The sequence below is a fragment of the Phycodurus eques genome, chromosome 5 (genome assembly GCF_024500275.1).
Source record: "Phycodurus eques isolate BA_2022a chromosome 5, UOR_Pequ_1.1, whole genome shotgun sequence".
NCBI lineage: Eukaryota > Metazoa > Chordata > Actinopteri > Syngnathiformes > Syngnathidae > Phycodurus > Phycodurus eques.
In genome coordinates, this window is record NC_084529.1 from 2,117,623 (window position 1) to 2,405,980 (window position 288,358).

The window sequence follows — 288,358 nt, forward strand, 5'->3', positions numbered from 1 at the left end:
TCCCACATCCCAAAAACATGCATGGTAGGTTGATTGAAGACTCTAAATTGCCCGGAGGTGTGAATGTGAGCGCGAATGGTTGTTTGTTTATATGTGCCGTTCGATTGGCTGGCAACCAGTTCAGGGTGTACCCCGCCTCTTGCCCGATGATAGCTGGGATAGGCTCCAGTGCTCCCGCGGCCCTTGAGAGGATAAGCAGCTCAGATGATGAATGGATGGATGGATGGGTTGTGAGATAGAAGGGATTGAACAAGAGCCACTGGATTAGGTGAGGTGTACCGGTTGACCCAAAACGCATGAAGCTTAACCAAACTCTTGCAGATGCATTCTATTTTAGCAAGCCAAACAATAACCCCAGAAGCTCTCACACAGCTGTAGGAGAAAGAGGCGTCTGTGCATGTGTGTGTGCGTGCGTGTGTGTGACAGTTACCAAATCTAAATTCATCCCCTCTTGCCCGCAAAGGCCTCCACCTCCCTTTCCACACTCCTCAACTATCGGAGCTGTATCGCTTTGCAAACCTCGGCGGCGATGTTGTCAGGCTCCTGTCTGTGAAGTGGCCCCGGCCATAAAACAACAGTGACGTGAGTGATTGAACCAGCAATGAAGATGGCAATACTCCTCTGCATCAATATGAAGGCAGCCTGCGGGACTGGAGCCCTTTCAGACAGCTCTCTGTTTCTCCTCAGAGGAAAAATCCATACACAATTGATGGCAGTTCAAAGAGGGGCTTTATTGTGGGATATCAAATAAAACATCAGAGAACACAGAGAACGTTAGAAAGAGACGTAACAAAAGAATACACGAGTAAGCGAGCCTTTGAAAGAGGGGGGAGACACAAAGAGCGATCTGCATTTTGCTTTATCTTCCTTTTGCACCTGAACTGTAATGAAACACACAGTTTGTTTCAAGCAGCATGTGGATGTCAACAGTATCTATGACGCAATTACACTATATGACCCTATACGCAAAACAGTATGCAGATAGGCAAAAAGCTGGTTTTACGGCGCTGACGAAAAGCCAGATAGAGGTTGGAAGTATTTCAAGGATTTTGGGGCCGAGAAGAGAGAAGTGTAAGTAAAAACGAGAGATAGCGTTCGTTTCCCATCTGTTCTCTGCAGCCTGGCCTCTGGCGAACCCGCTTTGATTTCATCATCCACTTACTTCATGAAAAAGATAATGAACACTGCTTAATTGTGGTACAGACACATTGGACTGGAATTACTTCCTCTCCCCGCATTTGAACATCTTTCATCAACGTCTTTCATTCCATATCCAGTAATAACCATTGTGTTAGCTTTGTATTTGTATCATTCGAAATTCTGTTCATCCAATGCTCTTCTGTAATTTGATTCTAATGCATAATTGGCCAATATGTCATGCAATTACACCAATTAAAATAAATATATCACATAATTAAATCATGTTTTGTGTGGTTGGATTCTTTTTTACTGTCACAGTTTTGATGTCATGAGACTGTGCGAGTCAACCTATAATGTTGGGTCAGTGAGTTTACAGTTGGACATTATCGCGGGGCGCGTGATAGCGCTTAATGTTTGCCCTCCACTTTTGACTCGTCCTCTCTCTGTCTCTCGCTCGTATGCTCTTTGCTGGTGATTGATGGATGTGTCAGGTATGATGGGGCATCACGGCGTCACGTGACTGCGACAGATGGCACGAGAGAGTATCAGAGCGGGTTCACCTGCTGTTTGCTCTCCTGCTTACTGCGATCCAATGCCGTCGAGGGAGAGCGAAGGAGGGAAGGAAAGAGCAGTCAGTGAAAGTTACAAAACAAGCCGAGCAGGAGACCGACATCGAAACGATTGTAGGTAAGATGAGGAAGTTGAGAATTGCTCGTCGGTGATGCTCAAGAGGAGGGAACGCTGGGTCATTAAATGTACAATATTAATGCTCTCTGTTCTTCTTCACTTTCAGCCAGTCTCAAATAATAATTTCATAATGACGGGACGTACTCTCGCAGCCATTTAACACGCGTTCCAGACCAGTGGATAAGTACAGATAGAGGGGCTAAAGAGACACGCAAAGTAACTATGACTGATCACTCCGCCTGATGTCTCCAAGGGACATCCTCTGTGTAATTCTCTTAGTGTAGCCGAATATCATTTATCCTACAAATAGACATATGACCCTGCAATAACCGTGTCACTCGGAGTTCAAGACAGCACCGTGAGTGCATTCAAAGGACACGGCGCACAATTAATTCCATTGGCTTCGGTTTGTGCACATACAGTATAAACACACACTGTACTCGCGCTTGAACTCACTGAGACACAGATAAGGAATGCCATTCACAAGTATGCATTACATATGCATAAGCATGCAGTGCAGAGGGCAGCGCTTACTAATAGAAGCACTCTGTGAGGCCCCGTGAAAGTATAAAACGCGTTATCAGTGATGAATTCGACCACGGCGACCCACCTTGACGACAGTCCAAGCGCCATCCTCCTCGCCTGCTATCTGCCCTCTCCAGCCCTGCTGCCGGGCTGCGGGAGAGTGAGTGGCAGCTGCGTGTAAACGCCGGTGCCAATATGTCACCGGCACCAATCTGCATCCCCGAGGGATCCTACCGGGAGTTCAACCCGAGTATCACACCGCAGAGAAAACAATTTCTGCTGCCAATACTCCCACGCAGATGAGAAATGTTTTAATATTCGCCGCTGCTTTATGGCCGCGCCTGTGACAGTGATGGAGAAAATGTCAGCTTTTTCGGCGCTTAAATGCCACTCTTTGTCTCAGGCTGTTTCTTTGCATTGATCTTGCCTTTGCCTCACAATCAATAACATCCGCCAAACAGTCTCTTGTTTGGTCCCTTTCAAAGCTTTCAGCCATGAAGGATTTCACACTTTACTCTCTTTGCCCAATTAGCTGTCCAATCGGTTAGTTTGTGCAAGGACAAAATGCAATTGTAGTTACAGACAGTGGTGTTTCTATATTAAAAAGGGGTGGGCACCCACCTCTCAGGTTGGTTAAATTTTAAAAAAAAGTACTGTATTCTCTCTCTTAATGTCTGATGTGTTTTAAAAGGACCATTATGTATTCCTACAACAGTGTTTTGAAATCATTTGTGATTCATTGTCAAATGCCACAATTAAATAAAAACTGTAGCTTCCAGGGGTAAAACAAATAACACAGCTCGATTGTGGTGCACATCTGACTCGATTCATTTCCTGTTGCTGTATTATTCTGCATGCATAATTGCCCCAGAGGCCAAATTAAAAAGGCATATCCTAGAAATGCAAACTAGGACCTGATTGCACCATGGCATTGAGAGAAAGCAGAACAGGAAGTTAGAAGGGAAATTATTATTATTATTTTATTGATTTATCTGACACGATGACATTGACTCTGTGCGCTGTGTTAAATATTTAATCAAAAGTTGCATAAAAACCTGGAGGTCATGCAGGTCACACAGCCATTCAATGAGCCAATCACAAGTCGCCTTTTGGCCCTGCGCAGTCTGAATTTGTCTTCCAGGAAGTAATCAAATGAGGGACAATCACTGGCTTGGGGGGAAGAGAATCGTGCGTGGGGACAAATGGGAGTTTGCCAACATTTATTTGCCAGCCCTGCGATTGCCTGACGACCAGTTGTGGGTGCACCCCGCCTCTCGCCCAGATTCAGCTGTGATAGGCTCCGGCACGCCCGCGACCCTAGTGAGGATAAGCAGTGCGGAAAACGGATGGATGGATGTTTTGCCAGCGTGAATGTGTGGCAAATACGTGTTTGGCGTAACGCTGTGTCATCTCTGCGATCTATAAAGGAAGCTTTGCCGGAGTTTCGCTTGGGACATGGAGCGTATACGTTCCCTCAGGAGGAGAATTCCGATGCGTCTTTGATCGGCTACATTATGTTCCACGTCACCATTCTCAGCATCATGACTCGGGAGAAGTCGGCGTTCCCCAAAACATGAAGAGTTTTGGTCGAGAATATTGAACATGTTCATTATTTAAGATTGTCGGCCCTGACCTGTTTTGGACCTTAAAATCAGGAGGAATCCACTCTTAACACACGTAAGACCTAAGAACAATCTTATAGGGTAATCTTATAAGACATAAGATTATCTGGCGTTTGACAAGAAGGAGCAAAATCGGCACAAAAACAGGCCGATTTTCTTTGTATGTGTACCAGGCCGGAGGGAAGAATAACTGATCTGTTTGTCAGTGCGTCATAGTATGTCGCTGGTATAGTTGAACAACATTGCTGTATATTTCCATTTAATAAGTGAAAAAATGAAACAGTAAGAGTAATAATGCTGTAAACATCCTGCATTAAAAACAATGATAAAACAAACCAGATGTAACGCTGGCGGCGCCATGTTGGCTGACTGGTTACCACATTCTCCTCACAGTTCAGAGGTCTTGGGTCCTGAGTGGAGTTTGCATATTCTACCCGTGCCCGCATATGGTTTTCTTCAGGTACTCCGGTTTCCTCCCACATTCTAAAAACATGCATGGTGGGTTATTTGAAAACCAAATCGTCCCCAGGTGTGAATGTTTGTTTGTTTGTCTATATGCGTCCCACAATTGGCTGGCAACAATTTCAGGGTGTACCCCACCTCTCGAGCCTACACACGTACATAGATGCCTCATTGATTTGGTTGGCCCGTTGCTGCCTTCCATCTGTGTGTCCACCATGTTGGATGTGGTAGATCTGCCCTGTAAACTAATGTAAATTGGCTGAAATTCATAGTGCCTTTTCTACAAAGTGCACAAAGTTAATGCCTCTCATTCACAAACACACGTGTGTGCGCGCACACACACACACATGCATACACACACAAACACACGCGCACAAAAGCGTAGAATTGGAGGGGAATTGGAATGGCGTACCAGGGCCCCGAGCATGGGGGACCCACAGGGCTTTTGTAAAGTTTCGATTTTTTGTTGTTGTTTTCTTTCAGTATGTCAGTTATTTAAAAAAAAAAAAAAACATTATAAATCTTCAAAAAATACATTTTGATGAAAAAAATTCAAGAACAACATTGCTTTACATTGTGTGTTGTGAGCAATGATGCCGGCTTTCGCGAAAGCTCGGACAACAGTCAAAGCAGATACCTTAGCTCAAGCATCCACAATCCATTCACATATGGTGGCGGAACTCGCCCGGCGTTGCCTCCCAGTCTTAGTTGCACTTGGTTTTTCACAGCGGTTGTGAGATGGGCGCAGTACTACTTACTGCAGTAGGAGCGGAAGATGGCCATCTTTTCCTTGTAATCTGCCGTAATTTGCTGCGCCACGGTTGTCCTTGCCCAGATGGATAGATGGCGCCGTTTCATAAAACGAAAGCACCAAGACGGACCTCCTCGAAAATGTCCATCCATCCATTTTCTACCGCTTATCCGAGGTCGGGTCGCGGGGGCACTAGCTTCAGCAGGGACGCCCAGACCTCCCTCTCCCCAGCCACTTCATCCAGCTCTTCCGGGGCCAGCCGAAGGACGTAGTCTCTCCGGCGTGTCCTGGGTCATCCCAGGGGTCTCCTCCCGGTGGGACCTGCCCGGAACACCTCACCAGGGAGGCGTCCGGAAGGCATCCGAATGAGATGCCCCAGCCACCTCATCTGGCTCCTCTCGATGCGGAGGAGCAGCGGCTCTACTCTGAGATCCTCCCGGAGGACCGAGCTTCTCACCCTATCTCTAAGGGAGAGCCCGGACACCCTGCGGAGGAAACTCATTTTATAGCAATATTAACATACTCCATGTAGCTTCATTACTCTGCATTATTTGCATAACTGTTGTTGATCACTACTCACTACTTACTATATGTGCTTCAAGACTCTCTGCACCATTTGCACAATTGTCAGTGTATCAGCATTACCACCTTACATTTCTCAATTACTCTCTGTGCTTGTGTTTTGAAGTCCTAAATGTATATTTTTGTCATTGTGGCTTGTTTTCTCTAGTACTAGAGTGGCTCCAACGTACAGAGAAAATTCCTTTATGTGTTTTCCAAATACTTGGTCAATAATTCTGATGATTGTTTCACAGCACTTACGTTCACCAGCACAAATAAACTTCCTCACAAACCATACGCCTCACGGGGCTGTGTTTTAGCCCCGCCCACAAAATCAGGAAAATTCAAACGGTGAAAAAGATGCTTTAGCTATATCTCAACTATCCAGCACTATATTGTTAGAAGTCTCTGCATATGTTTTTTTAGCACTTATCTTCCAACATTTTATGTATTTGGAAACAAAACTATCTGCTTAGAGCAACGTTAACATCTTTTTTAAATGGTTCAAAAACTTACGTCGCACTATGTGTGCAATATGCTTGTTGGCAACAATGATATTTTACAGAACCATTGTGTTCAGTGTTGCAATGGTGCATTTAATTATCTAGCTATTTACTGTCATTGTGTTTTACATCAACCAGAGTATGACGTTATTTAGTTCTTTGGATACTATGGAGAGGAGCAATTGAATGAAAGAGGGTGATCATATGCGCATAATAGTTAGCTTACTCCTGAACAATTTGCCAGCATTATACTGTGTTTCAAAGATCTGTATGTCACACAGAGACAGCTACACTTGTACAGTTGTATGCATGGAACAAATGAATTCACATTGTTGTTATGTCAAACATTTTTCTTTTTCCTGGTCGAAAAGAAAAATGAATGAGCAATAATTTTAATCAAATATAAAACAATAAAAGATCAAATAACTGGGGAAAAAGATGTAGAATCTAGTAGAAACAAGAAATACAAATAATAGCCATAGGCCCTTTCATCATATTCTGGGACTGCCTGTTATTGACCAATAATATGCGGGGGCGGGGGGTGGCAGGGGTAGGCTTATGTATGGGGGCCACACGCACACAAACTCACACACACACACACACACACACACTAATATATATGAGAAACACATTGGCACCAAAAACAACCTGTCACTTTTAATCAGATTACTGCATGTGTTTTCGTAATGTTTTCATGAGCGTTTACAGCTACCACCGTATGTAACACTGTTACTGTGATGCCAAATTGGGAAACCTATGTAGAATGAGAAAGGTAAGCTAAGCAACTCACAACAGTCATTGTACGTTATGTAGGGTACATGTGCGTGTTACAGAGTGCATGTTACATAGTTACATAGACTGTTAAACAGTTGGTACATCTCCAAGCAGCAAATGAGTGACGCATCTTCACCAACTGCCCAATTTTGGCCACATCCAGTCAGGCCAAAAAGTCCAGTTACGATTCTGCGCTCAAGGCCATCAATTATTTTGATTGAAATTGCAGTAGTTGAAGTTGAATTTTGTCGAACCCTAGAAAACATCTTTATTAACTCCACAAATGTGCTCAACGTTTTCTTTTTGTGTGGTGCCGACAATTAATTTAATGTAATAAAGACTAAGCGATGGTCTCATTATCGCTCTATTACGTGTCTGTCATGTGTCTTCAAAGGCTGACTGCTTTTACTTTAATTTTAGTCCAATTTTGGTTTATCGTATTTATAGAGGTTAATTTCTCTTTCTACTTTTATGATGATCAAGAATCTTAAAACATCGTCTGTACAGTTTTATGCCTGGAACAAGTGAACTCACACTGTTTCCTGTGGGAAAACTTCACGGTGCTCGACATTGGAGAGTCAACTGAAATATCAGCCCAACAGGTGAGCAATGGCTTTCTTCCTTCCAGGCTCTCCACAGCTCAGCCGAGGCTGCTGACAGTAACTGACCCTAACTTGCACTCTCACAGGGCGGAGGGTCATTCAGTCGCTGTTGTCGCCGAGACGCAGCGCCTCTTCATTGCCTCCCTCTGGTGCTGAAGCAGAAAGAATGCGAGAAAAAAGAGAACAGTTTAAAGAGTCACTCAAATGCGCAATGTTTTCCATCAACACTGGCCCCAGGAAGTAGATGGTGACCAGTGCCTGCGTCCACCCTGCTCCCACTGACAGAGTAAGTGGTCGTTTATTCTAAGGCAAAAGATGATTGAAAAGTTAGGATCAACGTGAGAGGAACAATCGGTCCATTTCGCTGAATCGGCTGGGGTCATTTAGGGGACATAGGGCAGAGTGATGATAAAACATAACGCATCGCTTCCTTAACATGTCCACACGGCAGATAATTAATGCTTTGTCCTCACACACAAAAATTCTTCCATTGGTGAGGGTCAGAGAAGGGGGGGGGGGGTGAAATCCCAGACAGCGTTTATAGACACGCGTCGATATGTACACGCACACATTAAGTTTATATACCGTACTGTAGCACTCCAAAACACGCAGAGAATTCATTAGATCGTAAAATACAACAATAGATAAACCGTAAATCTTGACGGGCATCCATAATAAAGACAGGAAGCAGATGTACAATACCTGGAAGCACCAAAAGTCCACACATTCAGCAGGTTGACGCCGGAGCAAACAGCACTTTACAGCTCACTTGGACCATTTGAATGTTTTCCCTGCGCTCCACTACCGCTCAATCAATATTTACAACATGAGCAAACACCTCCCAAATCCTGTGTCACAGCTTGCAGGTCCATCCTCACAGCAAGCTGACAAACTAACACGTCGTACATCGGCAAACACTAAATGGTTCGGGGACACTCAGGCTCTTGTTGATATATTTTTCAAGTGTTAGTTGTACCTAAATGAACCCTCCAAACTTAGGTCAGCTGGTTGAGTTTTTTGCTGAAATGAAACAATGAAAAATGCTGCGTCGTCTTCTGATAACTACATTTCTCAAATGTTATGCACATATTCAAAGTGTACAACCACTGAGAGCGTACTTTCTCCAAGGCTTAACATTTGACATCTTCAAAATCGATGCTGATATATATATATATATATATATATATATATATATATATATATATATATATATATATATATTTTACACTTTGTTCCCTCGGATCTGAAAGATGTACTCCTTTTAAGCCATTTAGATCCCACATAAGCAGAGCAAATCACAATCTACAATTGTTCACCCACAATGTTATGTACTGTCTTCCAGTTGAATAATATTTCACGGAGAGGGTTTTTCTCAAAGAAACTACAGATAGATTTAAAAAAAAATAAAATAAATTTCAATGGGGACCCTGAGTGGAACGATAGGAAGTTGCACACGATTCGTCAAATCACTGAAAAAGGTACCCTCACCTTTCATCGTGATTCTCACCAAAGTAAAGTAATCAATTCTTCCTTGCTAAAAGCAGCCCTACAAAGTTATGTGAAGTTGCAGTGGCTATTGAATGCGCAATAGTGTGCTAATAGTGTGCATAAACCTCTGCAATCTCGAGCAGAGGGCACTGGTGTTGTTTTTGCGTAATCCTTCTAACACGCAAATCAACCAACTCATGGGTCAAACATTTGCACACTTCGGATTGGATTCTCTGCATTAAGTACAGTACAACAGATTTCCAGACGTATTATGAGTTGATGCAAAAAGAAAATTGCGCCAGTTTTATAAAACCTGAAATTGTGAAGCTCTCTGAATATAATCTTTATGATGCCCAGGTTTTTATTCGCTCATTAAGAGAGTCAATTCTACCTGCTTTGCAGTAACGGTCATACTTCATAAACTAACCAATGAAAACATTTATTGGATTAGTCATGTAAATATGGCATTGTCACGATTTTCCCGCTCAGTACCAAAAAGAGTGTGACTAAGGATGTACAGTAAGTGATGACTCAGCTCTATTCCAGCGGGCCTCTAAGCTGTGACAGAAAGCTCACACTCACTACCCTAAACCCAAGCAGCTTTAATGAAATCAAACCATTCGCCGTTTTATGTTCGACACGTCATGTCATGGGATGTGCCTCAAAAAAAGTTCCTCGATGAATATGTTCAGTGTCATCTGTGAAATCCACACACACACATTTTTCATGGTTTTCCAGTTGGAGTGCTATATATATATTTCAAGTGGTTAGAGCAAACCATGCTGTACTCCGTAGAAACTGTGCCATCAGGCACGCAGCTCCAATTTTCGCACGGCATGGAATACTGTTTAGAACTGCGATGTAACGATAGCTCCCCACAACATCTTTTGACCAGAATGTCTTCTTCCTCTTTTACATCCGGTGCGGTCATCCGCCTGATTTTATGTTCTGTATGCGCTCCTTTTCGCTTCCAAATGGCGCATGTGTTTTTCCATTCATTAGGATGAGCTTGTCCATCAGTTAAACCTCAAGAATCAAATATTCCTCATTTAAGAGAGTGATTTTCCATGACGCGCACTGCCCGACGGAGACCCACTCCGCATGGGACCATTCATCGGTGGAACATGAGTGAGAGAAGCTGATGGCGTGTGCACACAAGGTCCTGTGGACGCCACAACAAGGCGGCGCAGCTTGTCAAAGCAGCGCAGTGTCAGGTGACAGCGACTCAGACGGAAACGGACCGCTCGCGTCTTGGACGATAAACCACGGGCCGCAGCTTTGTCTCACCCTTAACCCATCACGGCTGAGTCCAAACAGCTGCCAGCTGCTGTCACCGTCTGCTAATGTGCCTCCATGTCCACGTCTGCTTGCGCTCTCCTGATGCCTATCAGTCACACTGCTTTGGATTCTCACTTTCACAACACAAGACTCTTTTTTTAATTTGAATAGATTTGCCACATAAATGATATCATGTATATTATTCCTTTGGGGAGGGTGAAAAGAACATTGTTAGTGTCGATCATGTTTGTATTCAAGATAGAAATAACCCGATACAACATTGTCTTCGGATTTTGTCTATGATTGTGTCACAATACAGAAAGAAAAAGAAAAACCTCTTCAATCAAAATACTCCCATTTATGCGCTATTGAGACAATGTAATGATTGTGTTTTACCACTCCTACACGCTTCAAACACGTCTAAAATTCTATATTAAAAAAAAAACACCACAAGTAAACTCAATCAAACAAACTTTAGAACGCATTGCTTAGCACCTGTTCTCACTCTGGCCGTCATTGATTCAGATCCGCTGCTCTGACCCTCAACGGGATAAGTGGCATAGAACGCAGGCTCGTGTCTGCGTACTCACTAATTCCAGAAAACACTCACACTTGTATCGCCCTTGTTCTTAAATCCTTTCACTGCTATCCTTGATGACCGGATCCCGTCGAAAACCTCCCTGTCCGTGATTTCATTCCCGCTCACACCTCTGCCCTCTGCACTCTGCACTCTAAATCTATCGACTGTCCCCCTATAATGTAGATGTGCAATAGTCAGCAACAACAACATTTGAACTACTTCTCTTAAGTCACCTGTTTTGCAGTAATAGCTTGGATGAGTGCTACACGGCAGGCACTGCATTTCATTTCCAAAGATAATACAGGTCCGTATTGATTGATTGACATTGTCAGAGATGTATTCATTTAACAATACGGTAATTATTGTGGTTGTAGTTTGGAAAACGGCACTGAATCATAAAGGGAGGTCAGAAATAGAAACATTACTCAGTTTGATCAGCTTTTCTAATCAACAGCAATAATGCGGCATTGGCGTGAACCTTCTTCTTCCCTCATGCCTCACAGGCTCTAAACTTGATTGTTAGCAATGATATTTTTTCATTTGATTCCGTCGGTCATGATAAAAGGAAACATCGGCAAATTAGTTATATGATGGAGCAAACGATAAATAACCCTTTTGGGGCTAAGAATGTCTTTATGATACAGCATAGTTTCCTCTGTCACACATCTTCCAAGTCCTCTCCCTAATCCTCCTTTTCCCGGTCTGGTCTGGGAAAGGCCTTTCACTCTGCTGGCCTGAGGGACATGAATAATAGTTGCTACAGAGACTGTCTCATAAACTCCTAACACTGTAATCGCACTCTGACAGATGTAGGCCCGCAATGTACTGCACACACACACACACACACACACACACACACACACACTCTTAAAGAGAGATTTAACCCCCTCTTCTCTTGCTTTCTTGTCCCTGTGACTCATGGCTCCTATCAGCATTATGACCACAGCAGGATCCCGCCCACGGGGTCTGAGGTTTGGAGCCACACTGGATTCTGAATAAACAATAAAAGGACGTATGAGGAGTGACTGATGTGGCCGTAAACTACAGTTTGGCTTTCCAACATGGAGTGATACTTCGCAGTCCCTGACATGATGCTGATGTAAAAACAAAGAGGTCAGAAGGCTCCACTCGCCTCAGTTTTGTCAGACCACCCTTACTTTTGCATTTTCTTTAATTGCGGTGTAATATAAAAGGAGTGACATTTGTGAGCAGATCCCGAACAATAGCTTGCAATCTAACCTTTTGTCCCCCGCTAAGTGGCAGCATCCTGGTATAGATCCTGCAATGATGAAGCATGAATAGTAATTGTTTACCTGGAGTTGGTACAATGTCAACAGTCTAATCCATCACACGGACCCTGTCTACTTATTTATAGACAAGGGAATAAATCAGATGAGTGGATGAAAGTTGAAAAGACAAACACAAGGACACAAATAGGAGCACTATGGATAATCCTTTAAACATTTTAATCAAAACGTCAGCGTTGGGGAAAGATAAATGAAGCATCCATCTAGCCGTAATTAAACTTGTGCATCATCATAACATGATAACCATAATGTGATAAACAGCCTGACAGGCAGCCGGTGATGTACGGATGCCTATAGTGTGGTGAAGGATTTGAGCTCAATCATCACCTGATGTTTGCATTGTAAAAGTGAGCTTTACCATCAATATGGATTCAAATGATATTAACCTCTGTTTTATATATACATACAATTAGGTCTACACGTACCGTCTTTGGACCGCGACAATGAGTTAAAAATGTGCGTTATATAGTATTTACGATTATGAATGTTTGGCTAAATAGTTTTGACGTACTCTGTACCCAAATTCTTACATTTCTTAATTCTTCATTTCTCGTCGTATGTCCTCAAATGTCCCGATGACAGCAATGATGAAACCGCTGGACCAATGAATGACCACGTCACCCACAGGGCATTGGCTCGGTACGCCTGCAAGCCCAAATGCGTTGAGCGGTGCCTGTTACAAATTGAAAAGCAACAATAGCAAGTTGATCTGGGGTGAGCTGCAGTGGAAAAGGGGTGTTCGTCATGCTTGGTAAGTGGTTTGGTCTGAAGGTGATGCCACATTTGTTCCATCCATGATCTCATCTTTGATATTCTCAAAGAAAAAGTCCAATATTTTGACACGCATAAATGTTCGAATGAGTAAAATAAGGTGATTTCAGTGGTTGTAGTTTTTGGTTGTTGTTTTTTTTAACTCAGGAAGAGGCACAAACGTTTACACAGGGATGTTAAACTGTTCAAAATTAAGATTCGATTCGTGTGTGTGAAAGTGATACGAAAAGATACTAAAAGTTGTCCTTGGAATGTATCTGGCTCATCTGTTATATGAGGTTCGTCAGACAAATTCCACCATTGGTGTCGCAAAAGCTTTATGTTGAATCCAAACTACAAGGTTTCCCTAACCCTCCTTTGATCGGGCTCATCGTCACGCACTCTGATACAGAGGATACTGTATGTGTAGGAAAGCGTGGAGAAATCATTGACCTACGTTGATGATATAACCGACAGTTTGTAGTTTGCGTTTGAAATGTATCATTTGCGACACGAGTCCTGGAACTTTTCACCTTCTGTTTGTATTTCAAAAAAAAACATTTTTAATCTGAATTCAAATGAAAATAACATCATATCAGTCTCAAATAAAGTCTTCATCTTAATGCTCTTTATTCTCTGATTCTTATTTTTTATTTTTATGATTTAATTATTTCATATTTTCATAATATTCCAACCTTATTATTCATGTAGTATTATAACCTTATTCACATCAAATTAAGACTACTTCCTGTTTAAATATTTTAACCCTTTTATGATAGGAAAAACAACTTTTTTATATCATAATATTAAACGTTTATTATCGTAAAAAAAAAATCTATTCTTGTAATATAGCTACAATATTCCACAAAAAATCCTCACACTATTTTTCCCTTTTTTTCCCAGTGTTGTCCTAATACTTGATAGCGATGCTGTCATTTGCCATTGAATCATGTATCATTTGGCATTTTTTGTCGTAGTGTATATATTTGATTTTCTCCGTATTTTCTAATTATTACAAATGAAACTTTGTTTTTAAAGCAACCTTTACTGTGACATCTTTCTGTAACTGTATCCTGATCCTATGGAGAGGATTCATGTTTGGAAGCTCAGAGTGAAATGTTATTTTATCTTCTAACTTGTTTGACATTTAAGACAGTGTCTTAAAAGTCTCCAGGGGTTCAAGAGAAACAAATGACTCTTGGAAAAAATCTGTTTGCAATATGTCTTCGCTCCTCGGACAGCGACCGAAATGCTTTCAAACCAAACAGCTCGTCATTAACCCGGAATATTCCCCAAACGTGTATATAAATAACAGATAAGAAATGACATTGCATACTTCTGGCGAGAAATGCACGTTTATCAATATTTTCCACATTTTGAGTGTTCTGAGGAACATTCCATGTGACTCTCTTGGTTCCCTTCGAGACGTGCCCGTCGAGATGCGTTGTCTCCCGAGTCATCTTTTTTTTTTTTTTTGCGGGACAGGAGCTGGCACAACACCTTTTCGAGTGTTCGGAGTATATTTTGACAGCAGGGGAAGGAATGCATAGACAGGAGAAAAAAAAAAAAAAAAAACACCTTTAATCATTGTCACTTGTTGCCTTCAGAGGAGGAAGATGAAGTTAAATCACATGGGTCTGATTCTATACTGCTTATGCAGCAAATGTCCAGCATTACTGCGTTCGTCTGTGCGCAATAAGAGAAGGTTGGCGGCTGGTGGGGGCTAAGATTACAGTGAATGTCACCCTAGCTCCTCTTTCAATCATCCTCTTCAATCCATCGCTATCCCAGGGTTTGCGAGACAGCTTAGCGATGATGCCAGTAAAATGGGATCAATAGCATCGGGAAAAAGGGAGCAGACAATCTTTTACCCCCTTGAACTTCTGGACCCATGATTGATTTGTCCCCTGCCACAGCAGAGGAGACATTCGAGACAAGAAACATGTGTGTCTGCATATGCGTGTGCGCGCGCGCGCGTGCGGACACCTGTGTACGTGTGTTGAAAGCGTGTTTTTTTTTTTTGTAAAAGCAGCGCATATGTGTGTGCGTGCCAGTGATTGACGATGTAAAGTGCACACACATCATCAGCGAGGCATTTGCGAGGTGTGTGAGTCAGGAGCTGTCATCCCCCTCAGCCTCTCCTAGCAGAGGCCTCCCTCGGCGGTTGATTTATAGTAAATCATTAAAATCTGCTTATTATTGCTGCAGCCTGCTCCCCCTCCCTGTGCCCCCACTAGCAGCCCCGACCCCCACCGCCTAAAAAAGAGGCTGGGGGGAAAAAAAAAAAAAAAAAAGCATGTGTGACCACCTCACACAGAGCGATGGTCAGCAGGCTCTGCCGCATTCAATCCATTCTTGCCGCATGTTTGAAAATAAATAGCCAGATGTCTTATTTCATAAACACAGACAATGAGGGAACCTGGCTGTGTTCCTGCTGAACAGCTGGAGCGCAGCGTCTGTCCTTAAAAAGTGGCATTGACACGCTCAAGAAACTTTCCGACACACGCGCACACACCTGCACACTCCTATTGTCTCCTGTCTTCGGAAGTGTAAATGTGATGTGACTCGAACAATGACAGGTGTGTTTGTCAAGGATGTGCCTGTCACTTCAAATCAGCGAATGTGGCCTTCTCGCCGTGCATGCGCACATGGTCTTTGAGTAGCGCACGTGTGTGCATCTTGAAAAACAAGGAAGTGTTATTCAGCTATCTCTGTTGATGTCCCATCATATACAAATAATCCAAAGCAGTTCATTTGAGATTCAGTGTCATTCGATACAGTAGATGATTGGAAAAGTGCGCACAGGTCCAATGACTCATACTGTGAAGACGAAAATCATTATCTGGGAGTGAATCTATCTGAAGTCCATTAGCACCAACAAAAGTGAGAATCAGCATTTGACGTACTATTCACCCATGTTATAAAGGGCGCGGAATGAAATGATGCTGATTATTCCTGCAGAATAACTCAAGTGAGAATCACAGCTTGTCTATTGTCGGCTTGGCTTGTCGCACGGTTTGTCAAACGCTTTTCAATTACAGCCTTTAACTTCAGGCACTCTCGCATCCCCGTGAAGTGTTTTTAATGGAGTTTTGGTGCAATTGTTTGTTATGCGAGACAGGTCTTTTCAGGGGAATGAGGAGAGGAAAGGAAATGAGAGGAATTTAGAGAGATAACTTGATACAAGTGGGTGAGCAGCTTTTTATATTTTATTTGAACATCCATCTATCCCATTTTCTGGAGTGCTATCCCTCATTAGGGTCATGGGAAAGCTGAAGCCTATTCTCCACAGGTGGGGTACACCCTGGACTGATCGCCAGTCAGTCACAGGGCACAAAATAAGGTCCATCCAATATCGGGTTTGTCAGAATGAGCAAGACAAGACATGGACATGGCTCACAAGAAAAGACATCATGAAACAAAATGGTGTAATCTGGACCACAAAAACGCCGATCGTGACAGCCATGATTCACTTGTTAAATTATTGTATAAATGGACTTGTCTCGTCATACTTTGTCTTTTTTTTTTCTTCCCCCTCAATGAGTGAGAGTACCTGTTCCGTCACGGTTGAGCGCTCGCTCACCTCGTCTCTCATCGGCAAGCCACGCCCACCCCGTCAGACAACTCACCTTGCTCGTGTGCCAGTGCGTTTCCATTCAACTCTTCACCTCTGCACTCGCACTTTGCTCCACGGTTCTTTACAATATCTAATGGAAGAGTCTCCATCCTTTACTCCTGGACTGACTGAACTCGGCCTTTCTTTCGAGTTCTGCTTGCCGTTGGCATTGGGTCCAGTGGCATGTTTTGAACAATTCTGAGGAACTCCACCTCGCAACACGTTCTCACACAAATGTGTAATGTGGCCACGAATAATCCGTCCATCCACCAGGGTCGGCAGGGACTTGGAGCCTGTCCCAGCTGACTTTAGGTGAAAGGTAGACTACACCCTCGACTGTTCCAGTCAATCACAGGCAGACAACCATTCATACGCACAGTCACACCATCACTGAGCAGGAACTGAACCTGCACCAAAGTCAGGCGAGTAGTGCACCACCAAGAAAATTCATTGGGCAATTCTGTTCATATTTGTTGCACTGTTGCTATTCATAACCTTGTATTTGGAAGGGAAATTGGAATCTAAAAAGCACATTAAGAGAGTGCTGTGATCTTTCTGGCATAGTGGTTGGCGCCCCACCTTTTTCCCCTGCGTGTGTGTGCCGTACATGCATTTCATTGACAGATATAGCAATCTGGTTTCAATCGGACCACTGTGTCCCACTTTGCTCCTCCTTGATTTACACAACCTCATCTCCTTTCTAGCCTCTAAAGCTCCTGGATGGTCCGAGCAGGTGCAGGACTGCGGGGCTGCAGCCCAACGGCCGTGGAAGCTGAAACGAGAGCGGCGGGCCAGCGCGCTTGCAGAATAACAATGCCTCCATTTCTCACACTGACATAATCCCCATGTTTTATTTGTTCCCTTGTAATTCTTGTTATATCTCGGGCTTATGTTCCTTGGCATTCGTTCAATCCCAGCCTCGGGATACAGGGCTCTAGCGGGCCCATATGTGTGCCTTGCTCCAGTTAACGCCTATTAGTTCCATTGGAAGTGTGACTAAACTGGCACGTCTCAGCCGGGAGATGGGCTGGCTTTGACTGACAGCCCATGTCTGGATCCTGTACTTTGAGTCTCACGCAGACTTGTCAAACACAGGCTGTGTCAAAGCATCCTTCACTCCGCTGACGAGCACAAGAGCCAAGCTGCTCCGCACATCTGACCACATGACTCTCAATGACATTACATTCCATATTGCAGTGGGACTTTGTGTGCAGTCCCACTGCAATACTAGCCCTTCTTCTTCCGTGTTACTTTCTTTGGGACTTGGGAATATGGCGTGTTTTCATTGGAAAGATCCTGAGTGGAAAAAATGATGTGAGACATTTTATAACCTTCCTTTACGAAAACCTACAACCGAGCCAGCTTCCTCGTCGGACTGCCACGTGGTGATGATGCATGTTGTCGGCCGAACAAATTTGCGAGGTCTGTACTACGTGATGCCAACTTGAATATTGTTTTCACAACTGTGCAAGCTAATTACCTTTAATTTTTCATCTGTGCTCCGAGGGTTGTAGGAGACTGTGATTAGTGATTCATTACTTCTCATTACCTGACCTGTCAAACTGTTTCCTTTCCTTATTGAGGCTGATTAGGCGAACATGGCCCGTCTATCTCGGTGAGGCTGAGAAAGACCTCAAGCATGATCTGAGCCTCTGATGAGAGGATAATAAAGGGATGATCAAAGTAAAGGAAACATGACTCTCTGATGGAAAGACAGTAGATAAACGAGCCACACATATTTGAATTACAAATTACAGACAAAGGTGTAAGGAACATTTTCCATATTTGTCAATAATGTTGGACCTGAGAGAAGGTCTGAGTCACAATCGCTGCTCTAGTTCATTCCAAAGGTGATTAATGGGGTTGCGGTCAGGACCTTGAAGTGCTTCTACACCAACCTTGCCTCACTTGACTTTGACTTTGCTTTGTTTATTAGGATACATTCAAGGACCTTTCCCAAACTTCTCACAAGTGAGAAAATATTTAGGATGGACTCTGAGGCTTGGCTGAGATTGAATGCTAGTGGGAATCTTTTGTGACGTTAGAGAAAGATGGCTGATTTACAGCAGGTTGTCATTCTCCGCAAAAGGTCAAGGTGAGGCTAATCTCAAGACAAGACAAGTATTAGTACACAAGTACGTGAAAATCTATACGGACAAGACAAGTTTTGGCCATCTCAGTCTTTCCTGTGTGACACATAATTCAGGTCTGTCGATAGAATCGTACTGTGTAACAGATACCGCTGCAAACTGTCACTATCCCGACTGTACACGTAAATTCAACATTTGAATATTCATAACTGTTATAGATAAGGGGAAAGAGATGTTAACCACTATTACTATGTCACGATAACAGAATAAACAAATGACAGCAGAAGAAGGCCTGATGCGCTGCACAACTAGGTGCACCTCACTTCGTAATATTCCTAATTATCGCACAGATGGAAAAGAAAAAGAAAGTAAATCACTGAGAAACATAAAAAAGATTCTGACTTAAAGTGGACAGAGTATGGAAAATATACTTTTTCATCGCTTGCACGTATGAATAATTGGGTGTCTGGAGTGCGTGGCGGCCCGCCAAATGTCAGAATTACTGGCGGGGGGATCGCCATTGGCCCAGCACTGTGTGGGCGGGGAAAATGCTGGCTCATTCGCACGTGAGCGGGCCATCCTTGTCATGGGTGTGTGTTCTGGTTCTGTCTCGGACACACCTGCACCTGAGAGCATCTTCGCCACCTGGGCCTCGCTTACCCGAATGACCCCATGCATTTAACCTCGTGCCTCATTCTTTCTGGTCGCCAGTTCGCTGTACCTCGTTGTCACGTTCCAGCGTTCCTTGTTTCCACGCCACCGACTCACAGTAAGCCTCGACCCTGTTCCGATTATTGACCTCGCCTTTTTGCCTCACGTTCTTTGGATACTGTTGCCTTTCCGGATCGCCTGCCTGTGTACCGACATCTGCCCGTTTACTCAACCTCTCTTTTTGGAACTGTCCATTTGAATTGGAGTCGTGCATTTTGGGTCCTGTCCTTTGTTCCGTTCACGACAATCCTTTCAAAATGGGCAAAGAAGTGATAGGGTAAAGTGCTCAACAAGGTGTGTCAGAAAAATTACAGTACTGGTATCACAAACTACATACCACTAGTCTTCCCCTTCAGTGTGGGCCAGACAATCAACCAGCACGTCTACAAAGGGATCATGTGACATTTGCGTCATTTAGTACGCGAGAAGAGGCGAGCGTTGTGTCAGGACAACTTGTGGGTGCTTCACCATGACAACGATACAATGCCCTGAGCATCCGACAGTTCCCGACCGAGAAGAACAGCTTTTCTTGTTCTCAACTCTGCTTCATGAGAATGGACCTGCTTTGGAAGCGACACAGCGAAACAAAAGCTGTTGAAAAAGCAAAACACACGCAGTGTAAACTGAACTGAGGTCTTGTGAGGTTTTGTGTTTGATTCTTTGAAGCTTTGTGTAACTTTAGCAGTGTATTTTTCCTAAAAGCTTTGGTTAAATTCTACTTTCGACGTTCAACACTGACATGAGGACTATAGCCAAACTGAATGATAACATGGCAGGAAGCTGGAAAGATGACAGCGCAGCAGAGTGTAACAATGGCTACAGCAGTGAGACGTCAAGTAAAACATTCATCACCATTAGGAGTAATTAATCCCCAGTATTAATTAAAGGGTGTTGCTTTAAGGGATGGTGTGGCTAATTAGGAAGTTTGACAGGATGACACCCACATCCAGTGGCCTATTGGAGGAGAACAATCAACTGAGTTCCCCCCACAGCTTTCAGAGCCTTGCAAAACTCTGTGTCCTTGGTCAAACTCAGAAGACGTGCTAGTCCTGGCACAGTTCAGAAAAAAAGTATTGACAAGTATGACAGGCCTCCGATTAGCCAGTCAGCTGGAGGCCCGGCCCTTGTCGCCTGTCAGGTAGACAGATGAAGGGTGACTGAGCATCACAGAAGGAGAGGAAGAGGATGAGGAATAGAAAGAGAGGGAAATGGGATGCGGCATAGCTCGGGCGGGGTCACCGGCAGAAGTGTTTCTGAGGCATTCCATCACGAAAAGGTGGGTGACGGCGATGGCGAGCCAGAGAATCTGTGATTGGATCAGGGATTAAGGGGCCTGTTGTCTCTTAAGGAAAGGGTGCACTTAAAGGAAGGAGGAAGTATGCTTGGAAGAAAGGACAGTAAACAAATGTCAGATGGCCCAGGCAGGCAGAACGGGTGGGCTTTGACAGACACATCTCACGCAGGCTGACAGCGCCGTCAATAGCCCCGGGACGGCAATCCTGATTGACAGCTAGCAGGTGGCGCATGAATGGAGTTGTCAGAACGACTACCAGTCAAAGTCACGTCACCGTGGCTACAAGGCTTCATGTGAACAGGCACGCAGCTGCCCAAGGTGATCTCTGGGTACGGGCGGAATGTTGGCACGGCAGGCGGAGGCATCCTGGATCATATGCTGTAATGGCAGCAGTTCGGGGGCATATTTACCACGTTTTATTTCCATAGCACGAGAGCGATCGCACTTTTTTTTTTTTTTTTAAATCTTTAAGGAATTTGATCAGGAATCTTTACAGTTTCCCCCATTTTCTTGGTTCGCCTTAATTGAGCATTGTTCCAGCACCGTGGCATAAAGCACAGGCGTTAATGGGCAATAATTATATGTGAGAGAGCCTTTCTCCCTGGAGTGGAATCCAGAACAAATGGAAGCTCTGATGTGCAACATTCTACCTCATTACATCTGCTGCCACGAAAAAGCCCGAACATCTGGCACCATATCCTGACAGATAGACAAAACTTGTGGACTGGAAGGGAAATGGAGTGATATTTAGGGAAAAGAATAACATAACATGGTGTATTTACTGGATGAAGGAACAAATGCTTCGGGCAGACTGGGTTCATTCTCCCTACTGGACAAGCGTTGTACTGATAGATGTGTGCAAACACAAACTATATGTTTGGACAAGCTGTCAAAATGAACTGCACTTATTGCTGTTGTTATACTTTCACATCACAGTGGACTTTATTATCATCGTTATTATTATATGCAACCTCATTGCTACGGATAAATACATACTGTGGATCTTCAAGAAACACTGGAATGTACATAAACATTTGCTCTTAAAGGGAATCTATCATTCCCACATTGCACATCTGAAAACCTTATTCCTTTCACTGAGAGATCTGGCTGAAGGAACCACAAAGGAAGGAAGCAGTGAAGGAACAGTTCTCTAGTACTTAGTGGATGAACACCCAAAAGTGTTATATTGTAATAGAACATAAGAAAGTGCATAATAGACCCTTTTAACTTAACATCTCGTTCTTACCAAAGCAATAATCGTAACTGTCCGTATCAGTGGTTTCCATGACAACAACGTCAAGTCCCGCAGAGCGATGCAACGTTGATCAGCTCTCTACCCGGAGCCCGATTGTCTTCCGTAATGCTCGGTGGCGATCTCGACGGCCGCTGTGGCGCGTGCGAGCGGCGGAGACGCCGGTCGGGGTACAGGCTGTTGTCAAAGGGTTTTCGGTGAACACAGATGACGTGCGTCTTCAGGTTCCCCTTCTGGGAGGCACTGTAGGGGCAGTATTTGCACGGGAATGGCTTCCGAGCTAGGGGGGGGAACGAAAAAGAAGAGGGTTTAACAAATGAAATGTATCCAGTGTCCGGATCTATGTGAGAGAAGTCGATAAAAGATTAGAAACAGCTCTCAGTATGATGCAGTACATCTCTATCCACAATAAGAAACATTGTGTCTAACGTGTACCTGTCAGACAGCGTCAATCAAATCATCACGGTCTTTTGTAAACACAGAATTTAAACACAGAAACATAATAAATCAATAAATAGATGAGCTCATTACATTATGCAGGTGTACCTAATTTTCTGACCCAGTCAGTGTCGTCCATGTACATGTTAATACATGTGTATTAACAAATCTTATAAAAACATTATACTAAATGTCTAGAACCTTTGCTGCCGCAAATTGAATGCAAAGTGTTTTTGTTACGAAATATTGTATTTATAAAATAGCAGGGCCGCAGAATCTCACATGACTGGAAACTAGTTTTACACTGCTATGAATGAACGATAGTGCCTCCGTGTGCGTTTTCACACCGAGGCCCACCGCACGCCATGCGATGCGGACGGAACCGACTAAATTGTGGCGCTGAGTGAGAGGTTCTGCAACCGGTTTTCACAAGTCGCCGACCCCCAGCCACTGGCTGTTCAAAACAGCGTCTCAGATGTCACAGATGTTATAAAAAAAAAAAAAAAAAAAAAAAAAAAAAACAATCAAAAATATGTACATGAAATTTCATGCAAAAAAAACATTTCAAAGTACAGTACAAGTGAGACTATATATTTATATATGCGTGTGTGTTGCCAAAAGTATTTGCTCACCAATCAAAATAATCAGAATCATGTGTTGCATTCACCTCCATGGTCATTTGTGTATTAAAAAAATAAATAAAAAAATCAAGCATCAGTCACATTTTGAGTTTTTGAAGGCAAGGCAAAAGCGTGGCGGACCCAAGTGCAGGGAAGCAGGGAAGCGACGTAGGAGTATCAAAAAAGGATGTTGAATTCCAAAAACAAAGGAAAACAAGGATCACGGGAAAATCTAAATACTAAATTAATAAAGTCCACAATCTAAACACAAAGTAACAAAGAAACCCTCGAATAAAGCCAAAACAAGGCACAACTGGCCAACCGTGACGTGACACAGTGACAAACACCTGACAATGACAATGAACCGACAAAAAAATGAAAGAAACCAGAGAAGTAAATACAAACAGATTGACGAGACAACGGGGAACACCCGGACAAGACACGAGTGGCCGGAGGGAGCTGATTGGTCGACACGAGGTAGAACGTTATTAACTATAACTAAATGAGCACACAAGACGTGGAAAAGCATGGAACACAGGAAAACATGAAGCAACCAAACACAATCCAAAGCAAAACACAGAACATGACAGGATTAATCACACATTCATCCATCCATCCATCCATTTTCCATACCGGTTCTCCTCACTAGGGTCGCGGGTATGCTGGAGCCTAGCCCAGCTATCTTCGGGCGAGAGGGGGGGGGCGGTAGACCCTGAACCGCTCGCCAGCCAATCGCAGGGCACATCCAAACAAACATCCATTCACATTCACACCTAGGACCAATTTAGAGTCTCAAGAGAATCAAGCTACAATGCATGTTTTTGGGATGTGGGACGAAAGCGCAGGGCCCGGAGAAAACCCACACAGGCACGGGGAGAACATGTAAACTCCACAAAGGTGACGCCAGATTTGAACCCGGGTCCGAACCAGTCGTCCACCATGCCGTCAATCACACATCAATGGAAAAATGAATTTTATCACGATATTTTCGAGAAGAACATCTGACCAACAGTTAAAGCTCAAAAAAGGATGGATGTTGAAACAGGGCAGTGACGCAAAACACAGAAGCAAAGCAACAACATGATGGCTTGAGAAGAAGAAAACATTTGAGTGACTCAGTCAAAGTCCTGACCTCAACTCATTTGAGTCGAGCTATTCATCCTGGAAATCCCAGGAATCTGCTGGACTGCGACAGTCCCAAATTCACCCCGATCATTGTGCATGACTGATCTGCAACTACAGGGAACGTTTGGTTCAGGTTATCGCTGCCAAAGGGAGGGTCGACCAGTTATTAAGTCCCGCAGTTCACTTGACGTTTTCCTCCCTTTCCTGCGGGTGTTTATGTGTTATTTTCGATAAACTATGAAAACGGGATTATTTGGTGGTATTACTTCGAGCAGATTCCATTTGTTTATTCTTGTGATTTAGCTGAGATGAGTGCTACGTTAGTGCCAACTTCTGCAGAAATGTCATAAATTCCAAAGGGTCTCTTTGCTCCTACGATAGCTTAGGCTGCAGCCCACCCATGAACCTAGAGAGGATAAGTGCTGTAGAAAATAGATGGATGGAGAGTTTATTATCTGTTATCATTTTCATGCATATTCCATAATTATATGTATATATTTAGTTAGAGTTTAAAAAAAATAGATGGACATTTTCAAAAACGATATCATACTTGTTACTACTTAGCATACCAGTTGTGCTTTGTAAATAGACAACGTCTGAGTATTTCCCTCGGTCGTCTCGCAGAGGCTGGGCTGATTTTGAACTTTACATATGAAACCCTCTCGAATCCATTGTCACCCATTTCCTGCTCACTATGAATGCACACACACACACACACAAATAGACAGACACACACACATGCTCAAGTGTTGAGTTGAGTTGAGTTGAGGAATGACAGACGTCTGCAGCTGAGAGAGGAAAGGAATGTCAAAACTTCCTGTCAGTCCCGTGCAACTTAACTCCACTCGCTCCTCTTGATGTCGTCCACTTTAACCGCACAAGCAACACGGCATTGCAATGAATCGCTTTCGTGCGTTTATCTGACCTAAACGTACGGCAAACCATCAGCTCGACACCGAAGCCCGAAGGCGTCGATTTGATTCAACAGATGAGTCATTTACCTTTGTGCTTTGACAGACACGTGTCCTCGCTCACTGCCGTGCTATTCGAGACAAGTTACCTCGTAAAATGACTTTTCCTTTTCCTGTCTGTCTCACACTTCAATGTGTTTCTCAGTGATTCACGGTTACAGTAAACCGTTATGCGCTGATGTCATTTGACATCACTTCCCAAAAGCCAAGGGCCGTTTCAAGCCTTTTTCACATTCTCCCTCCCCCTTCTCCCTTTTCCTTTCTATCACGCTCATCATCGGAGCCCGGACAGCTGCGGGAAGCTGAATACTGCGCCGTGCATCTACATAAAAATGTGTTTTGGGGGAGAAATTTAGGAAAACTCACAGAAGGTGTGTGCAATAAAAGGTAATGCTCCATCTGCTAGTGTATAATAACCTGATGGCCAATAAAGGACACACACCTGCATGCACGCACACACACAAACATATACTCATCAGAAAGAGGATAAGGCCTGACACATGAGAATATCATCAGACGCAAGGTTTTGTGCGCGTGTGTGTGTGTGTGTGTGTGTGTGTGTGTGTGTGTGTGTGTGTGTGTGTGGCGGGCGTGCGTGTGTGTGTGTGTGTGGCGTGTCTAAAATGGGAAAGAAGGGGGCTGTAAATAGTAAATGAACGTGCCTTTGTTGAGCTCACTCCTGAAGCGTCACTCGATGAAAATGGAAAATAAGTCAATTGTGACATAAAACACAGAAGTCGCTTAGTTGAATTTGTCTACAGTCTCGGCTTCAATCTCCACAATGTTCCGCATTGGAGTTAAAAAAAAAAAAAAAGAAAAGTCAGTTCAAATGAGTCAAAAAGGTCTCACGCCTCCATCAGGCCCTGCTTGTCTTTCATTCTTTCTGTCCCTCCTCTTCTTACCGGAGCCGCTGGCCTTCCTCCCCACTCCCAAAGGAGGAGAGGGGAGGTCCGGAGAGTGCAACCTCCAAATAAGTTCCATTAATCACAGACCAGAGTCTAATGTAACTAATATTTTACAATTAGAGGAGACAGCAGTGGGCTCGCAGCCATCCATCTCTTCACCACATGATCCTCTATTCATAGGTTGCTTTTCACCACCGCTTGCAAACTGGCCACATACACTATCGCGCACCACGTACACGTGGTGCGTGTGATCCTATACCTTGACATGGACATGCACAGGGACAAATAGATTGCAGGGGAAATGAGCAAACAAGGACTGCGAGGTGCTGACAGAGGGGGACAGATGATATGCCAATAGTGAGGAGGGGGAAAAGAACAATGATTGCTGACTTTGTAGAAGGCAGTGGACTGTATTATGACGAAAAGGACACTTTCACTGTAGCAAGCAACCGGCCAGGCAAGCAGCCAGGCAAGACAAGATATATTCTATTCACTAACGCTCGGCTAGCTTTATAATGTCAATTCCGATGCTATTTTCAAAGCTGGTGAAACATAATTTGTGCTGTGCTCTCTTCAAAAAAGGAAATCGAAACTACAACCCTATTTGGACTGTCAACCCCCTTCACTGCATATCACGCAACACGAAGGTTCATGGCAAAATATTAAAGGCATTACTCAGCACAGGAATCTTGTAATTTGTGTCGGACGCTCCGCTTTGTCCGCTTGGAGCCCTAATCACTAGCATGCGCTCTTGGACTGCATAAGTTTGTTTTCGGTTCAACGTCATCTTATCAACAAGATTTTATGCTTCTATAATGGATATTCAATGACTTTTAAAGACATCGGCACAGAATATGATTCAATTGATCTTCTCGTATTAATTCATTAGGGTATAAACTATATATTCATTTCTTTAGTTTATCTTTTATAGTTATTGTGCCTTTATTTGTATACATTGGGCTGGTAAACGGCCCAGAAATAGATTAACATTTTCTCTAGAAAATGGGGCAAGCATCATAAATTACCATCATTTTGAGTGTTTTTATCTTTTTGTCACATGCGCCACTCATATTACAAATCCCAGAATGCTTTGCGAGTGTGTTGTGCGAGCGCCTCTTCCCTTTCTGTTGCAGTCGTTAGCAACTATGCGACCGGTCTCCTCGAGCAAATTTACACTTCCCAAAAATGGCCAAACGAAAGACGGAAAACGGTAAACTTCCAAGACAAGTGGGAGGCAGATTGTCTGTTGGCGAAAGTCAAAGACGGACCTGTTTGTCGTGGGCGCAGCAACGTGGATGCAACAAAGAATCGAACATAATTGAATTCATGTTTTGGTTTTTTTAATGCCCTTTATCAAGTGTCAGTGTTGAAGCAAAATGTAAGTTTGTTGTCATATGATAAACTTGAACGCGACATTTCTGCAGAGAAGGGAAACATGCGCATCGCGGTGATTTTTCATGAAATATTGAGTTTGGCCCGCGCCGTTGTCCCAATTTTACATTTTGGCCCACCGTGGTTTAGCACAATGTGTCATTATTTGTCACTTGTGATACACGCCTGCATATAAAATGAGTAAAATGAGACTTTAACACAGCGCCAATGTGCAGCAATGTTATTAATAATCATCCTTTAAATCATAATCTTATCATCTTTTAACTCAAACTGAGTGATGTTTTTCTTGAATTTTTAAATATAAATGTGTGTGTGGGGGGAGCTACGCCGTGGCGATGAGACTCATGCAATATTGAATCGTCAGCAGTACAAAAATGATCAAAACATCATCAGGACCGAGTGCACATTTCTATGAGTGTGCGTGTGAGCGTGTGAGCGTGTTTGCGTCTGAGATAACGACCACGCTGACAGCGGCGGGGCCGACGGGGGCCGGAGGAGCTGAATGGTGACGGACGACACAGTGCTGAGCTCTGATGGCACACAGACAGTGAGTGATGACTGCACATCCTTCCCAGCACTCCGCCCTTCATTATCTCTACGAGGAGAGGCACGGCACAAAAGAGGGCCGCGTTGCCCTCTCGCTGCCCTCGGACGACATCTGCTCAGGGAGACAGGCGCGCCGCCGCTTACTCCTCTTTCACCTCGCTGTCGCTCCATCTATCTCCATCTACGGCCATCTTTCTCGCTCCTTTCTCTCGCTCCCTCCGCGGAGGGAAAACTCAAGAGGTCAGACAATGAGATAATGACTCATCGCTTTCATACGGGGAGCCTTTTCTTTCTCTCCATTCTTAATCGTTTCCGTATAGATCTTCTCATATTCACCGTGAGAGGCCGAGCTTTATCGGTTCATTTGTCAACTGGTTCAAAGTTATCCAAGGGCATCATGTTATCAAAACACTTTCCCCAATTGAGCCTTTGAAATATGAATGCACAGTTGAGGAGAAGTTAGTGCATTTTAACATGGTAAATGCTACCACCTAGTGGCCGCATCAAAACATCGCAGGGATGACAGGCTCGGTCGAGAAAGGCAAGGGGAGGGAGGATCGGTTCTGTTCCGTGTGAGACTAATGAGCAAGCAGACGGGTTCAAACAGGGGTCACCATCTGGCCAATTACCATTGTTGGCACATCGGAGCCGACCCGAGCTGTCAGCGCAAACGCATCACTCCATGTCCACTGCGCCCGGCAATATGTCAGCGTGCCACTCGACATGCCGTCCAGTGTGCGAGGGACGGGGGCGAGCGGGCGACGGCCGCAGACAGGACAGGACAGGACAGGACAGTCTGCTGGGCCACCTGCTTCGCTTACTTTTGGAGGACACTCTGCAAGCGCTCAATGTCACTCATCTGTCGCGATGTGCGCTTGACTGACACCGACGGCCGAATTGGGCCTGCGTCATCCGCTTCACGAGACCAAATCAATCTGGCGCGCACCGAATTGTGTGTTGAAACAATTCCTTCCAGGAGGAGACCGCTTGACTGCCAGCATTCCAAATACGGACAAAAGTATTGCGACACACCTTCGACTGAAAAGAGCATCCCTCGGATCGGGCGCTGGGCTCCCTCTTCATCTGAATTGTTTCTCTTTCCACGACCATTTAGGGAAGGCCCTGCTATGAAGAACAGAGGAGTTTGGGGTGGAAGAACTCGACGAAACGACCCCAATGCTCGCTGATACAGGCGAGACATAGCGCCAACCCTCCCCATTTCGACGGGGCGCCCTATTTGACCGCCGTCCGTCGCGTTTCTTCTTTATTTCTCCTGGTTGTAGGTGTTTCCACTTCTTGACATTTAAAGCGTGCGAGATGTGCCACGCGATGCCAGAAGAGTCTCCGTCATCGATTTAGACCGTGAGAGGAACAACGTCCTTCTCTCAAAGCATTGCTAAGACTTTGTGTCACATGCATGGTGCTCATTACATTTCTACGATCATCTGGATAAAGGTGCAAATGTATGAATTTATTGTCACCGTTTGAGTTTTGGCACCAATGGCATCAACCGTCTCTTTGTCATCCTCCATGAGCCAGGAAATAGCCTGCAAACTATAAAACAGAATACACACACATAAAACATTTGAGGCTATATTGCGTGACAGTCTACTTATATATTATATAATGTGTTGCTAAAACAAGACTTTTGGCACCATATACCTACAAAGGGGGAGACCGGCTTCGTATTTGGTTTTCCTTTTTCAGATCCAGTAGGCCAGGGTGTCCCAATAACCTTTATCCATACAGGAATTCGAAACATGACACCTCAGGGGAGCCTGATTTGTCATTTTGGAATGTAAATGACATTAGGTGATACAATTATGACAGGTTGACAACTCGGAGAGGCTTCGGAAGGGAGAGACGCATTATAATAACCATCTGCGCAGGATGACACAAAACTTGGAAATCATAAAGAAAGGGAACAGATGTGAATCCCTAATGCAGTTGACAGGCACTTTCCCATCTTTCGCGTGAACATATTGGCTTGTGGAATAAAAAGGATGTGGGGTTGAGTGAAGGTGTATCACGTTGCACTCATCATACATGGATATCAAAGACCCCAGCTGTTGGATCCCCTCTCCTGAGAGGCAGCATTATTAAATCTGCACTCAGCAAGCGTATCCCACCAGCACAAGAGCTTTAGGCCTCTCTATCAGGGGGCTCGATTGGCTTGGGCCATTTGTAACCTATCGCACAAGGAGATGATATCACTCCTTAAAGCGTGGAGGTAATCAGGGAGGCGCACCTGAGTCTTCCTTAGCTCAGATCAGCTAGAAGTTACAGTCGGGGGGGGGGGGAGCTGAAGAAGAACATTTGTTGGGCGTCAGTGAGGTTTGTTTTTTATGGTCTGTTCATAAATACCTTTCACACTGGTGGCTGCCAAAATGTTTGTTGTTTTTTTTGGGGGGGGGGGGTGGGGGTGGGGGGGCGGAGGGTCGGGACATCTTGTAGCTAACGACGTCACACATTTGTCGGCCATTTTTAGGAAGCCTGATGATGATGGGGATGATGATGATGGTGATCAAACACCTGAAGCGCTCCAGAAAGCAAATGATAATGAACTTCTTTGACCACTAGATGGCAGTATCCACCTTCAAATCCTAAAGCCATCTGAAGGCGTCTACTTCCTCTGACAGTGTTTCTCAACTTCCATAGAGCCAAGGAACATATTCTATATGAGGGGAAAAAATAAAATCTCAAGGCGCAGCACCCAAAAATGTCACAAAAAGTAGATTTCCAGGGGAACCCAAACGTTTCACAAAAACTCATTCATTAAGTATTTTTTTATGTGAAGCAATCATTATTGTTTTAGTCTTGATTCAAGTGCTTAAAATCACATCAAAATGCTTCATCTATCGCGAAGTTTCAAGTACTGCCCCCTTCTCATGCAATGGACTATGGCAACCATCTTCCTACTGTGCATGCGCAGAATTGATTCAGAGAGAGTTTAGCAAAACAAAGTCACAAACTTATGAGGAAAATCAAGCGGAGAAGAGGAAAAGGCGAGAGGAAAAAAAACAGTGTTCGGCAAAACTACCAAAGGTTTCAAACGTTTTAAGGTGACACCGAATGTGTGTAACTGACAACAGCAAGCGAGCCAGATGCTCCTGCCTGCCAGTTGCAGTAGCGCTGCTGTCAGTGTCAGCTGAGTAGGATGCAGTGGAGCTAAACTGGAGAGTGAGTGACATGAGTGACACTTATCATCATGGAGATGTCGAGTGTTAAAGTGGTGGAAATGGTAAACTAGATTAAATGTCGATAAATGTTCTTATCAATTACAGTCAAAGCGTTGCGATGATTCAATTGCGAGATACAAATCCTCATGAAGGATTTGAAGGACTTTATCTTGCTCAGGAAATACGGAAATGTTCTCAATTTTTTTTCTGTTGAAGATAAACATCCAGCCATCCATTTCCGAAGCCCTTTTTTCTCACTAGGGTCACGGGTGTGCAAGGGCCTATCCCGGCCGACTTGGGGCGAGAGGCCGGGTACACACACACTGGACCGGTTGCCGTCAATCGCAGGGCACATATAATGTACACACACTCACGTTCACACCGACCGACAATTTAGAGTCTTCGCTTAACCTTTTACATGCATGTCGTGGGAATCTGGGAGGAAACCAGAGTAGCCGCAGAAAACCCACACAGGAAGCCGGATTCAAACCCCCAAGCTCAGAACTGTGACAAGCATGTGCTAACCGTGCTGCCGTGATAAACTTGAGAATTCAAAACCTTGACCCATGACTGGGTTGGCCTCGGGCCGCCGAATGACTAAATACGCCCCAAACCGGCATAGATACAGTGCGGTGAAAAAGGTTTTGCCCCCCCCCCAATTCTCAAATTCTTATTTTTTTACATCGTTTCCTCACTTTCGTGTTTAGGATCATCAAACAAATGTAAATATCAGACAAATATAACCCAAGTAAACATAAAATGCAGTTTTTCAATGGTGATTTTTCTTATTACGGAAAAACAAGTATTCCGGCCCTGTGTGAAAAAGTAATGGCCCCCTAAACCTAATAACTGGTTGGGCCATCCTCAGCAGCAACAACTGAAATCAAACCATTCAGAAGTTGACTTGCAGCTGTGTTTTGGATCGCTATCCAAGAGCGCTTCAGCTTGAGTTCACAAACTGAGAGCCAAACATTCTCCTTCACAATTTGTCTGGTGAAGAGCGGAATTCAAAGTTTCAGCTATCACAGCAAGTCATCCAGGTCCTGAAATAGTCAAGCAGCCCCAGACCATCACGCTACCACCACTACCGTTGTACCTGACTGAAAGTTAAAGAACTAGTTCCTATTTTGGCCCAATCGGACCTGAACTTAGTTCACTTCTGCCCGATGAAAGTTATTGAGCTCATACTGTCATAATATGGAATAGATTTTGTTTTTATTATAAGAATCGATATGATTAAATATTTTGTTAATATCGTCAGCCAGAGCTGCGAGAAATGCAGCTACCATCATCCCCGTCACACTGTGTTGCATGTTTTTGTTTGCACATTAAGGACAAAAGTCCTGTTTTTTTTTTGTTTTTTTTTTAAATTTTATTTATTTCCTCATTGAACAAAAAAAGACTATTCAAGTTTTTCCTCCTGTTTTTTTAGATTGTAGGGTAAAAGCTGCAGCTGGTTACTTGTGTGGACTGAATGGGTTGCAACAGTGAGGAAATGAAATGCGAGTATTTGGAAGGAAATAGGCCATCGGCAACATATTGGGGAAAAAAAGAACTCGTTAATTTTTGGAACGGTGAACTTTGTTCAAAATGTTGAATCGCGAACTATGAACTGAACCAGTTCATTTTTGGAACAGCGAAGTGAACTTCGAACTCGTTGAACTACTTTCCCAACACTGACCACCACCATGTTTGACTGTTGGTACGACGTTCTTTTTCAGAAATGCTCTGTTACATTTACGCCAGATGTAATGAGACACGCCATCCGAAGACTTCGACTTTTGTCTCGTCAGTCCATACGACAGTCATTCGGAGGTTTATTTGTTTGTTTTTTTAAGACAAGCATTATGTTCTTTTTTTGGTCAGCAGTGGTTTTTGCCTTAGAACTCTGCTATGGATAACATTTTTGCCCAGTCTCTTCCTTATTATTGAATCATGAACACTGACCTTAACTGAGGCAAGGGAGTGCTGTAGTTCTTTTGATTTCGTCCTGGGTTCCTTTATGACCTCCTGGATGAGTCGCCGCTGTGTTCGTCAATTACTTTATTTCTTGTCCGTTCTTGAATTTCTTTGGATCATGACATTTGGTTGCAGCTTTTTGAGATATTTTGGCGTGCTTAGTGAAAATGAACCCCCCAAAAAATGCGATTAGCCAAAGTTAATTCATGATTTAACAAGGGGTGCAATTATATTTTCACACAAGGCCAGGTAGGTTTGAGTTGAGTTTTTTTTTTCCTTCTTCTTAATAAATAAAACCATCCTTTAAAAACAGCATTTTTGTTGACTTGGGTTATCTTCGTCTGCTATCTACATTTGTTTGATGATCTTAAACATTAAAGTGGGGAAACTGCAAAAATATCCAAATTTGAGGAGGGGGCCATTACTTTTCACGGCACTGTTTTTGAACACAGATACATAATTTGTAGTAAAGCAAGTCAAATTGGATCCATTTCCACAGCGCATCTAATGATCTCTCACAGCACAGTAATGTGCCACAGCACACTAGTCGGGATGGGAATCGCTGATGCTTACCTGATGCAACGTTATTCATGTTGCCCACATTCAGGGTGGTCCTATGGGTGCCGCTCCGGTTCTTCTGGGCTCTGAGGAGCGAGAGCAGGCCAGCTTGCTGATAGGGGTTGATCTGATCTGGAGCCACGTCGTCAGGTGAGGACATTCTCGTTTCTGCTGCGGACCACGGGCCTATCTCGTCACGCTTCTTTCCCAGGACGTCAGCCTGGCCCCCATCGTTCAGCATCTTCCATTCAACCGCTTCTTCATTTGCTTCTTCCCTATCTCCTTCAATGCAAATTTTTCCATCTTCACCTTCCACGCTGAGCCCTTTTGACCCAATATTATGTTTGCCCACACCTTCTTTTATTCCCAAAAGATCACACCTATACGCAGGTTTCACATCGAGTTCGGCGGCGTAATTTTGAAGTGGATTGAGTCCACTGCTGAAGACCCCAGACATTTGGACCAGTAGAGCAGTAGACATGGTGGAATGAGAGGAAACGGACAAGTCTAAAGGCTCGTACTGGGACTTGTTGGTGTGGGCAGAAGAAGGACTTTTACTGGCTGGATTCTTGTCAGGGACCAGCAGGCCATTTTCTCTGTCTGCGGAAAGGAGGTGAGCGCTCATAGGGCTCCTGTCCTCCCCGGACCTGGGTCGCAGCTTCGGGTTGGGGCTGGAGCTTCTGCTGCTGGCGGGCTGCAGTGGAGAGGACAGATCCCTGCTGTTCTGCCAGGACGGGAAGTGGTAGCGGTCCAGCTGGAAACCAATGGCGCTGTGGTCGCTGGAGGGTGGACACTTGTAGACATTGTCGCCTAACGCACACAAGAGCAGAAAACACATCATCAAATTGCGTGTGCATAGCAAGCATTTTGTCTCGAGAAGAGAGAGGCACATGTAGCGACGACTGTTCTCGACATGAAAAATGTTGCAATCGCGTACCGGGCTGAGTTGAATGATTTAAGCGGTGCCCCGCAGTAAATCATGCTTGTAATCAGCTTTCAGCTCCAGTGATCCATCATTTTACAGTATGGATGCCACCACCGTGTGCAATAAATACACCCAAAGATGTTAACACTAAATAAGATTCCTCCAGAAATAATAAAAGAGTGAAATTGTAAAAGATCCGAAAGAAGGCGGTGGTTGCAGACACAAAAAGAGAGAGAGCCCTGTTCTATCAAAGGGCGGTAAACGGGTTTGACAGTCATGTGGCCAGCTCCGACTAACCACAATGTACAAGAGCTCCATTTATTTTTTCATTTCACGTCCAAAATGTTTATTAATGTAAAGAAGGGCAGAGTGGTTTGTCTCCTTTTTTGTAAGAGCTTTAACCCCCCGCCCCCCCTCAACCTGTAACAATATGAAATTCATAACGTCTGCTTTTTTGTGTTTACCTACAAAGTGATCCTCATAATATTCCCAGAAACACCCTCCAGGGTTAAACACACATCCTCGTGACCGTTTTGAGTAAGCGCTCGTCGGCCTCATACTGTCTTTAAACAGCCCAGCTGTTCCGCTGCCATTCCAATTACAGTAAAAGTCATCCAACGCCATTAAGCCACAAATATTGGCAGTTTATTGCCCAACACTCTCTTGGCATTTGAAGGTCAGGCCATACATTATACTGTGTCTTTTTAGGGATGCGTCTGGGATAGGCAGATAAACCCACCACCATTAATTTAATTCCATGCATATTGATGCCTTATTGTTCTTCTTTAATGGACTAATATCTGAGTTACAACAGTGATTCATCCCCGCCAGAGAAATATCAATTTCATACACCTCGAGATGTGACCCTGAGGTAATCCTCCAGATCTAATGATCTGAAGTCAGCACTCGACTTTGATTCCAACTTTAATAGAAAAACTACTACGGTGCAGTGAATGGTAATAAAAGGAGGGTTTCGCTTTTTTTTATGTTTGTAATGTAGATTTCCATAAAATATCACCGTCCTTGAACAAAAGACAGTCCCTCCGCTCTGCACTGTGCATAAACACTCACAGACCTCAACATTAGGCACACCTGCACAATCTAATTCATCGATTCTGAAATAAATTTGGATTGACACCTTTGCAGAAGTATAGCTTTGACGCTCATGTAGCTAAACTAGGTGACCGAGTAATAAACCAAACAGCACTCAGTGTGAAACAGTGCAGTTCTACACCACTGAAAACTACGACGACAATAACATGTTGTAAATCTGATATCTCTGTGTCACTTAACGATCAGAATTATTACTGTATCCTGGCAAACGAATTTTTTTTTTTTTTTATTGCAGCTCTTGAACTCATTTTCCTTGCGTTTTGGACGTGTTCGTCAAGTGGCCCCTCGCTGTGTTTGTTATTGTGGCAGTAGATTTCAGTGTTGTAGAACTGCCTTTTGTGTACACTATGCATATAATACACGTAACCTGAGGGAGGCAAAAACTTTAAACGGCAATAGCAATGTTCGATACAGATATATTTGATGGTGCACACGGCCTGTGTATATGTAACAGTATACAGTGTGTGTGGGTATGTTCGCATCTAATGTCTGTGCGTGAACTGTGCACAGCAACCAGCATCATGGATGTGCATGAGCGGGAAAGTGGCTTGAACAGTGCCACGCCCTTATGTCTCCAGTAAGACCGCAAAAAAAAAAAAAAAAAAAAAAGAAAAGAAAATCAAAACTGCTTAATGGAACTCTTTCAGTTGCTCTCCATACATCTCAATTATTCTGCGGTTTAAATTTACGATGACATTGCCGGTCGGCTCCAAATGCAGAAAACACAAAGCTGGCCTCATCTTTCAGCATCCTAAAGTCATTTGCCAGCTTACATGACGGCAGTAAAACAACATAAAGATTCTGCTGCTTTTTTTGCTCTTCCTTTGGATGGGTGCCATCTCTGTGTGATTGCCTGGTTCATGCTAACTTAATCAGTTTAAGATTTACTTACACTGTCGAGGCTCACAATATGTGAGGGGAGTTATTCCAGAGCTTAGATTTATCAAGCAAAACTCCAATTACTGCATCATTACAAGCTGCCGCCTCTCTCGCCGAACACAGAACGTATAATAAAGCGACGCATAGGCGTGATCTGACCTTACCGGATGTGCAGAGAAAACCGTAAATAAATATATAAAAGCCTCAGGCAAGCCTGAAAAAGGAAAAGAAAGTGAGCAAGCATACTTGGACAAGTGATTCATTTCGTATGGAAATTGGCGATAAGATTTACACCCATACAATCCCATCAATGCAATCACAGCCTCGCGTAGTATATGCTTACACAGCCATTGGGCAGTTACATTGTTGACATCGAACTGGATATAGTGTGCCTCTTTCTATATGTGCAGTCAAGCACCTGAGATGCAAAACAGTTATTCATGGTGGCTGGTTCGCTTTAAGATGAAACGGAGTGGGAGTCGCACGGCAGACTGGTGAGGAAAACAGGGGCGCCAGATGTTCTTTGATGTTTATAATAGCATATATTATTAATATTAATTAGACCACATAGTCAATGACGCATTTGGGACGTTTCCAAGTCAATTAAGCCACATGGCATTCAGGCTACAGTGGAAACAATATTTCAGGGCAGGTGTTCAAAAGTCCCTGGGTAAATCTTTTTATCTGCATGCTAGGAAAACAAGCATTTTGAGCTTAATTTGAGTCTCATATCTGCAATAATAATTAAAAAGAGGATTAAATGACAGAAGTGCGACTGAGGCGCAGAAAGCTAACAGGTAATCTGTCTGCTTAAACCAGTCTGAGTGACATGTATTAAAAAGAGTAACACCTTTCAAACCTGATCACCAATGCATACGCACATTGTTGCAGCAGAGTGGGATAAATAATGCGAGGGGGAAATCTCATTCATTCATCAATGAAGACTTTCCTGATAACGGCGGATTGTTACATACAGTATGAAATTGTACTCCTACGAAGAGAGAATTGTTTGTTATACTGTACCGCTGAACTCCGTGACTGTTTTCCCCTGAATAAAGAACAGGCTGACAGCTGAACTCGCATGCAAAATATGTGAATCGCATTATTGTAAATGTGAAAGTCACTCTATTGTGTCCATTCACTTGAGAGGTCGAGAAATATGAAACCACTGTTTACGTCATCGCTCAATAAAGAGTCAGTAATGTAGGAATATTGCTATTGTTGATAATGATGTTAAAGTAGTTTTAAGGGTCAATCAAGGACTGACATGTTTGGACTGCCAAACATTTATGCGTGTACCTATACAAACCTGATGATAGAATAAGCTACATGCAACTTCATTTGGGAATTATTTTCACATGATTAATGAATCAGCAATTATTCATACTGATAGTAATTTATGGTTCCTTCCACATTTATTCCTCTGTAACTCCAAACTATTTTGTTTACTGTTCTGTAAAGGGTAGCTCGCCGTTAACCTTTTCCTGCCATCAATCACAAAGTGGAGACTCCAGTAATAGAAGCAGTGATATTGAGGAAAAAAAAAAAAAAACAGTGATATTGTGCACAGCAGACGGGTCCTCTGGTCAAATCGTTAGGTTTTTACAGGAAATTATTAGTTCTGGCTGCCTTGATTGTAACAGTTTAAAAGGACACTTGATTACAAAGAGAGAATTAAGGCGAGATCGTGCAAGAGGACATCATCACATGGTGTCTGCTTACTGACCTCGAGGTTAAAAGTACTAAACGGACCACTTAATTATGATGTGTCAGAGCATTTTAAAATCGTTCGGGATATGTTTTCCTCTAAGCTGGACCAATGTAGGTCACAAGCCTAAAGCATGCATCCTTCATTAGTTAAACATCCTAAACGGAGTCATTCCTTCCTCCTATGTGCATTCTGAAATCTGCCCTGATCAGATACCGAGCGAAGCAATTTGCCTCCTATTGAAAGCAGACTGTGATTTCTAATTTAAGATGCTATTTGTCGCTCGCAATCTAAATCCCGAGCAGGATCTGAACACGTCAAACAAAGGAACCGTCTCTCACCCTGACAGCCGTGACTGTACTATATTTGCCTTCCATATTGAGAACATCAATAACATCATGACCACCATAGGCTATAGTATGAATAATGCAGCCAGTAATTCTGGACTAATCAATGTTCCTCAAGCTGAACATCTGGCACTGGTAACTCTTTCTCAGCATCTCCGCTCTCCTGAATTAGAAAACACTTTCTCACTTCCTCCCTCCTCCCCTTCCTCGACATCCGACCATCCAAAAAGGCAGACTTGATCAGTGACAACACACCCCCGCCCCCATCTCCGAAAAACTTATCCCCAGTTATTAAAGCCTCATCAAGTGGTGCGTGTTGGCCATATGTGTAGGATTTACCTATCTGTCCCGTAGCAGACCTGAGTGTTGAGCCCGGGCCAGCAATGTGTGATTGTGTTAATTAATCTGTCATTGTGAGCACGGGGAGCAGCTGCAGAGGTCTCAGGGATATATTGTCAGAGCTAAACAATGCGGTGCTAAGCCCCCAGAGTGAGCCTACCATTACACAGGACTAAGAACAGAGAGGAAAGGGAGGGAGGGGCGGGGGGGGGGGGGGGTGGAGAAAGCGAGAGAGAGAGAGAGAGAGAGAGAGAGAGAGAGGGAGGGCGGGAGCCCGCCGGATTCATCATTGACTAAAGCAATGACGCCTGACCTTTACAATGAATTAGTTTCCATGCTTAATATTGACTGAAATTAGAGTCTGATGCCGAATGTGCCATCCCTGCGCTGTTTGTGCTCAAATCCTCAGCTCGCCGGCGATCATAAAGGTTTCCTGCAAATGACAGCATATGGTCTTGGAGATAGGGGAGAAGTGAAAACAACAGTGATTAAACGTGTTACTTAAAGCGAAACTACAAGTGGATTCAGCCGATACGTGCCTGCATTTCCATGTCAAATATGCAGATAGCAGTATATGTGCACAACGTGTAAACAAAACATCTAAAGAGATTAGGCCTGATCCATTTATCTCTGCTCAACGGCCCGCAAGAGCACATCAGACTCGGATGGACTTTACTTAGTGGTAAACAACAACCATAGTGACAAACTGATGGGAAAACAACACCGTATGGCTTTACTGTCCTCTCTTCTCTTAAGTGTTATGGCAGTAATTTAGGCCCATGATAGCATGTTAGCAGGATGCCATGACAAGAATGACATTTACCCAGAGAGCCAAATCATCCGAACCGCCAGGTGGAACAGAAGACTATCAATAAAAATACCAGGTGGTAGATCAAATCATAAAAATCACTGGGTGGTATATATCAAATCATTAAAAACACCAGATGGCATGCATTAACATCTTGTGCCCCCGGAGGCAAATGCTTGAGAATGTGACAGATATAAAATAGAGGGTACTAATTATCCCTACAATGCCCATGATGCCATTATCTTAAAAAAAAAATAAAAAAAATAAAAAAGAAGAAGAAGAAGAAGAAGACGACGACGTTCTTGTGGATGACAGTAAAATCTGTGCTGTTGCTGACCCTGCATTCCACATCCGGCTTCTCCTATGTAGAAGAAAGACGAGGCTACACCGAGGCTTCACATTGCTGCGAGGATGTTTGAAGGATGAAAACATACATTGAAGATGATGAGATGCAGTCGTTTGACAATTTCTTTTCAACGCCGCTGACAAGACAAAGAAAGCTGAACAAATATTCAAGGCATGCCAAAGTGATTCACTACTTCATGTTCCATGAAGTTAGGGGGACTTGGCAGAACATTAAAATATGATGTAAGGGCTACAGGCTATGACATGTAATAGATGAACATCTGCACTTTAAATCTGCCCTGGACATTTATTGAAGGTTATTCATCTCTCCATCCTTTTATCTGCATGCTTTTGAATATTGGTATTGTAAAATGCATATTGGGAAAAAAAATCAACGCACTAAATGTCATATACCTTTCCAACTATGCTCAGTGGTCCACATTGAGATCGCTAATGAGTGTCGGATACAAAGTCTGCCTTTTCAAATATAACAATTCTCAGTTCTGATTGACAGTGTCTGAGAGGTATTCGTATCTATTATTGTGGTTGTAGCTTGCAAACTGCACGCTCTCATACTGACACCTGTTTCTAATATTTGCCCTTTTTTGTAGCTAAACAGGCGAAACCGAAACCACCGTCGTGACGTTGTGCAGTTCAACAACCACCGCGATGATAAAAGTAGAAAGAAACAGACTGCAAGCGTCAGGATTTCATGCACAGGCAAATATACAATTACAAATATAGTTAAGTATTGTTGCAAAACACACACGCACACAATATATGGATGCGCACTTCATATATCGTATTTGTATGACTTGACGGCGGTGCGGCGGTCAGCTTAAATTCCGGCCGTATTTTTAGCATGTTTGAAATCCCATGGGCATTTTGATTGGCTGTCATCTGCGACGTTGCTACAACATGCAACGGCGATTCCAATTTCGATAAGTTACAAATAAATGTTTTATGATGGTGACAGTTTGACCCTGGGACTGGAATGTCGCTATCTTATTATTTCCGATGGGGAAAATGGCTTCCTTCAAGGGATTGGGTTCGTACAGATTGAATAATAGATGCTAGGGGGGCGGGGGGGAGTCGGGTTGTGGATCCTATTTTTGGACATAATAAATAAATACTCTTTAACAATGAATCTTTTTAATAATAATCATCATAATAATAATAATGGGCGGCACAGTGGCCGACTGGTTAGCACATCCACCTGACATTTCTGAAGACCGAGACGGTTCAAATCCGGCCTCGCCTGTGTGGAGTTTGCATGTTCTCCCGGTGCTTGCGTGGGTTTTCTCCGGGTACTCCGGTTTCCTCCCACATCCCCAAAAAATATGCGTGGTAGGTTGAGTGAAGACTCTAAATTGCCCGTCGGTGTGCATGTGGGTCCGAATGGTTGTCGGTCTATATGTGCCCTGCGATTGGCTGGTGACCAGTTCACCCGCCTCTCGCCCAGAGTCAGCTGGGATAGGCTTAGCACGCCCGCAGCCCAGGTGAGGAAAAGCGGTACAGAAAATGAAGGAATGAATGAATGAATGAACAATAATAATAATAATAATATTTATCAATTCCATACATATGTTTATTTTATTATTTCTTACATTAAGGGTAACTTGAGCCTCCAATAATCAAGTAACCTCTCCATTCAAACAAACCCTATTATTAGCCGTGTCATCTCTAAACTCTAAACTCTATTACCTATAACTGAAGCTGGAGAAGAGGATTGCGGTTGGTGTTCAAGGGCGCTTCCAGTCTCTGTCACGACCTCGGTCGGCCCGCGACGGCTCAGGCTGCCTTCGCTGCCGGGTCGGCTGCTCACGTTGCCGTCTTGGTCGGCGAGACCCACTTTGCCGTCGTCCACGGGGGGGCGTCGCTCAGACGGGTAGGGGGAGCTCCGCCGGTGCTGCTGATCCTTAGTGTTGAAGATGCGCTGCGGGGGTGTCATGATCTGCCAGCCCGAGTAGCTCACTGCATCCCTGCCGGAGACGACCTTCTGCAAATAGTCCAGGTTGGCGGCGCTCAGGGAAGGGTGAAGGTGATTCCAGCCCAACAAAGAGGAGCTCTTCGTATCGGTGAGCGGACCGAGACTCGGGGAAACCCCGCGACCTAGCGTCTCTCTATCGCTGATGTCAAGACCCGCTGTGGCGAGTAACTGGCTATAATCTGCCTGGTCAGCGCTGTCGGCTGTGAGGAGCCTGTTGTGAATGCGGGAGATGTACTGCGAGTAGAGGTTGCTCTGATAGTCTTCTGTTAAATGATTCATGTTAACAGAGTTGTCATGCTGAGGGGGGAGATGAGCCTTAGAGGCCAGCTTATTCAGGTGGACCTTCATATGGTTCTTGAGAAACCAGGGTTCTTTGAAGCGACGGCCACAAATTTGACAGCAGTGCTCAAAAGAGTCCTTGTGTTTCCTCATGTGACCCTTGAGGAACCAGGCCTGGCTAAAGGTTTGTCCACAAACATCACAGGGAAATTCACCACCGGGCTTCCCCTTGTTGTTGCCCTCCACTGGGGGTTTATGGCCTGGCGCTGAATCAGTAGTAATGTGCGTTGTCTCAACATGGCCAATAAGCTCCTCCTCATGTGCCGCAGCAAACTCACACAAGGTGCACTTGTAGGGTTTGTGCAGAATCCGGATGTGACGTTCAAGCTCCTGCTGCTTCCTGAACTTGCCCTTACAGAAGGAGCAGCGAAAGCCTGTGGGTGGAGCCTGGGTGGGCTCATCCTGCATCACGGTGGCTTTAGGGGACGTGGAGGCCGTCGGTTTGTTGTTGGGGAACTGGTTTGGAGTCTGGGCCTTTTGCGGTTGTTGAGGTCGGGTTATGACGGATGTTTGCTGAGGCCCGACATGACCGGCTCGCATGTGCCTGTCCCTCAGTATGGCCCTTTCCTCGAGCTCATGAAGCAACCTGTTCTCCTCTCGAATGCGTCCACGGCCTTTACCCAGAATGCCTTGCTTGTGGGTACGCAGGTGTATCTTCAGGTTGCCCTTCTGTGCAGCCCGGTGGTCGCAGTAGGGGCACTTGAAGGGCTTTTCGCCAGTGTGCGTACGCATGTGCAGCGAAAGGATGCTGTTAAAGCGGAAACGCTTACCGCACAACGGACAAGGATACTTTCTGTTCTTGCGATTGTCATCCTGAGCCGAGTTTACCTGGGTAACAATGCTTTGATTTGTAACCCTCAATAACTGCGAGAGCTCCACTCTCCCATTCATGCTGCTGAGAATTCTTGCATCCATGATTTGATTGGCCAGAAGCGCCATCTGGCTCCTAATTGGGCGGGTGGGCGGCCTAATGAATCTGTCCTTTCAGTGTCTGGCTAAAGTTACAGACTAGTGGTCAGGGGTGTTTGAAAGGTCTGCAGTGAAATGTGCGCTGGCTTGCTTGTACTTATTCAGTTTAAAACAGGATGTGGATTCATGCTGATCAGATGAAATCTCAGCTTGTTGCAGCTCAGACCTAAAGAGAGAACAAAGGGAACATTAAGTGCATTCAAATTCTGGGGAAACAAAGAAAGCATTCACAAGCAAGGAAAAAAAGAAAATTCAATTCAATTTACAAAATCACAAAAACTATATGGATCGCTACGGAATCTTTGAACCACTATGTTTGACGCAAGAAGGGTGCCTTTCTACCGATTAGCAAATGTGCACAGTTTTGTCTTTGCGTCTGCTGTATAACGCCAGCGATGCACTTCAAATAGGTCAGTGAATAAAGCAAAGCAAGTTAGAACTCATCTCATCCTGTGTTAAGTATACCTGTGGTTTCACATTAACATTGGAGACTGTGAAACTGCTGATTAAGTCCGCCCACAAAGACTAACTCAACATACTGTATCACCCCTACGAAAGGAGAAGATGGAAATCTTTGTCTTGATCTTATGTTGTTCTGAAACACCATACCAAAGCAGCGAAAACATCAAAGTCTGACCTCTTCGACTTACTGTTTTTTTTTGTTTGTTTGTTTTTTGCATTTCTCAAAGCACCAAAATACTTAAAGAAGAAAGATTAAAGTAACAGAGTTAAGGCACACGAGTACTGAGAAAAATAAACAACTTAATGATGCAAAAATGCAAGCTCAATTTAAGGAGGGAAAGTATTCAAATTGAAAGCATTTTTTTCCTCCCCAGCACCATTATTTGATTCAACTGTGGCAGCAAAACAAAGACTCAAATTCACATGGTGCGACAATGGTAGGGGTCACATAAGCGAGGCCTGTGCTGCACCAAAGGGCACGGAACAAAGCCTTCACTGTCTACGCTGAATTAACACAAGCTTACATCATCCTGAGCTGCAACCTCAGTCACTCATGAAAATGATGTACACAAAAGCACACAGTTAAAGAGCAGCAACACGAATTGAGCAACATGACTGCACTCGACTATTGATCAGCAATCAATGAAACCATACAGACCACATCTAATCATATCTTACAAGAACAAAAAGGGAATGTGCTTTATATAATTTAACCTCAATGTTCCGTTCAAATAATCAGCACAGGTATGTGTGTGCGTGTGCGTGCAATTTAACCTCAATGTTCCGTTCAAATAATCAGCACAGGTATGTGTGTGCGTGTGCGTGTGTGTGTGTGTGTTGGGGGGTGTGCGTGCGCATGTAATCAGAGCGAAGGATTACAGTAATTTGAGCTATTATTGCAGTGGCCTCTATTAATGGCAATATAAGACTGCAGCCTTGTACATCCAATGTGCTAAACAATATCCAATCTGAAGTGTGCGCCCAAATCAATACTATCGATCAAATTGCCTTTTTGTCATGAAACCACAGCAGGGCGCCATTTATGATTCCTTTAACAGGCAATTCACATATGCTCTTTCATACGTCGGTCCTGTCCAATAAAACGATTGCAACCCCCACAGTCATTCTCGGAAAAGATTTGATGAGAGACCAAATTTCTATTTTTTTTTTTTTCAACCTGCTGCCTACGTAGTATGTGGTGACGATGAAGATGCTGTACACAAAACATATATATATATATATATATATATATATACTGATAAATTATATGCAACCCCGATCAAATCATGTCTGCCACATAATATGATACTACAAAATCTTTAAAAATGGATTCTGACTAACTAAGCATTGCAGCATAAAACCTTCACTCGCGTCTGTGTGGAATTGCAGGAATTCTGTGTTTAGGAGCAGCGTGCGGAGCCATCAGGTGTTTTCCTTCTGTCACAGAGTATTAGGCTGTTTTTTGGGGGGGGGTTTTGGAGCAGATTCGCAGTGCTTGAACGCTATTAAACATCATCTCCCAGCAGCACCTCTCAGGCAGGGCGGCGCATTGACGAACAAGGAGCAGGTGCGATTACAAGCAGGCAATAAAGGAGAAGAAATGGAACACAAATTTAAACAAGCTGTGGGAACTGCGCATTCCGGATTACTTTAGTTGTAAGCATATCAAAAATTGCCGCATTTATTTTTACTGCTGTCAGACAAATGGAATTGTTAGCTACTTAATCAACAAGCAAAGTGTAGATGTAATCTTTTAACTTTGTTGCTGCTGTATATTGTCAGCTAGGATGGATGGACAGTATTGTAAATCTATAGTGAGGTGACACCACTGAAGCACATGAATAAAATTTATAGATCAGAAGTGCAAATTTCTTTTTTACCAGCAGATGCAAAGCATTAATAATTTGCTTGGCTGGTGGAGCAGAACACAACATGCACCACAAACAGCTTCAGTAAACTGCAGAATGTAAATGATGCATAGAAATTAAAGCTTTATGAATAAAAGCAATTACGTTTAAGACAAATGGTAAGCCATTGGAAATCTTGCTCAAGTCAATCAAGTCCCTTTTGTGACTTGAGGACACAAAATCTGGCAATGCAATCATGTTTCTATGAACGGGATTTGCCGTGGAAAATGGACAAAGCATAGTGTACCGTATATAGGAGACTGTCATTTTACCTACAGGAACTGAAAGTTGAATTCATTGTGGAATAAATATTGATTCAGCTATAGAACGGGCAGTACTGTGCACGCACAGGTTTTCAGCCACCATTGGCTGTCTTGTTTTATCAATGGCCGTAAACTGTTGGACCACTGCACATTCGCGGTTCGGCATTTGTGGAATTTTTTTTTTTTTTTTACACCTTTACTGAATTAGGAATCTATCTCGGGGCAGAAAAACTTTTCTGGAATGTGGCAAAAAAAAAAAAAAAAAAAAAAAAAAGTCTGAAACTGTCTATAATTTGTATGACATTTAATGGATTGTAGCATTTCTTGAATTGAGAAAACGAACAGTTACTGTTGGCCGTAAACACTGCCAAAAATCATCCTGATAGTTGTCCACTCGACCAAATCTCCACTCAATCAAACTTCCACGGCGGAAGGCAGAAGCTTTGTTGTGTGCGGGCGGAACCGAATTCTGTCTACACACACGCTCATTCGCTCTGGTCGCAGCCCCGCGCCGCACTCATCCAGTCACAAATCTAACAGCATTTTAGATTTGGGATTTACAGTCACTGGGATCGGATGGATAAAATGGCAGCGCACGTATCTGATGCTTTGGCCCACAATAGCTTCACCAAACTAGGACTAAACACAGCATCAGAACCGGCGGAATCTGTTACAATATCTCAGCAGAACATTGCTTGAGCGATCTGCAGCCACCAATTTGCGTTGTCCTAACCATTGTAGAGCAGCAGACTTTCCCACCAGCACAGGCCGCCCCACCGGGGCGTCGGCACTCGTGGCTATATGGATGCTACTCCTGCACCTCGCCGTGCAGTCAATTGTTCATTGTTTTACAGCGGACTGCATCGCTACAGCAATTCTTCATCATCGTCATCAGAATTGTCAATGTGTGGCCTATGTAGAGGTAGCGTACATCGTGCATCTACATGCTCAGCTGTAAGGTGTCGACTAAGATGTTTGTAAGCACTTGAAGTGTGTGCCTGTGGTATACTTATGGTTCAAACTATCAATATACGCAGTTATAGTTTAATCACTTTTAGGGGAGCATCAATTATTCACGGCAATTCACGATTGGCTCGGTCCCTATCCCCTGCAAATAGTGGAGTCTCCGCTGTACACTGACCAGCCATCAGGCATTATGACCACTTGCACAATATAATAGGATCATAGAATACAAGAGCAGTATCAGCTAGTCTGTGTTTAAACAATAGTCATGCTCACAGTTGAGAAGTACAGTGTGAATTGAACAATATGTTGATTGTGGTGGAGCACTGTACTGCACAGCACTCACAGCTGTTGCTAAGAATGTTGTACTTCTCTTGCAATTAATCATAGTAACCAACATCGTAGAAACAGATGCAGCCCAGTTCTACACCACTACAAACGCCAACTTTCATCCTAAATGACAATACTGTACTTCTTTGATAATGTCATGCAAAATGATTATTATATTTGTAACGGTAGAATATTTGATACAGCTCTTGTATTGGATATCATTATGTTGTGCAAGTGCTCATAATGTTGTGGCTGCTCAGTGCTTGCAGGACATGTTGTCATTATACCTACAGTCAGGAACTGAACATTGGTTACGGAAGAAATAATGATTAAAGTATGGAACGTATTTTTGCAAAAAGCATCATGCGACTATTAGATGTGCTGGTTTAGCCATGCTATAATTACCACACAATTGCTCAGACTTTTTATTAGAATTCAATCAGAAACAGTCAGAAGAACAAGTATTAATGCGATAAGCTTTCGGTGTAAAATCACACTTTTATTAGTCGGACAGTTATTTGTTTTAAGACATGCATTACAACAGTGACTATTATCGAAAAAGTGCACGGTTACAACTAAAGCTTTTGCAAGAAGAAGACAAAAAGCTGCAGAACTAATTGTGAGAAAGTTGCCTCTCCAAAAACAAATGGAACTGGACTCTAATATCATTGGTATCGCATTTATCTACGATATATCTTATCCATCAAAATGATTGCTGCGTAAAAAGGTAATTAAAAGAGCAAGGCTTGCGGTGGCCTTTGGCACAGAACTATTTGCATACTACAAATACACCATGCTATGACAGCGTCCTTGCACTCTCCATATAATACTTTCATGAAGTCAGTCCTCAAAAAAGTTGGAAGCAAGAGAAATGTTTTTTTTGTGTGTGCCAAATCTCTCACTGATTAATTAGTTGATTTAAAAATGGCCCTGCGATTGGCTGGCGACCGGTTCAGGGTGTACCCCGCCTCCCGCCCGAAGATAGCTGGGATAGGCTCCGGCACGCAAAAGATAATGTAATGGATGTCCATCTTTTCGTATTGTTTGTGATACAGGTGCTGTACGTGTTGATGCAAGAGACTGCCAACTTCAAAATGAAAAAAAAAGCTCACATTTTCTGACATCCACGTCTACATGCAACAACGGTTCCATCGGGAATCACCAAGTCAATTCGTGCGCTGGCTGCCGTACGACATGCCCCCTATGTATGGTTTCGCACGCACATAACCAATCAGCCAGCCAACCATCCTGTGGAGTGTCCTGTCAGGGTGCTGGGGCCAGTGGTAACGCAGCTGCCCACCCTGACCCGGACAAAAGATAGCACCCATACACTTTCTGACAACCAGATTAATGAAAGCCTATAGGGGCTTCTCTGTAGGCCCCCCAAAAATGCCTGACGGAGATAGAATAGTCTAACCGGCGCCATTCATTACTGCAGGAGCAAAGAAAGAGCATACACAGCACTGACAAACTAGCTCCTTGTGAGTAATAGCTAAAGAACTCATAAAGGAATGCACACACATTTGTTGTGGATGTAAAACTGTAAGACATATGACTAGAAATCAGTGTTTGTGGCCCTTCAGTTGCCATACTATTATTATTTGAGAGTCGGGTGCAAGGACGCTTTCGATCAAATCGGGTTGTCAATGCACAGTATTGCTGATTGAGTACATGAGACTACGTTTGCGTGGTAAACCCGTCTAGAAATAGATGGGACAGACAGAGTGCAATGTAGGCTCAAAACCAAAGACATAACTATCTGCATTTGCACTTTTGATGCCAAGTGTTACATTTCCTTAAAACTGTGCTCATCTGCGCAAGAGGCAACTACAAAGTTTCTAAAGAGGAGGAACCATGCAGAGTGTCCTAACCTTGCTGCAGTGTGTCATATATAAACGTTGCATTCATTAGCTTCCTGGGATGCTTGCAATAGTACACACATAAAGTAATACAAACACTGTCTCCTTAATACTCCCTCATCAAATAGTGTCTTTGTGCATGCAAGGACACACACACACACACACACACACGTGTAGTCTCGCTCTCTCTAACCCACTCTCTCTCTCTCTCTCTCTCTCAGTAACACACACATACACACTCGAGCATGTGTATATAGAATGTATTTTAAATCACTGATGTGTAAACAGTTGCTGGTGTTTGCACAGGCCACCTGTTCTTCCTGGACACAAACAAAGCTTTTGGCGTAAGATGGGCTATGTTAACAGTACGGCGTGCGTAGGGGATGCCTTGCGCAAGACAAGCCAATCCACATGGTGCGGGCCTGCATCAGATGGCTGGGCCCCCGCGGGACCGCTGCCAACTCCAACAGAACTCACAGAGATCGCAGAGAATGAATCTTTTTGGGCCGGTGACAACACACTGACATGGTTTGTGCAACTTCCTGTCCCACAGTGCAAAAAAGCAGGATCGCCCCTGTAAACTGCCATTGCCATTTCATTGAACTCAGCAAGTGCCTTTGACTACATTTGCACGATATGAACGACGGGCCTTATTCGCAAAGTGGCACGGAGATGGAGAAAACGGGGGAAACTGGAGATGTGTTGACTTTCACTTGCCAAAGCACTCGGAGGCACTAAAACAAAAGACATTAAACGAGTCATCACAAAACCACAGCAGGAGTCGGGTAATGCCACTTACAGTATCTCATTAAGCTATGGCATCGACAGGAGAAAAAAAAATGACAAACAAAGAGTATAATCCAAGGCACATTAACTGGGCTGATGATTCAATGAACCCCCATTTGGCAGACATCTTGCTTTCATGATGGTTTTTATTTTTGTCTTTATTATTATTTCTTCTTTTTTGTTTGTTTTGTTTTTTTGCCGCAGCAACACACATGCGCATATTCTTCGTCTTCGACCTACCCCCTCTCTCTTTCAAAAACAACAAAACATCCACCATTAGACAACGGGGTACCGACGTAATTAGAAAATGACTTCCTTTGCAATCCTAGCTAAGTAGTTTACACACTGTAATTACAGGGACAAAATCATCTTCTCATCATTCCACTGATTGAGCTCATCAACCCAGTAGGATCTCAGGACTGTGCTCAGGCAACATCTGGGCTAAGAGAATTAACCCCCCAGTTAAGCGGGCCTTCCACGGCGGCAAGCCACGCGCACCGGACAGCGCGGTTGTACAACATCCATTCATCCGTCCATTTCCCATGACGCGTATTATAATCGGGTTTACAAGAAAGCTGAAGCCTATCCCAAGTGACTCCAAGCCGCACCCTCGATTGGTCCTCCGTCAGTCACATTCACATTCAGCCGTGTGAACCCCTACACTAACATCTGCGTCTTAGAAATGTGCTCCTTTTGGTAAACATGAAAGTTTGGAGCGCAAGGTCGCCGCATAGCAACTACCTTGATATCACACCTCCAGTGGCCTATCAAACTTTGACTCCCTATACTCCTTGTCAATAGGCGCACCACGGCAGCTCGACCTTGGTGCACAACAACTTGCCTTTTCATGAGAATCTTTATTTATTCTAATTGCGTGTTTGCGGCCTTGACTTTCTAACAAACACACACGGCATTGAAGGTGAAGTGCCTCGTCGGCCTGTGTCCTATGTGCAGCGGCTCTGTGTGTTGGCAACAGAGGCGAGTGTTTAATGTGGCAGCTGTTAGCCTCGTGGATTTTCACTAATCACTCTCTCCTGATTACTCTGATGAGTGTATGATGCTCTTAAAAAATCAACCCGCAGTGGAAATAAAAAAAGAAAGAAAAAAGAAAAATAATTATCATCCTCTCCCTAAGTAGTGCAGCTGCACCCGCCTGCAATAATTACAACTAGAACACAAGCGGCTTCTCCCATCACTTACAACCACTTATTATTAGAGGTAACGCTAATTGGTGCAGCGGTGGGCGACAATACTTCACGGGGTTTGTCGTAAAAAGCCAAACCTCGAAAGTTACGGCACATTAGCGGTCTTCGAGCCAGGGTAGGGTATTAAACGTCGCACGCGAGGACGCGCCAATAGGCCGAGCCGGGGGGGGTCGTAGACGCCCTATCAGTAGCCCCTCGGCTGCGCGGCTGCTTTGCCCTCGCTTCACCCTTCCCCCACTCCGGGTATCAGCCTGGCAGAAACAATTAACATTTTCATAAAAACAATTCCCTGCCTCCAATAGTCCGATGTAATTTGTTTTCCATCTCTGTTCATTAATCATTGTTTAAATCGGTGAGCCAGCCCCTCCGCTCTGCCATCTGCACTCAGCTGCGTTACAGATATGACACCTTCCGCCTTAATGGGAGCTGACAGCCCGGAGAGGAGGCCTGTGGAAAATAGCTTCCTGCATGTGCACTTCCACCTCACATAGTGCCAGCAGGTGAGAAAAGGGATATCTAATAGCTTCTGATTAGTCTCAAATGCAAACACGTTGCAGCCGACAGCACGCAGCACTCACACTTCTGTATTTAACACTGTGTGAAAAGATAGCTGCGGTGAAGGCAAATGCAAGAAAAGTCATACTATTAACAATGCATTCTATATTTTGCCAAAGTTCTTTCGAGCCCCCCGCCCCCCTCTCTCCTCTAGTTAAATTAGTGCAGCGTTCCTACAATATGCTATTGTTTTCCTGGAATTGGGACCAAGGTTATTAATTATTCACAGTTGTGTTCTCATATCATGGGGCTATGCTTTTCACTGTATTGCCTCATAGATCAAATACTTAGGGCCATGGTACTCGGGCGAATTTCACGAGGCAAAATCCAAAAGATATTGTTATTGTCACAAAGCAGCCGTTGGGGAGATTAAAAGTTTCCTGAAGAGTTAGAGTGGCCAGAAAAGGTTAAGATGCTCTCTGTAACGTTGCCACAGTACGGGGAAGACAAATAACTGAGTGACTTTAAGCCGAGGGTCTAAAGAGCTTAGGCGTTTGTTTGGCGAGAGAAAATCCGACTCAGTGAGGTGCCAAAAAGTTCATATGGCCTGTTGATTTCAGCATGGATTACTGCTATTCAAATCATGTGCCCTGTGTTCAAACAAGTGTGACGGTTAGGGGGGGGGGGGGGGGGGGGGGGAAGAAAGTTGCCGAGCCCAGCTTTTGTCTTGTGCGCTTACGTGAGTGCACTGCGGCATAATGAGAACGAGGCCGTGATGATGCGCTTCCATCTCCTCCCTTCTCCGCCCCTTTTTTTGCCCAATTTCCTCATCAGTTTCAAACCGCGCGCAGTTTGTCCGATGTAAAGATCACGAAAAAAGAAAAGGGGAAAACACTTGTAGCTTCTTTTACGTCGCATGTGAAAAGCCTTATTTTGGGGGTTGCCACAACTATTCCAACAAGGGCAACGGTCGTCGAGTAAATGATGTGCATATTCAAAGCTGAATATTTCATGTTGATTGATCGCACTGACTTCCACCCACCTGCTCCTCCTCCTGTCCCACTGGAGCTGGCACGAGGAGAATTCAGTAATTGAGAGGAGCAGAGCGTGATCTCCCTTTGCTCATATATGACAGATGGGGCATCATCGCTTCAAAGGAGAGCATTTGCAAACAGGAGGAAGGGGGACAAGAGGCTAAGGGGGGGCTTTGAAAAGGGGGCTGTGCCACCCTGTACAGGTGACAAGGGAGATGAGAGGAAGACTTAAAAACCTGCCGCTTTAAAAACAAACAAACAAAAGAGTGAACAACATTTGAAAAGAAAAAACCTAAATGCTGCACATTTGTTTCTGAATGCTTTTCTGCATGCTCCCAACTTGTTTCAAGTATGTTTAGAGTTGAACGTTCCATAAATGACACATGGGCATAGCATGACTGTTGTTGCTGTTGTTGTTTTTAATAATCATAATAAAATTACATTATATATATATATATATATATATATATATATGTATAAAATCAACTGTGGCTGCGTGTTCACAATTGCGGGCACATCCAAGAACAAACAGTTGCAGAAGCCATTACGAAGATGATAACTACTTTGTAAAGACGCATTTCGCGAATAAGGACGCAACTTGGTGACGAGTCTTACCTGACTTGAGCAGGTGGCGTCAAGCCGAAAGGATGGATCGGTGTGGATGATGAGCGCTGGACGCGCTGTCGCTAAAGAAAAGGCGGAAGTCAGAGAGCGAGAGAAGAGAGAGAGAGAGAAGGGGTGGGGGAGAGAGAGAGAGAGAGAGAGAGATTGCTCCTAAATATATATATATATATATATATATATATGAAAATAATAATACTACTAATAATAAAAGTCTACACTACGAGGGCTCAAGACTCGCACTCTTCGCTGCCCTTTGTATTTCCGTCGGAGGATAGCAGGTAAGCAAATGTTCCAAATGGACTCGGGATGGTCTGTGCTCGCGAGCCGCGCGTCTCCCTCGTCGGATCTGGACGCTGACGTCGCGGGCGCGTCAAAATGTGCGGCGGCGCGTCCATCCCGGCTCACGTGCGTCGCTCGCACTTGCCATATATTATGCGCGTCACGTCTGGCAAGGCGAAGTGCACAAATAGGACGCTCGGTGGGGAAAACAATTAATAAATACAAATCCCCAAAAATCGGGGCGAATATGAAGCCTACTAAACGGAGGAGCAATCTTCTTTTTTTTTTTTTTTTTTTTTTAAGCTTAATACGACTCAGCCAAGTTTGAAGCGATCGTTTTTCTGCCTTCAATCTGACCTCGATGAACAATTGTTGTGAGGCTCGGAGCTTTTACAAGGCGAACGGACAGCACAAATGGGAACATTTCTTTACGGTGGACGGCAGTTTGTGGGGAGAAGGCTACGAAGTACAAATACTTCGTTATTGCAGACTTTTTTTTTTAATAGCCGATATTTTTCTGACGACTTTTTACTTTTACCCTAGGCCTGCTGCCTACATTTCAAAACAGATCTTTGAGGTCCTAACTTTGCAAAAATAAATAAATAAATAAGTACAAAAAAACAAAAATAATATATATATATATATGTCTATTTACTTCTTTTTGGACCATTTACAGCTGACGACACGGGAGACAAGAGAGGTAAAGAAGTCAACCCCGGTTGCATTCTTGATAGATTGAGGTCTTGCAGTGGGGGGGGTGACTGGACCCAAATGTCTTCATGATGACAATGCTTACTCCTGAAAAACTGTCAGAAAAGGTTTGAATTGCTTCTAAAGGCTTGCCTTGGGAAAGCAAGAATCAAATTAAGGCACACGCCACTACCGCGTACACAACTTTATTACACAAGTTTTAGAGGCACTTAATATTGAATTATCGCACAATATTATTTTGTGACCGCGGTGAGAGATAGCACAGCGCTCACAAAATTAAAGCAAACAATTTATTGAGACGTATCAAAAAATATTCCTGGCAGGGTTCGCGACATAGATCCCAAAGCAGCACGAATCTCAAAAAGGTTTTATTTCCCGAAAACTCAAAAGAGCCAAACAAGGCCCAGGGAAAAGGAAATACTAAATGAACAAAAGTCTCAAAAACAAGGTTCAAAGTAAAAAAAAAAAAAAAAAAAACACCAGCCGTAAACTAACCATGGCACGCCTTTCAGGAACAGACTGCAAACGACAAGGATCCAAGCAGGACTGAGAAGAAACCAGCGAAGTAAATACAAGCAAACTGACAAGACAACGAGGAACCCCTGGACATGACGAGTGGCCGGAGGGACCCGATTGGTTGACACAAGGTAGAGGGGCTGACCACAGAGGTGTACAACTCGACTGTAGAGTGATAATACTTCGGTTGACCTATTTAGCGTCAGGAGATGACTTCAACATTTAGAAACAGCTCTCAATATGATGCAGTTCAGTTCGACACGATTGCAAACAACGATCACAGTAGCAAAATCGGCAAAGTATCTTCGTAAAGATATAGCTTACGAACGATTTAGGAATCGACCAGAGCTGTGTACGTTCAAACCAACGGTATAGTTGGTTGCTAGCGAATATGTCGAAGAAACGAAAAGTGTTTCACACAAGTTGCCTTGGAAGAACTCTGAGAATAGTTTGGTCGTCCTCGACAGACACAGACAAGGATCGTCGGTGACAATTTTTGGAGAAGAAGGTGGAGATAAATAGGACACCTCCTCAGAACAGAAGAAGACCGCATCTCAAGGGCAGTGCTCCATTGGATCCCCGAAGGATAAAGAAAAAGAGGAAGACCACAGAACACCTGGCAGAGGAAAGTAGGCGAACTAAAAGCTTGGAACAAAAAATGGGGAAGCGTCCAGGGACAAGGCCAATGCAGACACAGGGGTGGAGGTTTATTGCTGCCCTATTTGCCAGCATGGCCAGGCACGGAGAAGAAGTTCGTGTTATTGATAAAAGCTCATTCTATGGGATCTCATTAGATTGTGCAAATGTACCAAGTGTACCAAAGCCATCATGCCAAATACTAATTTGCAGGCTAAGGATGGATGGATGGATGGAATGACGGGAGTTCTGCCTCCTTCTATTGGGCTGCGGGCCACTGACACGATTTTGTTCAAATGTTAATGTCTTTCTCGACATTATTTGCAGAGGTGAGTAGTCACGAGCTACATTTACTCCCTGACATTTACTCAAGTAGCTTTTTGGATAAATTGTACTTCTCAGATGAGTGTTAATGCAACATACGTTTTACAGCAGTGCCTTGAGATACAAGTTGATTATTTTGTGACCACACTCCTAATTCAAAATACTATTCTCTAAGATCCTCTTTTCTCATTGAAATTCATAGAAATGCCATTGATCCGTTCCAGTCTTTCCCCCCCCCAAAAACAATTGTTGTAATGAGTAATGATATAATTCAATACAATTCAAAAGAATACAATATGTTTTGTCACACTGCACAAGAACGATCGGGGGCGGTCTCCAAGTGCCCATTTGACAACGCAAATATTTGTCATCTCCTTGACATTATCCGCCCGTGGAGATCTGCTTGCAGTTCCTAATAAATGCACTTTGTGTACTTCGACCTCCCTGACTCAAGCAAATCAGTTTCTTCTTCTGAAATGTCAGTCTGTCCGTGCACTTCTAGCGCGCCACATTTAAAGGCAATGAGAGGACCCCCTTTGATTGGACAGGATTGAAGTCTGCTGTGCTTACAGCCACAACAGCGCACTTGTTCCTTTTTCAGATGGCTGGGGTGCACCGGTCCACAAAATTACCAACACCTGCCTGCGTGCAATTACGGCACTCGTCGTGCCAACTTTTTGCCAGTCACAAAGATAGAGCTGAAAGTGGTAAGTTGGCAGAACTCATTGTTTTTGAGGAGTTAAACTGATGCCAGCATTGCTGATAAATGCGGGGGAATCCAAGCTGTTCAATTCAATATATATAATAATTACATATAATTATATGGTTAATTATCTTTTGCTGGTTAGCCAACGATCCTGTTTGATGTGTGTAAACAAAGTTAATTTAAAACCGCTGTCTGTGGTTGAATTTGCCCTGGTAAGTCATTTTATAAAAAAGGATAGTGGGCACAATTTAAATTTGCATATTCCCATTTCATATTTCTGATTCACGCCCATTTAAAAAAATAAGAATAATCATCATCATTTATTTGCCAGTTCTTTCATTCACCAGTAATAATTAAGTAACTATTTTGATAACTACTTTTTTTTTTTAACTTTTTTTAACATATCATTCAAAGTAACAGTACTCTTACTTGAGTACTATTTTTGGCTACACTCCCCCTCTTTGATTGTTTATAAGAATAGTTTGAGCCAAACATATACAAGTTTCTTAGAAGGGGGTAACAAGTTAAAGTTCAGTCGTTGCACTGCATTTGAGTGTGACATTCTGCCGAGCTGTGCTATCACCCTGGATCATAGGACAATGGATCACATGAAGTCCCTGAACACGTTCTCCCACTTCCACCTGAGGCTCATTAGTGGTAGAAAATGCAACACTTGCTTTACAGGACGCAAGTGTGAATGGCGGTTATTTAACACTTTGCAGTTAAATATTTCGTATCACAAGCTAAAATAAGCAGATATACTTGGCTGCTCTTCGATGTCCTTGACATTTGTAGGTTTGGCTTCCCCTTTCAGGCCCGAGCACCTGTCTGGATAACAATACCTGTTTGAATCCATAATCGCGCATTTAAAATCCCCCTTAATCCCTGAAATGTAGATTTTGTGCGTTTCATCCCAGTTTATGTGCTCATTTTCTTTGAAAAGTAGTTCTGCTGTGTTCGAGCATACACCTTCGAAGATTACCCAACATTAAGACCATTGATCTGTGTCTCACCAGCACAACGTTAGCATGTTAAACATTGCCTAATCTGTCTCATGCTACCTGGATTTTCATATTGGTGAAATAATCCAGTGGAAGGAAAATAAGGGCCGAGTCACCTGAGAATCTGTTTAAAAGCTTCTTATCAGAGACCTGCACTCCCACCGTTAAACTAAAAAGGGCAATGATATAGCCTCTCAAGCTCACAAGCTACGGATTTAATCAAAGCAGCTTGTGAGAAAAGAAGTTTGGTGGCGTGAGAGTTCAAATGTGTTTTTTAAAAAACAATACAAGTACAAATTCAGTCCACACACATTATTAGGTCGCATCTAAGGAATTATCTGCCTCAAAATCACAAAGGTTGAAGACACATGAGAGTGCCATTGAGTAACGGCAAATACCAGTTTGTTACAAAACATTGAACCGTTCAACATCAACGGATTAAACAACAATGCGGATTATATTCATTTTGAATTGTGAAACTTAATCTTAGAAATAACTACAATAACAAGAGATCATGAGTCTTTACTTTTCCAATTCATATGAGCCTCAAATTTGGTGTGATTTTCTCTGGCTTCTGTTTTTAGGGAGACATAATTGCAAACTATACTTTGTGCACTGTTCTCACTGCTTTGCTATAATCTTTAGAATTATACAAATAATAATAATAAAAACTAGCTTTTAGGCAATATTTTTCCATGTAGAGTTTGACTGTGAGTTTGACAGTAGTGCGGATAGGAGAAAAGAATTATGGCACTGGGGTTTACGAGGTCACTTTTATGTGGCGGTATCAGTTTAAAGACCTTCACGGTTTACGTTCTGTAATATGCCTGACACCCTGACATGGTATTACTATGCAGCATAACATCATTTTGGTTCCTGACAAATCCTCACATAAAGCACGACAAGCGGTCTGCAAACAATGAACCAAGCCAGAACCCAGTCAAAGTAAAAAAAATAAAAAATAATAATAATAATAATTTAAAAACAAAAATAGGGACCACAACTTGTAGGCAAAACCATTTATTTTCCTTTCCCATAAGTAATCTTTTGTTTTGTTTCAACAAAAAAATAGTCATAAAGAAAAGGTATACGCACAGTAGGTCGAGAGCAGGAGAAAGGTGAGCTATAGCTGGCACATGATTTGGAATAAGTAGTCCTAAGAGGCAAAGCTGCAAAATAATCAATAGCAAAAAGAGAACCAAATAGCAAGCATCAAAGACAGACAACATTGAAAAAGTTGGCTAACCTTTATATTGAATGAAAGAATGTCTGTTCTGGACTTGAATCATGTTAAGAGTGTGTAATGAAGTGTGAAAGATGATTTGTGGTTTGTCTGGGTAAAAACCCCAGAGTGTCATTTGTGCTGCATCCTGGCAGCTTTGAACTTAGACACCCGTTTTACAGGTGGCTGAGGAGCCTCCTCATCAGGCGCTACCTCCTCCAGTTTTCTTTCCATGATGGTTGGCAGCGCCGGAGGACCGATGGTAAGAAAAGGAACAGCCAAGGGTATCGGGTCTTTTTCCACCACTGTCCCCGAAAAGGCCTGGACAACAAAGATAGCAATAACACACTGCAAAATGCCTGTTGATTTTACTGCTTTTCCAACATTCTAATTTTGTTTATGATTTAATTTCCTGTAGACTTACAGTCCCCTCCAAAAGTATTGAAACGGCAACATCAATTCCTTTGTTTTTGTTGTATATTGAAGACATTTGGGTTCCAGATCAAAAGATGAATATGAGACAAAAGTTCAGAATTCGAGCTTTTATTTCATGGTATTTACATCTAGATGTGTTAAACAACTCAGGAAAGAGCACCCACGTTTCAAGTGAGCAAAATAATTGAAACAGGACTGATGGGTGTTTCTAGTTGCTCAGGTGTTGCCTTTTAGATTGATAGCTTAAACATTAGATAGTGCTTGTTTTTGGCTTTGGATTTCACCTGCGAAAACTGCATTTGCTGTTAAGCAAACATGAAGTCCAGAGAGCTGTCGATGGGAGAAAAGCAAACCATTTTGAAGCTGAGAGAACAGGGAAATTCGATCAGAGCTACAGCACAAATATTGGGCATAGCCAATGCAAAAATTTGGAATGTCCTGAAAAAGAAACGACTGGTGTATTGAGCAATAGACATCGAACAGGTCGGCCAAGGGTATCAACAGCAGTTGATGAGAGAAACATTGTGAGAGCTGTGAAGACCCAAAGACAACAGTCAGTGACATCACTGCCAACCTCCACAGGGCAGGGGTGAAGGTGTCACAATCCACTGTTCGAACAAGACTCCGAGAGAAGAAATAAAAAAGGGATACCACAAGATGCAAACCACTCAGCAGCAAAAAGAATCAGAAGGCCAGATTGGATTTCGCATAGTACCGAGATGAGCCACAAAAGTTTTGGAACAAAGTTTTATGGACTGATGAGACCAAGATTAACCTCTACCAAAGTGATGGAAAAGCCAAAGTATGGAGAAAGAAAGGATCTGCTTATGATCCAAAACACACAGGCTCATCTGTGAAGCATGGTGGAGGTAATGTCATGGCTTGGGTTTGCAGGGTTGCTTCTGGAACGGGCTCACTCATCTTTATTGAGGATGTAACTTATGATGGTAGCAGCAGAATGAATTCTGAAGTCGACAAAACCATTTTGTTTGGCAATTTACAGAAAAATGATTGCATCCAAACTAATCGGGAGAAGCGTCATCATGAGGGAGACGATGACCCAAAATCACTGCCAACACAACAAAGGACTTCATCAGCGGGGAAAAAGTGGAAGGTCTTAGACTGGCCAAGTCAATCACCGGATCTTTAACCCAATAGAGCATGCATTTTACCTCCTGAAGGAGACTGAAGGAAGAAAGCCCCAGAAACAAACATGAACTGAAAGAGATTGCAATAAAGACCTGGAAAAGCATTTCAGATGAAGAATGCATCTGAATGCAACAGTCTGGTGAAGTCAATAGCTCGCAGGCTTGATGCAGTTATTGCAAGGGTTATACCACCAAACATTAAATTTTATTCATTTTAAGTTAATTTAATAGTGTCTGTTCCAATACCTTTGCTCACTTGAAAAGTGGGTGGCTTCAAACAAAAGGTGCTCTGTCCTGAGTTGTGTAAATACCAACGAACTAAAAGCTGGAATTCTGAACTTTTGTCTCATTCAACTTTTGATCTGAAACCCAAATGTCTTCAGTATACAACAAAAACAAAGCTATGCCTTGCCGTTCCAATACTTTGGGAGGGGACTGTAAGTTAATAGTTGGCCAACTGAACTGTCATGACAATCTTTGTGGATCTGCCCTCACAAGGTGACCCAATATGTAATATGATGATGTACATATGACAATCTGACAACTGTTAAGATGTTTGAAGGATCTTTGGGCTTTTGTCACTGCATAGTGCCGACAAAACAGCAATATGTACCCTTGAATTGGCATGCATAAAATAAATATTATTCTTTGGGTGGGGGAGTGGGGGGGCGGGGGGGGAAGATAATTTGAAGAGAAAAAAAGTTTGGTTGACAAATGCGGACGAGGGCAAGGAACAAATATGGACAAAGTAAACAAATACAAGCTCCTCCATGTTTCCACCAAACAACACAATTTGGTTTAGTTCACACATTTTTTTGTATTTAAAAATATCTTAGTAAATTACTGATTTAACTCTTAATAACTATTGTAATAAGAAATACAGTGGTATAGTAACATAGAGCCAGACCAATGGGAATACATAAACAAGTCGACACAAAATTGTCACTTCTGTGCAATAATGATAATGCCACATGGGAATAAGACCAAAGGTGCCATTTCTCAAAGCTTGTCTTAACTCATTCACTGCAGTGGACGTTTATTTTCGTCAATTGGAATCCAACTGTTTACTGCCACTGACGAATATACCAGAGGTGGGACCAAGACATTGCTTTGCAAGTCGCAAGTAAGTCACAAGTCTTTGCGCTCAAGCCCCGAGTCAAGTCCCAAGTAAACACAGGCAAAAAAAATTTAAAATAAATAAATAGGCGTGGCCTAGTAAACTTCTGAATGGCTTAAAAAACTACATGAAGGTTTAGGAGTGGCCTAGTTAAAGTCTAGACTTGAATCAGACTGAAATGCAGTGGCATGACCTTAAAAAGGCAGTTCATGCTAAAAAAAAACCCCATTTTGCTGAATTCAAACAATTCTGCAAGGAATAGTGGGCCAAAAATGTGAAAGATTCATTGCCATTGATTTCCGTTGTTGCTGCTGAGGATGGCCCAAGCAGTTATTCGGTTTAGGGGTCCATCACTTTTTCACACAGGGCCAGGTAACTTTGAAAAGTTTTTTTCCTTTCATTCATCTTCCGTTCCGCTTATCTTCACTAGGGTCGCGGGCATACTGGAGCCTATCCCAGCTATCTTCGGGCGAGAGGCGGGGTACACTTTGAACTGGTCGCCAGCCAATCGCAGGGCACATATAAACAAACAACCATTTACACTCACATTCAAACCTAAGGGCAATTTAGAGTCTTCAATCAACCTACCATGCATGTTTTTGGGATGTGGGAGGAAATCGGAGTGCCCGGAGAAAACCCACGCAGGCACGGGGATAACATGTAAACTCTACACAGGCGGGGCCGGGATTTGGATCCCGGTCCTCAGAACTGTGAGTCAGATGTGCTAACCACTCTCCCCCCGTGCCGCCTAGGATTTTTCCTTAATAAACACTTGTCTGAGATTTACATTTGTTTGATGATCTGAAATATTTAACTAAACTAAAATATAAGAATTTGAGAAAGGGTCCAATACTTTTTCACAGCTCTGTATGAAAAGACCAAGCGCCCTTAATCCATGCCGTGGCCATTTGGTGGAATTGCACTTCCTTGTTCATATATAACTTAAAGCTCTTCCCGTCTTGTTTTTTGGGCACAATTGTGGGTCTTGATCGAAGGATCAAAATTGCAGAAAACACCTGACAATATGAGAAACTCTGCTTTGTCAATAGCACCAGCAGCTGAAGCTAGCAGGTGCACTTTGTCATGCTCCTCCTCTTTAGTAGAATTAATGGTCCTCTAGACTGTACTGCTATGATGCCACACCATTTGTGTCGCAAACACAGCTACAGGCGTGCTGCAGTGCAGTGGTTCTCAAACTGGGATCCAGGGACTCTGGAGGTCCACAAGCTGTAGCTTGGGCGTCCACAAACTACTTTGCAAAAAATTGTTACGTCGTGTCATTTACAACAGTACATGCTAATGCTAATATGAGAATAAAGAATATATTTTTTAAAATATGTTTGCTGAAATATGACCTTCTTCCCTCAAACTTTGACTTTAATATCACATTACGTCGTTATCTTGGAAAAATCCGACTTTATTCTTTTTATTGTGGCAAAATATGTCTGTTCTTGTAAAGATTATAACTTTTTTGCTGGCACTTAAGGGTACAATTGGTCGTTATGCTTAATTGCTGTTCGGATTATGAGCGGGTCCTTGGAAAAACATTCGAGGGGTCTCTCGAGCCAAAATATTTGAAAACCCCTGCTGCATAGTGTAAACTGTAAGCCAGAACACAACATACCATGCCATATGGCATGATTGCAACTCGGCAAGCCTAACTGAACAGTACTACTTGGTGGAAACAAGACTTCAGGCATAAAGCAAAGTTTAAGGATGACCAAATCAGTAAGATAAAACCTTTTTACCTCAAACTGTCCTGCGCGATGCAATGGCACTCTCTTGGAGCTGTCATCCTCTGTTAGGCTGTCGCTGTTGTCGCTGGGTGTGCTCTCATCATGGCTGAAACTGCGGCCCATCATCCGGCGCTCGTCCACGTCTGCTGCGCTGCTCTCACTTGTGTCACTGCACACGCTGTTCTCGCGGCTCCGTGACTTCAGGATGGACTTCTTGGGCATGGGCTCCCCACCCTTCACATCCACAAACAGCCTGATGGGGAGAATATACTTAATGAACTCAATGTATCGAAATAATTGCACTCGATGTAGTTTATTTCACAACTCAGGCATTTTTTTTTTTTCTACCTGTAGATGTCTGCAGGTGTTTGGATTCTGTGAACTTCGTGATGAGAACGTCCATTTTGGTGACCATTTTTCTTTTTCCGCTTTGAATGTTCCTTTTGTTCTTTCCGCTCGCTGAACTTTAAAGTGGTGTTTTTACTTGTGTTGATCCTCACCTAAAGCAAATGGGGATTTACACTTAGCCTGGAGCCTGGGAGAAGATTTCCAAAACAACGGTCCAAATCTTACACTGACCTTCTTGGGCTCGACCGTGTGGGAGAAATAAATGGTCGGCAGATTGTAATGTTCCTCATCGTCTTCTTTCATTTCTCCACTGGGGGGCGCAGTATTGTGATGTTTCAGACTAAGTCCGTTCTCTGGAGGAGAGGAGTCCGTCTCATTCGGCTCCTCCGAGGAAGAGGATGATGTGTCCTCACCACCAACGTCTGCATTATCAGACATGCTAAAGAAACAAACTGAATGAATGACCAGAAAATGACACACCATTATTAAGTGACACAACAGGTGTGGAAATGTACCCGTCTCGCTCATTTTGTTGTTCTTCGATTTTCTCAAGTTCATCCAATCTAGCCCACAAGTCCTCCTGGGTCATGAAACTCTTTGTGGTCCCATTTTGTTGGGTCTCCTCTCCACTGCCTTCACTTTCCTCTTCCAAATCCAGCACAGTTTCCAGTTTTGGCTTTGAATTTGGCCTGTGAGCCACTCTACGCTTTCCTGAATTAAGTATTCCAAAAGTACCTTTAAACTTCAATGTGATTTGAATTTGTGTAGAAACCATCAATGTGCTGGCAAACAAAAATTTACCTTTTGTGACAGTGGCCTCATTGTTTCCAATCACCTCTCTGATGTCAACATAGTCACCTTTTTCCTAAACCACAAGCAGAGTCTGTAAATGTATTGCCTTTTAGGGAAGTTTTTGTTCTGTGTTGATTTTATTGTCGCACAACGCACATTTACGATATTTTCCCAGTCCTTCACCATTCCTACTCTTGATTCAAAGTTTGTCATTGTCTTGGACAGACCACAAACTTCATTCTTCACATCTGCAACAAAAGGTTTAGAGACATCAAAATGAGTAGTCTGGTTGATGGTGGCAGACTGATGAAACATTAAATATAATCATGGCTGTGGGGCTAGGAGAATTAAACTAAATCTCTGTAAGTGAGGGGGGGGGGAATTATGACACTAAACAGTACAAAATATCCTCTGGCCCGAATACCACTCCGGATCATTAAATCTTCACAACAATTAAGCCCTTTTACAAAAAAGCAAGCAGAGAGCCCTTGTTTCCATGGCAATGGGGAGCCCCTTCAGTGTGTGCATCAAGTGGAAGTGAGAAAAGGTCAAACACAGAAAGCCAGACAAGTCCATCGCTGTCTGACACATTTCTGCTCGCTATGCTTGCATTACAGCACTTAACTCTGTAATAGCAGGGCGGCCAGGGGCACGAGATTTGGGGACAAAATGGGGGCGGGTACACACACACAGAAATGGGGGGTGGGGGGTGCAGATGACTGCAGATGGGCTATAGCAAGAAATTTCTGCTTCACTAAACACTAACAATGGTATTACAGTATTATCAAAGACTGTCACATGCACCCCATTCTATCCATTCACTGAATGAACAGCAAGGAAATAAAAGGTATTATTCTCAATTTCACCCCACCCCCCCAAAAAAAAAGACACCACCAAAGAAGGTTGCAGTATGACCTGGAATAACAGCACTTTTGTTTCGATTAGTGAAACTGGTGTTGGGGTTAATGTTTTCTATAGACTTTGCGGCTTGATCGGTATCGGTCGATAATTAGCATTTTATGCTGATCTGCTGATCGGTTTTAATGTCATAATTCGCTGATCCGATCAATGATGTCATTGATTGGCTCCGCAAAAGACATTTATCCACGTCGCCATTGTGTACAGTATATTTGAATCTAAAAGCTGGTTTATTTTTACCTTTGTTACGTGTCTTTTGACGTAGTACTGTAAATATCTGACTGGCAATAAAGTTTTTATTTTTCTTATAAACATCGGCGGTGTGGGACAGACAATACGTCTGAGACAGACAACACGTAATGCCTGGATCAGACTACAAGCCAAATTTTGTCTTTCACGATTGCACTATGTCAGACTATTGCAATAAAATCTTGTACTCCGATACCAGCGCATCCAGTCTTTCAAGATCACTGGGCTTTATCTTGTCAACTCAAACGCCACCGGATACACGTTCGGATACACGCTGCCACGACAACAACAATCCATCGCGCGTGTATTGTGTTGGTTGAAAAAGAACAAAATGGGGAAAATAGTGTGGTGGTGGTCGCCGGTGCTCGGGAGAAGACGTGCTAGCACTAACAGTTGTACGTAAACATGCCAGCGTTCTGTCGAATCATGATCTAAAGTTTCGATGTGTGTGAAGTAATTTAATTACAGTATATATTACACATTGCTCCATCTTGTGATGGAGCAATGTGATCGGTTATTTTTATTATTATTATTAATTTTTTTTAAACTCGCTGATCGTCCCCAAAAATCCTGATCGTGTAAAGCCTAGTTTTCTAGCTTTTGAGGGGGGCACTACTGAGTGAATTTTTGGGAGTTGTGTTAAATACAATAATGCGTTTGCAAAAATAAATTAATGAATCTCTGCAACACCAAATTCACAAATGTATTTGTCAGTCACACGTGCTGATCAAAGTCGGTGGGCAAATACTAACATCCGATTGGTTACCCTTCATTTCAGGTCAAGAATTTAGGCACATTTTGTCATACATAGATTCCAAAGAGAGATCATCAGGTGTGACACTGGAAATTATACAATTACTACAATTATACAAATTTACTGAGACGGCCTAAAAATGATTATTTACTGCAAATAATGTATCTTTGTTCACCAATCTATGCCAGCAACTTATAGTGACAACTTAGTGTCAGTGCTCATCCACTAGACGAAAACAAGTACCATTAACCTGTGTATCCACCTGTTCCCATTCATACAACAGAATAATACTTTTGTGTTCAACTAAAAAGGCACACATTTCCCAAGTCAAGTCAATTTGCGAGTTAATTGAGTTGAAATCATCATTATTTCAGTACGTATTGGTTTGCCATGAGTTTTTTCTCATGTAAAATGGGTAATTGGTTCAATAAAGGTTTGGAAACGCTGCCCCCCTAAAAAAAAAAAAACACAACCCCCTTTAGTGAAGTTGCAGTGACTACAGTGTTTCTGTCAACAGTGCTACTGTGAATGATATAACAACGCCCTCTGCTGGGTATAGGGCAGTTTTTAGACATGAATATGTGCCAGTTTGTCAGAGTGGGAGGGGGTGTAATAAGCGCCTTTCAAAGAGACTCACACGTCATCCTGTGGTCGACGATTTTCTCAGCCTGCTTGGCGGAGCACTTTGCAAACCAGTTGTCACCAAGTAACACGGTGACCTCATTGGAGTGCACCAGCTTTCCAGGCATGAAGGCCATAGGCCCGAACGGCACCTGCTCAGAGCAACAGGGATGTAAAGACGACAAAGGTCGGAAAAAGGATTGAGACCAAGAAGCAAAACTAGAGTTATGTAAATGTATTACTTAGGGTGTGTCCCTCTTCCATGTGTACAATGCATCCATAAAGTATTCAGAGCGCTTTGTTTTTCCGCATTTTCTTTTTTAGCAGCAAAACCTGTCGTCACTTTGTCATTATGAGATGTGTGTAGACTTGATGAAAAAAAAAAATACAATTTAATCCATTTTACATAAGGATGTCACAAAATTAAGAAAAAGTGAACCTCTGTGGATACGTATGCCTGGATCAGACTACAAAACAAATTTGGTCTTTTATGATGCCACTATGTCACACTACTGCCATAATATCTTGCCATATCTCGGGCAGACAGTAGCAAACAGTACACGACATTTATTCCAATAGCACCTTATCCAGTCTTTTATGATCACTGGGTTCGAGAGATGACGTTTTGGCCTGTACATTCAAGGAGATCTTGAGGTATTTTCACGTACTTTTAATACAATACAGGCAACACACCGATATGTAGCCAGCTAATGCTAGCAGTAACGTGGATGTAAACATGCCAGCGTTCTGTCGAATCATGCTCTAAAGCTTCGGTCAACATTGGTTTGTGCGTGTGATAAAGTGTTGACAGCAGCGACCAAGTATGTTGACAACGGCAAGCACGGGAGGCGAAGAGGCGGTCACAATACCCAATCCTATTGGTTGACGTCAAGGTGCGCTGTCGGAGAGTCCACTTTGATATGTCACACTACACGGAAGATATCCCCAAAAAAATAATTTTGGCATTGTAGGGCTATCGTTGGTCATGGATTATGTTACACTACAAGAAGTTTTGTCGTTCCAGAAAAAATGTGGCGCCTGATAACAAATCGGGCCAATATCGGGGGTAAAATCCTGTAGTCTGATCTAGATATTACCAGATGCACAGTATTTTTAAAAAAAACTTTACACTTACCATGATCTCATAAGACAGCTTATCTGGAAGACTTTCGAGACGTTCTTTCAGGGCTTCGTAATCACCTGAAACCTTTTCCCTATAGATGCATGGACATAGAAGTTGTAAGCAAAAAAAGCACTTTAGCACGGTTAAACAGAAAAATGGAAAGTAGACCTATTGTACCTTACTCGTGGCCACACAAGCTCACTATTATTCATAGCATAACATGCTAACATTTCAAGCCAAGCAAGCAGTCAGTACAAATAAGGTATTTTGAATAATCAGTTAATTTCTATGTTACTGAAATTTGGCAATCATTTGGCATGCTTGCGCTATTGTTTAGCTCAATGGTGGGCAAAGTATGGCCCTTGAGCCACACACAGCCAACTCTCCGCCAATGCGGCCCACCAAGCATTTGCAATTTTGAGTCCTGTAATATTTCTTGCATTCATTTAGCATTTTCCCCCCAAAAGTTGTTAATTTAAATGTACTCATTAATTTCTCATATATTTTTTTTTTAATTATATTTCAGATAAATGAATATTAAAATAAAATTTACAAATGTCACTTTACTAAACATTTGGTAAATGGAGTGGAAGGGTAATTTACTGCCATAAATGTGGACCATACAGATGTTGAAATTGTTTTTTTCAAAGGCAGTCTCAAAACAATACCAAAGAAAGTGGAGTGCAACCAAACAGCAGAAAAAAATGTCTTGTAAATTTGACACATTGCAGAGAAGTCTTGTTAACAAACCTGACAATGATTGAATGAATGAATTCCAAAATCAGAATAAGAATCCTCTTCATTTGCCAAGTATGTCAAAAACATAAGGAATTTGTCTCCAGTCCTCACCAGGTGCCCCCCCCCCCCCCCCCCAATCCACAAATATGTAACATTACTTGTGCTCAAATATCTACACTGTCTAACTATTGTTCTGCTGTGGTTTGTATCCCTATTCCCTCTTGTCCACTCCGTCTGTCCCCCAAAAACCCTTTTCTATCTGCATTTTAAATAAACATCACAATATCTAAAAAAATAAAATAATAATAATAATAAATAACCCGAGGGAGTATTTCGTGTACCGATCAACCTGGTTGACTAACACCCACTCCCTGCCTGTTCACATGAAGGAAAATCTCAAGTGTGAAAGACAATAATGATGTCTAGATTCAATGAGCTAGCTGCTTTGCTTCAGTTGTTATGACAGCTTTACATACACAGCTATAAGTAAACCTTGGTGAACATGTTCTCTTAATAAACGGAGGTGTAGATACATATCTCCTTATTTCATTCAGCTTTTCAGTGTGTTTGATTATTCAACTTTGCATATATTCGAGATCAGGGGTCACCAACCTTTTTCACACATAGCTACTTCTTGGGCACCGATTAATGCAAAGGGCTGCCAATTTGATACATACTATTGAAATAACAAATCTGATTAACTTACCTTTAAATCATATGTTGTTATAAATAATGCTGTGGCCCTAGTGAGGATGAACAGTACAGAAAATGGATGGATGGACATTCAGTTATGTGAAGACATTGATAATGTTAATGATTTCTCTCAATAATTATCAAGATGATGTAATAAGGTATGAAACAGATAAATATTAATATGTAACACTTTATTTCTATAAATATGTGTTTACTTTTTCAAATGATCACTTCTACAACATTCCTAAGAAATCACAATGTTCCAATACTGGTGAACCAGATGTTGAGCAGGCCCGCGGGCTACTCATGTGGTCCTTTGGGATTATATAATGCCCTCGGGCAACATGTTGGTGACCCCTGTTCTAGATTGTCCTGCGTGTCAAGTTTTGACAACAACACAGACTTGCTTAGAACTACCCTTGTATTAGTGATACATTGCTTACCAATGCTGAATCCGACGTTGGCAGTTCTTCACCACCTGTTATTATTGGGACACAAATTCACAACATATGATAATAAGCAAAACAAATGCTGAATTTAAAATGTACTTCAGGAAAATTACCGCTTCTTAAAATGATTCTTGTTGAATTATTGTGTCAGGCAATGCATAAACTGGGAAATTGAATACGACTAAACAATTTTAGATTGGTGTTGAACTTGAAAGTTGACCCCCCCCCAACTGGGATCCCGAGCCAGCATATGCTTGTTAAAATAAAAGTTTCACAAGTATACTCACCGTCGTGACATAAGGTACGCCATTTATGTAAGATCCAGCACGAGAGACGTATCAATTCTGTCCTCACGAAGATAAACGTTTTGAATGGCACTGGGCGAGAGATCTGCATTTATATAGATTGAAGAGATGTAGAACTGGAATTCTTCATTCTTTTGTTGTTCTTTAAATTTTGATTCATATAAAAATTAAGGTAAGTTCTATTCAGGGGTACTGGAGAGGAGGGTCCGTCGGTAAGTCGAATCTCAGATCCATGAGGAGCAGTGTGGTTTTCGGCATCTGATTCGGATGCCTCCGGGACCTCCTCCCCGGTGAGGTGTTCCGGGCACGTCCCACCGGGAGGAGACCCCGGGGACGACCCGGGACACGCCAGAGAGACTACATCCTTCGGCTGGCCCGGGAACGCCTCGGGATCCCCCCGGAATCGCTGGATGAAGTGGCTGGGGAGAGGGAAGTCTGGTGTCCCTGCTGAAGCTACTGACCCCACGACCCGACCTCGGATAAGCGGTAGAAAATGGATGGGTGGATACAAATTATTTTAAATTGTTTTTTTAACTGACTTACGAATCCATGATGATCCATTCGCTGGCTATACCGCTTGTCCTCATGATTGCCCAGTGAGCAGAAGCATATCCCAGCTAAACACAGGGCACAAGTAGACAATCATTCACTGGATCACCATGCTGCCTGAACCCATCCATTATCTGCACCGCTTATCCTTACTAAGGTTGCACGCATGCTGGAGCCTATTCCAGCTATCTTCGGGCGAGAGGCGGGGTACACCCTGAACTGGTCGCCAGCCAATCAGAGGGCACATATAAACAAACAACCATTCACACTCACATTCAAACCTACGGGCAATTTAGAGTCTTCAATCAACCTACCATTCATGTTTTTGGGATGTGGGAGGAAACCGGAGTCCCCGGAGAAAACCCACGCAGGCACGGGTAGAACATGCAAACGTCACACAGGCGGGGCCGGGATTTGATCCCCGGTCCTCAAAACCGTGAGGCAGATGTGCCAACCATGCCGCCTGCCTGAACCATAATGTGCATTTAACAAAATGTACTCAAATGCACATATGTGACACACATTTTCACTCTTATATCCCTGTCGGTATGACATTTGGCTATATTGATAATGCGTTTCACCACTTAGTTGTCATTCAATTTTAGCTATATGAAACAAATGACACCTAGTTGATATCGTCATATTGGGTGACATCACATATGACGCACCAAAAACAACTAAAGGAAATACTAGTTTACAATTGAAGTTCGTATAGTGGAATAACCTCTTCTGCACCCCCATAAGCCTTTGTGTTTATGACATCTACAACAGGGGGGTGTGGGGGGGGCCTTTGCGTGGAAGAATTACATGCTAAATTAGCTGTCTGCTAGCCAGCGAGGTTTGCTAGCCAAAATGAAACTGGCAGCCTTGACTTGACCGACGACATGTCATACTTAAATGCAACAAACCTTGAATCTATATTATCTTTTTTTTTTTTTAGATAAAACGGACGAGACATTGACTTGTGAGTTCAAGTGGTAGTCGACGTATGGAATGTTCTGGAAAATGAAACGTCATGGGTACAAGTTCGTGACATACTGGTGACACTGGTTTATCGAAACATCGATTTATTGCACAACACTAAAGCTGACCCATTCGTGGTCCAAAACTCTCCTCTGCTCAACTGCGTGATCAGCAGATAGGGCTCGACGAGACGCCCATTTTTATATCCAGCTTACGTGCTTGTTGTTACCTTTTCGTGCTCCTCTCGGAGCCTGGCAACTCCGCCGGGATCCTCCATGTTGATTTTACTCGTTTCGGCTTTTATCATCCCAAGGGCACAGCAAGATTTTGGTGTACTTTTGATGAGCCACAAACAAAGCTCAAGGGTTGTTGTGAGTCCTAAAGAAGTGTTTATGAATGCAGCAGTAGCTTCTCCTTGGACCCACTGTAGTAGAAGTCATCAACGTGGCAGCAGTAATTATCCACACTTTCGGAAGCAATAACATCTCACACTCTCATTTCAGGATTCACGCATCATTCCCCCAAGAAAAGCAAATGTTTTAAATGTCCAACAAAGATATTTCCTCTTCGACGTCTGCGCCACTACCGACGGAAGTACACTGATAACACTCGCCGTCGTTAAAGCAAAACATCCGGTTTTATTCGTGCGTCCCTTTCAGTATAAACTATTTACAAACCGAAAACATGACGATAATTATTTACTCACCAACTCTTCCCCCCAAATTATAACTGCAACAAACATACAATACAGTTCAGATCATTTCAAATGAGTTTACTAGCACTGGAATGTGAAGCACCATGTTGTCAAATTTGGTACTTTACAGCATGTGGTACTTAAGCTCTTAATTTGAAGAAACGCTTTAAAAGAAAAAATTCTCAGCGCATTCTGGGTATTCTGTACTTCAATGTAGACGTAAACAAGGTCTCTCTGCTAGGTCACATTCATTTTAAATCGTCACATGACAATGTAGCTGTATCCATGGGAAAACATGGGAGAAAGAATTGTGCTTTCTTTCCAACCGCATCAAATTACAGACAATTGTTATAATTTACCAAAGACCTCAGATTAAACATTGCAATAACAAATATTAATAGCTGTGCTCTTTGCGCTTCACACGAGTCTACTGTGTTAGAATAAATGTTGTGACTTGTAATAATGGGCGACATCATCATAGCAAGCTAACCATGAGTGGTTGATCTTCTACCCTGGTAAAAGAAGAAAGATGTATGATTGTATGGATGCTATGTCCTATAGTATATATACTAGGGCTGTCCAAACCTTTTTGTTTGAGGGCCGCATTCAGAAAAATCAGTCAGATTCAAGGGCCACTTTGACTTCAATTCATCAAACGCACTAAAATTTATCATATCAGGCAATTATATATTGTTTGCATTGTGTAGTTATTGTGAAAAAAAATGCTACAGCACAGCTTTCTGTTAAAGGTGATACAACAAATAGTTCAGGATATTTCAAGCTATTGGGGTGGCCAGAGGCCCTGTATTCCACTAGAATAAATCCGCACCTGCACTGACCAGTAGCCGAATCCTATTTCCACATTGAGAACCAAAACAAGAGCAATCTGTAGTACGATGACCATTTTAAAGCAGTTACTTAAGGATCATTAATTAAGGACCTTGACACAGCAGAAAGTGGAAGAAACCTTTTTTAGTTCTAAAAATGAACTATCTTTATTCACCACAGCATTATGACAATATTGATTTATTTGTTTACTATTTTAGCTATAAATACTTCATTTGCATCTTTGTATATCTAGAAAAGCTCTACAGTGTACAGTATAAAACCAAAAAAATAGGAGTGTTGGCGGCACCCATTTTTTTGACACCCACACTTCTCACACTTACCAACTACACCCTTTTTTTTTTTTTTTTTTAAACTAGCATTGCGGGCCATGTCAAATGTAATTCTAAGTATATGTCAGCAATGACATTTATGTACAGCAGTGCAGCGAGGAATGCGGTCGTTTCACTCACAGAGTCGGACAACCACAACAACACCCTATTGTGTTTTCTCGCCCGAATTCCGCGACCCGAGTGAGGAGAAGCAGTTCAGATAATGGATGGATAGTCACAGTGAACAGATCTTCAACTGAACTGAGTGATTTTTATTTTATTTTTTTTATTTTCCCGCGATCAATGCAACCTGACAGTTGAGTTCAGTCATTTCTCAGCTTCCGCGCCACGTGACCATCCACTTCCGTCGCTCTTCTCTCCACTCACGGCGAACGGCGAGGCTACAGGACATTTCAATTCGAAATTAATGACAAAAGTCCAACCGATATTAATGACAAACTCATAATACAAAAGGTACAGTATGCACCGATTCGAAATTTCATGTGGTGGATATTATTTTCATTTGGCCAGACGTGTTTCTGCCACAACTGTTTCACTCTCGTTTAAACAATTGCCGATCTTGCATTCGTATTCCGTGCTTTATCGTAATAGGTGAATTGTTTATGTTACTGCCTTTTATCAGGTAAAATCATCATTGCATCATCTCATCACAGGATTTAACACTTCCCTGTCCCGGTTAACCGACACAAATGTAACACTATAATAATGTAATGTTTTTATTTTTTTTAACTAGTGTCCTGTCTTGTATTTATTTTTCTCTCTATCCTCCCAGTCTGTCCTCTCGCAAAGATCAATCTGTCCGACTGCATTTATGATAACTAAATTCTTCCTGCAGCATGAAAAAAAAAAAGTAATCCTGGAAAAAGAATCCCCAGAATGTTATCCAGATGTCCATTCCTCTTATGATCACTGAATATAAATGTGATGTTGTGAAGCTAAACACTGTAGCTTGCATTACTTACTAGGTATTTTTAAGTAGATTACAGTGTATGACTTTCCGACATTTCCATAATGCAGAGAATGTGTCATCGGCTTGAAGATATTATGAAGCTGTGCTGTGAGTTATCTGCTGATAAGCAGATCCAGACCACAGTGAAGGGTTCCAGCAAGGGTGCAGCAACAGCTGGAGGCCTGGCCTTTGCTGGTGGCTTGGTTGCGGGTCCTCTTGGTATTGCAGTAGGTATGCAACATATGCTGTTACTTATTGAAATGGGTAATGTTGTAACTGGCATATATTGCACTATGCAACACATGCAGTAGTATAATGCAATGGATGAACCATGACTCTCTTCAGGCGGTGCTATCGGAGGCCTTCTTGGCTGTTGGCTGACCAGTGGTCAGTTCAAACCGCTTCCTCAGGTCATTATGGAGCTCAGTCCTCAGCAACAGCAGAAGTTGTACGCTGACCTGATTGCCATCCTTGGGGACATTCAGTGGACTGATGTGGCGCAGCTCACTGCTCTTGTCATGAGCAACAGTAGTCTGAAGCAGCAGCTCACGGCAGCCCTTCTTGGCTATGTCACCAAGGAGTTCCAAGCAAATGTGCACTATGTGGATTAGTGTGCGAGTCCTCAGGCTCCACACCCTGACTGTTTGAAAAGGACATGACTTTTAGTGTATGCATATACAGAGGCTTTGAAATGCTTTCCAGAAACAACAGTAGAGAATACCATTTTATACTGATGACACATTTATTTCAATTTAATCAGCTTTCTGGCATTGCATTTTATTTTTTTATTCATCCATCTTCTGTACCGTTTATCCTCACTGGTGTCGCAAGTGTGCTGCCGGCCATCTCATGACTCTGGGTGAGAGGCGGCGTACATTCTGAACTGGTCGCCAGCCAATCGGAGGGCACATGTAGACAGACAACCATTCGCACTGACATTCACACCTATGGCTGCTTAAGTGCCTGGGGAGTACTGTATTTTCACAACCATGAGGCGCACTTAAAAGTCTTCCATTTTCTCCAAAATGGACGTGGCGCCTTATAATCCGCCGCGCCTTACGTGTGCACCGAGTTCCAACATCTATGTTCTGTTGGTGCATTTGCTCTCAAGCTGATGTTTAAAACTTTTTTTTTTTTTAACCTATATTCTTTCTGTCGGTGTCTTGAACCAGAGTCCCCACAGTGGCAGGTGATGATCTCAGCCACTTGTCCTACGGCTGCTCCCCGCTAAGAGTATCACCACTAAATCCCCATCCTCATTGTTTGCAGTTTTATCTCATTGTGACTTCACTTTTAATAGAATAGAACTTTCACTGTTACACTTATATCACTCTTGTAAACACTGAAAGCTTTCATTGTTGAAAAGGAAGCCATGTCCACATTATGAGTTGATAGTATTGTCTGTATGAGTTTAATGAGAAATTTCATCCATCATCCAATTTCTAATATGTTGCTAACGAAGTAACCAACATATTAGAAATTGCTCTCAGTACGATGCATTGCAGTTTTACACCATTGTAAACTACAAACTTAACTTTATACATTGAATAAGTTAATACCTGTAGCCTTCCATCCATCCATTCTCTGTACACTAACTCTCAGTAGGGTCACGGGTGTGCTGGAGCCTATCCCAGTTGACTTTGGTTGAGAGGCGAGGTACACCCTGAACTGGTCGCCAGTCAATAACGGGGCAAAAATAGACAAAGAACCATTCACATTCAAATTCCCAACAAAGGGCAATTGACCTACCATGTATGTTTTTGGGATGTGGGAGGAAACCGGAGTAACCTAGAGAAATACTACGCAGGCACGGTGACCACATGAAAATGCCACACAGGAAGGCCGCAGCCCGGATTTGAACCCACGACCTCGGGAAGGCGGACGCGCTAACCAATCGGGCACTGCTCCACCATACCTGTGTCCAATGTGATTTCAAATTGAGCATTAATATCTTTGGAAAGACAGATGTTTTGATACACTTCTTGTATGAGACATTAGTTTGCAAGTAATCAGCTTTTCTTCTCAATATGGTTTGTGAAACAGGTTCACAATTTAGCCAACTTGTTTGTCAAAAAACCTGGCATTTATTTCTGTATGATTATCTAACATGGTGGCCGACTGCTCAGCACATCTGCCTCACAGCTCTGAGTTCATGGGTTCAATTTGGCCTCCCTGTGTGGAATTTGCATGTTCTCCCCGTGCCTGCGTGGGTTTTCGCCTGGTTTCCTCCCACATTCCAAAAACGTGCAAGGTAAGTTCATTGAAGACTAAATTGCCCATAGGTGTGAATGTGAGTGCGAATGGTTGTTTGTCTATCTGTGCCATGCGATTGGCTGGGGACCAGTTCCCCGCATCTTGCCCAAAGTCAGCTGGGATAGGGGCCAGCACATCCTTCGCCCTAGTGAGAATAAGCGGGCCGGAAAATGGATGGATAGCTAATATATCCATTGCAGTGGTGAGTGGTCAGAGCCAGCAAGGCATTCTTCACTCCACACTATGAGAAGTGCTGACCTACATTTACAACCTAAATTCTAAAGTTTGTTCCATGAAATTGCATAAATGTATTACCAACAGTTTATTACTTTTTTTTTTGGTCCAATCAAGAGTTCAGCCTCCATGTGCTGCCATGTCAATCTAATGTGCCCAGTGATGGCCACCGATGTAACTTCGCAATTGGACTCTTTGACCAATTAAATTTCCAATTTCTTCAAGCGAGCTGGGCCTCAATGTCACCATTTTTCCAATCTTCTTCTGCATACATTAACACATTGAATAATCAGCATTTATGGTAATAGATTTTATTGCTGCCTTATTAGATAACTATTGATTCTGAAGTGCTCCAGATGGTGGTATTCAGAGATGAATTAAGTAAGGTAAATTCCAGCTGAAGGCTTTGGTACCAAATGCATGATCTGTTGAAACTAAAAGTAGTGAGAAATGGCAGACCATCACTGTGAGAGGATGAAAAATAAAACCTGCAACCATATTGTAGGAAACAGGTTTTTATTGATAATTAAATAGACCATTTTCACCTCCACCTTGTACATAGAGCCATTTTTCAACATATACTACAGTAGGAGATAGACTTGTAAGATACAATAGCGCTCTAATATTTATCCCACAATAACGGTGTCATCTTGGAACTCGTAGTAGGGAACCTCCAGGTTAAGAGGAGCCGGCCCCTTTCTAATTCTTCCTGAAGCATCGTAGTGGGATCCATGGCAAGGACAGTAGTAGCCGCCATAGTCACCTGCGTTTGCAATAGGCACACATCCCAGGTGAGTGCACACACCAAGGACGATAACCCAGCTAGGGTTGACAAATCTATCCTTATCGTGCTGGGGATCGCGGAGCTCTGCAAGATTCACAGCCTCCTCTGCTGCAATTTCCTTCTCTGTGCGGTGACGGACAAACAGAGGTTTCCCTCTCCACTTGAAGGTCATGTTTTTGCCCTCTGGAATCTCAGCCAGCTTGATCTCAATCTTGGACAAGGCCAGGACGTCAGCCGAAGCACTCATGGAGGAGACAAATTGGCTGACCACCGTTTTGGCTGCATAGACGCTAACCACAGCGGTGGCCCCGGTGAAGAAGTAGGAGAAGGCCCTCCTCACCTCGCTGCTGTCCTGAGAGGACTTGTTCGGGTCGATGACTTCAGGGCGGCGGTAATCTGTGAAGTCAGGGATCTTGATGTCTGTGTGGGCGAGTCGGATTCCTCCAGCAGCTAAAAGGAGATCATCAAATAAATAGTCAGACCCAGACATACGAGTTCAAGGTAATGTATTCACAAACATTTATATTTAATTATTGAAAAAGCAATCGGATAAATATTGAATCGAGTGCAGAATCTTTCATGCATTGATGGGAAGCCGACTAGGTTTCCTTTGAAAAATTCAATTTTTTTTAATTACCGTATATCATTTATTATTACATTATTATTATTACAATTATTCATGCTCGTTTCACAGTAAAATATGAAAATCACAAGAAGGATAGTCAGAAAGGGATGCAACAGTTTATGGTTTACTGATAAACAGCAATCATTTCAGACTATTAGTATTACTATCTCAAATTTGTATTGTTTATATCGTATATAGTGTCTTGAGTACATTGTCTTACGGGTTCTACCATTCAGTGCATGCAGCAGCAACACAAAAGGAGAGAAGTAGACACGAACAATAGACTAGAAGATGACATCAGAGGCATGTGCCCAGTGCTATACAATATGGCTGAAGGCCACCCAGATGACTTGATTGTTTTATATTTATGGCCTAGAAGTGTCTTTCACACATGCATTTACTGTAACTATGATATTACTTTTGCATTAGCGTAGTTAAGTGATACATTGTAGACAGCATGCTTAGTTACTGCCATACTGTTTGTCTTATAGTTCCTCTAGGCCCCTAAAAAATATATATTTTTTTTACTGTAACACTGACTTTTCCACTGCATCGGTGGTTTAAACATACAAATTCGGTTGATGTCTCCGCCGTCTGAATGGAAGTCCTTCATAAACTGAAGAACTCTGTCTATGAATACAACATTTTGTAAAACACTCCATTGTGAACTTCGTCTATTTGAATTAAATGTAATGCAGTCATTTCTGACTATTCTGTCAACACAACGCTTAGATTTATCTCGGTTGGGCTATGTACTTTTCTTACCTAGCATAGTTTGTTTATCAGTCGGCCCTCACCCTTTATTTTCGAGATCGTCCTTGAGTGTGTGGTGGTTGGTTTTTCCAGCTCGAATATCTCCATTATCCAAGCAGCTCAAACATTAATTTGCCCATGTCTATATTACGGGTGTGGACGTGCAAACCTGTCTATAACGTTAGCTACGACGAATTAGCTACGAAAAATGTTTTTGACCCAAGGACAAACCTACATACGAGCAAGTTACAACTAAAATTATTACAAGTCTACTTTGTGGTTATATTGTTGCATTGATAACCAGCCGACGGCGTCAGTTTGTATTGTTAGGCAAAGGAAGGCCGCGTCGTATCTTACCAGAAGCAGGAACCAAGTCTTTTGCGCCAGGTAACGCCACACATTTGACGGATTGCTTTGTTCCCCGCAACACTGGGGCAAGAGCCCCAAAACGACCAGCAAATGTCATCATTTTCGCTAGATAAAAAACACCCTCACCCCGTAGTTGGGGACACGACCTTGCATATACAAATCTTCCGCGTACCGCTGTGTTCTGACACTATAGAAACACTTTCCTTCTTGAAGGTTCCGCCTCAAAATATGTCCGATCTGTCCTGTTTCAATTCCCATGTCAAAATATTTTGTAGATTATACAGAGATTTCTAAGAGCAAAACAGAAAATAAATAGTTTCACACTCGACACGAATTTTATACGAATAGATATCGCTTCAATAGCTGTTTAAATAAGTGCAAATTTAGACAGGCACATCTTCACGGCGGCTTTCCTCGTGATGTAAACAAGGGTCCTGTCACACAAAAAAATGGAAGTTGAGATGCAGAATGGTAACATTAGCGAGCTTAGAAAGAGGGAAAAATGAAATTTCCGAAGAGAAAGTTGTTTCTTCTCATAATTTTTGCCTATGTAGCGTTTTCGCTATACGCTGCATACAACGTTTTCTTTAGTACTAAAGTCATATCCCGCGTTCACAGGGTAGAGAAGAAAGAAGCAGGGCCCTCAGGTATTTTCACCAAAAATTGAATTTACAAAAGCTTTCTTATAGTTACAGTTAAGTCACAGTTAAATATTTGATTGCATCAACTGTCTGTTTTGTTTGCAGGGGGTGTTCGAGATGGCGGAGCTGCTCCATTTATTGGAGATGAGTGGAATCCGTGGGAGGATGAACAAGTGGAGTACAACTCCGCACTTAACAAAAAGAGAGAGGCCTTCAAACAGCATATGGCACGAATCGAAAAGAACAAACTCAAAAGATACAAGGTCCAGATCTGGGGTAAAGCAGCCATCGGTGAGCCATGTTTGTGCATAATTTCTTTCCGTTTAGCCTGTGAGACGCCAGTGTTAACCACCTTGTTGCTACTTCGCGTTATTACATTCTCTTATTATTATAATTTTAAAAAAAAATGTCACCAGGACTTTACCTTTGGGAACATATATTGGAGGGACCCCTCAACCCTACTGACAAGATAGCGCAATGGAAAGAGGGCGAGTTTCAATCAAGTAAAATAGACTTCAAGTAAGAAATCAGTGATGAATATTTAAAATGTTGTGAACACTATACCGCATTATGTAGACAGAACCACAACATTGTTTCATTTACTCCTCCATCTTTAGTTTCTACACAGGTTCTGCAGTAGTCCAAGGTCATGTTCCCTTGGATATGAACAGCCTGGTTCTTGTTCTGAATGGTCGTGAACAGCAGAAGGTAGCGTACTCCACACGTTGGTTGGAGCACGTCCGAGCTTTGGTTCAGTCCCGCACGGTGTCTCACGTGGCTGTGGTCCTGCTGGGCAATGAGCACTGCAACAATGACTGGATAGGGCCATACCTAAAGAGACATGGTGGCTTTGTGGACCTGCTCTTTTTAGTGTATGACAGCCCTTGGGTCAATGACAGAGATGTCTTCCAATGGCCTCTCGGTGTTGCCACGTAAGTCGTTCTTTAGTTTACTGTTGAAGATCATACAGTCTGGTATTAAAGCGTATGCATACATGTTATAAATAAGTAATATGAAACAAAAATAGTCATGCAACACATTTTATGTTCAAAGGGAACTGGGTGAATGCCCCAATCATCCAACCATTCATCCATCCATTTTCTATAGCGCTACTCCTTATTTGGGTTATGGGTGAGCGTGAGGCTCTCCCACTGACCTTTGGAGAGTGGCTAGGTACACCATGGACTGGTCGCCAGTGCACATATACACAAACCAGTCGCACTCACATTCATAACCCTATCAATTAACCTAACGTGCATGTTTTGGAACTTGGGAGGATGTCATGGGAGCCGGGGAAAACTCATGCAAACCCGAGCAGAACATACAAACTCCACACAAGAGGGCCAGAGCTGAGATTCACAGTGCTGCTCTGGTTGAGATAATATAGCTTACATTGAAAGCAAAAAAAAAAAGGACATTAACACCATTTATACCTTTCCTCCTTTTCGTTGCTTTGATGGACATTTACTTGCAAGTTGTGTCCAAACATTGAATTGCCTGTCTATATATCATGCTGCACAATACGTGAAAATAATGTTCCATTTCAATTAAATCCACTTCGTCTTACATGTCATGTTTCCTGTGCAGATACAGGCAGTTTCCCATGGTCAGGCCCAATGGTGAGATGATCACCTCCAACAGGCCATATCTCTGCAACTTCCTCGGTACTGTTTACAAGAATTCTTCTCGGGAAACACTCATGCAGGTTCTGAAACAATCTGGCCTGGAGAAGGATTGTATCACCACTGCCAGGGAGAAGTAAGCCATTATGTTATGTCAGAGAATACTACTAAACACAAAAAAAACATTTTACTATTATACATATGGTGCATAATATGAGCAGGATTCAAAATTAACACTCGCCAGGTGCAAAATGTGTGTAAATTTTCCGTTGGGTGTGTACATTTCGGAGGGCTATCTGTGACATGGTGAGTAAATGTTTGTACCATATAAATAATGTTTTTTTTTCCGTCTTCATTTTGTTGGATTTCTACTTTATGTTCCTCTGCTGTCTGCACCTACAGTATAAGAATGATGCGTACATACACAAACATACATACGTAATGTAAACAGAAGCTAATTAGGCTAGGTATTTAGGCTAATTAGGTCGCGGGAATATGTGGAGATTTTTAGCAGGAGTCGAGCGGCCACGGCGACACCTGTCCCTCGCGGCCGTCCACAACACTTCCCCGCCGAATGCGAGCCGCCGCCGACCTGCCAAAGAGCACGAGGCTGCCGGCTCATGAAGCGAATGCACATTCATTATGCACAAATAACTCCTGCGATCAAACTTGGGATGAGAGTCTGAACTAGGCATCGAAGGACACAACAACTAGCAGATGCCGTGGTATGGACCAATCAGAGCCAATGTTTCCATATTTAAATTAGGGGATGTGAGCGATCCAATCGGGGAGTACAGAATGATCCCACTGAGGCTGTAATGCTGTGACACAAGGACTGTGTCAGGAGCAAGAGGCAGACTTGGGACTGTGAAAGCCAGTGGTGTCGTTAGGCCTTTTTTAGGTTGGCTTCAGAAAAAAGCAAAACAAAAACATTTAAAAATTGGGGGGGAAAAAAATGTCAACAATTAGTGTGTTGTGAGCCAAAGTCATGTCATTAGTCTGTATATTGATCACGTATTAGGTAAATGTTAGCTGTTTCTGAAATTCTATAGTACTGTTTTATTGAAATAAAATGTTTAAAATGATTTAATATTTTGGCTGGCAAAAAATATGCTTGCCCGGTGGATTTTTTTCATCCACCAGCCAACTTGACCGGTGAGCCAAAAAATTTATTTTCGGACACCGACAGCCGAGTGTGAAGCGGTTGGAATGAGAATCAGCTCCTCCAAATCTGAGACCATGGTCCTTAGTCGGAAAAGGGTGGAGTGCCCTCTCCAGGTTGGTAATGAGATCCTGCCCCAAGTGGAGGAGTTCAAATATCTTGGGGTCTTGTTCACGAGTGAGGGAAGAATGGAACGGGAGATCGACAGGCGGATCGGTGCAGCGTCTGTAGTGATGCGGACTTTGTATCGATCCGTTGTGGTAAATCTACATCCCTACCCTCACCTATGGTCACGAGCTGTGGGTCGTGACCGAAAGAACAAGATCCCGGATACAAGCGGGCTAAATGAGTTTCCTCCGCATGGTATCCGGGCTCTCCCTTAGAGATAGGGTGAGAAGCTCGGTCATCTGGGAGGATCTCAGAGTAGAGCCGCTGCTCCTCCACATCGAGAGGAGCCAGATGAGGTGGCCGGGGCATCTGATTCGGATGTCTCCCGGACGCCTCCCCGGTGAGGTGTTCCGGACACGTCCCACCGGGTTGAGACCCCGGGGACGACCCAGGACACGCTGGAGAGACTACATCCTTCGGCTGGCCTGGGAACGCCTCGGGATCCCCCCGGAAGAGCTGGATGAAGTGGCTGGGGAGAGGGAAGTCTGTGGGCGTCCCTGCTAAAGCTACTGCCCCCGCGACCCGACCTCGGATAAGCGGTAGAAAATGGATGCATGGATATATATATATACAGTGTACAGTGATGAATATGACATTTCCTCACTTAACCCATTACAGTAGTAAACACAGCAAGCACACAGGATTAGTGACACACTGGAATAGTGAGCACCCAGGATAGAGTTTGGGGATTTACCAGCCCTAACGTTGATACATAATTGTTATCAAATTCAGTTCTCTTAAACGTGCAATTTGATGCCCAAGCAAACAGTGTCACAAACTGAGCTACTGTTGTCAAAGCTAGTGTTCCGTTTTGATTGCCACGGCTTGAGAGTCATTTATTCAACATTATGTTTATTATTTTTCATTGTCGTTTGCATTGGTGTTGCAACTGGACTGCATGACCCTGAGAGCTTTGTACAATACTGTAATACTTTCAAATTGGTCATTACCCTATTTTGATTTTAATTAAAATGGTTACTGACAAAAAGGCAGGCTGACGATTTACTTTTTCTCTGCCCCTGTACCTCAAGATGGCTCCCCCAGGAGACAGAAGACAGTCTAAAGCGTTATCAAACTGCTCTGGCCCAGAGCGACCTCACGCTCTGCCCCGCTGGTGTCAACACGGAATGCTACCGCATCTACGAGGCCTGCTCTTATGGCTCAGTGCCTGTGGTGGAAGATGTATTGACACCTAGGACCTGCGCAGCTGGGCACAGCTCTCCACTGCGCCTCCTGAAAGCAGCGGGAGCGCCCTTCGTCTTTATTAGTGATTGGCGGGACCTTCCCGCTCTTCTGGAGAAGGAGAGAGGATTGAGCCAGGAGCAGAGGGTGGACAGGAGGAGGAGGTTACTGGAGTGGTACGCCACTTTCCGTCACCAAATGAAGGAGAGGTTCACTGAGGTCATAGAGGAGAACTTTTTCAAAAGTGGCTGATTGTGTTGCTTAAAAAAATAACATAGGTGACAATGATTTAATTTTGTCGAAAGTGGAAAAAATGTTGATTGCTTTCTTCTGTGGTGAACCTGGTGATTATCAGTATTCTGTTGTGCGCAGTTTATATTCTGAATAATATGTATTTTGTGATTTGTGAGTATCTGAGACTTTTCTTTCTTGTTTATATTTAAATGGCAGTGGTTATTGCATGTCCAGTGGTGTCGAATTTATAGAGAAAATGATGTTTTTGTAAACCGAGGTCCACATATTTCAACTACATTGTATATCTGTTTGTATGAATTTAATTGTGTGTGTGTGTGTGTGTGTAGAAAACGCAACAACACAGCAGAAGAAACAGAACAACATTGTCAAAAAATGGTACATAAGTTATTTTGTATTGTGTGTTCAAAGTGGAGAAGTGGGTATTGCATGTTTAAATTATTTTAGAGTGCCTATTTATTTCCGTTGCTATGCTGCATGGCTATATTTTTTTGTCAGTGCAATAAAATAGTTTCTAATCAAGCCATCCATCCATCTTATAATATATAGCATTATGCACGTGGGAGCTGATGTTTTTCTGATGGTTTAATGGGAATTGTATATCCTGCAGATGGCGCTAGGGTCGAATTTATATTGGAAGTAAACAGTTTGCCTCTGAATACAATGCTGGGTCTTGTCAGTAAATGTCACTACTATTTGATGAGCACATGCCTTTCTACATTTCCTGAAGCCATTTTACACGTTGCAAATGTTTAACTGTTAATATTGAGTGGAGATTGTGTGTACTGTACTATTTTTGATATGCAGTATTAAAAGTTTTGTCGATGCCCGGTCTGAGAGAAAATGTTTTTACAGGTACATTTCATTGCATGACATGCAAGTATAACAATGTGACCAATACGTAGTCTTGAATTGTGTGTGCTATCCCTCCCTCCCTCCTGGTTGGCTCTGGTCGCTGCTTGTGCTGCAGTCGGCCTGCCTACATGTCTGCCTCAAGCCTGCCGGGAGTTAGGGGGGGGGAGAGAAACCTTCCAGGGAGAGCGAGGCAGGGGGGGGAGGAGGAGGAGGTTTTTGCGTGTGAAAACCGGACATGCACTCCAATACAAGTCGACTTTATAGCAGACTGACGCAGCTTTCTGGGCACTACTTTTCTACGCGGTGCTAACTGCGGGTGATGCTCCGCTACGTTGCCCCTGAAAACTTACGTGATTGTTTTTTTAAATTTTCATTTATTTATTTTTGTCTCCCGGAGTAGCGAGAGGCTGCATTCGGAGTTGTGCGAATCTCTTGGTTGGAATAGGATTACGCATGAAGGAAGATTATCGATGAATAAATCAGCGTTTTCTCCTGGGAATTTAATCATTTTGTCGCACGTCCTTTCCTTGTCCAGTTTGGGATGAGTCGCCTGTTGTAACCCGTCATCTGGTTGACAAGCAGCTTAAAAAAAAAAGAAAAGAAAAAAGAAAACATTCTCTTAACAACAAGCGGACATAAGATGTCGTCGCCGAGGTTTAAAAAGGATAAAGAAATCATCGCGGACTACGAGAGTCAAGTGAAAGGTAAGAGGCAACTGGAATATTTGCTTTCTAACATGGTGTTAACGGGAGGGCGAGAAAAACTGCAGCCAAGCTCGTTCATCGGCGAGGCGTTAGCTCGTGATTTAAAAAGTTTGGAATGTATGACCGCCGGTAGTGCTTTTCGACAGAGACACGTGACTACTACTAGCCGGTGTGTTAAGACTAAGTAGCTGGTGAAAGCACTTTTAAATTGAGTGAGCAACATTAGCAAAAAACACACCCAAAAAAAAAAACACGGTGTAATTGTGCACTTATTATCCTCAAGGCTGTTTTATCAGCATTGTGCACTGGTGAGAGAAAAATAATGCATGTTAAGGCAGAACGTGAATGAAGGAAGATCCGATGTATTGCTCAGGGGCACTTCTGAGAAGTTGGTGCTTCTTTGTTTACTACAGTTGCACGAATCCCAAAGGCTTATGCCTATAACTTCGCATGCTTTAAGATCGTATGCAAGGATGCCATTACAACCCCCACTTTGCTTGCTGAGCAGGTATGACTTATTGTCCTATACAAATAGACTGACACAGGAATTATAGACTGACACAGAAAAGCATTGGGCTGCTCCAGGGCAGCCATAGGGATTTGGATTTCAGCCAACCAGATCTGTGCTTCTGTGCAAGTTGCATGCCACAGTACCACGTACAGTGGAATACAATCCCGTCTCCAAATTGTTTGCGTTTCAAAATAACTTTCACCACAAGAAATGATGGAAATAGAAATAATCTTTTCCAGGGAAAAAACAAACACTATCATTAAACCTTTACTTTACTGTACAGGCAATGTTAGCATACTTAGCTGACATAAAAGTGTCAAAATAAGTCAACCAGTCTTAATACGCTTTGTGTCCTCATCATCATCATTTAATGCCCCTTGTTGAAGCAGGTCTTTGTTTTGTATTTAATGGTGCAAGCCAAAGAAAAAGCAAGGCGCAGACTCAGATATTTATCCTTTAATGGTCGCTTCGGTCTCATGTGACCTTACCAGTGCATCTTTTTGTGTTGCGAAAAAGCAGACTCGCATCCACATGTACTTTCTTTGTTGCTTGTTGAGCTGAGATCTCCATCGATACGAGGAGGTCTCACATGATACCATGCAAATTCTGGCCCACTTCCAAATTGTATGACTTGAGGGGCATTCGACTGCAGAGGTTCCACAGTACTATTCGCTTCCCTCCCTCTATGTGTCCATAAGTTGAGCAGCCAAGGTTGGAGGTTGGTGGGGTCTAAAGTGAGCCATGCTACTTGAATAGTTAAAAGATTTGCCTGGGCAAAAGACTCTCATTTGTAACAAATGTTAAGGCCCCCCTTCTCTGCTTACCGCTATGATGACTAAGAGCTGTAACAAGGAATGATGAACAGTCATAGGGGATGCTGAACTCGGAATGATGATGAGAAAGTTCCTATTTGTCATGCAGTATCAACGTGCTGCTCAGAATAGCTCTTGTTAGAATGAAGACCGCTAAAGTCTTTTTATTAATTCCCTCAGGGGAATCTGTGAGTAAATTGTTTTGTTGTATTGATGTTGCAATTAAATTCTGACGCCAAGCCTTGGCATGGCTTGCAAACCTACCTTTGAATAATTGTTTTATGGCTAAAGTAAAACATCGCAGGCCGCGCAAGCAAGCTGGATACACGACTCAACATTTTTTTTAATAATATAGTTGGCCTATGATTATTGATCTCAGATTAGTTTGTTTGAAGATTGACACAATCAGTCATCTTTCATTTCAATCCAACATTTGAAATATTCATTGGAGAACAGTATTTGCAGATGTAGTACATTTAATGGATGAGGTAGAGTAACAATATAGACCGATGTTTGCATAATATATGTTCTGGTACACACAGTTGAACTACAGTTGTTGAGTGTTTAAGTTTAAATTTGATTATCATTGGGCAGGTTAGATAAATCGAGTTACTGACTGGCTGAACATTGTAGCTGAACATTGATTGTCTCATCTTGTACAACTGGAACCAAGTGTGACCAGTGACTAAATTGCCCCATGTATGGTTCCACTAAACCAAGGTTTCTTGATATTTTCAGATCAAGAGCCAAATTAGTAATTGAGGCGCTAAACTTAGTAAACTATATCTTGTAATGCCATAACATAAGCATAATCAAAGTACATTAAAACAAATCTAAAAGCAAGCCCTCATTAAAGCGGGTACCCGCTTGATTCGTAAAACAGCTTCCAGCATTTTGCTATGTAAATCTGTGATACAATGCATATTGACCCATAACATAATTTTGTTTGGGAAATTCTGCCCTAAAGGGCATAGACAAAGCGCATCAGAGCAAGCCTCATAACTCTCCTGCCGTCATGGGTTAAATCCAAATGACCCATTTTGTGCAACAAAAAAAAAAAAAAAAGACAATTGGCGACCAATTCAGGGTGTACCCTGCCTCTTGCCCAGAGTCAGCTGGGATAGGCTCCGGCATGGCCGCAACCCTAGTAAGGATAACCGGTACGGAAAATGGATGGATGGATGGATGGTTCTCTCAGTTGATGCAGAATATCTGTATCTAGATCTAATGACTGCTGCAAACTGAAAATGACAAAGACTGCTATGAATTATTCTGTTTACATAAGGCTCTTGGTTTAATTGTGGTACAACCTTTTATGAGTTGCAGTGACATTACCCAGTGTGGCATCTGCAGTGGAGCTGCTTAACCATAGTTTGAGTGTATTAAACAAATACTGCTTGCTCGAGATGTTAAAAATAAGCAACCTAGAAAACCATACTCTGTTGCACTTGTTCTGACAGCCATTATTATGTCACTATTTTTGAATGAAGAAATGTGCGCGGAGTTCAAATAAGCTTAAGAATCTAACCAGCAACATATTTACATCAAAAGTTGTAACATTCTATTCATTACAGCTATTTTAATCAAGGGACAAGATGTGATGCCTCCATCGCTTTTCTCACACAATTCTTTCCCATTCTTGCTCGATGTAAACATTCAGTCGCTCAACAGTACGGGGTCTCTGTTGTCGTATTTTGCACTTCATAATGGGTCACACATTTCCAATGAAAGACGGGTCTGAAATGCTGGCAGGCCAGTACAGCACTCGTACTCTTATACTACAAAGCCACGCTGTTGTAACACGTGCAGAATGCGGCTTGGCATTGTCTTGCGGAAATAAACAGGGATGGTCCTGAAAAAGATGTTGCTTGGATGGCAGCATATGTTGCTCCAAAACCGCTATGTACCTTTCAACATTAATGATGACTTCACAGATTTGCAAGGTACCCATGCCATGGGTAGTACCACACTCCTATACCATCACAGATGCTGGCTTTTGAACTTTGCACTTATACCAATCCGGATAGGCCTTTGGCTCTTTGGCCCAGAGGACACAACGTCCATGATTTCCGCCCAAAATTTGAAACGTGGACTTGTAAGACCACAGCACACTTTTTGACTGTTGTCAGTTCGTCTCAGATGAGCTCGATTCCCGGGCCCAAAGAGGCTGGCGGGGTTTCTGGGTGTTGTTGATATACTGTATGGCTTGCACTATGCATGGTAGAGTTTTAACTTGCACTTGTTGATCGAGCTACAAATTATGTCAACTGACAGTGGTTTTCTGAAGTGTGCTGAGCCCACGTGGCAAAATCCTCTACACAATGATGCCGGTATTTAACTCAATGTCACAGGCATTCAATGTTGGTTTTTGGCCTTGCCGCTTATGTGCAGATATTTTCTCCAGATTCTCAGAATCCATTGATGATATTATGCACCATAGATAATGAAATCTCCAAATTCCTTGCAATTGTATGTTGAGAAATTCTGTGCTTCTGTTGGGCTATTTTCTCACGTTGTTGTTCACAAAGTGGTGAACCTCCCCCCATCCTTGCTTGTGGACAACTGAGCCTTTTGGGGATGCTCCTTTCATACCCAATCATGACGTTCTGTGAGTGCGAATGGTTGTTTGTTTGTATGTGGCCTGCGATTGGCTGGCAACCAGTTCAGGGTGTACCCCGCCGCCTGCCCGATGATAGCTGTGACAGGCTCCAGCGCTCCCGCGACCCTAGTGAGGATAAGCGGCTCAGATAATGGAAGGATGGATGGATGTTCATCAGTTTGAACATTGAACATTAAATAAATTGTCTTTGTAGTGTATTCAATTTATTATAGGCTGAAAAGTATTTGCAAATTATTGTATTCTGTTTTTATTTATGTTTTGCAAAACGTTCCAACATCATTGGAGTCTGGGTTTTTAGGACAGTATAGTATTCTGATGCTGGTGTTATTTCTTACGGACAGGATGCGTAACTGTTGTGTTGAAAACAGCAGCATTAGTGGCTTATATTATCATCTCGTATAATTACATATACGCAACAAATTGATGGATAACTAGTTTTGAAATCAGAAGCCTATAAAAACATCCATCCATTTTCAACACCGCTTATCCTGGTTAGGGTCACGGGACACTGGAGCCTATCCCAGCTGACTTCGGGCGAAAGGCGGACTACACCCTGAAGTGGTCGTCAGTCAGTCGCAGGGCACATATAGACAATGACAACCATTCGCACTCGCATTCACACCGTCACTGAGTGGGAACTGAACCCACGCTGCCTGCACCAAAGTCAGGCGAGTGTACCACTACACCATCAGTGACCCCTATAAAAACAACTATTAATAAATGTATTTTAAAAGGGGGATTGGTACCAAAAAAAATGCTTGTAATATCTCCACGTTATTACAAGGGAAGATAATTTGCAATTTGGATATTTTCGCAATAAACATGAAGTCGATGCACATGATTTGCTTCCGCGGACCACAAAAAATGATGCGGTGGGCTGGATCTGGGTCCCGGACCACCAGTTTGACATCTGTTTGATACTATTCATCTGTTGCAGTTTATTTTAAGCAATCAGAATTGTGCATACAGTGACATACATGTACTTCTGTTAGCAGCCATAAGTGAAAAAGGGCAAAGCGCCTATTCAGATTTCTCCAAATGCAGATTTGATGTCAGATACTCGCTGTTTATGGTCTTGAGGTCATGACATTGTGGCAGCACCCCTTGAGCTTCTGACGGGGGTGCACCCCCATATGTTCATGAAGCCTGCCCCTTTTGACCTGAATTCATCACAGTTGAAATCAGAGCCAGAGCCTCTGTAAACTCAGAAAGTGCACTTGAGTTTCCATAGAGGTGTATAAAATAAATAAATTTACAATTTGCAAAAGTGCTGATGAAAGGAAATAGTTTATTTTCTTGTAACCGGGCCAAAGGGCATAAAAGCTTTGATCCCAAACTCCCAAAAACTGCAAAAAACTTTGGGGTCCTTAAAGGATACTGTTTTATTTGTTCAGGCCTGTGTAAGTACAGCAGGTTATTTTCAGGTGAACTATTGTCATTCTTCTGTTGGTGTATTTTTTTTATTTCCAAAGTTGTAGTTTAAAAACAAAAAATGTAATTGTACGCTTGTGTGTGTGTGTGTGTGTGCTGTGCACTGATTTTTCTCTCAAGTGCGTGCCTCTCTAATAACTGAAGCTTGTGTCATGTCAAGCATAATTCAGCCTTGCAAAACTTCAAGTTCATGTTACTTTCAGTTTAAATGACAGCGCAACAAAATGCTCTTCACATAAGCCAAAGTTGGTTTACTGTTGCACTCCATCCTTACACCCTCCAAGAGGTGTTGACGGCGCTTAGAGGTAGATGGACTAATGGAATCTTGACACCTCCTGAAGCACTTTATCAGAACATTACACACACCACTCAGACACATACCATCTCTTTTCACCATCCTAGTGTCTTTAACTGTCTGAGTTTCTTTAGTGCATTTCCAGCTTTTGGTATGGCATTGGGCGTGGGTTCTCTGTGTACATTGGTGGTAAATGATGTGGCCACGCATCCTTTTTGCAGCTTTAATGAACTCTGCTGAACCAATCAAAGACTCACTTTCCCCGCTGTGCTTTTCAGCGAAACCACAAAGGCCACCCAGACATTGCTGCAACCCTCCCCCATTAAATCCCCCCTGCCCCAAAAGGGGAAAAATGGTCACTTCAATAGCCTACGCAGAGGTTGTGCAACGTCACCATAAAAGCTAACCCACCATCATGCAGCATGCTTTTAAAACAGAACACATCAACGCCTGCATATTTACAGGAACTTCATAAATCAGAAATTCAGTTATAGGGTTGCTGCCATTTTGACTTAGCTACTCTGCAATTTCAACAGCAGAAATCCACTATTTTAGTGCTCATTGTCGAACCTGGCAAATGTTTTGTCAGTACAAACCACTGGTGTGACACTTGCTGAAGAGATTGTACTTGTGAAGGAATGATGTCAAGTCTGGGAGGTATTACACCGGCCTTTCGAAATGAGTTTGTCCATTCATCATATTTTGGTGTCGTTGCTTCCAAGTCTCTCTAATACTAGGCGTCAGGCCAGGGAGAGGGATCCCTGATGTGTGCAGTAATGATCAGGATGTGATTCAGTGTGGCTTTCCATTAGCTAATAGAAAGTACAACCCTGACAATAGAATGGACCAGTCTTGGAAAGAAAGTGAACAGAAAAAAATAAATAATAAGGAGCGTAATTAACAGAAAAGGGAGGGTCTAATCAGGATTCCGAGAGATTTTTTTTTTTCTACTTTGAGGGCAACTTTAATTCCGTTGAATGGCTTCAGGACCTCACGCAAACGGAGGGACAGGAAGGCAGACAGACACAGTTTGACCATCAGGCCATGCTGCTGCCTGCCACCTAATAGGACTGGATTAGTGGGAAGGAGATTGGGGGAAGGGCATGAGAGGGTATGAGGTCAGTGTGGGAATAAGTGAAGGCAGAGGTCATAAACACTGACTTGTTTTAATCTGCATCTGTGTTCAGCAAATTCATCTGCTACCTATGATGTCTTGTGTACTGCCTGCTGTCTTATAAAGATTATCAGAAATATGCCACAAGCAACTTTTCTGACTGCTTCTTTTTTCCAGAGGTCATGTTACCATTGCAACAAATGTTATATTGTTAATAAGGTTTTTGTGTCATGGGTTTGAGAGACCCCAAAAATCAGTCCACAAATTTCCAATTTTGTGGACTGAAATAAGACACTTTTTTATTTTATTTATTTATTTATTATTATTTTTTTACTACACTTGAAGATACTTTTCAGGTACTGAGTGATGGTTTGAGCTCATTATTGCACCAAAACAAAATTAAGACCTGAATATAAACAATATTAAATAAGTGCACTGCTGTGGGCACTCATCCTATCTGATCCAGGAATATCACTTCACAACCTTTCAGTTTTATCTGGTTGGCTTTAACACAATTTACACAAAAGGTTAATTCATTAACAATCAATTACTCCTTGTACACTCTGTACTCTCTAGAGTTATTGCTGCTTAAATCCAGGAGACTACCATTTTACTTACCAAAATCATTGCTTAATCAAGGCTCCCAGAGGGTTGCAGGAGTAAAAGTGGCATACACAAATCCCGGTGTGCTGCTATGCCTCATGTACTAAGTACTGGGTTTGCTTTGCTTCAAGTCATGGATATGTGGATATAGGATGCTGGGAGTCAAAGAGAAAAAGTGCACCTTTTGGACTTGGATCTGTCAACCATAATCCACTCCTCCAATTGCCAGCAGTCATGCATGATAAAACTTTGAGTTCTTCTGGGACTTCTTTCTTTCTTTCTCTCTCTCTCTCTCTCTCTCTCTCTCTCTCTCTCTGTAACTTTCAATGTTTTTTCCCCCCATGACAAACCACTAAAATGTAGATACATGTTGGTGGCACAGCTATTATTTTCATTGGAATTTGTTATGGTCTCTCAGCAGGATTACTCAAACGCTTGAGTGGTGTCTTGTATTTAACGTGGATTTTGCATTTCTGAAAATTTTCCATTTTACGTCCCTATTGTGCAATGCTGGTCAGCTGTTTCGATGAGTAACAATAATTTTATTGTCATTGACTGTCAAGTCATGTAGCTATTATGCAATAAATGAAAAGAAGGCTGACATACAGTGTCCTTTTCTGTCATTGTAGGATATAAAATAATGCAAAAAGCTGTCAACAAACGTGATAGCCTAATTGTTATTAACTAACTGCATTTTATAATCTTGTATCTTGTGGTGTTTAGTTCAGTCTACCTTTCACAGACTTGCTGTTGGCGACTCTTTGTCCAGGACTACTTGACCCTTTGGTCACCAAACCCCTGACCTCTGGGCCGGTCCTTGGTTTGACCAGCGCCCGGCTCTGTCTGTCTTTTATTTTTTTTATTAGATTTTATTTTGTATGTCTATCTTTTGAAAATTGCAGAAGTGCATATGAAGTCTTCAGGCTTTTTGCTGAAATTTAGACGTATTATTATGGTTACAATTCCATGCAAAATAAAGTTTGTCTCGTAATATCAGGCAGGGTATCTAAAAGCCAGTGTAACACATCATTTTTGTAAAATCAGTCACATCAAATCAATGACCTTGCCTTTTAGGATGAACATTTACACATTGAGGAAAGGAGTGTACAAGTCATGCTGCTAATGATGGAGTGATGAAATATGGGTCAATACAAAGTAATTTAAGTTCTATAGCAATACAAATGACGTAGATGTTTTTATGTTTAAATCCTGTCAGGGACTTGCATGTACTCTATGCGTTTGCAAATCCAACCATCCATTTTGCATAACGTCTGTTCTGTTCAATGTCACCAGGAAGTTAGAGCTTATCCCAGCTGATATAGGGTGAGGGACTACATCCTGCATCATTCAAAAGTAAATCACATTACTGACGCATTCAGACAGGCAATCCTTCACACTCGCTTTCACACCTGCTGGCAATGTAGAGTCTCCAATTAACCTAACATAGATGTTTTTGGACTGGGGGAGGAACACTGATCACCTGAAGTCAACTCACAAAAGCATATGCAAAACATGCCAACTCCACAGTCCCCAAAAACCTTCTTGCTGTGAGGCATTAGCACAAACCGCTCAGTCACAGGGCTGCCAGAGTTATGACTTGCCACTTGGAAATCTTTGTCCTGTCAACTGTCTGTGTTGAATTTTTTAGTAGTATGTAGTGCAGGTCTTTGCAAAGGAGCCTCTGCATAGTCCTGACAGCCCATCTTATGTTATTTTTATAGGAGTGACGTGAAACACAAAGCAGTTAGTTTTTTTTATGACAGACTGGGCGGAAATAGAATGAGCACCGAATTTTTCGGACTATAAGGTGCACTATCAACGAACGGGTCTATCTTCATACGTATTGCGCAGCGGATTCTAAGGCGCATTAAGCGAACCAAAACAGTCAGATAAGTCACTTATACACACACCATAATATTATGTTGAAGCGCAGTAAGTATTACTCCGCGAGGCTCCTCACTACGGTAGCCATAATGCTCCGACAATTCGGCTTCGTAGCTTACCAAAGTCATACTAAAACATTTTGACAGATTTTTGAGCGCCGCGTATACCACATAAAATCGGTTCGAGGTCAATAAGCACAACCAGAATTCATACATATGGCGCACTGGATAATAAGGCGCACTGTCAATTTTTGAGAAAATGTAAGGATTTTAAGTACGCCTTATAGTCCGAACAATATGGTAATACTACTGGCCTAATCTTGAAAAAAAAATCTTTGTATATTTTTTTCTTTTTTTGCTTTATTGTCCATTCTAATCAGGATGTAGTACTATATTACTTAATCGCTGTATCTGTGTACCCTAATAAAAAAATAAATTAAAAAAAGTGTGTATATTGACTTTTCAGCTTGCTCACATCCACTGTGGACATGCCTCATACACTATCGCTCTCTTTTTAATCAGGCCATGTCAAGGACACTGCCATCTCCCTGAGGGGTCTCATGTGTTAGTGGAATATCTGATGGTATGATGAGCAGCAACCTGGCTGGGTCTGTGCCACATGCATAACTCTGCTTTAGTCTCACACACCGTCACAAAAGGCTGGGGTCCTTCCCTTGGCTCTGTGGGAGACTGAAGAGAGAAAGGCCTCGTCTTGCTCGTTTTCGTGGAACAAGACAAAGAGCACTGAAAGCTGAGCTGCCTGGTCTTCTCTGTCTTTTCTTCTTCTCCTCTCTCTTTGTGCATTGCTCTGAGCAGCTGCCCTCAAGTCAATCGCATTCTCTAGCTGTGGCTCGGTAATCCTAAAGCATTGAGTGGATTTATGTGGCGCTTTGGTCTATGAGTATAACTGGGATTTAGTTTTTACCTGTACAGTCTTGTCAGAGTTGTGCTCATGCTTTAATGATTACGAAGGCCTTTAATAAGATGCTATATGACAATTTTTTTTTTTTAGTAGAAAACATGTCACTCCTTTGCCTGGGAGTCATCTCTCAAGTTGGCTGCTGGTATTCAGAAAATGGGAGATGATTGCCCGTTCAAGGCTCCCTGTGGGTAGGTGGGAGAGGATAACAGCATGTAACGCTGTCACTTCCTCCATAGTGGCATACTATTATTATGTGGAAGTGCAGCCTTTGAGAAGTTTCCTTGTTCTCTCATCTTCTCTTTCTCTGTAGTAGTTTGTGTTAGAGCTGATCATTCAGCATTTTGTGGCCTCCGGTTCCCCGAGAAAAAAAGAAGTCGTCGTTGTGGATATTCCCCAAGGCTTAGTTTTCACGGCAGATAGCTTCTGAAAAATCAATTAATGCTGGCTGCGCCTTGAAGGGGACTGGCTGAGCTGCAGCGTCTGCACACAAGGTGGGGGTCACTCAGTCTGAAATCAGAGCAAGGAGAGAAATGTGTGTTGGATATTCGTTGTTGCTCTTCAAAAACAAGGCATGTTGAGGAAAAGGCTACCAAAGTTTACTTCATTAATACCAGATAAAATAAAGGTCTGTCATTATTGTTTGCATTGTAGCATAGTCATCAATATGACAAACATGCATTTATCCTACCAAATGTCTTTGTCAGGAAATATTTCTGAGCTGATTTAAAGTTTGGGGAGAGAAATGGAATATGAATTTGTAACAATGAGTCACTTTAAAGCATCAAATTTAGCTGCACTGCAGCAGCCTCATTGTTATGCCTTCTTGGTGCAGTTTTGGCTCGACAGAAGTTGTGTCAGACGAGGGGGGAAATCCCCTCTCCCTTTTTAAGGTAGTGTTGAGCTGACAGATTGGTGATTTACACTAAAAGTAAGTCAAATGTGATGTTTAAACAGGGCATTTTCAGATTTTCCAATGGCGGCGACCGCTGGAGCCATCTCATCCTGGGCCGCACAGAAAGCAATTCGCGATTCCGATTCTTTTAGGGGGCTGGGTCAAAAAAGTTTTAAAGTGGTTAAAATAAAGGGTGTCCAAATTATGAACATCCATTTTCTTAGCAGCCCGCAGCGTAGACTAAAATGAACATTTGAATCAAGGTTCTTTATAACCAGTGTCAATATCAAACATATGAACTAAAAGCCAATGTGTGCGGAATTACCGTATTTTCACGACCATAAGGCGCACCGCATCAAAAGGCGCAGTCTCAGTTACGGGGTCTATTTCTGTATTTAACACATACATAAGGCGCACCGTATTATTGGGCGCAGGCGTGGTAAAACATACGCTAGCTTAAAACATACGGGAGCATGCATGCACGCTGAAGCAATGTTTTTAAAAAGGCAGCGGGAGCAAAACTGATTTCGGTTGTACTTTATTGAAGTATTGAACAATGTACTCACGTTATTGTTTGATCAACCCTCATCCACAAATCCAAGTTCTCAATCAATCACGCCGGGTTCCCTCTCGTCATTGTCGGAGTCAGTCTCGTTGACGTGCGCCCTCTTTACACGGATGTCCAGCGGTTCGTCAAGCCTCCCGGAATGATGGCAAGCTCCGAGTTATTGCACTCAGTCGAATGGTGACTGTAGAGACGCTTCTGTTCTTTGCTCATTAATCCATTGGCCGAGTCTTCCAACTCGGGCCACCTCGCCTTGTTTCCGCGTTTTGTTTTTCTTTCTTTTCCGCGGAAACTCAGCTTCGTCTTCTCGACTTGGCGAAGCTAGTTTTCCTGCTTCCTCCACTCGCGAACCATGGATTTGCTGTTCTTGAATTCTCTCGCAGCTGCGGCTGCTCGATTCCCATGTTCCTCTGCGTGTCAAATAACTCTCAGTTTAAACTGTGCTTCGTAAGCGTGTCTCGTCCTAGGTGCCATTTTCAGGGGTCCTTAGCCAAAACCGATGCACATACCTGAACGATATACCTACTGGGGGTGTGTCTTTAGCCTCCTCTGTCACGCGCACCCTCCCCCCTTTACGTCCGCATGCTGTCCTCAGTCACGTCCACCTTTCCTCTATATAAGCAGCGTGTCGGCAGGAAATGCTCCCAGTCAGTCAAGCGGAGCGCTCATTAAAGTCACACAACAACATTTACAGATTTTGGAACTCGGTGCACACATAAGGCGCGCCGCATTATATTATATATTTTGGAGAACATTTAAGACTTTTAAGTGCGCCTTATGGTCGTGAAAATACGGTAAGCCAGTTGACCTAATATTCATGAATTAATGTTTCAGCTAAAAGTTAAATATAGCATTGTTAAAATAGTTATTTTAAGTGGTGCATAGCTGCCCCTGTATTCTGTTTCATCACGTCAAATGGCTTATATGTGCAAGTTCTGACTCTTATTTTCAGCTTGTAGCCTTTTATTTTGAAGGGTACGCACCGGAAATCAGCATTTTGGCACGAAAAGTAACTTCACACGGCACCAGTGATTTTCTTTCTTTTCTTTTTTTAATTAAATGATTTGATTATTTTCATTATTATTATTTTTTTCTGTCCAGTACATGTGTCGTGTGTGCACATTGGTCATAAATGAGTGGCGATTTAGCTCTGCCAGCAGCTTCTTTACAGATACGCTTTTTTATTTTTACTTTGGGGAATGAAGTTACAAAGAGAGTTACAAATGAGCTCACGAGAAGAACTAAATACAAGCAGTGATGTTCAGATAGAACAGTGGATTCAATTGTTTGTTGTGGATTGAACATTGGCTCCTTTTATACAGAAAGAACAAAGCAGGAATGTCAGGCTGCCGGCACAGGGGACACTGTCCAAGGCCTACCTAGATGTTATAAATTGTGTTTACAAACGGGCGGCATGCTTTCTGAAATCATCACATACAGTACTTGGATTGCATTGCACCTACTCTTTCAAGTTTATCTTAACTAGCCAACTAACCTGATCGTAGGTATACAGTTTATTCAGATTTTCTCTAACATTTTTATGCATTTGCAGCAAGGTCAAAATAAATACATTTAATTTAGCCAGAGCTAGTCAGAAATACTATGTTATTAAAGTTAGTGAATGTTGCCCCGACACTAATATCCTAATCATTCCCTCTCCCTCTCCCTCCCATTCTTAGAGGAGACTTGCAGTATATGCCCTTGCTTCTGGAATTACAGGCCTGGTCTTGAATAGTAGATTTGTCTCTCCCAGAATCCTCTAGCTCCTCTGCTGGTTTAACACTATCAAAGGCCCAGAAACCACACATCCTTTAAAGGCTCTGTTTTTTGTGGCAAGGTAATGGGAGGGGTATATGTCGCAAAGAGGGCTCATTATTTAGACAGAAAACAGAGGACCAGTGGATGCTGTTTTTCTTTGCTGTTTAGTTGGTAAAGCACAAACAGAAAAGGAAGGCAGATGTTTCCCATCTGGGTTTATTTTCTGGACGTGTAGTATCTGTTCTCCTTTGCTAACGTGTGCTTTGTTGTTGCTCTTTCTGTCTCTGGCACAAAGGAGATTCTTTCAAATGTAACCTCACTGGCCCAACCGCAGAAAGGAATGTGTATGATACTATCAAAATAGTGGTAATTAGTCTATTCATTACGGCTAAGGATTCATACGTTTTATTTTATTATAAGATTTTCTTGCTTTAGGATGTATGTGTGTTTGCTCTTTAAATAGAGCAAAGCTGCTTCACTGCTGTTTTGCACTAATCAATCACTTACACAGCTGTAAAACATATGGTTTGGCCAAATTCCAATTGATGTGGAATGTATCACACAATAAAGCAGAAAGCTTACTACGTGATTGGCTAAAGTGATTGGCTCGGAGTGGTTTGAATTGCGAGATCAAAATGTTTTTTTTCTGGTTGTGTATTGACGTTCTCCATCTTTCTAAGTGACGCTTCAACCATATCTGTGTAAATCACGACCTTGTCTATCGAGACTGCTGGTAGGGATTCCAGCTGGCTTCTGAGCCAGGAGCTGACTCTGGTTGAGAGGAGGGGTACACCCTGAACTGGTCGCCAGCCAATTGCAGGGCACTTATAAACAAACAACCATTCGCACTCACATTTACACCGATGGGCAATTTAGAGTTTTCAGTGAACCGACCATACATGTTTTTGGTAACCAGAGTACCCAGAGAAAACCCACACAGGCACGGGGAGAACATGCAAACTCCACACAGGCGAAGCCGGATTTTGAACCAGGGTCCTCAGAACTGTGAGGCAGATGCGCTAACCACTCGTTCACCGTGCCGCCACGTTAAAATAAATTTTTAATTTAATCAAATTTAGCAGTCTTGAACACACCCATACAGATTTGAGGGTAGTCCCAACAGCTTCTGGTGCCTTTAGAAGCCTATGATATATAAGGGATGGGAGACCAAACTGTCCCTTATGAGTAAACGTAAAAAAATGCATACTAAGTCGGGGATGATAGGATATCCCAGACCTTGTAAATGACATGACATGAAACAGACATGAAGGGCCTTTCACATTCCCTGTTACCTAATAACTGCAGGTGCACTCTTGTTAAGGTTTTATTGTGTATACTCATTTATGTGCTTTTACAATTCCTCCTCTTCCCAGTGGCAATTAAATCCCTCAACAAACAATTCTTACTCACGCAGTTTAAGGTAATAAAAATGTAGATATTTTTTTCAAATCCATACTGGCATGCTGCAATTATAATTGGTTTTCCCTTGAGTGGAAGTTAGTATTCCTTGAGTTGAAAGCTTGTTGACTTTGATAAAGATCCTTCTTGAGTGATGCTTGTTTTAATTATTTATCTCATCACCAAAGAGGTTTCACAGTATTGTTACCCAAAACAAACATCTAAACTGTAAGAGCTCAAGGCTTGTTACAGCCAAGACTTGACCCGAGGCCAGCTTTCTTGAGAATAAGAGGCTTCCTTAACATTTGAGTTTGAGCCCCTTTATCTCGCTCATCACTTAATATCTTCAACCAAAAGCACAAACGAGGGACAGATGTCTGAAAAGTGTTTTTCTTCTTCAGTCCATATCTACCTTTTTTAGCGTTCGCGCTGTCTGTTCGCCACCTCACCAATGGCTAATTGAAACAGGATGCAGCGAAGGAAATATTTTGCCCACGTTCGTAACGCTGGCAAATCAAAATTGCCTGCGTCAAAACTCAAAAGCCCTTCCTGATAAAAGTTAATGTGAGCACGCTCATTAGGCCGTGTGTGAACGGTATTTTTCAACTGCTTCGTAAAATGCTTCAGTCCGCAATCCAGCTGCTGCTCTCTAAGCTGTCAGGCTCACGGGCTTTCACCGCTGCGGGGAGCAGCGCATTGGGGAAGACAAGACCCGACCTTGTTTGTCACTGAATTGAAGCATGCATATTTATTACCGCAATGTACGTTTGAAGTGTAGATGGATATTTTTATGGAAAAAAAAAGTGAGAGTTTCCTTGGCAGTATGTTTTGGATCATTATCTTGATGAAATGTTCACCCTCGTTTCATTTTCATCACCCTCATAGATGGCAGCAGATTTCTTTCAGGAATGTCTCGGTACATTTGCCCATTCATTCTTCCCTCAATAATGTGAGGTTTACCAGTACCATTTGCTGAAAAGCAACCCCACGCCATCACGTTGCCACCTCTGAACTTCACTGTTGGTATGGTGTTTTTAGGGTGATGCGCAGTGGCATTTCTCCTCCAAACGTGGTGTGCATTAGTGCATTATGGCATCCAAACAGTTCAATTTTGCTCTCATCCGACCAGACTATATTCTCGCAGTATTTAACTGGCTTGTCCAAATGTTGTTCAGCAAACTTTAAACGAGCTTTGACATGCTTAATTTGTTTCAGCATTGACCATCTGATGATGAAAAACATCAAACTAGTGTCCAGATCAAATAGAACTTCTCGATGATTATCGCCAGCTGAACAAAAGTGTGGTTACTTTTCTCAGCATTCAACTCCTTACTGCTATTTCATTTGGATCGAAACGTATAGATCACAGTTATGTCATTGGTCATTGATCTCCTCTTCTACACGTCTCTTTTCTGTTGAAAAGTTCTCACAGCAGCTGTGTTTTTGGCTCGGGTGCCAAAAGCCTCCATTTTGCAGGAATGCCTTTAGATTTCAGTTGCATATCACTTCATATTTTCTCACTGAGTTAAAATATTACACTTGTCTATAATTGTCTAGCCTTACGTTTATTCTCACTATTAGATCATGGTGAATTTGAACAGTAAGTGCACTGTATCACTTTTTGGGTTCTGTCCTTTTTAGTTGTGTTTGTCACTGTCAGATAAAATCTTGAATATATATATTTTTTTACTGTATTTTGATTTTGACTCCTTTCCATCATCATTTTCATTCTCATCTCTATAGGACAGCAATAACAAGTAAACAAAGTTGTTGCTACATATACTGTACATCTTGGAAACTAGCTGTATCATACTAGAACCATATTTTTCATAGGATCATTACATTTCTTATTGTTTCAGCAGTTAAATATAAGCAGATGATTCTTATTTAACACTGATCACAGTAGCCTGCATCCCTGTGGGTTTGGAAGTCACAAGCATGTCATTCACATACTGTAATGGGTTAAGCACAGCTAATTCTTTAATAATTTCAGATAAAATGCTTTACAAAGCAGCAATGATCTTTATTTGACTGTGCTTCATGAAATTCTTTTTTTCCAAACCATTTTTAATCATGACTGACAACAACATGTTTTTATGTATCAGTCACTGGTATTATATTACAGATGATAACTACAAATGAAGCGGTACAGTGCCGTGAAAAAGTATTGCCCCCCCGCCCCCCTTTTCAAATCCTTATATTTTTGCATAGTTTCCCAATTTTAAAGTTTAAGAATCAGGGGTGTCAAACTCAATTTCACCACGGGCCAAAACTCAAACCACACTTTAGGTCGGGGGTCGAACAGGATAAACATTTATTGAACACACTAAAATGAAATGTTTTTTGAACATAAATATTAATAAATCAGACAGGAATATTATTCCACAAGAGATAAACTTAACATTTATATAACTTAACAGAGACTCTGCTCTCTATAAAAATATCTCTTGTCAAAATTATAAAAGTTACAACTATGAACACGCTGCAAAAAAACAAAAAAATAACAATAAAATTAAATAAAAAATATGCTTTTCCACAGCAGTAAAAAATAAATCACAACATTATATAATCTTTGCTCCTGTGCCATTTTATAAAAATAAACTGAAACTTTAAACATCTTTTCAATATTTTGCTCTTGATAGAAATGTTCCTCTCAAAATTATATACAAATTTAAAATATGAGCATGGGCCAAATAACCCCGAACATAAAAAAATGTGTTTGCTTTGCAGCAAGAAAATAAAAATAACAAATCAAAACATTCAGTTTTCTTTGCTCTTATGCTGCTTTGTCAGAGCTGGATGCTTGGCATCTTTTCTTGGCAACAGTTTGGTGCGAGGTTCTGTTGTGTGGAGATTCTCAGGATGGACTGCAGGTGTTCATCAGTGAGACGACTCCTGTGTGCTGTTTTGTTAATCTTCATCACTGAGGACAGCTTCTCACACAGGTATGTGCTACCAAACATGCACAGGGTGTAGATAGAGCTGAGGCATTGCTTCAAGAATGGAGCGAATAAACTGCGCGGGCCCTGCAGTGTCGTACTTTGCCTTTAGTGTCCCATTACGCTGCAGCTCTATCAGCTCCATCTGAATCTGTACAGGTGCAGTTTCCACGTCGTCGGTAAATGGGTTGCAAAGCAGCTAGAAATTCATTTTTTGTGCTTCAAAGTTTCCAAAGCGCCGTAACAAGTTGGTGCGCAGTGCGGTCAGTTTATCAGCAAAGTGCGCATTAGGGAACGTTGTTGCCGCAACTTGGTTCAACATTACTTTGCAACAGGGAAAATGAGGCAAGTTGTACTGGTGCATCCATTTCTCCCATAAGAGCAGCTTAATTTGAAATGCCTTCACTGCATCATACATATAGTGATCATGCGGTCACGTCCCTGAAGCTGAAGGTTCAAGGTGTTCGCTATCTGTTCTGCGACAATAAAGCTTGCTTTCACAGCAGCTTCATTTTGTATTTTTGCTCTGGTGAAAAACGTCTGCAGAGATGTCAGATTCTTCTTTAACTCTTCTACTTTCTGTAGCTTCTGCTCTGCATTCAGGTCTTTCAGCGTATCCTGATGTTTTGTCTTGAAGTGCCGTCTTAGATTAAATTCCTTAATTACAGCCACATTAGCTCAATTAGTTAGTAAACATATACTCAGCTTCCCATCGGTTTTGAAAGGCTCTGTTTTCAGAAGCAGCTTTTCTTTTCGCCAATGTTAAGGGCAAGCTTCGATGTTGCAATAGGGTTATATGTAGACCGTAACAGACCATTGGCTTGAATGATCTCCAGACAACAAAATGACACGATCCAAAGAAATTCCAGAACAGTCGGGAAATGAAGTAATTGACACCTATCAGTCTGGAAAGGGTTACAAAAACCATTTGTAACGCTTTAGGATTCCAGCAACCCATAGGAAGAAACATTATTCTCACATGGAGAAAAAATGGAACAGTGGTAAACCTTCCCAGGATTGGCCGGCCTACAAAGATGACCGGAGGCCACAAAGGAACTCAGGACAACTTATAAAGAACTGCAGGCCTCCCTTGCTTCAGTTAAGGTCAGTGTTCCTGACAAAACAACAAGGAAGAGACAGGGCAAAAATGGCATCCATGGCAGAGGTCCAAGGCGAAAACCACTGCTAAACAAGAAGAACATAAAGGCTCGTCTTAACTTTTGCAAAAAAAACATGTGAATGACTCACAGGACTTTTGGGAGAATATTATATGGTCTGACGAGATGAAAGTTGAGCTTCTTGGAATGTGTGTGTCTCGTTACATTTGGCGTAAATGTACCACAGCATTTCAGAAAAAGAACATCATACCAACAGTCAAACATGATGTTGGTAGTGTGATGGTCTCGGGCTGCTTTCTCCTTCAGGAACTGGACAACTCGCTGTGATTGATGGAACCATGAATTCTGTTCTTTCACAAAAAAATCCTGAAGGAGAATGTTCAGCCATCAGTTTGTGACCTCAATCAATTTTTGAATGGCTTAGACAACAAAATGAATGTTTTGGAGTGGCCTCGTCAAAGTCCAGATTGATCCCATTGAAATGCAGTGGCGTGACCTTATAAAGGCTGTTCATGCCCGAAAACCCTCAATTTGTGCTGAATTCAAGCAATAAAGTGGGCCAAAATATCTCCACAGAGATGTGAAAGACCCATTGGCAGTTATAGAAACCGCTTGATTTTCATTTGTCGCTGCTTAGGATGGCCCAACCAGTTATTAGGTTAGGCCAGGTAACTTTGAATATGTTTCCTTATTAAAGGAAATCACCATTTAAAAATAACATTTTAAGTTCACCTGGGTTATATTTGTCTGATATAGATTTTTTTTGATGATCTTAAACGTTAAAGTGGCGAAACTATGCAAAAATATAAGAAAAAGAGACAATTCTCCAAGAGAGAGGGTTGCCTAGGACTGATCGAGAGTTTCTTCGCATGCTTACAGTATGTGTAATCTTAATCTGATATTTTCCCAGCATCGGTTTTCTTATAAGAATGGAATTTAACTTCTTACACTAGTAATCAATTCAAGACTTACCAGTAATACTGACATTAATCAGTTACAACTTTAACCTGATTTACTTTGCATTCTGCAGTGTACAGACACTGTAAAATAAATAGAAAGAAAATTGTTACATTTTAGTTTACTGTGTAATGATTAAGACTTTGCCAAAAAAGTTGCATCTAAATGTGAACAGGATAGCTTCACTATAATTATACTAGTACATGCAGCACATTGGCCGGTCTGATTTTTTTATTTTTTTTTGGAATGCTCAAAAGAATAAAGGGATGAAGATTTCCTTCAATATCAAACTAAACATCTGAGTGTGGCAAAACCACACTCTCTTTCCAGCTACTATTTCAGGGAAAGTTGTAAATGCAAACGCAACCCAATATTTTATGTGGTGCAAGGTGTCCCAGATAGTTGTTGGCAGAGACTAGTGAACACAATTCGTAAAAACTCTTAAATCTTTTCCTGATTCATTCCTGCATTTGCCGCAAGTAACTTTTTGTAAAGTGCTGTACTGCAAAAATAAGGTAGAAAGAGTGAAATGCTGTGTCTCTGTCAATCCAACAGTCGGTGAACTGTGAGTTTCTAAAGCCTTGTTTCTCTGGAGATGAAGCTTGTGGACTCACACCCATCTAGCTTACAAGGCAGTTCCTTTGACAGTAGAATTGGCACAGCTGCTATTTCGAACATATTTGCCCCTATGAAAGTGGCAATAGGAATTATGTGATGTGGCCAAATGTGGAACATTTGGATATCATCCAGTATAGAAACAAAGAGGCTATAGTCCATCCTGATCTCCACAGAGACCAGACGGTGCTCTTTCATTGTCTGTATCAGCACTGTGTGTTCTTTGGGGCACATTGACTGTAACTCCATCAGTCAGCTGGATTTGTTGCTGACAGCTTTATGGACCTTTTTATTTCTGCAAGTCACTCTTCTCTCCTGTCAACATGACAACAATGCCACATTATGAAGCATCATCAAGCTTGTGTAGATAGATAGTATTTGAGACGGTGGTTCTTTATCAGTATCGTGTACAGTAGAGGCTTTTATCCACACATTTTACAGGTGCACTTATCTCCTCTCAGCATTCTTGTTTGAAAGGACTCACACGAGGCTTTCATGTTCTACCCCAACCACGCTGGCCATATGCAAATCCCTCATCGTACACTGTAGGCCTCCAGACACATTTTACAGTACAAAAGAAAACTGATGGATGGATGGCTTGACTTCAGAACAGCAGCTGTTCTTCCATTGCAGATGCTGCATGCAGCAGGTTAACATCCGTTTGTGTGGTTACTATGATATATATATACAGTGACTGTTGATGCATTTCCATTGTCAAAACTAGGTACTTTAAGTTACCTGAGATTTGTACTAGTAGCTGGTCAGTTGAGGTTCCAAGCATGCCAATCACAGTATGTTGCGTAAACCAGTGCTGGTTGCTCTTCATTGGTCAAGTAAATTTGCTACGGCTAATCTTTACATTAAATTTGAAGTAAAACTAATATTTGAGGCTTCATGGCTAGAAATTACAAAATCAAGAGTACAGAGGCTCCACCGGACCAACAGTCTGTTTTCTTACAGCCTGCCCTCAGTCTTCTTTGGAATAAAATGTGTTTCCTTAATGTGGCAAGCAGATTTATGCTTAGAAGTATGTAAATAGAGAGAAAGCAGAGCTATCGTGAGGGCACAATCTAAATTCAGGCCCAGAAACATGACAATAACAGAGCCAGAATTTGTAGATCTGGTGTTTTTTATTTGTTTTTATTTACTGTATTTTATTTTAATCACACTCCTATTGCTTTGTTGAAACGCACTTCTAGTCCTGCTATTGTGTTGCCATATTATATATTGTGTTGCAATATTATTCACATTTTAAAGTAATAGTTTGCACTCGTGATGCCAGGAATTCCTGTTTTATAGTAGAAAACGGACTTCTCCAAACTGAGGTTAGTAGAGCTAGTTTCAGTTATTTCGGTAATAGAACCTAATTTTAGTTACTTTCCAATAGGAGGGCATAATTGTCTTTCCCCCCAAAATTATGCTTTGGTCTACATTAGAGATTTTCCAATGAGATAAAGAAAGTGGATGTTCTGCCCCAAAAAAAGTGATACTTTATCAATATTGTAAATCGACACGACTGTAATAGCAACAATAGTGGGAATATTGAAATTGGTCTGATTGATATTTTCCAGTAGGGCTGCACGATTATGGCCAAATAATAAGAACGATTATTTTGATCTACATTGTATTCACGATGATTAATCACGATTATTCCTCATTCATTCATTCATTCATCTTCCGTTCCGCTTATCCTCACTAGGGTCGCCGGCGTGTTGTAGCCTATCCCAGCTGTCTTCGGGCAAGAGGCGGGGTACACACTGAAATGGTCGCCAGGCAATCGCAGGTCACATATAAACAAACAACCAGTCGCATCCACATTCACACCAACGGGAAATGTAAAGTCTTCAATGAACCTACCATGCATGTTTTTGGAATGTGGGAGGAAACTGGAGTATACAGAGAAAACCCATACACGCACGGAGAGAACATCCAAAGTCCATACAGGCGAGGCTGGATTTGAACCAGAGTCCTCAGAACTGTGAGGCAGATGTGATAACCAGTCGTTCACCGTGCCGCCCCCTGAAATCATGTCATTAAAATTTCTCAAGGTTATGTACTCGGGAAGATCTCCGGCTTCCCTTTCCGCCCCCAAGCCAGCGCTGTCAACATAAAAAACGTGTGCTTGCACAAGTGGGTCTTCTGCACGGAGGCAGCCAAAATATGGACAAAGTGGATACAAACACGGGTCAAACAGAAGTAGCTGTCAGAGGGGCCTTTTCTGTACACTCGTATGATAAAACCAAGGTTTTTTTTATAAAACAAAATTAACACTTTTCTACTAAGTCCATGTTAGAGAGTCACCCTGTGGCGTTCTTAATACCTCAGTATTAACACTGCCACCTCTCCACCGACATGCTGCGAGTAGCAACTTCAAAATAAAAGCTTCATATACTATATTACTACATTGGACATCAATGCCATTTTAGGCTTTTATTTTGAAGCGCGTTGCTTGCGCTCAATGAAGCTTTAACTATGTGTTCGACCCCTGGTGGCTGGCTGACTAGGTTACGGACACTACTCTATATGAATCATGTTCCTATGCCGCAGTGCCCGCAATTGAAATGTAAATAATCGCGACGATCAGGCTCATTTAATCGTGGCAGCCAAAATCACATGATTAAAATTCAATTAATTGTGCGGCCCTAGTTTCCAGCTATTTACAGTATCAGAATACCTTGCTAGTAAAGTCGCTATTCAAGTAGTCTGTCCAGGAATGACATACATTTTAAATGACATGTAGATGCAAAACCCGCTGAACCGCTTTAAATAAGTTGGTTACAAGAGGTATAAAAATTGTCTAAATTGTAAGCATTTTAAATGTTTTAAGATGCATTGTCTCCACTCATCAGTTCTACATATAATTTTCGAAGGATCCCACTGATTGCATATCTGCATATGCATATCATGTAAACGGAACAAATCATGGAAATGATATTTCACAAATAATTACTCACACAAAGTGTTTACTTCTTTCATCCATTTCACTTTCTATTTCCCCCCCACATTTGGTAACACAGATTTTGATTAACCACATAAAAAGTGTTGATCTTAACAATGTGCGATGTAGAATTTATTCATGGCCTCTGATATCAGCACTCAACTTGACCAGGTCAGATTGGGAACATCTGACGACTCCTTGGAGTGACCAGAATGTGTTGGTATTATATATTTGTGTCCAAAAGAAGCACTATATTCTTTGATGTAATCCAAGTACCTTGAGGCACCATTACCCCATAAACTGTAAATGATGGAAAATATGGTGCAAATTAAACTTTTCCCTGATATGGTTATCTTTGTCCAATGCTGATGGATGACACTGTTGTGCATGTTTTGTCAGTTTGCTGAGAAATAGAGCCTCTATAAACTGCTATCTCTTAATAGTGCACTTATCTGTTGAATTGCATAATCGTTCAAAGGTTTTTTTGAGATCATTGGCTACCCTTCTAGATTTTTGTCTCTGTGCCTCTTAAATCACACCATTACTCATTAGTTGTTTTCTTTGCTTGGGATATCTTGTCAAGACTCCCTTCCATTAGGATAAATGCATAATATTTGTACATGGCTCTGGCCATACATTTTGTGTGTGTGTGTTAGATCTCAGTTGTCCTGGACTTCTGGGCAGGACATTTGCGTGAATGACACATTTAAATTAGGGGGTCTCTGACAACAATGAGACCTCAGAAAAACCCTCAGAGCATACTTAGCATCTACATATACTGTAACTCATTGTGAGGCTTGCAGTTGCTTTCTTAAATCGATCGTTTTTCATTTGTAGTTTGTGTTCGTGTATGAATCATGTTAGATTCCCTTCCATTTATTTTCAGCCCTATTCAGTTGGGGGGCCACATTCACATCCAACAAAGACAGATAACCGCTGTTTTCTTTTTCTAAGGGGGTGTTTGAATGTTTTTTCAGTCGGATTTTACCTTTCAACATTTCCACCCACGAAATACAAATTGGATATCGGCAGATCTGAGTCAAGCGCGATCATATATGGATAAAATCTGACAATGTGACTTCAATGTAAGCAGACGATTTGGATCCAACCAATCATTGTAAGCCAAAGATCATCGAAATGCACAAGACTGTTGACAAATACATGAGTCTACCCAAACAACAAACCCGTAGTTAAGACTGAACGCTCGGTTGTGCATAAACCATCAAACATGAAAAACATTGTCTGCCTGTGAAGTAATACTACTGTTATCTGGATTGTGACCCCAAATATATATGAGATCCATGGGGGTTAATGTTTGTCGATTTCCATAGGGGTTTTATGGATTTATAAAGGGCATCCTTGTTCTAAAACTGCTTTGCTCTTAGTATTTGTGACAGTGTTGAAGTTGGACACTTGCCAAGTTGCTGTTGTATACCATCCATCCATCCATCCATTTTTTGAGCCGCTTATCCTCACTAGGGTCGCGGGAGTGATGGACCCTAACCCAACCCTGAACTGGTTGCCAGCCAATCGCAGGGCACATTTAAACAAACAACCATTCGCACTCACATTCACACCTGCGGGCAATTTGGAGTCTTCAATCAACCTACCACGCATGTTTTTGGGATGTGGGAGAAAACCCACGCAGGCACGGGGAGAACATGCAAACTCCACACAGGCTGGGCCGGGGATTGAACCCTGTTCCCCAGAACTGTGAGGCAGACGCTCTGACCAGTCGCCCACCGTGCCGCCAGTTGTATACCAATTTATGCATTTGTTTGTTCTTGATCAGAGATCCGGGCCCAGTTAGTGGAGCAGCAGAAATGCATGGACCAGCAGACAGACATGAGGGTCCAGCTGCTGCAGGACCTTCAGGATTTCTTCAGGAAGAAGGCAGAGATTGAGATGGAATACTCCAGAAACCTTGAGAAACTGGCTGAACGCTTCATGGCTAAGACTCGCAGCACGAAGGACCATCAGCAGTACAAGTGAGTCCACCAACTCTGTGTGTGTGTGCGTGCGTGTGTGTGTGTGTGCGTGTGTGTGTGTGTGTGTGTGTGTGTGTGTGTGTGTGCTCCCATGTTGAGTTTATATTGTCACATAGGTGTGTGTGTGTGTCTGCTTGGGTGTGTGGTCATGCCACTAGTTTAAACAAAACTTGGATCTGTCACGAAATTAGGTACACCTGCATTAGAGTCGTGCTTGTGTTAATCTTCCTTTACAAAGAAAAAAAACTATGCTCAGCTTTAGAGCCCAACTATGCGAATATGTTTAACACAGACAGTATTTATAATGTCATATAGTTAATATAATCGTTTCCACACACTTTATATAGAAACCAAAGTTCAAAAAGTATGTTTTGGCACATTTGGCTGCAGAATAAAATTTATGAAGATGCTAACTGCCGCAATTGGTCTCTCTTTATTTTTGCACCGTCTATTCCGTCGCGTTCCTCAGTCGACCCAGTTTGCACAGATGAAGTGTACTGAAAAACGCAGACATTAGCATATTGTTTGAACTTGTGGTGGGAATAAAAATAAAACACATACTTTTCCATACAGCTTGTAAATAGATTTTGCTTGCTGTATGAAGCTTCAATGGCTTGAACAGCTGTGTGCCCAAGTGTGTTACCAGTTAATGGACTGGTTGTATGAAGCTCCGTTGTTTAGAATGTAGGTCTATGGTGTATGGTCACAGGAGCATATTTCTCAAAAACAAATACAATAAGTTTAAATAACATTAAAACCCTCCTGTGTGCTTTAAAGCCAGAGGTCTATATTTGTGTCCATATAAACAGCACACACATTCTCTGGCCTGTTTTTGCGCAATTGTAGGGACAGCTATTGCTGAGTTCTATTGCTGTCGTCATACCTTAATTCACATAGTTCCTCTCGCAACAGTTTTTTTGTTTGTTTGTTTGTTTTTAACTTGTCTCATAAAACTATTAGAATATGATATGGATGCTATTGCAATTATTTTACACGTTTCCCTTTTTGTCAATGCCACAGAATGGCTCAAGCTTCTAATCTGCTATTGGAGAAACCACTCAAGTTTAAAAGAACTATCTCAGCCTTGTACAGCACATTTTAACATTTTGCATCAGGTGTTAAAAAACAAATTGAAAAACTGCCAAAAGCCAAAAAACCTCTGCACATTATTTTTTTTTTTTTTTACTTCTGCTGTGATCATTTGATAAATGGGGAACTTTGAATGTAAAAACAGTTAAAGCATTCGTGAGCATGATTCGTATTTACTTGCCTTAGAAGGATATAGATTCAATAAATGTTTACAAATGAAATCCATGTCTTGTGAGAAAGATGCACTCGACTAAATTATACACCTACATCGCCCACATCTCGATGCCCAGCATCTTTCATTCTTCGTTGCATTCTTTTTACTGCCGATTTGCAACACAAACAAAATTATGAACAAATGCACGCTGCCGACTATTGTATTATGCTAACTTTGTTTAGGGATGTTACTGAATGGTTCAATACAGAAAGGTAGTTAGCACAGGATATACTGAAAGATTTATCATGTAAGATCTCCAGATGAATATTCTCATACAGGCTGAATTATTTTATTTTTTTCGTAGTAGTATGTGTATAACAGTGTTGCACTCTGTTTGTATACATTAGAAAGGGATTTCTACAGAATTTTCTTTCACCAAAAACAAAAAAAAAAGTATTTGCTGGCAGTGTCAATACAAGGAGTTCGTTTTCATAATAATAGGCATTGAAGATAAATGTCCTTTCCTGTAAAAAGCTTCTACTGCTGTTCTTCATTGACAGACATTATCAGTGCGCTACTAGAGGACTTTGTCATTTTGCTTCTACTCCAGATCTCATCTTTCAATATCCTGCACAGTGACGTGGCAAGCCTTCACTGGCAGCAAGCCCCCCTTCGTATGGGCACACAAAATTTTACATTGGCATTTACTCTTCCTGGATTTAGACAACATGAATGACCAGAACACACATTCAAACAGTAACAGCAACCAACAATTCATCATAGTGTTGATTTTCACTCTTTCCATGCCCCAAGTGTGGACATTAGTTTGTTTTATAATTGCATAGAATATACTTATTGCCCCATCTGTCTGTCTGTCTGACCCAGTTCCTTCCCAAGCGGGAGGAGGAAATGATGACACGGGGTGAGCAACTCTGAATTTTGTCATCATAGGCAACGTTGGTCCTCTTGTTCATTTTCACTGTCCCTTTTCTTTGACAAGCAGTCCCTTAATCTTAAATCAGTGGTTCTTAACCTGGTTTCAATCGAATCCCAGGGGTTCATTGAGTCACTCTCAGGGGTTCGGTGAAGGACAAGATGCACGCAGTGTGTGCGTCCGTGCATCTGTCCGTAAATGCCTTTTCACACTGACAAAATGCCCTGTCACATCACATTGCCTATCATGGCTCGGTGGGCGTTTATCGTTGCGGTGCCTTGAGTTGAGAGTGGTGACGCTGTGGCGTCGGATGCCACATTGAATAGGAAAGAGAGTGAGTTCAGAGTCCTGACAGCACATTAATAGAAGCCTTACTCGATACGTCAGCGTGCTGGAGCAGTCAGTCTAAGCGACGTGCGTACATGGGGCCACATTGGTGGAGGCAACGTTCCCATGAAAGGCAATGCAAGGACATTGATAATGAATATAAGCTTACTCATTTCTGACCCGATTTTCATGAGGTTCACGTTTTTTTTTTGTCACTGTCAATGCATGTGCTATTAATAACATAACTTTATAACATAACAGAAGTGTGTTTTTTTGTGAGCAAATTGTGCAAAAATGAGTTTTCATACCATTGAAGCACTTAACCCTCTGACATGTGATCAACTGCCACGCAGAAACCATTTAAAGGGGCTCTAAGCAGATATGTGTTTTGTTTCTAAATACATTAAATGTTTGAAGTGGTGAAAACATATGCAACTTACAACTGCATTGTTGACATATAGCTAAAGCATCTTTTTCACCGTTTGAATTTTCCTGATTTTGTGGGCGGGGCTAAAACACAGGCGTATACTTTCTAGCGCGAGTTCCCCCCCCCCCCACTATATAAAGACAAAGTGACGTCAGTGCGTTTGGCTGCTCAGTTGAGTGTTAGCTGTGCTTAGTTTCCATAACAAGCCCCATTTACCACTCCAGCGTGCAGTTAGCAAGCTAACGATGGCTACACTCCGAAATTGTTTCTTCACTGGATGCCTCAATTTACAGAACAGACGTCTGTGACGCATTCTTCTGTGTTGGTTTTCGCCACTTTCTTCTTCGGGGTCGGTGGACCGTAGGCAGTGAAACTGGGAACCTAAATTTTTAATTTTGAACGATTCGGGGAACTGTAACGTTAGTCCCGGTTCCAATCTGTTCTCGTTTCTCGATGCCCAACCCTATTGTTTATACAGTGTCCGCCTCTCGCCCGAAGATAGCTGGACAAGGCTCCAGCATGCCTAGTGAGGATAAGCGGTACAGAAAATGGATGGATGAATAACCATTAAATGTTGAAGTTGAGCCTCCTAACGCGATTTTACATCGTAATAGCTATCACCCCTCAGTATGTTTGAGTTCTTTTGGCACATCCATTCGACTAGCCCACAGCGTCTAAGAGCTGAGAGGAGAAGTTTTGAAACCGGATTTTATATACTTAGCGGTGTGTTTTATTCATTCAAATTTGGCAAGCTTGTTAACATTACTCTTCTCTGTGGTGTGTCGAATTTACCGTAATTACTCGTGTGTAATGGGCACCCATGTATAATACACACACCCAAAGTTGACCTAACATTTCTGGAAAACCCTTCTGCCTATGTATAATGCATTTTTACATTGCATGATTTTGCTTCTACCCATATGATCAAAACATGAAGTATTATCTGTATTTTGTTAGTTTTTTTCAAAGAATTATTCTGAAGAATAACACGTAATACTTTATTTTTACTTACTTCCTCTTATTTTGAAATTCACAGCCCTACTTTTATTTAGTAAATGTGAAAACAGATAGTTGTGCTCATATGTTTAATTACCCAGGCAGAATTTGTAAGATGGGTACAATTCTTTAAAGAAAACATGAAGGGCCAGGCGATACAAATTTAGTTTTATTTTAATGGGATTCAAATTAAACTGTCAAACATTTCAGAAAAGCATTATCATTAAACAAAAATAAATGAATGATGGTTGTTGTTCAGTCATATTTTTGTTTGGTGGCGGTGGCATATTAGAATTAAAGTGTACAGCTTTCTCATAACCTCTAGATTTGATTCAGTTGTCCCGAACATCCATTTAAATTAAACCATGTTGCCTTTTAGCAATAAATATTGTTATAGGATTAAAATGTGATTAATTGAGATTAATTAATTACAAAGCCCTTTTTTTTTTAGCGCCACCCTTACAAAATTCACATTCATTTACAGTAACTTTTTTTTATTGACTTGACTCATGATGTGTGGTTCATTTTTTGCACAAATAAAATTATAGACCTGTTTTTAATTTGTAATAAACCACATTTTATTCTTGCAATTATAAAGGGTTCTGTGAATACACAAATGAAACTTGCAGGGTTCAGTACCTCCAACAAGGTTAAGAACCACTGTCTTAAATACCGTCTAAGCATATTTCAAAATAGAGGGAGCTCAGGACTGTTGTGCTATTCGAGTAGCTATTTTTGAATAGCTCATGATTTACTTTGTCCCCTTTCATGTGAGTGGCCACGTGGGCATTATACATTAGCACGTGCTAAAGGAAGTATGAATTAATAAACGCACGGGCACGCAAACACACACGTTCTGTCTTTCCTGCAGAGTAGATGTCTTGCACTCTCCTTATACATAATGCAAATGCGATCAACACAAACTAGAACTAGCAGACATTCCAACAGCTTCTTTCCTCTTGCAATCAACTTCCTAAACACCTAACCTACAATTCCAATACAACATGCTGCCAATTTTTTGACTTGAGTTTGTTGTCACATTTCTGTGGGGCCAATTATACATTACTTGTGCACTCACTGTAGTAGTCTCGCCACGCTGCACTATTTGCATATCTGTTGTTGACCAATACTGGCCACTCCTGCCAGAGTCGCATCTGCTCCATTTGCACACTGATTGAGGAGTATCTGCAACATTTGCACAATCAAAATTGTCCCAGATTATCGCACTACTCGCTTGAAGTCTCGGCGCCCTTTGCACAATGGTCATTGTACCGGACTATTGCCATATTAGTTTTTCGAACCTCTCTAAGTGCTAGAGGACTGCACCTTTTTGCACAATTGTCCCCAAAAATTTTTTTACCGGCATTACCAGATAACTAGCAACCCTTTATTGCTCAGTGACTGTTTTTTGTCAATGTCTTTATGTCACAAAAGTGTTCTCTGTCAATTGACTGTCTGTTGTCGTACTAGAGCGGCTCCAACTACCGGAGACAAATTCCTTCTGTGTTTTTGGACATACTTGGAAAATAAAGATGATTCTGATGTAGTAAAGATTCATTGCTATTTGACAGAGTGTGTGTGATGCTGTCCAATAGTGCATTACCATTTAACAATTTGACAACTTCCACTTTTCTGTTCTTTTTCTATTGTTCACTCCCTGTGCACAGGACATGGACGGGGATGCAGCACCTATTATTCATTCTGCCTTGGCCTGTATCAGACAGAATTCACATCCTGTTTTTGCACATTTTTTTAATGAACATTGACCAAGAACTGAGACAGTTTTTTCCCCCAGTTATTCATATGCAAGAATATTTACTTTTCGCCCTTGCAGCAGATAGGGTGCCAGCGCTAAAGTTTCAAGGCCAGGTCACTAGCCAAGGTCTTGGTTTTTCACCTGTTGTGTTGACAACTGTTGCCAAGAGCAGGGGCAATTTTCCATATGGTTCCTGCAAGACTTGACCTCTCACACATCCTTAGAAGACTATTAATGTGAATACATGTGCATGTGTTTGTGTGAGTTTTTGTCATAGATTAACCCAGAGGAAGTGAGCCTGCAGGTCAGAGCATACGCAGGGCCACAACTCACTCTGGCCTGGACAATATCCTACCACTTACTAGAGAACATAAGCACAGGAAGTAGCATAGCACTTTTCCTATCCGTTTGCTCTTATTTCTATATGCTGTGACTTATTATCCATGTCTGCTGTGACAGTTGTTAAATAGTCTTTAACTTTGTTTTTAGAAGACAGTACTCCCATAGCCTCTCCACCCTCACACTGCAAAAAAAGTATTTAAAGTTCGCTTGGCTCATAAAGCTGCATGAGCTGTGCTCCATAAATGAAATTGACACAAAAGTGTCGTACTTATCAGTGTTGTCCCTGTAATATATGCAGGACTTTTAGACCCAGATATGGTAACTGGGACAACAACCAAGGGAGGCTGATGACGCACCTCATACAAGCCCTTTTTGGACATCCTACAGACTACGACTAAAACACTTAATGTTCTAATTCTAAACTCCCCTTTCTCCCTAGAAAAGACCAGAATCTCCTGTCCCCTGTCAACTGTTGGTACCTGCTGCTGAACCAGGTGAGGAGGGAGAGTAAGGACCATGCCACTCTAAGCGACATCTACCTGAACAATGTCATCATGAGGTTCATGCAGATTAGTGAGGACTCCACACGACTACTTAAGAAGGTAAGGTCTATTTAGTGCACTTTCAGCCTATTCAGTTTAATGGTAAAGTACATAAAATGGAAAATAAACCAACTCACAAAAAGGTAGATTTAAAAAAACGAAATCAATACTTCGAGTGATTGAATAAGACTTGATTTGGGTTTTGGCCCTGCATGTCTCAGGCAGTAAAGTGGCTGTCTGCAGCATATATACAGTAAGATGTTGTCCCGTTGTCTGTTTCTTAGTGGGATTTAATCTCCAGAGTTGCTTTTTTTGAAATATAGTTGTTCGAACTGATTCCAAACCTGTATCCAGTATATGCGCAAACTACTTACACCTTTGGCAAAACCGGTTGAAAGCACTTCTTCCTAGCACGGGTAAATGGCGGAATGGGACTGTGACAAAGCACCCATGGGAACTTGAAACATGTACAATGTTTTTGTTTAACACAAGATGTCACCACAGACCCACAGAAAACGACAACATCCGATGTTATAGGCTCCATTTGTGTGTACCTGTATCATATCATGTCATGTTTGTACAAATAAATGATACAGAACGTATTTAAATTTTGTCCGAAGACACCAGCCATAAAGAAAACAACATTTTAGTAAGTTTGACTTCAAACAATCATGTCACCAATCTGTAGTTATGCTTGTTAGTGTAGCATACATAGGACCTCCGCTAAGCTGTTTTCTGGGTTTGGTCACATGACGTTCCGCATATAGTGGATTGAGCCAAGCCAAAGCCAATTTAAATTTTTGAGAAATCTCATCTCACGAAAAAGTATATATCCTGAAATAATAATGATCTTGTCTCAATTTTGTCACAAATGTACTTTCTGTAAAATATGTGCCTGTTTAGTTGAACACAAATTTGATATACTCGCAGGAAGCCATGAATTCTGTTGTATGAAAGGCAACAGGTGGATACACAAGTTAATTGTACTTTCTGCCATCTAGCGGAAGAGCATTTAATTTTCCGGCCCGTCACTACATTGCTGGCGTTGATAGATAGAGGAGAATACATTATTTGTAGTAAATAAATAATTTTCAGATTTCTGGCAGCACATCTGATGGTCTCTCACGGCACATTAATGTGCTGCAGAACAGTGGCAGGGAATCACTGGGCTAGAGGGGTCAGAAACCTCGCCAAATTGCAAGTTGGCAACACTGTATGTGCTTTTCAAAACTAGATTCTCTCTATGTGCAAATGTGTGTAAGCAATGCATGTTCCAAAAAAAAACATTTGAAAAAAGTCATCCTGACAAATAAATTCAAATTCAAATGGGTTAATCTCCCAGCCCTAGGCTGAATGTAGTTGGGTCATTGACCAAGAACTGAGCGTACCCGGTCAGCAATTTGAACCCCTGCACTGCACCCAGCTGTAGTTGTGTTTGTGATGATACAGAGATTTATGTCAAATTTTAAACTCACATATGCACAGACCTTTAAAACACACCTTCGGGTAAGACCCATGAGGACAAGCAGTTGATGTGCACACGTGTAGTGTTTCCTCACAGAATGACAACACAGCTTTCGAGGCATTTGTTTTCAGACAACCAAATTGTTTAAACTCACCACCGGAACCATCCAGCTTTTCGATACAACTCCAGTCACCTTATAAATTGTGTAGAGCAAGTAAATTTTTTCTTTTTAAAATGCACTACACAGTCAGTTTATCATGAAGTATTTTAGTTTTAGTAGTAGATCTGATATGTATAAACTATATTTGAATGTAAGAATGCACTCTTGATCAACCTTATATAGCATCACTAGGCCTTCACCCCACTGAGTCAAGATCACAGATTCATGACCAAAGCCGGTCCTTTGTCGCCTGGCCCACCACAAAGATGACAACTCCCCAGTGGATTATGAGTTCCTTTGCTGTTTGAGTCACATGAACTCACCACAGACCCAAATTACAAAGTGGCTTTGCCTTAGAGGCATGCCTTTGTGTCAGCTTAGGTTATGTGACTATTTCCATCTCTTCAGTCTGTCTCTCATTCCGTCTTTCTGTCTGGCGCTAGCAAGCCATAACCATAAATATTTTTAGCCTCCCTGTTGAGGTAAAACCCTTTCATTCAGGTACGCAACAGAGAAACAGGAAACTACTGCTCCCATTTCCTTTGGTGTTTAGTGTGACTGATCTTTTAATGACAGCAGATGTGACGTAGTCATTTTACAGATTTTACTGCTGTTGCCCTTCCCATCTCAACACCTACAGTATAACAACGATGGCTTTTGAAATGACCAAATATTTTGTATCCAGGACTGAGCAGATGTAGACACCACAAGTAAAGGATCTTTTCCACAGCAGTTCTAGTAAAACAGTAAATAGTAGGATATTGCACGATGGCTTCCTCCACACTTTTTAGGGAGTCGGTAATGGTACAACGGTTTAAGGTACAACCGATTAGGGTTAAGGTGCATGTACAGAATTTATTTCCACAATGGCATTCAAGAAATCACCACTAAAATGCCACCAGCGCTGTCACTGCTTTCAAGTTCATCCTCCTGGCAGACAACCACAACTGTGGCACTTCACAAATGTTTTGCACTTTTGTAGCTTTGGTGTAAAGGGGATGGCGGGGGGTGTTAGAAAACCCTAGATTCTTCATATTGTCCTCCTCATAATCCCTGGGTTGACTGTTTGCTATTTGCTGTCTGCATTTTAGCCAGCTCACTTTATATTGGTCATTAAACTAGCGACTTGTTACACGCTGTCCTCTTTTATTTATAGAAGTGACATTCTGTGAATGCAGCAAGCAGTGTTAACCAGTTGAGAGTTCAGGAGTTTTTGGCATTTTCCATTGGCAATGGTGTCTGTTTTACTGCTGTACATTGATGACTGCGGTTTGCTATAATTTTGTTCTATAGAAACTTTATAGTTCACTTAAAAATCTATATGGAGCAGTATATTTTCAGGCAGATCGGATCTCAACCGGTGTTTTCTAGCTTCCTTATAATGGGTTTAGGACATTTAACTGTCATTTTACATCTTAGAATTTAGCCAGAGTCATACAGTTTTCAGAGTCATCGGAACAATAAAATTACTGCAAAATCTGTTCCTCTGTAGGGTGGTAACACAACACATTGCTGCAGGGCTCGTGTGTTTAATATCTCCTCACTGCTGTTAAGTAAGGCGCCCAAGAGAGAGAGAGAGAGAGAGCGAGAGCGTTTACTCCTTGACTCGAGGAGCAGCCGTCCAGTACATCTGTAGTTGCTTTGTACTATAGTGACTCAGTTGGCTCTTAAAGGACAAATTGCAGGACAGGACAAAGACTTGTGAGCTTGTTTGCTCAAAAATGATCCCCTTTTAGAAACTGTACCTTCAAACATGTTGTTGAAATCCTTCAACTAACTCTGTCATAGTCTAGGTATGTCTGTATGTCATCGTTTGTGTCGCATCAAGCTGAAATTTCGTGTCAAGCACACAAATACAGTACATACATACACAGGCTGTGTGGGGTATACAACTACCATCTCAACGAAAATAACTTGGATTATCCTTTTTGCGAGATTTCTGACTTGGATTAACCATACAGATACAGTGTAAAAATAAAGGGCTTAGCCTATTTGAAGGATCCTTTCACCCCATAAATATCCACCTAACTCAGCATTTTTTAAAAACATTTCAATGGTCAAATGAGTAAATGAACATTCATTTCCTTGTTTATGTACAGTATACAGTATCTACTGTATACACACATACTGTCCACATACCATACTCACTTCAAGCACTACTGAAAATATGGAACATATTTTAGTGTGGCTTTCTTCCCAGTCTTTACCTCTCTTGCACACTAACACTTATACTGTAGCTCATGTGACGCTGAGGCCTTTCGTTGACCTTTGGAATACTTCCAAGGCTTCTCAATGGAGTCAAGTTGATGACTGTTAGAGCTGACAGAGAGCAAATATTCTATTCACTGAACTGATAGTTGTAAATTGATTTTTCCTTTAGTCAAGGCCCATGTCTTTATGGTTAAAAAATGTAGTGTAACAAAAAAAAAAAGTTAAAAGTAAATATTTTTTTAATTACAGATGAGCTACGAACAGTTTTCTAACCATTCACCCATACTTATTCTAATTCTTCTATAACCGTTCTGAATTTACAAATGTGTGTGGTTGTCTTTTGCAAATTTGGGTTTAGGTTATCAAGGTTTACAGGCTTTTCAGATTAGGAAATAGGAAATTGTGTATCCAGGTGGTGGTGAGGAAGGTGTTGCAGATAGGCTGCTTTACCACCATGATTCTCTAATTTCGGACACCAGCTGGGCAGCCAATGTAAGAATATAATCCACTTTCCTGCGTATTCAATGAGATCAGCCAGTGTGCAGTGTTGTGAGGAATGTGCAAGGAGTGTCAAGCGTGTGCATCTGATTGTTTTTTTCAGCTGTCCATTTTGACTGAGCTGAGCAGCATGGAGTTAGATTTTAATCAGCTTAAAAGTGCTGTCCTGCGCAGAGCCATGCTCAGGATGGAGCATCTCTTGAGTAGGGCCAAAGTGGGCCACAGGCACCTTTCACCTTTTTGCCACTTCTTTTTCGGGTTGGGCGGACTGTAGACATCGAAACTGGGAACCGAATTTTTCAAATTTGACCCGTTCCGGGTGAACCGGAATGTTAGTCCCGGTTCCAATTGGTTCTTGGTTCTCGATTGTCGATTCTCGATGCCCACTGCCGTACACAAATATACAAAAAAAAAAAATAGATTCAATTCTAAAAGACATGCCTCCCGTGCCTACGTGGCGGCCATGTTGAATGTGGGGCATTGACGTGGCGGCCATGTCGTGATAGTTATATCTATTGTCTATTGTGCCATAGAGTGCGCTGCAGAAAGAGAGAGAGCGAGAACGGCATGGCGACAGTGTTAACTCTAAGGAATATAAGATAGGGTGTCAGGAATCGGATGTCTCTGCCCGCTGTGCCCCCTCTACCGCTTCTTTCCTCTGCCCACTTGAACGCTGATGCGCCACATACATGCACGCGCGCACACACACACACACACACATTAATACACGTCAATACACACGTGCACACACACTCGCGCTCGCACACAAACACACACACATCAATACACACGCGCACACACACACACACACACACACACACACACACACACACACTAGACTCAGGGTCGCACCAGCCACAGCCATCCAAGTAGCATTGGGCCTTCGTCATCTAATTTATCCATCCATCCACACTCGGGTCATGGGCGTGTTGGAGCCTATCCCAGCTATCTTCGGGCGAGGGGCGGGGTACACCCTGAACTGGTCGCCAGCCAATCGCAGCATCTAATTTGTCGTATTTGCCTTGGTTCTCTGACCTTGACTATGTTGCACACGTCACCTGATCTTTGATAGTGCACATTCAATTAATACTTTTTATACTGTATATACCATGGTTTTATTTAGCTCTTTATATTCATGTTATTATTTGTACTGTCTTTGTAGCACCGCAGGCTCTTGAGTACCGTAATTTCAATGTGTTACGCATATTGAAGAATTGACAATAAAAGCACCTTGACCTTGAAATACAATGTGTATACACAATACAACCGGAACATGCTATTTTTGGTACAGTAAAAAAATGTTGTCAAGCCGTTTCCCTTTGGCAATGGATTTGGAAGTAGGGAGCACACTAATTCCTCATGGCTCATGATTCGCCAATGATGAGTACTGTACGTCAAAAATGTCACCCTCACCAAGCACACTGGCCTGGTAAGTTTGGATGAAATGTAAAACTTTCGAACATTTTCAAGCTATATTTATCTATAATAACTTACAACTGGGCCGCACGGTGGCCGACTGGTTAGAGCGTCAGCCTCACAGTTCTGAGGACCCGGGTTCAATCCCCGGCCCCGCCTGTGTGGAGTTTGCATGTTCTCCCCGTGTCTGCGTGGGTTTTCTCCGGGCACTCCGGTTTCCTCCCACATCCCAAAAACATGCATTAATTGGAGACTCTAAATTGCCCGTAGGCATGACTGTGAGTGCGAATGGTTGTTTGTTTCAATGTGCCCTGCGATTGGCTGGCAACCAGTTCAGGGTGTACCCCGCCTCCTGCCCGATGACAGCTGGGAGAGGCTCTGGCACGCCCGCGACCCTAGTGAGGAAAAGCGGCTCCGAAAATGGATGGATGGATGGAACTTACAACTGGTTAGAGCGTCTGCCTCACAGTTCTGAGGACCGGGGTTCAATCCCCGGCCCCGCCTTTGTGGAGTTTGCATGTTCTCCCCGTGCCTGCGTGGGTTTTCTCCGGGCACTCCGGTTTCCTCCCACATCCATAGAAAATGTTTTGAAAATGTTGCCATGTGTAGAGCTGGAAGTTATTTGCACATTTTTTCTGTAAAGGTTGGCACCTGTGATAAAATGTTGAGCAAGCAATTTGTTGTGTTGTTCTCACTGTTTTTTCTTTCTTTCTTTCTTTCTTTCTTTCTTTCTTTCTTTCTTTTTTTTCTTCCTTTCTTCCTTTCTTCCTTCTTTTCCAGAGCAAGGAAATAGCATTCCAGCTCCAGGAAGACTTAATGAAGGTCCTTAATGAGCTATACACGGTAAGTAGTAATTTCCCCTTTTTGAGCTAATGTACCTTCAGTGCTTTGCCCTGCGCTGGCTCAATTAGAACAGCTGACAAATTCTGCATACTGTAATGCCTCCAAATACAACTAATAACAGATACTTTATTACTACAGACAATACAATAAGATACATTAAATGGTTACTTAAAAAATAAAAAAATAAAAAAAAATCCCATCACGAACAAACAATAATTCATAAATATGATATTCTCAGTATTGTGATAACCTGAATTTAGGTACACTTAAGGGGAAAAAATTGTCACTATAAAGGATGAGAACAGTTCATGTGTTCTAACCGCAACAGTGTGCTACTCTCAAGTCAATGTACAGTATGTCACTCTTAACACACTCGTGGATTTGACCTGGTTTTTAGCCCTTGTGGATAGATGTGTACACACAACATTGATTCATGCACACTTGGGTAAGCTCTTGCGTCAGAAATCCAGAGTCCCTATGTCTGTCCCCACCAGTGAAATAGCAGGTCTGGTTGGTCTTTAAATATGTCAATCTAAAAGAAGCAGCAGATTAAACAGAGCGGTGCCAGATTCCAGACCAGTAAATGAGGAGTACATCGCCACAAGGTCAGTCAACCATCCCTAAATTAGTGTGAGTTGAGCCAAACCCCACCAAAGGCAAAGGCTTCCACATCAGGCTCTGCGCGGTTCCCTCTGTCCAGAAATAACTCATTTTGAGAGAAGAAAAATGTTTAGATTACAAGATGGGTTAGTTTGAATTTATGCTAAGGCTGAGGGTTTTTGCAAGTGTAGTGCTTGCATAGGTTCCGGAGCTGTAATTTTCAGAAGTTTATCTTCTCTCACACTCTGGCAACAAGTATAAAATTATACACATTATACATATGTTAGTGACACTTATGTCACATGCCTCATGGACCAAGTCGACATAGCAGTCCTTGTGTCCTCGCTGTTACATACAATAGATTTCACAGTGTTCATTAATATTTGAATGTATCAGGCTTAAATTGCAGTTGCACACTATTGAATCGCACTAATAAATGTAATAAATGGTAATACAGTGTTTAGAATAAGGATTATGATATTTCGGCGGTAGAGTGGTTAGCACCTCTGCCTCACAGTTCTAAGATTGGTGGTTCGAATCTGGGCTCAGGCCTTCCTGTGTTGAGTTTGCATGCTCTACCCGTGCTTGCGTGGTTTTTCTTTCGTACTTCAGTTTCCTTCCACATTGCAAAAATGTGTGTTTGGTTAATTGAAGACTAGAAATTGTCCTGAGGTGTGAATATAAGTGCGAATGTGCTTGGCTTGTCACCAGTCTAGGGTGTACACTGCCTCTTGCCGAAGTCAGAATGGATAGGCTCCCGCATACATGCAACCTTAAGAAGTACAAGCCTTATAAAAGATGGATGGATCTGTTGTAAGGTGTGGTAATGGAGCCAGTTGAATGCAGACTGGTCATCAGCTTCTGGAAGGATAAGTTGGGTGACCTGAAAGAGAATTAAGGGGAGGATGCCTTCTTATCTGTTCAAATGGCGTCACCCACCGTTGGAAATGGCTCCCATTCTGGGCGACCAAATAACCATTCGGCGATGAGTCCAAGAAGTCAAAGAAATGTGTGGTTAGTAGAAATAATCATCCAGGACTATTTGCACTTGCAGAAGTTGTCTTCAACGATGGATTTCCTGGTTGATCGCACCTTTCCAGAAACAATAGTGAGCCAAGTGCTCCCAATTTCATGAGGGTAAGAAAATCAAGAGGATGCGTTCAACACATCAATCAATCATGAGCAGGGTCGGGCAAATTATTATTATTTTTTTAAAGTAATTTTTTATAATTACCGATTATTTTCTACAAAAAAAGTAATTCAATTAGTAACTGAATTACTCCTTCGTAAATTAATTAGTTCCACAAGCCCGTGAGCACCGTGTTGATGACACCTGTTAAAATGAAATGGACACTTCATACAATAAAATACTAACAGAAACCGTATACAGTATACACAAATATAAAAAGATCAACTATTATAATGTTGCTGTGTGATGAACCTTTACTATTTATTGCACCTTATTGAGTGTGTATATACAGGTCTTTCGACAATGTCTGTTAACATTGCATATGTAGCCCTAGTCTGACCAACATTTTGGCAACTAGTGCTTGATTGAGTCCAACTCACCGGTGGACAACGGCAGCATGTCCTCCACATCATACATTGCTGCCACTTTGTAAAGCTCGGTCTGAGACAAAATGTGCGGAGCAGAAAAATCGATCTTCATTTCTTTTGATTGCGTGGCACTGTTTTCGTCGTCTTTAACATTAATGGCGACTCGTTTTGTAGAAGTATGTGCTGTTGACAGATGAGCATTTGATGTACAGTACACTTTTCATTTTAATTGTATTTACAGCAAAGTAAAGTCTATACTCACAGTTAAAGAAGGCTGCTTTAGTTTTAGATTATAACCGGCCTGTCGTTTATCCTCAGTCCTCACACTAACTACTCGACTCGTGTGCGCGACTATGCTTGGTTTTCTTTGTGTGTCAAAAACACCTGCCCAACTCTACCTCTTATTGTCCATCATTACTGATGTAGTTTTTTCATGCCCCCTCACAGAGAAAAACGGGGGGAAAAAAAAGCCTCTCAATTTAGAGAACTTGCTTGTTTGATGAAAACGGGCTCAATGGACTAATAATTAAAGTAATGGTCCACGTTTTATAGGAGTTACGGGAACGACATTATCATGAATGAAAAAGTAATGAATTAAATTATTGAACAAATTAACACTGTTAGTAATGCTGTTTATTTATAACGGGTTTACTACTATCATTGCTCATCATCAAACATGGGTCCATCACTATGATCCAGAGGCTAAAGGCCACCACCTCCAAGGAAGGACCGTGTCCAATGCTCAGTTCACTCTCATGCTGTAGCTCAGAGTAGCAATGACAGATTTTTGGGTTGACGCGGCCCTTATACTGTACTTACGGGAAGTAGGTCGGGGGGAATGTTTTATGCACACTTTTTGTACAGTGTTCTGGCTTCGTTATATTGCAGGTCATTGTTGGAGCCCCCACTATTTCTCCAATTTTATATTATACGCGCACACACACACACACACACACACACCGGTGAGCACATCTGCCTCACACGAGGGTTCAAATCCGGCCTCTTCTGTGCGGAGTTTGCATGTTCTCCCCGTGTCTGCATGGGTTTTCTACGGGTACTCCAGTTTTCTCCAACAATCCAAAAATGGTAGGCAGATTGAAGACTCTAAATTACCCGTAGGTGTGATTGTGAGTACCAATGGTTGTCTATATGTGCCCTGCGATTGGCTGGCGACTACTATATGTATGTACTGTATATTCAGTCTTTCTGTAATATGTTCCATGCATTAGGAGCAGAGTAAACAAAAGCCCTTTTACCCAACTTTGTATGTGTAGCTCTTGTCTGTACTTTATACTGTATATGGAATTAATTGTTCATACTAGATACTAATTGTACTGTTATTGATTAAGTCCGTGTATAATGGATTCATACTCTACATTGAGTGAGTGTTAGTATTACACAAGCTGCAACAATTTCCTGAGGCTGATGATTCAATACAGTTTAATCTAATCAACAGTTCATTAGTAACATGATGCATTTCATTCCCCTGCACTTAAAGCTTCTCTTTAATACCTTCCCTTCCAAACCAGAGGGTAGCACCTCTGTGTGCGTCCTCGCTGTACCGTACTACATACAGTAAAGCAACAATGCATGTGGTTGTTGTGGGTATGAACCTGTTGAACTAACTGCCATGTCATGAGGGTGAATGAAGTGACTTGAAGTATAGTTTTATGTACAAACAAGTTGTCATAAATACAGTTTAATGAATTATTAGACTCCTAACGTGAGACTTGATTGAGACAGCGGTTCCATTGTGTAGCAAACAAGCATTAACAGTTTTTCTTTGCAACCTTCCTTTTCTTACTCCAGGTGATGAAGACGTACCACATGTATCACTCGGAGAGCATTAGTGCAGAGAGCAAACTGAAGGAGGCTGAGAAGCAAGAGGAGAAGCAGATTGGTAGGGGAGATCCAGTTTTCAGCATCCGCATGGAGGACAAATACCAGAAGCGCAACTCTGTGAAGAAGATTGAGAAAATGAAGGAGAAGGTACATTATTACAGCATAGGGTCACATTTCTCAATCAGTAAGGCTTATTTGTGGAGGTTCTGTTTAAAGGATACCTGAACCTCAATGTTCCTTAAAGCAAGAATACATTGTATGTGCGAGCACTACACAGCACTCTGATTAATATTGCGTTTGTGGAATAAGAATTAAACAGAATAATTATTTAACATAAGGGGGGGGGGGAGCCTTGTTGGGAAAAATCGTTATCAGCTGCAGACCAGAAGTGACGTTGAAGCTACAGTTGCGAGTTGCCTGCTAGCACAGCACATTTAACTGTGTTTGCAGACAGTTTGCAAAGAGCAATGAATTTCTCATTCTATCCTGTGTGCACGATTGCTGAGATGGAAAAAATGCAGCAGTCATCAGAGGCAGCATAGCGAAGAATAAAATCAATGTACATCAACTTGTTGATGTGAAAGAGATCTGCAAAAAGGAATCCAGGTCAGATCACAACTGAGTTAATACATATAGATGATGGCATTTATGATGGTTTACTATGTAGCTTTTGTACATGTAATGAAATTCAATATGTAGCTTGTCATTGCTGGCTATTTACGAACTCTATGGTTTTCTTAGTTAAATAAAGTGGGCAAACATGCGAACATGTCACATTCTTGCAAATTTGCACTTGCGAGAGTGGAAAGACCTAAAAATGGCGGCTCCATAAGTGAGTACACAAAGGCAGAGGTTTTAGAGTAAATACTTCATCGATGTAGAGTGAGTAAACAGCCACTGATAAAGAAGATTTGCATATTTAAAATATAACAAAGTTTTGACCCCTTGGGTTTAGTTCCTCTTTAAGTTCTGGCACATTTTGATACAAAAGATTAAATGTCCATTGGAAAGGATTATTTTTTAATCTTACTGGAATTTTGTAGTTGAGAGTATTGAACTATAAATGACATGGAAGTATGTGCATCAGAGTGCATTTGTCATTGGATGATGACTAACAGCCTTTCACCTGTCTCCTTGAGAGGAAGTGTAGGCTGAAGACTAATGGTTCCATAGATCTAATACCATTTTTCCATTTTTGACTCACATCTGCTTTTTATAAGTTGATGTTTGCCAGGCATTCTCTGTGGGGTATGCAGGGATATAAAAGCACAATCACAAGCCAATTCTTGAATCATTGCATTACTCACTACACCTCACAAGCTCAGCTGTTCACAGTGTCTCATTTTTGCTTCCAATTGTCCGTTAGCGTCAAGCCAAGTACTCTGAGAACAAAATGAAGTCGATCAAAGCACGAAATGAGTACCTCCTGACACTGGAAGCCACCAACTCGTCTGTTTTCAAGTACTACATCCATGACTTGTCAGACCTAATTGACGTACGTATGAATACATGCTTTTGTCAACATCTGTGTTATGATGTAGCTGACACTGGATTTGTCAGCTGCTTGTCAGATTTTAACGTGTTGCACTTAAGGATTGTTTTACACACCATTAGAAGAGATTTGCTGTAGAACACGTAAGCATTAAACCAGTGAGGGAGCCAATGTTGGTAATTGCAGATAATCTTTCCTCTCTCGCTCTCTCTCTCTCTCTCTCTCTCTCTCTCTCTCTCTCTCTCTCTCTCTCGCTCTCTCTCTCTCTCGCTCTAAAAAAATGTATCTGTGGTTCAGATTGCCAGCAGATTGCTTCGAGTGACTTTATGAAATCCTGCAGATAAGCATTAGTTAATATTGTTGCCCTTTAACGGGATTGAGCAAAGGATAGATTTTTATCATGCAGTTGCGATTTGTATTCCAGACAGGACTGAAGGAGGTGACTGAAGTATAATCACTATTCCGCAGCATGCTGTGTGGTGAAATTAGCCTTCACTTCGCCTTGCTCACAAGCCTTCAGATCTCTCCAGGATTTGTGTTTGACAATTTATGTGCAAAGCTGCCTGCATGTGCAGTATTTGTAGACTCATGGACATTTCTTTATTAATGGAGGCTTATGGTGTAAAATAATGATTTTTTTTTTTTGGTGTGTTTGTGTCTTTGGAACACAAACTTTGGCCATCTTTCTAATTATAGACTATTTCAAATATGTTATATCCTGAGCATAATGTTGTTCTATAGGGGGGCAAACCAGTTTTTTTTTTTTTTTTTTTTTACAGTAGTTGTGTCCATAAATTACCTCCAGTTTATCATTTCGTCTAGTGCTGTGATTTGGGATACCATGCCAGTTTGAATCGAGCCTTGCGGACTTACCTGTCAGCTGAATACAACCTGGAGACATCTCGCCATGAAGGTCTTGACATAATTGAAAATGCAGTTGACAGTCTGGATCCGAGAAGCGACAGGCAAAGGTTTATGGAGATGTTCCCCACGGCCTTCTGTCCGCCTGCAAAATTTGAGTTTCAGGCTCACATGGGAGATGAGGTAAGTTTGATTAAAAGCATTGTAAACAGGGAATGCAGTAACAATATGTTAAGGAAGATTTCATTTTGAAAATAATGGTCATGATTCAAGGCAACTTTGCCGAGAACAATTTGAGAAAATAATTTCCAGATCCGTCACGATGGCCGACTGGTTAGAGCGTCTGCCTCACAGTTCTGAGGTCCGGGATTCAAGGCCCGGCCCCGCCTGTGTGGAGTTTGTATGTTCTCCCTGTGCCTGCGTGGGTTTTCTCCGGGCACTCCCATTTCCTCCCACATTGCAAAAACATGCATGGTAGATTAATTGAAGACTCTAAATTGCCCGTAGGTGTGAATCTGAGTGTGAATGGTTGTTTGTTTATACGTGCCCTGCGATTGGCTGGCAACCAGTTCAGGGTGTACCCCACCTCCTGCTCGATGATAGCTGGGATAGGCTCCAGCGCTCCGGCGACCCTTGTGAGGATAAACGGCTCAGATAATGGATGGATATTTATTGAGAATCAGAGTCGATTAGTTGAACAGAAGAAGGTTTCTAGAGGGGAGTGAGAAAAGAAGACAGCAGAAGAAAAAACACTAACTGTAAACTAGATGAGGAAAGTAAATCATTATATATCTAGAACAATGGATGCATTAGATATAAGTGTTGTATGGGGCAGTAGTGCTACACCCTGTGAGGGAAGGACAGGACAAGATAAGACAGGACAAGGACAGGAGAGTAAGCATGCAGGATAAGGGTAGTGTAAATTCTAAACGTCTATAGGACCAGAGTGTGAGTGAGGGGATACCCAAGCAATTCGCATATTCATGGGTTATTTGTCGCAATAAGTGAGTACACACACCCATCGAAAAAGTCCCAGGGGTGTGTGCCTGCGGACACATGCAAGTGAATTGACACCGTTTCGCATGCACAATGACAGACAAGTGTCCTGTAATTGCTGTCCCTGCCCCGCGGAGGCTGAGGATCCCACCCAAGCAAACAGAGAGGCTGGGTCGGGTCCAGGAGTCCACTCGAGACCAGCCCGGTAGACGGGACACACACCGAGGGACCCCGACAACCGGCCACCTGGAGGAGGCCGCAAAGACCCAATGCCATCCCCCCCAGCCAACAACCACCACTCCACGCGGCCCACAAGGCAGCCAGTTCCCGCCCAGCCCGAGGGCGAGACAGTGTCCCTTGTTTGAGGGAAAGGAGGGCGGATAGGGGCACCCGACAAGGGAACGATAACTGGTAGGAACCTAGGGAGCAGTCACGGGGCATGAGAGGGGAGCGCCAACACCAAGCAGCCATCCAGCCCAGGGTGCCCGGCCTCAGGAGCATCGCCATGAGGCTAGTGAAAATCCACCTCCTCCCTGTTACTATGACTGCCAGGTCCCTGACTGGCAGTCATTGGCCCTACCATGTGTATCAGTGCCCCCCTGAGTGGGAGCAGGGTTGCCAGGCTCTGCTGCCTAACAGCCAAACCGCCCCAACCCAAGACCCAGGTTAAAGGCCTCTTTCTACTCCCGCGCATCCGACAACGCCCGCATTGCATCACGTGACCGACGCATTGGCCCGCGCGGCCCCTCTGCGTCACTTGCCGCACACACAGCAAAAATTGTTGCTGCACGTGGAATGTCGCGGAGATCAGCTCTCGTGATTGGTCCGTTTTAGTCACATGCTGTGATGACGTACTCACTGTTCCTCTTGGTTCCACATACCACCTATGTCGCCACCTTCATCGATTTTGCAGCATAATTAAACATATCATCTGGTCATCTAGGTCCATTTATTCTAGCAGACACTGTTCCACGGTCGCCATTGTTGTTGCTTTGTTCCTTGTTACGGACAGGAAAGTAAAAACGGCTACCAGAAATGGCCAAAAAATGCAGAGGAAACTCCACCCTGTGGCGTCATAGGCATTACCAGCTGTAGCGACACCCCCAACCTGGAGAAAACCCCACAGCAGGCCCCACAGCCCAATCTGTGCAGTCTAAACAATCTTGAAATTCCATGTTTGGTTCATTGGTCCCCTTCTTCACAGTTTTTACCACAGGCTACACACATTTAAGTTTGTGTCTGTATGTTGCTATTAAGTGAATTACAGTGACCAGACGAGCCCAAAGGTGCAAAGGGAATAGCACGGTATGAGTCCTTCAGCGTGGAATAGCAGTGGTCTAGAATGTAGTTTTCCCTCATGGAACAGTCAATGTGCTGCTTGTATTTAGGGAGTTAAGTCCCCAAGAATAATGAGTGGTGAATCTGAGTGCTTTATTTGAAGTTTGTTTACTTTGCCTGGGGCGGATGTAAACACGGCAAGTAAACTGAATGAAGCAGACTCGCACGGCGAGTAGAATAACTTAGTTCAAAAACAGCGACTCCAAGTCCAGGCTGCAGTGTGTGCTGAGGTCCGTGACATCAGCACACCATTTTTCGTTGATGTAGAAGCACATTCCGCCAACGTTTGTTGACCCCTGATAGCGTGTTGCAGTCCGTTCGGTGAAGTCGGAAGCTGGGCAGCAGTACGCCGCTGTCGAGGATGCGTTCACAGAGCCAAGTCTCCATGAACCAGAGGGCAGCAGAAAATCTAGTCTTTACTGGTCTCTGTGAGGGGATGATTGTTGTCCGTTTTGTCGGGTAGAGAGCGTAGATTTGCGAGGTGACTCGACGGAAGTGGCATTCGAAATCCTCTGCGTCAGAGCTTTACTTGCACTCCTGCACTCTTCCCTCTGTGGCGCCGTCTTCGCCTCCTCCATGTGCCATAGAGCGCAGCCGTTGGGAAGTAACTGAGAAAAAACTTGATTTGTAAAAGTTGGTGAAAGACGGTTCGGTGTCGACTAACTAATGTTTAGCAAGTCTTCCCTAGTGTAAAACGCGTGATGTCTCCAAAGATGAACGAAAAAGACAAAAACAAGGACAATACTGGAGAGCACATTACCGAACCGACCACTGCGAACCATCGCGTTTTAATTGAAAACGTACTACTTCTTGGATATATTCACCAGTTTAATAGCTGAATTGATAAATGTTTGCTTTTAATTGCACTACCAGAGGCAACTGTGATTAGCAATGGGGGAAAAAATTTTAATAGGCTTATTTGTTAAATGTCTTATCCATCCATTCGCAACACCGCTTATCCTGGTCAGGGTCATGGGGTGCTGGAGCCTGTCCCAGCTAACTACACGCGAAAGACAGACGACACCCTGAACTGGCCGCTGGTCAGTCACAAGGCACATATAGACACGGACAACTATTCCCATTCACACCATCACTGAGTGGAACGGAACCCATGCTGCCTGTACCAAAGTCAGGTGAATGTCATCAGTGACTTTATTAAATCTATTATTTTTTTAAAAAGTATTTATTTTTCTTTTAGGTTTGTCAGATCTCAGTGCAGCCGCCAGTGAATGGAGAGCTAATACTGAGGTTCCAGCAGCTGCAGTCTCGCCTGTCTACTCTGAAGATTGAAAATGAAGAGGTAAAACAGGACCAATTTTAAGCATCGATTATACTGTACATTGGGAATTCCTTTTGTAACATTACATGTAAAATACCTTCAAAGAAGACTCCTGTGGTTTCAAAGATTGCAGTCACATCCACCAGACTGCTCTCACACATCTGACCTGTTTCCTGTCTTGCCTCTGCCTTTTTCTCAGTTTCTTTCCCCTGTCCACACACAGACCCTTTCCAAAAAATTACAATATCATGGAAAAGTTTATTTATTCCCATAGTTCACGCACTCTTTTACTACAAAGCCACACTGTTGTAACATGTGCAGAATGTGGTTAGGCATTGTCTTGCTGAAATAAGCAGGGGTGTCCATGAAAAAGACTTTGCTTGGATGGCAGCATATGTTTCTCCAAAACCTGTATGTACCTTTCAGCATTAATGGTGCCTTCACAGATGTGTAAGTTACCCATGCCATTGGCACTAACACAGCCCCATACCATCACAGATCCTGGCTTTTGAACTTTGCGTCCATAACAGTCCGGATGGTTCTTTTCCTCTTTGGCCCGGAGGACACGATGTCCAGAAGTTCCAAAAACTATTTGAAATGTGGACTCGTCAGACCACAGAACACTTTTCCACTTTGCATCAGTCCATCTTCGATGAGCTCGGGCCCAGAGAAGCCGTCGGCGTTTCTGGGTGTTGTTGATAAATGGCTTTTGCTTTGCATAGTAGTTTCAAGTTGCACTTACGGATGTAGCGCCGAACTGTATTTACTGACATTGGTTTTCTGAAGTGTTCCTGTTTTCTTGAAAGAATTGTACCCATTTAACAAATTCTGCCTGGGTAATCAAACATACGAGCACAACTGTGTGTTTTCTCTTTTACTAAATAAAAGTAGGGCTGTGAATTTCAAAATAAGAGCAGGCAAATAAGAAAAAAAGTATTACGTGTTCAAAAAAAGTGCTTAACTTCAGAATAATTATTTGAAAAAACTAACAAAATACAGATAATACTTCGTGTTTTGATCATATGGGTAGAAGTAAAATCAGGCATTGTAAAAATGCATTATACATAGGTAGAAGGGTTTTACAGAATTTTGAGCTCAGCTTTGGGGGTGCGTATTATACGTGTGTGCATTATACACGTGTGTGCATTATACACGAGAAATTATGGTACTTGAAAGTGTTTTAATTGTGGGTCCTGAATCTATACTCTATGGAAGTTTAACTTTTTGAATGGAATTACGGAAATAAAGAAACTTTTCCATGATATTACATTTTTTTGGAAAGGGTCTGTATGTGCACTTTTCTGAATACTCCACAAAGACTAACTGAGGTGAGGGTATATGGTTCTTTCTATAGTGAAATATTTTGTGCAGAGGACTTTTGATGAATGATCATGTATGACGTCATCTCTCCAAAAAAAATAACATACCAGATTGTCAACCGGAAAAAAAAGCATTAATCTAATCATTAGACATTCAACATACCTATTTACTGCATTAGTTCGAGGGAGAGGCTATGATGACAAGCCTTGTCCTTGTCTATGGTTTAAATGGATGTCCTAATGGGTCCAAATAGAAGGACACTGCTGTCTTGTGTTATTATTACCAGATGGCCTCGCTACCCTGGCACCGTGTGCAAGAGACATCTTTGAAAAAATGAACGTTAAAAGCATTTTGACGACCTCCAAACATGAACTGTCAAACGTAGTGAGCCGTCTTCTTCCGGTCGGGAAATGCTTCAGGGCAGTGCTTGACACAAGTGCAGCTGTTTCCTTTGCTCTTTGACTGCTGTGAAATGATGAAAAACATTGCTGATTTTACTTTGTGTTAGTTGTGGATTTATGTTATACAAGAAGATGCTGGCTTTCATTCCCACTGAGGGAGGTTTAAAGTCTGATACATGCCTCTCATTCATGTGAGTGTTTCTCAAGGATACTGTTCAATCATTCAGCGTGATTAATCTTCCTTTTAGGTTAAGTAATACATATGATTTTGTGAATCTCTTGAGTCTTGACAAAGGAAAACAGAAATTATTTCACTCTATGTGCTCGTCTCACACCATACTTTATACACAAGCTACAGTTATCATGCAGTACATTTTCCTTGTCAGGTTGTTTATTTCCCCAGATAAAAGCAATAAGCGCTCTACTTATGGTTGGTTGATGACCAGATTGCATATTTACTACAATGTCTTTTGAAAGCTGCGAACTGAGATCTGAGAACTTTTGCTAGGTGTTTACTGTTCATAATTTACTGACATACTGCTGTTGTTTATTATATTAATGTAAAAGTTGGGCAGGTATATTGTCATTTTCCTTTACATTTGAAATGTTTGTCTCCAATACTGTGCAATGAGGGCAAAGATATGCACAACAACATTTATGAGTTCCTTTGACAAGGCCCAAGCAGTAATGGAAATGCTGCTGAAAAGCCTGCACCTGAGTCTACAATCTGCCACCGCCCTTTTGCCCCTTTGAGTGCATGTCACAACATTGCTTTTTCTTTGACTTATTCTTCAAGTGTCATGGGCTCGCATGAGAGGGGTTTAGGGGCTGTGATGACACAAAGTGCTACGAATCCTGTCATCATTTTCGTCATCTCATCTGTCTCCAGGTGAAAAAAACATCAGAGGCCACTCTCACCACCATTCAGGACATGGTGACCATTGAGGATTATGACGTCTCGGAGTGCTTCCACCACAGCAGATCAACCGAGTCGGTCAGGTCCACTGTGTCAGAGACATACCTCAGCAAACCGAGCATTGCGAAGAGGAGAGCCAACCAGCAGGAGACTGAGCAATTCTACTTCATGGTGAGTCTAAAGGTGGAACTAAGAAAGAGGGAAACTCTTGAACGACTCGCTATTATAGAGCACCTTTGGTTGATTGGCCATCTATATATTTTGGTATTTCACAGTAAATGCTGTATTTCTGTATGGTGAATTTAATACATGGTAGAAATGTTTTGAAATAGAAGAAAAAAAATCGATGCTAAATCAAGCTGATGTAGACGAAACATGTTGGAATGGCTCGCCCGTCCTTCCTCCTCTTCTGGCAAAGGTGGAGGTATCACAGACTAATCCCATGATGTAAGCCTTCTACTTACTTGTTCCAGTCTGAAAATGTACAAGCTCTGAAGAAAGTTAAAAATGTCTCTGTGTCCTTTGCCCCTGGCTCTCTTAATAACGATATCATAGTGGGCGATGTGGCAGGCAGCTTTGCAATTACACTAAATTCTCTACAGAAATTCCGTGAGTTTCTGGAGGGCAGCAATCTCATCTCCAAACTGCAGGCCAAACATGATTTGCTGAAGAGGACACTTGGTGAAGGTACAGGCACATTCTTCTCAGTGAAATGTCTTATTTTCATACAATTGTGTTCTTACCTTTCTATTCCTCAGTCTAAATGATTGATGTAATCTATTCAAAAGTTGACATCTTTATCATTGTCGCTATTCAAATAATCATCATACATAAATATTTTGAAGGTGTTCCTTGACAGTAATTTGGAATATCTCAGATTTGAAGGATTCTGTGAAATTATCCACCTTAGTCACTGATTTTCTCCAACTTCGACTGCAATGTATTATAGGGAGCGGAATGGTGGACGGGTGGTTAGCATATGAGCCTCACTGTGTTGTGGTTGTGGGTTAAAATCTGGACTCAAGCCTTCCTCCCGCATTCTAAAAACATGGTTAATTGAAGATTTTAAATTGTTAAAACATGGTTAATTGAAGATTTTAAATTGTCGCTGAGTGTGAATGGTTGTTTGTCTACTGTATGTGTGCCCTGCGATTGGCTGGCGCCTAGTTCTTGGTATAGCCCAAAGTCAGCTGGGCTAGGCTGCAGCTCACCTTGCTGCAACCTTGAGGATGAGCATAAACGGTACAGAAAATGGATTGATGGTATTAGAGGGGTGGCTGTTGTTTCATGGCACTTTTTCGCCACTGATGGAATCCTCAGCCAATGTGCAAGTAAATCTGCAGTGTGTCTGCCTGTCACTGACTTAGCTAAATTTAAGACCAAGTGGTCTCAATGAAACTGTCCATGGTTGTAGGTAATTATGCTATGTAATCATATTGATGAAGCCAGGCATCGTTCAACTTACTCAACTCACTCAAGACAGGTCAGATCCTGTTCATGAAACAGAAAAGAAAAATGGAAGCTATTTTGTTTCATCTTTATTATTCTGTCCAAATTAACTCTGTTTGTTACTAAAGATTCATGCCCCACTGTCCACCTGGCAGTATATTCTTGTTCCGGCATTGACGTGACGAAATGAGGCCCATGTTTCTGTTCAGCTCTGTGCTGCGGTTTGTGAGTAAAAATGTGTGTCGTTGGATTTGCGTAGAGAACCCAACGGTCAAGGTGAATGAAAGGTCTCATATGCTTCTCAATGTGTATCAGCAAGACACTTCTCGTCAGAATCTGACAGGTCTACTCACCAAGCATTGTTTCTATTTTCTCTCTTCAGGCCACAGAGCTGACTACATGACCACAAGGTAAAACAAAAAAGCCCACTTTTCTTCAGGACCAGCACATATTCACAACCTCATTCAGTTGCATCAGCAAAAATTTGGCAGCATGCTTACATGTTAAAGAGGAGACTCAATCGGCAATTTTTAATGATTAATTGATGATTATACCTAAGCCAATATGATCCCTTTGGTGGGTTTGATAGAGAAGACAGGGCTGTAAAAATGCTTCTTAATGGGTTTTAGCAGCATCTTCATAACTTGACTGATTCAACATAATTCATGGACATAATGGTTACAGGACAGTAACATTGCTGAAGAAGATTGCATTGCTGTCTCCTAATGCATTTTTTGTATTCTAGACATCCCAATGGGCTGTTCAAAACCCACACTGGCACCAGGCGGGCTAGACCCCGCTCTGTTTTTAATGTTAGGTTATTTAATGGAAATATGGAGTCATATATCAAGGTACTGATAACCACACTGTCCACTCAACATTGCTCCTCCTCCTCATTTTCTCTCTTGCTCCAGCTTTCTGGCCATTTTCATGGGATCCCCCAAGCCATTTAAGCTGCAGTTTAGCTTTAACCTGCAAAACACTTGTCTGCGCCTAAACTGTAGTGGTGCTACTGATACATCGGAAGGGCTTTTGAAAGAGAGAAATGTCACTGGGATGGCTAGATGTTTGTCTCAGTCAGTTTCCCTTTACTCAATGTTGAGCCCCGCATCACTGAGCCTCTCTGGCATCTCCAGAGAGCAGAGTCCAGTAAAAAGATCAGGATTAGTGACAGTCTGTGTGGATGCCAAACTGATAAGGTTTCTCCTCCACTCTTTTCACTGCCACAACTGGTGACTCGTGCCGTCATTTTCTGTCCAGTTCTTTTTGGTTTAATGCCAGCACAAAGTGGATTGAGGGCGCACTCGTGGTAAAAGCTTAGGTGGACAGCTGCTGTGGTCCTAATATGGGTCTTGCTTGTTTCTCTCTCTTTCGCGATGCCTGCCTGTAAGCCGTGGACGACGGAACTCACATGCTCGTCATCAGGTAGACATGTTGAAGCATCTTGGGGAGCCTCTACTGCTTGCCTGCTTTTTCTAATGCCTTCACGTTTCGGTTTTTATGTATCATCTGACTCGGACAGATATGACTTAGTTACAGTTGAAGTTTCTGCAAAACAAAGAAACACCAAAAAAAACCAAGTACAGTTCTGCATTACAGAATGCTGTGTGGCAAATAGCACAAACACCTTAATGCTAATGTCTTGCGTTGTACACTTTGTGTACTTTTATTTAAATGCACTCCAAATTCTTCAAAATTAGGTTGCCTGTCCTGATGAAAACATCTTCCAAGGCTGCTAAGTATATATCAAAAAGTGGGACTATAACCCCTAACTGTAAGGCTATTTACAATGATGGTGAAACAAGAAAAATGTGTGCAGGCAAATAGTAACATGCAGTTACTCCTCATTAATACACTTGTAATGAATCAAGGTTTCAGGATCATAATTTAATCTGGGTTCAAATCTGTCAGGTTTGGCCTTTCTGTGTGGAGTTTGCTTGTTCTCCCTTTGCTTTTGTGATGTTGGGAGTTTTCCCCAAAAAACACGATCCTAAAATGTTACTTGAAGGTGAACAAAAAGCTCAAATGCATAGACTGATATCTTTTGAAAAGTACCTGTGTTTGTGTGAACTTTACCCATTTAGGTAAATGAATGTCATAATAATCAATCACCTCTAATCCTTGCAAAAAGATATTATTACATAATTCTGCTGCACCAAACATTTTCTTCAGCTGTCAGAGGCTTCGCTTCAACAATTGATAGCCAGTATTGGCATGGACCCTTTTGGACTGTGTACAGACCCCTGGGAACTGTAAACAGATCCACTGTATCATTAAAAACACGTGCTGCTTTCCTGTGCAGTACTGATCTTTAGCAGTGGCTGGCACAGAACCAGAACAAGAGTGCAGCACACTTCTGAGGCCATTGAGAAAATGTATCTTTATGGAACTACTTTGCTTCTGCTGTGTGAGGCCCAGTCTAAATGATAATCACTTCAGGCAGGCATTTGATGTGATTACCGTATTTTCGCGACCATAAGGCGCACCGTATTAAAAGGCGCAGTCTCAGTTACGGGGTCTATTTCTGTATTTAACACATACATAAGGCGCACCGTATTATTGGCCGCAGGCATGGTAAACATACACTAGCTTAAAACATACGCTAGCATGCATGCTAGCGTATGTTTTTAAAAAGGCAGCGGGAGCAAAACTGAGTTTGGTTGTACTTTATTGTAATATTTAACAATGTACTCACATTATTTTTTGATCAATCCTCATCCACAAATCCATCGAAGTCCTCATCTTCTGTATCCGAAATGAACAGGTGGGCAAGTTCTCCATCAAACATGCCGGGTTCCCTCTCGTCATTGTCGGAGTCAGTCTCGTTGCCGGGGGGCTGTTCAGCAATGATGCCAGCCTTTTCCTGCTTCCATGGATTCGTTGATCTTGAATTCTCTCGCGGCTGCTCGATTCCCATGTTCCTCCGCGTAACTGATAGCTTGCAGTTTAAACTGTGCTTCGTAAGCGTGTCTTTTCGTAGGTGCCATTTTCGGGTTTCGTTAGCCAAACCAAACCGATGTTGTTTTGCACAATACGCATACCGGCACTATATACCTACTTGGGGTGTGCCTTTAGCGTCCTCTTTCACGCGCACCCTTCCCCCTTTAACGTCCGCATACTGTCCTCGGTCACGTCCGCCTTTCCTCTATATAAGCAGCGTGTCGGCAGGAAATGCTCCCAGTCAGTCAAGCGGTCACAAGTCACACAACAATATTTACAGATTTGGGAACTCGGTGCACATATAAGGCGCGCCGCATTATAAGGCGCCCCGTCCATTTTGGAGAAAATGTAAGACTTTTAAGTGCGCCTTATGGTCGTGAGAATACAGTACTGTCGGAGACAAAAAGTTAACATTGAACCACAGCTATGTGATGCATACCTCCCTGTAATAGTAAGTTATTGGACTAAAATACTTCATAAACCAAGCAACTGATAATAATCGGAAATCGTAGCTGAAGTCAACTCTGTCTGAGTCAACACTACAATAACCCTCCTCACTTGCTCTCTTAACCCACCCATATTAAAAAAAAAAGTTGTGCATGTTTGTATGCTGTCGCTGTTCCACAAAAAAAAAAAAATATATATATATATATATATATATATATATATATATATATATATATATATATAAACACATCCAAATTAGATTAAAAACTAAACACTCAAAGAAATTTGACACGGTTTTTGTTGGACAGTGACAACACTTTTGATTCGTTGATGTTAGAACTCAGCTGATTATTAGACACATGAGAATAAACGTGTTTTGATATTTGATTGGTCCAGAATAAATTTGGCAATCGTGTTAAGACTAAAACTTCTTCTAAATACAATAGTTTCCATCAAGTGTTAGGAGTGTAGTTTTCAAAAAAAATATATCGATCATATAGCCATACTGTGCAAATGCCAAAACACATAGTGGATTTTGATTTTGATCCAGTTATTTAAATAAGTGTCTGAAGTTCATGAGCAGTTGCTTTCTTAATTTAAGAATGTATTAGCTAATCTTTTCAATCTTTTCAAGGATTCTGGGCAAGCTATTCCACGTGTGGTTGAGAGCTGCATTCGCTACATAAATTTGTATGGTGAGTTGTTTTTACTGTCCCTACTATAGGATAGAAAGTAATGCAAGAACCACCCGAGTCCCGGGCCTGAAACATTGAGTCCCAGCAATTTATCATCACGGAATACAGATACAGTAATCCTCCGGGGTATCACGGTTCTTGTTTCGCGGTCATTATTTGTTATTCTCTTGTATACTTTTTGTTGTACAATATTTTAGTTATCCACTCTCTCAATATATTGTGTTTAGGCCTGCCACAATCGCACATTTTTTAGAGCAATATATTTTGCCGAAAACCTTTTTTTTTTTTTTTTTTAAATGCCACTGATATAATGAAATTAGAGCATAATAAAATGTTTTACACATATTACAAATTCTTCCCTGGTAATCAAACATTTGAGCACAACTGCGTAATGTTCTCTCATTTACTAAATAAATGTAGGGCTGCATTTCACAATAAGAGCAAGTAAATAAAAATAGAAAATTATACGTGTTCAAATAAAGTGCTTAACTTAAGAAACATCTAGTCAGAATTTCCCCTTTTGTGTTTGCCATCTTAACACAACAGTCTCAAAATAATTTTACATATTTTAACTTAACAAATCTTAACAATTGAACTTTCAGAGGTTATGTTTGTTGAAAACCTTTGTTTTGGTTCATATTGGCGTTTCACATATACAGTATGTACTTTTAGTGCTCTCAGTGGGAACTTCCCACTAATAAGTACCAACACAAATGACATGGATCGTTCCATTTTAAGCACTGTTTGTTCCAAATGTTCTCTTGCTTTATCGGTCATTTTCTGATCTCGCGAATTTTTGCGTTGATCAATTTTAAGTGGTCGAGTTAGCCGTTTTTTTACCCCAGCCCTATGTGAAATTTTAAAGATGAGGCTTTGTTCTCTTATCTGCTGCATTTTGAAGCAGCAAATTGTTGCCTTACAAAAGATAAATCTAGAAAGAGACAAACAGCAGGCTTATTAATAGCTCATTTTGAATCTTGACCTTTTTCCCTTGTTAAATCCTAATCCTAGTTTGGAGACACTTTTGTATTAGCTAACTTTAATAATCCTTAATTAGGGATGTGGAGCGATATAAAGAACAAAATGCGACTTTCTCGAACCAAGCACAGAGTCTGTCTGTTCTACTTGTGAGGATACTTTGCCTTCTGTTCTTATTTTCTGACTGTCTTTCTGTGTCTCTCTGAGCAGGCCTCCAGCATCAGGGAATATTTCGAGTATCTGGATCCCAGCTGGAAGTCAATGACATTAAAAATTCATTTGAAAGAGGTATTTACTTATCAAAACATTTGGATCCATAATGATCTCACCATGATACAGTTACACTTAAATGTATATTCCAACTAACTCTATGAATGTGTCCATGTTAAAGGAAATGACCCTCTGATAGACGACGAGAGTAATCATGACATCAACTCGGTGGCAGGCGTGCTTAAACTCTATTTCCGTGGCTTGGAGAACCCTCTTTTCCCCAAAGAGAGATTCAGTGAACTGCTGTCCTGCATCCGTAAGTATTTCTTATTGTATTACTGACATTTGTTTGACATTTTCAAACGTTCATTCATTCATTCATCTTCCATACCACTTATCCTCATTAGGGTCACGGGCGTGCTGGAGCCTATCCCAGCTATCTTTGGGTGAGAGGCGGGGTACACCCTGAACTGGTTGCCAGCCAATCGCAGGGCACATATAAACAAAAACCATTCGCACTCACATTCACACCTACGGGCAATTTTAGAGTCTCCAATTAAACTACCTTGCATGTTTTTGGGATGTGGGAGGAAACCGGAGTACCTGGAGAAAACCCACATAGGCACGGGGAGAACAGGCAAACTCCACACAGGCGAGGCCGGATTTGAACATGCGTCCTCAGAACTGTGAGGCAGATGTGCTCATCATTCGCCCGCCATGCTGCCCCATTTTCGAAATGTTTTGTTGTATTATTCAGTTCAGTCATTATTTTGAGGTTGATAGATATACAAATATCAAAATGAGCCCTGTTTCTTGCTTGGCTAGAAACTGGCGTCGAATCCCCATAAAATGAGTAACATTTTCATTCCCTTCTGACTCGCTCAACTTGTGTGGTCTTTAAAAATATATATATATATATATTTTAAGATTTCAGGCTATTACACAGGCGACTTAGCAAAGAATCAGGGTCAGTGTCACGTGTGCACGCTTAAATGCCTTGTGCGACATTGTGTATGTTGTATGTGTTCCTGGGTGACCTTAAGCACACTTGTGCAGGATGAGTGATGGAGATTCCTGTTTACATTCCCAGCTCAACTTGACTGTGATTGCAGTTTGGGCTGCGCGCCCTTCAATGCACCATAATTGGGGGGACCTTCAACGTTGAGCTGCTGAGATGAGCCTCGGGCTAACTTTTCAATTCAAGTGCTCTCAGTTGATTGATTTTTAGCAGCACTGCAGCTGCTCCTGTATGTAATTGTGCAATGTGCATCGTGGAGGTTTTGCTTCAGTCTGCTGCACAGGCTGTAGGTGATGTGCAAACTCCCATCAGAGTGTACTCTCTCTCTAGATGTTTGCTTGACCAAAGACCCATGCAAAACCTTAGTTTTTTCACAAAAGTTTTAATCTGTCATATGTATCCTAGGTGTCCAGATGGCACAGAGTGGCTGGAGGGTAATGACGCTATTTGTAACAGCCAGGAGAGCAACAATGCAACCAAATAAAACAAATTGCCACCATGGACAATGACATCGATATCTATGAGGTCTTAATGACTTTTACCAGGAAGATGCTGCTGTAAAGGAACTTTTTTTTCCCTCTCATATATTTAACATCCTTTGTCATGTTTACTACTGTAGGAATAGAAAATCTGTATGACAGAGCGCTGTACATCCGCAAGATCCTCCTGACCATTCCCAGATCAGTCCTTGTTGTGATGCGGTACCTCTTTGCGTTCCTCAACCAGTAAGTCTTTATGGGGGTACAATAATCAGGAAGTCCCCCCACGTTGAACTTGTATTCCATTTTATTTCTGTCCACAACTGCTATTTGCGGTTTGTCTGAAAGGTCACGCATTTATGTTTCTCTGCTTTTTTTCCCCACAGCCTATCTCAGTACAGTGACGAGAACATGATGGATCCGTACAACCTGGCCATTTGCTTTGGGCCTACACTCATGCCCACACCGGAGAGCCAGGACCAAGTCTCCTGCCAGGCCCACGTCAACGAGATCATCAAGACCATTATCATTCACAATGAGACAATCTTTCCTGATGCCAAAGAACTGGATGGGCCTGTCTATGAGAAGTGCATGGCAGGAGGAGATTATTGGTAAAGTATTATGACTATAGCCATTATTAATGGGTTTTCCAACAAAAAGCACTTTTCTTGCTGTACTGCTGCTGTGTTGCCAGTGTCTCAGTCAAGTTGAAGCTTCCCATGCACAAAAGAGGGATCACAACGAGATCACACATTTTCAAAATGAGTTCATAGACTACATTGGTTTTAATTTTTGTTTTTGCGATGAGTTAAACATGGGCATGCAGCTAAACCATCTTCGTATGGCAACCACTCAACATGCAGGTATCCAGGGCCTATTGGAAGAGCCAGACTGCAACTGTGGATGTAATATATCTTTAAGACAGTTAAAGAACATTTTACTCAATTAACCCTTCCCTGGTGAATAGCTTGAAACAATCACCATCATTCAAAATGATCATTTGCTCGGGAGGATGTGATTAGGTGAACTGAATTAACATTTGAGGGGCATTCTATGCAGACGAGAAAAGGACTCGCTGAACCGAGAGTCTTTCTTTATCATCCTCTCTTTTCCTTTTGTTTGGTTGTGTCCCGTGCTTCGCCACAAGCTGGCACGGTTTTATCCCTGGCTAGAGCTAATCACCCATCTCAGCACGACCACACATGAAGCACTCCTGGCTGTAAAACAAGAGGTGGTTGGTGACATGTTACCATGGGAGGAGACGGTCAGGGGGTAATCTGTTCTACAGAGATGTGCTCAGCTCTCCCATTTGGGACAAGGAGGCCAAACTACAGATGGATGAACTAATACACATCGAATACCTCCAGTATAATAACCACTCTTTTCACTTTATGAGTGCAAGCCTTCTGTCTTTCCACCTGTCCAAAGAAGCGATAGCCCCCTCTGTATGATAAATCAATGACTGCCTCTTTGTCTGCATTTCCCCGCAGTGAGAGTCCCTATAGTGAGCATGGAGTATTGGAGGAGGTTGACAATGAGGGAGGCACAGAGACACACACCAGTGAAGATGGTGAGTGAAGGCATAGATATTGCATTTAATATTAGTACTCACCCATCATTATTATTTTTATTATTATTATTATTATTATTATTTTTTTTTTTTTTAGCCATTCCACGAAGTAAAACACCATATTCATAACGTAACTGTTGTACCAAAGCGCACAGTCATGTCACACAATTCTTCCTCAATGGTTTTGTGAGGGTCAACCCCAGCTCACTGCAGCTAATCCTGCCTTTCAGCCTGTTAAATGCGTAACCTTGAAGGGCCACTGGGTTTGGGTTTAAAGGGATGGACGACTATTAGTATTCTAATGTTTCAGCCTCTTCCTTGGGGACACCTCAGCATCCCTTTTTTTCTCAATTTTGGTCAACACCAACTGAGACCCTTTGCAGACAAAGACAAACTATTTGTTTGAAGATTTAGGGTCAGGTTTAGCAATTGCAATTTAGCTTTTTCAGTGTGTCATAATTTGTAAGAATGAACATAATGTGTGTGTATAGTATGTCACGAGTGTCAAAATGTATAAGCATTTTATTTGTATCCGTTTTTTTATCTTCTTATAACCACAAAATATGAAGGATCTGGTAGCAACTTAGACAGTTTCTGTCATTGAGATACAGTCAAGATGTGTGAACAGACATGTTCCTGAGCTCTGTTGAACATAATCTGCATCCGTGATATTATGTCTGGTTCAAATTAAAAAGTGACCGCATTGGTTGAGGTGTGAAGACCAGGTCTTGTCGTTGTCATTCAGTCAAAAGTAAAAGAAAAATGCATAAATATGGTGAAACGTGCTAACAAGTGAGAAGTTGGACAGACGGCCCGTTATAACCTCTTTCCAGTTGTTTATTTGCATGCCATCTTTCATCATCGTTTGATTAGTGAGCAGTTTTCAAAGCGTGAGGTGTCCTTCCCCTGAGAGGTGCCAGGTGAAGGCACACAGCAGGTTGGAAAAAAAATATATATATGTATTGATATCTGCTCGTTTAACCTTCGCTATATGCTATAATGGATACATTATTTGTATAGTTAAAGAGAAGACAATCTACAAAAGTAGGATCAAGAAAATCAGTTCATTGAACACAGATATAAAAAGACTTTCCCTATTTCTCAGATGTCCTTATAGTGAAATTTCTAAACTTCAAATGAGATATTTTAGGTATGTATTTTGGTTTGCCTTTAAATGTTAAAAGTAGTCCACAATGTTGATCAACTCAAACCCCAGGGACCAAATACAATTGACTGTAGAGGGTTTACCTTGGAAATATATGTTTGGTTGATCTCTTATCATGACTGCAGTTTTTATTCCCTCTAATTTTGAATTGTCTTCCACTGGATGATGGTGGTGGTCAAAGTAATTGCCAGAATTTGTCTTGGAGGATTCCCACAAATGCACAATGACACACAAATCTCAGCAGTGGACTTTTTAAATTAAGGGAGTGTGATGAATAGATAATCTCTCATGGAGGACATCCCTCTTAGAGTCTGTTGTCATGTTTCTTTAATCCTGTAATATGAAACCTGTGTGATCTCATATAATTGAACTCAAAACAAAAAACGGTCGAGCTACCCAAGTAGATCATTCTGACACAGAGGGAATACTATCCTGTAGTCATTTTGTATATAGTAGCTGTCTTGGAATCCCCTTGTGGTGTCAGGCAGTCCTGCTGGAGTGTCTTGGAGCTCATTAGCTAAAATAGATGATCTCGACATGCTGGGGTCACACTGGACCAGTCATACCAGAAGTGAAGTAATATGTCGCTAAAACATTTATCATGTCTTACTAGAATGGAATAGAGAGAGAAGGACAATAAGGAATGATAGAACATTGTGCTTACATGCAGTGACATTATTAGTGCTACATCTTCCCCACCATCGGTGCATGGACGCCGTAGTAGCTGGTGATTTTGCCACAAGGTCGAAGTTGAACAAACTGGCACATTGATTATAGATCACATTGTAGCAGGACACGATGATGTCCTCGTTGTCAGATGCCCCCTCGGGCAAATGTTTTATCGGATTGTGCATGTTGAAGGGCAGTATTCTATGTTCCAGAGAGGCATAGCAAGTCTAGACTTTAGCAGTTCTTTAACAGACTGGTCATGGACAGCGTGCAACGTTCAAATTATTTAGTGATTCTACCGTACACTGCAAAAACTTAATTAAATGTCTGAGTTCAAGGCAAAATATACATTTTCTTTTTCTGCCAATATATTTCTTCTCGCCAGGCAGTTTTTGTGGAAGAGAAGTTGATTTGCTTATTAACTTATTGAGATTCCATTTCTGGTTATGAGTAAGTTTACACTGCAAAAAAAAAAGTCTGTAAAGAAATAAGCAAAGTTTCCTAAAATGTAGCCACATTTTCTTATTTTGAGCAATACACATCTGCCAATGGAATAGGCAAAACTTTCTTGGCTAGAATTCCTAAAACAAGTTTATAAATCTAGCACCTTTGAGATAGTAACAAGCCTTGAAATTGGAAATATTTGCTTATTACAAGGAAGAATTTAAAGAAATGTTTGCTTCAAATAAGTGGTATATTTCATGATTTAAGAATGTTTTACTCAATTTAAGAATTTACAGCTCACTTATGAATTAAGTTTGCTTATTACAAGTCAGACATTTTGTTATATCGGAATTGTTTGCTTAAAATAAGTCATATTTTCATGATTATTTTTTTTACTTAATTTAAGAATTAAAATCTTTTACTTTGTAAAAAAAAAAAAAAAAAAAGAAAAAGGCTTACAGTAGGACATTTTCTTGAAACAAAAGATTTTGTTTCTCCTTTGAGCTCGTTCAAAGAAATTCAACCGTAACTAAAAAAAAATTAGCAAAATCAGTTTAGAATAAACTGAGAAACAAACTCAGTTTTTTCTTTTGTAAAATAAAATGACATAAAATGTTATGTTTATGTTTTATCAGTTTTTTTAATACAGCGGTCTACTTTTCTTTATGCTCGTATGTGAGGAACATTAAAATATTACCGACTAAAAATGTATTAAAACAACTTTGAAGCCAGTGTCATGGAACAGAATGTGTTTGACTTTAGAAGTTCCACTGAAACTGAAACTGAAGCAGGAGGAGGAAAAATCCCATGTGCCGGCAAGGGTCCGCTTTATTAACAGCATTTCCGCCGGAGCTAAGCCCAATTAATTCAGACAGTAAATTCCTGCTTGTCACAATTCATTGAAGTCACGTCACATCTATTGCGTCTTTCCTGACGACCCAGTGAGGCAAGCGGCTGCTATTAAAAGGCTTGGGGAGTACAATAAACAATCAATTAGATTGAAAAGAAAAGAACACATTGAGAAATGAAATGATACACACACACAACATATATATATATATATATATATATATATATATATATATATATATATATACACACACACACACACAGCGGCTGAAAGAAGTATTGAACACGTCACCATTTTTTTCACTAAATATACTTCCAAAGGTGGTATTCTTGACAAACATCTGCTGCCATCTACGAGGATGATGAAAATGAAACGAGGGTGGACATTTCAGCAGGATAATGATCCAAAATATATATTTCCCAGCCATTCACTCTTCACCTAGCAGTTTATATAGAGGATGTGTGTTTTGGTAAGGCTGCATCTGTCCAGGGACCACACGTCTGACTTGAAGTAAGTGGGAGGAGGGCAGGGAGGAACTAAGATGCTATTTTTAGATCCATATTGCTGTGTTACTCTAGTGCACGCTGGCTTAGAGATGTGAACACGAACGAACACTTAATGGCGGAGACTTTCAGGACCACCAACTGTACAAGTGAGCAAGTGACCAACACAGTCGTATTTGTAGAGTTCTGTTCACTGTGTTTTTATATATATATATATATATATATATATATGGTCTTACAGGTGCAATTTTGTGTATATGTTTATCCTTAAACTGTTTTAAGCAAAACAGCAGCAAACAAAACATATTTGATAGTAAGTAATGATTTTCAGTAGGAAAAAAACAAAACACTTTATTTTATTTTTTTTCCCCCAAAGATGTTATGGGGTCAGTTAAAATTCATATCTGCATTGTTTATATGTTATGTAACACATAACTGACCATTCTTCTTCAGTGTTGTCATCATCATCCTCATCACCAGGAGAATAGTCCGCATCTTCGACAACTCTGTCTAATATGGCATCATCCAGCTCCGCGGTCGTATCGAACAGGCCATCATCCAGCAATGTGCACTGCACACCAGCATGCACACCCAAGAATCATTATTAATAGTAATGTAATGATAATGATTAAACATGTTGCAAAGGTAAAACAAAAAAAAGGTATTGCATTCAAGTAGAAGAGCATAGTCATGAAAATAAGTTATCTGAGGTGCACTAAAGTACCACAAAAATGTATTGCCCATGTTTATTTCCCCTGTCAGTGATACAGGGGTCCACTTGTGCAGTTATCAGCTCAATCTAATGATCCACATACTTACTGACTCCCCCTGAGTAATTTAGATCTCTTCTCACCAGCTTCTATAAATACAGTGTGTTAGTTCCCCAGGCCTTGTGCTGTGTTGTCAGGCTAAAATAACCAACTGACTCACACAGTCAGCGCACTTTAACTGCACGTGCACCAGCTGTCACACTTGAGTATCCACGTGTGCGAACATCTGCATCAGAAACCTGTTTTGAAGCGCATTCTTAACATCAGACGGAATACAGATTTTTCTTCATATGATGAATGTTTCATCTTGCGAATGTCTTTGTCACACTTGACACACGGTACCTGACCTGTCTAATCTTTTCTGTTGACAGAAGGTGAGCCTATTGAAGCCATTGCCAAGTTTGATTACGTCGGGCGCTCTTCCAGAGAGTTGTCCTTCAAGAAGGGTGCCTCGCTGCTTCTCTACCAGCGGGCGTCAGAAGACTGGTGGGAGGGGCGGCACAACGGCATTGATGGCCTGGTGCCACACCAGTATATTGTGGTCCAGGACATGTGAGTGTCGTGGATGGCAAATGGCAATACAATAGTCTGTGCTGGATTGTATCACTGTAACTGAATTGTCGTAAATCTAAAAACAAAAACAAAAACTGTAAAACGTTACAGTTTTTTTGTAGAAATGTATAACTTTGATAAGAGTGAAAAGACTGTGGCGCACCATATTTTGGTCTCTCCTGCTGTTTTTGGTTCTTGGAGTATAATGTAAGACATTAGTATTTAATGGCTAGGACTGTACCATAGGCATTCTGGGGTTAGGGGGGAGACTCACATGAAGGTAAATGAGATTATTTTTTGTATATAATATATATAAAGAGAGAGATTATTATATACGAGACCACCTCGTCTGATGCAGTGAAGTTGTACAGTGCGCAATACTAACACATTTCTGTCTGTGCTAAAACTGAACATTATTGTTAAGGCGGGACGTTTAATAGAGCTCTTGTATTTAATCTCGTTAGATTGTGCGAGGAGTCATAATGTTATGCCCAGTGTGTCCTCAGTAACGTGATACCAGTCCACCCATGCTCGGAGTCCCAAACAAGCTCCTCTATCTCTCGCTCTGTGTCCTAACAAGCATAACCTCTGCTATGGTGACTGCTGGTGCCTAGTGAATTGATTAACTGTCTTGTTAGGTTTGCAGCATATTCTCCCCAAATCCTTGATAGCTGGCTCACAAAATTCTTCCTTTGCTCACGTCCAGGCCATGTTCCGTCCATTCCTAAATCACCTGCAGAGGGGCACTGTTGACATCCTCTTGCTTAATGAAAGAGCAGGCAGATTTACCGCTGGTTGTCTCGGGATGCCCTCACATCCTGCTCTATTCTCAAAGCCAGAAGGCTGAGAAGTGCAAGTGCAGACCCGGTTGTGAACCTTCCATGTCCCATAAAGGAGCCAGTAATAAAACACGCATCGCTGAGACCACTTCAGACAGGAAATGTCCTCTAATGCTTCTGCTCTCAGAGTGCAATGACTTCCTTCAGTTTTTGCAGTATATGTTTTCAATAAGGGCTTACTCTATTGCCATTTACTGTACTGTGGATAGGCTGAGGCATTGCATGGAAATCCACCAAACTGTACTCTAGAAACATAGCTTTCTGAAACCCATTCAACTGTCTTGTGTGTGTTTGTATGCAGTGCGTTATCAAGCATACTGATACTAAAAGGCACAGAAATGTGACTCGTGAATACCAGCCTTTGAGAGGCTAACACGGATGCTGACTGTTTCTGTGTCTTCATGTTGCTGTGTCGTTCCTAGAGATGACAACTTCTCGGACACGCTGAGCCAGAAGGCTGACAGCGAGGCCAGCAGCGGTCATGCCGGAGAGGATAAATGCTCGGGAAAAGACATCACTTCATCCACTGACACCAGGATCTCTGAGGCCTTTATCACCAGGTCGGTGGTGTATGAATGCGTGGCAGGAATACTGAACCCTGTATCTTCAAGAGATCTTTTGTTCTGTTGTGGAGAAATTTGTGTGTTAGTTTGTGCAATAGAGAATATGCGTTCTTGCTGTGACGATTGGTAAAAGATTCATATTGTCACACGTAAACCTGGGGCTTTATCATTTACCACCCCTCTCGCAGTTGTGCTTGAGCGGACATTAATAATGCATACCTAAAGCATACGAAATATAAGTGTTAAACAACAAAAAATCAAAAGACAAAAATAAAAAAAATACCTTTAGGACTAAAAATATGTCAGTGTCTATTCCATAAATGGTGCTGTTTTTACAGTTGCCCAACAATATAAGATGATTCCGATTCTGAATTTTGTCCTCCTTTGTGATGGTGGTCGTCGGCGGTGCAGCTGGGTGGGTGTGGGGTGTGAAAGTGTCCTTTTCAAATCTGCAGTAGGAGGTATTCAACACATCAGCCAGTCCTTTATTTTTCTTCTGCTTGCACGAATAATCGCTTGTAGCTGGTTGGCGATTGTAATCCTTGCCAAACTGACGCAGAGTCGTTAGCAGCCAACTAACTGGGTTACCATATTTTCTGCATAATTTCTCTTTGCAATGTTGATTTCTTTTGTCAACTGGTTTCTGGGCTAATTATGCAAGGATCTGTCCCCGCTCCGATAGGTGTCCTCTTTAGCTTCGCCGAGTTGGCGAAGTTTGGCAGTGAACCGTGGTTAATTGTTATTGAATGTGCGAAATGTCTTTGTTGGTACACACGCGTCTTCACAGAAGCTGGCGTAGGATGTAACAGTGTCCACATATTCATCCAAGCTTCCAGTTGAAGTTTCAAAGACACTCCAATCTGTGCAGTCTTGTAGTTCCATCTTGGCTTCATTAGTCCACCTCTTCACTGTCTTCACCACAGGCTTCGCATATTTTATGTGAGTGTAGACAGTTGTGCAACCACATTTTCTCAGTTGTGTATTTTTACCTGCGATTGGCTGGCAACCGGTTCAGAGTGTACCCCGCCTCCTGCCCGATGATAGTTGGAATGGGCTCCAGCACACCCGCGACCCTAGTGAGTCGTGGCTCAGAAAATGGATGGAAGGATTTTGACTTCCCCTCTTTTAAAGATTAATTTTTTTCCCCCCCAATTGAGTCAGACATGTTATTGATCATTAATGGTGAAAAGGTTTTGAAATCATTTACCTTGGTCTCATTTTTTTGTATCACAAAATCTTCCATTTGAAATTTGTAACAGACATACCAAGCGATTTTGTCAGCAGGTGTTTGCCACGTGTGTGAATTTTTTCTCCCCCACTCTGCGACTTCTTCATTGCTGCATTTAGTGACCTTGAAATGTGTCACTGACACTCCCTCTTTGTCTGTCTGTCTGTCTCTCTCTCGCTCTCTCTCTCTTTTTTCTTTCTCCATCTCTGTCTGCATGTCTCTCTCTTTCACACAAACAGAAAATCGCAACCCCCAGTGCTTTATTTTTTTTAATTCTTTTTTTTTTTTTTTTTTTTTTTTTAAATGCACACCCGCACTCCTGAATACTTCACATTTGTTGATGACTCTGCTTTGACATATTTACACCGTTTTTTTTGTTTTCACATCATCCTTAATACTTCGTCCTCTTCCTCCCGACAACAACAATTCTCAGTATCTTCCAGGTGATCTTCACCGTCTGGTTGTTCGCCTTGCTCCCTCAATGCTCAGCAAAGACTCACGTGTTGAATTATTGAGTTTTATATCTTTTTAACAAACACACCTACCTGAGGAAGCACTTGTTGGTGAACCCCCATCCAACATGAAAAACACTAACATTCCATGCATATGACCCCCCCTTTCAAAAAAGCCTTTTTATTTATTCATTTTTCAATCTGAAGCATAACATTTGTGCATCTGTAGCCTACTTTTCACTGGACTGTGGCAACACTCAAATATTTTGCTTTTTGTATTGACGAAACACATAATTTACATTATTAGTAATGTAAATTGAGCTGGTGTTGTGGTGACAGCATTCAGATTACAGTATAGTGGAAATGTCTCAGTCCAGATGACTTCTTTTTTTCATATAAATGCAGAGTACTCCGCCTGCAGGCTATTATTAGTTACTGCAGTTGTTTGCTTTCCCAACATCAATTTTTCACTGATGGCTTTATATTGGTCACACCAAAGCTTGTATTGGTTTCATGGTCCTCTGAAGTATTTTGACAGTGACAGGTAATGCTTTTGCCTCTATTACCCACCATTGCATGGATGGATTTGCTTAAAAAGCTTGTAATTCTCTGCCTCACATTTCTAAGATTCTTGGTTTGAATCTCTGCTTCAGCCTTCCTGTGTGCAGCTGTGTGGAATGTACATGTTTGGCTTGTGCTGGCGTGGGCTTTGTCCGGGTACTACGGCTTCCTCCCACATTCCAAAAACATGCATTCTCAGGTGTATTGAAGAGTGAAATTAGGCTTTCTGCTCAATAACGCATTCGATTTTTAAAATAGACAGATGGGTTGGATCATTCGTTGATGAAATGTATAATAACTTAATTAACCAATCAATAATCATTTAATGAGATAAACATATACAAAATGAATACATACATTTTAATTACTGATTTTAGGAAAAAAATGGCTACATTCATGCAAAAAAAAAAAAGAGAGAGTCTTGATAATATACAGTGGGGCAAAAAGGTATTTAGTCAGCCACCAATTGTGCAAGTTGTCCCACTTAAAAAGATGAGAGAGGCCTGTAATTTGCATCATAGGTATACCTCACCGATGAGAGACAAAATGAGGGGGGAAAATCCAGAAAATCACATTGACAAAATAAGTATTTGGTCAATAACAAACGTTCATCTCAACACTTTGTTTTATACCCTTTGTTGGCAATGACAGAGGTCAAATGTTTTCTGTAAGCCTTCAGAAGGTTTTCACACACTCTTGCTGTCATTTTGGCCCATTCCTCCATGCAGATCTCCTCAAGAGCAGTGATGTTTTGGGGCTGTCGCGGGGCAACACAGACTTTCAACTCCCTCCAAAGATTTTCTATGGGGTTGAGATCTGGAGACTGGCTAGGCCACTCCAGGACCTTGAAATGCTTCTTACAAAGCCACTCCTTCGTTGCCCTCGGCGGGGTGTTTGGGATCGTTGTCATGCTGAAAGACCCATCCACGTTTCATCTTCAATGCCCTTGTTGATGGAAGGAAGTTTTCACTCAAAATCTCCCGATACATGGCCCCATTCATTCTTTTCTTTACATGGATCAGTCATCCTGGTCCCTTTGCAGAAAAACAGCCCCAATGCATGATGTTTGTGATATTGCAGCCATTTGCTACAATCATTTAAGTTCATTTTTTCCCTCATTAATGTACACACAGCACCCCATATTGACTGGGAAAAAAATGTTAACATTTTTGTTTAAAAAAAAAAAACCTGAAATACTCGTAGATATTCAGACCCTTTGCTCAGTATTTAGTAGAAGCACCCTTTTGCGCTAATACAGCATGATGATTAGCAGAAAGGTTAATCTATTGTGCGTCCAGGAGAGCAGGTGGAAAGGCAGAAAGTTTAGAAGTTTACAGGAAGGGTTCAAATTATTTGACCATGGTGTAGATGGTAAGGGAAATGGAGTAGGGGTGATTTTAAAGGAAGAGTTACCCAAGAATGTCTTGGGGGTGAAAAGAGTACCAGATCGAGTGATGAGACTGAAACTTGAAATTGAGGGTGGTATGTATAATGTGATTAGTGGCGACGCCCCACAGATAGGATGTGACCAAGAAGTGAAAGAGAACGTCTGGAAGGAGCTAGACAAAGTAGCTCTGAGCCTCCCAGATAAGAGAGAGAGTCGTGATTTGTGCAGATTGTAATAAACATGTTGGTGAAGTAAACATGGGTGATGGAGAAGCGATGGGTACGTTTGGCATCCAGAAAAGGAACTTGGAAGAACAGATGGTGATAGACTTTACAAAAAGGATTACATCTTGTGCAGACGATGTAGTCAGAAGGAGAATACTGACTGTAAGGTAGTGGTAGAGGAGAGTGTGGCTAGACAGCGTGGGATGGTGCTGTGTAAGATGACGCTGGTGGTGGTAACGACGATGACGAAGACAAAGGCAGAGCAGATAATCATGTGGTGGAAGCTGAGTAAGGAAGAGGAAGAGCGTTGTGTGACTTTTCAAGAAGAGGTGACACAGGACAGGAGGACCTTCCAGAAGACTGGACCACTACAGCCAAGGTGATCGGAGAGTACTTTGTGTATATTCAGGTAGGAAAGGGGAGAAGGTGGTGAAACCACAAAATACAAGAAATCATACAAGGAAGGAGGGTTACCTAAGAACAAATGGGACACTGAGAGGACTGAAGAGAGTGGGAAGGAATATCGGGAGATGCAAAGTAGGGCACAGGTAGAGGTGAAAAAGGCCATACAAGAGGCATATGATGACAGGTTGCCAGGTTGGACACCAAAGAAGGAGAACAAGATCTGTACAGGTTGGCCAGACAGAGGGATAGTGATGGGAAGGAAGTGCAGCAGGTAAGGGTGATTAAGGAGAGAGATGGAAATGTGTTGACTGATGTCAGTAGTGTGCTGGATAGATGGAAATAATACTTTGAGGAGTTGACGACTGAGGAAAATGATAGAGAAGGAAGAGTAGAATAGGCAAGTGTGGTGGACCAAGAACAAGCAATGATTAATAAGGGAGAAGTTAGAAAGGCACTAAAGAGGATGAAAAATGGAAAGGGAGTTTGTCCTGATGACATACTTGTGGAGGTATGGAAGCATCGAGGAAAGGTGGCTGTGGAGTTTTTGACCAGCTTGTTCCACAGAATTATAGTGGGTGGGAAGATGTCTGAGAAATGGAGGAAAAGTGTGCTGGTGCCCATTTTTAAGAACAAGGGTGATGTGCAGAGCTGTGGGAACTATAGAGGAATAAAGTGGATGAGCCACACAATGAAGTTATGGGAAAGAGTAGTGGAAGCGAGACTCAGGACAGAAGTGAGTATTTGCAAGCAACAGTATGGCTTCATGCCTAGAAAGAGTACCACAGACGCATTATTTGCCTTGAGGATGTTGATGGAAACGTACAGAGAAGGTCAAAAGGAGCTACATTGTGTCTTTGTAGATCTAGAGAAAGCCTATGACAGAGTACCCAGAGAGGAACTGTGGTACTGCATGCCGATGTCTGGGAATACGTTAGAATAGGACAGGACATATATGATGGCAGCAGAGCAGCGGTGAGGTGCGATGCAAGTGTGACAGAGGAGTTTATGGTGGAGGTGGTACTGCATCAGGGATCAGCCCTGAGCCCCTTCCTGTTTGCAGTGGTAATGGATAGGCTGACAGATGAGGTTAGACTGGAATCCCTGTGGACCATGATGTTCGCAGATGACATTGTGAAAAGAGTGGGTGGAGGAACAGTTAGAAATGTGAATGTAAGCCCTGGAAAGGTGTTAGATATATTTTAGTAGTTATCATTTATTTGCTTAGCTTGCATTAGTATTTTGCATTAGTAGCTTGCATTAGTATTATGGACAATATTTAGATAGTAAGATGTCTCGCCTTCGAGAAGATGACTCAGCAACATTTGATGGAAGGGCGCCTTGACCAAGGACGTGATCGGATGTGGTCGGGGACGGGACAGGTGTCGTCTGGTCCTATGTTTTGTGTTGTGTCTTAATGCTTAGAACATTATGTCTTGTAGAACCCTCCTATTTTCAAATAAATGTAGGAGCGACGGGGGAGATTGTTTAGAGCGTGTTGAGAGGCTGTAACCTGAACAATCTCCCATGCGCCCTCCTCATGAGTAAAATGACCAACGTCTTCATTCCTTTTGTGTTTATTCATGATAATGTTTGGTGAGATAAATCCAACAAAAGGAAAGGAATGAAGATTAGCTGAAGAAAGACAATATATGTGCGTGAATGAGATGGGTGGAGGGGGAAGAGTGAGGCTGCAGGGAGAAGAGTTAATCGAGGGTGGAGGACTTTAAATACTTGGGGTCAACAGTCCAGAGCAATGGTGAGTGTGGTAAGGGAGTGAAGAAACACGTCCAAGCAGGTTGGAACAGGTGGAGGAAGGTCTCAGGTGTGTTATGTGACAGAAGAGTGTCTGCTCGGATGAGGGGCGAAGTTTCTAAGACAGTGGTGAGGCCAGCCATGATGTACGGATTAGAAACGGGGGCACTGAAGAGACAACAGGAAGTAGAGCTGGAGGTGGCGGAAAGTAAGTATGTTGAGGTTCTCTCTAGGAGTGACCAGGTTGGATAGGATTAAAATTTAGCTCATTAGAGGGAGGGCCAAGGTTAGATGTTTTGGAGACAAAGTTCGAGAAAGCACACGTCAATGGTTTGGACACGTCCAGAGGAGAGAGAGTGAGTATAGTGGCAGAAGGGTTGTGCAAAGGATGGAGCAGCCTGGCAAGACAGCTCAAGGAAGACCAAAGAGAAGTTTGATAGATGGAGTGAGGGAAGACATGAGGGCAGTTGGTGTTAGAGGAGGATTCGGGAGATCGGCTGGCATGGAAATGATGACACACTGTGGCGACCGTTAACGGGACGCGGCGAATGAAAAAAGTAGTAGTTTACCTGAGATGTGCTGTTGAGTAACTGTACTGTACTATATTGTACAATGAAAATGCACAGAACCCACAATAATTGAACCGCGATATAGTGAGGGGCAACTGTTTATTGTAAATGGTTGACTGGCCGGATGGAGCGGGCTGCACGTGGTCCACGGGCCATACTTTGCCCACCCCTTCTCTAAATTAACCATAGGTTGTGAATGTGAGTGTGAAGGGTTGTTTGCCTGGCGACCAGTCCAAGGTGTACCCAGCCTCTTGCTGAAAGTCAGCTGGGAAGGGCTCCAGTTTGTGCGTATTACATGTTAATTTGTTGTTCCCTTTTACATTTCTATCCCAGCAGGCACAGAAAACGATCCGAGCCACCGTCCCGCCGCCCCCCTGCCCGCCCCAGTGACGTCCACTGCACAGCGCATCCCTCCCAGCAGGGCCATCCCGCACACGGAGGCACCCCCGAGATGGGCTCCCCAGTTCTAGGCCACTTCAGTCCGCGCGACATGCTGCGGGGCCATAACCATTTGCCCGTGGACAGCCCCGAGCGCCGGCGCCGCACCGGCCACGGCAGCCTGACCAACATCAGTCGGCACGAGTCCCTGAAGAAGATGGAAAGCCCGCCTATCCGCCGCTCCACCTCGTCTGGCCAGTACACGGGCTTTAGCGAGGCCCACCACCACCACCACCATCACCGCCACCACCACGGTGGCAAACCTCTGGACCCGGAGACCATCGCACAGGTCAGCGCTGGAAGAGCGGCAAGCCGACCGCAGCTCCCTCCACCGTCAAAGCCCTGCCCCGCCGTGTAAAAACCTAGTCAGTCCCTGTCTTCTGCTACTGTGTCTGTGCGCTAACTTCACGCAGGAGACCAGCTTGACAGGCAGCAGGACGCTCTACGTAAACTAGTCCGCTTTACATACGTTAATAATGCTTTTTAGAAGAAGCTTGCATCTCCGGTGAAGTAATACGTAAAGCGTGGGAAGACAGTTCAGTGCTCTAGTAGAACAACTAAGGCGCACCAGTAGAAGGACCGTGTCTTGTAAAGTTTTTTCTACTGCTCTACAACGGGTGTTTCCGATTTTTTTCTTCCTAAAAGCTATTGTACTTTAATTCCTGCTAAGAAATTGGCAACATGAGCAGAATCAGTTTCACATTGTTTTCCGTATAAAAAGAAAGGAGCCCGGCGAAAGGCACTCATGGAGTCACTGTGCTACATAAATCTTGTCAAAGACGTGGTGACCACTTGTACGTTGCCAAAGCAATGATTTATCCTCGTTGGAAACGTTTGCCCATATTCATTTGCTTCCAAGTTGCAAATATTTTGACTATATCGCCTTGCCTCACCTGCACAACTTCTTAGTACTTCTTTTTCTTTTTTTTCTTATTATTTCTTTTATTTATTTATGGGCGAGTACTGATACCAGGTATCGGTATCAGGCCCAAGGTATCGGGTACTCGTGAAGGCTGCCGAAACCGAATCATCATTAGGGTTGGGCATCGAGAACCGATTGGAACCGGGACTACCGTTCTAGTTCTCCCGGAATCGTTCAAATTTAAAAATTTCGGTTCCCAGTTTCGATGCCTAGTCCTCCAGCCCCGAATGAGAAGTGGCAAAAACCAACGAAGAAGAAGAACGCGCACGAAGACGTACTTGTGCCCAACGGCGGCGAACAAAATTGTCTTAACTTTGTTAAAATGAATGACCAGTCGCCTCAGTGCAACACTTGGAATAAGATTATATTGTGCAAAGGAGGCTTTCAGAATGTGTCGATGTCTGACACGCGCCGAGCCTCAGCCTACACCGCGCGGAGCTTCGGTGAAGTCAACTGTCAATTGGGTGAGTGAAACAATCAAATAGGTCTACGCCAACATTGAGACGGCGAACAAGGTAAACAGTTGGTTGCACTTCTGCACTGATGGCTTTTAGCGTTTATTTTAGTCTTCGAACCAATGTACGCGCCGATGAAAGGGAAGGAAAAAAAAAAAAAAAAAAAAGCTTAACATTGAGCTAAAACTTCACCGTAGCAACTTTACATCCTAATGAATTGGGACAAAATTCTGAAACGTTGTCTCACAGTATCACAAACACTAACCTTATGCCTCATCGATGGGCAAGGAAATGTATCAACGTTTTGTAGCATTTGGTTCCATGCATTTAGTTTTTTTTTTTTTTAAAAACACCAGTGCCGTGTGAAGTTGGTTTTCGTGCCAACATGTTGCGTTCCGGTGCGTACCCTTCAAAATAAAAGGCTACAAGCTTAAAACAGGAAGTTAAAGTTCAAACTTGCACATATAAACCATTTGACATGATAAACAGTCCCAATATATATTTAACTTTTAGCTGAAACATTAATTAATTAATATTACGTCAATTGGGTTAGTTCCGCACACATTGCCTTTTCGTTCATAGGTTTGATATTGATACTGGTTATAAAGAACCCCAAGTCAAATGTGTATTTTAGTCGATTCTGTGGGTTGCTAAGAAAATGGATGTTCATAATTTGCACACCCTTTATTTAAACCATGCAAAAGTTTTTGACTCAGCGCCCTAGAATCGAGAATCGTTTGGAACCGGAGTCGAAATCAGGAACCGGAATCGGAACCAGAATGGCTCAAATTCCAACGATGCCCAACCCTAATCATCACGTGATGAGTACTCACAGAGTAAATATTGGTACTGGTATTGGTCTGAGAAAAAGTGGCATCGAACATCCCTACTTACAACTTTACATGTGGGAAGAAATGTTGCACAAGCAGGGATGTCAGCTATGATACTGTATCGCACAATCAGCGGCACGGTGGATGAGTGTGTGGAGTTTGTATGTTCTCCCTGTGCTGGCGTGGGTTTTCTCTGGATACTCTGGCTTCCTCCCACATTCCAAAAACATGCATGTTTGGTTCATTGAAGACTCTAAATTGTTCTTTCTTGGTGGTAATTATTCACGGATCCCCAAGTTATGGCTTCAGGAGCCCAGTTTGAGAACAATATCTTTTATCAGTAGAACACAACGCATTAGGCCTGTACTCATTCTTTCCCTTGCGTTTAGTGTTGCTCCCTGGTTGGGCCGTCCTGTCGTTGATAGAAGCTCAGTTTGAGAACTTGTGCTTGGCAAAGGATGTTCCCACCGCCATATCTTCTCTGCATACTTTGCTTGACAAAGATACCTATGCCAAGTTTTTTTTGTACTGTGCAAAGCATGCTGATTGTTACTTTCTACATTCTCTCATGTCTTCTATTGGTGGCTGCTTGAAATTACGCCATATCCAGTATACAGTATAATGCGTTTGCCATTTTGTAGTGCTGTTCGAATGCCTCGTGAGCATCAGTTAACCCCACTGAAACATACACTCAACTTCAAAGAATAGAGTGCTGTTATCATTTATTTCCATGTTGAATTTTTATTAAGGAAAATGCACAAGATGATGTTGGTCTGGTACTTTGTAATTATGCAATAGCAATGATGTAATTAACGGCGCCCGAGTTGAGTACGCTAACTATTTTTCATTCACTAAGTGAACTATATAGTCTACTGTATAAAAATCCCTAAATAAAGATTAGGGAGTCGAGAATGAGTGAATGATGCCGAACATTGCTAATAACTAAGTCGATATCACCATTTTTCCAAATTAACTACAAGCGAACAATGTCCATGCAAACAGCAAAAATATGTGAGCGTGGGCATTTTTGGCTAATGTTATTATTTAATGGGCACACGGCGGGCCTTAGCATCATCATTCAGTTAGCAGGCTGACTGTGTACTGTTTAACAAATATATTTCGTGTTCTTGAAGTTTTTTTTTATATGAGTTATATCACTGACAGAGTGGACATGTTGAATTTGACAACAGCCAACCGCACACATAATTTGATAATGATGTCTCCATTGAACAAAGACAAACTTCTAGCAGCAATGTCATTGAAAACGGGAGGGTTTCTTCATGTTGTGGAGAAGAAAAAACATTTCAGTTTTTATTTTTTTAATTATTTTTTTAAATTTGGTTTCATTTAACCACTTAGTCCATGCAGTCTAGGTAAAGCAGGGTGTTGAACATGGCAAAATCATGCACATTCAATGAGAATCATTGGTAAAAAATGAAGGAAAACATTTGAAGAGACTTATTGTACTGGCATGTGTGCTAATGTTTGTCCACTTACAGTAAGACTTCAGAATTTCATTATTCTGCTACATTTTCATCTGAGATGTCAAAAGTACTCGTATTTAGTACTTAAGTCGAAGCACTGATACGTGTCATAAAAACAAATCTGGTAAAAGTACTGAAGCCACTCCCTTACTTGAGTAGAATTACAAAAGTACAAGCATATAAAGGGACTTAAGTAAAAAAGTAAATAGACATTTCTCAGCCCAATAATAAAATTAATATAGTGAGATTGATTGGCAGTATTCTCTGGGGGCAACAATAGACAAACAAAAATAAAAATGTAAGCTTAAGTGAAAATACGAGCACACTATTAAAATAAAGTTATACAGTCACAAAAAAAAATCTTTAAAAAAAACTACATTTGTTTGAAACCCATGCCCCGCCTCCCTGCCAAAAGGGGGCAGGGGGCTGACTAAAAAGTTGAAAAGGAGGAAATTATGACTATTTTCAGTTTGAGATTTTTACTCTTTTGTTTTGGCCATGGGCAAACAAATGTGTTGGAAATTTTATGTTAAGGCTCAAACGTGACAATTTACTGCCTGTGAGTTACACTTCAAAAAGCTAGCTTTCTTAAAAACTAACGTGGTTCACCCAAAGCTTTGCAGCACTTTTGAAAAACAGCCCAAAAATATTCTTACCTATGTAAGGCTTTGTCTTTAGTTCGGAGTTGTTTTGGTTTTCCGACCATACCATCCACAAACATAGAATGCGCAGACACTTTGCCCCCACTAGCTTAGCATTGCCGTAGGTACGTGGCTCAAAGTATTAGCGATGTCTGTGATCAATGCGCGAGACTCAGTGACTTCCAGATGTTTTTTGCTTCTCGTCGTCGCTAACTTTACAAGGTTTTAAAAGTAACGAGCTAATTTCTAAAATGTAAGGAGTAGAAAGGACAGATATTTGTTCAGAAAGTAGGGAGTAAAAGTTAAAAAGTAGATACCTGAAATATCTACTTAAGTACAGTAATGAAGTCGTTACGTCCCACCTCTGATTTTCATGATTGAGTGAGTCTGATGAAGACACCAAAGGCACTTTATAATGATATTGGCCCATCTTCTATCATATTTCCATCAGCCATCCTTTGCTCCCTCCGTCATACACATTCTTCTTGTCTCCCGCAGGACATAGAAGAAACTATGAACACTGCTCTAAATGAGCTGCGTGAATTGGAGCGCCAGAGCTCGGCCAAGCACGCCCCTGACGTGGTGCTCGACACCTTGGAGCAGAGGCAAGCCCCGGGCGGCGGCGGCGGCCCCACGCCGGCCAGCTCCAGCGAGTCCCTCGGCCCCCCCATACACGGCGTCATGTTGAGGTCTACCGCCAACACGGAGCCGCCGTTCCGCCGCAGCACCGGCTCGACCAACGACAGCATGAGCACCTTCAAACCCGCGGTGGCGCCCCGCATGGGCGTGCAGCTCAGGCCGCCCGCTTTGAGACCCAAACCAATGATCCTACCCAAGGTGGCTCAGGTATCGCAACCTCCTGCTACGTTGCCCCAGGATCCTTTGGACAAATCCTGCACCATGTAATGTTTGAAATGCAAAAGAATGGGCCTCCAACCAGCAACATCCACTGGGGCTGCAGAATACACGTAGCAGATACTTTATCAAATGGTCAAACGTTTGGAACTTTTTTCCTCCTAACAATTCCTCTGAGGTTTGTGTTTTTAGAATTGCATGGCAGGCCGAATCCAATGCTCTTGCAGGCTGTATGTGGCACATGCACCCTAGATTCCCCACCACTGCTCTATATAGTGGAAGATATTGTCACAGTTAGAAAAATAAAGACAGCTGTAATTTCAGTCCCCACAGTCAGACAAGACTTATTGTGTGATACGTTTGGTATCAACTTCAACAACAAATCACAAAGGCTTCCCTTAGCACAGCATAGAAAGTATCCACTACTTAGGTTAGAGGTTGTAAGAAGTGGACACATCACGGCGCATGTAATGTTTATCAGTCAGGCAAGAAACCAGACGACCACAATCTGGAGTGTTTTTACCTAGCTAGCCTCTCCGTTGAAGTGTTGTGAATGCTACCTTGCCATTACAAAGCTGCTGTGATGAGAAGTGAAGTGCTGCTTGACCTGATTAACTTTGCGGTACTCTGTTGAGATTTGAATCATTGATGTGAAGTGCAACAGGTGTCATTTTGGTGTGTGGTGCAGTAGCTATATTGCTTTTGTACAGTTGGAGAAAACCACTACTTCATGATGAACTATATCTCAGCATGATACTTTTGTAGACATCTCCTGAAGTACTTACAAAAAGTGGGTGAACAGTTGGACATGTCTACTACAGTACGTTGAAAAGCTTAGAATAAGTTACCTATAAAGGTTTACAGCGCATTTTAGGTTCATACTGAAATGTCACCCGTTAGCCGAATATCGCTATCGTAGATGAAATACAGTATGCAAACAATATGATGTGGAATGCAAAGGTGTCGCTAAGTTGGCATCATAGCCAAAGACGCTAAGTTGAAGCATGGATGTGGACCCTCCGAAGGATGTATTTACTCTAGTTCCTCTTCACGGAGACTCACAGGTGTGTCACATGGACCTAAAAAACAAAAACAAAAAAAGTATTCTCCTTGTCATGATTACAAACACTTCCTGTGTGACAAACAGCAAGGAGCGTCTAACGTGGTGTCAGTGTGTGCGATTGTCATGTATATTTCAATCTCGGTTGGGATTTTGGGGACTGTTCAAACTGTTGGCAGCATAACGCTACAAGCAATTCAAGTGTGAATTCGCAGGTTTACGCTGTCACTGGCTCGACAGAAATCGCGCGTGTATATTCATGAAAAGTGAAATAGTTTTACTAACTCATTATTTTTGTAATCTTTATTTTTTGTTTCTGAGTAGAACTGACATAGACTAGAAAGCAAACGATGTACAATGAGCGAGCATCCCTGTGGACAAAAAAAGTGCTTTTGCCATACTGAAATGACATATGTAATTGTGAAAGTGCCTTCAAAGATGTCTCTGGAAATTCATTCATGTATTTATCCAGTCTCCGTATGCTGAGAAGACACACGCACGAATACGTGTGATGATGCCATACTCTAGAGTTAAATGACAAAATTTTTAGACTTGAGCAGCTCACCCACTGCACATTTAAGTATGTAAATGTAGATAAGGCATGTAACAACATAAAAGAGATGCTTGAGGGCTTATAAACCTCAAAGGATGTCTTTCTAATAAATGAAATAGTTTGTCCAGTCTGACATTGCTTTCATTGCACCACTGTATGACTTATGTAGTTGTTGTTTTATTCGTTCAGTATTTACTTTGCACTATATGAAAAAAAATGTGGTTTTATAACATTATTAACAGCAAAGCATTTCACAGTGGAACATTTGGGATATTGGTAATATTCTGCAGTTGGTAATGTTATGACAAAAATATCCCAATCATTACTATAGAAAGAAACAATGATTTGCCAAAGAAAATGCATTGTGGTTTGAAGGTTTTTGTCTGTAAAAGTTAAAAGACATGTTTTACAGTGTGTTGCTGCAAGAAAATCTATTCAATAAATTAAACAGAGACAAACGTCACAACATTCACCTGGTTTACATTTCAGTAGAAAAAAATAAATAAAAAATCACGTTTATGGAAATACTCCTCATTGCTCAGTGATATTTGATTTCATATAATGATAGAGATATTTTTTTGGCAACAAATGCAATCTTATTTGTATACTTGATTGCAATTTCATGTAGGGAGGAATAGAGAATACATTCTGGGAATGGCTTATGACAAACTTGAAAAGTAGTTGAGCAGGAATTAAATTAAACGTGATTTAAAACAACTACACTGAACACACATTTATTTAGATTTCCTGTTGGGATAATTAGGACAATGGGTTTTATTTAATTCGCTATTGTTTTTGTTCAATTAAAATAAAATGAAAAGAAATCTAAAAATATAGTGAATCATTCTGAATTTATGTTTTTTTAAATATAATTTTTAAATGGATTTAGTTGAATTATTTCATTTTTAGTTTATTACATTTCTGTTTTTGACAACAAAAAAAATTAATTGTAATCCCCCCCCCCCACCCCACCCCTTTATTCCCATGTAGCCCACCTTTGAATATTCCCAAAACTCCACAGTTAAACTAGTTCAACTAAAACGTACCTGAGGTTTTGATGTTTATGAACACAGGAAGTCCTTCTTTAAATCTTAAGATTTGCCATGCTGTGCTATGTATGGCAGCTTCCCTGCATCTGGACATTGGCTGTCAACAGTTCCAGCTTCTGCACTGATGACAGAAGTGCCTCTGTGTTGGCTCCATGCTTTAGACTTGGATGTCATCTTGGGAGAGCAAAGCAGATAAGTTGTAAAACAAAATGATGAAACCTAATTCTGCTTCCCCCAGAACCCGTTTACCTCGGCAATCCCAACCTTCCTCTGCCAAGTGTGGACCCTCTGCTGCAGTCTCTTGTGCATGTCCTTGATGTGCATATACTGGGCGATGTCGGGTGCCTGGTAAGTGGACATCTGGCGGCGCAGCTGCGTGTTCTGGTCCTCAGCCTTTGAACGCTCCTGCAGGAGGAAAAGGTGGGGAGAGGAGAAGGGAGGGAACAGATGAGGGAAAGTCACATTCTAAAAAGATAGGAGTCTGACAGTCTCGTCTTCACAACAACAATCCGGTTTAAAATGGATTTACAGCACGGATTATAAAAAGTGACTGCATTTTGCATGCCAGGACACTATGCTATGGAATTTTTTTTAATTTAAAACTTTATTTCTGTACTCGCAGTTCAAAGTAAGGTTCAATGCTTATGCTCGTGCGGCAGCATATGCCTCATCACTTAACTTGCATGTGAATGGTTGTTTGTCTATATAGTGCTGTGAAAACGTACAAGTATTTGCCCCTTCCTGATTTCTGATTGATCTGATTTGATTGGATGACTGATTTAGATCACAGCAATTTTAATATTTGGGTTGTCCTGCCGCATAACCCAAGAGCACTTGAGCTTGAGTGATGGCCAAACGTTCACCTGCAGGATTTTCTGGTACACAGCAGAATTTGGTGTTCTATTAATAATCACATCCAGGTCCTGAATGGGCCAAGCAGCCCCAGACCATTAGACTGCCACGACAAATGTTAACTGTTGGCATGATGTTCTTTTTATTATTATTCTTTTTAGGTGTTATTTTTACACGAGAAGAAACCTTTTCCAAAAAGCAGAAATTCGGTCTTGTCAGTCCCCAGATGATTTCTCAAAAAGTCTTGGGGATCATCAAATGTGTGTTTTTTTTGTTTTGTTTTGTTTTTGTACAAATATGAGACAAATCTTTGTGTTGTTGTTGTTTTTTCCCCTCTCTTTCTCTCTCCAATAATTGCTTTTGTCTTGGGACTCTCCCATGGATGCAATTTTTCACCCAGTGATTTTGTCATGATTGAGTGGCCAGTGAGGCCTGCAGTTCTTTGGATGACATTCTGGGTTCTTTGTTACCTCCTGGATGAGCTGCTGTTGTACTCTTGGATTAACTGTGGTTGGCCCACCACTCCTAGGAAGATTCACCACTGTTATCAGTTTTCGTCATTTGTGGATAGTGGCTCTGACCATGCTGGAGTCGCAAAGCCTCGGGAATGGTTTTGTAATCATAATAATACATGTATTTTATAGGCGGCACGGTGGACGACTGGTTAGAGCGTCAGCCTCAAAGTTCTGAGGACCCGGGTTCAATCCCCGGCCCCGCCTGTGTGGAGTTTGCATGTTCTCCCCGTGCCTGCGTGGGTTTTCTCCGGGCACTCCGGTTTCCTCCCACATCCCAAAAACATGCATTAATTGGAGACTCTAAATTGCCCGTAGGCATGACTGTGACTGTGATTGCGAACGGTTGTTTGTTTCTATGTGCCCTGCGATTGGCTGGCAACCTGTTGAGGGTGTACCCCGCCTCCTGCCCGATGACAGCTGGGATAGGCTCCAGCACGCCCGTGACCCTAGTGAGGAGAAGTGGCTCAGAAAATGGATGGATGGATGGATTTTATAGAAGAAAATGAAGAGGTAGGGTTTCAGTTGGGATTTGAAGGTGGAGAGATCTGAACAGTCTTGTAGGGGTTTTGGGATCAGATTCCAGAGGTTGGGAGTGGAGATGGCGAAGGCACCGTCCCCCCAGGTTTGACCGGTGAGAGAGGTTATTGTCCGAGGAGCGGAGACTACGGGAGGAGGTCTGGTGGTGGTGGTGGTGGAGGAGGTCGGAAAGATAGGAGGGGGCTTGTTTATGGAGGGCTTTGTGAGTTAGTAGAAGGACTTGTGGAAATGGGCAGCCAGTAGAGTTTCTGAAAGACTAGGGTGATGTGGTCTTGGGAGTGGGTGTGAGTGAGATGTTAACATTGATAAATTGTTGACGGTAGGAGAGATATGATTTGAGGTGGTCTTCATACTGGACCTACGTTTGGAGAGGTCAGTGGAGGTCAGAGGGAGGGGAAGCTTAGAGGCTGAGTGGTGGGAGGAGGTGGGTCAGGATGAAGGGAGGGCGGGCAGAGGCGCTGATGGAAGTGCTCATGTTGCTGTAAATGGTATTATGTTTTTTCCTGAAGGTAGAAGATGGACTTACATGTTTCATTTATGAAGGAGTTGGATGGGTGGTCACTGGGTTTGATGAGTTTATTTATTGTGGAGAATAGAGCCTTGGGGTTGTTGGAGTCGGACTGGATGAGATGGGAGTAGGTGGACCGAGAAGCATTGAGAGCATCTTTGTATTGATGAAGGTAGTCAGTGTAAGATTGGCGGTGGATGGTTAGTCCGGTTTTCCTGTGGAGTCGTTCAAGCTGTCGTTTGTGGGATTTCATTTTATGGAGTTCAGGTGTGTCCCAGGGAGCTTTGTAACCTTCACCAGACTGATATAAATTTGAATCGCTTTGTTTATCATTTGTTCTTGATTTTCTTTTGATTGTGGCATGATGAGTTTCTTTTTTAGATCTGACACTAGTACTATTTGAGATCAGGTACAAATCTGCCAATAATCAGGCATGGGTGTGGCCAGTGAAATTGAACTTTGCTTTCTACAAATTGTTGTTCGTCAAAGTTGACTCATGATTTAATGTGGGGGGGTGCCTCTTGCCTAAAGTCAACTGGCTGCAGCTCACCCCATGACCCTCATGACACAAAAAGCGCTATAGAAAATTGATGGATGGATTCGGCTGACTTTGGACCATTAATGCTGAAAAGAATGTGTTGTCCAACCTCTTCAGCAAGTAGTATGTCCTCTTCTATTTTCTCCAGCATCTCCTTCCGTTTAGTGATGTCTCTGCTCAGCTGTGCAAACTCTTGTGTCACACGCTGAAGCTTCTCCTGTCCACAAGAATGCACACAAACCCACATTTGGCAAACAGTAGTTGAAAAATTCAGTGTAAAATAACTTAAGACTGACACAAACGTGAGCTACCTTGTGAGCGCTCAGGGTACGCTGTGCTTGCAAATGTTTGACCTGGAGTTCTTCGATGTCGATTGTCGGCTCGCTGTACTCCAAGAAAATGTCCTGGACCCAAACGCCAATTGTAAAATGTAATGTAGTTTTATGTGAAACAGCGCTTCGAGTGATTCCCAACTACTAACTGTTCCACAGCAGACATGATGATCACCCATGGCACACTAATGTGCATGAAACTATCCAATTTCACTTAATTAGTGCGAATATTATTGATTTACTACAAATAAAAGAGGAGACTTTTCTCATGTCAAATTGGTTCAATAAAGGTTGGGAAAGACTGCACAGTAGTTTAACTATCAACACTCATGTCCAAGGATGTCGCTTCACATTACCCATGCTCACCTCGAGTCCTGCTTTTCCCAGCTCTCTTTTCTCCTGCAGCTGCTGCTGGAGCCTCTTCTCCTTCTCCTTCAGTCCTTGGATCTTCAGTTTTAACTTGTCACTCTGGCTGGCCTGCTTGATATCATAGAGTAGGCAAAAGGCAAGGAGGTTGTGATTGAGGGGAAGGTTAACAAACGGAGCAGAAATCTCCTCTTCATTATAATGACCACGTCAGTCAAAAGATTGTGTTTGCTCTGCCATGGAGATTGCGTTTTCGTTGCCATTTAATAGTTTGCAATATAGTCCAATAGCAGTGGATACATCGCTGCAAAGTTCAACATTTTCCTGAACTTGCACAAGCATCAGCAACTATTTATTTGTAAAAAAAAAAAAAAAATACATTCAATAAATATATGTACAGTATACTGAATATATATACATATATACATACATAAAAATAAACGTCCATGAGATATATGGTTGATACATTTACCTTACTCCTAATGTACTGGAGTAACTTTAGTGGTTCTTTCATTTCTGACATCTTCTTCAATGGTTTGAGGAATCTGTGTTCAAAGTCATTCTTGTCCCTGCGGATGTCTGCGCGCTGTAGATCAATTTCTTTGAGGGAGGCCTGAAAGGGAGTCACAGAGGTGAAAATGTAAGTGTTCATTTGCGCTAATGTTTATTTTCCTTTGCCATACTAACCTTGTAGTTGTTCAGAATTCTCTCAGACCGCTCATTGTCTTTCTGCTGGTCTCTTATCATCTCGGCTATTTCCCTTTGTGCCACATGCAGTTTTTGTCCCAAGGTCAGCTGTAGAAGGCCGTCGAGCAAGTTGCCCTGAGATCTCTGCCTCCAACATTGACCCTGACAAGACAGCACATACACAAATGAATGCAAAGTGATGTTGGGCCATCAGGAGTGAGGAATGTACTATGAATGTTAAGATTTGACCGCATCTACATCAACAATACCAATCTAAATATCTGCAAAAAGCAAACAAATACAATCTAATAAGGAATGATAAAGAGCTGTATCAAAAACATTTACAAAGATAATAATGTTCAGTTCGGAATGAGGAATTGTAATTATTCCATGACCCAATTGGCTCCATGAATTAAAAAAGTAAATGAAATAGAAACGCCTCCTGTTGCACTGCAAGCTATATAATAAAACAATAAAAAATTAAAGGCGCAAGCACCAATGAATGAGCCTTTGTGCTACCTTTATCAGTTAATCCTCCAAATAATAAGCACAATTTTGACCCCGTGCTCCACTCTATGATGGTCGTTCCCACCCACTGTGCTGTGAAAGCTCATTTAACTGGTCCAAAATACTACTATAAAATTCAATGTAAAATAACTAAATTAACTAACTTGCCTAAAAAATGTCCAGTATATGTAAAATTATTTTATTTACTTTTCTTTAATTCACTATTTTTTCAATAAAGAAATTAATCAATGAGTTAATGTGATAAATTTATTTTAAAAAAAATGAATAAATACATTTTGACTTTCCAATTTTAAGGGGAAAAAACAGCTAAACAAATATTACAGGACTGTTGATGTGATAATATAGCGACCCTTTCCAAAAAAATTGAATATCTCGGAAAAGTTCATTTATTTCCATAATTCCATTCCAAAAGTCAAACTTTCATATATTCTAGATTCCGCGCCCACAATTTAAACAATTGCAAGTATTTATTTGTTTATTTTTTTCATAATTTGGGCTTCCAGTTCATACAACCCACGAAATCTTCCATCCATCCATTTTCTGAGCCGCTTCTCCTCACGAAGGCCGCGGGCGTGCTGGAGCCTATCCCAGCTACCATCGGGCAGGAGGCGGGGTACACCCTGAACTGGTTGCCAGCCAATCGCAGGGCACATATAAACAAACAACCATTCTCACTCACATTCACACCTACGGGCAATTTAGAGTCTTCAATGAAGCTACCATGCATGTTTTTGGGATGCGTGAGGAAACCGGAGTACCCGGAGAAAACCCACGCAGGCACGGGGAGAACATGCAAACTCGACACAGGCGGGGCCGGGGATTGAACCGCGGTCCTCAGAACTGTGAGGCAGACGCTCTAACTGATGAGCAAAACTGCTCCTCAAAGAAGAGAAATGATTTAGCGCTTTGCTAATGCTATGTATGCAGAGTGTAAGTCTGTATGTTTACCCTGTCCTCCAGTTGGGTGGTTCCAGCCACAGGCTGCGTCAATGGGTCCTGTCGATCCAGGCGGATGACAAAGCTTTCAAACAGCTCATTCTCAGCCAAGAGTGCTCCATTGGAACTTCTAGTGGGCAGGTGATTCAAGTCAGTGAAAAGCCTCCCACAAATTAACAACTTGACCCCTTGCAAAGGTGGAAAAAGTACTTGAACTCTGTACAAAAAGACTCTGGTAAAAGTACAGATTTGATGAAAACATTCTTTAGTATTTATTTTTTTGTTACTGTTAATAATATACAATACCTCTTTTGATAACTGGGCACAATTATTATTATTATTATTTTTTTTTCTAAACCAAGAGCTACTGTAGTTAGTGTTGGCTCAAATTTTAATGCTATCAAATAAATAAATCTTTGCTAATGTTGGAAACTGAGTCAGACTATCAAAAAAATGCAAAATTAGATAATGTTCACGACTGGAAAAAAAAAAAAAAAAAAATTTTAATGCCAGAAGCTGGTGTTCTTTAGACTGGCCGCTGGCACAAGACATAACACATAGGCCACAAATCAATTTGGGCGTCGACAACATTAAACAATTCTCTTAAATGAGGCCATGGATGGGGAATATGTCATTACATTATCTAGATGAAAACACGAGTACAATGAGCCACGGTTTGTAAGAATTGGATAAGGATTAAGGATTTTATGCCACTTTTTATGTCACATATCGGCCCAAATTTACATCCGGAAATCAATATAAATCAATAGGAAATGTGTGACCAAAAGCTTTGACTCTGGGTAGCTGTGGTTCAGCTGGGCAAGACACTGAACCCTAATTTGCTCCCAGCGGGCCTGGCAGCACCTTGCATGGTGAATGTAATGTGGTCACTGTGGTGGTGTGGATAAAGTGCTATATAAGTGCAGTCTATTTATCATTTCTTTGGTTAAATAAAAAAATACCCGGCTGTTTCTTATTACGTGAGACAAAAATATGATCTTTAAACAGGCTAATTTCAGATTTTTCAACGACGGTGTCGAGGCATCTCATTTTCAGGGCCAAACCAAGAAAAAGCGCATCATTAGAATTACTTCAAACTTCACCCTAAACAAAAATAATAATAGTTAATCACGTCCATACAGTTTTCAATCATCGAAACCTATGAACGTGCGATTTTGGACACCGAAATCGAGGAACATTTTCATTTTTGTCAAATGGAGATGATGGAAATGAAGATGTTGAAATTCTCTCTCGGAGTGACCAGGTTGGATAGGATTAAAAATGAGCTCATTCTGATGAGGTTAGATATTGTGGAGACAAAGTTAGAGAGAGCAGACTTGGATGGTTTGGACACATCCAAAGGAGAGTGAGTATATTGGTAGAAGGATGATGAGGATGGAGCTGCCAGGCAAAAGAGGTAGAGAAGACCAAAGACAAGGTTGATCGATGTAGTGAGGGAAGAGATGAGGGCAGTTGGTGTTCGAGATGATGTACAGACCCTTTCCAAAAAATCTGAATGGAAAAGGTTTATTTAGTTCCGTAATTCCATTCAAAAAGTTAAACTTTCATAGATTATAGATTCAGGGCCCACAATTTAAACAATTTCAAGTATTTATTTGTTTATTTGTACATAATTTGGGTTCCTATCTTATAAAACCCAAGAAATCACGAATTCAAAAAATTTGAATACTGTGAGGAAAAACTTTTTTTTTTTTTTTTTTAAATCACCATTTACTTCTCAGTTTTTGTAGAAAAAAAATAAATTAGGGTCACATTAAATCAATCAAAATATGGTACATTCAAAAAATGTTAATCTTCAATACTTGGTTGGGAATCCCTTTGCTTTAATGACTGCCTCGTTGCGCCGTGGAATTGAAGCAATCAGCTTGTGGCATTGCTTGGGAGTTGTGGAAGCCCAGATTTCTTTTAGATAAAATGTGCTTCTCCATACAGATCCTCAGCAGAAGGAATCATGAAGTCCTCTAAAACATTTTGGTAGATTATTTAGGATTTAAGAAAGCAGTTTACCAACACCTGCACTGGACATTGCACCCCAAATCATGACCGACTGTGGATATTTCACACTGGACCTTAAGCAGCTTTGAGTTATGTTCTTCACCCGTCTTCCTCCAAAACCTTGGACCTTGATTGCCGAATGAAAGGCACCTAGGACCACTGACCAACAGTCCAGTCCTTCTTCTCCTTGGCCCAGTTGAGTTGGCTCAGGCTCAGAAGCGGTTTGAGCCGAGGAACCCGACAGTTGTAGCCCATCTCCCGGATGCGTCTGAATGTGGTGGTTTTTGAAGATGTGACTCCCGCCTCATTCCACTCTTTCTGGATCCATACGAGATTCTTGAATCTTCTCTGTTTGATCATCTGCTGAAGCCCACGGTCATCTCTTTTGCTGGTGCATCTTCTCCTGCCACATTTTGCCCTTCCACTAGACTTTCCATTGGTATGCTTGGACACAGCACTCTGTGAACAGCCAGCCTCCTTAGCTAGGAACTTTTGTAGCTTCCCCATCCTATGGAGGGTATCAATGATGTTCTTCTGGCCAGTTGTCAAGTCTGCAGTCTTCCCCATATTGAACCCAACTGAGACAATTGAACCAAACTTAAGCAATTTAATGACAGCTGGGGCAACCTGTGCAGGTGCTCTGAGTTCAGTAGATGATTAGTGTGTGACACTCAGTTTAAAACATTTATGGCCTGCAAAATTTGGGCTGATTTCTTCACGGTAGTCTAATTTTTGGAATTCCTGATTTCATGGGTTTTATGAGTTGGAAGTCCAAATTATGTAAAAACAAACAAATAAATACTTGAAATGGTTTAAATTGTGAGCCCTGACTCAATAATCTATGAAAGTTAAAGTTTTTGAATCTAATGATGGAAATAAATAAACGTTTCCATGATATTCAAACATTTTTGGAAAGGGTCTGAAGAAGATAGGCTTAGATGGAAAAGGATGACATGCTTTGGGACAAGCCGAAAAGAAGAATAAATTTAAATTCCTGAAAAATCTACAGTACAGTAACTAAGTCTTTGTACTTCGTTACTTCCTTTTAGTATTTTTAAATCATATCAAATCATGTAAACTAATTCAATATCGTATTTCACAAGTGCGAGAAAATGTCTACAAGGCAGTTTGCTGACAAGGGGGAGTCACTATTTAAAGTTATCATGATGAAAACAGTTGATACGATTCCAACATGGGAGCCGAGGTTAGTTAGCATTAGCTTTCGTATGGCTAAAGTCTGGAGAAAACGTCCACATGTGACTATCTTCTAATTCAAACTGATTATATCAAGTGTTTATTTACTGTAGCAGTTGGATACGTGCATAGACGCCTTCTTGTCGTTCTTGTGGGCTTTTCTTTTCCATTAAGTCTCGACCTTCCTCCTTGGTTGCTACGACACTGCGGTGGTTGCTCTGGCTATTTTTTTTTTTCATCTATATTGAAGTTGCTTCGGCACCATTATGCTCCAAACCTCCCGCTACCCGCCTGATAATTTTATTTACTGTCACATTATCTCCACCAATATGCAATGTGCATTTGTATAGTCAATACGTTCCTTTTTACACGGTTTTCGTGTGTAGTACTTTAAAACTTTATTGGCACGTCATCGCAGCCAACACGGAAGTACTAATGTGAGCGATATTAAGTTAAGCAGTTAACCGCACACTTAAAATCTGATGCCACATCAGATTTTGATGGGACCGCTTTTGTTGGAGACCTGGGGTGGTGTTGCGATATCTCATTAAAAAGATTTAACATATTTTTTTCAGTCAGGGGTAATGAAAGCAACATATGCAGTTTTCAGAGATTTTTATTTTGAAATACAATATCAGATCTTCATCAAACCTCTTTTCGTGGAGTCCTTGGTGGTCTGTCACACAGATCTGGACTTGTCTTGCGATACCAATGGGATTATGTCGGGGTGGCTTTGGCTCAGTAGGTAGAACAGGTTCGAATGCCTGCTACGACTGTCCGCATGTCGAAGTGTCCTTGGGCAAGACTCTGAACCCTAATTTTCTCCCAGTGGGCCTGGCAGCGCCTCGTATGGCAGCAGTCGCCCATTGGTTTATGAATGTGTGTGTGAATGTGAGGCTTTGTAAAGCACAGTGATGATGTAGATAAAGCGCTATATCAGTGGAGTCCATTACCATTAATTTTTCCAAAGATATCAAATAAAGTAATTTTTTTTAATGTATGTATGTAATGTATCTCAAGATTCAAATTAACTTTGCTGGTTGCATTCCTAAACCGAAGAGCACTGACGTCCGTATTATTGGGAAGTTTTTATTTTGAAGGTGGCTTCGCCGCGAGTTGGCGACCTATTACCGTAATCCCTAGTATGAACAAAATTAGGGGCGGCTGGTTTGACTGCTACTCTTCGAGTGGAGGCTGGCTTTGACCGCAGTTTGAGACTGGCGTAGTTGAATCACGTGTTTCACTTTCGTTTCCTTGAAAAGAAAACCACCACCACCTTTCAAGGTCCGGAATACCGTTGGAATATTCCACAAACCTCCGCCGAGATGACAACACAACTGTCTAATTTCATCATGCAGACTTTATGTGACGACCAAGGCAGTTCGGACTTCAGAAACCTGAGACAGAGATTGGAGCAGAGGTTTACGGGTGTTGGGGCGTCAGTCCTTCAGCGCGTTCTTTCGGACGAAGCCCGAATAGCAGTGAAGAAAGGCGTCCTGGCCGTCGGCGCAGGTCAAATATTGAGCCAGGACTCTGTGATCGTGGCCAAAACGTCTCTACGGATCTGCCAGAAGAGATTTGGTGACTGTCTACAGTGTGAGAGTTTGCACCTTTGCAAGTTTTATGTGTTGGGGACCTGTATGTTTGGGTGAGTCGATGCTTGGCAGATGTTTTATACTGTTGTGTATCATATATATATATATATATATATATATATATATAAAGTTTATTTGAACAAAATTAGCAATATTTGAATTGTATGACAGTAATTAAAGCTACTAGTTAAACCTATTAACCAAATATTTAATTAGTAATGAGGGGGAAAAAATGAAAAATAAGCAAACAAACGTTCATTGATCCTTTTGGGTGTTGAACGGCCTAATGTAACAAATACTAGAATAACTCTTCGGTGATGTAAAAGCTCGGTGGACCGGAAGGAAACACACACTGGCAACAACATTAGGTAGACCTAAAGACAAGCTCCCCTCCTTGAGCAGTCACCTTGTCGTGGTGGAGGGGTTTGTGTGTTCCAGTGATCTTAGGAGCTAAGTTGTCTGGGGCTTTATGCCCCTGGCAGGGTCACCCATGACAAACAGGTCCTAGGTGAGGGACCAGACAAAGCACGGCTCGAAGACCCCTAATGATGACGACAAACAATGGACTTCGTTTTCCCTTGCCCGGACGCGGGTCACCGGGGCCCCCCACTGGAGCCAGGCCTGGTGGTGGGGCTCGAAGGCGAGCGCCCGGTGGCCGGGCCTGCACCCATGGGGCCCGGCCGGGCTCAGCCCGAAAGGGTAACGTGGGTCCCCCTTCCCGTGGGCTCACCACCTGTGGGAGGGGCCATAGGGGTCGGGTGCAGTGTGAGCTGGGCGGTGGCCGAAGGCGGGGACCTTGGCGATCCGATCCCCGGCTACAGAAGCTGGCTCTAGGGATGTGGAATGTCACCTCTCTGGCAGGGAAGGAGCCCGAGCTGGTGTGTGAGGTCGAGAAGTTCCGACTAGATATAGTCGGACTCGCCTCCACACACAGCTTGGGCTCTGGTACTAGTCCTCTCGAGAGGGGTTGGACTCTCTTCCACTCTGGAGTTGCCCACGGTGAGAGGCGCCGAGCAGGTGTGGGTATACTTATTGCCCCCCGGCTCGGCGCCTGTACGATGGGGTTCACCCCGGTGGACGAGAGGGTAGCCTCCCTCCGCCTTCGGGTGGGGGGACGGGTCCTGACTGTTGTTTGTGCCTATGCACCAAACAACAGTTCAGAGTACCCACCCTTTTTGGAGTCCTTGGAGGGGGTGCTGGAGAGCGCTCCCGCTGGGGATTCCATTGTTCTGTTGGGGGGACTTCAATGCTCACGTGGGCAATGACAGTGAGACCTGGAAGGGCGTGATTGGGAGGAACGGCCCCCCCGATCAGAACCAGAGCGGTGTTCTGTTATTGGACTTTTGTGCTCGTCATGGATTGTCCATAACGAACACCATGTTCAAGCATAAGGGTGTCCACACGTGCACAGGACACCCTAGGTCGCAGTTCGATGATCGACTTTGTGGTCGTGTCATCGGACTTGCGGCCACATGTCTTGGACACTCGGGTGAAGAGAGGGGCGGAGCTGTCAACTGATCACCACCTGGTGGTGAGTTGGCTCCGATGGTGGGTTCGGGCAATCCCCGAACCCGTTGGTGGACACCAACGGTGAGGGATGCCGTCAAGAGGAAGAAGGAGTCATATTGGGCCTTTTTGGCCTGTGGGACTCCTGAGGCAGCTGATGGGTACCGGCTGGCCAAGTGGAATGTAGCTCTGGTGGTCGCTGAAGCAAAAACTCGGGTATAGGAGGAGTTCGGTGAGGCCATGGAGAAGGAATTCCGGACGGCTTCGAGGAAATTCTGGTCCACCATCCGACGTCTCAGGAGAGGAAAGCAGTGCACCACCAACACTGTGTATAGTGGGGATGGGGCGCTGCTGACCTCGACTCGGGACGTTGTGTGTCGGTGGGGAGAATACTTCGAAGACCTCCTCAATTCCACCGACACGCCTTCCCATGAGGAAGCAGAGTGTGGGTTCTCTGAGGCGGGCTCTCCTATCTCTGGGTTTGAGGTCACCGAGGTAGTTAAAAAGCTCCTCGGTGGCAGGGCCCCGGGGGTGGATGAGATTCGCCCGGAGTTCCTAAAGGCTCTGGATGTTGTGGGGCTGTCCTGGTTGACACGCCTCTGCAACATCGTGTGGACATCAGGGACAGTGCCTCTGGATTGGCAGACTGGGGTGGTGGTCCCCCTTTTTAAGAAGGGGGACCGGAGGGTGTGTTCCAACTACAGGGGGATCACACTGCTCAGCCTCCCTGGTAAGGTCTATTCAGGGGTGCTGGAGAGGAGGGTCCGTCGGGAAGTCGAATCTCAGATTCAGGAGGAGCAGTGTGGTTTTCGTCCTGGCCGTGGAACAGCGGACCAGCTCTACACCCTCGGCAGGGTCTTCGAGGGTGCATGGGAGTTCGCCCAACCAGTCTACATGTGTTTTGTGGACTTGGAGAAGGCGTTCGACCGTGTCCCTCGGGGAGTCCTGTGGAGGGTGCTTCAGGAGTATGGGGTACCGAACCCCCTGATACGGGCTGTTCGGTCCCTGTACGACCGGAGTCAGAGTTTGGTCCGCATATCCGGCAGTAAGTCGGACTCGTTCCCAGTGAGGGTTGGACTCCGCCAAGGCTGCCCTTTGTCGCCGATTCTGTTCTTTTATGGACAGAATTTCTAGGCGCAGCCAAGGCGTAGAGAGGGTCCGGTTTGGTGGCCTCAATATTGCATCTCTGCTTTTTGCTGATGATGTGGTTCTGTTGGCTTCATCAAACCGTGAGCTCCAACTCTCACTGGAGCAGTTCGCAGCAGAGTGTGAAGCGGCTGGGATGAGAATCAGCACCTCCAAATCTGAGACCATGGTCCTCAGTCGGAAAAAGGGTGGCGTGCCCTCTCCGGGTCGGGGATGAGATCCTGCCCCAAGTGGAGGAGTTCAAGTATATTGGGGTCTTGTTCACGAGTGAGGGAAGAACGGAACGGGAGATCGACAGACGGATCGGTGCAGCGTCTGCAGTGATGCGGACTTTGTATCGGTCCGTTGTGGTAAAGAAGGAGCTAAGCCGAAAGGCGAAGCTCTCAATTTACCGGTCGATCTTCGTTCCTACCCTCACCTATGGTCATGAGCTGCGGGTCGTGACCGAAAGAACGAGATCCCGGATACAAGCGGCCGAAATGAGTTTCCTCCGCAGGGTGTCCGGGCTCTCCCTTAGAGATAGGGTGAGGAGCTCGGTCATCCGGGAGGATCTCAGAGTAGAGCCGCTGCTCCTCCGCATAGATAGGAGCCAGATGAGGTGGCTGGGGCATCTGATTCGGATGCCTCCCGGACGCCTCCCTGGTGAGGTGTTCCGGGCACGTCCCACCGGGAGGAGACCCCAGGGACGACCCAGGACACGCTGGAGAGACTACGTCCTTCGGCTGGCCTGGGAACGCCTCGGGATCCCTCCGGAAGAGCTGGATGAAGTGGCTGGGGAGAGGGAAGTCAGGGCGTCCCTGCTAAAGCTACTGCCCCCGCGACCCGACCCGGATAAGCGGTAGAAAATGGATGGATGGATGGATGGATGGATGGATAAAGACAAGCTAGTCGCCATAGGCAGCGGTGAGTTTTGATTGCTTGATTTAACACGCTTCCTGAAAATGAAATTTGGAGGGTCGCGTCATACCTGGAGCTGTTCGGTCTGATCGCAACACTCTTGTGGATGTAATTCAGAGAAAGATCAACACCACTCCAGATAACCTCATTCCCAGGGCAATCATCATGTGCTCAAGAACTGTGAACTGCGCTGCTCGTTGAGATATATATAGTCAAGGTCAAGAACCACAGTCCTTATACATTATGTATAATCGCTGACCGAAACCTTGTATGTTTCAATTTGGTCAATTTTATATATTTTTTCCACAAGTGGCTACTGTTGGTCAGTTCCTACGTGGGTCTATTAGTGTTACAAATTATTGACGAATCAAAAGTGTTGTCAGTGGCTTGCTGTCTTTGGTGATGCAATGTTAATGGCTCACCAAACTGCATTCCCCCCGAAAAGTGAGGATTTTTCATTTTGTGACAGTGGCAGAGGAAAAGTCCCTCTCAGGAAGAAACCTCGGAACAGAAAACAAAACCGAATATTGACAACGACAAATTGTACAATGTGATGCGGCTACTTTACAAAATACATGACATTACATCATGGCACGTAGAATAGATCATTTTACACTTGAAAGTACGTGAGTCCCAGGATGCACATGTCTGGAAGCAATGAGTCCCAGCCCTGGAACAATGACTCCCTGCAATTTATCATCACGGAATACAGATACAGTAATCCTACACTATATCACGGTTCTTGCGTCGCTGTTCTGCGATATTGCTGATTTTTATTAGTTATTACTTTATTTGTATTTTTTCCCCCCCTGTATAAAAAAAACAACGTGTTATCCATTGCTGTGTCAATTTATGATACGTTTAGTTTTTTAATGACATTTTTTTTAGGACCATATATTTTCCCCAAAACTATTCAGGACAAACGTGAGTATCGTTGACGTTTCTGATAACGTAATAATTCAAGAAGACCACCGTAAAAATAAGGCCCGCCCTCGAGCCGCAGGACTGTGCGGGTTTGTCCGTTTGCTCATCCGCTATGTGCTCAGTGTCTGGAGTCAGCTCTTGTCCGACTAACGTGCCGCCTCGGTTATGGTTAAACATTTCACTTTCCCGTCGTCCGTGTGTCAGTTTCGTGGGGAGACCAACACACAAGAACTCCGAGCAAGGCAAGCGAGCGTGTTTTCAGCACCTACCTTTTCATGTTTTGAATCAAAACATGAAAAGGACTTTGGTGCATTTAAGCTCATAGGAAAATGCTTTTCAGAAGGCCAATTCCAAAATCATTTTTCTTGTTTCTTATGTAACATTCCAATTTCTTGATCGTGAATTTGGAGTTTTTGTGAGCTGTAAGGTATAATTAAATTATAACAAAATAGAGGCCTGACATATGTCACTCTGTGTGTAGTTAATGTATATAATATAGAAGTCTCCCTTTTTGAATTGAACGAAAGTAAGTTTACCACATTCTTGCAGTTTATGGAAATGCAAATAGAGACTTTACATAACAGCACAGATGAGGAACATTTGTGTTTTTTTTTAATGCATTTATTTATAGCAAATAACCATTTTGGAGGGTGTTTTAAAAATAAACGACAACCACGCATTGAAGAAACATTCTGTTGTTTCATAACACAGTGGGATGACAATCAGTAGGCCTCGAGAGAGCGTTCTAGAATGAAAACAAAACATAGCCCGTAAAATAGAGACGCTGCGTCATTCCACAAATCCTGTTCAAGTATTCATTGATAATGCCTTTTAGTAGTTAGCCCCTTTATTTTTATATGCAAGTACAGTGTATATATACAGAAATGCTGTTAAAGTATATTTTCATGATGCCGTTTGACAGTTGGTCACTTTATTTCTGACTGGTGGCATACAGTTGAATGATGGCTTCAGTCGGAGTCGCTGCTGCTACTGCTGCTGCTGCTGCTACTGGAGGAGTACTGTGGGGAAAGATTCGTAAGCATGTGAATGCATTGTTAATCGGAAAAAAACAAAACACATTTATCATTTAGCGCAAGTCAGGGTTTTATTTTTCCGAGGCCGCTGAGGATCACAATTAACTAATGTGTCAAGTTACGGTGGAACCTCCAAAATGAAACATAATCCACCAGCTGAGTTCTAAATTGATGGATTTTTGTTTTAGATTGTCCCCAGTGGAAATAATGTAAAAGTGAATTCATGAGTTGCAGGATCGAACTTGTTGCCAACTCAAAAACAGCAACTATTAACCGTACAAGTCATGTTTTGTAACTGCCACACAAGTGTAAAAACAATTTAACCAGTGTAAAATGGGACCCAAAAAAAATGGAGATACCACACAAACAGTTTTTCCCATAGGAAATAATAAGAAGGTGACTTCATCATTCTGTACCAGAGCCAAACTGTTTCCAACAAAATAATATTTCATTAACTGTAAAAGTAATGTTTTAAACTGTCATACAGTTTGGGGGAAAAAAATAAGTTACCACTGTTAAACAAACAGTAATAAAACTAAAATAAGTACAAACTACTCTCCACTTCAAGACGGCAGACACACACATTTTCCCATAGAAAATAATATTAAGTAAAGTAATCAGTCACACGGTCAAACCGTGCCGTCAGACAAAACTGTGCCGTCAGATTTTAACAATCATACAAGTCGGGGGGAAATGAATCCCTGTAAAATAGCACGAAATAAAATTCAAACTAATCACAACTACTACCCTCTTTGAAGATGCCTGACAAGATCAAATGTAAGGGGGCCAAGTTACCTAGTTTTATAAGAGCTTGCGGTATTGATTCAATTGTACTGAGCTGCCAGACGCTTTCCTTTTGAGAAAATTGGGGTTCAACCCCAAATTGTTCCACTTTTGCTGTTCCACTTTGGAGGGTCCACTGCAGTGATTCTCACATTGTGGTAGGTGAGCTCCTTCTAGTGGCATGCGAAAGAATCACTGACGAGTTGAAGATGAATTTGATTTCATCTATAAAGTGAATTCAGAGATTGGTTTTTAAATACTGTACATGTTTGAAGATAACTGCTGAAAACGGGCCGAGACTGAGAACTACCGGTATGTAGTGCACAATAGTGGAGCTATAGTGTTCAACTGTTTTTCATCATTTCAGTTTTCCTGATTGTTTAGGTGTGGCTAAAACTACGCCCAGTGACACAATTGGCAGTCTGGCATGAGTCGCCACTCCACTACTATATTTAAAGTTGTTGTCAAGTTTTTTAGGATGAAAACCTTTGCCTTGAACACTTTCGCCTGCTGTTCTACTATATTTTAATGTTGGTCATGATGGTGGTACCTCGAGAGCTAAGTATTTGTTGAGGTGGCGCTTGATGTAAAAAGTTTGCCGTTATGTGAGAGTGGTGTCAGGTCCCACCTTGCCGCCATGTTTGTAGTAACCGTGCTTGTACATCTTGTGCACCTTCTTCAGCTTCTTACCCTTGTTCAACTTCTTGTGGGCTTTATGTGCCACCAATCCCATGGCCAAGCCAGTCAGGCCCCCGCCAAACCCCCTGCTCAAGGGATAGACTGGGTTGACCCCGCCATGGTAGAGATAGCCCTTATTGTGGTAGTCGCCCTTATAATGGTGGTAACCTTTCTGGGAGCACGGGTACGCACCAGGGTGGACGCCTCCGACGGGGGCTACGAGGTACCCGCCAGGCGCAACTGGGTTGAAATGAGGTCCCGGACCCCCCACGTAAGGCGGTGCAACCCGGGGTGCGTTGGGTATCATGGGTGGGTTGACACCCGTCGGATACTGGACGGGCAGGTACTGTTGACTTGGCGGCTGGGGGAAGACTCCTGCTGGGGGAAAGGGGGGGTATGAAGGGTTGTAGCCAGGAGGGAAGGCTGGGTTGGATGGACCTGATGTAAACACACACACACACACACACACACACACACACATATATATATATATATATATATATATATATATATATATATATATATATATACACATTTGAACAGTTAGTCACGATTTTATAGCCCCCCCCCCCCAAAAAAAAAAAAAAAAAGTTGTATGTACAATATACCTTGATTTGGCCACATAGTTACACTTCAGATGTTAATGAAAGTTCCCTAAAGACAGAGAAAAATGGATTAAGATATATATTTTATATACTTATTTTTTATACTTTTAAATGTGTATTTTTATTTATATATCTGTGTATTTCTGTGTATTTATTTATTTTATTTTTGCCAGTATGTTAGTCAATACACAGGAAGAAAAAAAGTTACCCATTACAATAAAACTATTACAAATAAAAAATAATAATCATATATAAGTAAATAAAAGCTAAATTAGAACACCAAAAAGAATACAAATTTAAAACGTAATAAAAGTTGAAAAACAATAAGACTAAAATAATTGTAATGTAAAAAAAGTAATCATAAAAAAAAAGATTGCAGATAATTTCAATAACCAAATAAAGAATTACTAAAAACTAATGTAAAAAAGACCAATAATAAAACAGTGGCAAAATCCTAAATTTGGTATACATTTTTGTATACTTGCACTGTTAGTTTAAACAATATTATGGAATATTTTTGTGACAGAATCAGGAATAATGATGTGTCATATTATAACAGTTCATGTTACGCAACAACACTAACGACGACGCTCATTAATCCCAACACCTTGACGACTTAACTTCGGACATTTTGGATAAATGCACAGTATGAATTAAGTATAGTATACAAGTATTTATCTTAAAAATGATCCAAATGTTCACCTTTGCTTGTTTAGTCGGTGTGGAGCTCTTAACTAATTGTTGGTCTTCTGCATTCAGCAGCAGCAGCAGCAATGTGAGTGACACAAACATGCCTGGAAGCCGCGCCCAGCCTTTACACGCCCACGCCCTTCGTTTCACGTTTACACGTAATGGAACATGTTTAAAAAAAAAAAAATGTCATGTCATTGTTTCCATGTGCAGTATTGTTTACTTTTAAAGGAGGGGTTGAAACATGGAGAATACGTATGAAATGACTGGACAATTCATCAGGTACACCTGTAGGAGTGAATAATGCAGACACAAAGACGATTGATTTGTGACAATTTTAATTGCCGTTTCCGCGAAATGACATGATCGAGGGACGATCGTGTCGTTTCTCCAGTCATCTCTGGTGGGAGACACTCACGTGTAAACAGATGAGCGGGGATTGAGGGCCGAGGAGGTTGCAAATCAAGACATTGGATTTGGCCAGGGTCGAGGGACAGAGGGTCGATAGAGAGAGAAAACAGGATAGAGGGGTTGGCCTGCCAGGGGAGTGGCGAGAGAACAATGGGCACAACAACAGCTGGCGATAGAACTGCACAAAGTACAAGTAGGGAATGAAGTGAACATTCGATGCTGGCCACTATATACGCAAAAGCAGAATATCATACTTTTGAGTTAAAAAAAACAACAACCATTGAAGCATTGTAGTGTGGAACCTCTAAACTCAACCACAAACTGTTCTGTGAGGCTGGTTGACTTCCAAATTCTTCTATAAATGATGAGAAATAATGCAAAGCTCAAACCCTCACCTTTAGATCTTTATTTGCTTTACTGTCAATGTTTCAGTAAATATTTGATCATAACTGCCATACACGTGCTGGTGTTTGATAGGTATTGCTGGAATTAATATGAGTGAAATATATTGCCCATATTGTACTCAGCAGCCAGGCCCTTGCCCACGATAATTTCGATATCTGGTTCTATTATTACACATTTCCTCGAAACCGTCAAAATCTGAACCTGAGTCTGAACCGAAGCTAATTCCGTAGTAAAGTCATAATTACAGTAAATATTTGTACAAAAAAACCCAATTCTGAGCTATAGCTATAAAACAATCATGTGAAAAATAGAAGTATGGTGGCGACTGAGCATGCTTTCTTGTGCTGCATCAGGATGCATTTTTTTAGCCTCTGTGCAAAAGTAGTTCATCAAAGAAGTTAATTTTGCCCCATTTGAAACCTCGAAATGTCAATCTCAGAGGACCGAACCCTGCACAAAGGCGACCGAAAAGGCAAAACACATCGAGCTGTTACTTAAGATGCTCATTGAGTTGTTGTTTTTTTTAATGGGATGTCTCGCGTTCTGAAAACTCCAAATTGTACCACTTATGGGATGTCGAACATTGTAGGTTCCACTGTGTTAGCATTATATGCAATACAGTTCATTCTAACAATTCTATTTTCTTTGTTTAATCCGCAAGTGGCTAATGTAATCTCAAACACATTCCCTGGCCAGTAGCGGTGAGCCGGTACAGGTAACCCACGGTGCGGTATGTATCTGAACTTCGGTGCGGTGCATTTTCGGCAGGTGTTTTGTGCTCGAACAGAAACAAATTTCCTCTCCATGTTATCTCTATTTTGCTTCTCAGCTGAATAATATCGCTTATTTCAAATTCATTATTATTGAAACGCAAGTTTGCCGGATTCAGTACCTGACTGTAAGTGATTGAACGTACAACCGGCACACGCACACAAAGAGGATCAATGCAAAGTGAATTGGAAAGTAAAAATAAAAACGGAGTCCATAAGGGTGAATTGTCCCGAGCAGAGTGTACTCCATGTCCCATTCTTATTGGCCAGTCACCACAATCAACATTGGTATTTAAAGTGCAAATGCACAGAAAGCAGCGCAAATGCATTTTACCTTTACTACAAATAAAACCGCTTGCCGAGGAGACATTCATGGCTTTGTTTTTTTGTTTTTTTAGATCGAAGTGTAAACATCCACACCTGTTGACTTGGCTACACAATGCAGAGCTGTTGAAGAAATTTGACCTCCAACACCTTTCAGAGAAACAGCTGTTCCAACTCTTACTACAGAATGACCCCTACCTTCTTCCTGAGGTAGGTCGTAGTGGTGATAGTAATACTTAGTCAAGTACTTCTTCAGGGTAGCATATTAGTGGCAGTGGCACATTCACACTCTACTGTACTTCCCTCCAGATATGCTCCCACTACAATATGGGCGAGGGTGAGAGCGGCCTCTGCACGTTCACCTCGAGGTGCCGCAATCTTCACGTCTGCAAGCCCCATTTTACCACAGGAGTCTGTAAACAAGGCTCATCCTGTCTCAGGATCCATGATGTTGATACGAAGGTGCACAAGTGTTTTGAAAACATCAGTCAAGAGATGATTAACAGTCTTCCAAAAGTCTACGAAAATAAATGCATCATCGGAGATCGGCAGAAGAATCCAGCCACTGCTGCTCTTGGTAACAAAAACAATGATATAAATCATCCTTGCTCATCACCTTTGGTCCAATATGCGCGTGTTTATCACATGAAGTATTTTCAGAGTCGAGATGTCCCGCCGGCTCAATGGGTGCAACTAAACCAGCGAGTGATTCTGGCAAGAAGGAACTCTGCCTCTTCTTCATCAGAAATTGCTGCAATTATAAAGGTAACAAGCACGTGGGACATCTACGTATTGTACATTTATATTTTATATGAAACAAAAAATGGTGAGGCTTCATATAAGGATGTTTTTTTTTTTCCCTCTCTCCTTTGAATTGATAATCTAGCACAATGACTCTCAAACCTTTTACACCAAGTACCACCTTAAAAGATACTTAGATATCCAAGTACCACCATAATGACCAACATTAAAATGCAGTAGGGTCGTAGACCTAAATTGTAATCAAACACAAGGCAGGTCTTATTCCTATAAAGTATATGTAATACTATTGTAAGCCACTATACAAAATTGTGCAGAATTTGTACATAAACACTGAAAAAAACGACCTTCTCAAAACAAGTAAAACATATTTAACTAAAGTCGTTTTGTCCTTAAAATAAGTGGGCGGACGGGTGGACGGGGGGGAGGATTTGCCATTGGAACTAGTATGAGTTGACTTGGTAAGATTGTTAAAACAAATATTTTAGTCTTGCTGAAAATGAAATAAAAACAAAAACAATGTCTTAAAATGAGTACAGTAAGATGTTTTCACTCGAGATAAGATAAATTCACTTCATTTTTGCAGTGAACACTGCTTGAATATTGGAAAATAAGAAAAAACTGTACCAGAGTAATGGCTCACTCCAAATGTATTGCACATACAAGTTAGTAACAATTGTAGCGAAATATATGTTTTAAAACAAGCTGTTCTTTGTTTAAATGCAAATGGACATTGGATTTTCTTTTTTTTTTTTTTTTTATCAGCAAAATTGTTCAGTTGCATTTTCCTGCTCAAATCCTACACTGACCAGCCGCAGCATTCCACTGTATGACCACCTGCACAAAACTAAATAGAGCCAGCAAGAGAGCTGTATTGAAAAAGATATGCCTTGACAAATATAACCCGCTTAGTTTAGGTTCACATTAGGCCGCACGATATTTGGACGTTTGCGTTTTTTAAACCTGCGATATACTGTATATTACGATGTAAAATAAGACAAGATCAGTGTCGGGAAAGTTCATTTTCAACGCGAACTACTTCAAAGTTCACTTCACTGTTCCTTGTTCAAAAATTTGAACTAAGTTCACCAGTTCAAAAACAAACTAGTTCATCGTTCTTTTTTTTGTTTGTTGTCTTTTTTTCAATATGTTGCTCCAAAATACTGGCATTTCATTGCCCCATCGTTGCCACCCATTCAGTCCACACTAGTAGCCAGCTGCAGCTTTCACCCTTACAATCTCAAAAACATGAGGAAAAACTTGTTTGAAATGAGGAATTTAAACAAAAACAGGACTTTTGTCCTTAATATGCAAACAAAAACACGCAACACAGTATGAAATAGTAGTATCTCATAGTATGAAATGACATTGATAACATTCCTCGCAGTTCTGGCTGACTATATTAACAAAGTAATTTGTCTATTCTTGTATTACAAAACAAAATAAATTCCATAGTATCACACTGTGATCGTACAGTATTTTAACTAAAGCATTCTGATGCAAATAATATATTTTTTTCTCTGCAGAATAAATACTGAATGAAATTGCCCGATTAATATATAACAGCTCTCAAGGGCGACAGTTAGCTGTTGGTCTCAGACACTTCTGACATTCATTCGTTAAAATCACAACCTTATTCTTGTTATGATGTGACTTTACTCTCCTAAAATGACACATTTTATTGTTTATTTGAATGTACTACCTTATCATTTTGAGGGAAAAGGATGTTGTCTGCACACCACTCACTAACTGTTGTCTGTGTTTCTTTTTTAAAAATGTTTGTATTATTCCAGCAGAGAAATGTGTCCGTCTCCACTGGCACTTACCTTATAGATGGCAGGTTTTGGACACCGGCGGTGTAACCTGGGAAGACATTACCGATATGGAGGAGATTGAGAAGGCCTACTGTGACCCGGCGAGAGATTCAAGTTCCATGGACCAAGCGTCGAACACAGTGTGGCTTCCAAAATTGAGAAACATGTAGTCATCTCTTATTATCCATCCATCCATTTTCTGAGCCGCTTATCCTCACTAGGGTCGCGGGCGTGCTGGAGCCGATCCCAGCTGACTCTGGGCGAGAGGCGGGGTACACCCCGAACTGGTCACCAGCCACTCGCAGGGCACATATAAACAAACAACCATCCGTACTCACATTCACACCTGCGGGAGAGTTTGCAATTAACCTACCTTGTATGTTTTTGGGATGTGAGAGGAAACCAGCGCACCCGGAGAAGACCCACGCAGGCACGGGGAAAAACATACAGGCGTGGCCGCCGCTCTTATTATATAATAACCAATATATTAGAAACCACGCTCAGTAAGATGTTGTGCGGTTCTAATTTCCTTACTTACTGTAAACTACTTCCGGAATAATTAACGTAGCAGAGGTTTTAAACAATTGGCACAAATAAAATGAGTAAATGGGTTCTATGAGAACTAGATGGACATTTTGGTCACATTCATGCTCCATAGGGAAGTGTGTTAACGTGCGTGGTGGGTGTCAATAGGAAATGCGGGCTCTCTTAAAGGGCCTGTGCACCATGAACAAAACTGCTCGCAGTGTTTGCCAACCTTTATTGAACCCAGACCCCCCCCACCCCCCTCCCCCCAGATATTTAATGCAAAAATTAAAAAAGGACACAACCATCAAAAATGTCACAACAAGTATGAGTACTCTAATACCAATGATCTCATCTCAGTGTACTTAGAAATGTATGAAATCTAGGACTGTGTAATTGAACACACTCGCAGGAAGCCATAACTTATTGAATGGGTGAGTGAATTGCACCTTAAGCTATCTAATGGAAGAGCATTTAATAATTCTGCATTTTACTATCTACGACACTGCTTGGCAGAGAGGTAATAGATACTTCTCTCAAGTGTCAAAAGTGGTTATTGTCTTCGGAAATGTAGGCTTTTGCATACGGCTCTTCTATTGGCTTTCCTTTGCTTTGCTTCATAGGTGGTTTAGCTTGCATGTACAATGTATTTTGACTGGTTTCTTTCAGCAAACCCCAGGCTTGCAAAATGCCCTCAGTTGACTTCACGGGGATGACTCGCAACGGCTCTTCTGTGCGTCGCCTGTCCACAGTCTCGTCTGTTACGAAGGCCGGTCACTTTATTCTGACAACGCAGTGGCTCTGGTACTGGAAGGATGACACTGGCAAATGGCAGGAGTTTGGCCAGGTTAGCTGCAATTATTTGTATTATTCCAATATTATTGTGGATTGTTAATGTATACAACTCCTTCACTTACTGCCATTTAATGTGTCTTGCTGTTGTCCTACAGAGACAATTTCAGAAATGCTCGGCGTCACCTTGGCAAGTGCCACTCTTACATCGTTATCATTTTTGCAACAACATGGTCCTTTATTCTTATGCCTGCCCTCTGCAAAAAGGATCGCTTACAAAGTTATAATGTAGCAAAAGGTCACAAGTAATGGTACGGTCAAGCAGAGTGCGACGTCATGAACCATACGTGTGCGGTGAATGGAACGGATATACTGTACTGTGTTTCTTGACCTCCAATAAACCCATTGAAACTGACTCATCGAAACCAGGTTGAGAACCACTGTTTTATTATTCACTGTCAAAAATAAATTCATGTGACATCATTTGAAATATGAATATCAAAGTAAGTACATGGTAGGCAAAGGAAATCAAATGGGTTTCATGTTGATCAAAATAATTATTAATCAAATTTTCCAACGTATTCAAAGATATTTTATAACCAATTTCACAAAGCTTCTGAATTGAAAAATTCATATTTTATATCTACACATATCAAATATGAATTTTATATAACCTTTGCATGTATTATTGTACCATAACTCTGTTACACTTTCAGTGTAACTTTGCTTAGCTGGGAACAACCAGCTATTGTTTTGTCTGTCATCTCCTGATAAGGATGCAGCTGGCTGGGATGCGTGTGAAGCTTTTCCTCAAGGAAATTTACTGCATCTGGCCGAAGGGCCTTCCGTATAATTATTATTATTATTTTTTTGCCGTTTCGGCTTCGGAGAGAGTGTGGGGGCTTGCGAAGAGCATGAGGCCAGCCGGCCATCTCCGCCATCACATGTTCAATATGCGCACTGCTTCTGACACTGCCCATTTTCTTTTCTGCCCTCCTCTTTGAATTTTGATAGCATGTCCAAATCTTTTCTCATTAGTGGCTTTTTTTTTGGTTTTGTTCAATTTCCTCACGCACGTTGACTAGTTTTAACTGTTTTGAGTTTATTTTCACGCAAAATGCCCCTTCATTGCTAGTGAATGTCATTCTTCACCATGAAAATAAATAAATAATTAAACTAACATAAGTTTAACCTTAAATATCTTTTGGTCAATTGGGTAAGAATTGGGTATGTTATTGGATTATGAAATGATGTGAAACTACATTAAACATACTCTACTCGTTTCATTTTGTCCCTTTGTGTCTCTTCAGAGCGAGGTTAGCACGTCAGCCTCTCTCACTTCCAAAGCGCTGGAGAATATTTACTTGGCAGACCAAAAGACAAAAGTGTCTTTCTCTGCTGGCGACCATCAGTATGTGATGTACTTCGGAGATAAAGCAGGAACTCAGCGTATGTATCAGGAAAATGTCAAACACTCCACCAAGCGGGAGGTTCGAAGGAGGCCTCGCTTTGTGTCCTCCCGTGATGTGGAGGTGATTTTGAAGAGGTACGTTTGTCTCTTACACATTCAGATGTTCTTCCTCTCAGGGACTGTTTTCAACTTAAAACTGATAACGCTGAACACCATTTTGTCATTTGCTTACAGTATGTCAGCTGTGTTAAAAACAATCATTGGTAATGTATTTGAAAATGACAAGTGCTTTTCTGTAAATCCCCAAAATGGTAGTCTTTGACAACATTGCTAATGTGTATTGTGAGCATGCGTGAGTACTACACGACAAAAACGAGTAGGTTTTTTTTTAATGCTACTGAAACCAGCATTATTTTACATGTCAGATTTTAGCATTACAAATACAGCATGTATTAAGATTATGATGACAATGACATTATGCCGTTATTGGCTAAAACAAAACCAAAAACATTTGAAGGGCATGTGTGGGATGTAGACGCATGTGTAGCTTTAAAAAGGAAAGACTAACGAAATATAGCCTATTGCCAACAACTGGTCTGCTATGAGTATTACGTTTTCGGTGATTTGTTAAACTTTCCCAAAAAATGCAAAGAAAAAGTGTTTGTGTTCATTCTAACGCAAACTTGGAGTCAAGGTTTTGAGCTGCAAAGTTTTGTAAATTCTTCCTTCTTTTCCTAGCAGTTTGTGGAAATACTGTATCTCAATATATGTATTGTCACACAGCTCCAGGTCTTCCACAGAAGAATTCCCTTCACATTGGGACAAAAATGCCCTTCCCGACATTGGATTCAAGGTGTCTTTCATCGCTCCTTACTGTGCTGACATTTTGTGATTCTGCTGTAAGAACGTATTTAAAAACATCTTCCTCATCCCTTTTGTCAGATGGTGCCGCTTCCCAAATCTACTGAGTACAACAGGGTTGAATGTTTGTTCAAGGCAACGATGCCAAAAGTTACGATCCAGAGTATCAAGAGGATCCAGAACCCCTATCTGTGGACACGCTTTCAGATGTAAATCTCACACAGGATTTGAAAATCCAAAACGATGGCTGTGCAACTCATTATAAGACACATAACTACACACGTTTCAATTTTTGTCTGCGTTCAGGCAGAGAGATCAGATGAAGAAGAGAAATGGAGGGAAAGCTGTCGTTGAGCAGTACTTGTTCCACGGGACTAATGATAACTTGATCGACGCCATCTGTGAGCAAAACTTTGACTGGAGATTGAGCGGCATCCACGGCACGGCCTTCGGCAAAGGTATGCATGTTGAAGATGATGATATCCCGTTTCCTGTCTGGAAATGATTTGTTGAGTTGCAACGCAGGTGTTGAAAGTTCAAATCCACGTTTAATGACTGGAACAAATTGTCTCGACAGGAAGCTACTTTGCCAAACGGGCTTCTTACTCAAACCGATATTCCACAGCCAGAGGTGTGAACAAGAGTATGTTTGTGGCTCTAGTCCTGGTAGGGGAGTACACCAAGGGAAGCAGCCACTTTACCCGCCCACCAGCCAAAGGAAAGAGCACAACCCTTTATGATAGCTGTGTTGATGATGAGACAAGCCCCAATATTTTTGTCATCTTTGATAGTCATCAGATGTATCCCGAGTACCTTATTGACTACTCTGAGTAGCAATAGCAGTAGTTGCTGAAGTTGATTGGGGAGGATTCTAAAGACTTCAAACGCTTTAACGATCGTAGTGTTTTCAATGAGAATGTAGAATGATCACAACCCATCGTGGGCCGCTTGTTCCCCACAGTTGTTTGGATTTCATTAAAACGTTTAATCCTACATTATGAAACCGCTGGCATCCCAAAACATTTTAACTGCAGAATTCATGACATTCTTACATCTTTAAAACCAAGTTTAATTTTTTTTTTTTTTTTTTTTACATAAAAACAATCAATCTTAACCTTTGCGATGAAGGCTTAAATGCAAACGTAACTCATGTCCAGGCTCTACCTTATCTCATAACATTCTTATTCGTCACGTGTAAAAATAAGTTAACCTCTATGAAACATGCATGAGTGTGTTTGATTCTTACTTTACATAACTTCTGTTGTTCCCCCCCCCCCCCTTCTCTTAACTTCACTTGTTAGGGCTCCTCCTTCTTTTGGAGGTAGTGCACGACTAAACAAAGAAAATGTGTGCAGAGTTGTTATTTTGATGATCGACGAACTGGGTCTCGCATGATGTTAGCCATAGAGTGGTAAAAGCATTGCAAAAAAAAAAAAAAAAAGCAGAACACATTCAAAATCATTCTTTTGTATCCTGCATTGTACTGCCTTAAGGGTGTTGAATTTCAGGTTCCACTACATAGTGTTTACTGTGTGCATGTTGTGCAAATCAGAGCTCGAGTTTCAACATTACTGTTGACTTAGAATTGTTCTTTAACTTGAAAAATGACTTGTTACATTGGTTTTTTCATGATTTCAAATAAACAAGCATGACTTTTTTTAATTTGTCACTTCACGGCTGATTCATAAATGACCATAATAAAGAAACTGGTGAGTTATGTTTATGTAATACATTTACAAAAATGTCCCAAAATAAAACTCTCATTATGGGGTGTTGTCGGTAGAATTTTGAGGGGAAAAAAATCTGAATAAGGCTGTAACAAAATGTGAAGCACTGTGAATATTTTCCAGATCCACTGCATACATTTTAAAATGCATGCCTGACAAAGATGAAAAATCCTAAAGAAAAATTATGTGGTGGCAGATCAAGGTTTGGGTAAAAAGAAATCATCAGCAAACCGCACCCACAGCAAAGGGCGAAACATAGCGACGTCCCTGATCCAAGTTTTATCACATCAAACGTTTTCAAGAGCAATTTTGCACCTTTTTTTTTATTTTTTTATAAAACGTTTTCAAGAAAACGTTTTATAAAAAAAAACGCTCTTGAAAACGTTTTTATAAAAACGTTTTCAAGAGCAATTTTGCACCTTTTTTTTTTTTTTTTTTTTATAAAACTTTAACTGCAACATGGCTGTACTTTGCAAGACTTCACATTTCAAATCACATATTTACACTCCCCACAAACTAAAAACTTCATAATCCATTTCAATAATTTATTTAAATTGTTCATTACTTTTATTCACATTGTGAAAAAGCTTTTACTCATAAGTGGCATGTCCAGGTTAATTTAGGTATTGGTATAGATGGCGCAAATATGTTCTAATGACACTTATTGTGGCTGACTGAGCAGATATGTAAAAGGGATGGGACACAAAATGCACCGATTATTACAGGTTTTACGTAATAAAGTACGACACAAAAGAGTAACTGTGAAAAGTGTAAATTAAGTGACATTTTATCTCATTGCTGCTTCAAGATTGGGATTCTTTTAGCGAAGATGGCTTATATTTGGTTTGGTTGTTCCAATGTTGGAGATGTGTGACTTGTCTTCAGTGTTCTGTTTCCTGAACAAAGTTAAAGGGCTCCACTTGTTTTGAAAGAAACCCCCCCCCTCCCCCTCCCCATTTCAGAGGTTTAGCAGCGCATCACATTTAATTCAGAGGTCATCTGTTGTCTCTTTTTGTGATCCTGATAAAAATGCCATTTTTGGGGCCGAGGGTGCTTGATGACTTCAACTCGAGCGGAACCTGGAGGAGGAAAAGAGTCCAAAGATGTTTCCTAATGGTTAAGACACTAAAAGCAGACGCACATTAAATAATGCAACCCACCTTTGTCTCGGAGCAGGTTATGATGTTGAACCTGTGGAAAAGACAAACCAGAGCCATCTTGATTTCCAATTGGGCAAGCCTCATGCCCACACAGTTGCGGGGGCCCGCCCCAAAAGGCAGGTACACAAACGGGTGCCTACTGGCTTTCGCCTCAGGGGTGAATCTAGAAGAGACACGCATGCTTTTCATTTCACAGGCTTGTGTTTACTAAAACCTATATTTACCATGAGCAAGAAAATTAGGCCTGTACACTAGTAGACTCACACTAGGTGTCAAGGTGAAATGTGAAAAATTGATCTCCATTTAAAACAATTGATGTGGTGCTGCTTCTCCGCTGTTTTGAGTTTGTATTATTTCTCAACTGCTTAGTATTCAATCAAAAAACTAAATGCATCTTTCACAAGAAGTGCCATTACGTTTCTCATACCCACAATTGATTGAATGGAAATGAAATGATTGAAGGCAAATTCATTTCATTTCATTTGCCTTCAAATGATTGAAGGCAAATTCACTTCATTGATTAAAATTTCAGCTTGTCGCTTGTCGCAAACTTCAGAACGCTGAGGCGGACGTGCTGATCACTCGCCGCCTTGCCGCTGTTACTCATACAACTCAGTAATATCGTTATATAAATTTCAAATTTCAGTAACTACTACTATTTATTACATTTAGGAAGGAACATGTCTACCTCTCAGGGATGAACTTCTCGGGCTCAGGCCAGTGCTCAGGGTCATAGTGAAGGAAACCGGCTGGGATCTCCAATAAGGCTCCTTTTGGCAAGGACACTCCATTCACCACGCAGTCCTGCTCGATTTCTCGTGAAAACCTTGAGCAACGTCATGAAATATGATTTGTTTTTTTTTTTTAAACTTATTTTCTCTCATTCTCGTTTTGGTCTTATATTGCCACCTGTAATTGTTGTGACCTTCACCTGAATCCAGGAGGATAGAGCCGCAATGCTTCACATACAACCATATCTAAATATTTCAGCTCCTGGACATTAGTGTAGTCAGGAGACTCCTACAGTGACAGGGAACACAGGTTGAAGCGCCAAACTTTCGGCATCAAGAGAAACGGCAAACAAGGCAACAAGCTCACATGTTTGCTGAAAAAGTCATCCACCTCCTCTTGGACTCGGCGCTGACACTCTGGATGGATTGCCAGGAGGTAGCAGGTGAAGGCCAGAGTGCTGCTGCTGGTCTCGTGGCCAGCCAGCAGGAAGACAAAAGCTTGGCCGACAATTTCATCTTCTGTTATCACCTTTTTGGATGGTCGCCGGGTGGGCGAATCCGAAAGGTGAAGACTAGCCTCTGAACTCCTGTGATCAGACTCAGCACTGTTGCTCGTTGCGTCAAAGTGCTCCAAAGACACAGCCTCCTTGCTACTGCGCGCATCCAACATCAGCTGAAGGAAATCCCGCCGCCTCTATGTATAAATCCATTTAATATTAATTCATCATAAAATGTTAAAACTGAATTAATATGGAACCCTGTAAGATGCATTTAAGAGGATCTGTTCAGACCTGCTCAGGAGGTTGCTCCTCCCTCTGTCTAATGATCCATTGAATGCTGTTGATGAAGAACTCACTCATTTGGCGGCGACGTTTGTTGGGGATGATTCCCGCCAGTGGAGCCATAATGTGTGGAAAAGCAACTGCAGATAAAGTCATTGAATTACTCAAATTATGATAGTTTAGCCTCACATACTATTATTTCTCGCTCTCATTGTTAGGTTTATTTCAATATATATACTGGAGATGGTGGGATTTTTTGTCTGCATTTGAGAAGTCCATTTTTGTTGATGGGCCTTGAGACATCACTCCCTGAATCCTCAAAAGAGGGTACTAGCCACTGAGTTAGCGGCGAGCTAACTCAACTTTCAACTGGAGGCACAGAAGGTGGTTTGTTTGTGCTGAATAATTTAACTAATGAATACAGCTGTTTATATACTGTAACTCATTACTGTGTACTGTATATGCTACATGCATGGTGTTGGTACTTTATGGTCTTCTACGTTTTAGGTGTTTTGCAGCTATCTTGTGGCATCTAAGGCAATTACAAAACCCGTTTACAGTTGGTCACGCATGAATTACTCAAGGATTTGTGCAATTTCTGTGGTTGTTCATCGCAAAGGTGTTTTACAGAGTTGATATCAAAATCTTCCATAGCACAATCGATGGGGAACAGTCATGCTGGTACTGAAAAGGGCCTTTCCAAATCTGTTCCCACAAATGGGTAACCCTAGAGTTGTCTAAAAAGTAAGATTAAGAATTTTCTGGGGGGGATAAAAAAAAAAGCTCGAGAGGTTTTGTACTATTATCCATGTATGGTACATTTACGCGCATGTGAAAGTACTGACAAATTGTTCTCTTTATGTTATGATTATGTGATAAAACAGGCTGTCCTTACTGAAAAAAAGCATGATGGGCCTGAAGAAAGAAAATGAGAAGAACATCTGAGCATGGTGGACAAATGGGTCGTCTGGGTTGTTCTGAGATTCCACCTGGGTTGCAAACGCCACGCTGGCAATTACGTCCATAGTGAAGCAGCCGAAACACCTGACATGAAAAAGGGAGAGAAACACAAATTCAATGGCTGAATTGCCCATCTTCTTTTGTGTTTAAAATTTGCATTCACCTGTGAATATCAAAGGCCTCCCCTGATTCAGCATAGGCATCCAAGTTGTTCATCAGGGCATTCGTGGTTGTTTGGATGAATGGAACCATCTGCTCCAACACAAGTTTTGTCATGACAATTAGGCTTTGCACTATTGTAATACTTATACAATACAAATTAACAAATTACCCATCCATCCATGTTCTATAGCACTTGTCCTCATTGGAGTTGCAAGTGAGCTGGACCTTATCCCAGGTGACTCTGGGCGAGAGGTGGGGTACGCATTCATACTCACATTCACACTTCTGGGCAATTTCAAACTTTCAATTAACCCAATATGCATATTTAGTGCGTGTGAGGAAGCAAGAGGACCTGGACAAAACCCCAACAATTACAGGGAGAAAACGTCACACAATTGATGCACAGTATACTCTTATGTTCATTAACACTCGGCTTTCAATTTTTCTTTTTGTGTTTATATCTGGGGGCAGCAGGGGTGGGTCTTGTATATGTCTTGTCATTTTAATTGCCGGTTTGAATTCCTGTAAAGCACTTTGTGTTGCATTTTCATGTATGAAACGTGCTATATACATTTGAATTATAAACACTTTCTATACTCAAAACACCTTTTACTTACAGTAATGCACAGTAAGACTACACACTATGTACATTTTATTCCATGTCAGTGTTCATGACACAACAATAAGGAAGAGACTGGGCAAAACTGGCATCTTTGGCAGAGTTTCAAGGTGAAAACCACTGCTGACCAAAAAGAACATGCAGGCTCATTTTACTTTTACAAAAAAAAAAAAAAAAGATTCCCAAGACTTGGGAGAATAGTATATGGACTGACAAGATGAAAGTTAAGCTTTTTGGAAGTTGTGCATCTTGCTACGTCTGGCATAAATAAATGAAAGTTGTTCACAAAGTGCTGAACCCCGCCCCATCTTTGCTTGTGAACAACTGAGCCTTTCAGGGATGCTCCTTTTATACCCAATCATGACACTCACTTGTTTCTAATGAACCTGTTCACGTATGGAACGTTACAAAATTGCCCTCCCATCCCCCCCCCCCCCCCCCCCCCCCCCCCCCCCGCCATTAGCATTCCTCTGCTTTCCCAGTCCTTTGTTGCCCCTGCCCCACCTTTGTGGGGATGTGTTTCAAGCATCAAATTCAAAATGGGAGAATATTTGCACACACAAAAACAACATTCATCAGTTTGAACATTCTTGTCTTTGAGGTGTATTCAACTGAGTATAGGTTGAAAAGGATTTGCAAATGTATTCTGTTTTTATTTACATTTTACACAAGGTCCCAACTTCATTGGACTTGGGGTTTTTATTTAACCTAAAGAAACCAGAGGTTCCTCTGTGTGCTACAACTGCAATATTAGTAAAAGTTAAAAAAAAATTCAGTTCACAATATCTATATTATAGTCCATTGTTGTCTTATGTTGATAAGCAAGTACAGCATGTCTGGCTTATACTGTGCACTAAGGTCTGCTTAAATATATTTGGAGAAAAGTCTCTATTTCTAGCATTAAATAATACTATTTCAAGTATTGTACTGTATGCCAAAGTTGAAATGTTAACAAACTTGAAGTTGTTTCATTTAATATATCATGTATGTAATAGATATGTTGTAGCACTACCTCAAAAATGCAAATATACCTGAGTACAAATAAGCCAAATGTACTTTTCTGACAGTATAGGCCGAGTGTACGGTCCTCCTGTATGTAAAATATCGAATTTCCTACCTCTTTCATTCTGGCAGCACTGAAGGACGGAGTCAGAATACCCCTGACTCTTTTCCACTGTTCATTCTTCAACATGAGGAGACAATCACTCATGGGTTTGTTGGCAAAGCGATTAGTCTACATTCACGGGAACAACATTTCATTAATTGCATTTTATGACTGATTAACTTCACAACGGCATCAGGAGTTACCGCACAAAGTACAGTAAATCCATTCACCGGACACTATACAATACGAGCCTCACAATATAATGAGATTCAACTCTCAGTGTGATGCTGTGCCGTTCTACACTAAACTACAGTCACAATAATGAATATACTCTTAAATTAATACCTACAGTATGTGACAGTGTGAATAAAAATTGAGACCTATTATCTTAAAAAGTATACCGTATTTCTAGACATATTTTTATTGGATCTCATTATGTTGTGCTGGTGTCCCTAATGTTGTGGCCAGGGCAGGAAGAGAGAGAAGCATGTAAATATTGAAATTGCAAGAGAAGCAGTTGCATGTTGTTCTTCATGCACTCACCATTCTGTTTGGAAAGCTGCTGAACTCTCTCACCAGCACTTGTCTCAGCATGTCAGGGTCTGCCACGACAACCACTGCTCTCCTTCCTAAATAATACCTTAAACATAAGTACAAAGTGGGGGCTCAGCTAATAAGACTGACTGTATGTTAGAAATGATGCTGAAGAAAATGTTTTGTAACTACCCGCACACTCGACCATATCTCTTTATGAGGTCAGACACGGGATGGAAAAAACCCTGAAATTACACAAGGAAGAGAAAAAAAAAAAGGGCTTATATAACAACTAGATGCAAACACACATTTAATGTAAATTTGTTTGTTTGCAAGCTAGTATGATACAAAAACTACACAACCGACTTTCATGAACCTTGGCAGAGGGCTGGTACATGTGGCAAGCAAGAAGCTTTTAAAGAACTGAATCTGGGGGGGAAGCCACACCCCTGTCTATATAAGACCTTACAGCTCACAGTGCATGTCGGAGCAAATGATAATCATGAGGTCGAAGGAACTGCCTGAAGTGCTCAGAGACAGAATTGTGGCAAGGCGCGGATCTGGCCAAGGTTACAAAAAATTACAATCAGAACCCTTCTTCGAGCTGGCCGTCCGGCCAAACTGAGCAATTGGGGTAGAAGAGCCTTGGTGAGAGAGGTAAAGAAGAACCCAAAGATCACTGTGGCTGAACTCCAGAGATGTAGTCGGGAGATGGGAGAAGGTTCTAGAAAGTCAACCATCATGCAGCCCTTCACCAATTGGGGTTTTACGGCAGAGTGGCCCGACGGAAGCCTCTCTCAGTGCAAGACACATGAAAGTTCGTATGGCGCTTGCTAAAAAAACTCTTGAAGGACTCCAAGATGGTGATAAATAACATTATCTGGTCTGATGAGACCAAGATAGAACTTTTTGGCCTTAATTCTAAGTGGTATGTGTGGAGAAAACCAGGCACTGCTCATCACCTGTCCAATACAGTCCCAACAGTGAAGCATGGTGGTGGCAGCATCATGCTGTGGGGGTGTTTTTCAGCTGCAGGGACTGGATGACTGGTTGCAATCAAAGGAAAGATGAATGTGACCAAGTACAGGGATATCCTGGACGAAAACCATCTCCAGAGTGCTCAGGACCTCAGACTGGGCCAAAGGTTCACCTTCCAACAAGAAAATGACCCTCAGCACACAGCTAAAATAACAAAGGAGTGGCTTCAAAAGAACTCTGTGACTGTTCTTGAATGGCCCAGCCAGAGCCCTGACTTAAACCCAACTGAGCATCTCTGGAGAGACCTGAAAATGGCTGTCCACCAACGTTCACCATCCAACCTGAACTCCAGAACTGGAGAGGATCTGCAAGGAGGTATGGCAGAGGATCCCCAAATCCAGGTGTGAAAAACTTGTTGCATCATTCCTAAAAAGACTCATGGCTGTATTATTATTATCCTTCCTAGGGGTCGCAGGTGTACTGGAGCCTATCCCAGCTGACTCTGGGCGAGAAGCGGGGTACACCCTGAACTGGTCGCCAGGCAGTCGCAGGATACATACAAACATACAACCAATCTGTCCGAACCCACCTCACGAAACAGGAACAGGTTGCCGAAAAAGGGGACTGGTTTTGGATGTTCGATTCCACATCGAGTGAGGACTGAAAAGGGGTAAACTGAATACCTGTGGGGGGGGAAATTAATCAATAAATCTTAAAATAAGAAATATATTCTCTTAGATACAGTATACACTGGCATATTTCCAAGCGTTATCGTTAGCTGGCTAAATCACTTTGGCAACCAAGATTTTTTGTCTGTCAAGAGTAGTTTTTAATCTGATTGCGGAAGCAGTCAGAACATCAGAATGATACTCACCAGTACAGAAGAGCCAGGAAGAAGATGCCGAGTGTCACATATGAGCCACTGGTCTCCATGTGGAATATGTTTACAAAGTCAAGCATGGCCTCCATGATGTAATCGTTTAAAAAGAAAAGGTCAGTTCTGGGCCACACACAGCCAACATTTCTTTAAAAAAAAAAAAACACACTGTATACTGAATACAACCATTGTATAATATTAAACAAAACAGAAGAGTAATTGCAATAGTTTTGTACCACATAAAATCAAACATCTTTATCAAGCATCTCTTTACGTTTAACTAGGTGCACTTGTCAAAATTGCATTCAATAAATGAAATGAGGTCTGTGTTAACAACGATAATAATACTGCGTCATATCATGATTTTAGCAGGATTGTGCATGCGTACGGGAAACCACAAACACAGTATTACAAATCATAAAGAATGCGAAAACGTTACGGTACCTCGCTGACAGCTAACGCTGCTGTCTGGTTACTAAACCAACCAGTCTGTCCAGATTCTTCGTCGAGCTAAAAAAAAAAAAACATAACATTGTTCACCTTTGCTCTGTGTTTCTAAGCACGTATGATGTGTTTTTGGCCATTGGCAAGTCGTAGCATCTCTTCTTCGTCTTGTCTTGGAACGGCGAGGAAAGGAAAATACTGCCACAAAGTGTCCAGTAAGAGTATTGCAGTTAATGAAGGTCACTTCAGGGCATGCGGTACTCAAGTCTAAAAGTCAAAATACTGTCATGCTCAGTTTTGACCAACAGTGTGAGAAACATGTTCATTAATCATATTATTGTGGTGGTTTCAGTTTGCTGCGGGGCTTTAATGTAAGTCCCATCAAATAAAACAGGAACGTTCACTTGACTGTAAACCAAAGAGGAATCAACTCGAAAGTAGAAATACGGTTTTTGCACAACCTACTTCCATATTCGATTTTTTAATTTATTTATTAATTTGAGTACTCGTTCATAGGGTGGGCTAAGGCAAGTTTTCGGTGGGTTTCAGCCGACTTTACTTGAGTATTTATTTATCTGGCGACTTTTTACTTTTACTCCTTTTTTTTTTAAACTCGAATTTGTGTACTTTCTACTGAACGCGTTACTTTTAAAACCTTCCAAAGTTAGATACGATGCGACGTAAAAAGCAGAACGTCGAAAAAACGGAAATTGAAAATCGAGCGATTTGAAAAAATTGATAATAGACAACGTAGATAATGACAGTCCGATATGAGCTGCGTGCCTACGGACGCTAAGCTAGTGGGGACAAAGTGATGGTGCATTCCATCTTTGTGGATGGGAGCATCATAAACTAAAAATAACGAGGACACATTGTGCTGCGTACGGTTACACACAGCCAGGGAACTCCAAACTGGGAATAACCATTCATAGGTAAAAATAATAATAATGTTTAACCACGTTATTCTTTTAGAAAGCTAGCTTGTTGAATTGTAGCCGAGCTCGCTGGCAGTAAATTACGTCACGTTTGAGCACGAACCTAATATTTCCAACACGTTTATTTTCCCACTGCCAAAACAAAACCGTAAAAATCCGAAACTGAAAATCGACATAATTTGCTCATTTTCAACTAGTTTCAGTCAGTCACCCGCTCCCTACCTAGGTTTTTAAATTTTTAACTATTTCTGTTTTACTGTATATAACTTTAGTTTAATAGTACAAATAAATGCTCATCTTGTCCTTTAATAAGCGTTTTTTTCTTCCGAGACACAATTGGACACATTAAGCCTACCTGTTTTTATTTTTGTTTTGTCCATTTTTGACCCCAGAGAATGCAAGCCAATCATCTGGAAGAGATACAAAAATATGACTATATGTATTTAATTATTGGGTTGAAAAACGTCAATTTCCTTTTTACTTTTTTACTTAAGTACATTTATAAGTGTGTACTATTGCACTTTTTTTAAGTAAGGGAGTGCCTTCAGGATTTACTTTTACCGGAGTTATTTTTTGCACAAGTAGCAGTACTTTTACTTAAGTACTGAATACCAATACGTTTGACAACTCTGCTGATTGTTGGTTACAAAGTGAGCAAATTCTCTATCCAAACAGGGAAAATGTACCATAACGTGTACATCCCCATTTGGCCCGTAGAGGGCATCTTCAGACCCTTTTACATGAATAGGATTTTTTTCTTTTCTTTTTTTCTTCTGAGTCTTGAATTTAAAAAATACACACAAATATGACGTCAAAAGTGCTGGTTGTGAATTTAGAGTCACAGTGTTGGAGTATCGTGTGGGTAGAGGAGTCTTCATGCGTTTGTCTTCAGTTCAAAGTGATGGTCTGTCTGTCAGAACGACCGCTTCACTTGAAGCTCAGATGTTCTCCATCCATTTACTATCCTGCTTATCCTCATTAGGCTCGCGGGTGAACTGGAGCATATATCCCATCTGACTTTGGGCGAGAGGTGCGCTGACCCAGACACTGGACCTGACGTAGCCATGAATCTAGGGGGAGATGTCAGAGTGAAAGGGGTGTGCAAACTTTGCTGCACCTCCTGAGTTTTGAGGATTGTAACAGTGCCTTGCTCGAGTGAAGCGGGACAGTTTCGCATTGCTACAATAAGTAGTTTTTTTTTTTTTTTTTTTTTACATTTGTCTGCAAAAGGGCTTGATTCAGGCACTTTTACAAAGTAATTCTTTGCTGATTCGAGTTAGGAAAGCGTAGTGAAGCAACAGATGGGAGCTAATGTAGCTTCCCTCTGTCACCATCATCAAGGGCAATCAGTAGCGGTAATGCAAACACAATTAACCCACCCATGATGAGAGACACCGAGGGATCCTTTATTACTTCAGACAATGAGACTGACGTGAGATGTCAGTGAGAATGTGACTTGTGCTGTAGTCAGGAAGGAATGCATTTACTGCATGTAGTATCTATGTTTCCTGTAACAAAGGGTCATCTAATATTGTGTTCTTGTGAATTTCAAAACCTCTCAAATCCACTGTGTAAGGACTCAACATATGTGTCTTTCCTTGCAAAAGTACTACTAAGAAAGGAAGAAAAGGTTACTGTTGATTATTTTATGGATAAATAAAAATACTATGGCAAGTCAGAATTCAATGGCATTCATCAGAAAGGGCTTTTGTGAGCCAGGCAGGGGTGATAGTTGCTTTGTCCTCTTCAGATAAGACCTGTCTTGGGTGATACTGCATGTGTGAATAATGCATTAAAGATGACAACCCCTCCCTGGCTTACAGATGGACAGAAATGACGCTGACGTCAGATTCGGGCCTCGTGGTACCAGTGGGCATGAAGCGAGTCTCGAGAGCGGGGATCAGGCTGCGCTGTTTCTCAAGGATCAGCTACGCCTCTCAATCTGTCTCTCTCTCTGCGTCGAGGGGGGTTTGGGAGTGCGTCTGTGTAATGCGGCTCTCTCTTTTGTCTTTTCATGGTGACGTGGCGGCTGCGTGAGTACTCGGAGAGAGGAGAGGCCAGTCGTCATCGTGATGGGATGGGACTGCAGGATGGGGATTTTGCCAGAGTCTCATTCATTTTAATACTCCTATTAATGAGATCAACTGTTGACATCTAATTTATCGTGATGGCCTTAATCTCTCAGGGTTACATGCAATAACCTCCCCTGTGGCAACCCTTTGCTGCTTATCTAGTTATTGTTTCACGTTTTAAGCCTAAATACTGTATGTTGCAAATATGTTTTTATGACATCAATAAGCAAGAAAAGAAATGCGGGCTCACTCAACAGCGCCTCACGCGTTTTATTGTATTCTACCTGGAAAAACCTGGAATGCCGTGTGAAGCGATTTGACATGACCCTGTAGATACAGCTGCGCAAGCCAAATTTCTGAAAATTTCCTCCGAAAGGAAATAGCCTATTTAGATCAAGCCGTTTGTTGCACTATGAAATCACAGTTTGTGTGAGCTCATAAAATCTTTTGAGAGAGAAAATGCTGACATGAGCGCACACTGTATATTTATTAGGGGGAGGAGATGCATACCCCCCGATCCGAACCTGAGTGGTGTTCTGTGATTAGATTTCTGTGCTCATCATGGATTGTCCGTAACGAACACCATGTTCAAGCATCAGGGTGTCCACATGTGCACTTGGCACCAGGACACCCTAGGTGTGTTCGATGTTCGACTTTGTGGTCGTGTCATCACTTGAACATTCGGGTGAAGAGAGGGGCGGAGCTGGCAACTGATCACCATCACCATCATCATCATCATCATGATCATTCAGGGGTACTGGAGAGGATGGTGCGTCGGGAAGTCGAATCTCATATTCAGGAAGGGCAATGTGGTTTTCGTCCTGGCCGTTGAACAGTGGAACAGCTCTTCACCCTCGGCAGGGTCCTCGAGGGTGCATGGGAGTTCGCCCAACCAGTCTACGTGTGTTTTGTGGACTTGGAGAAAGCGTTCGACCGTGTCCCTCGTGGAGTCCTCTGGGGGTGCTTTGGGAGTATGGGGTACCGAACCCCCTGATACGGGCTGTTCGGTCCCTGTACGACCGGTGTCAGAGTTTGGTCCGCATTGCCGGCAGTAAGTCGGACTCGTTTACAATGAGGGTTGGACTCCGCCAAGGCTGCCCTTTGTCACCGATTCTGTTCATAACTTTTATGGACAGAATTTCTAGGCGCAGCCAAGGCATAGAGGGGGTCCGGTTTGGTGGCCTCAGTATTGCATCTTTGCTTTTTGCAGATGATGTGGTTCTGTTGGCTTCATCAAGCCGTGATCTCCAACTCTCACTGGAGCAGTTCGGAGGCCGAGTGTGAAGCGGCTGGGATGAAAATCAGCTCCTCTAAATCTGAGACCATGGTCCTCAGTCGGAAAAGGGTGGAGTGCCCTCTCCAGGTCGGGGATGAGATCCTGCCCCAAGTGGAGGAGTTCAAATATCTCGGGGTCTTGTTCACGAGTGAGGGAAAAATGGAACGTGAGATCGACAGGCGGATCGGTGCAGCGTCTGCAGTGATGCGAACTTTGTATCGATCCGTTGCGGTAAAGAAGGAGCTAAGCCGAAAGTGAAGCTCTCGATTTACCGGTCGATCTACATTCCTACTCTCACCGATGGTCACTGCTGTGGGTCGTGACCGAAAGAACAAGATCCTGGATACAAGCGACCGAAATGAGTTTCCTCCGCAGGGCTCTCCCTTAGAGATAGGGTGAGAAGCTTGGTCATCCGGGAGGGGCTCAGCGTAGAGCCGCTGCTCCTCCGCATTGAGAGGAGCCAGACGAGGTGGCTCGGGCATCTGTTTAGGATGCCTCCCGGACGCCTCCCTGGTGAGGTTTTCCGGGCATGTCCCACCGGGAGGAGACCCCGGGGACGCCCGAGGACATCTCTCGGCTTGGGATCCCCTCTGAAGAGCTGGAGAAAGTGGCTGCGGCGAGGGAAGCCTGGGCTTCCCTGCTGAAGCTACTGCCCCCGCGACCCGACCTCGGATAAGCGGAAGACAATGGATGGATGGGTGGAGGAGATGCATACAAAATTGGAGTTAATCTGTTTTGCTACCATGGATAAATCATTTACAGTAGAATAGAAACATAGTTGTAGACCACAGAGAGAGTTCCCGCAGACAACTTTCTTTGTGTAGACTCCCTCAGCCATGGGAGGGGGAATGAAGAATTAGCATGTGTGCTAGAACGGTGGAGGAGAGATGAAAGAACATCTGACTGCGGTCATCGAGATCTCCTCCTCTAGTGTTTGATCCTGTCCTCTGGTTGGCACTCTGCCCGGAAACGTAGCAGACTACCAGGACTTTGGTCAGGGCATAGGGATTGAAGAGAGGACAGTTTTGGCATTCATAGACTACAAACCTATTGCCACAGAGAAAAACATAATCAGTCAGATATAAACGAATGCTGATTATGATGAGGGTCTAAAACCAAGTGAAGCTGTACTCATGTTTCTTGATTTCCACTAAATTCCACTTAACATACAGTAAATGTTAAATTTTTAACATACTGTGAATGTGTGCACTGCATGACTAAACAACCAACATAAACATCCATCCATAGACACACGTATATAAAAAAGTATTTTCCTCTTCTCAAATACTTATGTTTTTGTATTTCACAAATGTAATATCTAATATGATCAAACAAATGTACATATCAGACAAATACTGTATCATCCAAGTAAATATGACATGCAGTTTTGAAATGGTGATTTTGTTTATTAAGGGAAAAAAACAATTCAAAGCTACCTGGCCCTGTGTGAAAAATTAATTGGCCCCCTCAGCAGCAACAACTGAAATCAATCATATTCTATAACTGGCAATGAGTATTTCACCTCTTGAAAAGTTGTTTTACTTCAGCAACACTGGAGGGTTTTCCAGCATGAACGGATTTAAATCGGATTCAAGTTCAGACTTTGACTCGGCCTTCAGTTTTTTTTTGGTTTTTATTTTTCATTCAGAAGTTGACTTGCTGGTGTGTTTTGAATCCCAAGTGCGCTTCAGCTTGTGGTCACAAACAGTTGGCCGTACATTCAGCTTCAGGATTTTCTGGTGAAGAGCAGAATTAATGGTTCCATTAATGACAGCGTCCAGGTCGTGAAATAGAAAGCAGCCCCAGACCATCTCACTACCACCACCATGTTTTATTGTTCATATGATGTACTTTGTCTGAAATACTGTATTACATATATGCCAGATGTAATGAGACACACACCTTCCGAAAAGTCCAACTTTTGTCTTGTCAGTCCAATGAATATTCTCCCCAAAGTCTTTGGAATCATTCAGATGTTTTTTTTTTTTTTTTTGTGGCAAAAGTAAGACAAGCCTTTATTTATGTTCTTTTTGTTCAGCAGTGGTTTTTGCTTGGTGGTCATTTTTGTCTCTTCCTTATTCTTGAGTCATCAACACTGAATTTAACTGAGGCCAGGGAGGCTGCAGTTCTTTAGCTGTTGTCCGGGTTCCTTTGTGACCTCCTAGATGAGTCATCGCTTTGCTCTACGGGAAATTATTCTTGGCCAGCCACTCCTGGGAAGGTTCATTACTTTTCCATGTTTCTTCATTTGTGGATAATGGCTGTCACCATGGTCCACTGGAGTCCTAAAGCTTTAGAAATGTCTTTGTAACCCTTTCCAGACTGACAGATGTCCATCCATCCATTTTCCGTACCACATTTCCTCACTAGGATCGCAGGTGTGCTGGAGCCTATTCCAGCTGACTCTCGGTGAGAGGCCGAGTACAGCCCGAACTGGTCGCCAGCCAATCGCAGGACACATACTGTATAAATAAACAACCGTCCACACTCACATTCACACCTACGGACAATTTAGAGTCTCCAAGCAACCTAACGTGTTTGTTTTTGGAATGTGGGAGAAGACCATAGTACCCGGAGAAACCCCATGCAGGCATGGGGAGAAAACGCAAACTCCACACAGGAAGGCCGGATTTGAACCCTGGAACTCAGAATTGTGAGGCAGATGTGCCAACCAGTCATCCACTGACTTCAAGGATTGTATGCAGTTTAAAGTGACTAGTAGTGGGATAACCTGGGACAATGTCGATTGTGCAAATGTTGCAGATACTCCTCAGTCAGTGTGCAAGTGGTGCGGATGCTACTCTGGCATGAGTGGCCAGTATTGGGGCCAAATAGTGCAGCGTGGCAAGAGATTTCCACCTCAACATTCAACCCAATGTAAACTAGTCAACGCACGATCACACAATCTGTCATTACCTAACACTATAGACTTATTAAAACAAGCAAATACGGCACCCACATTGTAAGTTTGTAAGCCTTATATGAAGTCTCTCCAACATACTTTTAAATATTTGGCACTCAAGCACACCAGCAATGGGAGCAGCACAGTTTTATAGTGCAGCTGCAGTGCTAATTTACCTTTTTAATGAGGGGCTCGAAAACAGGCTTATCATCTGTGGCACTGAGACTAATGACACAACTCCACGAACCACAGGATAGTCTCAGGCACAATAGGGGAATCAATGACCGTATACTATAGGGCAGGGGTGTCAAATATTTTTTTCTCCATGTGCCACATTCAGAAAAGTCCAACGGTGCAAGGGCCACTCTAAAATTGTTCAACTTTAATTTACTGTGTGTGTTGAAGACGCTAAGATCAATCCATCAAGCCATTATGTTGCTTGATGAATGATTAAGGGCTGCTTTGATATTACAGTTTTTAACCAGCTTGCAGAAAACAACCTGTTTTGAACAGTGAATTATCAGCTCCTTAGCTTACCTTTGTCTGAGGAGTACAGGACACATACAGCAGCTAAATCAATTAAAATCCCATTAAAGTCTGCACCATTATTGTGGTCATTACCAAGAGGGAGGTGGCGGTGGATCAAACCAGCTCAAATTAATTCATTTATTCATTAACATGCAGCTGTCGTGCCTGGATGGATAGTGCAATAGAATGAAAATAGAAAGCGCATTTGCAGTGTCTTGCCTAAATATTCACAAATGAGGTGAGATGCGGAAAACAAAAATATCAGATGTTAAGGCATAATTTGAGGCTTGTCATGGACCACTAATACACACTTACTGTCAAAGAACTATTGCTTTACTGCGCACACTCAGTTGGAGAGACAGAAAAAATGAAGACGGTAAAAAAAAAAAAAAAAAAAAAAAGGGAATATTAGATGAAGGAGAGGAAGCACACAAATTGCATCTGATCGTTTGTATTAATTTTATCTCAATCCAGTGGAGGTGAGAATTGAAGTGATCAGGGAAGAGCAGACATTAACGTTTGGGTATTGATCCCTTCTTCGGTGGGAAAAGTTATTTCCTTAGATCAGAGATGTGCACCTAGATGTAAAATGTATACAGTATGCCTTGCTGGAATGTAATATAAGGGCGGAAGGTTTTAGTTTGCATATTTGTTCATGAAAAGCTGAAACACCAAAATACCAAATGACTGATACGTCATACCCCTGCCACCCTTCAGATGTCTGCCATTCCGCTCTTCCTTACTACACTGCACAGCAATTTGTGCTGCTTTAAATGAAAGCTGATTTGGGAACTGGTCGACAAGATACAATAATGTGTTTTGCTGTGCAGCAATCTCCTCAACTGGATGACTTTTCGTACCATTTCTTTCCTTCAAGATGGATGGGACTCTTTGGAAGGCAACTTGAGCATGACCGTAGGTGGTCCAGGTTAGAGGCCAGGGCAGACTAAAGGGAGGGATAGATGAAGAAGAACAGTTGAGCAGATGCGACGAGACAAGAGCACTCCCGTTTCAGATTCCCAAATGAAGATTTACGCTGTTTTCAAACATGATAGTCTTCGCAATATACACTTTTTGGGTTGTCGTATGCTGTGGTCAGTCAATGTTAACTTTTGCTTGTACTTCAGTTGTGTGTTTGCTGGAGAAACATTTTTTAATAATTAGCTTGAAGAATTTGAATCATCTGCCTTTGATAAAGAAACTGTGACATTTTGTCCAAGTTGAACTCTAGTTTGCATCAACTCCTAGTTGACTATATTGTGGAAGCCAAATGATCATCTTACCAAGACAGTCTATTGTTAGAGTTATAAGAAAAGATTTAGTCCGTTTCATTTTTTTTTTTATTTGTGCTCCATTGAAATATTTTTAATTGACTAGCAATAGGTTATTTGGCATATATTTGGCATTTTGTTTATTGTTGTTTCAATAAAAGCATGTTTATTATTAATATTAAGGCATCTGTGCTCTTTTAGTTGGTCCTGGTCTCAGGTTGTCGTAAAATACAGAGAATTCGTGGTAAAGTGTTGTGATGACGTAATGGAAAAGATTGATGGGAGCAAGCTAGCGTAAACAAACGCCATGGAGCGACAACCTTTTTCAGTTTTACATCGGCCTCGTTCTCGTTGTTGGATTATGTGAAGCTCGTTAATGTTGACGGAAGAAACGAGTCAAAAACTTGAAGGGACAAAAGTAACGTTACTTGCCGCTACATCTATGGTTCCCACTATGTGGGAGATATTTGGTGAGGACTAAGTTGCAGCAGGACTACGCCCCTGTGCGCACAGCGAGTTCCATCATGTTTGGATGAGTCCGGCGTGGAGCAACTCGATAGCTACACGCAGCGCAATGATCGTGCTACACACACATTTGCGATCAACTATAACAGAGTTTGCGAGCCCGAGTACACAAATGTTTTTTTCTGGATTATTGGTCAAAATCCGCCTGGGTTGTTGATTCTCTGTTGGATCATGTTCAGTTTAGCCTCGGCCGGGTCCGGGTCCTTCTCACTGACAATTTCATTTCTGTGTTTGTTTATTCAGCCTAAACATCTGACATGGTGAGAGGCATCACTACAGTACACCACAGTAAATCACTTTAACCATTGCTCAACATCACAGAAAATCTTTGTAATTTATGGCGTTACAATTCTTAATTAACAGAGCGTCCAAGACATATCGCACCGCTAAAACCTCTCCCTTTCTAGGCAGACTAACCCTGAGCTGGTCACCAGTCAGTCGTAGGGCACATATAGACTCGGACAACCATTCGCACCCGTACCGTCACCGCGTGGGAACTGAACCTACGCTGTCTGCACACAAGTCAGGCAAATGTACCACTACACCATCAGTGACTTAATGAATACGTTCATTCTTTCATTTCCCATCCCGCTTATCCTCACTAGGGTCGCGGGGGTGCTGGAGCCGATCCCAGCTGACTCTGGGCGAGAGGCGGGGTACAGCCTGAACTGGTCGTCAGCCAATCGCAGGGCAGACACAAACAAACAGCCACGCGCACTCACATTCACACCTACGGGCAATTTAGAGTTTCCAATGAGCATACCATGCATGTTTTTGGGATGTGGGAGGAAACCGGAGTACCCAGAGAAAACCCACACTGGGACGGGGAGAACATGCAAACTCCACACAGGCGAGGCCACATTTGAACCCGGATCCTCAGAACTGTGAGGCGGATGTGCTAACTCGTCGACCGCCGTGCCGCCTTAATGAATACAGAAAATAGATAATAATATTACCAGTAATCCCAAACTGGGTGTGAAGTGAATAAAGACAATGTAGCCTCGTTTTCATAAAAATACACATGTACCCATAGCATTAGCTGTGATGGAAAACATGTTTATAAGGCAACATTGTTATTGCCAAGGAAATCAGGAAGAGTAATTCATCTGTCGTCTTGCATAGTGTTCTTAGTTGACACGTTCACACCCCATTTACTGGAAGTGGAAAATAGAAGATTGATACACTGTAAACTGAAGAACGCACACTGCACTTTGTGAACCTCATTGCATGTGATCAGTGAAAGAAATGAAAGGAGGAAGCATCCAGGCAGAAAGGAAAACATTGGGTCAGTGTGGATGACGGAGCAAGGGCAGGAGAAGCAAACAGTGTGCCGTGTGTGAGCAAGGGGGGCTCTTAAGGGACGAAGATGAAAGCGTAAGAGAATGGAAAAAGATGGAGCAAAGGGGTTGGATGGAAAGAGGAGTGGTGGGGTTCCTGTGGAAGGGGAGAAATAACAGTGGGCTTCTCTACAGGTCATTTATTCATTTATTCAAAACAGATGGAATTATACATAGCATCTACAGTATAAAGTTTCATTTTTGTCACTAACCTATGTGTATATATATATATATATATATATATATATATATATATATATATATATATCTCCTCCTTCACTGACACCATCAGGGGTTAAGGTTGCTATGACGATAGCGCTCCAGAACAGTAATTACAATTAACATCCTATTTAAATGACCATTTCTTTCCACCCCTTTCCCCCCCCCCCCCCCAACCCCCCCCCTCCCTAGTGTCTCTTGGGTAATTAGACCCTTCTACACAGCTAAGCCAAGCACCTTGGCCTCTTTTATTTTTACAACTAATGATCCTGTCGGGAAACAACAGCGGCATAAAAATCTTCACAGCTTGTTTTCTGTTTTACTGTATGTGGCAACATTCTTGTCAGCAGTGAAAATCAAAATGCAACAATTTGCAAAAAGCAGAGCCTTCAAGCGCTATGGGACAACAACTCAATCTCTTTCGCCACCTTTAAATCCACACTCAAAAGCCACCGATTCAAGATCGCCTAATCACTATAGTTGCACTGCTCTGCATTTTTATTTTTATATTGTTTACATTTCTCTGCATAATTCTGTCTCTACTGTTGTTTGATTGATATAGAGTGTCCTTGAGGGGCTTGAAAGGCGTTTTACAAATAAAATGCATTATTATTATTATGATGATTATTGTCGTTATTTTCCATCCATTCTCTGAACCGCTTATCCTCACTAGGGTGTGTTGGGTTTTTATTACAAAAACACGTTTTGTCGAATTTTATGACTACATTTAAAAGCTTGACTTTTTCCATGTAAGCGCCTGCTATAGAAATGCAGTCCATTTGCCATTGATAGTTACAAAAGCCCAGAAAGAGACATTATGCTCAGAAGGATCATTGTCAGCTGCCAACCAAGTTCTGTTTTTGACATACTCGGTAAAATAAAGATGATTCTGATAACTTACACACACACACACACACACGTATATAGTCAGTTTATAGCATCATCTGATCCACTCCTGTCACATTCAGAAGTCATCCTTCATCCCGCTTGATGACCTCTCCAATGCTAAAATGTGAATTCCACACTGAGGACAAAGCACTGCAAGTGCGAGCAGGAAGCGCTAAGAAAACCAGGTGCTTCAAATGTAAATGACGCACACAAGCTGATGAACATGTGGACATGCATACTGTATAAGAATCACATTACCTTCTGGCTGCATGTGCATACATTTAAATGGGCATCACCAAACCAGACCAGTGAGAATGCGGATCATTTAAGTGACAGGAGATGGCGGGAAGGGAGCGAGGGCAAAATTGAAGAGCAAAGAAGAGAGGTAGCTGGGAGGCCAGAAAAGGGAAAAGGTGGGGAAAGTGAAAGGTGAGATGCAAAGAAAAGGCTGCTGCTGGCTGACGGAGTTGCTCTCTTCTCTTTCATCTGGGCCAGATGGAAGAAAGCTGTCTACGGATGCTCTTTCCCATCCTAATTCTGTCCACTTTACACCAGGGAATCAAAAGGCCGGGAAATAGAAAAAGTGTCATCCCGTTTTCCCCTTTGTCACCCCTTCTGGCAATTCTCAGGGTCATTATCTAATTCCTTGACTTCAGCACACCCCAGACACTCAAATCATCCTCCCGATGGATGAAGGACGAAGAGAGCCTGCCCTGTTGTGTTACTCCATCATTTTCTAATTCCAAAGATCCACAAAACTCCGATTCCTCCATCCGCGCGTCTTCGAGATCTCACATACAACTTGAGATCAGAGCTCTTGAAGAATACAAACAACATTGATGAGAGCGCTGAGTAGACACTCCTGGTCTGGTTCGCCTGAGACCAGACGACAATGTCTTAAAACAAGTGCGCATGACTTTGCGCGTTCTACTTGGAATTGATCTTTCCACAATCTATTTCGACACTTATGTAGAGAAACCTATCCTCCTATGTTGCTAATTACTGGGACACACAAATGCCTTTTTGTCAGCAACATGTGACCGAATGTCTGTCTGATAGTGGTGGACGTCACGTGTGCACGCTCAAGCGAATTCTCCAATATTCAGCTCCGCGTTTCGATGTAAATGTAGCGGTAGGCTGCGGGGCGTCTAATGTTCAGTTATTACACAGAATTGCTTATCTGCTTATGTGGATGGTGTATATTGGTATGGCAAATGCGCAGAAAGACACACACACACATATATTTAGACCTCCATAGAGTGACTCTCTAGCCTGGACATAGTATCAAAGTGTCAATTTCAATTTCATCAAAAAAATCACCTTAGTTTTGTCAGACCAGTGTCCAGAAAAGCCCCTCTGACAGCTACTTCTGTTTGACCCAGTTCTGTAGCCGCTTAGTCCATATTTGGCGAAGAACGCCCCCTTTCCTCTGATTGGTTGCCTCCATGTAGAAGACCCACTTGAGAGAGCACGCTGGTTTGGGAGCGGAAAGGGAAGGCGGAGATCTTCCCGAGTGACGTAGATAAAGTCGAGATATTCGAATGAGCTGATGCTAGTCCTCTCCGAAGAAAAACGTCTGGCACTTAGTGACGCTTGGATGACTTGAATTCAAATTTCACATGTTTACAGAGGCACTATAGAGACGATATTACATCCCAACTACGAGAAAAAGTCGGTTTGGCAAAATATGACCCCTTTGAATGACAAATGAGGAAGGCGTAATGCGATGTGTCGCAAATAGCCAAAGAAGTCATGCACGCTTGCAGAGTTCATCCTTTGCTGAGTGTTGAAATGAGGTACACTGAGGCCTTGTGCACGTATATGCGTGCAGGATGTCACTGAATATAACGGAGACATTTTACTTTTAGTGGCATCTGCTTTCAGGAGCTGTAATGGTGAAGACTGCTAGCACTGACTACAGTAACTACCTTACCTTGGCTTTTACAAACGATCATACCTTCCAAGCGAGAAATGAACTTCCTCCCTGCCTTTGAAATAGGAGTTTGTAAAACTTAATATTTGACGGCTGATACTGACACTTCAGGCCTCTGTACGTTCATAGACGCTGCAAAGCTTTTTGGCTGTGAACAGAAAAGAACATACAGCATCCACTCCCAAGTGAAGGATTTAGTATGCTCATTGAAAGCTGGAGTAATTTGTTTTGGCATACTGTATATCCCTAAACTCTGACTTTGATCACCCACTGTTGCCATCAAATTCAGCCACGGTAAACCCAATTTACTCTGCATATTTCTCCCAACCTTCCTTCTCGTCTCTCCACTGCCTTGGTAGTGCATGGAAGAAGGGAAGCGAGCTGTCCTGGCTTCTTTGATGTGCTCCAAAGAAAAAGAAAATCTGCCTTTCATAATCGTGATTTATCGCAGCCCAGGAACGATAAGGCCAGAGTACTTTTATGCCACAATCCCCACCACTCAATCATGATACACGATCATCCCTGGCATATTTTCTTAGATACATGACTAAATGTGCAATAGTCACATTCTACTCAGTTTTAGGTTTTTAGATTAACACCCTGAACTGGTTGCCAGCCAATCGGATTTAAACAAACAACCATTCGCTCTCAAATGAACACCTATGGGCAATTTAGAGTCTTCAATCAACATACCACGCATGTTTTGGGGATTTGGGAGGAAACCGGAAAAAACGAAAAACCGGGGAAACCGAAAAGCCACGCAGGCACGGGGAGAACATGCACACTCCACACAGTCGGGGTTTTGAACACAGTCGGATTGAACCGCGGTCCTCAGAACTGTGAGGCTGACCCTCTAACCAGTCGGTCACCGTGTCCCGTGCCGCCATGTTGAAAGCAATTTGTCCAAAATGTCTTTTATATGATAAGATATTGGATGTTCATAACTAATGCATATATTAAACATGTTTGGTTCAATACATACCACTGTTAAAATGTATTTTTTTCTGCCCTCGGGAAAGTCTTAATCCTCCACTCTACGACAATCTAAAAGCTCGCTTATCATCTTCAATGTATCAAAGGTTTTATATCATTACAAACCATTGAACGTAGTAAATGTGAACCCCCGAGGCCTGTGATTGTCTTGGACTTACAGTATGGTAAAATATGGTGTCAATAAATAAACAGTGACTTGCCCATCAACACACGCAGTGCTCTGCAGGGCAGTAAAAGTGTGGGCGCTATGGTGGGTGTGTGCAACCGCAGATCGGAATGACAAAAGCATCGGAGAGCATGCATGCACAAATACAATATGGCTTTCCCATCCACTTGTAGTATGTCTTGTACGTATCCAATATTTTGTCATTAGCTTGTACGTTTTAAGGCAGGGGTGTCAAACTCCAATTCACGGTGGGCCAAAATAAAAAAAGAAAACTCAATATTTCATGAAAAATAACTGCGATGTGCATGTTTCCCTTCTTTTGCAGAAATGTAGCGTTAAAGTTTATCATACGAAAAACAAACTTCAATTTTGCTAAAGCACTGAATCTGGAATAAACAAACTTTAATATTATAAACACGATAAATCAAATTTGCAATAAAAGACAGTGGTATTTGTTTGTTGTTTTGTATTTAAATAGATAAGGAATTCTCCACCAACTAGCTTTCTTTTTGATGTAAATCTCTTTTCAAAGGTCAACAACAAAACAACCCAAGAAAATAAGAATGTCCTTCAGTCAAAATCCAAACTTCAAACTATTAACACTCCCTGCCTCGGAGTTGATAAAGAGCATTCAAAAAAACATGTTCTATTCTTTGTTACATCCACGTTGCTCCGCACACGACAAACAGGTCCGTCTTTTACTTTAGTGAACAGACAATCTGCCTCCCACCTGTCTTGGAAGTTACCCGTTTTCCATCTTTCGTTTGGCCATTTTTGGGAAGGGGAAGTGTAAATTTGCTCGAGGAGACCGGTAGCATAGTTGCCAATGCAACTGCAACAGAAAGGAAAGGGGCGCTCGCCAACGCACTAGCAAAGCATTCTGGGATTTGTGGCCAGCTCTAATACACATTTGATATGGTCTTGCGGGCCAAATATAATGACATCGTGGGCCAAATTTGGGACCGGGCCTGAGTTTAACGTATATGTTTAAAGGTTTGAAATTCTCGAAATCTTCACTGGCATAGACAAACCGTCGATTCCGATCCGACGATTGGCACTCAGATGTTTAAAGCAGCGACAAAAAAGACCAGACCTCCCTACAACGCTGTTGACGGTCAATTAACTCCGAATGCAGTCAATCATCAAGCTAGCTGCCAGCCAGCACGTCGAGGTCAACAATTAAGCCAGCCAGAAGGACCAATCAGGTGCAAATTGAATTGGTACTTACTGTCATTGGGGCAGAATATTTCAATTCGAACCTCAGTCGTCTCTTGTTGGTGTTTGTTTAAACTTGAGCGTACAAGAAGTGTCAGAGAATTTCCAGGAGGGGTGTCTCATAAGCTATATTTCAAACATAAAAGTGGAAACTACGAGTTTTCCGCTTCAGTGTGAGGCAGCTGATCAACCAGCACATCTGCAAAGAGATACTGCGGCAATTGTTCCGCTCAGTGCGCGAGAGTTTTGCCAGGAGAATGCCCCGAGCATCTGACAGTTCCTAGCCGAGAAGAACATCGCTGTGCTACTCAGTCCTCTTTCCCAAGCTCAAGGGGGTCATCAAGAGGAACCGTTTTGAGAGCAGTGGACCACATCAAGAGGGCCGTGATGGCGGAGCTGTGGAGGATCCCAGAAGAATCCTTCCAGGGATGCATAAAGATGTGGCGGAGAAGGCCGGGCAAGGTTGTCTTAGACTCCAGGAGAATAACGTGGAGAGGAAAAACACGTCGTAGTTTGAAGTTTGGTTTTGAAATATCTCTTTTGTGACACCATGCGTGGAACGTATACTGAATGCTTTGTATGCACTCTTGTAGGACGCTTCTGAATATCAAATGCTAATAAGAGCCACCTTGACCATCCAAATCCTTTTCAGCCTCATTAGATAGGGCTGAATTAATTGTGGATTAGTAATCCATTCCATCTATACCCACTAGAGGTCAGTGGCCAGTTGAGTTAATGAGCATAGTGAATAGAAAAGGACAGCCGCACTGAACTGAAAGATCATTTGTCCTTCTTTAACATAAGAAAAGAGTCACAAGCTTGAATGCAATCCAGTATCCAACCAACTGTATATTCAATCACAGCTTTGAATATACTAAACCCTAAGTCACTCAACTAAAATGAATATCTTGTTGCTGTTTTTTTTGTTTTGTTTTGTTTTGTTTTTGTATACCTATTTTGCTGTATGCAGGGTAACTGCATGTGCTTCTCTGCATGTTGTGAGACAAAACAAATCTCCTCCTATGCAGCATTCATGTGAAAACTCTTGTACAAGCCCGTCTCAGAGATGGGAGACGTGAGGAGCTCCTCGGGCTCTACCGGCCACCGCTGAATAGACTCTTCTCGCTCACAAAGGGGGACTTGTCTGCTAAGGTGCTTAGAATGGCGCTCAGATCGTTGATATGCAAGGCGACAGGGCAGTGTGCAGCTTGCCTGCTTTACAGTTAATTAAGCCACACACTCTTTCGGCGGCATGGCCCCCCACTCTCCCCCCGCCTTTACATTCAGCCAAACGTTTCGTATCTGAACCACAGGATGTGTGCACTCATGACCTACTGTAAATTCCCTATATCTGAAAGGAATATCTTCTTTCCTTTTTGCACTCTTGATTTCTGCTCCTTGAGTTCTTCTTCTTCTCTTGACCTAACCCTTCTCTGCTGTCAACACAGATGAGTACAGCTCCAATGTTTAATGTTTCATCCGCACGCTATTAGTGCAAAGGCAAGGAGAACAGGTTCAATCAAACAGGGGAGCGACTCCCAGGTGGCTCGGCAGGACTAATTATGGAAATCATCTCACACGGCGCAGATCAATATGGTCGTCCTGAATCTATGCAACCCACAGTCTGCTCAAGTTCTTCCTATTTGTTTTACCAAGGGGGATTAGACACTTCCATTTGTGTTTGAAGGTGGCCGCACCTTGCTGTAGGGTAAGAGAAGAAAATCGCAACCTTTAAGCTCTTTGCCACAAATAACCGTCCACTGCTACACATTGGGGGCTGTGTTCTCGATTTTAATGCAACCTCGGTGCTCCTGGGGAGTGCTGGTTACGAAGTGGGAAGTCCACGCCATTAAACCAGTGGGGGACCTCCCGTTGCTGTTCTCTGGAGATGGAAGACTGCACCAGTGGCTCTCTGGCTAATGTACTGCTGGGTATTCGGGGGCCAGAGGGTGGTGGATGTTGGACCGCAACACAGAAACCCACCTTTACCTTTACTCTGACTGTTTATTTGTTTGATTGTGATTGGAGGAATATCAAATCTTTCTTTGTTTTTTTTCTAGAGTCACTATTTACTCTGTATCACGATTCCAATTCCGCCATGGCCAGATGGAAAGGTTTCTTTCTGAGTGATAGACTGAGAAAGTGTAGAGCCGAAGCATCAACACGTTTTCAGTCTGTCACAGTCGCAGTGTTCTCTGCAGCCGCACAGCGAGGGGGCTCCACTGCTGTGTTGTGCCAAAGCTGCTGCCAACACAACCCGTCCATTATTCGCTTCCTTTTCTTCCGTTTGTTCTGGACTCTATGTCATAGCCTCCTTTAGCTGCTTTACTTTCACGTGTTAGTGCAGTGTCATATAACACAGTCCATACTGAATTCAAATGAACAAACATTAAAAAAAAATTGATTGGCGTTATGAGGTAGAGCTTGAGGAAGTAAATACTGTAGCATTTCAACAGTATTGGGACCTGAATCTGCTCAGACTAAAGAAACACAGTTGCAAAGTATTTTCATTCTCTTTATTCAGTATTTACAGTGTTTTCTAAATTAGACAACCGAAGGCATTGCTGAAACTTGTAAAATGGGGGTAAAGTGACTGGCAGAATATTGAATCCTGGAATGATAATTGTAAATTCCAGCATCTGGTCTACATAAAAGCAACCGTCTATTTGAGTGAAGGCCACTATTACTAATTATGGCAACCTCAACCCATATTTACTATACATAACAGAAACACAAAAAAATGACTTTAATTGCATGGATGCAATTACAGTGGTACCATTATCTTAGTTTAATTTTAGTTCTGTGAATGAGCTCATAACTTAATTTCCTCGTATCTGAAATTGTGAGTGAGACGCCAGATGGCGGATGTTGTGGGTCCGCTGCTGCCTTCTCGGGGTGGCGTATCTGAAGCTTGCTGGTACATCAAGTTTTGCTCGCAATGCAAAGCAAAAAATTGACAGAAAACTCAGAATTTGGTGCATTTATATACAACCCCAATTCCAATGAAGTTGGGACGTTGTGTTAAACATAAATAAAAACAGAATCGTGTTCAAACTATATTTAATTGAATACACTACAGAGACAATATATTTAATGTTCAAACCGATAAACTTTATTGTATTTAGCAAATAATCATTGACTTGGAATGTTATGGCTGCAACACATTCCAAAAAAGCTGGGACAGGTGGCAAAAGGTTTTGGAGAAACATATGCTGCCATCCAAGCACCGTCTTTTTCATGGACGCCCCTGCTTATTTCAGCAAGACAATGCCAAACCACATTCTGCATGTGTTACAACAGCGTGGCTTCGTAGTAAAAGAGTGCGGGTACTAGACTGGCCTGCCTGGAGTCCGGACCTGTCTCCCATTGAAAATTCGACAACGGAGAGCCCCGACTGTTGAACAGCTGAAGCTGTGTATCAAGCAAGAATGGGAAAGAATCCACCTACAAAGCTTCAACAATTAGTGTCCTCAGTTCCCAAACCTTTATTGAATGTTGTTAAAAGAAAAGGTGATGTAACACAGTGGTAAACATGACCCCGTCCCAGCTTTTTTGGAACATGTTGCAGCCATAAAATTCTAAGTTAATGATGATTTGCTAAAAACAATCAAGTTGATCAGTTTGAACATTAAATATCTTCCCTTTGTAGTGTATTCAATTTAAATTAAATTTAGGCTGAACATGATTTGCAAATCATTGTATTCTGTTTTTATTTATGTTTAACACGTCCCAACTTCATTGGAATTGGGGTTGTAAGTCAAGGTACCATTGTAGTTGGGTAAGCAGAGGGACTGCCAATCTGTCTGTCAAGTGTGAAATTACACAACCAAGTAAATTCTAAAAAAGAAAGAAGTAAACAATTTGCCTATATTTGAGTTTGTGTTTGTCAGCGAGCCCTTCTGCATTTTTGCATGAATACTCTGTTCTTACATAATAAAAACCAGCACGGCAACTGGGTTGCCGACTGGTTACCACATCTATCTCACAGTTCTGAGGACCAGGGTTCAAATCTGGGTGGAGTTTGCGTGTTCTCCCCATGCCGTCCAGGTACTCCGGTTTCCTCCCACATTCCAAAAACATGCACGGTAGGTTAAGTGAAGAGACTCTAAATTGCCCATATGTGTGAAAGTGAGTGCGAATGGTTGCTTGTTCTATGCATGCCCTGTGATTGGCTGGCGACCAATTCAAGGTGTACCTGGGCCTTTCGCCCAGAGTTAGCTGAGATAGGCACCAGCACGCCTGCGACCCTTGAGGAGAAACGGTACGGAAAACCAGCACACAATGTTTCTCTGCCAATGACATGACCTGATCTGCCATTTTCAAGCCAACGCCAGACTGCACTGTCTGAAACACTACAGTACGTTGAAACCACAAGGAAAGGAAAGCTTCATTTAGTTTTACAACTTTTATTTTCCTTTCTTATCCAAGTGTGATGACCCAGGACTACTTGGAGGAAAGGTTTTTTTTAATTCTTAAAATGCTTCGGAAAGGTGCCTAGATGACATCTTTAACCTACTTTCAGCATAGGCTAGTCCTGACCAAACTTTAGGAAAGAAAATAAATTTCAATATTTGAATATTTGAAGAAACAAGCAACTGAGGAAGTTTCAAACCAAAGGCTTACGTTATAAAAAAAATGTTCTTCAAACAAAATGGACCGTACATCAAACAAAAATCAGAGGTTAAGTGAAAGGCCGAGACCTTTTGCAAAATGTCACGTCTAATGCTTTTGCATCATTACCAACAAGGTTAAAACATATGTGGTTTTTTTTCCATTTTGTGTGACCCACCGAGTATTGATCGCTGGATTGCATACGCCCAAGCCGTGCTGGCACTCCAAATGGATGAAATTGAATATGAGCATACTGTGCATGCAAGTATCGCAGCCTTGATAATAGTCAAATATTGGGGCCATTTATCAAAATGTATTGTTTTATGGCTGAGGCTGTAAATCCATCTCCACACAACAGTAACGTGAAAGGCTTTATGGAGAAATGGAAGATGAGTGAAATAAAACATGAATTCCAAGATCTTTGTTCTCTTTTTACATATTCATCATAAAACTAATCCAATTACCAATCTATCTGGAGGTCACATGGTTCTAAGTAGTCATCATTGTGATGTCTCTCGAACGGAGAACCCTTATGAAGTGTATGACTATTACGGAGGCAAGAATTCTTTCTAGTAAATACCTACGGAGTATGATATTGAATGCTTAAATACTGACGACAAAACAAGGTCCGGTTTGTTTTGGAAAAAGGAAAAACATTGAACATCCTCACACTAATCCTAATCGGATGTTTGATTCGACTGTAAAGAAGGAAGAACGAATGCCTGAAGCAAGACTGATGAGTTTCCCCCCCCAAAAAAAATCAGTGATGCAAAACAGCCAGGCGATGGAAAAATTTCAACTAATGTTACACCGTCTTACCACGTGCTACATAGTGTACACACAGCCGCTCTCATAAACATGTACCATTATGACAGTTGACGGATTTATTTGCTCAGGGGAGTTTAAAAATCTCCCCCTCTCCTCCCAAAACTGCAATGCATTATTCACGCGCCACAGCAGACTGTTTTTTGCTGATGTGCAAGTCCTTGAACATGTATATTGGACTTATGCGGAGGACTAGGTTTAATGGGAATTATGGGCTGTGGGCGGATGTCATTCAGTCATGTAATGTGTCATTTGTCTGCTGTTTTTTAATGAATTCTACCCTCAGACAATAAAAGCGTCTCGGATTGAGAGTAATGTCACGCCAATCACTCGATGTGGGCTCTAAGGGGCAGAACACAGCAGCGCAGATGCTAAAATATTTCTGATGAAATGTATCCTTCTGCCACATTTAGGTATTGTGCGACTTGCTAGCATCTTCAAGTAAAGGAATCTTATCGCTATTTTTAAAAACTCAGTATTAAATGACACTATTTGTCTGCAGAAGGCCCCCCCCCCCCCCCACCCCACCCCGAAGCAATCTCTGTTTCTAAAATCCCAAATAGCTTTTACTGTCACCATCAACCACTCCATCCCTTAATCTTTTAAGGAGATCCATTACCATATAAATAATGAGATGTGAACCAGTTCCAGATTAAATCCAGCAATAAAGCAGCCTACAAGGCACTCACACTGAGTCGTTTTAATGACAGGGGCATAATTAGAAGTGCGTTCATCAGAAGTGACAGACGAGACAAGACTCTCTCGCACTCGCTGTCGTCCTCTCCTACGCTTTGGCCTAAAATAACCTTCTTTTGTGAGGTCAAAGGTCACAGATGTTGGACAAGAAACCTTGCTCACAATCTCTGTTGTAGTTCATACCAAAGGTTTTTGACGGGATTGAGGTCAGCCAAGTTCTTCCACACCAAACCTATCCAAGCGTACTGACCGTGCTTTGTACACTGGGGCACAGTCATGCTGCAACAGGAAAGGGTCTTCCACAAACATTTCCAACAGTTTGCTGGCAGTGTGAAAGGGAATACAAGAAATGATTTTTCACACCACCATTTTTTTTTTTTTGAGGAAATACAAAATATCAAGTCCAATTTTTGATAAATTTCATATGTAAGAGGTTTGCCTTAATACTTTGAATGAAATGACATATTATCAGACATGTTGCACCAGAAGTTAAGAATAAAGGATCAATTACACTCTCTGGGTCATGTACTTGATGGAGAATTGTCAGTCTCACTAAGGGAAAAACATGCAAATAGATTTGTATGCATTCACCCAAGGCGCATCACAAATAAATCCCCCCTGAGAGACGTTAAACAAGATCTCCTAAATGTGATGTTACCCAAAAAGAAAACAAAATGCAGATCCTTGCACTGAACCGTTTTTGGTCTGTAATTCTTCCAGTAGGAGTGTTCATTAGTACACCTTAGCCCCCCCGTAATATAATGGCGAGTACAAAGATTTGTGTTGCCATGTCACACACTGTGTTGCTATTGTGCTCAAATAGATTGTGTTGTACAGCTATGAGTGACACAGCAGTTGGCATCTAATGTAAGTGTAAGCACCAAAGAACGGGTGAGAAACCATGTTTGTTTCCCTTGTTGTTGCCGTAGTGCAGAGCGCTGTGTGTATTTTTGGATCTGTACACGAGAGAATCTGTGTTTTGTAGCAAATGTTTGGGTAAGAGTGAGATCCTTTGTTTTCTTCATTCCGACAAAGACGCATATGTGCCATAGTTGATTTGAGAAATTCAACAAATGGGCCTTATGCCTACACTATCCAACAAATGATTTTGTGTTTGACATGAAGATATTCTTTGCAAACAGACAGAGTGCAAAATAAACAGTGTTCACACACACCAGCTCACGCATGACGTGAAAAATAGAAATGTCCTTTAAAAGCCCGCACACTGTTGTTTTTCTGTGCAGACTGATAAGAGTGACTGAAGGCGATTATCATTGAAGAGACCACAGCTCCTTCACGCAGCATGTGGCTGAGACCATGATTACAGCATTGTGAAATCAACTAACTCCAGTATGTCAAAACAGAAATGTTTTTTGTTTTTTGTTTTTTGTACAAATCAGTTTTGAGCAACCTCAAACTTCGTTGCCCGGATCCCATTGAAATTGAGATCTTGCTCTGGGATAGAAATAGAAGCCCTGAAAGAAAAATGGCACCACACTGACTGTTTTGATCTATTTGACCCATTTGTCAGATTGCCAAGAATCTTTCCGGTTCATCCTTTTAAAAAACTGCTGACAATGGCATCTCAACATTAGTTTGATTGTTGGGAAAACCAAATATTGATACAGACACCTCCCCATATTCAATCAAGGAAGTCAATATTCAAATGTAAGTACATTGTTATTTTCCATCACAATTGGTTTGCAAAGTCCTTATTTCAAAATTCACATTGTTTGCATAGTTCCGCACTTTTGCCCACAGTGTATATCGCACAGTCCTCCACAGCAGGAGGACCTGCTTTAGGTCATCTTGAATTTCAGTATAGAAATTAAATTATTGTATGACAACTGAGCACGAACAATCTTTGAGACCAAGTCCGAGGTGGTGAGCACTGGCATGTCAAATGTATCATTAACCTGCAAAGTAGCTTGTACACAGCACAGCTTGACTTGTTATACTTCAAGGGGCTTCTGGTTACAGCCAAGTTAACTACAGGAAGCTAAATGGAGCCATGATTTGGTTTAATTGAGTTGAAGTAGATTTTTTAGTCAATGGTTGAGGTTGGGATTAGCTAGGTCATAAAGTATCTGGAGTGAGAAAAGATCAATTCTCACTAATCCCCCTTTCCACTCCATTTTGTCTGCTTGACAAACGAAGGGACCAATTAGTTTCCTTCGAGGAGTTAGCGGTGGAAGGTCCAGGCGTGTAGATTCGACAAGTTAGAACCTCTAAGCTTGTAAAAGATGACGGTGTGCATTCTAAACCAGCAAAATAATCACCACTGTAACAAATTCTTCATTATAAGACGAGAATGTTGGCATGGTTATAGAAAGTCACCTAGAAATTCCAGTTGTGTGTACAAGTGGCTGCAGTTTAAATGGCCTACTCTGGTGTGAGCCATTGTCAGACTTGAGGCCCTCAGTGGTGAGCACAGGCAGAAAGGGAGGCAGGTAAGCCAATTTGTGTGGAGCTCTCATTAACCACCCGTGGATGCTCACTGTGCGAGGGAGAAACGATGGGGGAGGGTGGGGGCTGCAGTATGAAATAACAAGGAACATGGTGGAACATTTGGAAAGACAAAGCAGATAAAGATTAGTTTTGCTTGATAGAAATTGTGAGCGATGGAATTTTTGTTTTTCACCTCCAGTCTTTAAAGGAGGAAAGTGCATGATAAATAGAATCAGACAGATCATGTGTTTGTGCATCAAACTACAAGTGGGCATGGGAAGTCCCGTTAAGTTAGTATGGCTGGGTGTGGTTATTTGTGTGTGTTTGCGTGTGTGTTCAAGCGCAAAGCCCAAATGCATCCCTGCACATCTGTACATCTTTATGGAGGGGAATAATTGAGTGGTGGAGGACACGGCTCTGCACCGCAGGGAGCCAGCTGCAGTTGTTGAAAAATGAACAGTCTGCCTCAGTCAGTGCATCTCTCCCTCAAAACAATGAGCAGGGAGGGGTAGAGAGGCAGAGGAACATTGTGCGGGACACACCAACCACACTGGGATGGACATCTTCTGCAGTCACATTGTGAGAAGAGGGGATGGGAAAAAGAAGGCAGGGAAGGAGAAGGGGCTCCTAAACGTATTGATGGTCTTACTGGGATGGCCATAATCCATCATAAAAGCGTTTCTTAACTATGGTATGAAGGCAATGTTTAAGGTCGCTTTTCAAAGGGGACACAGCGTCAATTGTAAAATTACACACACAAGTCACTTTCGTGAGCTGCCTTTTCCCAAAAGTGTGCAAGCCGATCAGAATGATTATTTTTTTTTTACATTGTGACATCACTGCTGCAAGTGCCACATACTGTGCATGGGTCCGGATACAAATTGGCAAGTATGATTCAGCGGTTTGGTGGTGAAGTGCCGCTTCAATGAGTGAAAAGAGCTGGCATGCTCTTTGTTAAAGAAAGTGTATCAGATATTCCATCATTACAAATATGATGAGGCTCAGTTTTGATTTTGTTGGACACCAAGAGAGAGAGAAAGAGAGAGAGAGGTGTATGTAAATCAGTGTGTCATCAATGTAAAATGGCTACTAGTTATTAAATTGAAACCACACGATGGAATAGAGCAAAATTAACAAATATTGATTAACAAGTTACCATTCTGCAGAGAGAAGAGGAAAGACTAAATTAAGTTACGTTGCTGTCATTTGAATTTCATATTGTAGCTTCCCACCTAAGGTGCGCTTGATTTACCGTGTAATTACACTCACTCACTTCACAGTAAATCCCTGCAATTGGAGTTCATGAATAATCTGCTATTAGGAGCCAAGTTGTGTGCAAATCCTCAAACAACACGATCTGCCCACAAGTAATCAAGTGGTGCCTGGGTGTTATGATATTAGTGGTAAAGCATATCCGCTGCGTGATGCACCATGAGGCGTGATAGTTGACGGTTCAAAAACACACCCACATACCCACATGCGCCATGGTGGAAAAACAAAGTTAACAATGACATCGTTCTAATTGTGCCAGTTAAAACATGAAATGGATGCAGAAGAGCACTGGATGATTGGAATAAATCAACAGTCTAACCTCTTTATTCCAAGTTTTTCTGTGATCATCTTATAAAGTGCAACAATAAATCCTACATTGGTATTATGAAGTATTTTAATTCGTGTGATAGACCAGCAGATTATCTATATCAGAGTTCATTTTTTATTTTTTTTTTCATTTTTAGTGGCTTTTGGTGGATTTTTGTGTGCTGGTGTAAGCTTTTAAGATGATAAACATGGCCATTTGTAGGTATACATCAGTACGCATAAACATGGGCATAGATTCCCAAGAGGCAATATTCATGGCAGAAGGAAGTTGTGTGTTTTTTTTCTTTTTTCATCCATTTCCGTAGAGTAAATAAATGAACAAATACACAACATTATCACATTGAGCAGAATGCGCCTCTGATCAAGAGGAAACAACACGAGCGTCACAGGCCAAAAGAATCCACTCTAATCTGGTTAAGCTGCAGCTCTGCCCAACAATGAAAAACTAAACAGAACATTGATCTTGTTCCTGGTCTTGATCACCGTTTTTAGAAAATGGGACCAAATCCGACCACACTGGCTTTGGTGTTCCTGTAAAGAGCCAAGTTAAGCGCACCCAGAACACCCTCTGCTGCATTCAGTCCTTTATCACTGAAACCTACTGGGGCTCTGCTGAGACGCTCAGCTATTATTCAATCTGCAGCCAACCATGAATATTAATTGTTTTGACTGAACAAGGGCCAATCTCTTCACCATAAAAGACTAGATGTTGTTCATTATTGTCACAGAGCTGTCATTATTACAGAAACATCCTCATTGTATGTTTATGTGCACACGCGTGTGTGTTTGTGTGTGTGTGTGTATGTGTGTGCGTGCACTCAGTGTGGGTTTACTGGATATCCAACTATGTTTCATTGTACGTGATCATCTGTTTCACAGCTGTATAATCACACAAGCAAGCCATCAATCGAGAGAAGTCACTGCGCTAAAAAAAGATGAAGTGCTGCATGAATAACTGAGCCTGTACATTCAACAACCCCCCGACCATTGAATAGTCCCCATTGTAACATCCTTTCACCCTGCTTATAGCACCAAACTGAAAGTAAGGAAATTAAATAAAAGGGCGACACAGGTGCAGTGATGTCCACTTTCCCTTTCAAATATGAAGGGGAAGAAAAAGTAACAAACACATGCGTTGTTCAGTGCCTTTTTTTTTTTTTTTATCGCTATTGTCCTTTAAAGTCGACACTCTTAATGCGAACGCAAACTAAATGGAACTCCTTCACTTCCCTTCCCATCCCCTAAAAATGTAACAAGAGACAGCAGTGCATGGAAATAATGGCCACATTCGCCTCTTTAAAAACATCACACATGGAAGAATCAATCAGTAACATCATCCCTCGAGTTGCTTTCATTTCCATTAAGACAACAAACTGCATCTCTCCACTCTCTGTGCCGATTAACCCGAGACCAAATGTCATCCTGAGTTGCTGAAACACTTTGCACCAGGCACACAATAGGTCCATCACCAGACTTTCTGCTACTACCATTAACTTTATTCTAAAACCATAATTTGATCCAGAAAACAGAGCAGTAATTTTGAGCATAGTGATGCTATTTGTATAGCCACAGCTGAATAGTGTAATGTGGAATCTGTGACGGGGCTGGTAAGTGACGCTCCATCGAGCCGCCACATACAACACGAGAGAGAAATGAACCACTGAGGCAGAAGACAGGGGGATAGTTTCCTTCTAAAACAAATAAAATAAAAAAGGAAGAACACTGCATGGGGAAAGCAGACTGCCTCTTCATGCCCAGTGTTTCCACTTGAGGAACATTAGTGGAAAATCTTGGAAATAATTTGTAATGTTGTAATGTTGATTTTCCAGTACCATCTAAGCCCATCCAGGAGGACATTTATTTATTTGTCTGTATGTTTATATATGGTTTATACCATCCATCCATCCATCCATCCATCCATCCATCCATGTTCTATATGACTTGTCATGTTCAGAGTCGCAAGGAGCTGGAGTCTCTACCAGCTGACTTCGGGCGAAAGGAGCACTAAACCTAAAATGTTTGGTTTTTAGTCGGTGCTAAAACCTCATCTCATTAAGAAAGTGAAAGATATGCGCCGTGAAACAGGACTAGATATAACAAAGTCAGGCAGACAAAATAGCAAGCATTTTTGCGCACTTACTTTATGCATCCCCTGTTGCCTCAAAAACCTGTGAGTCCACAGATTCATACTTGGAGCAATTACATGGCCACAAATACAGATGCAACTCCCTGGCCGGCCCGGACCGACACTACAGGTTCTAGATTCTACAGACAGATCTGAAAGGTGACACAGCTTAGCAGTCCAAAATTGTCGGTTGTTCTTCCGTTTGAGCTAAGAGCTGCATCTTCTGTCGATATTTTTAAAAAGCAGTTAAAACACATTTGTTTAGGCAGGCATTCCAGCAGGGCTTGATTCGATTTTGTTTTTTGTTTTTTTTCTTTCTTTCTTGTATTTACTGTATAATGTTTGTGACTGGGGCGTCACGGTGGCCGACTGGTTAGCACATCTGCATCACAGTTCTGAGGACCGGTGTTCAAATCTGGCCTCGCCTGTGTGGAGTGTGCATGTTCTCCCCGTGCCAACGTGTGTTTTCTCCGGGCACTCCGGTTTCCTCCCACATCCCAAAAACATGCATGGTAGGTTGATTGAAGACTAAATTGCCCTTAGGTGTGAATGTGTGCGCGAATGGTTGTTTGTTTATATGCGCCCTGCGATTGGCTGGCAACCAGTTCAGGGTGTACTGTACTGTAATTTACTACTACTCTCTTACAGATTGGGTTGCAGTGGTAGCTCATGTTTTGGTCTACGATCATGCAGTCCACCTTTCATCAGTGCAGTGAGGTGCTGCCTCAGGAATCAACAGAGGCTGGACTGCATATCCCACACCTCCAAGCTAAGAGAGTTTGCAGGACACAGTAATCACGGGCTTGTCAGGACCACAGCACAGATAACCTTCCAAGAACCCAGGAATCCGCCCCATCAGTTATATGAGGTCAGAGATCTATGCATGCCAGTTAAGTTCTTTCACACCAAACTTTTCTAATTATACATTTACAGATCTTGATTTGTGCACTACGGCACATTGAGTCTGGTACACAAAAGAGCGAGCCCACAAAATTGGAAGGACAGAATTTTTTAAATAAGTAATAAAATAAGTGATGAATGTTCAGGTACGCAATCTGTACCATGCTTAGGAACACGTGACCCTGTTTGACTAGAGCATGCTAATTTTCAATATTTGTCAGGCACTAGCATAATTTTAAGTGGTGGACTTAGGTACGGTAGAGTATGTCTCATCCCCAAGCATGAGTAGCAATGCAGACGTTAACTTATAATTTATCCCCTGCCTCCTACTGTGGCCTTTAAAATCTTTTCATTTTTGCCGCATACTTGCTTAAATGACAACCAAAGCCTTGCAAGCTGATTAAAAACAAAACGATTTGGAATCCGGCACGTCAGGAAATATCCAGTTCCCCTGTGCTGACTCTGAGACCTTGAAGACGCTTAATGATGATATACTATACATGTGTCATAACATGACTTGATGTGTAAAAATAAGTAACCATGCTTAAGTCTAGTTGAGTCTAGCCAGGGGAGCTACTAGACCCCCTGTGGGTGTAGTAGGGGGACCATTAGGGAAATTCTCGAGCCCCAATGTGTCATTGCCGTCTCGACTAGGATTTCCACTTGTAATTGATATGAACCAATATTAGTCGTTTCTCTGGACCCCCTACTAGCTAGATTGCTGACACGTCGTTGGAAGTGTGGGGACATAGATATATTGACCAATGTCAGGTGTCTTGGAACCCGAGGCCCTGTTGCAGCGCCTCTGAGTCGAGCATGATCTGATTGCCCGTTAGGAATGGTGCACTTACATTGGTCCAATAGTCCAGACTTTAGGGATCAAGCGTGCTTGAACATGGCATGCACTGCCCAGCGCAATGATTCCCAACCACTAATGTCCCACGACAGATCACCAGGTGTGCCACAGGAAATTATCCAAATGCACTTAATTGGTCTGAAAATTATTATTTAATCACTACAAAGTCTATCTATGGCAGAAACATATACAGTCCCCTCCAAAAGTATTGGAACGGCAAGGTCAATTCCTTTGTTTTTGTTGTATACTGAAGACATTTGGGTTTCAGATCAAAAGATGAATATAAGACCAAAGTTCAGAATTCCAGCTTTCATTTCATGGTATTCACATCTAGATGTGTTAAACAACTCAGGACAGAGCACCTTTTGTTTGAAGCCACCCACATTTCAAGTGAGCAAAATTATTGGAACCGAGGTAATTACAAATGAAGTTAAAGCAAATAACATTGAATATTTGGTGGCATAATCCTCACTTGCAATAACTATATGCATCAAGCCTGTGACCCGTTGACTTCACCATTATTGCATTCTTCTTTTGAAATACTTTTCCAGGCCTTTGGTGCAGCCTGTTTCAGTTCTGGTTTGTTTCTGTGGGTTGCTCCCTTCAGTCTCCTCTTCAGGAGGTAAAATGCATGATCTGTTTCGTTAAGGTCTGGTGATTGACTTGGCCAGTCTAAGACTTTCCACTTTTTCTCCTTGATGAAGTCCTTTGTTGTGTTGGCAGTGTGTTTTGGGTCATTGTCTTGTTGCATGATTAAGCTTCTTCCGATTAGTTTGGATGCATTTTTCTGTAAATTGCCAGACAAAATGGTTTTGTAGACTTCAGAATTCATTCTGCTACTACCATCATGAGTTACATCATCAATAAAGATTAGTGAGCCCGTTCCAGAAGCAGCCATGCAAGCCCAAGCCATGACATTACCTCCACCATGTTTCACAGATGAGCTTGTGTGTTTTGGATCATAAGCAGATCCTTTCTTTCTCCATACTTTGGCTTTTCCATCACTTTGGTAGAGGTTAATCTTGGTCTCATCAGTCCATAAAACTTTGTTCCAAATCTTTTGTGGCTCATCTCGGTACTATGCCAAATCCAATCTGGCCTTCCGATTTTTTTGTTGCTGAGTGGTTTGCATCTTGTGGTATGGCCTTTGTATTTCTTCTCTCGAAGTCTTCTTTGAACAGTGGATTGTGATACCTTCACCCCTGTGGAGCTTGGCAGTGATGTCACTGACTGTTGTCTTTGTGGGTTTCTTCACAGCTCTCACAATGTTTCTGTCATCAACTGCTGTTGATACCCTTGGCCGACATGTTTGATGTCTGTTGCTCAGTACACCAGTAGTTTCTTTTTCAGGACATTCCAAATTATTGTATTGGCTATGCCGAATGTTTGTGCAATAGCTCTGATCAATTTTCCCTCTTCTCTCAGCTACGAAATTGTTTGCTTTTCTCCCATCGACAGCTCTCTGTTCTCCATGTTTACTTAACAGCAAATGCAGTTTTCACAGGTGGAACCTAAAACCTAAAACAAGCACTATCGAATGTTTAAGCAATCAATCTAAAAGGCAACATCTGAGCAACTACGACCACCCATCAGTCACGTTCCAATATATTTGCTCACTTGAAAAGTGGGTGGGCGGAACAGTGGTTAGCGCGTCTGCCTCACAGTTCTGAGGACCTGTGGTTCAATCCCCGGCTCCACCTGTGTGGGGTTTGCATGTTCTTCCCGTGCCTGGGTGGGTTTTCTCCGGGCACTCCGGTTTCCTCCCACATCCCCCAAAAAAACATGCATGGTAGGTTAATTGACAACTCTAAATTGCCCGTTGGTGTGAATGTGAGTGTGAATGGTTGTTTGTTTGTATGTGCCCTGCGATTAGCTGGCAACTAGTTCAGGGTGTACCCCGCCTCCTGCCCGATAATAGCTGGGATAGGCTCCAGGACACCCGCGACCCTAGTGAGGAGAAGCGGCTCAGAAAATGGATGGATGGATGAAAAGTGGGTGGCTTCAAACAAAAGGTGGTCTGTTCTAAGTTGTTTCATACCGACATCAATGTGTAAAGGATATCACCACATGGGCTCAGGAACACTTCAGAAAACCAATGTCAGTGAATACAGTTTGGTGCTACATCCGTAAGTGCAACTTGAAACTCTACTATGCAAAGCAAAAGCCATTTGTCAACAACACCCAGAAACGCCGCCGGCTTCTCTGGACCCGAGCTCATCTAAGATGGACTGATGCAAAGTGGGAAAGTGTTTTGTGGTCCGACGAGTTCACATTTCAAATTGTTTTTGGAAATTGTGGACGTCGTGTCCTCCGGGCCAAAGAGGAAAAGAACCATCCGGACTGTTATGGACGCAAAGTTCAAAAGCCAGCAGCTGCGATGGTATGGGGCTGTCTTAGTGCCAATGGCATGGGTAACTTACACATCTGTGAAGGCACCACGAATGCTGAAAGGTACATACAGGTTTTGGAGAAACATATGCTGCCATCCAAGCAACGTCTTTTTCATGGACGCCCCTGCTTATTTCAGCAAGACAATGACAAACTACATTCTGCACGTGTTACAACAACGTGGCTTCATAGTAAAAGAGTGCGGGTACTAGACTGGCCTGCCTGGAATCCAGACCTGTCTCAAATTGAAAATGTGTGGCACATTATGAAGCGTAAAATACGACAACGGAGACCCCGGACTGTTGAACAGCTGAAGCTGCACATCAAGCAAGAATGGGAAAGAATTCCACATACAAAGCTTCAACAATTAGTGTCCTCAGTTCCCAAACGTTTATTGAATGTTGTTCAAAGAAAAGGTGATGTAACACAGTGGTAAACATGACCCCGTCCCAGCTTTTTTGGAACGTGTTTCAGCCATAAAATTCTAAGTTAATGATTATTTGCTAAAAACAATCACGTTTATCAGTTTGAACATGAAATATCTTGTCTTTGTAGTGTATTCAATTAAATATAGGTCGAACATGATTTGCAAATCATTGTATTCTGTTTTTATTTATGTTTAACACAACGTCCCAACTTCATTGGAATTGGGGTTGTACTTTTCATATCTTGTCCTCCGTAATTTTTTTGAGTATGGGCGCACAACATGTATTGAGGAAGCTCTTGTTGTCATTAATGGTGTTCAATGCCAGCAATACCTTCTCTGCTGGCCTAAACATTATCAGACGCACTGTCCTACATTTAAAACCTAAATCACAATATTTGTTCTATGAAATTGTCTTCATTATTCCCCAAAGTCTATTCTGTTCATTACATAGCATTTTTCTTGGCTGAAGTGGTGTGTGTGTCTGTGAATTTAGATTTGTTGACCGACCAGATTTCAACCTTTATATGCTGCGACAGTATGTCAATCTAATCTTCCCAGGGCCTTCAGAATCACTGGTTGGTCAGAACAAATCTTGATAGTTAACTTCGATTTGACAAAAACGTCTGCAGCGATCTGCACACATTCATATATTTTATAATCAGCCACTATGGTGAGTAGGTTGTACTTTATTTATATTCTGAACTGCTCCAGATGATGTATTCGGCACACTTGCATACTTTTACTTATATTGTGTTTATGTTTAGTATTAACGGTTTCTATAATTGCAACATGATCGTAGTGGTAATAAGAGGTGGATTAAATTGGTAAATTCCCATTGAAGGACCAGGTACCAAATGCACAGCCCTCCACTGCTTGTTCTTGTCCTGTCCTTTTTAAGACTCTATAAGTTCTTTTGTTACCATTTGATGGAGAGGGGGGAAAAAAATCCAATAAAATGGCCTCCTTAGTGGTGGAGGAATGAGAGAAGGGTGACTGTGATTATGACCTGGAAGACAAGCTATTGTTTCTCAATGGGATCTTACAGGAAAAAAAGGAAACAAAGGATAAAGAAAATCCTTGTGTACGGTACGCTGTAGGTCAGATGTGCCATGGAATGCTAACATGTAGATGTGAGAGGAGAGAAATAAACCATTCCTTCCTGTCTACCTTCCACTCTATGCTTGTGACTCTTAATCCATAGCCTCTCTCTCGCCAGGTCACATGGATCCCCCCTACCTCTGCAATCTCTGGTGATCCTGCCCACACACACACACACACACACACACACATCACATCACTGTGCATTCCTTCCCCTCAGAGCGGATCATCCTCCTCAACAACAATAACAACGGTGACATTTACAGCCAGGTCCCCTGGGGAGGCCAGGTTTCTTGTCACGAAGCACATGCTGTGGCTCAATGCACGCTGTTATTCTACTGGACTTCAACAAGGAAGCACAAGGTTGGTGTGAGTCTTGCATCTGAGGCTCGGGAATCTGGGAGTGCTCAGGGATCTGTAACAGAGACCTGGCCTTTGACGTCAGCACGGTAGTAAATTAGACAAGGGTGAAGATTAGCAGGCGCTTTCTGAAACCTCAGACACTTTTGTTTGTAAGAAGGATCTGGGTGCTTTATCTTGTCATGACTGACAATGTTCTTATTGATGAGACGTCATGAACAATAGAATTGTTCACTGATGTCTTATTCTTGTCATCTGTTGTTGAGTCTGGGGACATTTTAATTGTACAAATGTGTAAGTGACAGCAATGTGTTTTGCCGCCACAGATTTGCCAAAATGTAAGTTATTTAGCAGCCAATGTGTTGTTTACTTCTGATTTTCTAGCGTCCAGGTCTGGATCCGGACCGTGGTCTGCCTGTGATGTACCTCTTGACGAGAAGAAGTGCAGGAAAAGTTAAATGTTGTCCTCTGCAAAACCCATGACACACATGCACATCAGCCTTAAGTCTTGATTAAATTAGCTTATTGTAGTTGTTACAGTTCGCCCTTTCTGACCAGCTGCTTCAGATTTCAGCACAGTACAATTTCAGGAAAACACGGACAGCCAACAGGCAGTTATCCTGATTAAATCATTTGAATGCGATTTGAAGAGTCCAAACAGTTTTGTCATGTGGAAAAAGAACATTATGGAGCTCCTCGCTGGCATTCCTCAACAATCTGGACATTACATTGAGCGTTTTATCACCCGCGAGTAGTCAGCAGTCACTCTGCAGAAGCATCCAGCTGCCTCCTTCTGATGGCGTAGGTGTCCTATCTGCTCTCTTTTATAAAGGAAGGGGTATCTTCCGTCCAAACTCTGAAAATCTATAATGTAATGCTTGCACTAAATCTAGAAGCCCACAAAAACTAGATTTGTTTTATTGACCACACTGTCATTGAGAAGCACAGATGGTGTCCTCTGATCAGAGGTGGGTAGAGTAGCCATATATTGTACTCAAGTAAGAGTACTGTTCCTTGAGAATAATATGACTCAAGTAAAAGTAAAAAATTGTCCCCCAAATAATTTCTTGAGAAAGAGTAAGAAAGTACTCAGTGAAGAAACTACTCAAGTACTGAGTAACTAGTGAGTAACTTCCGCTTCATTCCGCTTATCCTTACTAGCGTCGCGGGCGTGCTGGAGCCTAGCCCTGCTATCTTCGGGCGAGAGGCGGGGTACACCCGAACTGGACGCTAGCCAATCGCAGGGCACATATAAACAAACAAGCATTTCCACTCACATTCACACCTACGGGCAATTTAGAATCTTCACTCAACCTACTACGCATGTTTTTCGGATGTGCGAGGAAACCCGAGTACCCGGAGAAAACCCACGTAGGCACGGGGAGAACATGCAAAACTCCACACAGGCGGGGCCGGGGATTGAACCCCGGTCCTCAGAACTGTGAGCCGGATGTGCTAACCAGTCGTCCACCGTGCCGGGCATGAACGTCAATTAAAATTAAAATAATGAAATAAAATATGAATGTGCAAATGTGATTTTGCTGAACAATATCACTTAATCGAAAAGAGAAATAAAATCTTTATAAAATAAATTGTTGTAAAATAACAAATTGAGGCAAATTCAGCTCGAAGAAATGGTCTTATACTGTACTGTTTCTACTTGTTAAACAGCACAGTAATGTCGGCTCACCGGGCAGATTACAAAAACAGGAACAAGGCTGCGGTGGATATAAAAAGTCTACACACCCCTTTTCAAATGCCAGGTTTTTGTGTCGTAAATGAATTTTGAACAAGATAAATCATTTTAAAACTGCTTCCACCATTAATGTGATCCAGAATTTGGAAAACTCAACTGATTTATTTTTGCCTCTTTTTAAGAGGGAAGGTGGAAATAAACAACTGAAATAAACTTGAATGTGACTGATTTGGACTTGACGTTTAACTTGCTGCCTTCTTGGCCAGGTCACCATTGCAAAAGAGATGTTATGTTTTAACTGGTCTTTTACCTGGTTAAAGAAAGTTTAAGTCATTCATCAATCATTCATTTTCCACACCGCTTATCCTCACTAGGGACACGGGCGTGCGGGAGCCTATCCCAGCTAACTCTGCAAGAGGCGGGGTACACCCTGAATCGGTTGTCAGCCAATCGCAAGGCACATAGAAACAAACACCCATTCGCACTCACATTCACACCTGCGGGCAATTTAGAGTCTTCAATTAACCTACCGTGCATGTTTTTGGGATGTGGGAGGAAACCAGAGTACCCGGAGAAAACCCACACAGGCACCTTACAGAAACGTCATTTGCTTTAGTCACTAAAATGACTGAATGAAGATGCTGTTTGCTGACCAGCTTGATTGATAAAGTGTGTGCGTGTACGTGTGTTTGTGTGTGTGTGTGTGTGTGTGTGTGTGTGTGTGTGTGTGTGTGTGTGAGAGAGAGAGAGATAGAGGTTGCAGCATGGAACGTATACCAAAAGAAGCATGTTTTACAGTGACTGATGACCACAAAATAGTGTTGTTTGGGCAGTGACAAAACTACGCTGCATGTTAAAGTTGTTGTTTTTCATAGTCTGTAATGTAAACACGAGTCGCGAGCGGCTGTCACGACTCCCTTTGATTGGCCCGCGAAGCCCGACAGAAGATTTTGTGTGCAGACATGTGACAACGGCACCCGATACGAAAATGTGAAAACAAAAGTCTAAAACTAAATCGCGCACGCAATTATTGATAATAAAAGTAGCGAACGGCATGTAGATTGTTGTAAAGGAGTAAAAGTACCGTTTTTTCTTAACACAAATGCTCGAGTAAAAGTAAAAAGTATGCCCCTTTAAAAACTACTCTGACAAGTACAATTTATCCAAAATGTTGCTTGAGTAAATGTAACGGAGTAAATGTAAGGCGTTCCTACCCACCTCTGCCTCTCATAAGTCAGATTTTGAACCATTTTTACCATAACAAATAAAAACAATCAGTTCGTGGGTGAAACTGCTGCCATCATAAATCCTTGAATACTATAGTTTTTAAAGTAAGTTTGAACTGATGTCATGCATGATGATTTGGCTGGGGTGACTTTGGAGCCACATTTTTCTGAAGCAATTTGCTCATATCCCTAAACACTATTTTTTTGTATCTGATGAAACCAAAAACAATCACAATATTTAGGAGATGCTGTACATGCTTTTCATATACTGCAACATTAGGTTAATTCAACCCAAATTGTGTTTCATCAGTGAACAAAACTAAAGTAGCACACATTTTCTGTTTTTTTTTTTTTGGGCATGCACAAATCTGTACATCAACAAGAAAGTAGACACAATTTCTACTATTATTTTTAACGTTCCATGCTTGTAAGGCTGACTGCAGCAAATGTCATGCTAATGCGTGTGGAAATTCATTCGTGTTGTTTGTGCTGCTGCCCCCCAGACGAGCCTCGGACTGTCTGGTGGGGCTCCGTCAATCAGTCATTAAATCTTTTTCCTCTGCAGAGTTCACCAGAGGTTCATTCCTGCCCAGCAGAGGAGTGCCAAAGTAGGACTGCCATATTGTGGACTCATGAACTTCAGGCCCCAAGAGGAGGAAATGTCCTCGCCTTGGTGCTTGCATGCATGTGCACAGAGAGAGTATTTAGTATGCTTAACTGCTTTGGTGTGCAGCATTTAAAAACACGATGAGATCATCATCATTACTGGTCTCTTCGGCTGATGCATGGAAAACTGTGACAGCGTTGGTCACGTAAATGGAGGAGATATTCTTGCCACTTGTACCATTCAGCATGTCAAAGAGACACGAAGCAGCAGTGCACCAGACCAAAGAACTTCAGTGTTTTCAGGACTGTTTTGTTTGCGTGAGTAAACTTCAAACCCACAGTATGATTGACCTTATCTGAACTTTGGAATTACAGGACAAATGTATCAGTGCATGGTGCTGTCAGGCGGCGCACTGTCACCTTTCCATGTTTATGGTTTGATAACATGCAAATATTTTTTTTTTATGCTGAAGGTAAATGTGTGACAGCAACTGCTCAAACAGACAGTACCTCACGGTCTCAGAGTTGAAGTGTTCATATAAATGCAGGTCAATTGTAAAATGCAATATCGTTTGGTGATTTTATCGTGTGGAATTGGGTGATTTATTCTGATTTATTTACAAGACCTTTTCATATGCAGAAATTCTGAATAAACACATAACTAAATGAAAGTTTCCATTGTTTTAATTTGTTTTCCCTTTTGTGTTGTTTTTGTGATGCCACCACACAAAGGTACCAGAGATGGAGTGTGATGGTCACGTAACCAGAAAAAAAAAAATTACGATGACCTATGAGAGTCTGGCTTAGTACAGTCTAACCACTACATCCAACCATCTGTGCATTTTCTATACCCCGGACTGGTTGACGAGCAAGGCTTTATTCAAATGGGCAGCTTGTTCAGCCAGTGCACCATTCCACCCAGCACCAGAACTGAGCGCTTCAGGCGCTCCTCTGTGCCCACGGAGATGAGAGTTTCCAACTGCAGTGTAGGCCAAGACTTGTCACTGCGCCCCAATCTCAAAATAATGCCAGAAACCCATCAACTAAAGGACTGTGTCTATACTAAATCCATATTTTACATCATCCCACTGGCAGTATTTGTAAACAACACTTTTTAATCGTATTATTTCCTGTATTTCATTGTCATCCTGTATGCTACTGAACCCTACGCTGCAATAACACTTGAATTACTCCTCTGGGTATCAAGGATTATCTTATTTGATGAATTACAGCCGTATCCATAAAAAGCCACTAGGTGAGAATATTGCTCATAAAACATTGTCATGATTAGAATATATAACCATATGGGCCTCAGTTGTTAATTGTCACACAAGGTGACCACAGTTACTTGTAAAACAACAAATCGGTCTTCCTGAACTGAGGTCTGGTGAGGTCTTGCATGATATGTCGCCATCTCGCATCGCTACATGCAGGAGGGCTTCATAAACTCAGATTTTTGTGCAGTTTAAGAGACAAGCGCAATTCTAGGCTGAATTCCGAATTGGATGTCCGAAGGGGTGTTCAGCTTCAGACGTTTCTCTGTAATCCACGCTCTCATCTTTCAAACGCCATGCACGCAGCCGAGAGATCAGTGTCTTTTTGAACTATTCGAAGCTACAAGCCATATTAATGTCATAGTGACAATGACATCATCCTGGGTATTTTCTCAGGCATTAGCAATCACTCCCCATGACCAGAAAAGACATTATACAACTCTTTTCGCCAGCGGAGTCGTGAGCCAGTTGATGACTAATCTGACCTTTATGCGTGAAACAGGTGGAGTGCTGCGACACTTTTAACAGACGCTGGCTCTTGACAAATGATCAGACCTCCTTCTATCACTCAGTGAGTATAAACCCCATGGCTGTTTGCCATTCGGTTAGATGCTGCGCAGTCTTTGGTGTAATCTCTCTCTGTTGACTGATCCTCTTGTTCCTCAAATAGAGAATAACTGCTGGTTTTCTTTACAGAGGCTTGCTTGCACTATAAACACTTATGTACACTGTTCAGTCTGCAACATGTGAGCACAACAGAAAAAAATGGGGGTGCTTGAAATTATTTGTAATTTTGTGGGTGACAAAGTAACATCTTGAAAATGTGCAGCCAAAGGAGTTAAAGTTCATTTTGAATCAGTATCTTCCGGCAGGAAGCGATGTGACTCGGAAAAAAAAAATAAAAAATAAAATTGGAACATCCTCGAGGATCCTGGAAACTTCTGGCTGACTCCAGAGAATTCCAATCCACTGTGAATGTAGAACATTCTTCCAATTTTCTTCCAGTACCTGTTATGAGAAAGACGGAATAATTTTGAAAATGGAACCTTTTTACCATATAAACAAAAATGAAAATAGTTTTTTTTTTTTTTTTTTTTTCATGTTAGAAATAGAAAAGCACAGACCAGGGTACACAATTAGCCATGGCTTTATGATCCTCGAAAAGCGTGTTAACTGTGATCTTTAAAGTTCTTCAAGGTGCTTGGAATTGAACTTGAATGGACAAAAGGTGCGATCGCTTCCTTTTCACTTAACATTCACTTTTTATGACTTTACACTCCTAGTTGAAACACCTACTACATAAGGACGGTTGAACTGAATCTCACTCGTGTTTAATAACACTTCTATGGCAAGTCATACAGTTTTAGTATGTCCTTACTGTCACTGTAGTGGTTTAAGGACTCAGACATTACCAGCACACCAAATAGTAATAATAATAATTCAAAACAAAAACAGTTCAGGTTATGAAAATAGCAGTAAACATGTTTGGCTGAGTCACATGTCTAGAGATGAGTCTGCTGGTTTACAAGCACAACACACAAGCACAGGCTGTTTCTATTGCATCCTTCGTAATTTCATGGCAGAGACAAAACCCTCAGAAACACCTGAAGGCTGTGACATCTTAAACGCTGATGAGAACGAAACATCACTCAACGGGCACAGAGTGACAAAGAACAGAATCTTACACGAAAATAACAGTTTGGGGAAACATATTGAGCTGGTGAAAAAGAGGAGGAGGAGGAAATACTGGAAGAAGAAAAATGGGGTTCTTATCACACATTCAAGAAGCCAAAAGAACACCATCGCTCAACTTTTTGATCTAAAAACAAAGCCAAGACTCGGCTGCATCAGTGTAATCGAGCACGTCAAAGGTCAGTGTAAAGTGAGAAGGTTTTCGACTGACATGAAAGGGTTAGATGGAAAAAACAGAAGAAACTAATTTGTGCTCCTTGTTATCCTTTGAGTTTAACTTCTCAGGTGCTATATGTATAGAACACGCACGTAGGTCCATTTTAGCACATCATTATACACCCGAACGGAAGACCAGGAAGCAGCAAAGATTACCGAGCACATGTTTATGGACCGAGCACAAATACGAGTGTTACACTTACAACCTACAACCTACCTTTATCAATTCATTATTTGATCAAGTCATTTTTGATCTGAATTGAACTAATCATCTAACCCACATCTGTGCTTGAATTTCATCTCCCTTCCCCAAAACCATCCTCTGTTTAGGTCCATGATGATGATCCATTTGACTCTTATTCTTCTTTTGCAATGTTTTTCACCGACTTGACTCAAGGTTTTACGGATCGTCTTTTTTCTTACGGATCTTCAGATTGGACATGTGTCACACAGTGACTATACTGAGCAAAAAAAGCCCACCGTACGTGCCGTTGTGGTTGCGTTATACTGTCCTTGTCACGGTTCAAAAAAAAAAAAAAAAATGCTTTTCAATGTGTTTTTTGATGCGGAAAATGCGAATTTTCACCCGGAAATTGCAATGCAAATTCGCTTAATCTGAGCCTTGCACACAATACGTAGGTAAGCAATGTTGTGCATCAGTGGACGCACATTCGTAAAGCTTTTTGCGTCCATCATCATTTTCGTACGTCGAGGACACGGGACGCACATCAAACGTGATCCCTGGCTATACATGCCATTAAATCTCATTAGCCCACGCGATTGCGCTAATCTGGAGTCGTGTCTCGCTGAGATTAAACAGTGGAAGTCCTGTAACTTTTTTTCCCTTAACCCTGAGAAAACTGAGCAGTTGATTATGGGCCCTGCTAAACGTAGGCACTCGTTGAAGGACACCACTCTGAGTTTTGACAAAACCACCATTACCCAAAGCGAGTAAGCAAACCAACATCTCGGCGTTATATTTGACTCAACTCTCTGCTTTCAAAAGCACATAAAGAACGTTACCAAAACTGCGTTTTACGTTTTGGGTTTTTTTCATCGCTAAGATATGGCCCATCCAGTCCGCTAGCGACGCAGAGATCGTAGTCCTCACATTTATTACGTCTCGACCCGACTATTGTAACATGCTGCTTTTTGCTCTTCCCACGTCTAGAATTAAAAGCCTGCAGTTCGTACAAAACGCTGCAGCAAGACTTTTGTCTACTCTGCGGCAACCTTTCTCTTTAAATGGACTCTTATGTCATCTTAATGAACATTGTACAACATCTTGCATGGTAATAAACGTCGTACAGCTCCAGACTATGTGATAAATGTTGCCCACTCGACATCCATTGCAGCGTGGTCATTCTGGAAGGGGAATATAAACATTTTCCATTTGCTTGTTCGTATGGGGTAACATAAGACTGGTAGGACTAACAGATGCTTGATTAATCTTGAGGGAAATTCCATTTTAAATTCAACCCTTGGGGAGGCCCAAACTACCAAATTCTCAGTTAGCCAAGCATGCTTAGTGCTTGCGCCACATACAATAGAGCAATTTGGTAAAGGAGGGGTGCTGAAGTCTGAGCAGTGCTTTTTGTTTTTGTTGTATTTACTGTAGCAATCCATTGATTTCATGGTACACTGTATACTTGAATTCACTTGACGATAAACTTGAACATGCTGGCGTTTACAACGGCAGCTGAATCCTGGACGGCAGCACCACCACCAGCGTTGTTGTTTTCATGACCCCTTTCCACAACAATGATTTTGACATCGTAAAACAAAAAAATCGCAGAACGGATTTTACGGGCTAATCGAAAAAAAGAACCCCAAAAAAAAAAAAACCCCCAAAAAACACACGCACAACAGATTATGTAGGCGATATGAGAACCAGTTTATGTGAGGATCTGGATAAAAGGACAGACTCTTTTCAAGCGCGACGGTTACATGACAAGAAGGCATCAGTCCTGTGAACTGACGATCAAGGGTTAAAACCCTCTCCGTACGGGCCTTACAACGATCGACGTATTTCTCAATACAGTAATTTCATTTTCACCGTTTGATTCACCAGGACGCCAATGAATAGAAGCGTCCACCCCCCAGAAACATAATGGCAACGCCCTCTGTTATTCATGATTCAGGAAGCAGTCATCTAAGAACAAATACAACGATGGACGTCTGCACTCTACTATGAGATGCTGTTATATGGTCAGTGTAGCCTTTCGCACAACACTGTATCTACATATATCGTTTGAGTCGATTAGCAAATTATGGCCGAACGCACAGATCCCGCTAATATGCAGTTCCACTGAGAAAGCCCAGGGCCAATTAACAGTCACGAATGACATTAGTTATGGTGTTGTTACGAAGCAAAGGTAGGTCTGCACGAACCCCGGGGGCCTCTCAGAGCTAATCTGATGCCCGTCTGACAGTTAAATCACCATGTAGCTGGTCAATGGTCATCTGTACATGACGTATGGGGTAACATGACATACATCATGCTCAACTCTTCTTTGCAGAACAAGATGCAAAGCTCGGCAAATGCTGAAGACAGAACATCACTAGTTTATACGATTACGACTGTTACTGCAATGCTTTCATGCAAAAAAAGACAAAAATACATTGAAAAATAACTGGACTATACACTGCTGTGGGATTCGAGTTTGAGTGTGAATTTGAGCTGCACTAATTCATCACTCTCTAACGTCCACCCACAAGTCTCAGTAAACGCGTTTCATTTCGAGATTGGTGTGCATAATGCTGCGTCGCCGCTAAATGACAGATTAAGCACACTGGTGCGCGCCTATGTAATCCGATCCCATTCAAATTCATTCTGTGCAAATCTCGTGTCGTCATACGCGAGGCTTTCGAAGGCAGATATGAGCAGACGCACGGCATCGTCCGACCGAGAGGCACAAAAATGGAACATTCAACGGCCAGACCATTTGTACATCAAATTAGATTCCCTTTTTTTTTTTTTTTTTTTGCCTTAAAAGATAATACAGTATTAGTGATTAATGCACTGGGCGACTGGTTAGCACATCCGCCTGGCAGTTCTGTGGACCCGGGTTCAAATCTGGCCTCGCCTGTGTGGAGTTTGCACGTTCTCCCCGCGCCTGCGTGGGTTTCCTCCCACGTCCCCAAAACATTTAAAAGGCCATTTTAAATTCACTTGGGTTATATTTGTCTGATATGATCTTAAACATTAAAGTGGGGCAACAATGCAAACTTTTTCACAGCACTATGTGAAGACATGAATTTGGACCTTTGTTTTTCAAACGCCTTTTTAAAAATCATTTATCCATATAAATAATTTGTCTCGTGATTTATATGAATGACGTTTCACATCCACATTGAACAACTTTGGATTTATTTGGCCAAATAATTGGTGAATTGATTGACAATGATCATATTAAACCCCGAGAATGTAATGAGATAACCTTTTGACACATTTTACACGTCATCTACAAATGACCTTGCGGCAAATCAATTGTTTTTCTCTCTGTCTTTGCCGTCTGTTACATTTAAACAAAATCTTGTTTCTGTTCTTTTTTTTTTTTTAAATTCCGAATCCACGTTTTCACGACGATTGGTTTTCCTGCCCCCCGCCCCTCTCCCCATCGACTCGTTCGACACTCGACTTGCTCCCTCGCCCGTCCACCAAACTCGCTGACTGCGCTCAGTCAGCCCTCTGCAACTTTTGCAGACTCCTCACTCCACCGACATGTCGCACAATAGCTGAATGTCAAGCTGTCATCGTGGCTCGTTGCAGACAGCAACGCCCGGGACCAGATGGGGAATTCGGATCATTTTCCCGCATGAACCGGGCCAGTAACGCACGAGACCGTCTCTCGTTCAAGATGGCAGATTTCGCTTGACTTTTGAGCGGACGTGTCTATTTATCGTTTGCCATGAATAACAGAAACCCTTGCACCGATGGCCCCTGTATACGAAGGTGAGTGAGTGCATGCGTGCGTGCATGCGTCCCCATTGAAACGGAGAAACGGAGGCGGCGGGGTGGGGGTGGGGGTCGGGGGGTGGGTGGGATGCTTTGCACCCTCACGTACGTCTTGTCTTGTTTACTTTGCGTTTATTCGAAACACTCGGCTGCGATGTTCTCGCTAACTCCTCCGGTGTTGTCAAGACTATTCGGCGTGTGTGTGTGTGTGGTTTTTTTCGTTTGTTTGGTTTTTTGTTTTCCGTTTTTTTTTTTTTTTTTTTTTTTTTTTAAAACATCGAAGAGTCAAGTCTGCGTGCGAACACCTGCAAAAAGATCCAACCGCGGCTCCTCGAAGCAATTCAAAAAAAAAAAAAAAAAAAAAGACGCTCACGCTGCAATCCCCCCTCTTTTGTTTTATTTCGTATTTATCTGCAATTGAACCCGGAAAAAAAAGCAATGGAAATACGTTCTTGCTGTGCCTGACTGTATTGATTCCACTGTTTTAAAAAGAAACGAAAGGGGGAAAAAACGTGCCCCTGACTAATCCAATTGAATTGTTATTATGATTTGTATTTGTTATTTTTAATACTGGAAGACTGCGACGAGTGTCGCAATTCCCATAAACGCAACTCGTTGCAGTCGTGCTCAAATTCCTCGTACGAGCGGCAATTGGCGACGTTCGTATAGCGAAACAGTCGGCTGTTTACGATTTGGGGGGCGCGCAGTAATGCTTCACTCACTATGCTTAGTAGCCTGCATACTGGAGATGCATTGGCCGTACAAAAAAAGACAAGGTTCTGACGCCTCTTACGGTGTTCTTTTGCTAAGTGATGCACGCCTGCCTTCTTTTCGGAGCCTTCTGCAAATGAGAAGGCGTCACAAAGCAAATAATGACCCCTGATGTCTCCAATACTGTATTTATTTAACCCCCAGTTGCTCTCTAGTCCCCCTGCTGGGAACAAAGTGGAACGTCTTTGTCTTGAGTGCCATTCACGAGGAGTGCAGTTCAAAAGTAGAAACTACAAATGGCTGAGCATCAATCGTGTTCCTTATTGGAAGACTTTTTTTTTTTTTTTTTTTTTTTTTTTTCCCTCCCCTCATTCAAGGTGATGAAGCTTTGACTCTCGGGTTTTCTGACATGAAACGGAAAGTTGAATTCGAGGCGCCAGTGCAAAAGGTAATTAGTGTAAATTACATTGCCGGCTTTTCCCTTTGCCTCTGAGAGGGCGAAGAAAAAAGATACACCGGGGGGAATTAATTACCTTGCCTGTTCCCCCTCAAAGTTGGGAATGACCCGAGTCTCCTTTGGGAACAACATATTTGTGGGCCTTAACATAAAATCATCTTGATTACGCCTCCATATCCCCCACCATCTCCTTACATATACAGTGGAACCTCAGTTTTCGTATGCCCTTGTTTTTATATGATTCTGTTTTCATTTTTTCCTCCCGGTTTGCTTTTCGTACGGTTGAAAATGGCCCAATGCCAAACCCGTGTCACTCCTTTGTTTCTTATTTTAAAATGCTTTCCATTTCTCAACGTTATTAAGAGTCGAGAAGAACATGAAGTAGGCGCGCATGGTTTGCTTACGCGGATCACACGAAAGGATATGGCGGGCCGGATCTGGCCCCCGCGCCCTGAGTTTGACACCTGTGCTTTAAAAGGTGGGGCCAAAGCATGATACAAATGCTCAAAGACAGGCAGGATTTGCAGAAGTACTCAAAAACACAATGGTGAGGGGTATTGTTTTGAGGTTTGGTAGTTAGTAGGATAATGCAAAAAATCGTTTTAGAGGAAGAGCGGAATGCTGTCATGTTTCATGCAAATTCTGATGAAAGGGTTGGTAGCGCTGTAAATCATTTTTTTTTGTCTGTTTAAAGGTTCCACGCCATACCATTTTTTATACATTTTATTTGATTTCTTTAGTCTTTGAGGTCCTTTTCTTTCTGGTTTGCAAGATCATTTGGGTGGCAAATGTCCAGGATGCCCTTTTCCAAGTGTTTCTAGTTGGTCTAAAACGCCTGACAGATGAGACATTATTATACATCAGGAATATTTGGTAGCTGATAGCATGAGACCTTTGAGAAACAAGCGGTTAGCAGATCTACTGCACTGTGCAGTTGTTCTGGGTTTCAATCTCAACTGCATGTTGCATGTTCTCTGAGTGCTCATTTTTGACCCAACACATTATTATTAATTTTTGATGAGTGATTCTCTTTTTTTTTTACTGTTTGAATTCAAATGGACCACTCCGTTGCCCGGCAAAATTAGTCAATGAATTTTACCCAATCGTCGTGTCACATGCTAACATATAAAAAAATAAATAATAATAAATCAATAAATAAATAAATAGAAATTCCAAATTTGCTCAGTTTACTTAATTTTGTCTTTACGCTGTTTGAATTCTAATTCAACCATTCCTCTCACCCCGGAATAAAATAAATGGGACAGTCCATTCAGTTATGTCATCCTCTGTGAACCATGAAGTGGCGTAACACATGGACGGACAAACACCCAAAGATGACATGCCACATTTTTTCCCCCCCTCTTTTGTTAGAATAATTGTTTTTCCGTTTACTGTTTTAAGTTATTTTACTTCATCATCCATGAATCAGGAAGTGGCCTGCTCACATAGCGATGGACAAAAACACGTTTTCGCTTGCTTGTATTTACGGATCAATTTAGGCACTCGTTATTTTCCTCGATGTTCCCGTTGCTTTACCCTTAACCCAATGGTGTTTGCCTTTAGTCCGAGCAGATGCTTTGTTTGCGCTTTTAAGTGCATACATGCACGTATACGGTATAAGCTTGTGTACTGTATACTCCGTCACCTGTTTGCTCAGCGGCCATCTGCTCATAGGTCAAGCAGTATTCCACTGAAGATTCATTCGTTCTTGCCCAGACAGACGGACAGAGTGTGACTCAGAGCCTGCTGAGGATGAAGGTTGTGACCGGCGCCCCAGTGCCAGCGGCAGATTGATGTTTGATTAATCCACCCACACAGCCACAGATGTGGCTTTTTACATTGTGTGATCTATACAAAGGGGAATGTTGGCGCAGGGAATGTACACTGCCTTTACTTGGAAGGAAGTTTCTCCTCATAGGACAGAGCGACGTTCCCAGAAATGACTCCCAGCGCTATCTCTCTCCTTCCTCCGCTCACCCTTGTTTGGAGCTGCTTGATTGATCTCTTCCTCATCGCTCGCGACCCAGGGTCACAGTCCAAGGTTGTGCCTTTCTAAACCTGAATTAGAATTGCAGGAAGAGCAAGCCGGGCCACACCTTGTGGGTATGGATTCCCAATCGTTCAGGGGGTTGTATTCAGTTCATTAAATGTTAGCTGATCATAGCTCGCAGGGAAGAGCAGTCATCGCTCTGCATATCTGTTGTGGTGCCATGGTGGTCACCTGGCCATAACACATACAGAAAGGGAAAATGGCAGAAACATGTTGGTCTTATTTGTAGCTTTTTAGTTGTACTTCCACACTTCTGGGAAGACTTTGTGTTTGTGGGAACTGTTTTTGTGCGTTCAACCAAGAACCTTATTTTGATGCTTTCACCAGCTCCGTTCGTGTTCATCCCGAAGGTGCTCGAGCAGACCTCTCATATTCTTCTACACCGAACCCGTCGAACCAAGCCTTGCTTTCCGCACAGGGGCACCGCAGCAGTGCTGGAACAGAAAAGGGCCTTCACAAAACTCTTTTCACACAGTTGTAACCACACAATTATTAAAAATGTCTAGATTGTAAGAGGTGTGTCCCAAAACGTTTGTTCATAGTCTATCTGTATTTTCAGACGATCAACTCAACTTTATTTATGTAGCGCTTTCACAACATCCACAGCTGTACCAAAGCACTGTACACCAAACATAAAATAACAATAATCATAAATAACCAAACGAAACCTGCATAGCTCCCTTGACATTGACACTTCACATACGGAAGGTGCAGTTTTATTCCCTCTTGGTGCACGTTGTTGGAAGCTGTTACAGATGCGAGAGGATCAAGATTGAAATCTTCCATTATGTATATATTATATATTTGTCAATCTTCCATTGACAAATATTACAGATGTTGCGATCACAGCGTGCATGACGTCACCCACGTTTGCTACAAGCTAAGTTTGAAAGTAGCTGTAGTTTTCAAACAGCGGAAAGTTCATCCATTGGCAAGTAACACGCATACAGGAAGATCGATTCAGTTCTCCGGTCCACTTTAGTCGTTTCTCTCGACACTCATTCTTCACCAGACACCAACAGTGTTGACATTTTCCGCTGAACAAAAACGGGGCTGTTGCAAACAAAAATCTGCCCGTGAAGGCACAAAACAACATGCGCCCCGGGGTCGTAGCATCGGAGTCAAATGGCGACGTTCCAATAAGCGCCGACATTCTCCCTAAGAAAAACGGTGCTGAAAAAAACGTGCTGCCACGAAGGCACAAAACAACAAGCACTGATATTCTCCTCCAACGAATGTCAAGGACAAAACTCAAAACCATCCCCAACGGGTCGACACAATGTACAATCCTCCTCTGGTCTGCTCGATGACCTGACAACTTTTCAGAAAGTGGCCTGCTCAGAAATGGTTCTGAAAGCGGATAAGCTGCAGAAGTGGAAAAAAAAGTAAAGCACAGCGTTTTTTGTGTGCTGTTGATTTGCTAACGCGTTCAGTAGATGAGATGAAATGCAAATTTCTCGTGCTAAAGACATGGAAATATTTGAGGTCTCTTAAAATAGTCGAGAGGTGTGTTTGAGGGTTTGGGAAACAGATGAGCTTGGACAGGACGGAAGACAGCAGGGTGCCGCAGGAGGCCCTCTCTTGAATTGGAGCGTTGGCTATTGCGAAGGGGGCAACTTATTGGTTTCTGCCTTCAGTATGTGACCCCGATACTCTTCTGACGGCTTTTTACATTGGCTTGAAGTGCTTAAGGGTCTTTATGATTCTGATGCTCTCTGCAGTCACTCGAGTCTCCTATTTTAGTGTTCTTGACACATTTTGCAGACCTCTGGAAAGCTCTGAAAAGCGTGGCTGTCTCTACCACATCAGTTGTTGACAGTTAATTTAGATCAAAGTGGAAGAGTGAGTGTTTTGAAGGCCCCTTTCTCTGCCTTTGCACTGTTGTTGATGCATGGTGTCAGTTTGTGTGGAACAGCTGCTTCTGGCTCTGAGTAGAAGTAATGGCACCCAGTATGGAGGAGAGATGTACCGTGTTGGGCGTCACACCAGTTACTCTACCTGCAGGCCTACAATTAATGCTTCATCTCATGTTTTATCATTGCAAAAATACATGTCCATGTATTTTAGTACTAATGGTATGACAACACAGACAGTTTGTCCACTAATTAAATGTCCGCTTTGACGTAATTCGGTCGACCTGCGCAATGTAATGATATATGTCTTTGTAAAGGTAAGGGTACTTTCATTTCATGATTGTGGTTTCAGTGCAACTGTACATCACTGTGACATTTCATTGCGCAAACGGTGCAAGTGTTCCTAATGATGTGGCCAAAGAGTCGACAGTGTATTCAAGAGTAGAAGTGCGCATGACAGTGTTTTGTGTACATATTAGTAACTGAAAACATCTTTTTTTTTTTTTTTTTTTTTTGCCCTCTGGGAAAAAGTAGACGATTATCCATGATTGCTTGCTTTTACTTGCGCATACTTTGTTTAGGAAACCATTTTTCTGTTTTCCCCGCGCCAACCTCCTAAAAATGTAGGCCTTTGTAGTTCAGGCATCAGCACGATTAAAAGAGAAAAATCTGATGAATGTTGTTCTGTGTCGCTAAACTTGATTCCATCAGTAACTGCTCAATGGCGTAATTAAGTACGATAGAGAGACATTCTGTACTCTCTGACACATCCTGTGCTTTGATGTGAGCCACAGTTCAAACAAAGAGTTACACGTTACCACGTGAAAGTGAGAGAATAAGACCTTTTGTTGGGCCCATTAAACAATAATTACACAGGGATTCCAACAGCAGGGATGTCAAACTCAATCGCAGGGAAGGACAAAACTCAAAGCACACTTGCTGCAGACGTCGCTGGCGGAACAGGATAAACGTTTCACGGAATGTTTTTAAACATGAATGTGATTTGAACTGGATATGACAAAATATGATTCCAAAATTAAACGCAAAACCCTGAGAATATAAAGAAGCATTTCAGTAAAAGTTTAAATTCGAACAAATCAAACATTGACATTTTCTTTGCTCTCGTGCCATTTTGTCAGAGCTGCATACTTGGCATCTTAGCAAGCTATGGAATAATCATGGGTAGCCGATGGGTAAGCAGCTGTTGCGCTGCATTATGGGATTTTTTAGTTTGTGTGTCATCAGCACTTCACATTACACCATTAAAAAAAGAATGCCGTGTGTTGGGGAATCGGAGTAGGAGGGTTTTCTTAGCATGCTTTGCTGTAGTATAATTATCCCGTTTGACTGTGTTACCGTGCCTCTTTAACCTGATATTTTGTACAGACCGTGCGATGTCGTTTCTAATCGTGCACAGTTAAATTATCGCTGCTTTGGTGGCGGTGAATCTGGCACACTGAGTTTCCAATGCTAGTGCAATGAATGTCACACTGTTTTATTGCAGCACTATCTTACCACTTGTCTCTTTGAGTCAAATATAAGGTAGGTGACCCCGAGAATAGCCGAGACACTATATGTTCACGTTCTTTTTTACGCTGGCTGTGTGGGCCCGTCCCACGCTGTTTATCAAACAGTTGCATACCGGGCCGGCCGTTTGACTCGTACGCCATAGAGCAAGGTCACTTTGTGTGCAGATCATGTCAAATAGGTTTTTAGGGTGTACATATAGTTAAGCATATTGCAAACGTCCAATTACTGCACATTGCACGCTCAGTTTGCCATCTCTTATCAGCCGCCAGTGAGCCTCTCAATTCTCCCTCTCTCTCTCTCTCTCTCTCTCTCTCTCTCTCTCTCTCTCTCACACACACACACACACACACACACACACACACGCACACGATGTTTGCCTGCCCCACCCCCTACGCATATCTTTTATCTGTCCCTCCATCATGCTCTGTTTGTTGATAAGCTGAGAGGCCATTGGCCAGCACACATGGTGCCCATGTGACACTTTAGCAGCAGTCTGATTGCCAGGTTGTACGGCACATGTACAAGTAGTGTGCGTGTGTATGTGTGTGCATGTGCTGGCTTGATAAAATGGTTTGGCTACTGCAGCATCTCTGCCCTCCTTAATCATGACCCCCCCCCACCCATTACCATACCACCATCGTCGGGCCTTGCTTTGTCTGCTTGCTTTGTTCCATCACTAATCCCCGATAGCAAAACCATCAACTTGTATTTTGGTATTTATTATCACACGTCATAATCCCTTTGTTTTTTGTCGCCCCCTATTTTTTGCTCTCAGAAAAAGATGTGCTGGCTTCATCTAGCACTGCAACATTCAGCCTTGTCCACTTGAGTGATGTGTCATACAGTTAGTACAGGAACTAAAAACAAAAAAAACACCTTTGAACCAAGTCCCTAAAGTAGTTTAACATGATGTAAGGATTGCGAGTTGTCATAATAATCTTTTTTGAATTTGTATTTTAGTTGATTGCGTGAAACTGTTGATTTAGTGTGACCAGGCAATTGAGGCAAAACGGAGTGCACGACTTGATTGCAAAGAGCAGAACCACTGCTGATTTAGTCGAAACTAGTTTGCAAGCTGAAGAATAATTTGACCTCAGCTAGAGGAAGTTGAGCTAAATCCATGCACAACTCCCTCATTGAGCATTATTCTGTACGATACAAGACTATCATAGAAACAGGAGTTGAGAACATTTCAAGGAAGATTCTCGAACCCCATGAGAACTATGAAGAGAGAAAAAAAAGATAAAAGATGATGGTAGGAGTCAGTCAATTAGAAAATGTAGTCAAATTCCCATTTTTAGAATTCATCAACTATTACCTTAAGCTGAGTGAAAGACCTTTAATGACTTGTTCATAAGCGCCTTCGTGTTGCAGGAGCAAGACAGTTTTAGTGGCCAGATGCCACGTGTAATTATTTAGTCAGCACAAAATAGTAAGAATGGATGCAATTCACTGAACGAACGACAGCGAGAGCGACCACTCCTGACTCGTGTTGCCCGCGAGTACGGAAGGAAGCGCAAGGGGAGGGCTGCTCTTCGCAGATGGCTGCAGGTACAGCGCCATGCTTGGCTAATAACCAAAGAACTCCAAAGCTCAAACGAGCATTGAGTCCCATCACTGCCGAAAGCCAGGAGGCCAAGCAGAAAGCAACGGAGAGCAGTCGGGTCTGTCAATAGTGTCAGCGGGCTAGGAGTCAAACTTTGTCTATGATCGCACAGACACACAGAGCCAATCGGTTCTATCCAATTGCTACTCATGTTTAAAATCTTGTGTTCTGTTTTAAAATGATTGTGAAGCAACTGCGCATGATCTGGTTTCTTTTTCTATTGGCACGAATAAGCAATTTTGGCACAATGGGCTTTTAAAACATACTGTAAGAGTTCTGTGACTTGAAATTTTAAGCTGCATTTTTAAAATGTCAAAACAGTCCAAAAACCTCATGTCCCAAGAGTAACCGTTACAAACAGTTCGCCACCACTGCAATGTTGAGGCACAAAGAAACTGCATTTGCAACCAAGTGAATGATATCTTTGCATTTCATTTCTTATCATTATTAACTCACTAATTTGGTAGTTTTGTCACTCTATTCCCTTTCAACCTATCTTTCATTTCTGCAGTTGTATTAGAGTGCACAGAGACTTCACTCAACTATTTGGAGCTTTTGTGCTCGTGGGCACCCGAATAGCTCCATTGCTGTAATGTTTTGTTATTTTCAGATTTCGATATTCATTCCGTGTCTACTTAACACCATTTGGGAACAGAAACAGCCGTTGATTCATCTGAGCCCGAGTATGCTGCAGCATTAAAACGTGTTCACAGTAAGAAATGGCATTTCCATGCTCTTTTGATGATCTGCTTAGGAATGCCAAACTCAAGTATGTCAATTCTTGTTTAAAATAAATAAATACATCTCCACTTGTTTCTCCAGGATGCACTTGTATTTGGATCTTATTGCCCTGAATTTACACACATACGGTAAATCACTTCCAATTGCGAAGATGGAATTGTTTGCATTTTCCAGTTAGAGGGGAGGCAGCCACACCCATCCTGTACCAAATTCCCATTTCTAAGAGCCATCCTTGTGGGATCGGATCACCCAAGATGCTTCGAGCCAATCCTCACTTCAAAGCCGGAGGCCAGCCACCCGCTCAGCTAGACAGCCTTTTGAATTGACCCCCCATTCAACCCCAGAGACAACGGGGCAGCGAGATGGGGAGTGACACAGGCTGAAAAGTACGCAGAAATAAAAAGATGGCTGTAATGGAGTGGGTTGGAGAGATGAGCCCCCTCTACTGGGGCCCATGGGCCTCCGGGGCACTGGCAGAGGTTAGTGGGGGTGGGGTCTAGGGGGCTGTTACTGGGGTCGTCGACCCTATCATCTCCCTTCGCCGGTCTCTTTCCTACATCTGGACTCAGATCTCCTGTGCTTTTCTGATGAAACGCAGCAGCTGCTTGCTCAAACAAAACACGCTTCCACCCTTTTACTGTGAAAGAAGTTGACCCACAAAAAAAGACTGAAGTTAACTTTAAACCACAGTGAACCTAGCAGGCCAATCTATATCATATTAGTGATGACTAAATGGCAATGGGCCTTTAAGTTCCTTTCGTCACGCTAACAGTCATAGAAAATGTCTTTCCATTTAGCCAGTTTGGAACTGGAAGTGTTGGATCAGATGTCAGACGACAGGAACTGGTCCAAACTTCTTATGGATCTTGTTTCTTATGCATTTTGCACCTGACAAGAGTTAAAGTTACAATATGTACATAAGCATTTCCCATACGTGGCGGCTGACATTGGCTGCCGTCGGTCAATGAAGACTCAAAAAAACGATGCCGCAGAAGTACGATTCTCGGACCGAATCGGAGTGCTGATTCGGCGAGCTGAATTTATTGCCTGTGCTCTGGGTCCATGCCATGTTTACGACGCACTGTCAAGTGGATTAAAGACACATATGCCTGGCTGAATTGTTAGTCAAGCATGCGTCTGTGTGTGGTATAATCTGCTAAAAGATGTGGAAATAGTACTGTACAGCACGATGGGCTTCCTTACTTCGCCAAAATACAGGAGGGTGGGTTGAAAAGAGGAAGATGAGGCAAGATTAACCTAGTAAGGTAATTTAATATGCAAGCATATGGATGAGTACCTGCAATAACGAAGCAGAGAGTACAAAAATGAAACATCGCATTACATACGTGGTCCAAAATGGTCTATTTTGTAGTCTTAGCGGGGGCCCAGGAAAGAGCTTCACGCCCGCTGACGAAATATCACATACTCTTGTCGCCTGGAGAGGCATGTGCAGCATCCTCGCTTTGTATTTGATTGCATAGGGGAGGTGGAGGGGTGCCCTGAGAGACCACATCAGAGACACATAAAGTATACAAGCTCTGATGTGAGACACATGTGAGGCGGGTGTGTGGCTCTCTGCTCGTAAATTATGTTTCCGAGCATCAGCATTTTTCACAATCCAACATGTGATGGCTTTTCTGGAACATGTCCTGCTTTTAGGCTGTAACTAAGTAACTGTGCGACAGATCAGTCCAACGATTCCCCGCTTACTTTCTATGATGTGCTTCTTCAGCGGTTTGCTGTGTTTTGGAAATACAGGAAGTGAAGGTCCTGTCTTGTGTGTGGCTGGTCCCCAAGGTTCCTGTTCAGGTTAGACCGGTTCCTCGCTTGTCAAGGTTCATTGCAAGGTTCCAGAGGGCTGGAGCTTTTCATTAATCCCCTTGGGTAGGTGTTTTGGGATGGTGTTTTAGTGCACGTAGTTGCTGTTTAGGCATCAGAGCTTTGACATATACTGTCGTTGAGGAGTGCTCGAGAAGCTTAAAGTTTCGTGACGCCTTTGACGATTGTCAGAAAAGGCATGCGGGGGGGGGGTTGATGTTTGGCTCACCTACTGGAAGGGGCATGCAAATGGAGGGGTGGGTGTGTGCGGTGAAGGTGAGCCAGCAGGACAGGCAATATACCAGCTGCCTCTGGATAATCATGCAGCAACAGACTGCGACTTTATGAACGCACCCAAAACAATGCCATGGGACAGTGAGGCCGCTTTTGAAACCCTTTATCATGGAAAAAAAATAACAACAACAAAAACATATCGCCGCTGTCGGACGGAATCCTCCAAAACCATTATTTTCCAGGAAATTTTTAAAAGATTGCCTGTTTGTTTGAGTTTTTAAACATTCTATCGTTAAAGACAGCAAGCTATTTTCAACACTTTCAACTGGTTTCATAATTTGTAAAATAAAGAACAGACCATTGTGGGGACAGACCAATTCCAGTGTTACAGCAGTACAGGATAAAAGAGCTCTCAGCAGATTGTTACAAAAATAAATAGAATAAAAACCTGAAAATATGTTTGAAATAGGATTAAGTATTGTGCTTGATATAGCAGCAACTTAAAAACAGGCACTGAGTATAGATAGATAGATATGAAAGTGGAAAGCAACGATTGAGCCTCGCCATCAGCAAGTTACATATTCATGTTGAACACTGTTGTTGTTTGTTCTTGGGTGCAATTCAACCTTTCATTTTCAACCTTGCATTTTCCAAATAACTATTTCCCCCATTGGAAATAATGGTGATTAAATTCATGTAACTGTTCTACGTTTACAGACATTGTTTCATTGCTGCCGTCAGATTTCCTCACTGGTTACCTTTTTCTGGGTGCAATCACAGATATGCACAAAAAACAAAAAAACAGAAAAGCAAAGCAGCTGTGGAGTTAATCCTTTTAGGTGCTTACTGATCTGATGTCTCACAACATATTCTCTCATATGAGGTCAGACATGATTTCTATCGATTTTATTTTTGTGTGTGTGAAACCTTTCCCCTAAATTTAGGTTGAATTCCAATTGATATGACCTGAGGGACATCTGACTTTCCACTGTAATTATTGTGATTTGAAAGAAGTGAAATGCAGTGGAGGCAGCTTGAGGAATTTGTGGTTGGGACTTCTGCCTCGCTCTTCTGGGTTCTGGGTTTGAATCTTGACTCCAACCTTCGTATGTGGCGTTGGCATGTTTCCCTGTGATTGCGTGGGTTTTCTCCAGGTACTTCACACCCCCTCCCACATTTCATTAACAATGCATGTTGGGTTCATTGAAGGCGCTAAATTGCCCGCAGGTGTGAATGTGAGATTGAGCGGCTGGTTTGTCTACGGTCTATGTGGCCTGGGTTTGACCGGCCACCGGTCCCGTGTGTACCCTGCATCATGTCCCAAGTCAGATGGGATAGGCTCAAGCCCATCCACGACCCGGTATAGAAAATGGACGCATGGCGATATAGTAGATTATCATAATTTGAACGCGGTAAAGTGTTTTTTAAAATGTATTTCATAACTGTTGTTGTTAATATTTAGACTGTTGAGCAAACCTTACCCGTCTTTAATTGCCACTTTAAGAGATATTCCCCCCCCCCCCCCCCCCCCCCCCCCATTCATCATTACCTTTTGTTGTTCTCCATACCACGTTCCTCTTTAGTTTATCACCACTTAACAGGTGAAAGATTACTCAAGCAGTCATGTCCCGTTTTGTTTTTTTGTTCTTTTTTTTTAATGTTATCTGTTTGCCCATAATACTGTTCAGACTGCCCACAGTTCACTGAAATGCAATGCTGCTGAATTATAGCAATGCAATCAAGGGAACAAAAACCCACAAAAGTCAAAAAAAAAAAAAAAAAGTTTGTGATTCAATCCTATAATTGTCCGTGTTTTTAATTCTGTCTTTTCCTTCCATCATTGCTGTTTTGTTCCTTTAAAAAAAAATTCCTCCCACTGTATAACTATCACACGTTGCCACCGGCAATTTCAATTTCCATGACAAAACTAATGTCTAATTTAACAGGTTGATCACTACAGCAGGGTTATCCCATAAACTTGATGTGTAGTTATAGTTGTGCTTGAATGAATAACAGGGCACAAAAAAAGCTAACATACTTAGGTTCCCTCACTGTAAGCTTCTTGTCCCCATCTCGTCCTGCTGTGGGCAATTCATCCTATATACAAAAAAGATAACTGAGGGGAAAATGGCCCCATTTGTTTGTGTCCTTGCGAGACTATCAGCATCATTATAACTCACGTTGTTTGCGTGTCATTGCCTTTTGTCCTTCACTTCCTGAAACGCTGTCCTTCTGAAACCTTGGCTTGCCGTAGCCTACCCAGGGCCACATGTTCACTTTCACAATCAAACCTCACATATCTGTCAGTGGCTATAACGCGACACATAACACCCCTTTTCAATGCACTTTTTCCATTGTTTGCGTTCACCCACGATGTACTCGTTCAGATCTTTCTCTCATGACCTTCCCACGTGTTGACGTCTTTTCTGCGCCGTGTCCAGCTGTCATTGTTGATCCTGAGAGGATGTGGGTTATGGGGAGTTGTTCCTCGCGGTTTGTTCAAGATAAGTGTTTATGCGTGGCTGCTTATCAGGTGTGAACCCCTGCCACCGTAATTAAGACTGGGCACCATTTAATGTTTGCAGCGAGGCTCGGTGTTGGTGTGGGCGAGTCTTAAGTGAGCGTGTGCATTTTATACAGTATATGTTTAATTACAGTATGTTTATAGCTTGCTGCTTACCTTTTTAGGCCGATATCTTTGTTTCTGTTGCTGCACTAACAGCATTTATTACCTCCACCAAGCATAAAAGTGTGAGAGCAAGAGGTATTGTTTTGATTACCCTTTGTTAGTTGCGAAAAACACCACTTGAGGAATTTCATCATTTTAGTCACAATGGAACTTTGTGACCTCAGAACCAAAAATAGTATAGTCCCTTTTGTCTGCTTATAATATTTTATGTCCTCTTCCATGAAACAGAAGGTGGTGGGTGCAGAGACATGAACAAACAGACATGTACCTCCCAATTTAAAAAAAAAAATGTTGTTAAATGATACATTTCCTCAATTCTCTTTCCTTCTTGCCTTTATTTTTTATTTTATTCTCTCTGTGATGGAAGAGAAGCGCTGTTCTTTGTACACTTGTGACACTCGTGATCTGATTAATAAGAAATCCAGCTGAAGCAGAGCAACCAGCTCTGCAACCATTGGTTGCGTGCCTGGTGAGGCTGACCTTGCAGTATAAACAAGTCAAATGTTTTCCCTCACAATAGGCATTTTATGGGCACACTAAAGAGAATTGAATTGCCCTTATCTTGCCACATTTGTCAGGCAGAGTTAACATGGCTAAGCAACACCCTAAAATTGTATGCCGTAGGATGTGTGTATGTGTTCTTAGTGTGTGTGAGATTCTGCTTTACAACTGTTGTTGTTGTGTTGTAAAAAAAAAAAAAAAAAAAAAAAAAGAAACCACAATAACTTGTAATCATTTGTTGCGCACACGGCATATTTTTGGCTTGAGTCGACCGTCACAGTTATTGCAAGTATTCAGCTGATTTACGAGCCGTTTACATTTTTCCGACAACACTGATAATTGCTTTGCCGGGTGTCATTTTGCGAGATGAATCTGCTCTCTTTTATGTGGATTTTTAGAGAGATGAGGGAACTTGCCAGGCCTGATGGAGCAGCGGCCTACATGTCAGTATCTTCCTGCAAGCTTGTGTGATGCATTGCTCTATAAATAAGCAAGAGATGAGAGGGCTAAAAAAGCAAACAGGATGGTCAATAATATCCACGGGCGAGTGCGAGTGCCTGTGCAGTGTCAGGCTTCAGCACCTCGCCACAAGACTACACTGCTCTATATGGACAGTATGATCCTCCACAGAATTTATTTCACGAGTCTGAAATTTCACTTTGGAGCCCTCAAAAGTTGTTACCGTGGCCGTCACTACCATTACTACCGGTGGTTTATTACTGATGAAACAATGGAGTCTAAGAAGTCAAAACATGCAAATGATCAGCCTTCAATTTAACATATTACACTGGTTGGAAATACTGTACAGATAGCCCTATAGACACTATGTTAGGTAAACCTATGAGTGAATACATTAGTCCAAAATACAAGCAAATATGGAGTTGTTCCACCTTTGCAAATATGTATGACAGCTTCTGCTACGACAGGAAAACTTTCTGAAACAGTGTGTCTGTGGTATTCTTTTTTCCCATTCATAGAGAAGAACATTTGCAACATTTGGCCTAGCTCACAGTCTGTTAAAATTTAATTTCAAAGCTGTTTGGGATTGTTCCACACCAAACTCACCCGACCATGCCTTTATCATTCGTTATTTATGCATAGTCATGTTAGAACAGAAATAAGCCTTCCAAACTGTTCCCCAAAAAGTTGAATGAATTGTCCAAAATACTGTATATGGGCAAGATGAGGGTTTCAAATTCAAGGAATTGGGTATAGCACACTTTATTTTTGTATATACTGTATAGATACTATACTATACTGTACTCGTATTGAAACAGTTCAGCAGAGTAATTCTCAGAGCCATGAATGAATGAACACTTCAGTGTGTCGCAGTACAGTTAATGAAGGCATGGCGATCTTTTTATCAGCTACTTAAATAACGTGGCGTCATACCAGTGTGGAGCATTGTAACCCATCATGAAATTGGAGAGAATTGGAACAGGACACAGGACACTGGAGACATATTCCTGAAACGTCATATTTCAATCCACTTTCTTGTTTTGTTTTTTTATTTTTATTTTTTTTAAGTTATCCCTTTTAACTATCCAAGCAAGAGCACATTCTTTAGCTCAGTGCTACCTCTACAGTATCACAACGTACCAATTTGTTAGGTACCTCTACAGAAGTGTGTCAAATAAGGATTTGTATTGGTTATGTTGGAACTTTTCACAATTAAAAGGCAAACTTTGTGTACAGAATTAAATGGTAATTATTGATGGAAACAGGCTCAAGACTCTTAAACTGCTTCATCCCGATATACTGGTGCTCAATATGAGTAATTTTGTATCCCGATCGCGATATTTCTAAAAGAATAATTCAAACTATCAGGTAGTACAACCAGTTTTCAAGGAATGTAGACTGTTGTTGTGTACATTGTAATGTAATGTACTATACGTTGCTGTTTATCCATGCTCCCCTTGCAGTGCCGTAAAGGAGTGTTTGTGGGTGATATAAAAATGCGACCGCCAAGTAGCAGGGTTGCTGCAGTTACATTAACCTTCATTCATTCTTAACACTGGCAGGCCTCCATGTTAACATGGATCTTTGAATTCAACAGCCGTCAATGGCAGTGAATGAGTTAATACTCTGTCGTTGTGGGGTCCGAGTTGTTGGGCACCTAAAGTCCCTCTTCACACAAAAACTCACAAACTCATTCTATCTTGGAGTGTGGGCACACTGCACAGATTCCATTTATTTAACTCAGCTCACAAGTGAACAGCGTACCAAGTGTTGCCTCTTTCGCACGTCATCCCCACTTTCCAACCATGACCAATCAACCCATGCTTAATCCAACTGTTACATTCGTGGAACAGTTGGGTTGATCTTAAATCGATCAGTCATGCCTGGAGAGTGAGGCACAAGGATGATGTTTTTTTGGGTGTTTTTTTTAATCACACTACTATATATCGTACTATCGCACAGCGCTACTATGCTACTGTATGCCATCAAGGAGAGGAGAAGTGGCATGCATACACCCAACATTGGTGAGAAAATTCTTTGTCTACTCAGTAAGAAGTCAATTCATTGACTAATAAGTTCTCCTTCCCCCACACGGACACTGGCGAGCTCCACAAGTAGTCCAAATATATGCAGTCGCCATCTCTACATGAATGCTGTCTGTGGATAATCTCCTAGGCGATGGCTATTGTCTCCTTTTGCACCTATCCAATACGGTGCAGGCTGAGCATGGAACATTTGCTGCTTGGCTCACATTTACACTGAATGATTAGAGATTTAACCACAAACCAATGAAAAACGGGTTTCCATCCTCTCAAACAAAACTCTGGGCTGGTGAAAGAAAGAGTCTCTTTGTATTTTGACATGGTTTTTCATCAGTTGGAGTAGAAATGACACATTTAATAAAAGTGTGCAAACAGAAGCAGGTCACAGGATAAAATGTCAGAACCACTTCACGTTCTGATCTCCTCTCGTATTCAGGCTGTCCCTCGCATGGTATGTAGCCCTGATCCTCCCAAAAAGAAGATTAACAACCCCCTGACAGAGACGTAATCTTTCTGAAAACATTGACTATTACCATTTCAACATGTTGCCTCAGCACAGTGGAAAATGAGTCTCAGGAATCCTTAATTGCAGTCTGTTCAGTTAGGTATGCTTAATGGAAAATCTTGGCTCCCGAAGGCATTTAAACTCTGTCAATGTGTCGCAAAGGGCCTTTACAGTCTTACAAGGTAGAAGTTCAGTAGCTGTTATAATACATTTTTAAGCAAAGGTTACTTCTGACAGCATCATGGTTCAAATTCAAAAGTCATGACCGTGTCTGAAATTTTCACGAGGTTCAGGAGCTGTGCTTAATAATGAAGTATAATTAGTCACATTGTTGCTTGTGTGTGTGTTGTCATGAGATAACGTTCCAACCATTTGACCTCTTACTGTCGATTCATTTAATGAATTATTTGTGCTCCACAAGCCTCAACACTGCACTTTTGTTCGTACTTTTACATTCATGGCAAAAGAAAAAACAAAAAAGCAGTTGGACGCACGTTCATAACAAGGCATCCCGCTTTTAGCCCATATTTCTAAACATCCACTCCTAATTCCGGAGTTTAACCAGTTTTAGGGAACGTGTGGCCTTCAGTTCATTGCACTATGCAGCCAACATCAAGTGAACCCCTTGACCACAGTTTTGCATCTGAGTAACTGTGATCAGAGCCCCTTTAACGCTAAAACACTTCCCTCATTACGCTAGTTGATATGCTGGAGTTTTCAACAATGAGTACTGGCTATCTCTGTGTCCTTCCAGCCATCTTAGTGTCCGTGCTTGTGATTATCCTGTCTGGCTTTCAGTCACACTCTGTTGACGCCACTCAGTGATGCAACCCATCATTCAAATTATATTTAGAGAAAAGTACAGGCATAGGATTTGGTAATACAAGAAGTGACATCTGGCCTACCGAGCTTATGTGATTAGCACAGAGCCTTGCCCCTAATAGCTCACGGATGTTCTTCATTACCTCTCTGGCCAATCCGTACCTGCAGACCTGTCAGTGTTAGGTGGAACAAAAAATACACCCTGATGATCATGTGGAGACATTAATATAAAAAGCTCTAGTATCTAATGTAGGACACTTGGAGGTGCTACGTGAGCCGTAGCACTTATCAGGCTTACTGTAAACCCTGTAATGTGCACTACAGTTCCAATCGTACAGCATTAGGCCTAGGACCAGATGACTGTAGAGATAGCGGCAACGTCCGTGCAAAGCCAGAGGGGAGACAAAAATGGAACAGGAAGAGTTTGTTTAAAATACAAATCCAGCAATGTATAATAGAGAGCCAGTAGCGTTTTTACAGAACTGATCATGATTACCACTCAGGACAAAGTGACGAGGCATTTGCCCGTGCCTTCTGCTTCCTGTTCACATAATAGATTATAGAAATATGCATGCTTTCCCCTAATGTCATAAGAATGTACAGCATGTTCCAGCTTTCAAATGATGAAGTAAAACAACACTTTGTGCTCCTGGATGGAAATTACATTTTCTGTTTTTATATTTGAACGTTTACTCATTAAAACTTATTGTAGCACTTTACAAGACTTTGTCTACTCTAGTGACTTTAAAAAATATATTGTCATTACATTTACAAACATTGTATCATATAACTGCTTTTATTACCACGTTACTTTCATCGCTCATTGGAAGGACGAAAATATTCAACTACCTTATAGTGATGTGGGTGGGCTGAATTTGAGTTACCGAGTATGATTCCTTGCCTTTATAAAGAGTTACAATCAGGCATCAGTTAATCAGTAATGAAACGTAATGTGTGTATGTGAGCATAACCAGGTGGAAGCTCTTACTTTGTTTAGAGTCCACCTATATAGCTTACTGGAAAGTGCAAAGCATAACTACAAGCTGCATATAATCTTCTCTGTGCTGTGATAATCATTTCAATGCCACAAACAAGCCTGTTTGCAAAGGAGGGAGATAAAGAAGTGACTATTTTTGGGCAGTTGTTTGCTTGGCGAGGCTTTTGCTTACTCTAAGGCATTTTGTTCCCAAGAGTTAAGTGCACAGTTGTGCAGTTTTGCTTTTGTTTTGCTGTCTGCAGGATCTGTGGATGAGAGAGTTCAGTTCCCTTTTGCTGTTCTTATAGCTTTCTGAACAAAAATGTCTAAGTGAGTTATTGTCTCCTAATAAATGCAGCGACTGGGTTTTGCAGTACAGAAGGAAATTCCTTGGGAGGTTTTTGTTGAATTGTCCATGTTTGTGTCTCTGAGTCTATGTTGTTTGTCCTTTTGAAATGTTCTTTTTGGTTTACATCCACTTTATTGGCCTTCTGGAGAGGAGAAAAAACACTTCCTCAAAATGACTTTTACCAAGCCATACACTTGCTAACCTGCTTGTCTATAAAAGTATATTTGCATGTGCTTCATGGCAGGTTTTCTAGAAGTAAATATTGTAAAAGAGCATGGCAAAAGGATATTTTTCAAAGGATATTTAATACTTGCCTTTAGTGTGTTATTAATGATGTTAACATGCTGATGCGTCTACATATACGCTTGGTGTTTTAATGACCTGCTCTGACCCAAGCTGTCTTTATTTAAAGCTTCAAGCTACCACTCATGTTTCATGGACTCTGAAATTCCTAACCTCTCATTTTCCCTTCTTTGCCCCTCCCCTCTTGTGCCCTCTTGTCACAGGTATGGCCTCGCAAGTGCAAGTGTTCTCCCCTCACACTCTTCAGTCAAGTGCCTTCTTTAGCGTGAAGAAACTGAAGGTGGAGCAGAGTTGCAACTGGGATATGACAGGGTACGGCACGCACAGCAAAGTCTACAGCCACAACAGCAAGAACGTGTCGGCCGTGAGCGGCCCCCTCGGAATTAACAGCTCTCTGCAGGTAGCCGGCTCCACCTTGCCGTACGAGCAGGCGCTCATCTTCCCAGCAAGTGCGGGCCACATTGTGGTCGCCTCAGCCAGTAGCACTTCGGGGGGTTTAGGGTCTTTGCTGGGCAGCGGAGGTGGAGGCAGTAACGGCAGCGGAGGGGGTGGCGGTGGCAGCGGTGTCGGGGTTCACAATCTGACTCGCCGCAGCACAGTCAGTCTCCTGGACACCTACCAACGATGTGGGCTTAAACGCAAGAGTGAAGAGCTTGACAACAACAGCAGTGTGCAGATAATAGAGGAGCACGGTCCACTGATGATCCAAAACGGCGCAGCCAGTGGCGCCACGGTGGCTACAGTGGCCACCGCTGCGTCTACGGCAACATCGAAGAACAGCGGCTCCAACAATGAGGGGGACTACCAACTGGTGCAGCATGAGGTGCTCTGCTCCATGACAAACACGTATGAAGTGCTGGAATTCTTGGGACGAGGAACATTCGGGCAGGTTGTTAAGTGCTGGAAGAGGGGCACCAATGAGATTGTGGCAATCAAGATTCTAAAAAACCACCCGTCGTACGCACGGCAGGGTCAGATCGAGGTCAGCATCCTGGCGCGTCTCAGCACGGAGAGTGCAGATGATTTCAACTTTGTGAGGGCCTACGAGTGCTTCCAGCATAAGAACCACACGTGCCTGGTGTTTGAGATGCTGGAGCAGAACCTGTACGACTTCCTGAAGCAGAACAAGTTCAGCCCGCTGCCGCTTAAATACATCAGACCCGTGTTGCAGCAGGTGGCTACAGCGCTGATGAAGCTGAAGAGTCTGGGTCTGATCCACGCTGATCTGAAGCCGGAAAACATCATGCTTGTAGATCCATCTCGGCAGCCCTATAGAGTCAAAGTCATTGACTTTGGCTCAGCTAGCCATGTGTCCAAAGCTGTCTGCTCCACTTATCTACAGTCCAGATACTACAGGTACGAGTTCATAACATTCTATTAATGTTCCTCAGGTTGTTCCTGATCTTTTTATTGGAGCAATAGTTGGACATCTGAATCTTGTTAGAATTATCCTTGCGTTGATGGGAATGTTTTCAAAGCAAAGCAGATTTTTAGGCCATTCACAGTAGTTGTTGCAGCTGAAATCCTCCCATCCCTCATTGTGCTTTTGTTTTTGAAGTTATTAATCTCTTCCATTATGCGATGGGGATGTTGATGCGCAATGGTCACACATGGTGTGTGTGTGTATGTGTCCGTGCGTGTGTGTGCGTGCATGTACGTGGTTCAAATGAAGCAATTTCTGTTATAAACAAAATTGTGGTGATCACATTTGACGTTATAGCGACATACTTATGTTTTATAGCCAGGTTAAGATTTCACAAAGTGATCCCCTCATTGAAAACGGGCACCAATCATGGAAGCTACCCAGGAGGGGCCGGTATTCCCCGCACTGCTCTCCACTGCCCAGTATCCCTTTGGACCTTCAGTCCCATCACCATGGAGGGCTCCCATTTCCCCTGAGATAACGATGAGGGGGGTCAGCCCAAGTTCTCCTGTAATATGTGCCTGAAATCCACACCAGTGGGCCCTGCATTAGAACCAGATGACTCCCTGGGAAGATCTGTTTTTTTCTTGTACCTCTCACATGTCCCTTTTAACCAAAGCAAAAACATGTTTAGCTTTGAGCTGAGGCAGCGGCCAGGAATCATTAATGCTCACCCAAAGAGACACTTGAGCTGTGCTCGGGGATCCGGCCTCGTGTCGGAGCTGAAGCTAAGGAAATAGCAGGTGTGTCAGAGCGACAGTACTGTATACTTCACGTATTTTATGAATACAAAACACATAACCCACAGGCACATGCCAGGTGGTCGTTTTGTAACTGTCAAGGTACAACTCATTCTTTCGATTGTTTGAGGTTATTTTCATTTTTTTAGATACATATGTCTTACTGAATTTTTTTTTTTTTTTCCGTTTATAGTTTGTCGCTGCGTTTCTGACAAGACCTGGTGTCTCTACCGCAATGTTTCCCAACCTTTATTGAGCGAAGGCACATCTTTTACAAGAGAATAAATCTCACTGTACACCACCAGATAAAAATGTCTCAAAATGTGGATACACGGGTTAGCTGCCATCCCGCGTAAAAGCAATTGATTGTCACTATATGTCAATGACATCGATTGATAGATGAACGCCACGGCACACAGGTTGCGAATCACTACTCTACTCAATGCACCTCCGCTAGCAGTCCACAAATATCATCCTCCTTTCTCAATTCGTCATTGTTGTCATTGTGCCTTTTCTGGAAATGGCTTTCTTCAAGCTTCTGTTGCACTGGAGAAAGTCCACTACGAAGAGGCTAAATGACTATATATACCACACAAAATACGAATGTACGTAGTTTGATTTGTTGTCTCACTGGAGCTAGAGTCGCTGAACTACACACAGTTCTTGTAAACGTACTGCGTGTGTCAACTGAGCTAAGTAGCACATTTTGAAGTAGAATTTCTTTCCAGTTGTTGTTCCTTCTCATTGATACTGGAGGTCAATAATGAGGCCTTAACCTGTTTTTGTTTGTTTTGTGGGTGCAGGATCATACTTTCATTTCTTCTTTGGAAAGTAGCAGACGGAAAGGAAAACCAGAGAATTCGACACTAAAAACCAGATCAATACCTCTGACGTTCATGTGATGTGAATGTACTTTTTTGGGTGTTCTTTAGTCACTCTTGAAAGCCCCTCTACTTTATACAATACACCGTGTCCAAAACAGGAGTGTCTGATTGATTCTGATGACTGAGTCCAGTCTTTAGTTCAGGCGTGAGCTAATGGGAGATGGTCAGTGCATCACATGAAGTTTAGGCAGGAAACACTTTAGCTTCGGTTACATTTCACAGGGTGTTCAAAGGTTCAGATCAGAGCTTTAATAGTCTTTGATGGCTTGAGATGAGATGATCACAGGATAGTTGCTGGTTCCCTTACAGGTTGCTGACTACACACGGCTGTCATTTGGCAGCTCAGACTGGTTTTGTGTTACTGCATTTCTCCCACATTAGCCAAAACATTCCTGTTTCATCCTTTTGAGACCAGTGGAATTAAAATATGATATATATTGTTTTATTTTATTTTAGTTTTTTTTCTTCTGCCAAACGCTCTTTTGGATTGATGAGGTGAAGTTATATAAGTGTGGGATAATGGTTTAGAGGAATTGTGGGCGCAGCATATTTGCATTTTTCTCCACTTTCAGTTGTCTCACAGTTGATACGAAAGTAATATTACATTCAAGCCCGTTATAGATATTGCACTCTCGGAGCTGTTATGACTGTTTTCTTTACATCCATTTGCTGAGATTTGTATACCAGTCAGTCACAGATGTTTGTACTTTGTATGTCATACATGGACTGTGCTTGTTTATGTTCACGTACACACTGAAAGACCCTTGCAAATGAGTGATGGATTTTCCACAACGTTGACTTATGCAAATAAAAAAAAGTAGAATTCAAGCTTGCTATTTACGAGAGGAGCTCTCGGGTCCTTCGAGTTTGGGTTTTGTTTGCTTCAGTGCCTCATTAATGCATAGTCGTGGTGCTGATGAAACTGTAATATTACCTGAAATTTGGGATTTGCTTCAGCCACTTATTGGGGAACGAGATCATCATTATCAGTTTTGATTGACAAGAATATATTATTTGTTCATTATTGCTGATGTAGTTTGAAGCAGTGTTAAACGGCACTGTATCATACTGAGAGGTGTTTGTAATATTTTTGACCCACTGAGCTAAATCCTAGCTACTTCATCTGGTGACCCAATCCTGCTCCGATAGGTACTGTACCTCTTGTCCTCTATCTGCTTATAGCTAATGACGCAACAGGCAAGCCTTCTCATCAAGCTTACACCTCTCCACGTAAACTGATTATTTTCTCTTCTCAGTTGTCTATGTCCGGTACACCTCATCCGGCAAAAGGCCTGTGAAGGAAGCTGGTCTTGTAGTGGCAGCTGATGAAGAAGGGAGACATACTGTAGTTTGTCAATTAGTGGCGAAGATGTGCTTTGTTAGTGGGCTTTTATCTGAGATTTTAGGTTTTCAGAGATCTGTCTCCATGATTTCAACCATGGACTCGGCACATTTTTCTAGCAATTAATCTTGCAAAGTATATCTGAGTCTAGGAGGTGTGCGGATTATTCAGAGTAACAGGAAATTGTCAGGGTATCAGACAAAATTGCATTCTACCCAAAACAGCAAATATAGCCTTTGATTATTCTTGGTGATGTTTAAATCACTCACAGTCTGTTGTTCTTGTGCAAAACAGAGCAGTTTGATCTAGTAATTGCAACTCATAATTATACAACTATCGGCACGGTGGGCGACTGGTTAGCCCATCTGCCTCACAGTTCTGAGGAAACGGGTTCAAATGTGTGGAGTTTGTATGTTCTCCCCGTGCTTGCATTGGTTTTCCCCAGTTACTCTGGTTTCCTCCCACATCCCCAAAACATGCATGGTCGGTTAATCGAAGACTCTAAATTGCCTCTAGGTGTGAATGTGAGTGCGAATGGTTATTTGTTCAGATGTACCCTGCGATTGGCTGGCGACCAGTTCAGGATGTACCCTGCCTCTCGCCCAGAGTCAGCTGGGATAGGCTCCAGCACGCCTGCAACCCTAGTGAGAATAACCGGTATGGAAAATGGATGAATGAATGAATGAATTATACAACTAACTCTATAACTGTAATTATCAATTATGTACATTCATACAGTTATGCAGGTTTTCATACTGCACATTTGGGTACATACACATGTTCTGTGATGGGAAATCTCACGAGATTTCAGCTCGTGTGTGAAAACAAAGATGACACACAGCACATTACTGCACTGAAAGAACTTCAAGATGTGTTCTTATGCATCTGCCAGCACATAAATTCCAGCAATACTTCTAAGACGCCACTTAATGATGGAATTATATGAACCTTTATTTTTATTGAATTACCCCTTGATATGAGTCATCTCATTTTAGAGTGGGTCCAACAATTGTTCCGTAAACACCATCCTGTTCTCTGTCTAACAATGAAGTACGGTAATGCCCTCGCGTGTGGGCAAGGAGAGCCACAGTCCCAGATGCACTTTCAGCCATTTGTTGAACAGGGCCAGCATACAAATGGCAAATGAGGTCAACCGAACTCCAGCTACTGACATCACTCATGAAGCCACATCCCTAAATGGTCACATTCAACCCACGAATCAACAACTACTACAGTACGTACAGTAATTACACTTTATAAAACCAGTTTCTTCAATTTCTTTACATTGTCTTCATTGTACCTGCTACAATGACAATAAAAACAATATTCTTATTATTTTTTATCATGGTTTTACTCTGCTATTTTTCTTTATTGAAAATAAAAACACATTTTTTTTGGGGGGTTGGGGGTCATGGAACAAAAACTCGTAAAGCAAGGTACAAGTGTATATACCTTATATATTTAATTACAACCCCAATTCCAATGAAATTGGGACGTTGCGTTAAGCATAAATAAAAACAGAATACAATGATTTACAAATCATGTTCAACCTATAGTTAATTGAATACAAGGACAAGATATTTAATGTTCAAACTGATAAACTTTATTGTTTTTAGCAAATAATCATTAACTTGGAATTTTATGGCTGCAACAGGTTCCAAAAAAGCTGGGACGGGGTCATGTTTACTACTGTGTTACATCACCTTTTCTTTTAACAACATTCAATAAACGTTTGGGAACTGAGGACACTAATTGTTGAAGCTTTGTAGGTGGAATTCTTTTCCATTCTTGTTTGATGTACAGCTTCAGCTGTTCAACAGTTCGGGGTCTCCGTTGTCGTATTTTACGCTTCATAATGCGCCACACATTTTCAATGGGAGACAGGTCTGGACTGCAGGCAGGCCAGTCTCGTACCCGCACTCTTTTACTACGAAGCCACGCTGTTGTAACACGTGCAGAATGTGGTTTGGCATTGTCTTGCTGAAATAAGCAGGGGCGTCCATGAAAGAGACGTTGCTTGGATGGCAGCATATGTTTCTCCAAAACCTGTATGTACCTTTCAGCATGAATGGTGCCTTCACAGATGTGTAAGTTACCCATGCCATTGGCACTATCACAGCCCCATACTCTCATAGATGCTGGCTTTTGAACTTTGCGTCCATAACAGTCCGGATGGTTCTTTTCCTCTTTGGCCCGGCACAACGTCCAAAATTTCCAAAAACAATTTGAAACATGGACTTGTCGGACCACAAAACACTTTTCCACTTTGCATCAGTCCATCGTAGATGACCCCGGGGCCAGAGAAGCCACCAGCGTTTCTGGGTGTTGTTGATAAATGGCTTTTGCTTTGCATAGTAGAGTTTCAAGTTGCACTTATGGATGTAGCGCTGAACTGTATTTACTGACATTGGTTTTCTGAAGTGTTCCTGAGCCCATGTGGTGATATCTTTTACACATTGATGTCGGTTTTTGATGCAGTGCCGCCTGAGGGATCGAAGGTCACGGGCATTCAATATGGGTTTTCGTCCTCGCCGCTTACATGCAGTGATTTCTCCAGATTCTCTGAACCTTTTGATGATATTATGGACCGTAGATGATGAAATTCCTCAATTCCTTGCAATTGTACGTTGAGGAACATTGTCCTTAAACAGTTCCACTATTTTCTCCCGCACTTGTTCACAAAGAGTTGAACCTCGCCCCATCTTTGCTTGTGAATGACTGAGCAATTCAGGGAAGCTCCTTTTATACCCAATCATGGCACCCACCTGTTCCCAGTTAGCCCGTTCACCTGTGGGATGTTCCAAACAGGTGTTTGAGGAGTCCCAGCTTTTTTGGAACATGTTGCAGCCATAAAATTCAAAGTTAATGATTATTTGCTAAAAACAATAAAGTTTATTAGTTTGAAGATTAAATATCTTGTCTTTGTAGTTTATTCAATTAAATATAGGTTGAACATGATTTGTAAATCATTGTTTTCTGTTTTTATTAATGTTTAACACAACGTCCCAACCTCATTGGAATTGAGCTTGTAGGAAAAAGGAGGTCAACCAGCGTCAGGGAATGGATTGTGCTTGATTCAGGAGGTTTCGCTGTAATGATTTGCAGATATGTCAAAAAAACAAAAATCTCAAGATGAAGTGTATTTTCTCCTGGACATCACAGCTGAAAATGAACTAAAAACAACACAAGATTTTATAGGGAATTACAGTATGCGCACTGTGACATCATACAAGAGAGGCAAATGCTTTGAGAAAGCTTTTGTCCTCGCCAGAGGTATTAGGATGACCTAAAAAGAGTTTGCGTGTGAACAAAAGGCCATAATGCATATAAATCTACATTCATTGAAATATGTTTGTGTAGGCACAGTCTCAAGATGCGCTTTGACAAACTAGACTGCCAGATTTTCTCTATCCGTGATTAAATTCTATTTCCTCATATATTCACACTACTTTGTACTGGCAAAGACGAATGGGACTGATGCTACCGTAGGATTTTTGACAACCGCAAGGCTTATGTTGCAGCCTTAGTAACTGCTGAACTCTGTATATCTCCATCAGAGATTGAGGCGGTGCATGGTAAGAGGAGCCTCTGCCCCACCTGTCTATCTGCCTGCCGCTGGCAAAGCGCGCAGGCAGTGCAGACTTTCCGGCACATTGACTCTGCCACCACGTCAAGAAGCACTGAGGGGCATCTTAATGCAGGAGGCTGCATGTTAGTAGTCCCTGCTCTGCCAAGCGTCTGTTGATGTGTACATGTGCCAAAGCTAGTTAAGCGTCAGGATGGGATCGCTCCTGATGAACTAAGAAAGGCACAGAGAGGCAGTGATGCTGTCGAAGTTGCAGACACTGTTTAGGAGAAGAATCTGAGGAAGGTGAAGCGGGCAGGAGACAGCAGAGTGACGGAAGTGCAGCTGTGTTGGGAGGTCGTTGTTTTGCAATCCTTTCCCGTACCAGGAAGTATGCTCCCTTTCCCCACAAGTAAATGGCCCAATATTACTTATGCAGATGAGCTTTGAGCGAGGAGCGTGTTTCTCGTGTATAATATTACAAATTGAGGGTGCGTATGATGCATAGGCACAAGGAAAATTACTACAATTTGTCAGATTGCATAGACGTATACTGACACCTTGGGGTTCTGAAAAAGGGTTACTTTCATTCCAATATGATATTTGACGTTTTATATGACAAATTATCTATAATAACTCAGACTGTCAAAGTTAAAGCCTTAAGTCATGATTAGTCACAAAAAATTATCGCATTAATCATGTATTAACTGTGATTAATCACACAATGTATTTTGACCATTGATGCTCCTTCATCATAACCGCGAATGGATATCTGAAAGGCGGCGTAGGTTGCTATAAGATCAGTGATCAGGTCAACACGAGTGCAAAGATGAGTGAGGAAACTCCGACTGGTGTGCTCGGCAGCAAATTTTGCTTTCAAAGTCACCCCGATGGGACTTCGGACAAAACAAAGGGAATTTGCACAATAGTGCAGCGCTATACTCTCTTTTTTAGTTTAAAATACCATCTCAAAGCAAAAATGTGGTACTCTGTGTGTTACATTTGGTGCCTGGGATTAATCACGATTAATCAAAATTCATGGATTCAAAGTGTGATTAATCTGATTTTGAAAAAATAATCGATTGACTGCCCTAATAATATAGGCCATGGCTCGGCTGGCACCAGGCTTGGCTTTGTGCCCCACTTGCTAGTTATGCCCACTATGGTCTTCCCAACTCAGTCTGTAATTGAATCGCTACTCTGTATTGAATATAAAATGCATATTGTAGATAGGTACATAAAATACATATTAGGTCTGTCTCCTGGCTCTGGGGCACTGCCCCCAGGTTGCCACTGCTAACTTGCATGCAACCTTAAGACCGCTGAAATGATCATTAAGCCTTGCTGTATTCACCGCTGCGCTGTCTTCATGACAGTCATAACACCTTCGTTGCATGACAGAATCCTAATAACCTCTTTCATTTCTAATGTGCCTGTGGGCAGCTATTGCATGCGTCTCCACGGATCAACCAGCAAGCAGGAGACATGTCGCAGCTAAGCTAATTAACTACCAGTAGTAAAGCATATGAAACAAAACCGACACAGTTGTCGGCTTCTGGCAGTCGTTCAAGCCAAATAATAATCATTTCAAATAAATAAATAATTTCTTCCATTGAAGAGAAAATGGGAACTTTTGCCACCTTGACGCAACCACTAAACAGCATAGCCATTAACCAGAGCTCTGTCAGTTTCACCACATTGTTCCCTCCACGCTGCTCGTCTTTGTTCTCCCTCCCAGTTAAATTTTCGTACATTGCCCAGGTCATTGGGCCGAAGGAAATGAAGCCTCCTTGATAAAACTCAGCGAGCCGCCCACAGGGGCCTGAGGAGTGCGTGGCTCGCTCACCTCACACCAATGTGACCTCGTTCAGCCATGCAAGGTGTCGGAAAAAGGCTTTACACCGTTCTGTGAACGGAAACCTGACATTGTCTCGCAAAGAAAAAACAACACACACAAAAAAACACGAAAATGTTCTTTTTATTTTAGGCTGAAAATCACTGTTTGGTTGGGTGAAATTTCTCATGTTTGTCTTGCTTCGCTGGAATCAAGCGCAGACGGGTTGGCTGTCATCGGTCGCTGACTGGCACCGGCGCTCTCGGGTCTAAATCAATCATATGGCGTCCTGCTGACCCTCTCGCCGCCATTCCAGGATACCCGCCATCCGTCTGAAGGGAGCTTCTAGAAAGAGGGTGCCCCCCATCGCCATGTGCTGCTCTTGTTGCGTCTCTTCTTTTCCCACCTTCCCTTGCCAGGCTGCACCGCCTCCATCCACTTGCATGAATATATAAACATCAGGAGGGAAAGTATGCAGGAAAGAATAGAGAGAAGGCATGCTTCAAATACAAAAAGGAATTTTCAAGGTGGGTTAGTGGAGAGGGGAGGACAGCTGCCTCGACTGTCAAAGATCATCTTTAGTTGGGATGAGGGAAATCGATGCCGTCTGTCTGTACAGTATATTAAAATAATAAGGAAAAAGTCATACATTTACAATAATAACATCTTAATATAACAGTTTGTAATGTTTTGAGGGTAGAGTTATTATGTTATTTGAGCCCCAAAAGTTGAAGTTACAGGAATGTCATTGTATGGAGGTAAAATAATAATAATAATAACAATAATAATAATAATAGATTACTATTATATTATTATATTATCATAATTTCGGAAAAGAGTTGTAATTTTAATGAGTGGGAAAACCTGCACAAATCTCTCGCTATATATAGACAGCTACAATATATGAATTTAATGTAATTTAAATATCAGAAAAAGATTCTTCTGGTTATATGATCACCCAACTTAAGAGTCGATTTTAATGTGTCAGTAGTTCAATTTAGTTTGAATAGCTTTCATTTGGGGAAACTTTTACTCATATAGTGTAACTTGGTTGATTGATTTGTTTTTAATAGAAATACTGTATTGGCGGCACAGTGGTCGACTGGTAAACACATGGGCCTCCCAGTTTTGAGGACCCGGGTTCAAATCCCGGCCTCGCCTGCGTGGAGTTTGAATGTTCTCCCTGTGCCTGTGTGGGTTTTCTCCGGGTCTCAGGTTTCCTGCATGGTAGGTTGATTGAAGACTCTGAATTTCCCGCAGGTGTGAATGTGAGTGCGAATGGTGGTTTGCTTCTATGTGCCCTGCAATTGGCTGGCGACCGCTTCAGGGTGTACCCCGCCTCTCGCCCAGAGTCATCTTGGATAGGCTCCAGCACGGCCGCGACCCGAGTGAGGATAAGTGGTTAGGAAAATGGATGGATGGATAACACTATGCAGCTCCAAAAGAACTTTTCAGCACAACAACGTACTTCGCCATCGCATGACTTGTTGGCACAGTTTTTACGTCAGATGCCCTTCCTGATTCAACCCTATCCTTATCCTTGCTTGGGACCGGCAGTGGGTGGGTATTGGGCGCTGTTTGGGATTCAACCCGCACCGTCTGCACAATAGGCAACCACACTACCAGTGCTTTTTCAGCACAACAACAACAACAACACACACACACACAAAGATAGTTTGAAGCAATTGACTGGATGTATGTCTTTGGCTAATTTGCGTCAGGCGAAGTTTCGCTTGGATGACCTCCTCCCATCCATTGCCGTCCCTTGTGTTTAAACACCTTCTTAACCCATCACAATAACGTTCTTTCTCTACAGTGGTTTTTTTTGATGTCCCACCTCTCTAGTGCTTTTAAATATGTTCATTTGACAGAAGCTGGTGTAAAGCCCATAGCGCCAAATGAGGGTGGGTGTTGTCGCACTCCCTAAAAACCTTCCTCCTTTCCATTGTCAGTGGCAGAATTGAACGAGGCTCTGCTCTTGTACAGCTTGGGCTATTTTCAGCAACGCTCATCAAGCCAGAAATTGTGCATGACAATTATGGCACTCGGCTTTGAAGTATGAAAACATATTGTGAGAGTTTTTATTTGTAGTCAAGATGGCAATAAAAGAAAGTGAAATCCATCTTTTGTCATAAAGATATACAGTGCGTAAGCATATTCTTATTTTTATTTGACTGCGATTGGCTGGCGACCAGTTGAGGGTGTACCCCGCCTCGTGCCCGATGACAGCTGGGATAGGCTCAGCACGCCCGCGACCCGAGTGAGGAGACGCGGCTCAGAAAATGGATGAATGGATGGATGTTATTTTTTACCGTGCGAGCTGCAAACGTGTTCTCATGCCAGAGCAGGTTTTCATAAAAATTGCCTGTCCGGAATAGGACAGACTGTCAAGATGGTGTTGGAGAAGAAGCATTCATAGAACCGCTCTGAAGCAAATCCTATCTAGCGTTGGCTTGATAAATAATTTAAAATGACTAATAGCTGCTTGTGACAGAGGACGTATTGCTGTGGTTTATCGGATCGAGTCGGTTTCGTCTTGAGACGTAATTTGTTTGGAGAAAATAATTACTCTTGTGTTGGATTCTGGTTAAATATTAAACGTTAGTATTCACAATAGGGCAAGGGTGTTTTATGGTGAGCAAATTGGTTCCTTTTGAAATCACCATTGAAGAGACACAGCCAGGCAGCAGACATGTGGGGAAATTCCTCTTTTATTGCTAAAATCAAGATTGCCACATTTCAACACAGAAACATGCAATGTAATAGCTCAGTGTGCAAGGCTATTGAGTTTTCAGCACTAATCTCAGTGCTTTATTTTATGTGTGTCATATTGTCTGTGGAGTTCAACTTGTTCTGCCAAACTGAGAGGCACCAGTGAGCATTAAGCTATAAATCAACCCACAGAAGACCCCCCAAAAGAGTACAAAGGAGAAATTCTGTAAAGAAAGCATTAAAAGGTGTATGGTCCTCTACAACTACACACAACTTCAGTATTCCTGTCCACAGACCATAATTGCCCTGCCTCATCGACCCGTATACCGTACATATTGTATTGGAAATGCACTTGCACATATGCTGCAGAAGCTCCAGCATATTGCTTGAAATCTTTCATAATGGCGACAGGTTGGCCTCGGTCACTGAACACAGAGAACATGTCATCCCACTGTGCCGTATTGGCATGAACACAGCTTACATCACCCTTGAAAACACGGCAACATTCCGCACGCCATCTTTCATTCCAGCCTCAATCTATACGTCATCAAATACAAGGCTGCTCTTCAAACAAAGACGCTGTTGTCCTTTGTACCTCGTCACATGAGAATAGTTGGCACTTCTCCCACAGCTTTTCTGATTCATGTGGAGATTTACAGCAAACTCGGTTCAAGCACAGCACTGTGCATACATACGAGAAACATGGAGGCTGTTGGACACTCACACGCACTCAGCTTTCACTTCTGTGTTTGCAAGGAAGTGCTCTGAATGATACAAAAGGCACAGAGTCCCTAAACAGTTCATGCTGAATTCATCTGATACAAATCCATGAAGAGGCATCCATCAAACTTCTTTGACGAGGTATACAATTTAAAATTCTAATATTTGTATTCATCACCATAGGCCTTGTCCCTTGTTTTTTTGTTGTTGTTTTTTTTTTCTGCAATTAGTTTAGACTCAATTATAGGAACGCAGCACATTAATTACATCACGCAAGTTTGAAAATGAAACTATGGACCACCGTTGCCACGGCAACCAGCATGTTCTAGTCAAAAAAGGCGCAACACTTGAACCGGAGCGGAGGAGTTAAGATGTGGCCGCCAGCCGACACTGACAATTGTGTACTTGAGCCACACTCTGGTCTCTCTGGGGTTATTGTTTGCCCAGGTGGGCCCGAACGGCGTGTGTCCGGCCCCCATCGCACCTCATAATCCCGCTCCCTCACCTCTCTGGCTCTTTTTTCACATCCAGTCACATATTACTCTTCCCTGGCTTCCTCTGTCCTTTGTTCCACAGGGGCCTGTGGTTCAACTGAAGCACTCAGTTACACAAAGATACCCAAATTGGTATTCATCTGCAGTTACCAGCTGTGTACATTGTGGTTTTCTCCAACCCTGGTAGGTAAAAAAAAAAAAAAAAAAAAAAAGAAGAAGAAAATGATGTACTTTGAGTCTTGGCTCCGTACACAGAAATGTTTCAAATCCAGAATTGACCTCAAATTTTATTCTTATCAAGGCCTGACCTTGTTGTTGGAAAATGTAAAATTTGGACGTTTTTTATAAGGCTCGTTCTCTACTCTTATCTTGGTTCAATATTCATGCCAAGTTCCTGAAAAAACACCCATACAGGGGTCAGAGCATAAAAACTCCCAAAGAAAGTAAGCCTGTTCAAACTGTCGCCATGGTGACAATGAGGCTTGAGATAAGGCGTCCTACATTGAGATGTGATTTGTAAGTGTGCTCCTTCTCTCTATGTGAATGTTTGTGAGGGGATGAAAAGGGAGGAGCTGGTCTATTGAGCATACCCACAGTCCTTGGCCTCATGTGCTGCACTGCTTCGGGAACTTAAGAGAGCAGCAGGGAACTTTTCATTAGTGACCCCCGACCTCTGCCCCCCCCCCCTTTTTTTTTTTTTTTTTTGCCACTTTGCTTATTTTTTTTCCTATCCCAACCTTTCCATCGCAACACTGTCCTTCGCTCTATGTATCCATTTCTTTTCTCTGCTGACTATTTTGATGGGGATAAACATTTTTATTTCTTGAATTCTAATCGGAGGACTGTACATTTACACAACCACAAATCTCTTTAACTGTGAAGTCTTTCTCCATCCATTCATTTTCTACTCCATTTCCCGACCGGCTTCGGATAAGAAGTGGGGTGCACCCTGGACAGATAATTGTCGCAGTACAGTTCATGCAATTAAGTGTTCTGATGACCTAACATGCATGTTTTTGCACTTTGGGAGGTAGCCAGCGAGAACATAGGCAAGAACAATGGGAACATGAAAACTCCAAACAGAAAGGCTAAAAGTGAGATTCCAACCCTGAATGTGCTTTCTGCAAGATCTTTCTGATACTATTGACGAGGTGGGTCTGAACACACTATGTTGAACTTACTGTATATAAATGAGATTTTTTTGTGTGTGTGTTTCCTTCAGAAAGAATAAGGCCCATTTTGTTTTCCTTTTTTCATTTGTTCATTATTTGTTCATTAACAAACATTTCAACAATAAAAATGTAATTGCACCCAATTATAGCCAGGCAACGTGACCTGATATAAAAAGCGTTACGTTAACAGAAACGCAAATACAGAATCAATATTTAAAATGGCAACATCACACATGGGGCGGCACGGTGGCCGTCTGGTTAGAGCGTCAGCCTCACAGTTCTGAGGACCCGGGTTCAATCCCCGGCCCCGACTGTGTGGAGTTTGCATGTTCTCCCCGTGCCTGCGTGGGTTTTCTCCGGGCACTCCGGTTTCCTCCCACATCCCAAAAAACATGCATAAATTGGAGACTCTAAATTGCCCGTAGGTGTGACTGTGAGTGCGAATGGTTGTCTGTTTGTATGTGCCCTGCGATTGGCTGGCAACCAGTTCAGGGTGTACCCCGCCTCCTGCCCGATGACAGCTGGGATAGGCTCCAGCACGCCCGCGACCCTAGTGAGGAGAAGCGGCTCAGAAAATGGATGGATGGATGGAACATCACACATGACTAATAACCCCCTACCCACACCCCCACACACAAACTCGATCTGATCCACAACCAATAATACATTCTCTTTACCACTTAACAACACCAAATTGACACTGTACACACCTTACATTAGACGATACTTTTCACAAAGATCACATGCGTTGCCTGCGGGCCTGCTCCAATAATAGTTCACAGGTGATGGGACATTGTGATTTCCTAGGAATGTTGTAGAAGTGACCATTTGAAAATATAAACACTTGCAATAGTGTTGCATATTGATATGTATCTGTTTCCTACCTTGAGAAATCATCATCATCGTCAGTGTCGTCACATAGATAATCATTGATTCATTTTCCACACCGCTTCTCCTCACTAGGGTCGCGGGCGTTCTGGGGCCTATCCCAGCTGACTCTGGGCGAGAGGCGGGGTACACCCTAAACTGGTTGCCAGCCAATTGCAGGGCACATATCAACAAACCATTCGCACTCACAGTCAAACCTACGGGCAATTTAGAGTTTTCAAATAAACTACCCTGCGTGTTTTCGGGATGTGGGAGGAAACCGGAGTACCCGGAGAAAACCCACGCAGGCACGGGGAGAACATGCAAACTCCACACAGGCGAGGCCGGATTTGAACCCGGGTCCTCAGAACTGTGAGGCAGTGTGCTAACAATCCACAGTGCCGCCCATAGATATTGAGTATATAATTAATTATGAATAATAATATAATTAAATGTAATAGTCACGTAAAGAGGTGTAAATTGTTAAAAAAGCTGTTTTGATTGAAACCAACACAAACCACTATTGTCAAGCTGAGGTATGACAAGTGCTATTTGCATTACAGAGTTCTTGTGCAGCACAATAAAACTCACAGAGCTGTGAGCAAAGCGAGCGCTTACAGGGTGGCCCCGCACTGCACTAATTGCAACCGAGGTGCATTTAGTGATTATAGTTAAGTGGCTCACAATGGTCCCCTGCTCTGGGTTACATTGGCCCGCTCCCTCCGATGATGGATGTGGTCAATAGTGGGCCCTGTTGAGATGCCTTTCCGCTGAAGAAAGAAAGCAGTCCAGTCGTGCTTGTCTCCTCACTTCATCTCCACAAGTCCACACAAGGGAGACAAATCACTGATGAGGACAGCAGGACGCCTGTTGAAATAAATGTTACTCTGCAGCAATAATTAGTCCCTCGAACATTGACTTTAAAAATTCAATATTGTGAGTCATGTGTTGCTGCTGCTTATTTATGCTTCCAGCACAAAACACTCACTTGTTTCGTCTACAATAGAAATGAATGGGAATTCAAGTTGACTCAAAATGTGGTTGTCAAAAAGGGGGAAATTACAGCAGCTATGAAGATCCTGAAGGGGAGTCATGTTTAGGGCAGACCTCGTCAAAGTATTTGCGCTCTTCATTTTCAGCCATAACAGGGGGGCCGCGTGGTGGGGGGGCTGGCGGGGATAATGTAACAGCCACTGGATCACATAAGCTTTGATATCCTCGCTGGGTTCCAGCATGTCTAAGGGACAGTTTAGGCTTAGTGATGAGGAGGTGGCGCGCTCACTCCCCGGAACATTCTTGTAAAGCTCAATAGCAGGTCTACATAAAACATAACACCAAGCTTGATGTTTCTTTTATTGATGTAAAATGGAAATTAAAGTGCTCACCGCCAGACCTACTATAATTAAACGTGCACAACTAGAATGGTACTCATTACAGACCTCTGCAAAGGCCAAACAAAAGTAAAAATAACATTTTTGTGTTTGTTTTTCTGTCCTTATGTCAGTAAGACACATTGGAGTCCCCTGAGGAGGCTCTAAGACGATGGGCACATGCCAATTTAAAGTCTAGAGTGGAGAAAAGGGTTCCATTTGACTAAAAGAGCAAAGAGAAAATTGATCTTATTTTCGTTGGTTTGTCTGTCCGCTTGTTAGCAGACTTTTGTCTGGTTCATTGATATTTTTGGGGGGAGGAAGCACACGACCGCCACCTGATGGTAAGTATCCCGTATATTTAGAACGGTCTTATGCACTAGTCCAGATAACATCATTTTGCAGCGGGGTGAACGATTCCCTTTGGACTTAAATGGCAAAAAGAGAAGATCAAATTCACTCTCTGCATTTGCACCAAAAACTTAAGTGGTTCATCCTCGAATCAGCCTCGAAATGTCAAACCAACAAACAAATCCTCTTGCCTCCACAATTGCTCCTGGTGTTAAGCAGGAGCAATTGTGCTCTGTGTCTTTTGGGTGGAGAGGGTTCTTCAAGCTTGGACTTTCAGTCAAACTGTGACATGTTTTATACAACTGAATGATACTGTCAGAAACACCGTGCTGTGTCCCTTTAGCCACCCAGTATGCCCTTTTGTCATAATCTCTCTGTGTTGTCTGATACAGTTGCTATTTATGTCATTAACTCACATCACTGCACTCGATGGATCGCTTCAATGCTGATTTCACAAAAACGAGCAATTGCTTGTGGACCTGTACAGTTACTGGTGCTATTTACATGGCTTGTGTGGCTAATGGAGGGAGGCAGTTAAGAGTATAACGTGTAGGAATAATTGTGATTAATAATCGTGATTATTATTTTGGCCGTAATGGAACAGCCCTAAATTCACCAAATAAAAACTTTGCTTGCCCGGGTATAAATAATTTTTGCCTAAACTGTACATGTGAGGAGTGTTTTCTAGGATGTTGTAC

General features: G+C 42.1%; 11 protein-coding genes and 1 long non-coding RNA gene across 25 annotated transcripts in view; 6 read left to right on the top strand and 6 right to left on the bottom strand.

Moving 5' to 3' along the window:
• Positions 1 to 21,682: 21,682 nt before the first annotated feature.
• Positions 21,683 to 43,448, bottom strand: LOC133402549 (zinc finger protein 536-like; the record flags this gene model as incomplete). The annotated part of the gene is made up of 3 exons (XM_061676454.1): positions 21,683 to 22,273; positions 33,702 to 34,496; positions 41,855 to 43,448. Coding segments are annotated over 3 exons (2,625 nt in total), but the record flags the coding sequence as incomplete, so codon positions are not given.
• Positions 43,374 to 72,340, bottom strand: uri1 (URI1 prefoldin like chaperone). Of its 2 annotated transcripts, XM_061676765.1 has the most exons (12): positions 71,939 to 72,340; positions 69,887 to 69,921; positions 68,025 to 68,103; positions 66,906 to 67,041; positions 64,504 to 64,595; positions 64,357 to 64,420; positions 64,071 to 64,266; positions 63,787 to 63,994; positions 63,556 to 63,707; positions 63,220 to 63,460; positions 53,368 to 53,438; positions 43,374 to 43,614 (listed from the first exon to the last, which is right to left on the bottom strand). In XM_061676765.1, exons 1-12 carry the CDS (start codon positions 72,014 to 72,016, stop codon positions 43,488 to 43,490), a joined length of 1,479 nt encoding a protein of 492 aa, XP_061532749.1. In that variant the 5' UTR covers positions 72,017 to 72,340; the 3' UTR covers positions 43,374 to 43,487. The 2 variants fall into 2 exon arrangements, with proteins under 2 accessions (XP_061532749.1, XP_061532750.1); XM_061676766.1 differs by lacking the exons at positions 43,374 to 43,614; positions 53,368 to 53,438 and adding an exon at positions 58,554 to 59,092.
• Positions 72,341 to 73,618: 1,278 nt separating this feature from the next.
• zgc:112052 (protein C19orf12 homolog) lies at positions 73,619 to 77,245 on the top strand. The gene is made up of 3 exons (XM_061676769.1): positions 73,619 to 74,034; positions 74,599 to 74,761; positions 74,876 to 77,245. Exons 2-3 carry the CDS (start codon positions 74,602 to 74,604, stop codon positions 75,139 to 75,141), a joined length of 426 nt encoding a protein of 141 aa, XP_061532753.1. The 5' UTR covers positions 73,619 to 74,034; positions 74,599 to 74,601; the 3' UTR covers positions 75,142 to 77,245.
• Positions 77,246 to 77,516: 271 nt separating this feature from the next.
• Positions 77,517 to 79,747, bottom strand: LOC133402726 (cytochrome b-c1 complex subunit Rieske, mitochondrial). Its single transcript, XM_061676767.1, has 2 exons — positions 79,537 to 79,747; positions 77,517 to 78,251 (listed from the first exon to the last, which is right to left on the bottom strand). Exons 1-2 carry the CDS (start codon positions 79,646 to 79,648, stop codon positions 77,644 to 77,646), a joined length of 720 nt encoding a protein of 239 aa, XP_061532751.1. The 5' UTR covers positions 79,649 to 79,747; the 3' UTR covers positions 77,517 to 77,643.
• A 222-nt stretch (positions 79,748 to 79,969) lies between these two features.
• rxylt1 (ribitol xylosyltransferase 1) lies at positions 79,970 to 85,396 on the top strand. Its single transcript, XM_061676691.1, has 6 exons — positions 79,970 to 80,195; positions 80,295 to 80,480; positions 80,606 to 80,708; positions 80,807 to 81,121; positions 81,777 to 81,947; positions 84,173 to 85,396. The coding sequence occupies exons 1-6, from the start codon at positions 80,051 to 80,053 to the stop codon at positions 84,573 to 84,575; spliced, it is 1,323 nt and encodes a 440-aa protein (XP_061532675.1). The 5' UTR covers positions 79,970 to 80,050; the 3' UTR covers positions 84,576 to 85,396.
• A 233-nt stretch (positions 85,397 to 85,629) lies between these two features.
• srgap1a (SLIT-ROBO Rho GTPase activating protein 1a) lies at positions 85,630 to 167,710 on the top strand. Of its 6 annotated transcripts, none has more exons than XM_061676771.1 (22): positions 85,630 to 86,134; positions 111,298 to 111,493; positions 117,958 to 118,120; positions 124,591 to 124,653; positions 128,620 to 128,799; positions 130,019 to 130,147; positions 130,967 to 131,188; positions 134,538 to 134,639; positions 137,229 to 137,426; positions 137,858 to 137,942; positions 139,087 to 139,114; positions 139,450 to 139,555; positions 142,726 to 142,786; positions 143,975 to 144,052; positions 144,156 to 144,290; positions 145,612 to 145,717; positions 145,858 to 146,082; positions 146,962 to 147,041; positions 151,814 to 151,994; positions 153,256 to 153,393; positions 160,308 to 160,701; positions 165,243 to 167,710. In XM_061676771.1, the coding sequence occupies exons 1-22, from the start codon at positions 86,071 to 86,073 to the stop codon at positions 165,648 to 165,650; spliced, it is 3,342 nt and encodes a 1,113-aa protein (XP_061532755.1). In that variant the 5' UTR covers positions 85,630 to 86,070; the 3' UTR covers positions 165,651 to 167,710. The 6 variants fall into 6 exon arrangements, with proteins under 6 accessions (XP_061532755.1, XP_061532756.1, XP_061532757.1 ...); XM_061676772.1 differs by lacking the exon at positions 139,450 to 139,555 and adding an exon at positions 140,096 to 140,129; XM_061676773.1 differs by having other exon boundaries at positions 160,308 to 160,777; positions 165,243 to 165,295.
• Positions 163,173 to 177,653, bottom strand: LOC133402733 (coiled-coil domain-containing protein 113-like). 2 transcript variants are annotated; one of them, XM_061676782.1, is made up of 10 exons: positions 177,379 to 177,653; positions 174,073 to 174,190; positions 172,597 to 172,758; positions 172,382 to 172,522; positions 171,910 to 172,020; positions 171,523 to 171,615; positions 171,321 to 171,428; positions 168,511 to 168,666; positions 168,259 to 168,435; positions 163,173 to 166,678 (listed from the first exon to the last, which is right to left on the bottom strand). In XM_061676782.1, the coding sequence occupies exons 1-9, from the start codon at positions 177,507 to 177,509 to the stop codon at positions 168,304 to 168,306; spliced, it is 1,152 nt and encodes a 383-aa protein (XP_061532766.1). In that variant the 5' UTR covers positions 177,510 to 177,653; the 3' UTR covers positions 163,173 to 166,678; positions 168,259 to 168,303. The 2 variants fall into 2 exon arrangements, with proteins under 2 accessions (XP_061532766.1, XP_061532765.1); XM_061676781.1 differs by having other exon boundaries at positions 171,910 to 172,023.
• Positions 177,654 to 177,794: 141 nt separating this feature from the next.
• parp12a (poly (ADP-ribose) polymerase family, member 12a) lies at positions 177,795 to 196,862 on the top strand. 3 transcript variants are annotated; one of them, XM_061676779.1, is made up of 12 exons: positions 177,795 to 178,918; positions 189,113 to 189,248; positions 189,348 to 189,406; positions 189,479 to 189,615; positions 189,690 to 189,803; positions 191,591 to 191,777; positions 192,806 to 192,983; positions 194,239 to 194,474; positions 195,123 to 195,192; positions 195,282 to 195,409; positions 195,507 to 195,658; positions 195,778 to 196,862. In XM_061676779.1, exons 1-12 carry the CDS (start codon positions 178,596 to 178,598, stop codon positions 196,032 to 196,034), a joined length of 1,977 nt encoding a protein of 658 aa, XP_061532763.1. In that variant the 5' UTR covers positions 177,795 to 178,595; the 3' UTR covers positions 196,035 to 196,862. The 3 variants fall into 3 exon arrangements, with proteins under 3 accessions (XP_061532763.1, XP_061532761.1, XP_061532762.1); XM_061676777.1 differs by having other exon boundaries at positions 177,798 to 178,918; positions 189,348 to 189,615; XM_061676778.1 differs by having other exon boundaries at positions 177,804 to 178,918; positions 189,348 to 189,615; positions 189,699 to 189,803.
• Positions 183,952 to 187,237, bottom strand: LOC133402734 (proline-rich protein 13-like). The gene is made up of 4 exons (XM_061676783.1): positions 187,141 to 187,237; positions 186,442 to 186,487; positions 185,784 to 186,271; positions 183,952 to 184,357 (listed from the first exon to the last, which is right to left on the bottom strand). The coding sequence occupies exons 2-4, from the start codon at positions 186,455 to 186,457 to the stop codon at positions 184,307 to 184,309; spliced, it is 555 nt and encodes a 184-aa protein (XP_061532767.1). The 5' UTR covers positions 186,458 to 186,487; positions 187,141 to 187,237; the 3' UTR covers positions 183,952 to 184,306.
• On the bottom strand, positions 196,845 to 205,436 carry tbxas1 (thromboxane A synthase 1 (platelet)). The gene is made up of 14 exons (XM_061676780.1): positions 205,280 to 205,436; positions 204,833 to 204,982; positions 204,548 to 204,641; positions 203,173 to 203,225; positions 202,990 to 203,086; positions 202,459 to 202,575; positions 200,724 to 200,812; positions 200,496 to 200,644; positions 199,610 to 199,740; positions 199,186 to 199,512; positions 199,019 to 199,107; positions 198,776 to 198,913; positions 198,088 to 198,250; positions 196,845 to 198,006 (listed from the first exon to the last, which is right to left on the bottom strand). Exons 2-14 carry the CDS (start codon positions 204,925 to 204,927, stop codon positions 197,923 to 197,925), a joined length of 1,626 nt encoding a protein of 541 aa, XP_061532764.1. The 5' UTR covers positions 204,928 to 204,982; positions 205,280 to 205,436; the 3' UTR covers positions 196,845 to 197,922.
• A 34,274-nt stretch (positions 205,437 to 239,710) lies between these two features.
• On the top strand, positions 239,711 to 244,017 carry LOC133402822 (uncharacterized). The gene is made up of 3 exons (XR_009768568.1): positions 239,711 to 239,875; positions 240,257 to 240,325; positions 243,360 to 244,017. It is a non-coding gene; the product is annotated as an uncharacterized LOC133402822 (long non-coding RNA).
• A 6,217-nt stretch (positions 244,018 to 250,234) lies between these two features.
• The window catches only part of hipk2 (homeodomain interacting protein kinase 2), a 77,028-nt gene continuing 38,904 nt past the window's right edge, over positions 250,235 to 288,358 (top strand). For all 5 annotated transcript variants that reach the window (XM_061676808.1, XM_061676807.1, XM_061676809.1 and 2 more), the window contains exons 1-2: positions 250,235 to 250,537; positions 270,390 to 271,542. In XM_061676808.1, coding sequence (XP_061532792.1) covers positions 250,519 to 250,537; positions 270,390 to 271,542 — 1,172 coding nt within the window. In that variant the 5' untranslated portion in view covers positions 250,235 to 250,518. The remainder of the gene's footprint in view (positions 250,538 to 270,389; positions 271,543 to 288,358) is intronic.

Bases quoted from the DNA above. Each gene is read 5' to 3' on its own strand.
- tbxas1 (XM_061676780.1), bottom strand. From the start codon at position 204,927: ATGGAGGCCATGCTTGACTTTGTAAACATATTCCACATGGAGACCAGT. The intron at 203,226-204,547 runs GTGGGTTCGGAC...GTGTAATTTCAG, and splicing joins ACCTGTTCCTGTTTCGTGAG to GGTTTTTTCCATCCCGTGTC. The intron at 199,741-200,495 runs GTAAGGACAGCC...CTTTATCTGCAG, and splicing joins GCCCATCATGCTTTTTTTCA to TTGCTTTTCCACACATTATG.
- uri1 (XM_061676765.1), bottom strand. From the start codon at position 72,016: ATGATAAAAGCCGAAACGAGTAAAATCAACATGGAGGATCCCGGCGGA. The intron at 69,922-71,938 runs GTAACAACAAGC...CAATAATAACAG, and splicing joins TCCGAGAGGAGCACGAAAAG to GTGGTGAAGAACTGCCAACG. The intron at 63,708-63,786 runs GTCAGTGTAAGA...CATTTGCTTTAG, and splicing joins ACACGGTCGAGCCCAAGAAG to GTGAGGATCAACACAAGTAA.
- LOC133402733 (XM_061676781.1), bottom strand. From the start codon at position 177,509: ATGAAAAAAAAAAATAGCCAGAGCAACCACCGCAGTGTCGTAGCAACC. The intron at 171,616-171,909 runs GTGAGCATGGGT...GTTTGGGTCCAG, and splicing joins TGGGAAAAGCAGGACTCGAG to GACATTTTCTTGGAGTACAG. The intron at 168,436-168,510 runs GTAAACGGGTTC...TGCTCTCCCAAG, and splicing joins GGAAGGTTGGGATTGCCGAG to ATGACATCCAAGTCTAAAGC.
- LOC133402726 (XM_061676767.1), bottom strand. From the start codon at position 79,648: ATGATGACATTTGCTGGTCGTTTTGGGGCTCTTGCCCCAGTGTTGCGG. The intron at 78,252-79,536 runs GTAAGATACGAC...ATCTCCTTTTAG, and splicing joins AGACTTGGTTCCTGCTTCTG to CTGCTGGAGGAATCCGACTC.
- zgc:112052 (XM_061676769.1), top strand. From the start codon at position 74,602: ATGTGTCATCGGCTTGAAGATATTATGAAGCTGTGCTGTGAGTTATCT. The intron at 74,762-74,875 runs GTATGCAACATA...GACTCTCTTCAG, and splicing joins TCCTCTTGGTATTGCAGTAG to GCGGTGCTATCGGAGGCCTT.
- parp12a (XM_061676777.1), top strand. From the start codon at position 178,596: ATGACAACACAACTGTCTAATTTCATCATGCAGACTTTATGTGACGAC. The intron at 191,778-192,805 runs GTAGTCATCTCT...GGTTTCTTTCAG, and splicing joins CTTCCAAAATTGAGAAACAT to CAAACCCCAGGCTTGCAAAA. The intron at 195,659-195,777 runs GTATGCATGTTG...TTGTCTCGACAG, and splicing joins CGGCACGGCCTTCGGCAAAG to GAAGCTACTTTGCCAAACGG.
- rxylt1 (XM_061676691.1), top strand. From the start codon at position 80,051: ATGAAATTTCCGAAGAGAAAGTTGTTTCTTCTCATAATTTTTGCCTAT. The intron at 80,481-80,605 runs GTGAGCCATGTT...AAATGTCACCAG, and splicing joins CTGGGGTAAAGCAGCCATCG to GACTTTACCTTTGGGAACAT. The intron at 80,709-80,806 runs GTAAGAAATCAG...CTCCATCTTTAG, and splicing joins TCAAGTAAAATAGACTTCAA to TTTCTACACAGGTTCTGCAG.
- srgap1a (XM_061676771.1), top strand. From the start codon at position 86,071: ATGTCGTCGCCGAGGTTTAAAAAGGATAAAGAAATCATCGCGGACTAC. The intron at 131,189-134,537 runs GTAAGTTTGATT...TTTTTCTTTTAG, and splicing joins AGGCTCACATGGGAGATGAG to GTTTGTCAGATCTCAGTGCA. The intron at 137,943-139,086 runs GTACAGGCACAT...TTCTCTCTTCAG, and splicing joins GAAGAGGACACTTGGTGAAG to GCCACAGAGCTGACTACATG.
- LOC133402734 (XM_061676783.1), bottom strand. The intron at 184,358-185,783 runs GTGGGACCTGAC...CTTTCCCCACAG, and splicing joins ACTACAAACATGGCGGCAAG to TACTCCTCCAGTAGCAGCAG.